Source organism: Anoplolepis gracilipes, chromosome 9 (assembly GCF_047496725.1).
Source record: "Anoplolepis gracilipes chromosome 9, ASM4749672v1, whole genome shotgun sequence".
NCBI lineage: Eukaryota > Metazoa > Arthropoda > Insecta > Hymenoptera > Formicidae > Anoplolepis > Anoplolepis gracilipes.
In genome coordinates, this window is record NC_132978.1 from 7,449,521 (window position 1) to 7,737,878 (window position 288,358).

Consider the following 288,358-nt stretch of genomic DNA (forward strand, 5'->3'; position numbering starts at 1 on the left):
TTGTCTTACTTGCGGACTTTCCACGATGGAATCGTCACAGTTATCGGACTGCGGGCGAGGTGTGATGAAAGGCTGTAGATTTGAGCAACAAATTCCAAAGCTCGGGTTCCCATCTTCACGGATATAGCTGCAAGTATCGTAAACACCAAGAACCCAACCGTCTAAAGCACCGAGGTCCGGTATCTTAAAGTACGGATAGCATTCCTTGAAAGTCGTGCAGCGACCAACTTCGCCTTTGGATGTTAGACAAGTCTCACGAGTCGTGGGTCCGTTCCAAAGAATGCCCCGACCTTCTCTTGATACGAACGGATCAATCGCAGCTGCAAATTCAATTTTTACATTTTTTATTTGTATGAAATTGAAAGAGATTACATTCTCTGAATATATTTTTATATAATATTATATATTTATTATAAGATACGGTTCAACTTTGACTTTTCTGACACGTTCTTTTCTGTCAATCAGTCATTTCTAGTTTTTTTTATATATGATACTGATATATCATTTTGTAAAAATTATATTTATAGATGCAGTCAAGTATATTTCTTTTGTCTCGGTCTGGTTAAGTGCTTGTATATGTCATGTTTAACTATCGCAATGTCAAGATGATTCAAGCATGTTATATTATATCATGCATTTATATCGGCACATACTCGAGAATTGCTTTAGTATGTAGTCACATTAATTCGGAAAACATTAATAATATTTAATGTAAAGATTTTTCTAATGTCAAGAAAAATAAAAAATGTGTGATAAAATTTAAAAAAAATATGCTTATAAGTATTCGAGTACGAGGATAAATTGCATTCATATTGAAAGCTTAAAAATAGAAAATGGAAAACTTTCTATGATTTTGTTAAAAAAACATATTAATAGTACATATAAATATTTAAAAATTTGTTTTAAATCGTCTAAAAACATTTGCGCATCTTGCACAGTGAATCATCGAAACATCAATAGAATTCCATCGAGAAACATAGCAGCGAGTTCGCTGACCTACGTGAAGCACACAGGTGTACACGTACGTCAAAGGTGAGGTTTATGCGTACTGGGAGAACTTCCGGTTACCGTGTATGGAACACGCGGAATGATTGTTCACCAATCGGTATTCAGTATATAGGGATCTGTTTGGGGATTTCGCGATTATTGACAAGCAAAGATTGGTGATAAAAAAAAGTCATTGACCAGAAAAGAAACCTGATCGCATAGAAATGACATGCCATTGTTTCTTTGAGTAACGATTTCAATAAAATATAATCGATTATAAAACTTACAAAAAGAACAAATTTTTGAAACAATTATGCATAAAATGTAAAAAATGACAGACTTGATGTTGATTTTTCAACAAATATAAAATAATAATACTATTAATCGTCTAAATATTTTCTTTCTTTTATAAAACTATCATACAAGTTATGTTTTAATTTTTGAAAATAGCATTGGATATAAAAGATTCGCTAATTTAAATTTTAATATAAAAGTCTTACTATACATATTATTATAGCAAATTTAAACTATATGACAATTAAAAAGAATTTTTACGCTTATGTTTAAATCCTAACTCTAATTTGAGCTGCATCATTTTTCGAAGAAATTAGTTCAAATCTATACAATGACAGAACAGAGATTACTGAACGTCTTCGTGTTATTTTATTATAAATAATAAGTAGATTCTCTATTTCACATCAAACAATAAATAATCAAAAAAGGATTATTATGAAATTTTTTAATTAAAACTATTTCAGAAAACCTTCTCTTATTACTTTACATATAAATAAATAAAATATGAACGTAGGAACTTATATTTCATTTCAACTTATTACATCTGGACGAGACCTACACGCGAAATAGACTGTAGATTAATACCTTCGATAATGACTGCATCCTCCGCCGGATGAATGTCATCATACGACTCGAAGTTCAGCGATGTGGCTTCTGATCCAACAGCCCTTGCGGGCACGATCGTCGCGATCACCTGTACCACGAGCACCAGCACCAGCATCGCGAACGACGACAGTCGTGCCCGATTATTCATGCTCTGTGCTGCCAGCACCGCGAAGAGTAATGACGCGCGAAACACGGGACTTGAGACCCACGTGTGAATACTGACTGCGATCCTGAGCGACTCCTAAGCTGTTGAATAGCCGCTGCTCGAGCTTATAACGGGCTTGCCCTTCCCTCTAGTACTTGCTACTCTATACCTCCTCTTCGATTCGCACAAGGTGTTCCACGCTCCTTTATTCTCTTGCTCTTTTATCACCTCTATAGCTATATCTATAGGAAAGAGGATCGACGGAGGGCGCAATAAGGATCAAACACACACAAAATAATATTTTTTTTATTTATTTATGATTTAATATTTATGGTTTGATGTGAGATAGAGAATCTACTGTAAGAAGAAGCTTACTATTTAGAATAACACGAAGACGTTCAGGAATCTCTGTTCTGTCATTATATTTCGAAAAAAAAAAGATAAATATTATATAGCAATTATTTTAAATTATTATTAAAATATAGAAGATAGGATAGATATTTTATTGTAAAAAGTATTTTATCATATAAAAATACTACAAACATATACCTTTTCTCTATAACATGAAGAAAAAAATCAATATTATGATACTGACGATAAAATTGCTTAACAAATATTCGTGGTTGATCAATTTATACGCACTTTATCAAGCGCGTACAAATTAATGATAATATAATGCGCGTATAAATTGATGATAACATAATGCGCGTATTTTACACGAATTTAAGTTATGTCGATTATGTAAACTGTATGTGACAATCTTTGATCGTTTGATTCGTGTCCAACTTGAATACTGCGCAATTGGCATTTGCATAGAGAGCACGATTCTTCGCATTTGGCCTTGAAGATGCCAAGAGAAGGTTGCACGTAAGGGACGGCCGTGAACTTGCTTACCGTGTGATCCCCGCCTTCTCGTCTATCCCGACGATAGGTATTTATGCACTTCCTTCCGCTGAGGAACAGTGAATATAGAACCGTCTTTCCCCACGTTTGTTGAGATCTTTTGTTCCGAAGTTATTGCAGTTCTTCAACTTTTAAACGTTGTGCTCAATTACTATATTTATTTAATCACATATGGGTAATAATATTATAATAAAATTACATATGCCCTAATATATTGTGGAGCAGTTTTTTCATATAAAGAAATAAATATTTCTTAAATTGATAACATGAAAAATTATTATATATAGAATGTCCTATATGATTTTAAGCAAGTAAAAACAAAGTATACGAAGCAAGTATTTATTTATTTTATATATTCTAAGCAAGCCTTTTTCTTTACAACAGTCCACTAGGACAAAAATCTTCGATTTTGTACGGAGGCATAAACAGTAGCTCTACGAGAGAGCTAAGAGCGAAGGACCTTGAAGTATACGTCAAGATTGCGATACCTAGGTCAACGAACCGCGTCTTAAAGGGTGGAGGGAGGAAGAGAGATTTTAAACCCGCGCGTTCTTTGACCGGACAGTTAATAACTACTTACTGTCGACATCTCGGCGAGATAAAATTTCTTTTTTTTATTGTCGTTCGCAAAAGAGGGCTCGATAATCGATGAGGACAGCGAATAACTGAGCCACCAAACCGGACTGTCCCAAAAATACACGCGTATATTACCTAAGCTCAGCAATAGACAGCGAGCGTGGGTGGTTGAACACGTATATTGTATTCTCGTATCTGTCATATACCAGATTTGATATATGACTTTTCAAATTTTGTAACATTTCTTCACCTGTTACGGATATAAAATTCTTAGCACGCAGATGAGATATCTCTCTTTGAGAGACTGACAAGAAGCATGCGACTGAAGTTCAATGTTCTTGTTCGAGTCACTGACCTCATTATTACGAGAATATTCAGCAATATATACACGATACTTAACACGCACATATAAAATTTGGTTCAAGATTTTGTATTGGCGTCACAATAAGATTTTGCTGAGCCTTGCCGAATATTTCCTCCGAAATGTGCAAACCGGTTGAGTCGGGGCTGCTCGTAATTAACGGGAGGTATCAAAGTCGTTTGTTGCAATTCTAACGACGTTATTCGAAAGGAAGAACATCTAAAGAATCTGCACACTATATGCTGACACATAGATAAAGAAAAAAAGATATTAGTTTCATGTTTCACAAAAAAGATGGAAGTTTCACGTTTAAAAATGGCATCAAGTTTTACATATAATTTAATTTTAGAGAATCCAATTAATTTTTACTTATTTATAGAAATATTTTTAAAATGAATTTTAAATGCTAGAATTACTTTTCTTTGAATGTAAGCATAAACATAGTGTTTACATTACAACGGAAGCTGTTGTAATAGATGGTAATATTATGAGTGAAACTTTTATCACCTTCTATAATACATGTTCTGTTACTGCTTCTTTTTTATAGCACAATATAACGGAATAGACAGTAAACCGCGTTCGCTTTCGTAACATTTCTATAACATTTACACACATAATTGCTTGTGAATATATGAATTATTGAATTTTATTACATAAAAAAAATAATTGATTTTTATTAAATTATAATATATATGTATGTATATACATATATATTATAATTTTGAAATGTATAAATTGTATGTGTGCTGTAGCGTTAGAAAAATTAGAACACAATAGCGGTATTTGTAGATTATGTCAGCATCGTGTAAAAAATCTGATACAATCTTAAAATATATTTTGCTTATGGCTAATCTAATTTCAGTGGCGTCAAGACTTTTTTTATAAAGTTTATTAATATGATTTATTTAAATTTATTTATATGATTTATCTTCTTTTTTTTACATGTATTTTTTATCGATTATTCGCGTTGAATTAATATAATAAGCAAAGGCTAATTAAAAACAGTTTTTAATATACATTGACATATATGCATAGAGATGTGGGTTAGAGATTTAAGAAATATAAATTGATTTTTTATTTATTTTTTTCCTGAGAAATAAATTTCTTACGAAGTAATCTAATACCGCAAAACATGATATATTTCTAAGAAAATAATTTCTTTCAAGAAATAAGAAATTTAATTCTTGTTCTGTACTCGAGAATCTTCCCAAGAGAAGCAGTTCTGAAAAAAACACAATTCAAAACTGTAAAATTTTTTTTACAAAATGTCATTTATAGGTGGCATTTACAAATCCTATAACTTTACATAAGGCCAGGTATCTTTTTACAAAGTCGTGAATTTTCACACGATTGCCACTATACTACTTTCAGCTGACGATGATAGCTGCCTGACTAAGTCGCGTCGTAACCACTTATATTCTCCGTATCTCTATCCCTTCTTTCATTCGAGGAAATAGCTGCATCTTATAATTAAGGCGCCAATTAATTTCCCTCTCTAGTTTTATTTGCAAACTGATCACGCTCTCATATCTTAGAGAAACGTGAAGAAATTTTTACTGTAAAAGATAAAAAAAAACAATCGATCTAATATTAGTGAATTAGCGAGTATCTGAATAAAAATAGAGGAAAATTAAATAGAATAAGATAAAGAAAAAAAAATAGAGAGAGAAAGAAAGAAGAATGTCTAATATCAAAGATCAATTGAAAGATTCTAACAATATAATGCCGTTTAGGTCTAATGTGTTTTTCGTCTTTTATCGAAAAGTATAGAAATTTATTTATAGTCTTACCTCTGTGTTTGTTTATCAACGATTGGATTCTTTTATTGATATCTGAAAATTTTTCTATGTTTTGCTTTTTATCAACACAATGTCTATTGAGTACGAAAACAAACCAAGAAAATACTACAATTATTTGACATGAATTTCTCTAAAAATTTTTCGAAAGAATTAAGTTTTATCTCAAGAACAAATATATAAATATAGAATAAGATACAAAGTGTTTCGTTGTTCTTTCAAACAAAAAGAAGTATTGTGGTTAATGATTATTTTAAATTACTATAATGAATATTTGAAAGCTTCGAAAAATGAAGCAGACTTTTTGTAAAAGTCGAAAAAGGAATTTCTAAGATTTCTTTCTTTTTACTTAATAAAATTATGAATTTTTAATATACGTTTGTCAATTATTTTTAATAGGTCTATTTTTATAGGATTCAACTATAAGAAAAAATGTTTCTGTAAAACTTAAACTTAAATGCTGTAGAATTAAATTCTTCATCAAATTCGTATCTTAGAAAAAATATAACTACTAAAATTATTATTAAAAAAGGTCTAATTTTTTATGAAAATTTGTATATTCATTAATATTATATTTCCTTAATCCGTTTTTATCTTTTTTCATCGATAATTGTTGTAATTATTATATATCAGTTTCGCGATTGATGAGGATTAAATATAATAATCTTCTCTCATCGAAATGGCGAATACATATACATCATTCATCATATCGCGTTCCGCTAGTCGATCTGGTGCGATAACACACGCTTGTTGGACGTTAATCGCACTGGATGTGTCATGTCAGGTTTTTTCGGATAAGCGATTCCATCGAAGTGTCGGCTGAGAGACGGCTCGTTAAAGTACGTCAGCCGTGAAATGCGTGCGGACCTTTTTGAAAGTGGTTGGACATCCTTTGCAGCATCGTTGATTTTGTGATACACTCCTTCCGTTCTTTCTCTAAGACGTGGAATCTTCTTTATATCTTCTTATAGGTTTCCACGCACGGAATTCCCTTTTTTTCTTTTGAATTCCTTACTAACAGGTTTCCTTCGGTCGTTGCTTCGTGATCTGTCCTTAGTGCAGTGTGAAATGCAACAAAGCAAGAGTTCGCGACTTTTGTAAGAGGAATAATGTGAGCAAAAACAATAGAACAATGAAATAGTATCGTTCAAGTATCGTTATCCGAGATTATTGTATGTTTCCATTTTTCAAATCATACTTTAATATGTAGTCGATTTTAATATATAGCCTTTGTTGAAGAAATTTAGTTCGTAACATTACTCAAAGCGCTTTTAAAGTCGAATAATTATGCTAATATAATCGCAAATGTTTAATCTCACGAATCACGCAGTTCCGTAAATGGAACGAGACATGTTCACGGAATCTTATGCTAATGAAAATTGCTGATAAACGAACAATCATATGTCGTCAGATCATAAGTCAATATAGAGATGATTGATTATCGTGATGCAAAAGATACATATATGAATATTAATCTTTCGAAATACGCATGAAGAAAGAATGTCGATCCTTCATAGAGTCGATTCCTTTATAGAGGTGAAAAGACAAATATTTATTTTATAATCACTCTTTTCCTCCTTTCTACTTCGTAATATTAAAACTTTACATTTCCTGTTTTTATGTATAGTATTCTTCTAATTACCTCGTATTTAATTTTCTTTTAATACAAATAATAATAAAATTTTTTTAAATATTTAATAATTGTTGTCATGAATATATATATATATATATATATATATATATATATATATATATATATATCTCGATTCTATCAATTTTATCGTTCAATCTTTATATATTTTAATAATTTACTCACACACGTAAAGTTCTGCCAGATTTACACTTAATGTCAATGATATGAAGAATTGTCACCGTCAAGCAACATGATGGTATGACAACAATAAAGATTACAACACTTACCTCTAGCAATAATAAAGGCATGCGATTTATAAAACGTACTAATATAATATTTATTGTTGTAATAAACATCATAATAATATAATATCACCTCTGGCACAATCTCACGATGGCAAGACAACGCAACGGAAGAAAAACGGTTGTACTCTCGGCATTCTCTTATCCTTTTATGTAGCTCTCACACTTCCGAATTCATCATGACACTCTCGGTCGACAACAACTTTTTTTTTATATACGCATTCCTCTATTTCTAACAGTATAAAATCTAAAACTCGCGATCTCATTCCATGTCGTCGTCATTATTGTTGTTGTTTTAAGTACAATGCTGGGACGATCTGAGAAATCCGTCGACTCATCCGATTCTCTCTCTCTCTCTCTCCCTCTCTCTCTCTCTCTCTCTCTCTGTTTTCTCATAATGTAAATAATAATATTAATAATTGTAAGAATAATATATAATGGAATGGAGAGATACTATTATAATAAAAAATGGCTCGATGACACAGCTGTTTGTCTCTATATAACGAGTCATATGTTCCGCTTCGTTTCGACGTGCAACAGTAGCGGTTGAAAGAACATGGGAAGGAAATGTTGACGGAAAGGGAACGTTACGATTACGCAAAAAATGTCATGGACTAAAGCTAACCAACCATCTTGGTCTCGTAGATGTATATAACGTAAATTGATTTTATAGATGCTAAATTTCTCTCTCTCTCTCTCTCTCTCTCTCTCTCTCTCTCTTTCTCTAACGTTTCCATACACAAGCATTCCGAGCTATTCATTCATACGCATTCTTTCTTTCGGTCTCTCTCTCTTTCTCTCTCATTTTCCATTCTTCTTTCTGTATTTGCATTCTCACTCCGTACAGATACGCATTTTCGTGTGTATAAAAAAAATATAATAATATTAATAATAATATAACTCTAATATATGTATATGCTTTACGGCGCAATTGAATAGAATCTATAATATTAATAATATCAATCTATATGCTATCTGTAATAAATGTAACAAAATATAGTATTCAATAAGTAATAAGCATTTTACAAGCGTATTTTGATCCTTGCTTTGATATCGGTGTGTGTATCGACGTACGTATATGATTAATATAAAACATAAAGAGAAAAGAAGAGAGTGTCATGATCGTGATTAGTCTACTCTAATCTAAATCTCTAATGTAATTGATAACAAGTATGTGTATGTGTATATGTGTATGAAAAAATGTATGCGTATGTTTCCGCGTTATGTGTGTGCATACGCGCCAGATATTGTGATTGCGCGTGATATCAGCTGGCAAGTAGCTTACTTTCACCGGAGGGTGGCACATTTTAATGTTTTACTTCAAACTTTAACTTACAAACTATATAACCATAATAATAATGTTATTGTTTTCGCTTGCGTTTAATGCGCGTCGACGATATCATGATTTCAACTCGAGAATGAGAATGAAAAACTGAAAACTGTTCACTGTAAAAGAGATTATAAAACGTAATATACTCTACATCTTGATAAAGCATACATCCAAAAGAAGACAATTTTTACCTTTATTGATCTCGAGTGAATCGTTTTCGCTGTAATCAGTGCGAGTTTCTATCTGGCACAGATCTTGAATCAACATCTCGGAAATAGTAGGGCTGAATATAATTCTTGAAAATTTCACTTTTTTTCCTTTTAACTAAAGAAAAACATTTTCTCGTTTAACAGTTTATTGTTCTGTGCCTTGGAGATAAATATTTTTAAAATGCGTATGAGGTTCTGTCTCTTCTCTTAGAGGAAATAACATCGATCGCTTAACTCCGAGATATTAATTCGTTATTTTATTATCTAAAGTCTGGTCCGGACTGCTGCTTGTTAGGGAGATTATACTAGACAAATACAGATACAGTGATTATATTACTCTTATTAGTCTTAAGACTTAGAAAAAGTCGTGGCTTCTCGATGTTATCTCGAGCGTGACGTGGCAAAGAGTGCGGCACAAGAAGAGGTGATCTCTGGTTTTATGGAATCTTTTTTTTCAAAAACACGCATTTCCGCTTCAAGTTGAGATTTATTCGCATGCAATGATCGTAGCAACGTTATGAAATCGTGCCACGTCTTCATGTGCACGCGTAAATGCATCGCGTGCGTTAATATGACCGTAAATAAGAGGCTATAAAAGTTTTGTTAACGAGACGAGGTAAAGAGAGTATCGATTGACTCTTTACGAGCTGTTGATGAGATTCGTATTTTTTTTCTTTTTAATATTTTTCGACCGTTTTTGTACAATTTATCGTGCGTTAAATATTTATGGATGAAAATCGAATAGAAATACGCAGACACATCAGAGAACGATCACCTCTGTCATTGATTAACACACACATATCGAGGGTCATTCGTTTAACGTGAAATGACAGCACGCGCGTTACGACATATATGATTTATCGGCTTTCAAAGTAACAATTCGCGGGATTAATTCGCTTATGACATTATTAATGTGATGCATTTTGAAAACTTGTACGGCCAAATTAAAAGCCTATATGTCAACTAATGTATGAATTAATAGATATGATCTGGTATAAATCTACAGTACATACGTCATACGTATATATAACATATACCGGGATACTTAAATCAATTTTGATTGATTTACATGGCGCTCACGCTTACAGCACGACGCTTCGGTATTCTAAGCTAATAATTGATATAAATTGTTCACGAGACAAAAACAAATAATGTAGAGAGTAACGTGTCGCTTTTCGTACGGTTAGCGACGTATGCGTACATTCTTGCACATTCGACATCTGCTTCAGTCGAGTCGAAGCCCATACATCTATGCCGAAAGACTATTTAAAGTCTTATACAAATGATAATTATTAACGAAATATTTGCCGAAAGATCTAAAAAGGTGTGAAGCCATATTACAAAATATCTTGATTCTGTATATAATATTATAGTAAGATTAAATCTCTATTCTGAAACACAACGAAACGTTGTTGAATTCTTCTTCGATGTTGAAAATTCGATAATCATGGTATTTTAATGATCCTTCATGATTCTTCCTGAGTCTTCGCTGAAAGTTAATTAGCACGTTGCTGTTCATGAACTGTCGATGAACCTTTCTTGATCCCGTCACCGGCAAATTGTACAAGAATCTTCAAGAGCGATGCAAAAAATTTCGCTGTCCATTTAACAATTATCGTTAGATACGAGATCCTTTCCCTCCAAATAATCAGTCCTTACCAACTTACGCGGTATATTTATACAATCGAAAAGTAGATTTCTTTTTCGTCTAATTCGGTTCAGGTGTTGCTGTTATCGTGAACGTGTGCGTGCGTAGAGTTGGCGAGGGGCGAGTGTGGCAATGGTGGAGGATGGGAGAGCTCGATGAGGGTAACGTCGTATCCGGACGTAGAGGGAGAATCGCCCGGATCATCGGGATCACCCGGCGAGTTTGGATTACGTTCGCCGCCAGGATCAGGATTGATCCGCGAGTGGCTGACCTCCAGCAGGAACAGGTCCTCGTCGACGTAATATCGGATCATATCGTCGTCAATTTTCGCTGTAATTCTGCAACAGGGTAGGGTGACGCTCTTAAGTCTCGGTGTAGTACGATTCGCGAATGGTAACTATAAGTATCATTTCTCAGAAAACGTATAATCCTTCGAGTTGGCATGCAACGCGGTAACTTTGGCCGCTATAACATTATGATGCTTGGCTAAACAAGCTGCTATATCATTTCTGCTATGTACGATTAATGATCATATTGCATTATCATTATGAAATTTTAATTCAAACAACAGCTTCCAAGAATTTTATGTTGTGATGAATATATCATGCTTTTAACATTCAGTATTTTTTTTTAATTAATACTATATGAAAGAAAAAAAAATGTTTGGAAAATAATGTTACTGCACAGAATATCGTAATAAACTCATCACAGTATTGTAGCGGCGAAACGAGGTGAAAAATTGCGATGGATTTTAAAATAAAAAAAATAAATTGTAAAATTTGCACCGCACTGTGCATAGTTTGAGAGAAAAAGAGAAAGAAAGAGAGTGAGAAAGGATTCATTTTTATAACGTGAACAATATATCGAATAACGAAGAGTAATCGTTTTCGAGGGAAACAACGGTCGTCGTGTGCAACCAATGTATGTTGAAAAATGTATGGACAAAATGAAAAAAAAATAGTCAACCGAACGAGACGCACGACGATGTTAGACGAGGCAATCAAACGTGCATGAATGCGCTCGTAACGGAAGGCAAAAGATAAGAAGCTTGAAGAATAAATTAATGGATTAATCAGGTGAGATTGTGCGTAGCGGCGAGATATACTCAGCGTACAGCGACATTTGTGTGCGTGTTAAGATGATGGACAAAAAGAGTACACTTTATGAGAATTGTGTATGCATACAAGAGGAACGCGTATTCGAAAGAGGCACGATCATAGGCGAAAGGGAGAGCGAAAAAAAGAGAGAGAGAGAGAGAGAGAGAGAGAGAGAGAGAAAGAGACTACCAAACCAGAGGCGGAGAGTCAGACAATGTCACCGTTATGGCATGCATCGCGTGGGCGTGCATGCAAGTAAAGATGACACTCTACTAAACTTACCCCTTTGTGTTTTTGCGATAGAGGTTATTAATACTCGAGGATGCAATTTTGTACTTTGACTCAATCTGCAAAATAGAAAAAAGTAGAACATTAGAATTTTGATAGTGGTTTGCGGACCATTTGTTTCGCGCCCGCGTATTTGAGAAAGTACTTACGAGACACGCGTAGGTAAACGCAATATCTCCGTGATAGCGAGAAAGATAGAGCCAGATCGATAGACAAGATAGATCAAAACGTAGTGATATGGTAGAAGAACATGTATAAAAAATTGAGTCGATTAAAGATAGAGATACGCGATCTATTCCATAGTATAGGAGACGCGACAAAGAAAAGAAAAGAGAATTAAAAATACAATTAAAGAAAGAGGTTTTTTCTCTTCCACTTTTTTCTTTCGCCGATTCAGTTGTAACGCGCTCTTACATTAACGTTCGATTAATCCTTAATAGTCGTCAACAGTCTCGCATATCCGCGAAGAAGGAAAGAGAGAGAGAGAGAGAGAGAGAGAGAGAGAGAGAGAGAGAGAGAGAGAGAGAGAAAAGAAGAGGGATAATATGATCGTACGTCTTGCACTTTTGATATTATATTAATGAGGATCTTGGACACAGTGGACAGTGATGCATGCGCATTAATATTAATTAGCGAATGCCAACGCGCGTATTAATAATGGCGCAGTATGCCTTCACATGCATGGATAATCTATGACATGAGATTATATGTGTGTGTACATAAATAAATATATATGTATATCTGTATACCCCCTTCCCTCCCCCGCCCGTGTAATTTTTCGCTCGTATCGAGTGCGATTGAATAAGCAAAATTAAAGTGATACCGATTGAAATTTAACCAGTTATTAATTATCTTCCGGCGTGATGCTTTTATTAAGCTTGATAACATTTATCTTTAGCTCTACGTTGCAGGAAACGTATCACTATCGAGATGTAGCACGTTACATTATTATTGTTGTTTATTCTGTTTTTAGAACAAGCCTGGCCGGCGAATGTATTAACCCATTAACGCCCCATGGTTGCGCATATTCGAGACGTCGCCCGCTGGTTTGCATAAAATGTTATAGCTGCTACCGTATGTATAGTTGCCGATATATCTCGGTCGTGGTATGGAAATGGCGAGAATTTCCATTTCCCGTTTCCATTTTTTTACGAGGCATACGAACGAGTTTAGAAAATGTTACATTATCTATTTTACTACCGGATGACAAGTATTAAGGTTTATTTAACGCGACACTTGATGCATATTTCTCTTCGATTACACACGTTTAGTTTATACATATATGTACGATATTTACTCTTCTTCTTAAAGTGAGCAGTACATTTATATCGCATGATTCATTAGCGAAAATTTTTTCTGTGGACATTAATAGCTCACGACAACGAGATTATATTATCTGAGTTTATATTTGGGCTTTCTGCATAACTTTCGAAAAATTTCATTCAATATTCTCTCAAATCTTGATACTTTCAAAAGCAGCGCATACGCAAGCAGATTGCGTGAGTCGTCAGCTCGTAGTTGCAAGAATCCGTGAGTGAATCGTTCTTTCGCACGCGGTTGCGTGTGTTGCAAATTGTCGATGCGTGTATTTGTTGGTGGTATAAAAGGAAAATATATCTTTAGGATATGTTTCTTACAGCATTGAGCAATCCTTGGACCGTCGGTGGCGTAACGTGCAACGGCGTAAAGACCTCCTGCGATTCTTGACGCACGTACAGCATCACGCGCTCCTCAGCATCGGTCGGACGTAGATGCGGTGGTTGTTGCTGCAAGTGCAGCCGATTGTTGGATATTACGGCGCCCGTTAAGCCGGTCTGTTGCACCCCTTGCAGCACCGACCCCTGGAGCTCCTGTACCTGCATCAGCAATGAGTCCTTCTTGTCGTGCAGGTTACTGAGATTGTCGGGTGGAAAGTGGTTGTGGAACTTGAGGGCCGGCAGACTAGGTCGGCCGCATGCCGCCGGATAGGGGCTGCTACCCCCCGCCTTCAATCCTCCACTTTCACCGTTACTGAGGGACGAGGTGTCGGTGTCACCCCCGCCCCCGCCGCCGCCGCCGCCGCCACCACCGTAGAAGCCCGACAACTCCATCGTCGAGAACTGTCGTGAAAGAAGAACAAGGTTTATTTTTACTTTTTCGGCGCGTTTTTTCTTTTTCATTTTTCTCCACTCGCGAGACGACGAGAATCCTTTTGAATTTTGCGTTGGGAAATGAGGAATAATCTTGGAATGCAACTTTGGTTTTTTTTTAACAGGTAATATTTTAAAAATACAAATTACAATGTGGTGAACAAATCTAGAAACTAACAATAAGAGGAGGAAGAGAAAATTAAAGATAATTAAATTTTAAATATTTTAAAGTAAATTTGAAAATTATTTAAAAGTTTTGCATTGTAAAATAATAATAAATATATAATGTACTTCATACTTTATAGTAACACAATATAGAATATATTATTATGTATAATAACTTAATAAAAATATAATAATGTTTATTTTTATATATACTACATTATTAATATATCCTGGTAATATAAATAAAGTTAAGATTCGGTGACTTAAAACGCAAAATTCGAAAGGTTGTCTCCGAGAAAGTCCACGTCGTTACTTTGCGATGCAAGAGTTGCGGTTAGTGCAGGGTTCTGGCGGAGGTGAGAGCAGAGGATTGTGGTTTCCACATAATTTTTTTGGGTCAGTTTCTACCGATTAATTAGTTAATACATGCTGAGATAATATATAACACTCTCGTACTTATTCAAAGATAAATAAAGTTCGTTAGTTCAACCGATTTATAAACGTTTCAATAACGCATTTAAGCCAAGTTAATATAATATATCAATAAAGAAGTTTATTCCTATTCATATTTCTTTTTCGTAAGCATATAATGAGATAATCTCTTTTTTCACATAATTATTAAATTCAATATAATTTATTAAATGACTTTTAATCAGGTTTATGCCTCTATAAGAACTCGTCGAGTTCTTATAGACGACACTTTTATTTGCTTGAATTACGTGTAAAAAAGTGGATTATCACCTTGTCGATGGCGTGCTCGGCCGGCGGTGAGAACAGCACCGGCGGTTTATGCAAGTCGACCATGGAGTAAAACTCGCTGCGCTCCGTGACAGAGTGATAAAGCTCGTCGAGCTTTTTTCTACCAGTCGCCGTCATCTTCCTCTTGGCCGCGCGTCTCTCCTCGTCCCGGGTCTTTCTCTCTGCCCCCTGTGGTAAGCAACGTTTCTCAACTTAATTTCGACGATCGTTATTGCGACCAGGAAGCGATCGCGCGTTATTTACATTGCAAATGCGAGGAAAAAGAGAAGGAATAAGAAAGAAAGAGAGAGAGAAAAAAGAAGACGTACGGAAATGCGAGAGTGGTTACCTTATCGCAAAAGACCTTAATTTGACAGTAGCCGCGATGGGACGGCGGCGTGTACGTGTGCGTGTGAGGCGGCGATTCCTCGTACGTGTCGACCTGGATATGCAACGGCAAACCCTTCACGCCTTTCTGACTCGAGAAATCGGTACTGAGACACTGTACCGCCACGTTTATCTATACAGAAATGGGACAGGTAACAGTGGTGATTGTGCTTACGTGAGAATTGCTTTATTAATGTTCCTGCTAAAAAAAAAAAAAAAAGAAAGACCGCGTGATTAAATGCGATACAATTTGCGTAGAGCGCTAAATTGTGCGGCGATAATCGAGATATGTCAATGCACGTATATATTATTTAAAAGAAAGATAATGACATTTCCCGGCGTTCCTTACCTTCGCTGACGATTCGAGTGGGTTCCAGTAAACGGCAATCGCATTGTGCGCGACTTCCTCTATGCAGCCCACCAGACCGACGCTGTTCTTTGTGTCTGTAACAACGGACGTGATTCTGAAATTCGCAGATCATGCTAAGGAATATAAAGTAACTAACACTCTAACGCTCGCGCGAGATACTTTTAGATAGAATATTAAAATAATGACGCGTATACGTTCACGATAAAATCTTACCGTTCGTCCGTTACACATTAGGAAGCTTGCACAAAAACACAAAAGACTTAAACATTTAATCGATCATGAATATCGACAGTTATTATCGTCGTATATATTATCCATAAAAAAGCTATTATTGATCAGATTCGCCTTTCATATCTTTTTATATTATCTTACCAGCATCAAGAATCCGTTGCTTAACAGAGTGCTGTCTACCATGCCAAAACTGCCAAGCTTTGATCTCGTCTTCTGGACTCTTCTCTTCCCGAAACATCAACATTACTACGCTCTGCGTAATGCAAATAAATAATTATTAATCATATGACAAACAAAATTTACAATTAATTATTATTTATTAGTATTCAGACGCTTATCTGTGACAATGTCAAAGAAAATTTTCTAAAATATATAACTATTAATATCTCTTATCATAATATTAACTTTATAAGAGATATTAACTACATTTTTTATGTATATAAAAATCAATATCAAATGCGTACATTGGAATATTCCTTTACAAAAATATATTATATTTTTTTTTCGATAATATAATATGTTTTTATATAATTGCCAATTTAATTTTTTCTTGAACAAAAAAATCATCTAGCCATGCGGCGAGATTTCTTGCATTTTATAATTAATCTGGCATATATAAAATGACTATAAAAAAATTAATACAAATATAAAGTTAACTTTCGAGTTGTCGTTCACCTGGATCGACGATATCTTTTGCTCAAGCGATACGGAGACGCACATCACCGCGACAGACGCACGCTCGAGCGGACATACGCGGGCGTAAGCGTTCGCCGCTTGCGGCGAGCGAGCGCCGATACGAAGGAACGATTTTTCGTGATTCGGGTGAATGGGCGAAGAATTGCACTCCGACGTACCGGAGAAAATATGGGCGCGCGAAATAAGGAAGGAAAGAGAGAGGGACACCCGTGAATAAGAGGCTCGCGTTACGCGGTTTACATTTATACCTATCTACCTACTCACCGATCTCCCTTAAGGCTCGCGCCGCAAAACACGCGGATATACCGTTCGAATCTCTGCCATACGCCTCGTTCCCGACGTTCGATTAGCAATTAACGAGAAAGTCGTAACTCGTCGCGCCGACGGAAAAAGAATCCGCCACCTTTATCAGAATGGAAATTGCTAACGGTGCGCACCGTGGCTGCCAATTAGAGCCGCGAAAACAAACGACCACGTCTGGGTTCTTCTGGTTTCGACACGCTGCACGCACGCCGATCATCTCTGCAAATTTTGTCGCTCGAGTCACGCGAACAAAATACTATGCAACGCTACGAAGCACTTGGACAATCCGACGTGATAATTGTGTCATGGATGTTAGATCACAGTCTTTTATTATTTAATCGTGAAATTAATTTAGAGAAATAGGGAACATGCAAATAATAAATTAAACTTTTTTTGCTTTCGAAATACTACTGACATTAATATAAAAATTAATCAAGAATTTAAACCTGTTAAAATTTCGGACAATTATTTTTATCGAATACATTCCTGGAGTCTTACGATCTCTTGGAAATAAACGTTAATCTTTCAAACTGCTGTTTATCTACATCAATCTGTATACCATCCTATGAATACCGTTATGCAAACAGTGTAATTACCCTTTCTGTTCTTACCTTGACTGTCTGTCCTGCCTTGAGGAGTGGTTTGTCAGGATCGGGCACATAGTCCAACGTGATACCGTAAAATTGGCCCTTGTTGATATATGTTATTCTGTCATCCTCGCGGCGCTGCGACGTACTGATCGGCGATTCCAGATGATACTTGAATCCATAAGGTGAGAAACTAAAGGGCAGAAAGATAAGATTCCCCGAATGAAAAAAAGTGCGGATATAAAATTCAGCACGTGCGCGTGCGTAAAAATGTGCATATTTAAGACGCTACCTTCCCTCAGTCATTATGCAGTCGGCTGTTTCACACTCGGTCAAGATTGGATCGCGTTTACTTAATTATGAGCAGTTATGAGCTCGCAAACGAATGCTCAATTAGCTGATTAATGCGCTATGCAACGTCCGTAATTATCGCGCAATTATCAACCATAATTCTCTATCGATGTGCATTCTCACACTTCGCTGATTAAGACAAACATATTCTGTTTCGAAAACAACCGAGATAAATATACGAGACAAATAAAACCGTAAGAAACGTTTATTAATTACGTTCGTTATTGTAAAAAAATGCGAATGCGTATGAATATCCTAACGACTAATAAGAATTGAACGATAATGAAAGGTTTGAACTATCCATGGCCTGAGAAAGTTAGCAACCCGATATAAACGCGTGACGTGAAAAAAAAAAAACACCATAGGACATATCGGGACTCGCATCAACCTTGCCGATAGAATATCGCACTTCTAATCTCCGTCTTGCCGCTCCGATTGCGAAGCCGGCAGGTAAACGGCCGATACATCTCATGAAAAATGAACGTCCATAACCCGAGACCAGGGAAGACCACGATACGAGACAAGGACAAAATGATAACGACGTGTAGGCGATAAGGAAGGTGGATGCGAAGGTAAAACGGGAACAAAACCATCAGCCGCTATACTATCGAGGAAAATCGCTAATCGCCAAACCTGCTATATCTTCTGGACGGTCTCCGTCAGAACTGTCGGCAAACCTTTTGCGATGGTATATCATGTCCTCACGAAAGTGTTAAATTATCTCTATTTGTCTGCCGACGACCGGCGCTTTCGTATTCACGATGTGATCTTTTCGTCTATTTTTTTATCTCTCTGTAACTTTTTTTTATCTTTTCTCACTTTTTTTATCAACCTTGCTTGGAAGAGCCTGATGGAGCGAAGTGATAACTGACCGTTGCAAGGGTGAACGCTCTCTTCTGCTGCTTGAGCTACCGCTGCTACTCGCTGTCTAGATACGACTCTTCTTGTTACGACTTTGTGTGGGTTACACATGCGACCACCGAGTCTCTCTTGACCACGTGCGTCTTTCTCGTTTCCGTTTGCAAAAAAAAAAAAAAAAAATGATTCTTTTCCTTTCCCCTCTTTCGCTCCCTCGTACACTCTTCTTGACATTTCGATTTCATGGTATGAGTAGTCGGCGGATGCGCGATTTTTCAACCCGGACCCAGCGCGACCCCGAGGCGCTTGTCCGTTCTTCGAGAATCGGTCGGAGAGAGCCGACTTAATAACTTTAACATCATTGTTCATTTCGCGTTGGTTGTTTCGGTGAGCTGAGAGAGGGATCTTCAGCGCTGCTGATCGTACGGTCAGTCTAACAATGGAAGTAACAAATTACGAAAGGCGGATGGAGCAAAATGGGAAGTAGGAAGATCGTTAGGATCGAAGGATAGATATAAAGAGAGAGAGAGAGAGAGAGAGAAAGAGAGAGAGAAAACTGAATCACACAGACAGATGTGATGAACCGCGGAGGAAATGAACGGTATATGCGCGAAAGGCCAAGAGGCAGGAAGTTGTTCTTTTAGTTAAAGACTAATGGAGATATTAGTTTCCCGTGAAGTAGGAATAATATTGTATTATAAACTTATTTTCAGTAGTGCCGTTAGTCGTCAGAATAAAAACAAACCTTAATTTATTATATAATATTAAATTTAAATATTATAAAACTATGCATATAAATAATAACTAATAATATATTACTAGTAAATAATAATATATTTCAATAATATATAGATGACAGATATATTCTTGAGGCTATAATAATATTTTTGTATAAACATTTGTATTTATAAAAATCGGATATGAATTTCAAATATTGAAATGAAAAAATAATTTTATTTATACATGAATAGTAAAGATATTCGCGTTAGATCTCACATCTGCTTGTTCTGCATGGTATGAATATTAACTTTTATCGCTTCTCTTTCATTCCTTTCATGTAATAAGACAGCTTTATCTATCATATTTATCAATCTTAATATTGATTCGTTTATCCATTCGACAAAACAACTTAAACATTTATACGTTTATTATATATTTATCATCATTTATTATCTTCATGCACTTATTAATTCGCTTTAATCAGGTAAATTATGTTGAAGATGTGATTTTATCATTTTCGACACTATACTTTGTTCTTAATCTCTTCAATTTAAGTTACTTGTAATCCAAACATCTGTTACTCGATAACAGAAATGAACGCTTTAAAATCGACTTTTTACAGGAAATATTACATTTAAAAATTTTCATTTTTAAACAATACCTTAGAGATAAAGAGAAAGAGTCGCACTTGAAAAATTTTGTATCTCTGTTAATTTCTTTAACAATTGCTTTCGAAGCTTACTTACATTTTCGGTATCTGGATCTTGTCAGCATCGTTCTGTCTACCAAAGTCATGCCAAGGCCGCGACCTCGGTGGATTCGGGTTCGGATTCGGATTTGTCGCACCTGCGGACAGGAGATTGCTACGTTGCACCTGTGCCTGCTGCAGTTGCAGTTGCAGGGATTGGTGGTGTTGTATCACGGCGCCGCTTTCGAGGACCACCGTTGCTCCGGTTGTCGTCCCTCCCGGACATAATTCCGTATAGTCAAATGAGGACTAGAAAATAAATTTACTTCATTGTTACGAAAAAAATAAAGACATGTCCTGTAAAAGTACGCGTTATAAATTTTTTAAATATTTTTTTTAGTTTTGTTTAAATATTGGAAAGCTAAATTATTGCACAAGTTACAGAACTATATTTTATAATGGATAAAAATGATTATAAAAACTTATAAACTTTCTTGAAATTATTAACAACAAAAATATAACCTTATAATTACGTTAATCTTTTATAATATGCAACCGATAACTTTTTTAGCAATATTTTGAAGAAAATATGAAATGTAATGATAGTGTTGTATTATATGAGTTCTGTTTTTTTTCAACTAATAGAGAAAGGAAGACGCTATATAGTGTGAAGATAGATAGTTGTACCTTTTTCCGGTCGTAGATAAAACACGTTTGCATATACAAGCGTTAAAGCGTATACTCAATCCCTAATTTAAATGTTTGCTGATTACAGTATGTAATTAGTATTTAAAAACCTAGTAACGACGCAATTATTTGCCGTTTTGTATATCAGCGGTATCATGATTCAATATCTATATTCGTGTCTTATTTTGCATATCAATGCATTTCATTAGATTTTTTCATTCCTCAAGTATCCCTCGATAAATTTCAAGCTGCGTGATTAAGGAGAGCACTGAACCGATAAATGATTAATCGCGCGCGAACACGCGACTTTACGTGACTATTTCGACGCATCCGCTTTCGCGCGATCTCCTCCTGTTCGTCGATTATACACGCATTGTAAACAAATCTTAATAGAGCTTAATGTAAAAGGATTGCAGGAGAAAAAACAGTTTTCCACTTACCTACTAATGGGGATGGGCTTTCGAGCATCTCCGTTCATGCTTTTCGCCGCGGATCTGCATACTGCTGCCGAAGGCAGCGAGAAAGAAGAAAGAATAGAAGCTTTGTGGTCTCGTAAAATCAACCGCACGACCCGCACGCGCTTCCAACCGTGGCAGTTAATAAGCAGCTTGCCAAACGACCTATTCCCTCATATGTCTTCATGCGATTACGCGTCGCCTGCAGTTATTTTTCAATGCAATGCGGTTACCGCAGCTTGTTACTTCAAATCTCTGTCAACCCGAAAAAAAAGCACGGCGCAACTTCTTTCTCGCTGAGAGTTCTCCGCTAACCACTGGATTTGCCATACGTCGGCAAGAAGCTATTTGTCATTTTGAGACTTCTCAAATGCTTCGGACATTAAATGTGCGAGATGTAATAAGTATGAAAGTCACATATCTCAAGAAGAATTTTTGCAAGCGATTCTCTTAAACCAAACTTTGATCGAACGTCGTGTAACAATTGGATATTTTACTTTACATAAACGTTTTTACAATTATGTTTCAAAATAAAATTATATTTTTTAAAATCTTTAGATTATTCTCAATTATGTAATATGTAATGGATATTATATTTTTGTTATAATACAAACATATACATATATTGCCAGAAAAGATTGAATAGAACATTATTTTTGCGATCGTATCGTGAGCAAGTTGTGCGCGTAACGCACGCAATTTGTCGGTGGTTTATTTACTTATCGTGTTTTATCGTAAAGGTACACGACTGCTCTAATTGAGATGTCACTCGAACGTCGGTAATCGAATCTGTTTCACGAGAAACTTGACCCGCGGCGTATCGTTGACGCAAATACGAAAACTGTATCGTGGAGAAGAACACGGGAGGAGGTTAAATATTTAATATCTAAACATGCTAAAACTTCTAAAGAGTGACAAGTGTCAGAAGTTACGGATCCGGTTGGAATATGATACGCGTTGCGTGCGATATTGGAGGCTGCAACGTGACGCTATTCTCGAAACGCGTGTATGAAATTTACGATTAGTTTAACGAGATTTCCTTATAGTTCACGTTCGCGCACAAACGAGTCGAATTTATTAGACGGACGCGTATCGTTCGCGTTGTGCGATCATAATTGGAATATTACGTTATGTCTCGGAGCAATTTAAAGCGGCATCGCTCCTAAAAATATCGCGGAAATGCTCGATGTAGAGTGCATTAGTCGCGAGGTAAAACGAACATGCGCGTCGATGAAGAAAACTCCTTTCATAATGTGTTATATCTACTTTGAATATCAACATTTTAATTGCGTCTATAAATGTACGAATCATGCGAGCGGATAGATTTTCACAGTAGCATTCGCATTCAATGCCTAATCTGCTGCCATCGTCGACGTCCCGCGGCTTGGAATTTTATTTTCAGCACCTCCCGTGCACAAGCGAAGCAGAACGAACGAGTGCTTTCTAATTCGTAATATCGACTGCAATGCTAATGACTTACTCTCGCGCGCGACTATTGAACGATTAATGTTTCCGGAAGCAAACGAGATATCTAACGGCTACGTTAAGGATGACGAATTGTCCATGTCAAGACAATGAAAACTATCTCGTCGATATAAACCAAACGATAGGTCTACCAGATTTAATCGAACGAGTGAAAAGAAGAGAGATCAAGTCTTTAACATAAGACTAAAAAGTAGACTTCTAAAGTAGTTTAGAGTAAAAATTGTGATAGAATTGCAAGGGACGTATATACTGAAATTGACTGCTTGATTATATTTTTTTCAGAACAGTCGTCCAATTACGCAAAGTGAGAATGTATACGTTTTATCGTAATGAACTTTATGATTATTGCGACCCTATTTATTGATCTTTAAATCAAGTCAGATAAGATAATCACCTGGTAGGAAGGCGCGTCTATTGCGGAAGGTTTTTAGAACCATTAGATTTAACAAACGCGAGACCGGGGGAACGGGTTCGCTTTTTGATACGTCTGAATTTTGTGGTCTACCACGATACTTTAATCGTTCCCTTAGAGACTATTATGCATCGCGATATATAGTATTAGCGTCCAAATTTATCGCGCCGATCTAACTGTATGCAATTATGAATTCGAGACGGAAAAACTTGCGCGACAAATCGCTTCGGGAACGGCGATCGCTGTTGCATATGCATTCGATGCATTCGATATTAGAGCGCTTTAACGAGTAATGTCGTGCACGGTTTGCATCGACCGAGACGTAGAGAATTAATCGCCCAACTCTCGCGGTGAGGCTTTTTTCGTGGGCGAAAGCACTTACTTGACAAATCGCATTGAAAACGATAACGATGGGCGCGGATATCGTACGCGAAAATATTATACACTCTCGCTATAAGACGACGGTTATAATACCGTATATATTAACGCGCGAAAGAATGTCCTTTGAGGGCGGCGAAGGAATTAATGTACGTTAATGTACGATATTTACGACACCTCGTCGCGAGATTAATTGCGCGGCGGACAAAGTTATTTGTATCGCGAACGATCGAATCGAAAACGATAGCGGGGACGATACCAGTCGTTTCGAATCGTACCGGCTTGTACGGGGGTTTGATTGAGTTACGGTTATCCCGGTCGTGTTAGGATATGGCGATCGTTTCTGCAGGCCACGCGCTCCCGCGCATTTTTCTCGGACGATTAATGACACTGCCGGCAAGCTCCTGGTGTAATTCAGTGGCAAATATCTCTACGTAGCGCACATTTCTCCGTATATATGTGTCATAAGTCTCCGTGCAACGCGTGTTAACTTGGAGCCTCGGTTGACGGGACAGCAGCGATCCTGTTTCGATCTTGTTCCGATCCTGTTTCGCTATCTAATGTCGGCTTGCTGATTGCGATTTATATAGACGTGAACCGTTTAAAGACCGTCTCTGCCAGCTAACTCCGTGACATCATATTACGCCTGCTACGTTCTTTAATATTATGCGGTAAAGCAGTATGTTATAACACGTGAGAATTATCAGTTCGTTTTATCGGTCCGTTTTCTCTTCTCGCTTTTCAACTTTTAATGATTAGAACTTTACTTATAATTGATTGCCAATATTATCGCGAAATATCGACAAATTTTTTGCGGAATTTGTAACATTTACGTTATCTTTACTGTCTTAGCAGAATCACTATTTCCATCTCGGATTTATACATATTATCATATATTTTATGACGCAATTTTAGTACTTATATTTTACGATATCAAAGACAGCATCGTGAGGATTAATTTCGTCGACAGTATCGCTCGTAAATGTATCTACGTCTACCTGAGCTCGAAAGCATTGATCAAAGACGTATAAAATGTGCCTTTAAAGAGGCGATTGACACATGAACATGTCAAAGGAGCGAGAAACGATATTAATCGCAGGGACTCACCTGATGAAGCGCCGTGGGCGGATGATGGTCCTGCCTCGGTGTGACCGCATCGGCGCCTATGCCAGAGTCGGGACTGGGAAGATCAACGGTCAGGACTTTGCTGCTACTCGACGACGAGCGTATCGCGTGTGTCGTAGTGTAGGAGCTCGGCACAAGCTCGTACCTCGTGTACGAAGCTGTCGTGGTTGACAGCGAAGAAGCGGAGCTCGACGAAGCGAGCGGCGGCAGCGCGTCCCCGGCGACGTAGACCGTCGTCGGCTCCTGATGGAGGCCGCCTCCTCCAGGATTCGCCGTCGCATTCCCGGTCCCGGTCGCCGACGTGGACGTGTACGCGGTCGACTGTAGCCGCGGACTGCAGGACGTGTAGGGATCGTAGGGGCTGCCGTACTGCTGCACCTGCACATGCACATACATCACACTCACAGAGTCATTGCGGTTGACTTTCCTCCTGGTATTGTTATCGATCTATCTCAAGGGAATCGTAATAATTTCGCGCGTTTTCTCCGTCGCATTTACACGCATTATACATCTCTTTTTGCGGCAAAAACACGAAAGCGATTCACGCAAAACATATCGTAATCTTCGAGACTCTTGCCACGCGCGAATGCGACGCGCAAGTGCAAATCTGAGCGATCTGTGTTATTTTCTCGAGGTATTTTGCGGCATACTTGTTGCGCATTGGACTATACGTGACATGATAGTATATTGTAACGTTCGCATAAAAATCGCAAATCTTTAAGCAATTTTACCAAAGGATACAAAATGAGATTTGAAATCATTGGTATTTGAAAATTGGTTATAAGCTTTTTCGCTGCGTGTGATGATTGTGGGATGTAAGATTTTATAGTATCAAAGATTGAGAAGAATTCATGTAGAGATGTCTGTCATTAAGTTATTTTATAAAATTAAAATCTTGTAAAAAAATATCAACGTTTTGAAAAAAATCAGAGATAAACCGTATAAACGTGAATTATCGCGAATTTTGGAGAAAGAAATTTGTGATCGCAATCTCGGCGATGATCACCCGAGTCTTACCTGTAGCTGATGCTGATGATGATGGTACATTCCCGGTGGTGTGGGACTTTCCTGTTTGTGTCGTTTGCTCGATTGTTGACCTGCGCGCGACGAGCTGAGGTCTTCTGGTTCCCTCTTGACCCCGGCGATGCCGGCGCTCGAGGCACCGTCGTGTCGCAGGGACTGCGGGCTCAACGGAAGCGGAAGGCCACCCTGCAGGCTCTGGCCGGGACTGTGGGACTGCTGGTTGTACTGATGGAGGAAGTGGTGTAGCTCCCCTCCTCCGGCGCCTTCGCCGCCTTCCATGCGATTCGTCGAGGCGGAACCGGAGCCAGGCGCCTCCTGCACCAGCAGCTTCTGGCCCATCACACCCCTTCAACAGTCCGTGGAGAATTGACCTTCAGTTAGAGCTCCTTTACCGGGCACCAGAATCAGCATTGAACCGCGCCGCGCCATAAGAATGCATGACGAATTCGCGCTATGTATATCGAGATCGATACAGCGCGCCCATTCTCGCGCTGCCATCGATTGCCTTTTATGGGATCCACCATCTGCCATGAAAAAGATCGGGTTCTTCGCGCTCATACAGTATCATTGAGAGCGGTGTAGGAGTTTAACACAATTGAATCTTCAAAATTCTAATGATGCTTCCCTATTTCAAATAGACGAGATTAGTTATATATAGTAAATATTTTCTTTTTATTTACTTTTAATCTCTCTCATCAATAAAGTATTTAAAAAATTTACAAGTATATAATAGAATATATATATATATATAGTTAAATGAAAGTATTTGAAAAAGGTGAAGGCATATATTTTAATTTGATTACATCTTATATATGCGATATGTCTTATATTTTTGTAATTAAAAGCAACTAATGTTATATTTAGATTCAGTGTGTTCATTGAAATGATAATTGAATTGCCGACCTCAAAGGAGAGCGAGAGATGGGCCGCGCTTTCTTTTCTCTTTCTCTCTGCCTTGACATCGAATAAAATTCGGTGAAGAAAACCGGCGTTACACTTCCGCTATGCATCGCACGCTGCATCTGCCGAATTCGGCAATAAAATTTTCGACGCGCGACGCGCGCGGAGTGACGCGATTCGCCGATCGGCCGTATGGCAGAAGAATCGAGAGGATCGCGGTATTATGCGAAGTAGTTAACATGTTATATTTAGCATGATAATACGTATCCACAATACTAGGGACCCTTATAAACTGCCAACGCTCTCGGTGCTACCTTCCCTCGTTCTCTCTTTCTTTCCATCATCTCTTCGTCTTTTTCGACGCGAAGGATCGCCTATCCTGGCTAACCTTTGCTAGATTCTGTCCCTCTCTCTCTCTTTCTTCTTACCCTAAAAAAAAGTATACATCCCTCCTTCTATTTCACTCTACCTTTCGCAACGTCGTGTCGCGGTGCCTACCCTACGGTCAGATGCTTCCGCACAATGACCTTTTTTTTACACTTGATACCTGATCTCTCCCGCCCTGCGTCTCTCGCTCCTGTCTTTCTCGTCTGTCTCGCAATACGACGAAAAGGGTGACGCCGAGAGGATGAGAAAGACTATCGCGTCGCCCTCGGCACACTTGTGCACCCTGAAGAGGTGCGGATAGGCCTCGGGACGGGGAAAAGACGGCGGATAAACCCCGGCTGCGGCCGAAACCGCGTTCTCCTGACACAAGCGAAAAGAACTTGCTGTCATAACCCGAGGCCATAGCCGCGGAGATCTCATGAATTCGGCTTACGTGAAATTGATCCGCGCGCGCTCTTTCCGCGACGTCTCTCGCGAAAGCGTTTCCCGATAATGCGATGCTAATCCGAGGACGCGCGGTACGAAATGAGATTCGCGTGCGCGTACCTTGGGAACTCGATACGATGCACCCCTGGAAATTTGGGATCGCTAGGTGTGAGGTATCAGATTGCGAACCGAGTCTGATTGGCGTTTTAAGCCCTTGAGAACGTCTCAGTGATTTTGTGCGACTGTCATCAACATATCTTCATCCAAAATATATGTCGCACAGATCAAAGTTTCCGATAATTTGAAAAGTATTGTTATAGTTTTTCTAAAATGTGTTTCTCGTTTCTCAAAAAATTTCAATGGATATATATTTAACATATTATTTATATCTATTTTCTCTTTTCGTTTTAAATAAAATCATGCATTTATAATAATAAAATTTGGAATGAATCTTCAACATTATTGGCGGAGTGTTGTTGAACAACGGGCAAGATATTTTTTTCACGGCTTCCTAGTCATCGAGGAGTTAAGTGCCGAATGTTAGTGGTCACACAAGAAGAAGAAAAGAGGAAAAGCACACAAGAAGAGAGAGAAGGAGTTTAACGTAAAATGAAAGAAAGGTCAATGCTCGCTTTGGACCAATAGAGGTACCTCTGCATATGCATATATTTCACGTATTGTCTGCAAAGTATTCGCATTATCGTGCGAAAAATCTCGAGAGAATGTCAATAAAAAACTACTGTATGATGCATGAGCAGATATTTATATATAAAAGTATGCTGAATCAAGCGTTATAGAAGCGTGATAAATTAACGAATTATGCCGATATCGATAAGAATTGATGAATCTTGAAAAAAAAAACAATTAAAAATATACAATCATAAATAAAATGTTTAGCGAAAAAAATATATCAACTTGTCATGCAATCATAAATTCTACAATTCCTGCAATCATATACTTATTCATTTTTATTTTCTTTCAAAAGAAACTCGAAAACTCAATGATTGCGACGCATCGTTTTTAACATCCTCTGTTTAAAGAAAAATCAATCACCGTGATATTATTTGGCACAAATTAACTGCTAGATATGTGTAGAATTTCGAATGAAACAAACCGACATGGTCGACGTGGACCGTTTTTATCGTCTCACTTCTGTTCTTCGCGGGAAACGTCAATCTCTCGACGACAAACAGGGGAGGCCGCATTCTTTTTCCAAGCGCGTGGAAAATCTCGTCGATTACACCGGTATCCGCGGCGCGTAATCCCCCGATCTCTTCTCGGGGGTCAATAAGCGCCGCGCACGAATTCTCGTCCCCCCCCCCCCCCTCCCGTGCGAGTCGAGCGCGCTTTCGCGCCGCAAACGAGTAAATTACGCGATATACGCGGCATTCCGCGGCGCGGCTTTTTTTTTTTTTTCTTTACCACGGAAAAGATTCCGCGTGTGCAATGCGCTACACGCAGTAACTGCGCACTGCGCAGCATAAGAGGCAATTACGTGCTTACGGTGCAGCATTATCGACGACAAGGTACTCTTATACCGGACGGCGGCCCGACATGTGAACCTGTAGGTCGCGGTGGGGTCACCGCTGGGTCGCGACACGCATGGGCCATTTGTGCGTGTATATGTATATATATATACGCGTACGCACGCACGCAAGTCCTGTCGAGCAACCTGCGCGGGCGCCAGAACGCGGCTTGCGGTACCGCTGCTTCAGGGGCTCGCGGTAGACCCGCTTCGGAACCGGAATCGGACATTTGTCTAACCGGAAATCGGGCGTATCGCGGCCCGTATTCTACTACTGTACGGATGAGGCGGGCACTTGTGTGTATGTGTATGTGTATGTGTGCGTGCGACCGACCTATCTGTATGTGGCACGAGACGAAACCCGAAAGACAGGTCCGGCAAAGTGGCGCTCTACCGACTCGTTCTCGGGTCACTCCTTTGATTATCATTGTCAGTCTGCTCTTTTTCCACATCTCGCATATACGAGCCTCTCGCGCAGGTCTACGGACTTCTTGCCTTTACGAGCGCACGCAGCACGCACGTCGGCACCTGTGCTTATAGCACGTGCCGCCGAGCCGTGGCAATGTCAACGTATGCATACATATGTATTGTATATATGGACGGACAGAGACGAATGAATTTAGATGCGCGCGGCGAGGCCAACGACGTCTAGCACTTCTCACGATGGTCGACGAGCGGCTTTCCTAGTGCTTTACTTCCTAGGAGTATCGCGCGCAGTTCCCAGAATACGTTACTGTCGGTGACTTTTGGGAATTATGAAACATCTTTGACCCCGGTCTTAATGTCCCGCGTTTTCAGCTATATTTTTTGTAAAAGCATGTAAATATTTTTGTTCATATTTTTCGTAGCTAGCAGGAATATCCTTTGAAAGTTTATTAATATTTCATAGAAAAAAAAATATATAAAATGTCACCATTCCCTAACCTCGAGAAAAAATGACGAAATGTGTAATTAATCAATAAATTTTAATGAATATGTAAAATAATAATATTATATTAAACTTTGCAAGATTTTTAAAACCCGCATCGATTTTAAGAGAAACCAATAATTCAAGATTCATAGATAATCGCGAATATTACGATGCAGATTTTGCTTCGACCAAGATTATACCGATGAATATACCTATCAAATGTTTACGGTAATCTTACATGGCGGAGGTGTGATTTTCCTTCTCGTGCAACAATTTATGATATTTGATGTGAAGAAGGCTTGTACATTGCAAACCTGAAATGTCACGTGAAACTCAACACTGCGATCTGTTAGGTACCTCTTGAGGTCGAATCCTCGACTTTTGTTCGGTTGTCCGCAGTCGTCGATGGAACAGCTAGGAATTCACTGTGATTCTTAGACCTTCGTGTGTCCTCGAATTCATCCACACCTTCCTGTTTTGTTAATGAGACGTTACACGATCCGGTTCTCGGACTACGCGATCCGGTTTTCATTCGTTCGAGCAGCGTGAATCAACCCCTGCGAAAACGTGTCCGTTTAATATGCTCTTTGGCTTCGTTATCGGCGATTGAGATCGTTGGCACGAGGAGGAAGTGCCGGATTTAAAATGTCTTTTGTGACCCCGCGAGATCTAGAATCCTGCGTTCCCGCGGTCGCAAAGACCGATGATTCTAGGCGGGAAAGCCGTAAGGTGATACAAAACATACGGCGGCGTTTCTAATCGTAAATTCGAGCTAACGAGATAATATCGCCGCAAGCTAACTGTCTTGATCGAGGGATCCAGTTCTTGCCTGGTAATCGAGACCTCATAGTTGCACAGTGTTGTTGACAGCGCAACATCATTTGATGTACGTAATTGGCGAGACTATTTGCTTTCTTTTCCGCTTATCGACGCTTACTCTCATGAGAAATTAGATACTGAGATAGAATAAAAATAACTTTGTAACTTGTAACTCGTAATATGCAATTTAATCAGTAAAAGAAAACTTCCGTCAATGTGAATATTTTCCGTTTGTGAAAAATGTAAAGTTGACTTTATCGCGATAAAAATGTTTAATATTGATTAATCATAATGATTAAGCTTGTTTCCGTATTAGAATAAATTCAAGTTTTTAATTACTTAGATTATTTATAGATTATTTATTACTAGATCTTACCTCGACATAATCTTCCAATTATCAACATTGTGTAAATACTTCATATTACATTTTTTACATTTTATCTCAATATTTTGGAAGAATTTCTTAACTTGTATATCTGTGCGTGCACAGATCAAGTCCAATGATTTTGGATATATGCTCCGCGTATATGGTACTTATGTTTTATTTTTATAGCTCATCTCTCGTAACACGGCCCTTAGCACGCGACTCGCTTTGCGTGTGATTTCCGCAATCGCGAAAAGATCCGGCGCTACTGAACGCGGAGATGAAATCCCACGCGACATCCAGCGTGAAACGAGGGCGTTGCCGTTCATGTGCGCGTATCATGTGCCCGCGTGTGCCCCCCGCAATTATGTTACTCTATAACCGTAAATTTAAATAAACGAGAAACATGTTCGCGCGACGCTACGTGTCGGGCATAAAGCAGCGGTGGCGAGAAAACGGGCCATGACACTCGTCCTACGTTTCTGGTTCTGGTTCTGGTTCCGGCCTGCTGCCCGGCTCCGCGTTTCGCCGTTTTACGACGTGACACACAGGCCCTCCCTCGTCCCCCGGCTCGTCAGTCGGGTCAGAGGCCATCGCGGTAGTGGCCGCGATTCGTCGTAGTGGTGATTCTTAAAGCAGATTGCCGCGTAATGATAACCGGGAAAAATGAAGCGCGTATAATAAGAAGTAGCGACAACTCGCACTCGTCGTTTAGTCATTTGTCGTTCATCGTAAAGGTCCTCGATCTCAAGTTTCATTATGTTTAGGAAAACAAGGGAGAGATGTCATAAGGTAGCGACAGAGAACGAACTGGATTTCCAGCGACAGCGAGCGCACAATTAAAATTTTCTAATCACAATTATGAATTAGCCAATCTTTTACTCACGATTATTCAGATTGTTTCATTTGAGGACGATCATTTAGAGAATCTTTTGACGATGTATTCTTTATAGTTATATTTTTTTTTCTTGAGAAAAGTATCTTTTCCTCATTATGAATGATTCACATTTTTCAACTCGTTTTTAAATAGTATTTTTTCAATTAAATTACTTGATTCTTTAACACGTGTTTAAAGCAATAAGACAACTGTGGATACACGACAAAGAATAATCTTCTCCGCGGTACGTGTTCACAGCTACCTGTCTAATCTCGAGACAAGTCAGTCGGCCAAGTATGCACCCTCGTGGCAAGAGCGTAAAGGCCATTGCCGTCTCGTTCCTAAGTAGATCTTGGCGTGACGATAGCCCCAGGAAATGTAATAAGAAGTTGCAGCATACAGGCACTTATTGCCGAGTTCGTTCTTGAGTCTCTTAAAGACCGACCTCTGAGCAAGACTTCATTACGTTCCTCGACGCTTCGTCGCGCGTACGAAAAGACGGTCGTTAAAGAAAGATTCCTCGGATCGGGACTATTACGATCGCCACTAGTATTATGTGTAATACGGCGTATATGAGAGATACAGAAGCGTGGCTAACACCATATTTACTTGAGCCTGTATCTCTCACTTTCCTCAAGATATTTCGGAATGCACGAAAATTCATTTCTCGCTTCACAAAGACGGTTCGCAACTTTCGCGATATTTTATTCTCAATTTTATGTAACGTACGATCTCGTTTCGACACCTTTAAATAATTATAACCTGTGTTTATCTCGCCAATTAAGAAGTCGCTCTTACTCTCGGATGCTAAAACATTTATGCGTTGTTGTGTTCGCCGCGAGGGAAGCATTAATCATATTGACGTTGTTCATATACGTCCCAAGGCCGTGTGAATTTAATATGAATTAATTAGAAATTTGTTATCTCTCCAGGGGGGAGATTTCACTTTCGAACTCGGAGCGTAATCACCGCCGTCTGCGGAAACGTGCGTCGTATGCGGTGAGATGGAAACTACATCACGGCAGAGTGAGCAAAGATTGGCTCCATTTCTCCGATACGTTATACATCTGTGCTACTATAAAATCTCTGATGTAATGATATACTATTGCGTGTCGGGGAGAAAGAACCGACAAAAACATTCCACGAGTTACTCAACCGGATCGCAAGAAACGCATCAAAAATATCGCCATCGAATGTAATAATATTATTGCTTGTATCGAACGTAAACGCGATATATTAGATTGCATCAATAGTGAAATTAAAATATATTCGATTAATAGCGTGAAAAGTGCTTTGATGATTAAAGTGTGTAACGCACAGTTGTCGCAATTAACATTTCAAATGTGAAAATCATAATTTGCATTCGTTGCGAAACGCGACCGCTTTTCTTGAACCATCGCATGACCGACGATGAAGCAATCGAACGAAAAAGATTCTCGTGTACCTGACTGTTGTAAGTGACAATTACTATAATTTGGAAGAACACTTCCTGCCAGCTTACAGTGCACGCAATTGCGATGATTGTTCTGTATTACCGTCATCGTGGCAATATGTTCGACAAACATAGAAACGATATGCAATATTTGCGCGATTTACGATATGCATATATTGCTTTTTCCTCATTATATTACATACATAATTATAGTGGTTCACACGATAGCTACGATGATGACAGCAGCAATCATTGCTACTGTTAAAATAAACATGACACATGTAATGTTTTTCACGCAACATTAAAAATTATAAATATATAATATCTGAATATGATAATTATATTTATCGTTAAAAATAAATAAATAAATAAAAATTATGAATATATCAAAATATTCGATTTATATTTTTTATTTGCTGATGTTAAGTAAAATTAATACTTATATATAAAACGCGTTTGAGAAAAATTCGGTCTTTTATATTTTAAATAATTAAAATTTTCGATGAAGATATATATATATATATATATATATACCAGAGAGTGCAAGTGTTTGCGCCTTTCGCCAGCGGCGCATCTATGTTTCTCCATCAAGTACTTTTTCGCGTTTCAATTGCCATCATCGTCTACCTCCGAGAAGCGTCTTCATCCGCTAATTGAATCAATGTTGCCGGACGAGCGCTTTGCGCGACGGGTATCCCCTTATTTCCCGCTTTATCCCGCGGCTTTTCATCGCGGCTGTTCTTCGCGTTTGGTAGGCGGATATCGCGGTTGTCGCTTATGCCCGACGGGCGTTAAGATTAAGGCGGCGATCTCGCGGAGTGCTCGGGAGGCTGTCTTTTACGGCGGCGGCTTGCTGTGAAACCGTACGCCGATTCTCGATGGCTTTGCGCCATCATCCTACAACCCCGTGGCGAACCATAAGCGACCGCTGGTCTCCGTAAGAGTCGCGGCGAGTTATTTGCCTCCTCCGCAGACTCGGCTCTGCACACTGAATGAGATCTTAAGGGTTGAGTGTTCTCGAAGATCACGATAAGAGACACATTCTTTTAAAGAAACACGTCTTAACATTCCTACGTTTGAGCATCGATCTGACGATACAGATTGCAGACTGAAAATGTGACAGGAAAAGATACTGTTACATTAAAGAAATGAAAACTTTTTTTTACAATAAAGATTGTTTCATGGCAAATGCGGCCCTGTCTGGATTGATGCGGCTTTAAAAATCCTATGGTATTCTTATGCGTTTACAACAGTATGGTTAATTGAACAGAGTATTCCCCATGTTTGGCTTCGCAGCAGGTCTATTATTCGAATTACAACATGACCGTCTCTCGGTGAATTCCGTATATTTTTCTGGACCTCATGTTAAGTATAATAACATATTATTATTTAGTATATATAAACGTAGAAGACCTTGCATTGTTATTCGTATTAAAAGAATAAAAATATGATAAAATTGTAAAATTCTAGAATTAATATCAAGATTTAAAAAGTCTTGTATATGAATTTTCTCTCGTTAAATTTCAGCGCATCTTTATTCTTCCAATTGTCCGTATATAAAATAAATCTCTAATCTCTCTAATTTAATTAGACACGCGTTTAGCTAAAGTTTCGATTTTTAGAAACTCCTCCAACTTGTTCTAAACCTACCATCATACGAGACTATATAATTACAAAACTTTGATTTGCGGTAATCGCAGTAAATAAGCCTATCTAATTTAAAATGAGCTCTTAGAAAAGCAATAAAACGAAATCCCCATCGCCCGTTAAGCTTTCACTATGTGACAACAAACTCCTCTTAAATCCCGATTAGGAAAGTCGTGAGAAAAGTACATCATTTCTGACACCAATGGAAAACGCATATATTATCACGATCGTATCATGTAGCTGGGAAAACACGCAAATGTTTGCACGCGGATTCGTTCTTTATTGTCCCCATGTCGAGATACATTTCCTTCGAATCTCGTGCTTGCTTTTTTTCCTATTTTCGCGATCGCAACCAAAGAATCCGCTTGATCCCTTCAGCGAGTGCGACACAATGAAATTGGATTAAAGTTGTGCCCTTGGTCTTCTCGTTCTCTCTCCTCGCAGCGACGCGACAGCCGAGAGCGAGAGAGGAGTTTTAACGATCTACCGCCGTACAAATTGTCGAGATGCTATCATCTCTCAGCGGGAAGAGAGAACGCGAGTAGGAGATGCAGATAGAGAAAGAGAGAGAGAGAGAGAGAGAGAGAGAAGAGAAGGGGAGAAAGGGAGGGTGGGTAGAGCGGAGAGGCAGGCACAGGGAGAGAGGAAAAGATGCGAGGGAAGATTAGGGCGGCATCTCCCCATGGCGAGGTCGGTAACAGAAACTGCTGTTGGTGATGTTTCTGATGCCGCGCTGCAGTTGCTGCCGCCGCATTTCGCTGCACTCCCTCTCCTCTCGGCTGCCCTCGTATCTGACACGATTCGTACGTTGAGGATTCTCAACAGTAAATTACAAAATATGCTAAGCGACCGATATAAATCAAAAGTGGGGCCCGCGCGAGTCCGTAGATCCCCGAGGGGTGAGAGAGTCCTTTACCCGTTGTCTCCGTCTTCTGGATTCTACGGCGCAAGGGGTAAGGGATTCCTCCGCGTTCTCCATAGCTAACCAGGCCCAAAATATGAGGAGAGAGACCCCCATCACGAATTGGGAACGAGGGAGAAACTCTTTCTCTCTTTCTCGTGCAGTTTGCGCGTAGAATGCCGACGTGGTGGTGCAGTTTGCAAACCGAGCAAATGGACCGGAAGACTCGAACGCGAGATATAAATAGGCCCGACTGGAGAGTAATATATCTACCCAACTAAACTCTGCTAAATTGCTTCGGCGTAATGCAAAAGAGAACGATATAGAATCGTGGTTTCGTGCGAGCAGAGAGAGAAAGAGAGAGAACGAAAAGCCCCATTTATCGATGGCACGCTGCGCACTCATTTAAGCGCGAGAGATTTATGGAATATCGATAAACTCCCTTAAAGAATTGTGATTACTGTTCCTTCGAACTATAAGTATAGTCTGCGTAAATGGGCTGTGTATGAAAAATCCGTTTCACTTTGAGCCTCGTCTTTTTGCGGCCTTAACGATTTTATAATTTACTATATATTACGTTGAAAAAAAAAAATATTTATTTCTATCTCTATTCACTCTTTTCGCTTTATTCAGCGTGGATTTTATTTATTCCATATTGCAAATTCTAGGAGAGAAAATAACATAAACAACATATTGCATCAGTGTTGAAATGATGCATACTCCTTTCTACATTCGCTTCATTTTATTAAGATAACGAAAATATATATCTGTGTCTATTCGCGGAATACGAATTATCTAATTAACGCGTCAAACGTCTCTCCGTGCCGACTGATTTTACACGCGATTGTCCCGCGTAATCAGCCCCCGGTAACGAATTAAGCTCACCGCGAGCACTCAATTACGCGGTCGAGACTATTAATCGAGATACGACGAAACACGAATAGCTAATAACGCGCGCCGAGAGTGTTCGCTACATCGGAACACGACGCTCTATCTGCGGATCTACGCTAATCGAGTCCTTCGGATGCACCCGCGGTACGTAGTCGTCACGCACACGCACGTGTTTATGGATGAGCCACGTACGAGCGGCCACGTGCACGCGGGCTTCTAAATTAAGTGCATCGAGTGAAGAAGAGCCGCGCGCGAGTGCATAAAATTACGTGCGTTACATGCGAGAACGCTGCAAGAGATGCTTTTACAGGATTACTACCAAGGCCACCAATTTTCAAAGGCTTCGCGAATAATAATATAATTCTCTCTCTCTCTCTCTATATATATATATATATATATATATATATTTTCTTTTTATATAAATTATATTTTATATGCATATAATTGTGTGTAATAATTCTCTAGTTATAATGTAAGAAAGTTATAAGCTAAAATGCAGACAGAGAGGTAGTAATAACTTAAAAAAATTTGACAAATTGACGAATAATTCTGCGATAATACAAAATCATTTTAATATTTTAATATTCTGCAGAGTTATGTTTTATTGCAAAAGATTAAATATACTTTTTAAACTTGGATTATATATTATGAGCGTTGTTCTCTGCTATCACTTGAAGTATCTGTACGCTTAAAAAATAAATATATTGCTTTTAATCTTAAAGTTATTTTTCAAACACAAATTCATTTTGTTTGCAAAACTCAATTTGTTCAGTCAATCTTGAATCTCGGGAACGTGAATATTCTTGAATTATTTAAATGCGCGAGAGAGGCGAGCGAAATCTTCCTGCATTTGTAGGAGCATGATTATATTCCGTGGATAGAACCGTGGAAAATCGCGATTCTTTCCCTTGCCTTGCGTATGATTACGAAGCTTACACGTGCGGATGAGAATCTAAAATAGCGAGATAGAGCGAAGCATACGCGAAGTTTCGAAGCGATGAAGAGTGTATTGCGTAAAGCGTGTATAATAACGGCCGTTGTCTTCGGCTTATTTTTACTCGAAATTAATTCGCATTTTCAAGCTTTATCTAAACGTTATCGCGTTTGATACGAAAAAGCTACATCTTTCCATCTTCACGAAAAATAAAAGAAGAAGACCTTAAAGTAATAATAAAATAATCTAAATATGGAAAAACACAGAAAGATTGTTTCTTGGATCTCTTTTTGGCTTGTGGCTTGGTTACGGATCACGCAAAGATTTCGTAAAATATAAAATCAGCACTCACGTGGACCATAGCTCGTGCGTGGGCGGCAACTTGACATCCGTAGACGTTTTCTCGGGTAGTTTACTGTAATACTCGTAGACGTAGGACGCGCCGGGGTCATCGCCGTGGCTGGTTACCGTAGACACCTGATGCTGATGCTGTTGGAGATTTAGCATAGCAGCGGTCGCCACGGAGAGCGGATGCTCGCAATAGGCGCGCCAGTCGCCCTCCATACCCTGCACCGACACCAAGACTCTTTTGTGCACTTCTGGATCGGCGTCTTCGGCGCCGCTCTGCAGGGACTGTGCCGCCGCCTCCTCCGTTCCCAATTCCTCCTCTTCTTCCGGTTCACGCTGTCCGGATACGTAGTCCTGCTGCTGCTGTGCGTCGTCGGTACCGTTTGTATCCTCCTCGCTGCGACTGCGTCGTCTGTAATCAAGAGAAACAGTCCGTTTAATTGATGAAAAAAGTGTTCCATTTTGCTAATAATAATTGAACGAATATCCTTGATTGAAATAATATTTAAGCAAATATACATTATCTCACTAGTATATCGATATAACTGCATATAAAATACAATTAGGTAACAGAACGTGTGTAAAGAATATAATCATAAATTCTTTTTTTGTAAAAATATTGTTTTATATAAAAATCATGATTCCAATGTCGTCTGATGGCAATATTTCATAGATGCACCGGGAAAGCAAAGTATATTGCGGTCAACAATACTCATCGAGAAGCCGATTCCTGCTGTTGGTGACGACCATAAGCGACACAACGTAAAAAAATTAAAAGAAAATAATAATTTTTCCCAAGGTAGAAAGACTGAGGTAATGAATGCGCCGCAGGATAACAGTTAGAAATAACCGAGCCCGGTAGAATGTAATAAATTACAACGGACCCATCGAATTTATCAATTAGCGATAATCGCGGCGCATAAGCCGTGCTGATGATTCCTCAATTTAGCAATGACCACCAGCGGTGGAAGCGCGTCGTGTGCGACGTACGGTTGTGCCAGTAATTTATCGCCTACATCGCGATACCTAATCGCGCTATGCGAGCTCAAGAGAGAGTATGTACGACGAGCTTTCGACTCCATACCTAGCCACCTGGATATTTGTCACTGGTCGTTACTTTCCGAAGTAATACCTTCCGGCTGCATGGCCGAAACGATGAGATTTATGGGAATGCACGCGAGACGGGAACCTTTTTGCAAAAAAGATATCCGACGATGCGCGATGCAACGTGTTTCTGAGAATATTTTAATAAATTTTAATAAATTTTAATAAATAAAGTTTGCATCATTTTGAAAAATTAATTACTTTTTTGTTTTATCCCGCTTTTATAATGCTGAGTAATTAAAAATAATTGATTTAATAATTCATGTAAGAAAGGAATTTTAATATTTATTTTATTTTATATTTTTATATGTATACTGTAAAAAAAATATGTAAAATTTACATAAACGCTAAGCGTAAAATTATACTATAAATAAAAATTAATTTTACACTTATTAATCATGTACTTTTTAAATCAAACTAGATAATTTTATTCATCACTGTTTTTATTTTGAAACTTTTCTGTATCTCTTGACGCTTAGACCTTTCTCGCAGTACGCGTATCACCTGTTTCTCTGTGCGACGGGGATAAACTTAATCGCGAATCGGGAAAGAAATCTCGCGCATTGCCACCGCGGGTCGGAGCAGATGACGACGAGACGGGCGACGAAGAACGAGAAGGGAGAGTTATGTCGTAAATACGTATACACGCATGAAGATTAATTATTATAAACCCCTGCCTGTTGCCTGCAGTCATCAATTTATACTCCTCTCTCTCGTGCATCCCAATTCCAATCCCGATCCCGATCCTCGTGAGTCGCACTACGGAATAAAGGCTCATCCTCTCTAATTTATGCATGTCGAATCAATCTCCCTCCTTCTACCCTTTCTTCCTCCGTCTTTCTTTCTCTTGCTCTTTCTCTTTCTCCCTCGCGTTACCTACGTCTTTTACTCCTTCTACGATCTTCCTCGCGCACCTGGACAACCGTCGCCCCTGAGAGAGAAGGACCAGCCACCCCGATAATGAGGACCCGAGTTATCCTGTGCAAATATTTTCCTCGACGGCTGTTTGCACAGGCACGAACGGGCCGGAGATCCGATCATTGAACGCGCACATCGCGGACACATGCATACACATATATATATATATATATATATATATATATATATATATATATACGTAAGTTTTTGTGCGAAGAAATCTCGAGCGCGCGAGTGTGGTAGTCGATTCCGTAGCTGCGATTCTGCATAATACCTACTCGTCCAGACAATGAATTTATGCGCGATCATCCGGGCGAAAACTTCATTCCGAACGAAATGCAAACATAGATTTCACGGCGATGAAATAACGCGCCGCAAACGCGTTGCTATTCCTCTTGTCTGTGCAATCTTCATTTTGTCTGCTATCATCCTACGTTTCACTTGAGAATTTTCTCTCCGCTACATTAATAGCATTCGTTGATCACGTGCGCGGCGTGAAACTATTCGGCGTGAACTATTCTTCGAGAATATTTCTTACCGTCACTCGATTAAATTTTATGGTTCGGCATTAGTAGTAAATTCTTACGTTTATGATCTTATACGTGAAGAATTAATTACAATCACATATCTTCGAATCACATATATCGATTTAAATCAATTTCAGTTTCCTAGAGTAATATTTAGAAATTAAAACTTGCTGACTGTAATGTCAGCAAGTTACTTTTTGATTATGCAAACGCTGGAAAATGTATCTCTTATCAAATAAATATTAAGATCATTGTTGTCATTAAATTTGAGAATTTGCCATAATTTTAATCTTATAATAGTGTCACGTTCACATGTATTTATATGCATTTATTCCTGAGATTCAATATATAACTTTTGCTATTATGTTTCTTTTTTTACTGTCTTCTTGCTTGAGGGATTTAATTCCAAGAGCCGGATAAATGCAGCTTTAACAATAATAACTTATCATACACAACATAATTGATAACCGACACGATGCAATGCCACAAATAATCGGGCAAAATACTCGACGTAAGATCGATTCCTTATTAAGGTATTTCAAGCGAATCCGACATAATAATGCACGAGACCCTATAATTTTATCTCGCGGGAGCCTTTGGGGACGCGCAAAAAGAAACTTACGCCGATGGAGTCTGCGTTCCTCGTTGTCCTCGAGAAAAAGCGGGATCCTGCGACAGGAAAAAGCTCCGAACCGAGATAGAAGTCCGTACATTGACGACCGAATTTTGGAATAATGCGAGCACGTATCGCGTTGCATTGCGTGTCGCTTGCGTACGTGACTGGTATCTCTTAGACAGGTAACATAGAGAAAAAAGTTAAAAGGGAATGAACGAAAGATCATAAGACGAAAGCGAGAGAGAGAGAGAGAGAGAGAGAGAGAGAGAGAGAGAGAGAGAGAGAGAGAGAGAGAGAAAGAAAGAAAAGGAAAGACAGAAAGGAAGACGAAAAAGAATAAAAGAAAAAAGAAAAAAGGGAGAGAAAGAGCGAACATACGTCGTTCGACGAGGATACATTCTAAGGATACTTCGCGTATATGCTAGGCTGGTAGATACATATGTAAATTGCGAGTACCCCTATTACAGGAGAGAGAACTTCACCTGCGCATCCGGTTTTCGCGTGTGCTTTGATTTCGTCCCCGTACGTCACGTCCTTCTTCCCGTCCACCTCTCTTTTTGCTCGTATCCCGCGCATACCACTTTTCTATAACGCTAAATCATAGCCGATTTCATTAAAACCTCCGGGATGAGTAATTGCTGGTGTATCGGGTGCGGCTACCGCCACGAAGAACATGTCCGTGTTTAGTCGGCGATATATCTTGGAAATTAAGGTTTGTGTCCCGATCGATATCGCGCCGTCGCATCTTAAATATTGCGTAATTTCGACGATGTCGATGATTTCGAGACTAATCTTTGACGTCGTTTTATCTTTTAACGACGTAATGGGCTCGTAGTAATTATATCGCAGCTGTCGAGAAAGACTATAATTTGTCATAACTCATTCAATACTATTTCTTTGATACGTCCGGAAATGAAGTAGAAAAAACTCAATCTCTCTGGAATTAATCGAGATTCAAAGCTTTATCGAGTTGAGAAAAAGTCAACTTTTTTTAATTCGTTAAAGTCCCATGAGACATCTTTGACAGTTTTTGCAAGACATGCGATTTTGCATATTCAGAATAACGTGATCATATTCCGCGAATAAATAGAGGCTGATGTAAAGAATCTCTTTTACGATGGTTCGTTTGCATTACGATAGGTAAAATTTTATTACAGCAATGAAGCGTACAACGAAAGAGACACGGGGATTATCCTCAACGAAAGCACATCGATTTCTTCCCGTCGGTTGTTGTATCCAACAGAAAAGATTATCAGCAATATCAACCGACATCTTCCGAGTATAATCCCGGGGACGTACGTTCACATGTCTTGTTATTGAGTCTATATATCATATCTTCTTGACACTTCGAGATCACTAACATATGATTAATATTATTATAATATATCTAACCCGAAGATTTTTAATGCTTTAAGTACAAATATATACATAGTGTAAATAATAGTATTATAAACTAATATTAATTTCTTTTAGATTTTCGAGTCAGAGATTGCATTTCTTCCAGCAGGAAATTAAATTATTATTTTTTAAATTCGTCTAATATTTAATTTTAATATTAATTTTTTTTTTAATATTTTGAGTGACACACATCGCGATGACGTAACCTTTAATATTAAATTGTGTAATGTATGTAATAAAAATGTGTTTATTATACGCACAATTTGATATCAAATTCTATTTTACAAATAAAATTATTTCATTTTACACACAAGAATCATATTATTATATTGTGATAATTTTATAGTTTTGTCGTTGTTTAAAAAAAAATTTGTCAAATGTCACCAAACGGTATTAACATAATTTTACATAAACATGTTTTTATTCCAATCTTTATATAATACGATGCAGCACAGTATTTGTGTATCTCTCTATATATGTATAATCAGCATATTTTCTAAAAAAAAATATGAGTCCACTATTCGTTCTATACGCATCGGTATTTTCGATTGAATGGAAATCTGTCTCGGCCAATCGAATCCGCGCCGTTATTAGGATCATCCGTCTTGAATAGCGATGATCGTGTTCGCTCGGACAGTTCGTCCATAAACATAGAAACGTAGGGACTCCCTTTATGCGTATCTCTTGAACGTACGTCTTGTGATCGGATGGTAGAATGCATTACGATGCGCTGGCATGACATGACTCGCACGCAACTCATGCACCTACCTCAATACGCAAATGATGCAGGTAGGTGGGACGCACCAAAGTAAAGTTCGGCCGAGATAAAGGCGGCTTTCGAAGGTAAGACCGGAGAAAGAGCAAAGAAGAGGAGAGATAATACGAAACGCATGTCGGAGTATTAGTATTCCGCGAGAGTGTTGTCCACGCGACCCGAGAACTCAGCCCGTGTTACTTTCTCGTGTGCATTTCAATAAAGCCGCCTTCGCTCAGACGCACGTCTCTGACCGAATGACACAAACTTCAGTCGTCGGAATCATACTTTGTTATGTGTACATGCGTCTTTGAAAAGCGCGATCATATTCAATCAGCAGATAAAAAGAGCGACGGAATTTGAAAAAACCTTATGAACTTTTTTGTTGCATAGTCGATACGATTAATTATTAAAATTAAATGTATGAATTAAAAAAATTATAATCTTTTTATGATTGCACCTGAAAATATCACGCAAAATATAACGTATGTAGTATGTATATGCGATGAAGTGACCATGGAAAATTCCTAAAGCGAGGCAGAATCTCCGTAAAAATATTAGACTCCTGGCGCATCTAATTTGATAAGCATCGACGTATAATATCGTCTTCGCTCGATCACACGTCCACGTCGTTTACTCGACCAGCATGACATGCGGTATGCATACTAAAGGTTCATGTTTGAAATTTATGTCTCTAGTCATGAAAGTAACTTGGATAAATCTGACAGTTAATCGATTTCTTGGAAAATTTTCGAGACGCGAAGGTAAACTCGTAATAGCGTATTACACTTTGTAACGTACGGTTATTCTGTGAGATAAAATAATGAGCGGTGTTATCAGTTGTGACACTTTGAGCTACGCAAAGTAAAAGGGTAAAACACACTGCATATAATATTTCAGTGCCGAGCACTCTACGTAATCTTTTTCAAATATGTAGCTAAGTAGATGCAGTTACATTATTATAGTTATTATAGAAACTATGCAAATATCCGAGAACAATATTATTATTAGATATTTGCATAAGTATGGTATATTTTTATTTTTGCATTGAAATAGTTTCCAACTCTGATAGAAATTAAAATAACAAAGATTATTAAGCAAATATTCTCATTTAAGTTATATTCATCCTCGGTTTATTAAATAATTAACATTAGTATCAATTGAATCTTATACTTTCAACGAAATTGCACGACATGGAAAGAATAGAGATTTTATTACATGCGATAAAATTCTTAATTATAAGATTAAATTTGTTATTATTTAAATTTTCAATTTCAATTAATTATTTGTTGCTATATTATATGCATATTGAATCAATCAATATTTTATTTTAAAAAAATTATTTAAATGACGTTATAATTCTAAACTTTGTTATGTTATAATACATTACATTGATGATGTTTCTCGCAATTTGTATGTATGTATACATATACAAAGACATATGTTGTAACATTAAAAGAAATAATATAGAAAATTTTTGAACGTACACCTGTTAAAAAAAAGATTCACGTTTACATGTCCAAGTTATAAGCAAGAATGTTTTTATGGAGTCATATATTATTGAGCAAGAGGATAATTTAATGTCCTAGCAGAACTTTCTACATCGTCTTTTTGTCATGTATTCCTCTGTAATCACTATTCCCTCACTCTCGTGAATAACCGATCACTTCCGGCGGTGGTGGCGGCGACGGCGACGGCGCACGACACCACCCAAGCAGAAAAATAGAAAAGAGATGCACAGAGTCTCCTCATGACAGCTTTTAATACATGAGCATGATTATGCATATGCGACACGCGAGTCTCTGGTTCGTCTGAAAGTATAGGAGATAGGAAAGAGAGAGACACAGAGAGAAAGAGAGAGAGAGGGAGGGAGGGAGGGAGGGAGGGAGAGAGAGAGAGAGAGAGTTTTGCAAATACATATATATCTTCATAGATTATGTTCACCAATATCGCATGCTCTAATCCTGGTTAACTATAAATTTTATTTGATTTTATATGCATATACACACTCACACATATATAAATTGCGGGAACATCAAACGTAATGTAACATAACAAAGTTTATAATTATGACGAAATTTAGATAATTTTTTAAAAATAGAATATTGATTGATTCAATATGCATGTAATAAAGCGATAAATAATCAATTTAAATTTAAATTTTATTTTCTTCATTCGATATAAGAAATTTTTTCTTTTACAATTTTGAAAGTGGATTCTTGTTCTTGTATACGTCCTTGATAAGTAATTTTTAATTTAATATCGAAAAAAGTTAAAAAAATTTTGAAATTTTTAATATGTATTAGTATTTTATAGGTTTACCATGCGCGAATAAAAATATTTTAGTTAACCAAGACTAGCGTTCAAGTATTGCATAAAATTATCTAGAGAGTAACAGCATGAATATCTGAATCAGAATTCTCTGATGAATTCAGAGTGTCGACGCAATCTATATTGACGTAACGCGAGTAACGGCTGGGAATAATCCCCAAGATGGATAATATATTCTTCGAGGACATTCGACACGCTTGTAAAAATTCGATCGTACAGCTCGCAGTGGATCGAAAGTGACAGACGCAGCGGTAGTAGAGGAAGGGAAAACGACGTTTCCCGGGCTGACTTTGATGGATCGAAGATCCCCCTCGATCCATCTACCCTCTTTTTTTCTTGTCGCGAGCCACCGGCTCAGTATTTGTTTTTTATTTTTTCACAGATAAAACACCGTATCCGACAGGTTATTCTCTCACGGTGGATGACACTGCGCGTCGTATAATATGCACATGATGTGCTCGAATGCGAATTCATCGCGAGATAAAGTACGCAGCTGCAGTTGCCCCAGATGAGGCTGCCCGTAACTAATAATTGTGACATAATAATTGAACATCTCATATATTATAAACAGCTCAAATACCAAAAGTAAAAATATTCAATAATATAATACAAAATGATGTAAGTCAATGCAATAAAAGTTTTAATATCTCAAGATTTAATATCTTATAAATAATTAACAAAAAAAAGAATAATTATATCTAATATTTTTATAATATTGTATAAATTACAAAACCATATGTCGCGAACAATAGATACGAATATTTGAAGTTTGAGTGCCAGTTTTTCCAGATAATTTGGCAAATAAGTCTATACAATATATATTTATTAAGGAGTAAAAACGAAAAAATGAAGATGAAAAATTATTTGTGATAATGAAAAAATTATTCGTCGATGATACTTATAGCAACTACAATATCCGCATAATCGAGTGATCATTCCGCGTTTATTTAGGCAACTGTCCCGGTTCCCGTTATGGGCCTCGGAAATTTTTGTTCGTTCGCTCAACTATCGAATCCGGATAATGCGTGAAGGCGCATAATACCAAGTCATTATCTGTTCTTTCCATGTATCTCTATATCTCTCCAACTCTGGTTTCAAGAATTCCTTCCGGGGGATTGCGCAGTGTCGCACTGCACCGTCTAAATCGGAGGGTTACGAACGAATGAACGAGCGTATCTACCAACCGTGACCATTGGCGATAGGATAAGCAGCGTCCCCGCATTTCCTACATCGCTTTAAAATTACCTACTACAGGACGGGAACAATTAGCATTGCCTATGTCCACGGAAAAAACGGCGATAGCTCGAATCACTATTCAACATTGCGAATCGCGATTTGTCGATACGCACACGCACTAACCCATTATTTAAAGCTAAACTCGACAGAATTGAACAAGTAAGGCTTTAAATTATACTACATTTAGATATTACAGATAAGAGATAGAGAAAGAGAATGTAAAAATATATAATGAAAATCTAATCTAAATAGTCCATTATTTAATGAAATTAAATATGATTATAATAAAATAAAATAAAAATAATAAAAAATAAACATATTAGCTGTAATTCTGTTTACTAAAGATTAATTATGTATGTATATGTATAGTAACACACACATACATGTTGTTATTATATATACATGTATATATAACATTTTTAAAAGTTTTATATGTAATAATAAATTTGTTTATTTTTATAATAGCGCATTTTAGTTACATCTCTATCTCGCGTAATGATATTCTATATTAGCGTTATTGCTATTGATACCTATGACCTTTTGTTAGCTTGGTGGCGTAGAAGAAAAAATTCAAAGGTCGCAAGACAGATTCGCCTTCGATTGGATGAATGATGACTGACTTCTCTCAAAGTTAATTTGAATATCTATTTATAGGCATGAAGTTATAGAAGAGAATAGGAAAGAAAGAGAGAGAAATAGCAAAAGAAGAATCTTATAATTCTCAATTTGTTTCATTTCTCCGCGACAAACTATGCGAAGAAAATATATGTCCATGAATGAGAAAAAAAAGGAATAAAATAATGTCATTCCAAATAACAAGATATGCGAATGTCGAGAAAATATTAATTAACTGCAGGTTGCGAATGTGCATGTGCATATGTATACTATAAAGTATGTAAGTTGATACAAGTTAATTCTTTTTGAAAAGGTGGAAAATATATCAAACAGCTATTTCGCAATCAATCAAATATAATCGTATACTTTTAATTCAGGAAAAATCAATGAAAAACATATACACTCTCTTTCTCTCTCTGTTTTATATAGTAGCTATCTCTAAGCAAAAATATATTAAAAAATTAATTAAAAATTACTCGCAGCAATTATTGTTAATAAACTCAATGTCACATTTCAGTATTTTCTTTGCAATAATGAGACTGTAATTCGACTCTGTAATAAAATAAGCTGTTGTTCGCGAACAATTTCGGTATGTCGTCTGACTCTCGTCCTTGCGTGCGGGTTTCCTTCTCGTATTTCCATCCGGCAAAAAAAAAAATGAAGACACACAAGGTGATGCGACGAAGCGTGACCTTCGCGAGGGCTCCCGCGGAGATGACTTTTCGCGCGGGCAAAAGCGTGGCCGCCACTTTCGAAATAATGCCGGGCAAATCTCTCTCTTGCTCGTTGGATAGGACGCCCCGTCGCGCGGCACCGAAAACAGCGAGGCGCTGGACCGAGAAAGAGGCAGGGAAAAGAGAGATCGCGTGGAGAGAGCGAGAAGGAAGAAAAATGGAAGAAGGGTAGCAGAAAGAATGAGGGGAGCGAGACGCTCGAGATAGAAAGAGAGAGAGAGAGAGAGAGAGAGAGAGAGAGAGAGAGAGAAAAGAAACACACCGAAGAGAATACCCGATATGAAATATTCCCCGGCGCGAGCAAGCGGCTAGAGTAACTCTATATTATTATCCTCTTTCACACCTCTCTGCACTTCTATATGCGCCGCGAAAAACCTTGGTACAATCAACGAGAGGCCGTCTATTGTCTCTCATTGTCGTGCCTCGTGCGGATACGTACAGAACAAAAGAGTTTCTCCGTGAGCTGCGTGTCATCGAGGTAAAAGTTATTATTTTCCCCCCCGAGCATTAATTGGACCCGATGTAAACCCCAATTAGCGTATCGAGTCTCTGCTGGTGAACTCAAGAAAGGACATTCGCGGTTCGAGAAAGATAGCTGACAGATAGAAAAAGAGAGAATATCGTGGAGAGAATATTTTCCCGATTATTTTATAACTAATAAACAGTATTAATGATTTATTGATATGGATAAATTATGCTAAATCACAATAATATTTGTCGACACACGCAAATTCTTCACGTTTTTAATCACTGGTAGATTGTATTTATCCTCGTCTCAATTCATCTGTATGATAAATATTGCCGGATTTATCTCAACACGTTGAAATAAAAACAAATGTGAAAAAGTGTTATTATATATGTAAATTTATTTAATAAAAATAAGCATAATAATTTCTGTCAGATCAGATTTCTTGATCCCAAGGATATATAAACGAAAAATAAATCATTCGCAACGCGAAAGAGTTTTGTCGACCACATAAACAGTGTAATTCCTATCGTCATTTCCTATCTTCGGATTAGAAAAGCCGCAAACTTAATAAATCTCAATTTTGTTTAAAAAAGTTAATTTTGAAGCAAGGATAGGTGAATGTTTCTCATCTCAACCGTGATCGCGAAAAAATCTTTTCGCCACGGTCGGCGTAAAAATAGCGAGAAAATATCCGTCTGTCGTAAATCGGATCATTGAATCAAGATTTGTTCGGCTATTGTGCGTATCTTTACAGCGATCCATCAGTTCCGGCGTATTCTCGTTTTGTGTGCTCTCGCGTGTCTCTGTATTAAATAATTCAATGAACCGACTCATCCTGCGGCTTGGCAGGCGAAAGAAGCGCTACCAGACATGCTAGTGGTAGCGGTCGACGGAAAGGCGAACGAAAAAAAAAGAAAGAATAAAAAAAAATCTAGAATAGGTACGACCGAAGGTGATTTGATACATGACATCGTTCGCTCGAAGTGCAACGCGCCGCGTGCTTTTTCCGCCTCTCTGAGCGCATTGTCGGCGCCGTTATGGCGATACCGATGCAAGAAGAGCGCATCTCCTGTTTCAGGAATCGCCGCCGCGTCCGTTCCCTTACGGAAGTTCGCTGTACACCGGCAGCAGAAATTGCCAGCTCGTGATAAAGCGGCCCGATATGGTTTCCCGGTTGGAATTGTATTAAGATAAACGCAAAGGGTTCGCAATTTTTGCAAAAAAAAAAAAAAAAAAAAAAAAAAAAACGTTTCGCGATAAAGAGAATCGTTATACATTTAAAGAGAATTCTATGGATTACTTTACAGAAATTGTTTGGCTTAAACTTGCAATTGTTTTTATTTAATGAATTTTAAGAAAAAGAGAGAGAGAGAGAGAGAGAAAGGAAAAGAGCTAATAACACACAAATCTTTTTCTCTGTTCCCTTCTCTTAAAATCTTTCATTTTTATAAGAGTTATCAATTATAAGGAAATTCAATCAATTGATAAAAAAATACATGAATAAAAAAATACAACAGAAAAAGATAGGGAGAAGTTTGAGAGATCCTAAATATATGTATATATGTCGCCAGGTGGTTTTAAAGATTCGACGACTCAATTTGAAAGCAATTTGGAGCACATTAGCATACATCTTTCAAGATGAAAGTTGAAGTTACTTAACAGACATCTGGACCATTAAAACGTATTTTTTCCCAAGACGGGATGTTGCGGAAGATATAAACTTCTTTTAATTGTATTTACACGAATCGATAGGATGTATAATTTTTATATATACATTTATCAAAGGATTGTATAAGCGCTTGTCTAAATATACATTCTTATAGAAACATATGCCATAGTATCAGAGTTTGTCACATGAAGTTACCTTTTTCTATCTTTCAATTATGCGATTACGCATACACAATTCAGGCTGTTTTAATTTCCAAGTCTATGAACTCGACATCATTTTACAGAAAAAAGGATTATCTTTACATCATTCTTGACAAGATGACAAATGCTCAAAGACTACAAACGGTATATCGAAATTAGAGATCTCGTATATGTCTGAGTACTGATCAAGGTCTTTAATCTTGTCTAGTGGATCGACGCTAACGATTAAGAATTGTCTTGTCAATATGGTCAATTTCTGCAGAAAATTTTGTTTTTTGTATATTCTCACACACGCACTTTTCTTATTTATAACAACTATTGATAATATCAAATATACAAATTAAACTAATTAGAATAAATATCGCATAAGTGACGGTAAATAAAGATTTATTAAAATTTTGTATAAAAACGCAAAGTTTTCAAAATATGTATACATATTTTTACTATCGTGACAAGTGAAAACGATATTTCCTTATATAGCAAATATTAATCGCCTAATCCATATCGATGACTATATTTTTGAATATACATACGCATTAGAGCACATTAATCGTTTTAATTCTCGGAATTTTTAACGGTGATAATTAACGACAGATGTGTGTGTGTGTGTGTGCGTGTGTAAAATGCTTTCATAATACTTATTGTAATCTAATTATTCAGCAAGAAAAAACGAATCATAACAGCAGCCATTTATTTTAAAAATGCATGTGCTGACGCAAGATTCGAAAAAACATTTTTTCTTTTTGCAGCTTTTTTAACTATTTTTTAATGTTTAGATGAATTATACTTTAAACGCTATGTAACTGTACTCTGTTTCCTTTTTAAGATGCACTGATATTAAATATCTTTAATTATTATTAAATATTTAAAACAAGCTTATACAATCCTTTGATGAATATTATACGTTTAATTAAATTATGCATTTTATTGATTCTTGTAAATATAATTAAAAGAAATTTATATCTTTCGCAATATCCTGCTTTTGGAAAAAATGTATTTTAATTTTAAATGGTCCAAATTATTTATTTAATTATTTAATAATTAATAAGGAAGATAGCAAGTAATCGACCAAACTGGCAGATATGCTTATATAATTTTATTTAGTGTTCGATGTACAACGACGTTTCGACCCTCGGTTTAAGTCCTTATCAAGTCTAGATTGAAATTTTACGGTAAATTAGTATAATTCTAATGTTAAAATTATATAATTATATATTTCTTTAAAAAGGAAAATGATATATATCAGTCCTCCAATAAATAAGAACATTGAACGTATCTTAAATTTATCGTGATTCGGTTAGAAATAAATTTCGAACGTCACATTTACACGTCAGATATTAGACTGAGTAACTATGCACGCAATGAAATGCAAGCAAACAAAATAAGCAAGAGCAAAGTCATTACACATATTTTAAAATATTGTTGTATATCGGATTTAAGTTTTCGATGTCTTTTTTCATATTAATTGCACTGTCAAATTTCTTGAAAATCATTTCGGCTATCTCTCTCTTCTTCATGTGTTTCTCGCAATGCAATATGCTCGGTATTGTCCAGTTGAAATCATGCAAAAATTCTGTTCTGTGTTTACTAATCACAGAATGATTCGTTGCATGTAATTTAATATTGTTTCTGTGTTCTTTTAGTCGTGTCTTTAGATGTCTTTTGTCTGTCCGATGTAAGTAACGTCACAGTCGTTGCGGTCAATTTTATAAACGATCTCAGTCCTGTTTTGTCTATTCAGTCTGTCTTTCCCGCATTTGATGATAGTATTAAGTTTTTTGTTTATAGTGTAAATAACCTTTAAGCCCGTTTCTTTAATTGATCTACTAAGATTCTCGCTCAATCCTTTAATATACGGCTTTGAAATGAATGAGGTGATATCTAATCCGCCGTTGCTATCATCAGTAGTCCGGATGGTTTTTTGTTTTATCATACATAATCTCTTGTGAACATAGCGATCGATAATATGTAAGGGATAACAATTATTAGTCAAAATTTGTTTGACAATTCGGATGTTCTTTTTGTGAAACTTGTCATCCGCTAACAGAACCGTCTATGATAGCCATTAAAGGTTGACGCAATGAAATCAATTTTTGAACGCGGAACAATCACAAAAATGTCGTCCACATATCTGTAATACACGGGAGTGTCAAAATCTAATATTTCCAGACAATGTACTTCCAAGTCTTCCATTACCATGTCTGCTAGAATAGGTGATAGCGGGGAGCCCATCGGGCTACCATGTATTTATTCATAAAATTGCCCTTCAAAACTAAAGCTCGTAGAAGTCTTCCTTTTTAAAGAAATATATAATTATATAATTTTAACATTAGAACTATACTAATTTACCGTAAAATTTCAATCTAGACTTAATAAGGACTTAAACCGAGGGTCGAAACGTCGTTGTACATCGAACACCAAATAAAATTATATAAGCATATCTGCCAGTTTGGTCGATTACTTGCTATCTTCCTTATTAATTTTCATCACTGGCGAATCAAATTATTATCTATTTAATAATTAAATAAATAATTTGAATAATTTATATTAAAAATATACTATATAAGTGAATTTATATAACGAAAATGTCTAGTGTTTATGGGTACTTGCCAGCCTTATACAGAATAGAATTTTACATATGCAGTTTTGATATGTATCGAGAAAAAATATACGTTTCTGCAAAAAAGACGTGCGATGTTCCTGCGATGGTTTTTCCAATTGACCTCGTAACACAAATGAGAAACAGCGAGGGCGATATTCGCAAAACCTAGATAGGACGATGATAAATAGGACATTTAAAATATGTAGGTAGCCCACATTATATGTACGGTACTCTCCAAACATGAATGAATAGCTACCTGCTCCGCCGTTTGCGTATCCATTATAGGTTTATTCGCCCGTTCGTATAATACGTAAGTGCGTATATATTGCATTATACCTGCGTATACACTTAACGGCCACTCTGTTATGACTAGATCACATTTGGTTCTTCATATCTGCACACGTACGTACGCGCAAATAGAATGCGTATACAATACCGCGATTTATTTATGCTCCATGTGTCCTCTCTTTCTCTCTCTCTCTCTCTCTCTTTTTTCCTCTCTGTCTGTCACGTAGTACACGTAATGAGCGCTGCGCAAGTTTTCCGCAAGGTGGGGATGAGAGTGAATTTTAGCGCCAAATATACGGCAGTCTCTCGGCAAGTTATCGTGTCGCGTGTCATCGAAGAAAATCATTAAAGTTGTATCGAATAGATTTCACGATCAACTATCAATTTGATAGTTCAGTTTCGAAGAACGGTTCGATAATTTTTACTACGACACACAATTCTCGTTTCGCGTCTCGGTTCATCAAAACTCAGTGTGTTGTGTTTTGTGCGTTCTTAGACAGCGAGTTTAATCTAACAAAGTGGTGAGTAACGAATTTATATATATTTTTGAATTTATATATATATTTCTTTTGTGCGATTTAATGTTGTTACTCAACCGAGATTCGATTTATATAACTATATGTGTAAATTAAACTTTGCTTGCAAAAAGGATAAGGAATCGGTAGTTATTCTGAAATTTCTTGTTGGTTTTTTACTTTGAATTTTTTTTTTTTTTACTTTGAACGGTCACATAAGATGCTGGATGATCGTACCGTGTGAAAGGTAATCGGCTTACTTTATTACCATAAATTATGTGTATGTCTGTAGGAAGACACGAATTAGAAAGTGATAGCTGTCCACGTAGTCGATAAGTCAAAGTCGACACTTTTTCTTTGCATTCCGATAATGCTTATCACAACAGTTTTCATTGAATTTTAATGAGGCTTATTTATATCACGAATTCGTATTAGTATCGAATATTAGGCAATTAATATTATTACGATCTGGTATTTTAGATCGTTAAAATTTCTTTATCCAATTAACAGTGAGCAAAGGCTAAAAATTTCGTCGAGTTTTTTTATGATTGCCAATTTTACGACCGTTTTATATCTTGCGTCATGGAAATTTAATGTTGCTTAACGACTTTCATATTTCCACCAAAGTTCGATATAATTAATTATACATTAGAATATATATCGCCTAAGAATAAATCTGTCATGTTTTCGTTTCTCCGATTTACTTTAACTCTCTTGTTTGTTTTTATTTTTAATTTGTGTGTGTATGTGCTGCCTTTTTTATATGTATATATATTTAAAATTAACAATACCCGATTGTAAAATGTTGTCAAGTACTAATAACTTTTGAATAAAACAATTTTGTTGTTTTTTATCATTTTATAAAGTTGACCTTTAAATCTTAGAGATTTTAATAACGTAAATGTAAAAATAGATGGTTCTGCATACATCTATCGAAATATTAAATCTGCTTTAAACAGATAAATTCTATTATTCGAGATAGAATTTCATTTGCAACTTTGTGTCGTACACATATATAAAATACATATCGACATATACACACACACGTTACATACAAGTAGGATGTGCGGGACATAAAATTTTAAATGGAATTTTCTTTAGAATTACAGATCGTCTAAAGTGAACTTAACACTTTCATTTAGGCTCGTCTATGATTTTCACATTTCGACCTACGCTTGACATATTCTCGCAACAAAGTGCAACTCACGTGAATATTATGACCGTTTTGAAAAGATAGCGTTTATTATACGACGTACCAATAATTATTAGCACGTTTAGCACGTTTAGCACCCTAATGAAATTTACGGCTAATATTTTATGTTTTACACTTGAAATCTACGATGACGAGGTTAATAGTTTCATTTGTGCGGTGAACATGTCCTACCACCGTTATCATCGTAGCAAAAGTCAATCGTTCGATGCGTAATATTTATTACATAATATGATTACATATATATTCCGTTTTTTGTTACCTGAGAAAAGTTCAAGCCACAAAATCGACAAATCGTAATTATCGTACAATCGATGCTTTTCCTGTCTCGAATGCGTGAAAATATTTCATTATTGCAATAAATTAATAACTCAAAAATAAAAAAAAATTTAATTTAAATAAAAAATATAACTATATTATATTTTATGAAAAAAGATACTGTCGAAAATAAAATATCTTATCTCGTTAATTGTTATTTTTATTCGTGCATCATTCTTGAAAGTTTATTCATTTGCATTTTATAGGTTTGTCTCGACGGTGTATCAAGGAATTATGTTGTCATTTTACGTAATAAATTGCAACTGTGTTTGACAGATGTTCGCGCTCAAAAGGAATGTTAATATACCTAATTCCACGTGCGACTTATTACCGAATTACACACGCCAATCTGTCGAGCGTGTGGCGCAATTACCAAACTTTACGATGACGCGAATCTGTACCTTTCTCGCCCTGCACGAAGAGAGAAGTAAATCCGTCGATTTATAGCCGCGAGAGCGCGACTATCTCGTCGCCGTCGTCTGGCAGGATGTTGTGAAATTGCCTGATCGTTAACGAAAGATACTTGCCACTTATCACATCGCGCATTACGTATGTACCTTTAATAGCCTTCCTACGAGCTGCGCGACATGGATATCGTAAATATATCGAGGAACGCCAAGATCGAAGATCGTTTGGCTCGTTAACTTTCATCGGAAACGATAATGCACAGAACAATTCTCGGTGCCGTTACCGTATTGTAGAGAGAGGATGTCTGTCTTTTTTTTATAATTCGCGGGTCCCTCATCTCGGTCGATGGGCTATCGTTATCGAAAGTCGACCTGTCAAATTGAAACGTTTGCACGCGGTACTCTTAATGGACCAGTGTCAGTCAATTTGTTCCGCGATACGCCCCGTATCGAAATGTAACTCAGGATACTCGAAAATTATCCGCCTCGTATCGAGGCCACAGTCGTAATGTTTCGCGACAGTGTGTAATTTTCGCTCGTCGCTCTTATGATAGATTCATTCCGCTCGTGACGGTCGTTTTCATTTTCGGCAGTATTATTATCTGCGACCGCCCACGTATAACGCGAGAGAAACTCAGGGGAGATCGACATTTGCACTTATTATATATTTTCTGTAATCGTAAAATGTAAAAGCGTGCGGTTTATAAATTATGTTAAAATTATTTATTGAGAAATATCTCTCTCTCTCTCTCTCTCTCTCTCTCTCTCTCTCTCTCTCTCTCGATTAATCTTAAATATTAATAAACAATTAAAATATGCACACAGTGTATAATAGAATTCATTCAATCAATTCAGAAAGTAGAAAGATATTAAATGAAAAAATTAATAGTGTAATTGTAAGTTTTAAATCATTCATCAAATCTGTTTTTTTTTAATATTTTGATATTGACTATTAAAATTAGAGATTAAAATAATAATATTAAATTAAAAATAAAAAATATATAAGAATAAAAAAATTATGATTGAGTAAAATTAACATTCTCTCTCTTTACATTGATTTTTAAAAATTCTTGTATTAATCATATGTTTTTATTTATTTTAAATTTATATTTTTATCTTATTCTTTTATATTTTTATTTCATTTTTATTGAAATATATTGTAATAATCTTTATTTCACAATTTCTCTGAACTTTTTAATTGAAAGAATAAAATTTCACAAATCAATTTAGACACTCACAGTGACATAATTCAAATGAATTTTCTTATTGATCGAATTTTTCTGTAATATTATCCGTGCGCCGAAGGATTATTCAATCCTTCAAGATATTCGTGCATGCTCTAGATTCCAGTTAGGGTATTCCTATCTCGTGATCAGAGCCTGATCTAACTCTGGCTCTCGAAAACCAGTTCGAAGTCGGCGAAGCATTATGATACTGAATAGACAACCGCGGTCCGTTAACTAATCTCTCTATAGTGACCTTTCCACATTAGGTTGATTTTACGACCGATACATCATCACGCGACGATGCGAACTCTCGTTTCCGAACAATCTTTTAAGATTCAAAGAAATAAATAATAAAATTATATTCGAAGAAATAAATAATAAAATTGGATTCGAAGAAACAAATAATATATATTTTTTTAAATTTAAAATCAGGTATATATGTAACTAATTTTTTGCTTATTATTTTTTTATTTTTTGTTTTAGATATGCTTGAGATATCTCCAGCATATCTAATTTAAAGCATTTTTTTTCAAATATTTGGTATTTAGCATGGAAAGTTTTGTAAAGATTTTTTCTGTAAATTATTACGGAAAACATGTTATTATTAATTTCATTTTTAGATTGTATTAAGATATAAGTTTTGTAAGAATAGCGAATCGCCGAGTCGGGTTTATTTCATCTACATCGTCGGTGATTTAGTTCAAAGATTGACGCGAAAAATGCACGATGCTGAGAACTTTCAGAGGAAGTAGAAGTGGGTGCGCTCGCCAGGTTCTAATATTACGCAATAATACGCTACGTTATTCAGTAATTCTCGCGTTTAGCCGCTAGCTATGTCACTATCACGCTGACCACTCGACAAATCATTCCTCGTTAACGCCAATTTTTTTGTATTACGGGGAAAAATATTAATCTCTCGGCTGTCTAACTAACGGTCCTTTGCTTACTGCCGGTCTGTATGCATGCGAATGTATTTTCTCCCTCGACTTTCCTACTCTTCCCTATTATTACTTCTCCGATATCTACGCGATGATACCACCGTCGCGGCGTCTTGTTAAGTAGTCGATCGGCATCCGGTTGCCATAGGAAAATTCAAGACGTTCGAGAGAGATTGTTTTATTACGGCCGCTAGGAAATTATATAAAAGATGCTCAAGAAGATAATCAATTTGTACTCAACACGTCAGATTTTTATGATTGACGACTTAGAAATGAAATCTAGCAATTGATTCTGAGGAGTGAAGTTTCGAAATGTGATATCGTGACATATCCCGTGTGAAACTAATTTTCCCAGCAAAGATTTGTTTTATTTGCTTATAATTCTTATTAATTTCTTACATTTTATTATCGCGACGGAACAAACGTACAATACTTTCTCGCTAATACGTATATATATTTGCAAGAGTTGTAAAATTTTAGAGCAAGCTTTTCTAAATAGCCTCCATATACCGACGATTGGTGCGTACGTATAAAACATGACGACGATCATATATCACGACTATCAGACGCGCGTCGCGGCTGCGATCATTCAAAACACGTCCCGACAAATCATTCCTCGTTAAAGACGGTTTTTTTCTTCATACTCTCGAGAAGGAAAAATATCAATTTCTGCCGTTTCCCGCCCATATCTCTTCGTCTGTCTAACGGTCCCTTTCTCTGCTGCGCGCGTCTATCCTTCATCTCGTCCCTTTTACACCTTTCGCGCCCATCTTTTTCCATACCCGGATGTGATAACCGCGAGAAAGTCCGCGCCAGTAAGACAAGGTGTAGCTAAAGGTAGCGCGTAATCACTCGTCGTGCATGAAAAGCGCTTATATTGGGCGTTCGCGAAGGAAGAGGGATGTGCGAGAAAAGATGTGAACACGTAAGGCGAATGGCGTAAGGTAGGGGGAAAAGGGTGAGCGATGGTATTAACGCAATTTTCTAGGCAATCGTATACACGCGGCAAAAAGAGACAAGAAGTAATTACCATGACAGCGTCAGTATAGCGCATATGCAACGGTTGTGATGCGGTCGTTGATTTTCTGGTTACGCTCGATTTTGTCCGGTCGACGCTGAATTATGAGCTGGTCGATATATATACCCGGTCGTAAAACCATCTTGTCTATTAAACGTATCTATTCTTATTGTTTAATTGCGCGACATTACGATACAGAAAAGAAATTATCGTAAATGTCACACTTAAAATTGCCGCATACATATTACAAAGAGTATGATTTAATAAATTGTTACTGTCCAATACTAATAGGTCTTGTATGATTTAATACTTTTTAGACGTTACGAATTTTTGCCGTTTTTACTCGACTCGATTTTCTCAATTTTCTGCGTTTCTATTCCGTTAAGATTACCGAGATCGTCGACCGCTTCTCATTTGCGAGCTCGGCGCGGTTTATATTTATTATTTGCATTGTCGCGACGTCGTTCTTTACAAGGAGTACTCCGAAGAGTGTTACTTTGATGTAACATAAGGAAACACTAGAGAGAGAAAGAGAGACAAAGAAGAGAGTGCGAACCTGGCACTAAGTAGTGAGCGCTCTCGACAATGCGCGACGGGTGTGCTTTTACCTCTATGCTCTTTACCTTCCCCTTTCTGGCCATTCAACGAAAATGGCATGCCATTATTGGCATTGTGGCGCCGACGAGAAAAGCGAAGAAGTGAGGTTACAGTAAGCCCCCTCATCGCTAATTCCCGCTGTGGGCTAACGATCGTGTTATTAGCGCAAATTAAATTGGCGACTGTCTCACGCCGGAACAACAGTTAGAGAGGCCGGAAGGAGCGCACCGAGAGAATTTATTTACTCTCGCGGCGAGCGAAAGGACGTGTTAATTTGCATATCGAAATCGAACGCACGCGCAGTCAGAATCGCCCCAATTTTCATGCGTGCCAGCGCTTCGTTCGTAACGTTTCGATCGTTTATTGTTGCGTTTAATATGAAGAGCTGTTTGCAGAAACAAATGTGTTTTTCCGTTGTTTCTCATCTTTGCGCGAAGGGAAAATTTTAAGATTTAGATTATAATTTTACATTATTTTTTTATTGTTAAATGCGTGCAATTTATTAAGGCATCTAGATTTTTTTCACTTTTCCACATTGATGTATTACTATTTCATTGTCGAATATTTCACGTGGAACGTGTTATCGTGACTGATTTATGGCGGAAAAAGGTTCTCGCTTCGCGATGTATCATTCAGCGCGGACGTTTAAATTTACTCGAAGCGTCACGGCAGTTTCAATTATGTCGCAGCTTTTCATTTTGCTCGGTTACTTAATTACGGCGTGAAATACGACAGTTTCGCCTTACGATCTCGGTGTTCGTGCTTTACGGTACTCTCGCGCCACCGGATTTCTTTCCCGCGCTCGAACTTTGCGTCGCCAAGAACGGTAAATTAACACACTACAGAACAAACGTCACGATCCATTATTTATGTCTACTATCACTGTTATCCGTGATAAGCGACACGACATTTAGCGGCGCCTCGCGCCTATTCACTCGCGCTAATTATGAATTTTTTCTCCGGCCACTTTCACGAAACACAGATCTGGTCGCGATAAACTGCACTAATGCGTCCAATCGTACCGTGTCACTGTCGATAGGTACTGATACTGATGCAAGAATCAGCGCCTTGATTGTCGCATGTCTCAGCGGAGTCTAACAATTTTATTCGTGAAACGATCGATCGAGTTATGGCAGTGAAGGATAGAGTTGTTCCCCTCCTGTTGTGCCAATAAACAGGAAACTCGCGATTTTAATAATGCAGCTGTAAAAATCTTTTCGAGATTGAGACTATTCTTAACATAATAACAACATAATTATCATACCCGGTTATCTTGTTTAATAAGTATGATAATTATGTTGTTTATTAAAGCTGCATTATTAAAAGAGTTCGCGACATAACGTCGGATTTTCGGAGTTACTTTAGAAGGGGTTCGGGTAACGATATCGATCGTAATGACAACGATTTGTCGTCGTCGATCTCGTCGTTTCCTCATGTATATCCTCGATTTTTTTTTTTTCCCCTATATCATGTACCTCCGCGTGCGTGTTCCCGCAATGGAATCACGAATTACCGTCGCTGAGATCGCTCGAGGCTTCAACGGACGTTCGCCGACTTGGGACCTTGCGCGTTTACCTGCATACAGGGTGCCCCATTAGTAGTCATTAAACTTTCCTGCATGACTGACTTGCCCGGCTTTCGGGGTCTACAACGCCGGTGTTCGTCGGCCTTGCGAGAGGCCGGCGCTCGCCAACGTGCTCTCCATATGCGATCTTTAGAAAATTGGATTGTATTTGCATCGCGAATGTGCGTGCGCGACAGGTTGCCATTATGAAATCTAAAATTCAGAGAGCTACACCGCGTGTGCCGAAGTAATTTACGTTTTTGCGTATATGTATATCGCGATTTACGAATCAATATCAAATCAGTGGAGCAAAATTTTCCCTATTGCTATTTTGTTGATTCCAACGTTATGAAACTATGTTGTCTAGATTATCAACATTTGCATGCGACAATTACATGATAATACAGACGATAATAGGCAAATAATATCGATAACGTGTTTTGTAAAAATAGATCTGTATTATAAAAACTGCAAAATGAACACTATAATTTTATGCAAGATATTATCAATATCTCGCATGTCTTATAAATATCAATAACTGCATTTATGTCTAGTATACTATATTGGTAATATTTAACTCGGTAATTATATTATTTTGCTTGATTAATATGAGAGTACAGTCATTGCAGCAATAATAATAAGCACGATAAAATTATTCATATTCGTGATACTTAAGAACGAGGACACTGCCAACTTTAAATATATATAAATAAAATAACATATATTAAATATGGTATCAGGTTCAACGCGTAATCGGCCAAGAGCACCGGCGAGGCCGGCCATACAGTTCGGCGTGTTGCCCAACGCGATTTCGAGGGCCACCCTATATAGTGAAAGGCGCGAAAGAAGCTTTATGAATATGGGGATGGTCGCGGGAAGTGTCCGGCATGTCCGGGAGCGACCGTCCAAGTGCGGATGGTCACCCCGTTCCAGAGGGTCATCCATTGGTTCGCTCTCACTTAGCATAAAAGGGGTAACCAGCAATGCTCGTTGCCATAATGGAACGAATGTCCCATGGACACATAATTAGGCGCGCAGTCCATGGGAAATTCGGACCCCATTCCGACGTTTTAGCATCAGGCTGGACGTTTCGCATAAGCATTAAATGGTGGGGTCATCCATGCGCGGACAGAGAAATCGCAAAGTGTCGACGAGCAGTTGTCAAACACCGAGAAATACGACACGGCACGGAATGAAATAAATATCTAGCATGATAGAGACACGCTATAAAATCGGAGACAATCTACACCACGACTTTTTTGATGACGTAAAACAGCGCGCTCGCTCCGCTCGGTATTTCCTCATTCGTTCATTTACGTGGCGTTTTTATTACGCGACTCGTCATTTCTCGCGCAGAAATATTACGGCGAGAAAGACCGACTAGAGTGAGATAGACGCACATCGAAGCAAATGCGGTATTCATAATTGGACATTATCAACTGTCGTTGTTGGGAAACGTACCGTTTCTCGTTACGCGCCGGTCTGTTTGCTTAATGACTTGATAACTATCCGCTTTAAAATCCGCTTTAAAATAATTATACTTATGGAAAAATGCTGATCATGTAACAAGAAAATTAAGGACATGCCAATGTGATACATGACTATATATTCGAGATACCTAGTCGATGTTAGAGTACCGTAGTATCGATTGAAAATTCTCTTTCCCAGAGAAACGTTTTTGATGTTAAAGAATTTGAGGAAAATAATCATCCGTATGACGTTTCTCACGTAGCAAGGTTAAAGATGACAGAGAATTGTCATTAATATTCAGTCCGTGTGCAAGAATGAAATTTGCATATCTATCAGTTCTTTTTATATATGATGAAAGATTTTATCGTGGACAACATTAATTCCAATTAAAACTATCGGATTTACGATATATGTCCATGTCTAACCATTTGAATTTTTTAAATTTAACTGTATATCGATTCAATCATATGCTAGAATGATATTCGTATATCGATTTTAGTCAAATTTTTATCAAGAAATAAAGATTGTTTCCTTTTTTATCTTTATATATAATAATGAGTTTATTTATATTGTGTTATAATAAAATACTTAATATCACATATAATAACGCGGATAAATCACTTTACTCCTGTAATATTCGTTGTGAATGGTCAAATTACAATTCTTTTTCTCTTTTTCTCTTTTTCTCTTTTTCTTTCTCTATACCTTTAAATCTTATTTTTTTTAAAGCTTATCATATTTATCAAATACTATACGGGTTGCTATGCTTTTACCGCAGGCAATAGATTGTCGATCGTGCATTATAGACTGGATTGCAAAACATCGGAAGGAATGCTGTCCCGATACCACCGTCCGAAAAGAGTCTATACGAACGTCAAGGTCGATCGAAACGCACGATTACCACTCGTATTGCAATCACCGTGAAATCAATGTAATTGCAATGAATTTAATTTTCAGTTTTTAGATGGAAAGATACGATATAACCAGAGTAATTTTTTATATCGAAATGTAACATGCAATGCCGCAATATTTTTTTATGTAATTGTTAATCATTATTTATTTCTTTCAGTTCAATCTCTCTCATGTTTAATTTATTAAGTAAATTATCATCACTCGTAACACTTTTGTAATTATTATCCGATATATTTTCCGTTAAAGTATATCGGTATCGGATTTAGTCTATGTGACAGAATTAATTCGATTGACGCGCATTGTTATCATCACTAATGTACTTAGTAATTAAGCACATATTATTTATTTATTTTCGCATGTCGACGATATCTTGGAATCTATATATAAACTCATCGAAATTGTACCGGTTTCTCTCGATCCCTGTTTTAGATGCTCGTTCGTGCTGTTAATTTATTCCCGATATCGATACTCGGCGCGGCCCTATCGAAAGAGAAATCCGGTGCGCCTACACACATGCGCCCATCGAAATCCCGATTCAATCGAAGGTGGAAAAGACTCACGGGTGCGCTTTATCGGTCGAATGCTGTCAACGTGACACGTCCAGCTGCAGGCGTAGTAGGTCGAGATCCTGTCGGATATCCAAGTAGACGATAGTGCGAGCAATACGAGTATCCGAGTCGCGTAGCACAAGTCTGATAGCACAAGCTCCGAAAATCTAGGAGCTAGGAATCACACACTCACTTTTCTGTGTTTCTCGTTTCGTATTCAGAACACTTAGTTTTTCCTTCGCACACGTGTTCTCTCTCAACCGTTTTGGATCATAATCGTCGTTTTCACGCGATCAAAATTTTCTCGATCCTCGCGCAGAATCGCGAAATAATCGGCGACGGATTTCCGAGCTTGCGGACTCGCAAAAGCTCCTCCTTGTCGGCGATCCTGCAAACTGGCTGGTCGACTAGCGGTGTGCATTCATTAATATGATAATCATCCAATACGTATACGATGCCTCTCGATGCTCGCTCTCGTCTCCATCATCTTTATCGTCGTCATCGTCGTGATCATTGCAGCCAACGACGACGGCGCCACGCAAAACACCATCGTAAATATGAACGAGATCGTTCGCGATCGATAAGAGATGAATGAAAAACACGGAGAAGATATACAGTCGCACTATACGATATCACTCGCGATCGGAACTCGATTTAATTTCGTTCATATTTCGGCAAGATGGTCGCGATAGAAAATCGCGCACTTGATTTCATGCGCGATAAAAAAAATCCTCCGGTCTTTCTTCCTTTTCGCACTACGTTGCACACCTTGACGTACTTTTCTCTACTTCGACACCGTCACTCTCCGTGTCTCGGCGCGTTTTCACGTATCTCCGGTCATTTCGTTATCGCGCCTCCACCTTCGCCGTCCACCTCATCCTCTCCGTCTTTCCTCGTCTTCTTCTTCTTTTCCTCCACCGCCACCGCCACCGCCACCGCCACCGCCACCGTCTTCTCCTTTTCCTCCTTCCTCCCCCTCCTCCTCCTCTTCTTCCTCTTCCACCTCCAGCTTCTCCACCTTCGACCAGCGGAGGCGACTCGTCGCGCTGCTGTCCTCTTCTTCTCTTTCTTCTTCCTCCTTTTTTTTCTTCCGCTTCTTCCTCTGGTCCCGCACGATCAAACAACCACCACCGCCACCAACAACACACTTGGTCCCGCTGTAGTGTTACAGGCGGAGGTGTCGTCACGCGCGTCGACTAATTTTCGGACGAACTTTCCGGTTCGGTGTCTTGTATTGGACTGTGCAGAAGTGGCACCTTCCAGTTTCTGAACTTACATCTTGTCAGGTAAGTGTGAGCTTTGCTCGCGCGGTCCCGGGGCGGTGGCGCGAGTGTGTGCGTACGTGTGCCCACACGCGTGTTGCTATGTGTGCTCTCTGTATATGTACCCGTGTATGCGTGTCGCGCCGCAGACCCGCCTTCTTCCCCACTCTATACACGCGGCTCTATCTGACCTCTCTCTCGCGCGTGTGCTCTCGATCGCCGCCATACGAGCGCGATAGCGCGTTGCGCTCTGTCGTCTTACGCGCGTATAGAATACGCGTGTTGCTGCGTGTGCGTGTGTCGCCGCCGCCGCCGCCGTGGACGGGCACGCGAGTGTACGGGTTACCCCCGTGTGTCGCCCGTAGACGACGACCACTGGTAGCTTCGTTCAGGTAGATCAGCTTAGACATTTTTATCTCTCTCTTTCTCTCTGTCATTCCCGTCTCTCCTCTTCTCTCTATTCTTCTCCTTCTCTACTTATCCCTCCTCGACGCTGGTCTCTTTCTCCATCACGCACGCGTCCTCTATGTCCCTCCTTCCTTTCTTCTCCTCCCTCCTAGATCCTTCTCTAGATGCGTGAGTGCGTGCGTGACTTCACCGAGGGGACATTTAACGCGTCGCGATCGCGTTTTATCCCTACCAGCCGTGACACAGAGAGATAGAGACGGAAAGGCAAACGGGGGTTTTCTAGGATTAGATATCTTGCAAGGGTAACTGAACATGTTGTTCGCGCGGTAATACTTCCGGGGATAATTGTAGTTATCTTCAAAAAATAGTTCACGATAATATTTATTCCCTGCGATAATATCGCCAACACTCGTACGATATATGATTATTTTATATATAGTTGCGATGATACATGCACGTGCTACATTATCATAATTAAAGTGTAGAATTAAAGCTTAAAATGTGTGCACATAATGTATACATTTGTCTGATTGTTAGTGTCAAATTGAGACTACAGGTCTTGATGATGCTATACCGACGTTGGATCTCACGCTGCGCATCGCGTTGAATGACGAGTTGTGGATTAAATAAACTTGTCTTCTCCCGGAATGTATTTAGCATATTTTCGATGACAGCGATAAGAAAGTATAAATCTGTGTTGAGAGTCCCGTCCGAAGATTTCCATATTTATAAGATAGAAAAATAATAAAATTTTGACTACCTTAATTACTTTAAGATAATTAAAAAATCCTCGATCGAAATAGATGTAAGTTGTTGCTCATTAAAGAGAGAAAGTTCATGTTTATAGTTTATATATTTTGCGACTTTCCAGAATTTTAATGTTAATTATCATCTTTCCCTCGTAATGCTTAATATGCACATTTAATTATTTAAAAGAGAATAATATAATAGTAATATATATATATAATCTACAATTATATATTAAAAATGCAAAGTGTCACTAATCTCAGGACATAGAGTTTATCACAGATCAATGATCACTTCTTTTATTCATGTATAAGACTTGATTAATGACCTGATATATGAAATTGATTTTTCTTTAATTATTTGGGTGCAATGTGTTCCTTCACACACAATATCTTAATTTTAACATTAATTATCTTAGTAACTACATTTGAAATTAAAAGCCCCGTTAAGCTCTTCACTTGAAAGTGACTCAAGAACAAGCTTGTCTTAATTTGCCAGAACCTCTTCATCCTTGGACGTTTATAATGCAAAAAACGACTGACGCCTTCTGGGGCATCTTGCATGGACATTATAAGTGTCCGACGATGAAGAAAGAGAAATTCGCTTGACGTTTTAATATTGTCCCCGCTGGCACAAATAAATCGCTCGTTCGAAAATAACCTCAGGCGTGGAAAACACAGATTCCCGGTACCTCTCCGATCTTTTTTTGTCCGAATGGAAACTCGATGAAAGTTTCACCAAGATGTCACAAGTTACTTTATTATGTCGCTCTGATATTCCGGTAAAAAGGTCCAAAGTCATTAAATATGGTATGAATTTTCCTGTTTCGACATATGCATCTATTTATGTGGTTTGATGTAATAAGTGTATGAAACATGAGGAGAATTATAGTCACTTTCTTAGATCGTATGTATAAGCAATCCCGACGTGGCCTTCCCGAGAAGGACGAATTATATCTGTCGAAACATGTATGTATGCTCATCTCATAAAAGTTTTAATTTATTAGATGAAATTTTATCGTGCGTTATCTCTCTATCTCGCTTGAGAAATACGTTCCGACTAATTATACCATTAATTACGTTTCACTATAATATAAAGATAATCGAGATTATCCTGAAGGCGATCGGAAAGTCTTGCTATGAGCATCCTGCGGGCAGACATGAAATATCGATATCAACGCAAATTGCGGACTGATTAATTGATTCGCTAGTTTTGCGCGACAAAACCTCAGGCATGGAAAACGCGGATTATCTCCGCATTTTTCTCCTGTCTCTCTTTCCCTCGCTTTTTTTTCTCACGAACTCTCTCGATCGACGACGGGGACAACGACGTTTGGAAGCCGGTCGTCACACGAGAATTTCACCTTGGGCGTCTCCATCGGCGATTTTACCGAAGCCGGGGAGAGCGCCCCGAAGTTCGTGTGAGCGCAAATAAGAGGATAGTTTCACGACCGGCTCGTCGTTGACCGTTCATTTTTCCATCTTCGGTCGCTCGCGTTATGCCTATAAGCGATCCCGAGTGTCGATCTCGTTCCTATAACAAGACTGATCGGGTGCGCAGTCCGGCTCGAGAGACTCGCGAGCGTGTGTCCGCATGCTCAATGAGAAAAGACGACAGCAAGGGAGAGAAAGGGAGCAGATAGATTAGATAGGATGGATTAGATACTCTTAATCACGTGAAATTCTTGCATTCAAACTAGTGTTGTTAATGAAGCGATGATACATATATATAATGTTCATTGAGGCGAGATATTGTAAAATATGAAATTTGCGGCTTTTGAATCATACCGAGTTGTAAGATGCACTTAAGGGTGAAAAATCGATTAATTGATGGAAAAAAAAAAACAGCTATTATTAATCTATTTTAAACGATGCAATATTTAAATTTTTTAATGATTATTTAATTGCTATTATTATTAATTGTGTCGCGTTTAGGCTTCGATAGAGGCGATGTATTTACTACTGTTATTGTAAATGAAATGAATGGAGAAAAGAAAGTGATATATTACAAAAATTGACAGAAATGTGAAAAAGAAAATATTTTGTAATAATACCATATACATATATGTATATAAATAGATTGATATTTTTTAATAAATTAATTTTATGTAATAAAAATAATTTTTTCATTCATAGGTATATAAATTTATAGAATACAAGTAATATATAATCTTTCATAAAATATGTTGTTACATGCATATGGAATATTACGTATAAATTTCAGTACTTTTGTAAAGGTTACATTAGCAGTAAATCTGTTGTGTCGCTAACGATTTTCACAAGATTAAACAGTGCTATAATTAAATTACTATCATCACGTATTATAAAACAGGTCTTACAGGTCTTTAAGGGACACATACACATGCACATAATGCCCCGGCCACACAAACGAGTTCACTCTGCAACTACAATTTTAAGTAGTAAAAAGAAGTGCGGGTCAGCCGCAGCTTACATAATAATGAAGAATTATTGATATTTTTATAATGAGATTCTTTTTTCTTACTATATGAACCCCATGTACATATATTTATAGAGAGAACAATATACATACACAAATACACACTATATTAATAATAGATATCCTAATTTATAAAATCTATATAACACTTAAAAAAGCGGAAAAAATAAAAATTTTTGTCATTTATGTCCCACCAAAAATATAAAGTAATGAATGTTAATGATATTAGTGCCACAAGTGTTTTTTTTTTTATTTATGATGTAGCGCGCTACACGACGCTTGTATTCAAATAGGTATGTGTATTGGTAAAGCTATTTGATGGTTACTATAGGAAAAACGATGATATGCATCGAATCCTCATTTGATCGATGAACCAGTGTCCAATAGAGTACGTAAAGTAATATATGTTGGACACGGATGTATTGAGCGGTCGTGTGGTATTCCTAATATATGGACTCTGTTTTACCAGTGTGCTTGAATATTCATATTAATAATATGCATTTTATACATTCGACATCAAACATATATTTATATATTTATATATTTGCTTAGAGTTTAACTAGACGCTATTGAATTGACATTCAGGTAATGAGAAAATTAGTGAATAATGTTCTTCCGCAAAAACACGTTCTTATAAACACCCATATTTTACGTATTAACGAATGAATATATCTTTTCCTGTCTGTGTTAAAAAACCAACATGCGCTATAAAAAAAATTCGACGACTTTCTGTCATCCTAAATTTGTTTTTTACCATTTTCATCAGGTAGACCTTTGTGGCTGAAACCTGTGCGTTTCCCTCGCGATTTATTGGGTCTCTTTTCGAATTCTTATCGCGCTTTACAAAAACGACGTCGCGCGTTATGGCCGCGGCGGCGACGACGGCGACGGAGGCCGGGACACGTATAACCATGAATTGTCGTTACGTTTGTCATTGTCGTTGTAAATAAAAGACCGCGTCGCGCGTATCTACCCGTGCGCCGCCAAGAAAGAGAGATCTACCGCAGATATCTCCGAATAAACGAGTATCCACTCGCGTCTGCCGCGACAGTAATGTCAGAGTGAGCTCTTTTATTAGCCTGCCGTCTCGGTCTACCTTCCCTTCTTCACGCTCGTTTGTCGAAAACCTTCCTTTTCCCGGTATTCATATGGACTACCGATGTACGCCATAACGAATTTTGATGAGAGGCATATTTTTTTAAAGGTACTACACTTTAATTTCCGCGCACGGTGGCAATCTAATTTTTTCATATGTAATGAAACGCGCGTTTCTATATGAATATATTCGTGACATGAAATGTTATGAAATATTATATATTTGGATATTTGTATTGATTTCCAGAAAGATAACGCATCAAACTTATTTGACATGCCGCAACTTTCTCGAAAATTTTTATGACAATAATAACGATTCTGTTTGTACATGTAAAATACATTGTCTATATGTAATATTTTTGTTGGCATTACAACCATCTCCATGGTCGAATCGGATACCACCGTCGACAAAATAACACGAAACGAAAATAATTATATAGTTACATATGATAGCAGCGGAAAGCTTCGCAAAAATTTTAATTGGCGAGATAAAATGTGAGATGCGAAAATTCGTTCCGGTACAATAATTGCGAGGAAATTCAATTTAACGAGACATGACGCAACGCGACGTTATACACATTTTTTTGCAACCGTCGTATTATATAAATGTATAAAGGGCATATACATTCACATACATACAGCTTGGTTTATGTAATGTGCACTGAGCGCTGTTATGATTTCCGGTTGAACGCCTCGAACGAATAATGCCCGAATCAAACGGCCACTTTCGCACAAGCAAGCACTGGAAAAGCAGGACTGTACTCTTGTTCCTCGAATGTTTCTCTGGCACCGTCGAAAGTCGGACGCGTTACGATGCAGGTGCATTAAGTCGACAGTGCGTACAGATCCAAAGAGCGGTTCTGTCAAAATTTCTTGCGAGAAAAGACGCGATTCTTATGTTTATATTATTGCGGTATTTAATCTCGAGGAATCTATTTATTTATATGTATAATTCACGATATTTGTACATTGATATCGTATGAAATAATTAAAAGCTAAAATAAATATATTAAATTGAAAAACAAAATTATAATATCGCAGTGAAAAAAAGGATATAAAAAAGAATGATCTTAAACGATCTTCCGAAATTTTGAGGATATTATCCATCTTGACGATGAAACGCATTCCTTTTTTTTCTTTGCTTATATCTTGACCAATACGACGATAGGAGATAAACGAAAAATTAATTCAACTACGGACGAACTTTGTGTACGTTGGAGAAACTGGTCTTAATTCATCAATTTCCTTCCAGCGTTTCGATCTTTCATCAAGTCCGCCCACGTGACATCGTCGCAAGTGACATTTTCATTACTAGTTTATCAGCTTTTGCAGAACCTCTTTGCATGGTTTTTGAGATAAGAAACACGCGGATACACTCTGTTATACGTATATACATATATGTACTATTTATGTAGACGTAGAGAAGCAGGGTGCACATAAGCCGCGTGAATTTAGTGTTCCGCTTTAATCTACGCTTATGCCGCGCGCAATAAGCGTTTCTCTCTCTTTCTTTTTCATCCTCTTCCCTCTCGTTTCTACTTCCCGATTTCGTCGCATTTCGCGCCTCCCTCTCGCGCTGCTGCATCGTTTAATCTGCATGCCGCGTGCGTTTATGCCGTGAATAAGGCGCATCGGGAACGCCCCGTGTGTACGCACTCGGGAACACTTTTAATGGGCCCGCACCATCGACGAGACCCGGCTGAGCATTAAAACAAATCTTTGCCTCGCGAACACCGACGATACCCATCGGCCGTACATTGCCCCGGTTGTGTGCGCGATCGCGATTGGAACGCAAGCAATGCCATTTGCGTAGAGAGACATTCTCGAGCAAGAATTCGGCCAATACGCATGACAGGCGATTTGCTCCGATTGCTTTCATTATGTGTGATAATTCAGCGATAAAACATTGCAAATTTCTCTATTTCTTATGTATATTTGTGTGATTTGATTTAAATATTATGCGATTATTTGTCGATAGAATTTTGAATCTAAGAAGTGGCGATATGTGTACTGATTTTTTTTACTCGAGTAAAGCTACAAATGATTTACATCGATTGAAAATACGATATATATCGATTAAAAACGCGAAACCAGATTCTTGGTGCTTGTAGATTCACGCGCAAACGCGGAATGCTAGTATGACGGTATTATTGCCCGATATAGAACATTTAAATATTGCCTACTGTACTATAATTATAGTGTGTTTGCACTGTGATTTCGTCATGGTGAACCGTACAGCTTTTCTTAAATTATAGCATGCTCCCTTTCTCTCTTCCTCTCTTGCGTGAGTGCGCGAACTGTGAGTTGTAATTTGGCAAATTGCTATTCTCCATAAACGATCGACACGTCGTTTATACACGTCGATTACGTTTATACAGATCGATTGTCGCTCGTTGATTAATGATCTCTTGCGATCATTTCCGTTTTATCATTCGCGTTTCGTATTAATTAATATTTTATCGTTTATCATTTAATTTCCATATTTTATGTCATTCATAAAATATCTTCTCGGTTTTTCGATAACAATTTTGGCAAGCATCGTTCCCGTTGAATCTGAATTCCGTTTCGAAAACGCGACAACCTTGATTGTTGACGACGTTGACTGGCGTTTTAAAGAGCACGCGCATGGATACATGCGGGTTTATCGGACGACCGTTTTCAATTATTGACCGCAAAGTCGCGTGGAGAGACTGTCTACGCGACGCCCGTAAACTTTCCATACCACGTAATTAGATGGAAATTAGCTAGTTTATATTTATCAGCAAGTGGCGATTACCGCCAGTAATCTATACATTTTTCCGCATTATGTAATTACATTTGCATTAAGGTCATCGACCGGATTTTCTCGCGTTATTAACGTCCGTGGTGGTACAAATATTAGGCATTTTTCGTGCCATCAGCACGAAAATCTTTTAAATTTGCATAAATGGACAGGGAGAAAAAAGAATGGGTAACGAACGCGGGAAAATCCGGTCGTATCTTCAATGCACATTCAACATTAGATGCGATTATTCGTGTCTTAAGATTTTGTTTTACAACACACGCGTTGACGCGGCACATTAGAATTGCGCTGGTACTATTTCGCTCTAAATCAAAGTCCGAAATGTATAATTCGTAAATCATTGTCGCTAATATTAGTACAAATTACAGAGAAGATAGCGGAAGGCGCGTATCGCTATTTGTTAGTCATACTACTTACGTGTATTTCTCATACAGGGCTACAAGCGCCGGATAACTAGTGTGAAATTATGAGCGCCTCTCGTGTATATTGTTACCTACCAAAGTATTAGAATTCATGCAAGTACCAATCTGTTTTACATAACAGCGACTCCGACCTGCAACGTCAGGAGTTGGACGGAGTACGCGTCACAACGATATACGCCGTTTATGCGTTTAATTTTCGTAACATATCGAACGTGCAACCACATACATTAACGGTACGCTGAAGTATACAGATAGTATAATTATTGGTCGGTGTGTGAGAGAAAAGTCGTACGTTTCTTGGAGCGCGAGTCGCCGTTAATGATTACGCGAAGTTACATGCGTAAGTAACATTTAATTCGTTGGAAGTTGCGCTGAAGTTTATGCCCGTCAGCCGATATTAATTACGTTGATAAAATATAGATAGTCTTACTGTTTTTTTCTGCGCGTACGGAGCCGGCGTAGCTTGCGCGAGCGCTATATAATTATGGTAAACTGTATTCGCGCATCTCGCGCCGAGTTACGCCGGTGAAAATTTTTAATATAATCGCGTCACACACACACACACACACACACACACACACACACACACACACACACACACACACACACACACACACACACACGCACGTGTACACAGAGATGCATCGTGTTGCGCGCATTAAGATAAATCTTTCTTCCTGTATGATGATGATATCTATTCATGATCCAAGACTTCCGCAATTTTGTAATCTACGGATGTAGACGCGAAATTATTATATATTCTATTTTCAAAATAATCTCTTTCAAGGCAAAATTTTATTTTCAATATTTTATAATTTTTTCTTTTGTAATTCTTAGCAAAGCGGGTGACTCAAACATTTTTCTGACAGCATCATAAAATTACTTTCTAAATTAAAAAGAATATTTTTTTCTTTTTTTTTTTCTCTCAAACATGACGTGACATCAAACTTTTTGTAAATCAGTTGCATTGTAATAGAGGGAAGAAGAAATCTCTGCGGCAGAGTATTCTTCCCGCAACAGAATTGTAGATAGGATCTTCCGCGGGACAAGATATATCCTCAAATATATTTTTTGACGAGAGAAAGACGAGATACGTTATGAAAATGAGAGATTTCTATTGTAACAGAATCTTTTCGTAAAGGCCAATCTCTGCAGCCGTGCATTATCTTAGACGCCATAATGTAGCGAACAACTTTAACCGCTTGAAATCTCGTCGATAAAATCACTACAAGTTATTATTATTAATGCAAATGACGCATTATTACGAAGAGGTAAGAGGGCGTAGATGCACATATCGTCGTTACTTTATTAATGCTTTTATATTATTTACATAATCGAACAACGGCGGGAACAATGCGTGCATACGGCCGAAGTCTTTTATTAATTACAGTCGTTCTTGCGAGAAATCCTTTCCCAATTAACCGAGTATGCAATTAAAAAGCAAGTATTTCTTATTTTCTCCCCAAGGATAACCATACTGATTGACGATAGATTCTGTCACGTGATAGATCCTGCGATCTACGATTCTGTTGCAAGGAGGGTACTCTACGATAGGCAAAAGTTCATCGTTTCTCTCTCCCCTCTTTTCCTGTCGTTATAACATCGTACCACGTATGTGAACGCATATAAGCTATTGATTATCGAGAGACTCTCCAAAGACTCTCAGGCTCTCTGAGCAGTTATACGATTATGCAAACGTAATTTGATTAGCTAGTTTTACACGGAAATTTAATAATCCACACGCGAGGCAAATGAAGGAATAATGTTAATATATTAATGCACTACTAAAAGAATTCAAAAAACCACTAATGAGATAAAATTAACAGTATTTATGGATAATATATAATTTTTTTTCAGAAAGAGAAAGAGAGAGGAAGATGATTAGACAGATATCTTCATGACACGAACTTCGTATTGAGAATCTCTGAGCCTGAACAGTCTTTTGTATATTTTCTTAACAGGATCTCTATGCTCAAACAATCTTCATCTCGTCAACATCACGATTCGTAAAACGTGTAATTAATCTGCAGAGTCTATATTGAAATAGAGTGCACACAAAATTGTGTGTCAAGTATAGATTATAATACCATTTGATAAAATATGATGCACAGACATTCGAGCGATGTTATAGTCTAGATTAGTTGATGATTGATTACGAAGATTAATTATTTTTATAGAGACATCGTTAAAAGATCCATGTTAATTATTATTATGTATTTGTCAATCATCGCGGTTCATGACGCGACATAAACGTGATTAATCGGATTCATACAACATAGCATGGAGTATTCTCGGAGATTTTGACATAAAGTTGCAGTGATAAAATATAATATACATCATGTATAATATATGTTATACGTATGTATTTAATCTGAGTCATTGTATCCTTTCAATATATTTGCCCATAAATTTAATATGAATGTCTAGGTGTTATTTAAAATTCTAATTTTTGTGGCATGTTTATTGAATTTTAGATAAAAAATTTCAATAAAAATTTGAGAAGTTTCGATAAAATTTAAGCCTTTTTTTCTAATCGTAAATTAATTTTTTTAAATCATGGATTTATTTTGCCATCTGTAATTTTTATTATACTAGCAACAGTACTTTATATACGAGTTTAATATTTTCAATTTATTAAATAAAGAAATATGTTTAAAAGTACGCACAATTGTATTATTTCACAAGACTCACCATTCAACAGACAGTGATTGAACAATCGAAAGTTTGCATGATAATTGTAAGACTTATGAATGTCTTTTGTATACTAATGCACGACTAAGCAAACGCGTTATACCGATTCATGAACTAATTGTAAGCTAACTTTCTTAAACGCGATACTCTGTCACTGATTGTAAGTGTGTGGCGAACCATCGACGTCGGAAGACCTATACATATATGTACTGCACATATCCGTTAATGTGTCGAGCTGCATGATTTTTAACAGCCTTTTATTTTCTATAGAAATAACTGCAGGATAAAATTAATAAAATCGATTGACAATATCATAAGATATTGTGTGTGTGAAATTATTTTAGTTTCATTTTCGAAAAGTCAGAGAATCTAATTATTATAAATTATGTATTAATAAATTGTTTCGTGATTCGATTAATATCAAATTTTATTAATTTTAAAATTAGGAGATTGATTAAATTTTACTTTATGCATTTTGATTCATATTACTTTATAAAAGGCAACACTCGAGGAACAATTTTTGTCAGATTATATAATAGAGATATATAATTGATTGATACATGATAGAGAAATTATTCTTTTAACTTTATTATCCATTCTTAGTAGAATAAGGGTTAATAAGTGAGCTTTATCCGTGGTTCATCGCTTATAACACATCGTCAATGTGCACGCAGCTATGAGATATCGATCGCGATTATAGATCGTGGAAAAGGCATAATCAAGCCGACGTTCATGAGGTTTTATCGCTTGCCCGGTAATCGGAGTTACGAATCGACCGATCGCGAAAGGTCGTGCGTGCGCGCTAATAGTTACACGATAAAAACTCTGATATACCGTCCGGACGTTCGAAAGGCTTGCGAGTTGCAACGATAAAAAATGCTGATATACCGCCAACGTTTGAAAGGCCTTTGAGAACCGCGTGTGTGTGTGTGGGGGGGAGGAAGGGGGAGGGAGGAAGAGGGGAGCACGCACACGCGTATTACTTCTCGCGTGAAAACCACGGATTATTTCGCGGTGTTCGTAATGCGGCAGCGACGCGAGACTCCGTGACATTTTGTGCGAGAAAACGCACGTGCGTACCGCGAATACAGCGGCCCGCCATAAATAAACGCCACTCGACGCAAATGCAATTCGCCGATGCATGTCTTAAACTGTCGACTTATCGCTTACTATGTTATCGCTTTCCTTCGTTTCGCGACGTTGCTCGCCCGCGAGTTTGTTAGATGCGTTGAACATCGCACTCATCTCTCTGAGTGAACATCTTCCGTGTAAAATCCACAACTGAGATAAGATTTTATTTTCTACTCGACATATTTCTCCTTTCATAAAGTAAAATGTATTATAAGTATCTTGTTTCACATTATTTACAAGAAGGAAGAACACAATTGTTTTGCAATTTTGCATGCTATGAAAAAAATCTATTACTTTTATAAAATTAACTTTATATATAAAAATATATAAAGAGATATAAATTATATAAATTGCATAAAAGAATTCATGTCAAATTCATTAATATTAGACCTTTTTCGACACAGTTTCTGAATGCACTTAATAATAAACGTCTTTGTGTTTCATCAAACCGATCGCAGCACATATTAATTAAAGCGAATGCGGAACAACCGCAAGTTAGCTCGGTCCAAACGCAGTACGTGCGCGTGTAACGATTTAAATTCCGTGTCACGTATTCCAGTTGAGAGACAGATTATAATATCAAAGGTAAACCGCGGATGGGCAGTGTCTGCGAAAGTCAGCAACGATGAGAGAATGACAAGGATCCGACAGGCATTTTGCGCGCGTACATACACGTACACGTACACAGGTGGAGAAAATAATTTTGTAATAATCGCGGCAGAAATTCCCTGTAATGATAAATTAACATAAATTATTAAAATAATCCTTAAAAAGTGTGCGTAAACAACAAAATTCTGTTTTGGAAAAGATTGATTTCTAATTATCTATTTTTGCCTACATAATACTTGGGTAAAGAAATGTCGTTTATAGTATGATTAATTGCATTTATTAATCACAAATCCAAGTTGTAATATATATACCATCACTTGCACGAAATTCTTAAAAAGAAATTTTTTATTTAAAGCTTTTAACGTCCAATATTTCCTATTTGATTTCAGGTACCGATGACTCACTATATTATTGCGGATAAAATATCCGAGAAGTTGTCTGAAAAAAGAGGATCAATGCTCTGATAATATCGACGAATTCCTGTGTCTGTTCATCACATTCATGTATCGCGTTACGCATCGGATCAAAATATCAAAGGTAAGTCTCGTCTGGGATATGCGAGGAAGACAGAGCTAATTGCGCGCGAATGCACAAGGGCAGCAACGGCTTTACGAGGGCTCCGCGTCGATACACGTAGATAGGGGAGAGAAAAGAAGAGAGAGAGAGAGAGAGAGAGAGAGAGAGAGAGAGAGAGAGAGAGAGAAAAAAGGAACTGAAAACAGAATGACGAGCTAGGGGGAATCGATCGGTCATTACCATAATTTGTATATGAGTACCACCTGGGACGGTAGCAGTATCCCTTGGTCAACGCTCACAGACCTTCTTGGATTTCTTTTTCTCATTTCTCGATCTCCGCTACCCTAACTGCATGTTGTTCTTTTCCTTTGAAGTACGTAGGCTGCTTGCTAGGTTCGTCTTTGTACGTCCTATTACGAGCCTCGTAACCGTGAAGGAGAAAAACGAGTCCGCGAATTGCGTCCGGCAATTGCAACGACGGTGATCCTTTGCGGTCATGCACAAAGCTGGGGATTTCGTCGTTGGAACCTCCGATAAACTGTATCCACTTTCGCGAAGTGATAAATTATATAGTGGGTTGGTGTTGCAACTAAATATTAATCCCTTCGATAATCATCGTCTTCCAGTTGAAATTATTTCTCCAGGCTCAATCTCGCGATCATTCCGAATTACACGAGAGCTGTTTAAGCATTTTGCAAGTGCATCGAAAGACGCTCGCAGCGCTTTATTATCACTAATAGCTAGTGTTACAACATTTTCAGAAACGAAAGTTGCGGGCGAAGTATAAGAAGCGATACTTTTAACCGGATTTACCGCCTGCTTACAGAAAATATGAATTGTTATTCACTGGCTCGTAATAGAGCAGCGTGCGTGCGCTAATAATGCGCTAATCATGCGCGGTCTATTAAAGTACCCATCTTCCAAGCATTTAAGATGATGTTCAAATTACTATGATATCGACCACATTACATTTATGCCTCTCAGCGCGTACGAGAAATCGTTATTATTAAGACATCGTTGGACCTGATTAACTGAAGCAATTTTCACGGGACAGCTTCTTTCTCTTTTTCTCTGCCGCTCTTTCTCTCGTCATGAGGAAAGTAAATCTCAGTTCCTCAAAATACACAACTGTGATTTATTTAAATTACCATCATGGCCTTCGAGACAAACACTCGATTCATATATAATTCGTCGTAACATCGGTTGCGCGCCGTAAATCGAAAATCTCAGAAAGGTCAAGGCTTCCCTTATCTCAAGTGATGTCCGAGAGAACGCTCCGCGATTTTTACGACCGATCACGAACTTCGTCCTTTTCTTTTTTTCACGACATCGCATCTCGAGAGAATGCGTTAAACATCCAAAGAAATTAAAGATAGCCGAGAATTTAAATACCCAGACGCGTTTATATTTTTAGTGAAATAAAATGGACATAAAATATTTTTTTTTTCACTCGCAAAAAATTTATACAGCTAGAAATGTATGTATTGAGAAATAATTGAATAGATTGTAAGATTATTACAGATAGAGTGAAGTTAAGTATACACTCTTGAGTTGTATTTTTACAGTTATTTTTTTTCCAAAAAATGTTTTTAAAAAAATTATAGAGATATAAAAGATCATTTGATCGACGAAAAGAGAAGCGAATTATTTAAGAATTAAACTTCTCGTTATTATGTGTGTGTGTGTGTTCACTGACGATTACACCTGTGCCGCGTCCTCGTTCAATGCCGAAATCGCGAGGTCCGATTCTCTTCTCCGTGCCGCCTTTCGAGTGCACTACGGTGCAGCTCTCGCTGCGGTAAGCTGAGACCTCGCCGCGATCGTATATCAATGGTTACAGACACGTACGTATACGCTGTGCGAATAAATATAATTATAAGTAAGAGCGCAAGGCTGGAGGACCACGCCCTGTCTCCGCTCTACTCTCTTTTTCTCTTCCCTTGCTCTCCCTCCGCCAGGCAAAGCACGCACTACTTCGCGTTGTTTCTTTGCTCTCTCTTTCTCTTTTCTCTTTCTAGCTCTTTCTATCGGACACATACACACACATACGGTGCTCCAGCTCGATAGATAGGCTTGGGTTATATAGGCATATACATTTCCTTTTCTTCTTTACACCGTTTGTACACGCGTCTCGAGCACGCATGTCGTTGCGTGTACGCAACGAGATACCTGGAGGCGAATCAAGCGAGTTCCTTGGAAGGACGTCGCGAAATTGATGGGGATCATTGACGGTGACAGAGGAAAGGGATAAAGAAAGATAAATCTTTTTAAACAATTGTAAAATGGATGACAAATAGCATGACGAATATCTGTGAATTTAACTCGAATTTTGCAATATTGGAGCCATATTAATTGGAATATATATAAAATCCATGTAAATTAGTATTCTTACTTATTTTTTTTTATATACAATTTTCTATAAAATTAGAATTATCAAAAATAAATTATGTTTACTATTTAAAAATAAGGACAGTTTGGTTAAATAATCCAAAGTAAAGTGGATGTTTTATATAGATATACGATGCTCGTGAATGTTTTTAATGTTCGCCAAGTTATACATGTATAAAAACACTTACGTTTTCTCTCGTCTAAATTATAACTCATATTTAATACATTCGACTCACGAAATGTATTAATAGCTCGTCTGACATCTTTGTTATTACATGCCAGTTCATGATTGATAGCATTGTTTTTGATAAAGCAATCAAATTTCTGTAGCACGAGTACGTTGTATGTATATAAGCGTGTAGAGAAAACTGGATATAATGACTTTCTAATACGTCATGGAGGTTAGAAGATCTAAACCGGAACATATTTTGGAGTCAAATGTCACTAGCAAACACGCGTCAGTTCAATCGCGGCAAACTGTATCTTTCATCGGGGAAGTGTTCTGCCTCTCTATTATCTAAATGAATAGTTGTCATATGCACTTTATTGGACATGCAACATTGTGATGCAATTTAAATGGCTTGATTCCGAGTTATGACTTTCTAATGCGCGAGTTATATTGCATTAGGAATAAATTGATTCATTCAATTGAACTTTTTTTCTCTGTCCTGAATCGTCTTTCTTCCTCGTGTTAAGAACTTGATATAAAAACATCATTTATATGCATCGTAAAAGTAGGGAAAAAAATATGCAAGTATAAAAAAAAGTATCTCAGCACATTGAAACGCCGATATTATTTTATTATTTAGGAAATGTTTTTATATATAATATATATTGTATATATAATGCATTCTTAATGGTCATTGGTCCAATATAATACGTATTTCGTACGTGACAAGAAGGAGATGTTGGCGGCAAAAGTCTAAATATACTACATATATGTATATATATATATATATATATATATGTGTAATAAACTAACTGCGAATGATATAGTTGACAAAGAACTATAAACATTCTTGAGCGAACATGAATTTCAGTCGTAAGATGCAACACTATCGTGTCACAGGCTATCTATTTCGTTCTTTTGTGCTCATTAAATCAGTCTAAAGTTGCCGTTATTGCCTTTGAGAAATTACTTAGATACAATATCGGATGACGTTTTACGAGGGATGATTAGTGCACAAAGAGGGGTAATTAGAGAATTCATATTAGCGCATTAAGATAAGTGTGTCGCTGCATCTTCAATGTTGCGAAATGAATCTCTTTATAAACGAAGGGCGAAAGCGCACTCACGTTTGTGAAATACGTGCATCATTCTAGCGATGCTCCTCGTTGATGAGAAGGATATATTCCTGCGATATATATGTTCCGCTGTGAAACGACCGGAGGTAACCACTTCGAGACCAACAGTAAAGATAAAACTCGCGCACGAAGCGGTGCTTATCATGACATAATTGCTGGTGCGTTTTATTATCGTCGATATAGTCGCACGATTTTAAGGCTAACTCGCGAATTTATGAAAATACGTTTAAACGCCACAACGTGTCGATTTCTTTATGAAAATCTAGAATCTTCGATTATCTCCGAAAGTACTGCTAGGAAAAACGGTGAAGAGAATAGACATGTTGAATCCTCGATAAAATGCACGCGTTCTCGTTAGCATGCGAACTCTTGCGATTACGTTACTTAATGCTGCGTGGGGAATGATACTCGCAACATGCATAGATAATGCTTATCGTGAGGTAATTGCGAAGCCAGTTTGCCGTTAGAGTGCGATCGTTGTGACTAAAATTCTGTTTTTAAAGCTGCCTTTATGTTCTAAAGAATTTTATGTTACATTTTCATCCAATTCTCACGTAAAATAAAAATCACAAATCCTTTATAATAAATTGTTTTTAAAATTATGTGAAACTACTGTCACATCAAGATAGAAATCACACGCAGTGTTTTGAATAAATCTACATTATAAATTAAAATGAATATGTTTGGAATAACCAGGAATGGCCAGTTATGAGTTTAACCAAAATTAATTATCTTCGGGAACCGTTGATCATACATATACACGTTCGTAACAAATGTCGGTGAATATAACTTTGCAAAGATTTATTTCTGCAAAGTTATATCTCCTCTTTCTAGATAGCAAGATTTATTTCGGCGTAGATTCTCATCGCCAAACGTAAGATATCTAGTTTTACGATATAGACTGATTAATATTCCGCTGGCGGAGCACGATGATTCCGCGTTTGATACGTTCATGTTAACACTGTTAATGAACATTTGTACATTACAGCTTCATGGAATAATTAAATTCTTCGATAGATCGAGGTATCGATTAGGCGCGCACGATATAGCGAGACGACAAGTATGTTTCGAGCCGTTTTAAGAGGCGAATTAACCTGGACTCGGTCTCGGATTATCGCGCCATAATCATGGGACTACTTTAGCGCTAGTGATAGAGTAAATTCGATGAGTTCAGCAGCGATCAGTGAAACAAGATCCGATGAGCCTCGCTGCACGTCGATCGCGACAACTTGATCGTGTATGTGCCAACTTGACTACGCTAGAGATAAGAAATGAATCTGCCGGTAAGAGAAGAAGAGACAGAGAATCACGATTTCGCGATTAATTCCAAGTCTCTGTTATCCAGCTGTTTGTGAGAGAAACGTGGAAGCTGAATTATGGATCGTAAAGCGAAGATCCATAGCAGTCGTTAAACACGCACTTGAATTTGTAATCATTCGTGACTCGCGACTGTTACCGAATGCGATATTAGATCTGGATATAGTCTGTAAATAATAAAGTCTCATTTCCAGTTATGATAATCTATGAAAAAATTATTCATTTAATATCGTTTATCGTTACCGATACTTATCGTTACGAATAATATAGTTTAGACGAATGATAAAATCTTGGATGTTTTTATACGAATTGCAGACGACAATAAATGCGATGTCTCTAATCGCATAATAAGATAGAGTATCTATATAAATAAAATGTACATTTAGATAGTAACAGGTAGCAAAAATAGCGTGTACTTACAGAAATAACACATACAATCTCCTATCAGTTCAGCGAAACGATTGATTTTATAATAAATACAGGCACACATTGCTCAAGGTTTAATCGATTGAGTACTTTGATTTCAGCTTCAAGATCGAAGTAGGATTTCAGCCTCGCATATTATTTATGGCATAATATACGATAATTGTCCGAGATAAAATCGTCAATATGTAATTGCATATTATTACGTTCTCGTTACACGTACGTGCATCTTTCGAATTATCAGCTGTCCCAACCTAATACTTTGCATCCTGTTTGCGAGAATATACTCTTCCGTTTGTTTATAATTACAAATATTCAAATTTGTTTTCTAAACCATTACGCGTTTCATGCCGCATGAAATATTTAAATCGGTTCTCCTAAATAGAAAATAATCACATTGCTAAGAATTGATGTTCCAGGCTGCAATTAAAGATAAAAAGAGATACCTTTATCAAATTATACATTATTATATTTTATAATTTTATGAAAATATTATTGATTTTTAACACAGTGACATTTGACGTCGTTTTTTCATATTTTGAAGAAATAACAATATAATTGTAACCTTTTGTCATTCGATGATATTCGATATTCCATGATAGTTATTTTTTTAGCCATATATATATATATATATATATATATATATATATATATATATATATATTAAATAATTATATTATTTGAACAGTAGTTTGGCTACAAAATTAGATATTGTTAATGGTTCGGGTATTAACTGACAGTCATTCTTATCGTATTACGAGCTATATTTTATTCTCAATTCTTCACGTAGACATATCTTTTTGCGCAAAACGCGACTTCTCGAAAACAAAAAGGTAAAAAATTAAGTTAGAAAGTAGGGCGAGTAAACGAGAACGTTCAAACGTATGAATTTCATAATTATGCGTGATGCTGCAGGATAACAAGCAAAACATCCTTTGACAAAGAAGGCAAGAAGCTTGAAAAAAAGATTTCTACGTTGCCACTCTTTCGTTCGTTCACGAGCATGCAAAGTCGCAATCGTCGCGCAAACGTCGTAAATCAAAGGCATTCCTCACGTATGACGCGAGAAAAACAGCTGCTCGCGCGCTTACATGACGCGACCGTCCGAGGGCGTGAGCCGATATGCACGAGCACGCGTGTGTGCACGTCGCTTCGGCGCGAACAATACGCGAGATAGCACAAGGCTCGCTAATTCCGGCCGATTGTGCTCTCTTCGTGGCTGTCGTTCAAGCAACGGCTAAAAAAAGCAACCTGACCGTGGATCCGACCGTGGACAGCTGCCTCCTCTTCCCCTTCCCCTCTCTTTTTTCTTGCCTACCTACTTCGCTAGCGTTGAATTCTTCCTCATTGAGCTTGGCACTCATCGACTGAGAATGAGGCGAAAATGAAATGTGTCTGAAGGAACGCCTTTTTTTGTGTGTGTGACTGACGTAGAACCCACCTCCTGTATATCACTATCGGTATAGCTCACCCTCGTGAAAAGGCACCGATAGTATTCTCTCTCTTTCTCTTTCTTCTTGTCGAGAGGGTTCCATTGGAACCAGATTCGCGTATGACGCAACTTATACCGTCAAGGTATGTTATCTAAATTCTACGTTCTGATTAATGGCCATAATTCACTATTAATATTCGATAAATCTCGACGGTTACGTTTGCTAGATCTTGTTGGTTATTTAATTTAACGTCTCTGATATTATTTGCAAATTCAGTATACACTTTTTTTTAGAAAAAAATTCTAAACTAATATTTTTATCTTTTAATATAAGAAATTATACTTTCTCGTTATAATCATTTCTTATCATAGCATAATCTTTACCGTTATATAATACTGCTACGTGAAGGAAATTGTGTCTTTGCTCTTAAATAATAATATACCTCTAGAAAGTAAACGTTTCCTCGGTTTTTCTCGAGTACTATAGTTCAAGATTTTTTGGAGAATTTCGCGCTTGTCGGGAAGCACAATGTGTAGAGATAGATCTCGTGAAGAATGCCACGTAGGGCGAGGTAGAGAAACACACCCATGAATTCGCCGGGATACCACGTGTACGCGAGAGCACCCATGCGCGAATAATCCGCGTGAGCGACACACACGCGAATCGCGCACATCAGTATATATAAGCCCACACATCGGCCGGAGCTTTCTCCGGTCAACACGGAGAACTGGGTATCCGGTATCTGTTGAATTCTCTCTTCTTCTGTCGCAGGTTTCAAAGAAATTGAATCCGCGTGCAATTCCGATAAATCTAATTCCTATATAGCCTACATATAGAGAGAAAAGTTAGACATCTTAAAACCTCTTAAACGTGTGATTTAATACTAGTATAAACGAAATTTGACAGCTAAAAAAATTCTATATAAATTCAAAAAGAGAAGAGACGAGGTCTTTATTTTTAAATTAGGATAAATTGTCATTAATATTGATTAAAAGTTCATAAAAATTTAGGCTGTGAAGTATACGTGTCCGGTTAAAAAAATTATCATCTAGTCATTAAAATGACATGATTCATGTGCAATGTTAAAATTGCAAATTAGATTATACTATTTAATCAAGGTTAAAGTTCCGTCCTTCTGTATAGCTAATTTGCATTTTCATCGAAGTAAAATATTTTTCGATTTTAATTTCGATACTTGAGTGAAAAAAAAAGCTAGATCTCTATTTCTCATCACGTATACATAATACGCTCGCACGCACACAACATATACAAATTTGCATTTGAGTACGCGCATATATATTAATGTGTGAAGCTAGTTACTTAAAAACCATCCAATACACCAGACCGGGTCATAGACCGAGCACATATCAGCGAAAGATGTCTGGTTACTCGTTCATCAATAAGAGAAAAAGTGTAAAGACGACAAAGTGAAGGAGCGATGGATGACGAGAAAACGCATACATTTATGCGGCGCGAGTAGCCGCGAAGTCGCGTGCAAACACACGTGTGCGTGCACGTGTCACCACGCGCGTCTCTCACTCGCGACCGACTCTCTCCGTTCGACCTGCATCGTCTATTTCTCTTTCTCGCCTGCTCGCTCGACCGTCTCTCTTTCCCTATCGCTCCTCCTCGCTCCTAGCTCCTTACTACGGTTTGAGCCCGAAGTGCTCGGTGTTCGAGACTGCCTCTCGCGACCCGCGGTAAGCAAAGCAAACGACCTTCCGTGGAATCTGGACAACCTGTCTGCCCGCCTGCAGCCGCTAAGACCAGGTCTGCACTTGTTCTGCACACGAGTCTGCGTGTCTCTCTTTCTCTTTCTCATTTCTCGTTTGTCCGTCTCGTTCCGTCGCTTCGTCTCGTTTCTTCGAAGCGCTAACCGCATCGAGGGTGTTTTAACGCGACCCTTAGGCGATCATTAACCTTAGAGAGACCGGGTTAAGATAATCATTTATGTACGCCGAGTCGCGCCGCCGATGTTCGAGCGATATCTAAGATTCTATGAATGAAGCCGTACCTTTCTCCTATCTCGCTTATCTATATCTATAAACTGCAAAGTGTAAACCAGTTACCAACAGTACGTTTTTCAGAATTTTTATTTTTTACCTTCTCTTTATGTATCTTAAATTTTTCTAGTATTTTGGAAAAATATAATTTACAGATATTACATTTATAAAAGAATCCATTGATGGAGATAAAACTATATGAGAAAACTGCTTGATATCACAATTATGATACATAATAAATGAATGAATTTTAATGAAGTTGTATTCAGCAAGGTACTCGCGTCTATATTAGACTGCGACGACTTACAACTGCGACATAAATCGTATATTTTTTTTTTTAATATCAAAGTGTGACAGCTACTTTTTAGTTGTCATTATATTACATTTTATGGCATTCTCGTTATGGAGAAACTAAAATTGCAGCATAAAAGGCAGTAGGAAAAATTAAATTTGTGTTTGCGTCAGACGTGGGATTTGTTTCGAAAAAAATTCGTAACCTGCGATTAATATGACTTGTCGAAATTTAATACCGAAATCTCTCAGACAGCGCATCATCGTTTATTTTAGGGTCGCCGATGAATCACCCGCGAGTTTCCGAATTCGAATGACAAACGTTTATTGCCGCCTCGAACAAAAATGATCTTTAGACTCGGGTTTTTTCTTACCTCTTCTCTTTCATTTTATTCATCGCGCGCGTCTGTTTTCGTCGTTTCCGTTCGACATTTGTACACACACTCGAAATTTGCATCGTGAATTGACGCATCGACTTATTTTTACGATTTATGTACATGTGTAGGAGTGCGCGTGATGTTTGATAGTTTTATAACTGCATTTTCATTACGAATAAATTTCACATTGCAAATGGCTTCGTGGCGTAATTCGCCGACATAAATTTACGATAATCTTTTATCGAATCGTATAGGTAAATAATCCCTCATTTAAATTCCTCAGACGCGACGACGTCGCTCAATACTCGATTATTCGTCTACTTGATGTTTTTCTCGTCTCCATTTCCGCCTCTAATTCCCATAACCATAAGTTCTGGTTGAACGGAATGCCGGTGCAAATTTTCTTTAATCGCCGGCTTTCCCCTTTATGAGAAATGCGACCAGTACATTTGAATATTCGTGCGTGCCGCTCTCGCTCGCAGATACGATTTTATTAATTACGACCGCCGGTTATGAAATACACACGATCGCGTCAATTTCTCATTCATTCATTAACCACCTTTATAATTGCGTCGGTAAGTGCTCGGCGGCCGTAAAGTATTCCACGGCACGACGGACGTCGATAATTATCGCGGCAGATATCGATCGCTGGGACGCCGATGAAATATCGCAGCGCGCGAAAACGGTTGCCGCGAAATTGTGGTAAATCGAGGGTAACGCATCGAGGGTTCGTTAACAAACCGATCTCGAATGAGCCGATTATCGGCCAGCGCTCCCATTAACAGACTCCGGTTGAGCGCGTTTTCTCTTGTTGCTGTCGTCGTAACCGATTTCCACGATGCGTCTCTTCGATTATCTCCAACTGGCGGAGGATCGGTTCAGGAACTCCCCCAGCTGAGCGATAATTCTGTCGATTGGATGGTAACGATCGTCATCGTTACGTCCATTGCGTATTCTCATATTATAGGTGTTATTACGGCAGTTTCGCGGCAGTGAATCGATCGACGGATTAACATCCATTGATTTATATTAGCACGCTGCATTATTAATCAAATCTGTCTTAGAGCTTCGAGTGCGTCTATGATTTGTAACTGATGTCAGTTTTTGACATGTATTGCGCATATGATCGCCATTCAGCGAAATGTACTTAAGATATCAATGGAAGTAAATTATTGTACGCTTCGAATCTATTAATCGTATAAACAGTCTCATGTGATCAATAATTATATTAGACATTGCACACCAACCTGTCGTGACAATTGGATATTTTTGAGAGTCGCTAATTTATAATAATTGCAAATAACATTGTACGCAATCAAAGTAATAAATCGCAAGAATAGCTGTTATTAATTCAACGATGTTAAACATCTATTGGTTGGCAAAAATGAAAGGAGTGAGCATGAGAAAATGGTAATGCCAGCGATCTCTCGTTGCAGATATCCAGCAGTGATCGAGAAAGCCATTATTAAATTTTTATCTTAACTGTTTCGCAAACATGTTGACGATTTTAGTTCAGCTGATGTTTATCTTTATGAATTATCTTGCTAAACTTTTCATTTCGAATAACGACTATACAAACGATTCTAAAAGAACATAGTGCAAATTTAAAATATCGGTGCACATTTAAAATATCTGTAAAATTGACAAAGTAGTTAATGTTACTGCAATGATGATAATTTAAAATTAAAAAAAAATTTAATTCCAAGATTTAATGATAAGTATTAAATTAAAAAATTCAAGTTTAGAAAAACTTGTTACTCTCAAAAAAAAAAAGGAATTTGTCTCTTGTATCTTGAGATTTTCTTCTTAATTACAATCATATAATAATAATTATTTACTGTTTCTAATTATATTACGTTTTTATCAAATATTAAATCCATGGTTGACTGAATTTTTCGTGTGAGTTAACACAGATTTAATAGTAAGCGAAAGCTTACTATTAAAATAATATACGATATAAGAATATATAATCGATAATGGTGTAAAAAGAGAAAGAAAGAGAAAAACGAGGGACATGGAATGTAATCTGAAATCGAGCGATACCGCGATACTGCCGTTTATATCGAGCAAGCTGCAATCGGCAGTAACACCCGTGTTACACTTCAAACTAACGGTAACAAGAACAAAACGAGATCCGAGTCCATATAGATAGATAGATATAAGAGGGTATGCGCAATTTTTCGTTCGTTTGAAGGGAAATTTGTTCCGCCCAGGGTTCGTTGCCGTGAAATCACTTATTGGACGTCCGGACTTAGGTGGAGGCGCGTCTACCATCCATCGAGAGTCGGAACGTATGTTGGTTGGGGCCCGCCGGGACCAACCCGGGCCCGAGCGGCGCGGCGCGTTGCAACATTATTGCCAAGCGTATACTGCGTTAAAGGGTGTTATTACGCGTATCCGATGGCCGGCTCGCGGACTTCGGCCGCCGCGGAGCTTGTATATTTTCCACGAGCTTTTCACGAACAAAAAAGCGCACGGCTCTCAATCGCGTTCCTACATAGATAGCGCGAGCAAACCGGCCGCAATTATCCCTTCCGCCGCAACGCGCCGATCATGAATCATGAAATCGAACGAATTAATGCATGCCTGACGACAAACGATCTGTGACTCTCCCCTTCCGATTACGCCGTCCCTTCGATCTAATCTCAGCCGCGTCCCGCCGATGAACGTGTTGCGCTGTAATTAATATAATACAATCAGTTAAGGCGGACGCGACTCAAACCCGGGAGCTGCTCCTGTAATCTGGTCGATTTGTAAAACATATATCGTTGGTTAATGTATTGCTTTCGTTTTTTTTTTTTTTTTTTGTTGCGACGTAGAATGTATCTGGTTACGTAATTATCGCATTTATATTTGCGAAGAGAAGTATGAAAATAATAGCATGAAAAAATTAATAATTTTGTTTAAATACAATAACTATAATTATATGGAATATTAAATAGGTAGCGAAATCTGTTTGTCAGTTATTGCTATTATGTATCGATTATCTTAATATACTCCATTTGGATAAAAATCTCTCACAAACTGTAAAATGTAAAATAATAACGCGATAATTATTTTCTCCGATATTTCGTGCTCCAAGGTAATTACGCGCGCTCAAAGATTCGAGCGCGTTTCTCCCCATTTTCATTGCCGCCATGGCTATCGACATTTTTTCCCTTCTTTTTATTTCTTCGTTCTGTCCAAGCGAAACGTAACGCGGCTGTTTCTCGCCGCTAGACGTACGCGGGCTTTCGCGAGATAACGCGCGCAATTACGTTCTCCGTCCGATCGACCGACATGACCGACAATACTCTTTAATGACTAATAATTTCAGGCGATGCCGATAATTATGAAACCGCGCACTCTCTCGCGATTCGATTTCCTCTCTCCTTCGCGATTACCTCCTCTCGCAATCGCGTTGTAGGCGCGCCGGGAGTCGACGACGGGAGAGGCACGCAAAGTATCGAAATTCTCGCGGAACTCGCTAATTAACGACCGAGCGACGAGACGCGTTGCTCAGGCGCGCTAATTGCTTACTTTCCTCGGTTTCTTATCATCACGGGGATATCGTCGCGCTGCGACATAGGGCGTGACTGGATAAAAAAAATCGCGAGGATTTGATCGAAAAAGGATAGACCGCTTCGTTAAACCGTATCTGTTTTAACTTACGCCAATCGTTCGAGGAACATCGCCACGTTTCTTTTTTCACGCTTGTTTTTATGACATATGTAAATAGTGTTACGAATGAGAAGATACCTCGTTATAAAATTGTAACTTGTTAATTAATATATTGCGAATTATTTCTTACGGTGTATATTTAAATCACGACCTTAATTACCTTTCAATTCAAATATTAATCTGTTTCAATAAAAATCCATGTGATTGCCAGCCAAATCCACCGCAGCCAAACGTTTCTATTGCCATTGCTAGAAGGGGATATAATCTCGCGAACGGTAGAGTCAGACAGAAAGGCGGATGTCTGCCGGCAGGCACCATCGTAATTCGATAAATGTACAGATCGGCGATTTTGCGCCGGTTTTCTGGATAACCGCTCGTATAAAAGCCTAACGCTTCTCGATCACGTGGCATAATGGCGATCGCCCGGAGGTGGGAGAGTTCATTGGAGAACGAACGAACGAGCGCGGAATCGCTATGTTGGCGGGACGAAGACGACGGGACGATGGAAATGGCGAGAGGGCGACAGAAGCGGAGCGAGAAGGAGAGAAAAAACAGTCCGGGAGAAGCGCGAAGAGAGCGCAAGAGGGAAGAGCGAGAAGCAGAAGGGGAGAAAGGGAGATGAGCGTCTGCCGTAAAGGGGCAACGAGGGGGGTGGGGGGGGGAGGGGAGAAAGAAGCGAGAAAGGGCGAGGTGAGGAAAGGACAGGCTGGGCGGAGGGGTGGAGGACGAAGGAGGCACCAAGTACAGACGAAGGACAGCGGTGGGAATTAAAAGGAGAGACGAACGACGATGTGGAGGTCCGACGCTTTTCTTCGTAGAGGACTGGACCGCTGCCGTTGCTGCTGCCGCGGCGGCCATCTTACCCTTCGACGTCCTCTTTCCTGCCCTCCTCCCGCCGGTTCCTTCCTCATCTCTGTCTCGCGCAGTCTGTCCAGGTATGCGTGCAACGGCGTAGCGGCGTAGCGCTCTCTCCTCACGTCCTCTTATATCTCGGTCTACCTTATATCTTACTTCCTCACCTACACGTTCTCTCGTACCTTCCTCTAGCTCGTTTATCGCGAGCACACAGCGGCGAGTCCGCTCGTTGCGCCGGATGACGCGGCGACGCGACACACGGCGCGACCACGCACAATGCTCGATCGGATTATCCTGGGGCTGGACTTCTCTTTTAAGATTGTTCTACAATGAACACAGAACCCACGTCACTTCGCTCTAGAACGTGCGGAGTTGGACGTGCTGCGTTCTCAGGAGTTTGCTGCACGCACAAGTTTCTTACCTCTTATGACCTGTGTTTCTTTGCATTCTGCACCTATTACAATTTTGTCAAGTTTTTTTCTATAGTAAATTGTTAACTCGCTACTTTTTGTAATATGAACTAAGGTAGACTGACAATGCTAATGTAGATTGCCATTTATTAATGAAGAAATTCACAGTTGCACTAAATTGTAGTGGAACGATTCTATTTAGTAGTAAGTATGTAGATACTATTACTGTGCATTAGTATGCATTTTTTCAGAAGAGAATAATTATGCGCAATAAAATAATTTTTATGGAATGTGAAAATTGCACGAGAGATATAGGATATTATATTGATAATTTCTAGATTTTGCGCATATTTTTTTGCTACCTTAAGAATATAATATATTAATCAGCGGAAGTCTGCGGTCGGCATTTTGAAATCTGAGTTATATTTCAATTGTATTGTACGAGGAAAAAAATTTTTGCGGTCTATTACACGGGTATGAGAATCTCATATAAAAAAAAAAAAAAAAAAAAAAATAAAGTAGTGATGTCATTCTCGTCATTTCATGTTCGAGAGTTAATTATTTTTTAATCTTGTAAAGAGTTATAGAGAAACATCTAAATAATATTATATAATTCATTGTAATTGAATAACAAAAGCAAAATTATTTATTATGATTACTGTCATAATTTCTGACGTTATATATTTCACAATGCCAATTTGACATACAGCATCAGAATTAAAGCATACATTTTAGCATACAAAAGACTATTCAATCGGCAAATGCCAAACAGATCGTTTCATACGCTCTTTGTTGCGGGACAAGTTGAAAGCGATCGACGCACGACGTAAAGAAATAATCGACAGCACCTAATTCCATTCATACCGGCTTGCGCTCACGTCCGTATTCAACCGGTCGCGATCCTTGAATGAAGTAGCGTCGTCAAACTAGCGTGAAAACAAGTCACTATCACGCGGACGACGTGAACGCGTCTCTTTAGCGGCCTCGTCGCGATTCATCCGATTCTACCGTGCGTTCTAACTGTTTGCCAGTTCATTCAACGTATGAAGCGCCCTGGTAATTTACGAGCGTTCTGTATGGAAATGTACCGAGTTTATTGATACCGTGCATGCATCACGCATGCGTAAACGTAACATGCCGATCCTGCCAACCACAAGCGAGACCCTCGAGTATGCGATGCGTCAGTGTTGGACTTGTCTAATTTTTATCCTTATTTTTATTCCTTCAAGTTTTCGAAATGTTAGACAGAAAGAGAGAGAGAGAGAGAGAGAGAACAATAAAATAAAATAAGATTTTTTTATTTGCACAATTGCATTAATAATAAATCGGCTGCGGGGAAAAATTATTTCCAAATTTTCCAACATTAAGAAAAGCATGTGCTAATCTTGAAATTTTTTAATATTATATATAAACTTGATATATGTTTATATGTAATACGTCCGAGTCATTATAAGTTCCGAAAGCGGAGTAGCCGTATATTATCGGAGTATCGCATGCATTCCTAGCCGGCGGGCACGTATCGAACAGATTTTCTTGCGTGTGTCTCATGCCGTTTCATGCGTGCGTGCACGCACGCGTCCTTATTTTGGCTTTTTACCCCGTGGCATCGCGCATGGTACGAGGATACACAACCGACGAGGGACGACTAATTGGATTTTTTCCGCGGGCCGGGGACGCGCCCGGTTAAAGGACCGGTAAAGTAACAAAAGCTACTTCTCTCTTTTTTCTTCTCTCTCGCCGGAAGTCCTTTTACGTGGCTACGCCTCAATCTTGAGATGGGAATTTGAAATCGCGGGAGCAAGTGCGCGATTTGCTGCAACGAGAGCAGTCTATTTTCGCGCTCCAACGATTTACGATCTGAATATCAACCACTGGAGCGATGCATGCGAAATAACAGATATTTGCTGGATGAGAGAGAAAGAGAAGTCATAGAGAGGAGAAGCGAAATAATTCTCGCGATCGATACAGGCAGAATTCTACCGAGCGGAAGCATGAAGATTCATATTCGGAGCTATAGTGGTCCATTGTATTATCTCGCTGCTGAATAAAATTCTGTGAGAATCAGGATCGGTTTTCGCGTTGATCGTGCGATAATGAAAATTAAAACACACGCGTGCGGCAACGAACAAATAACCACTTTGGTAATAACGATTCCCATTAAATCGGATATTAAGTCGATCGATCCTCGCGAACTGACAAAGGAGCGTCAGTCCGTTCAATAAGCGCTCAATTTGCATTCATAAGCGCGGGGCGTAATCGACGCGAAGGCCATCGTCGTCGGGACGGGACTGGTGGGGAGGGACCGATTCTCGATCCGATCCGATTCGCGGGAGCAAGAGCCGAGAGATCGATCTGCCAGACGACCAGCTATCAACGATTGGTTTCACTTCTCGACGGAGCCGAGTATGTAACTCTTACACTAATGCACATACGTGCGTAAATGCAAATTCGCGACGACTTTGTACGAAGATAGAGAGACGGAAAAGATAGGAGGAAAAAAAAAAGATATCGCTCGCTGCGAGGAGATATGTTAACATAAAGCGGGCGACACGCACGGCAGCAGGCCTTGTATTTATGCACACGTGTACACGATCTACACTATTGCGCCATATCATAATCACTCACGAATGCAAACGAACAAATTTGTCTTTACGTCAGCCGATTTCCATTTGTGTGACTGATTACGGTATATATACGTATATACACCTCCGTGAGTGTGTATGTATATTCCTTTTGTACTATATATATATCAAGATCAATGAGAAAAAACCGAGTGCGTTATGAAATCGGCGTAAAACTTTTTAATCTTGGATTTTAATCGCGATTTCGCGAAGTTGGCGTGAGATAAATGGTGACTCAATTTCTTGGAATACTTATCGTGCAAATCGTCCTCGTTAATGAATATATTATATTAGTTAAGTATTCTTGTTTTTTATCAATTGCAACATATATAATTATGTATAATTATGAAGAGTTATAAAAGTATAATGCAAATTCGAGACGTTTAGTGGTCTGAAGAAATATTTAATAAATTATTTTCTGATGTTTCTATATCTTTTTTATGACGACATCATCAATTCATCTGATTTAATCGAATATGAATCGCTTTATAATAGGTAACATTTATCAGAAAAAAAAATTTTTTTATGATAATTCAAAATAAAAATTTGAAAAATCGAAATGAGAAATATTCTACAATTGATCATTCAAGTGACATAATGTCAATGACGTAATAATGGTACAAAATAAAATCGACTTCAGTCAATTATATAAATCACTTAAAATAAATTTTCCTTTTCCTGACGTATCTATATAGAACAACATGAAAGCGACTGTAGAGTTGCTTCGTGGAACGGGATACGGGATGTATAAGAAATGGACGAGAGATGTACGATGAGGGAAGGGACAGACGGAAGGGACGGGAGACAACATGGCTTATGTTTCCACGAACGAAACGGTTTTTATGCCGGTGCACCGTCATTACGGCAATTTGGCGCGCATACAAAACGTTAGCCTCCGGTAATCCAAAAATTTGCAGGAATACAGCGGCGCTTTCGCGATGAGGGGGACGCGCGATTCCATTTCGAGTGTACACTTAAAAAGGTATCCACGTGATATAATTCGCGAGCGCGTTATTTTGCATACAAAATATATACATTTACACGCCCGTTTATATCGATTGATCCTTAACCGCTGTCGATAATATGTAAACGATATATTCGAGGTCTATACCTGTGTTTCGCACGTGTGTAATATATATCGTTACTTTATTATAACATATTATAAATAGCATTTATACGTTAATTAAAATATAACAAACAACAACTTTATTACATTCATTATAATGTTATGTTATATGCTTTCTTTTTTTTTTTTTTTTTTTTTTTTGTGTGTGCGTATGCGGCAACCGTGTAATTTTCCAACATTATGCATAGAGAATCACATCAACGTTAATTGATAATCATTTGACGTAGACGCTCCACACTTAATACGATTTACATAATATAGCGTTTTCGTGTCCGCGATGCCGTCAGCGAGTAACCCCGCGCTTCTTGAGAAGCGTGAGGAAAGCGGAGCTGAAAAATTCCATAGCCGTGGCACGCGGGCGTTCTCGAAACCGATCTCACCACGCCTGCAGGTATACATGGATATATCGTGCTTCCACGCCGGCGTTAATAGGCCACCGGTAACTTACACCGGTATACGACGGCCGGACGCTGTATATAGTGGAATACAAATCCTGAGAAAAGAGAGAGAGAGAGAGAGAGAGAGAGAGAGAGAGAGAGAGAGAGAGAGAGAGAGAAAACGTCGGGGTTATAAACGTAGAAACGCCCCGTAGGGAGATCTGTCAAATAAATAATCCACGAAAAGCGCGGCGTGTATGCGTGTGCGGCGGTGTGTATGACGTCACATCCTCGAAAACACTATTATTATACCTCCAACCACCTCCGCTGGTGTATTAACATAGATTACGCCGCCGCGGCCCGCGGCCCTCAAGCGGTGCTCGGTCCTCGCCATTAGGCGATTGTGCGGCTATTGTGGTTACCGCGGCGGCGGCGGCGGCGGCGTCGTCGTGCACGTGGGACAAGGATTATATTTGCGCGAGCGCGTCCCATTGACGAGGAAAACACGGTGATCAGCGACGTGTGAAGCCGTCGCTGCGCGAACATTATAATTTCGCGGGGCGAAAAACCGTCGGCGCCGATCGCGAGAGTCGGAATGCCTCGAGATATAACTATCAGCGCGTGATTTTCCGCTAATGCGTAGGAGTAACGTCGTAAATTTTCCAATGCAAATTACTGAATCACAAAAAGTACAACGCTTGTAGATATTTCGTAGCGCGCGATGTTTCTTGAAAGTTTTTAATATCCATTATGGTGTGCACAAACACGTGGGTCGCTGATAACATCGCGGCCAACGCGACGGTGATTCGAGAGAAAGAGACGGTGATCGATCGGCGCAATGGGTCTGCATGTCGTGTGTTATTTGTAAAATGGCAGAGAAGTTGTCGTTCGATTAATTCTTTAGCGAGCGAACTAGGACGTCTCGGAACGTTTGACTAATTGAAAAAGATGATGGAATGTGTAGAAGTATATTAAGGAATATATTAAACCGTATTGCATTTTGGGCCAAAGAAGGTAGCAAGAAATAAATTATAAATTTTGTATAAAATAACAATTTTTCTTCTTTTCCAATGTAACAGTTGCTTTCCTTTTTTTTTTTTTACGCAATTAAATCGATACATAATAAATAAATTCAAACATAATTGCATAAGTCTATCTGTCAATCCAGAAAAATATTTATTTTTTATTAGCAAAACAATTTATAAATGTATAAGTTTTATTATAAGGTACTTTTGAAATGTATCAAGTACAAAAAAGAGATGAGCGCGTGATTCGGGATCAAAAATCAGTCAGTCGATTTGGAACTTGTCATCGAAAGCGAGATCTGTTCTCCTCACGCTACTTTTAAGCTACTTATTCCACAGCTTAACTCGTTCGCGATTACTCGCCCGACGGCAAAATTCGAGACAGGTTCACAATTTAAGATGGATCAATCCGCATACCCTGACGGATAATCTTGTCTTGGAAGAAACTTGAATTAAAGGGACGAACCAGTGTCGAGGATAAGTAGACATATCCTCTTCATTCTATGTACTGACAATTATAAAACGGACATATAGATTGCAATTATAAATTCACACCTGCTCTGTTCATTCATGTAATTATTTTTTCTTCTCTTTTTTAAGCGTATATTTTTTATTTTGAAAATTAATATCAATTTTTTTATTCTCGCATTTATATTTTTTCACTATATAATCTAAAGCTAAAGTAAAAGTTACTTATATCTTTTACTTCACATATTTATAAATTAAATTTTATGAAAAACGAGACATACAGTGATAGAAAACTATAATCTTGTTCAAATTAAATACATAAAAGGTGACGGAAATTCGCGAAAAACTTATTTTCTTACTTCCTTCTTGAGATCATGAATCAATGGAAGTGGAATGCTCCTGGTATTTCTTTTCTCTCTCTTCATCTTTATGACTATGGGCGACTCACAGAAAGAGAATGAAAGAACGTAGGAGCTCTTTTTTGCGAGCTGCGTTCTGATCATGTAGAACTAGACAAAGGAGGACTAGAAGAGAAGAGGAACCTATCTCTAAAGATTTTTTTCTTTTTTCTCGATTCGATTGCGAAGAACAAAAGAATTCTATTCGGAACATTTTTCTTCTTGCACAAAAAATTGTTTATTAATTATTTATTATGTTTGTTGATAAGGTAAATAAAAAAATGAAGTATTTTTACACTTTTTTCTGTGAGATTAATTGTCAAATATAGCATGGAAATATAAAGATATATTTTGTGTTGCATCAAAAAGCAACAATCAATATAGCAGAATAATTCTTCGCTTATATTACATCATATTAAATGTTCCATCTTCATTGATAATGAAAATAAAATCATATTCAACGTCGAAAATGCGAGTGAATCATATAATGAGATCTCTTCAAGGTCTCCCTTTTCTCTCTCCGCGGCGTCTCGATCGTCGAAACGTACAGTGACGCGTTTGAAGGTGCGAAGTGAAAGGGAACTTGAATTTTCGAAGATCGCTAAGAGGAGACACCTCTTAGCGGGAGAGGCAGTCGTCGTTTCTCGGGAATGAGTCGGCTGATTCTTTTTCAATCTGTGTGTACCAACCGTGTTTTGACGAAAAATGGTAAAGCGAAGAAAAAACACAGGAGCGGCCGCGCTTCGTTTGGTGAACGGCCGCACGAGAAAGAATCTCAGCTCTTCGAGCGGAATTCGGCAGGGGAGCGTTTATGATAACACGCTTCGTAATAACGGGGTGAGCGCGAAAAATAAGCAACTTTGCGAGAAGTGGTGCGATTTTCTTCTCTCTCTCTCTCTCTCTCTCTCTCCCGCTTTCTGTCTGTCCTTTTCCTTCCATACGTCCAAGGTCTTTGCATATGCATATCTCACGTCGTCATTAATTGCGGCTGCTTTTTATTTGTTGCAAAATCGCAAAGTGGCGCGCGCCGGTGTGCACAATTAATGGTTAATGGCTCGCGATATTCCACGCATGCGGCGGATTGTCGGCGAGCGAAACGCGCGCGCGTAATTCGCGCGTATCATACCGTACGCGCACATGCGCAACGAGATATATCGTATAGAGCCTCTCCCGTGTCATAATAATAAATTCTACATAGCAACGTGACTTATCCGCACCGCTCGCGGCCAAGTGCGCGCAATAATTGTTAATTGTCAACGCTGATACACGGACCAGAGAACACTCCGCGCTCTTCTGGTGCTATATATACTATCGTTCCAATTCTTTTTACGGTATCCGTGCTACCGTGTAAACAGCCAGAATAATTTGCCAATAAGAAGAACAAGATTTCAATAAAAAGAAATATCATCTGTCATTATTTATCGAGATCTTTTGTCATGCCATTCTCGTCAAATCGTTTAGAATTAATTTATTTTTGGGAAAAACTCAATTAGTATTATCGTTACCCGATATCGAATAGATATCGATAGATTCAATCTTGGTTGATTTAATCCGTATACATATTCATTGATCTGGTTATTTTTAATTACAATTGGACGAATAAATCTCCAATCGCCAAGCGACAAATATTTATTTAATGTCTTTAGAATAAATTCGCGTAACTCGTAAAAGTTTGCGATTATTATTCTCGTTTCGGACGCAGTATCATAAATACGCGCGCTAACGAACCACTGTGAATCTCTAAATTCGTTTGAAGAGACTGTAACAAGCTCCGGAGCTGACATTTAGCTTATCCTTCTATTTTTTCGTCCTGACCTTTGTCGAGTCCTCTCGTTTTAATATATTATCGCGTTGAATATCTTTGAGGCAATCTCGACAAGGAAATATATGCTTATGTCCGGCTTGTGATCAGGTGTTCAAATGTCTCTCGCATCGTTACGAACAAACATGATTCATTTCAATTAATGTTGTTTTTTTTTATGTTATATTTATAACGCGTTTAGCGACACGATATTAAGCACAGTTCAAGCTGCAACATACAGTTATCCATTTTTAGTCTCGTCCACAAACGCACATGGCGAACCATTGTATGTAGCAATATCTTTTGACATACTTCATGCACATATGGAGATACGTGTTAATGAAAAACACTAACGTCTATGTTGCCATCGACTGCTTTTCGTGTCCGCGTTGCGGTCGCATCCGCTGTGCAGATAGACAAACCGCAAGACGCATTGTGAGTCAATAATCGGGGAGAGGATGAATTACAACCTGTCGCGCGTCTCTCGAATATACCATCATCAGATGACTGTTATACAGTCAGGATGGACTTAATTATATTTGAAATATGCGTATAAGATTTACGACATAAACATATAATATATGCGAGCGATAATGTTGCATACAATTATCAAATTTTTAAACAATAAATAAGGACATACACACGAAATAATATGGAAATTGTATTTTTGCACTAAATATAAATTTATATGTGTGTGTAAACTATATCGTTAACTACCTGGGCTTCTGCTTTTCATTAGATTAGATCTTCCATTCACGTAAGCATCTCATTCTTTTAATTTCGAATTATTCTTCGAGTTAATGCAGCTTGAGGTTAGCATCGTACGAATAATTTAATGATTTCACAAAATCTCTAGATATACCTTTCAGTTCTGTAAGAACAGGTATAAGAATAAGGAGATTGTTAGAATTTACAAGAAAAAAAAATATATGTGTGGGCGCGACACACTTTATAATAGAGATTGCAGAAGAGTAGAAATTAATAAAACGAAAAGGAGGAAAAATTGAAGAAACTTACCCGACACGAAGCGAAGCTGTGGCAGCGGCGGCAGTGAGCGTCAGTTGCTGCGCGGCCGCAGCCGCACCGGCGACGGCCGGGTCGGCGGCAACGAGCTCCGAAAGCACGAGCACCGTCGTCGTGGGGGTCGCGGCGCCGCCATTCGGTACGGATGCGTTCACGGCGTGCCGCACCGTCGCCGGCAGATTGTCCTCGTGCAGTTGCAACTGCGGATAGTGCAGCTGTAGAGCGGTCGCGGCGGCGGCAGCGGTGGCCGAGACGGCGGATCTCGGGGTGACGCAGGCCGAAGGCGGCGACGGCGAGGGGGGTGACGGTCGCGGTGGCGGATATTTGACTACCTGCACCTCGTGCTCATTCTCGTAAATGATCTCTTTATCGTGGGTGTACATGACTGTCTTCTGGCCGTCGTTGTATATCAGGCCGGCGGCTGTCTCGGTGACAGGTGTCACCCGACCGTCCGAGTCGTCTGTCGCCGCGTTCCGCTGTTGCACATCGTCCGAATCGCTGCCCTGAATATGCTGTTGCTGCTGCTGTTGCTGCTGATGATGATGATGGTGATGATGGTGATAGTGACTATGATGGTGATGGTGATACTTCGGATGAAGGGTGTGCACAGCCGGCGGTTCGTGTAGATCAAGTTCGTGTACATTCACAGGCTGCATGGTCGTCAGCAAGACCTGCTGCTCGCTCTCGTTTTGATTTGGGTTGCTCAGAGAGGAGGACGCCGGCGAGACTGGCGTCTCCTGCACCTGTAATATAGGTAGCTAGGGTCATTGTCGTCGCGTACATTGCACGATTGTAAAGTTATCATCGGACAGAGGATTTAGCGAATTGATTGTGAATATTGATTAAATTCAAGTGTGACGCGATGATCTCTTTTAGCTTGATTTTGCTGTCATATCAGACATTTATTACCAATACTTTTTATCATATTGGATTAATATTAAAAGAAAAAATATGTAATAAATTGCAGTGCGATTACAGAGCGTGATCTCACACTCTATAATTGCATAAAAATATTAGTCGCATTACGTCGAGTAATAACAAGAAGCCTTGATCTTTGTGCAATACCGATCGCCTCTCTTTCCTCTTCCCCACTTTGCGAGGGAGTTTCATTTTTTCTGTTTTTTTTTTCTGAAATTATGCATTTGTTGCCACAGCTTGAGCATATAAGCTGGATTAAATCATTTACAAATACAATGATAACGGCGCTTAAACGCATTGCACATAGTCGGTGCTAATTTATTAATCGCATTAACAGTGTGGTTTATGACATTAGGATTTATATGCCCGAGTGCGCTCTCGGATAAAGTCCCGGATAAAGCCGTTTCTATGTGTGTATTTATGAATATGTATTGCAACAACCTATAACATTTTAGAATGCTAATAATATCTCGATAGAAATTATATTAATATCTTGACGCGGCGCGCACACAATCCGAGATCTCTGTTACCGTCTACGTACCGTCAGCCATCCCTTCGTCATAATTAATCGCCCGTTGCTTGTAACATGCGTACCGAGAAATTCTTGCAGTATATTCAAAGATGAAATGATTATAAGCAAAATCTAGGTACGTTTCACTCGCTTGCGACTCTCCAGGTGATCGCCACATCGCACGCGGCTTTCTTCGCCGCGAGATTCAGGAAGAGTTAACGCGCTTTACAGCTTTCATTTCCAAGGAGCGTACGATTTATTCTTACGCGGCATCATCTTATCGTAAATCTAATTACTATCCAACACAAGCCTTGTTGTGCCGCGATTAGATTGTTCTTCAAAAATCGACACGTGCGTTTAGCAACCTAACAACTTTTCGTCAAATGTCAATTGTGTGACATACAGTCACGAATAGATTAAATATACCGGTAAATAATTTTATTTTCGTTGCGAATAAAATTATTTTTATCACATGTTTTTATATTTCATGAATATCAGACAAATTTACGGAAAGCTATTCTCCATACGCGATCAACAGCGAATGTAAAATTGCAAAAATTATTCATGAATTACAGAATTTTTGCAAGTAAAAAAGTTCAGTGGTTGAATAATAAAGAGAAGTCTGATTGGAATTTTGCTAAAACTTCTATTTCTACTGAGAGATTATACTGCTCATAAAATAAATATTCTAAAGAAGTAGTATATAGTTAATGGTCAATTTCTGACAACGCTCACTTTACTGATGCACCTGATTTCCAAAGTTAGCGTGCGCAAAAACCCCTTCGACCCGTATGAATAAGGATACGGTACAGTAACGACGTCGTTTGGAATTTCCCACGTGTCGCCGGATTATCATGCTTTCTAGCCAGTAACATAAGTTACGGCGCTCGAAGAGTGTCTCTCTTTCTCTCTCCTTTTTTTTCTAAGGAAACCTCCGAGACCTCGAGAGCTGCTCGATGCCACACAGTCACCGCGGCATCATTCGTAACGTGACAGCGAGCGACGTGGCAGCGCCATTAAGCCTCGTGCATATTGCAACAGCCGCAGCCGCAGCGATAGGCTCCGTCAATTAACATAATTAACAATATTATGAATCATCCTCTTAATGTCTAGACACCTTTTGCGCGCGCGAAGTTACACATGAATTACGCTCGCTGTTAGCCTAAGCACAAAATTCTTTTCTCTCTCTCTCTCTCTCTCCTCTTTTTTTCCGAAAAGTATCCTTTTCCCGCCTTTATTCATTTTCGCGGTGTGCGCGAGACTTAATCCCGAGAGTGTCACTAGTTCCTATATTTTCTCGCGTTGATCGTCGTAAATCTAGTCGCCGATGAATAATCGCGACCCTACGATTAAGCGCGAGGATTAGCGCGATGAAATACGGTCGGTAGGTACGGGTAAAATCATTAATGGATGAACGCGAGTCTCTGAATAGACCACACGTGTCTCCACGAGTCAAGGTAACAATGTTTATCTCGTGATTATGACTTTCTGGTGTTCAGACCTGACAAACTTATTATTAACAACGTCGTAATTTCACGCCTTTTGCTGTACACATTTTTTAAGCATAATCGCTTTTATATTTTAAAGACTTGTTATCCGTTTTTTATTCTATGTATACATAATTTTAAATTAAACATATATTAATCTTAATTCTAAATGCATATGTGATTATGTACCTTACATAATAGACATGTGTCTTGATTTAGATAATACCAATCACATTAATATCTGAAATTTTATCTTTATCACGCGATAATCGAATCAGAATCATATCAATATACGTATATACATATACCAATTCGTAATTTCGAGATCCCGATGTAACTTATTGTTAGAACTGTGCAGAAATACGAGACGCACGCATTATAAATAAATTTCACCATTATATTTTAGTGGCAATAAATTTTTTACAGGCCTTAAACGCAACATTCATAGACACCAAGCATTGTATCTTCAGTGTCTAATGGACAAAACGGTCCTGGCGTAACGGTAATGTCACGCAGACAATAAAAATGTCGTGCCGCCGTGAGCGTTGCGGTTTTGCGAATTTCGACTTTTTCGACGCATTTTACCGAAATTCTTCGATGTCGTTAAGGATCTTTTCGCAGATTTATTTTCTAAATAATAACCGTCCGAGAAGCTACCGGGAAGAGCTATTTTTGACGTCGCGCGCCATTCATTGCGATATGCTCGATCGGCGATGTCAGGGGTCTCAGATACTCCGACTAAGGATATTAATCAACTCGCGACCGCGACACAAACCTCCCGCGGTCGTTACACGACGTTAAGTACGCTGCAATGCGAATACTCGACCGTGTACCGACTTCATCCGGAATCTAATCCTACGTCAGTCGCGTTGAAATTTATCGTGCCGGTACGGAGTCATTGACATATCGATCGTTCTTCGCTGATCCACGGAAACCGCGCGCGAATTTATTAGTTTTTATTGCATTTCGCATACGACTGATAATAGCAGGCAAGGATGTATATATATAGCACATTAGAGCGTTGTATATTGCATTAGTGTGCATTGTATGTATTGGGCATTAAGCGTAAAAATATATTTTTTATCACCATATTTATGTTTGCTTAACATTTATTCTATTATTATTAATCAAGTCTGTTGTTGGTTTAATCCACTTGTAACATACAGATTAAAATAATCCGTCATATAAAGATGATTTATTACCATGAGACTTAAGAAAATTAATCAATTCCTAGTTTATCGAATTATCTGGCAAAACTTGTTTGAGCGTGACACTTCTCATAATTTTATATCATCCTTTTTATAAAATACTTCCCTTAATGACAGCAAGAACTTTCGTAAAAACGCAGATGATATTTCATTTATCATCCAAACAATCGACAACAATTATTTGATCGCGAAAAAACTAATCAAATAGGACAAATGTTCGCAATTTCGCGAGCTCGCAAAATGATTACCGCGAATCTTACGGATCGTGGTAACTTGTTTAGGATGCTGCTCATTCTGTTTATACGCAAGAAGTGCTTCATAATAACAGTTAATTGGCCGGTAGGACTGCGTTTGTGAAAGCCCGCAACGGACAGTAGTCCAGACGTGTCTGCCGGTCGAATGGCCCGTCCGTTCGCGACTAAAACTCGACGACGGTTACTCGAACGTCTCTCTCGTTTCTTATCCGTTCGCTACCGTAGATCGCGAATCACGCGCAAACATCTGCGGACGTTTGCAACGTGCAGTTATTGCCGATCGCGTTGCGCGCAGCTGCAACGTAGATACGTGGAATCGTTAGGTACTTTTCTTTCGTGGTACGTTCCTGGCTCCGTACGTGTCTTGGGATACGATCCTCATTCGCGTCGTGTTCCTGCAACGGCCGGAATATTTTCGCGATTTACTTTTTCCAATCGTAAACTCATTATTGCTCGTTTTATCATCTCTCGCTGCTCTAGTGAGGACTGCAGATATCTATAAGCTTTTGACTCTATAACGCGTTCTGAAAAATGTTTAAAAAGCTGTTTTATTAAGGCTATTAGCTTAGAATATTTATGGAAAAACCTATAATTTCATTGACTGTTAATAGTGTTTTAGTCACTTTATATTATAAAATAAAAAAATAAATATATATTATATTTTTTTTTGTTTTCTTAAAACAGTATTTTTTATGTTTGTGTATTCCTTTGTTATATTTATGTGATATTTATAACATATTTTTTGCTTATATATCAGTCCAATGTCAAATAATACAATGTAATAAATTTAATGTAAATTTAAAAAATCTACTAAAAATAAAAGGTAACTTTTTTTTTTTTTTAATTCTAAATGTCAATCTCTCAGCAACTTTTGAATTGTAAAATACAGAATATTGTTTTTATACTACCATAATATCTTGTCTAGACAGAAACTTTTTATTAAGTAATTTTTTTCTATTACTTTAATGCTAGTGTTCTCAGTTGTAAGATCATTAGCCTTAAATGCGTTGATTGTGACAAAAATAATAACGATTGTAATTACAATGAAATCTTTCTTGCGTTATTGTTCATCGAATGCTGGGTACGGTATTTTATTGTATTCGGTAATCGCATGATGACGCAGCTTGAATAATATTGTCTTGCACAGCCATTTTCAATCTTTTATATAACTAGGTATTAAGTGTTTCGCAAGTTTCTGGTAGGTACGTGTAGAGGATCGAAATATCTGTGGATTCAAGTTTATTTATCTTTACACGCATACCATCGTTTATTTAATTAACGTTTTCGCTGATTATCGCTTATCATCGTTAGTCATCAAGTGCTCTCCTTTTTACCGCGAGTTGTCTCGTAAGCAAAATATTTCGGCGTTCGTTTCGTCGATGCGCGCGCGCGCGCGCGCTTATTTTCGATACACTTTTTTTATACGCTTTCAATCTCGTTTTTGCGATCAGTATGAGTCATTCGAATCGAGAAAAGACGTGCACACACGAATTACGGGGAGACTCTCTCTTTTCTCTTCTTTTCCTTTTTGCCGATGCCGCCCAATAACGAATCGGTTAACGAAAAAGTTAATGAAGATACAAAATAACCAGTCGCTCGGGGAATTCTATTAAAAAGCCTTTATTTCTTATCTCGGTAATGAACGGCGCGATCATCGTCGAAGATCCCCTTCGTTTAACCGTCAGTTTATATGAGAAATATGAAAAGTCATCGCCGCGGATTTCTTCCTGCGTCGCATCCAGTTTTGTGCCCGGGTATGTAGATAGACAGATATACAAGACGAACGAACGAACAACATACCGTTCGTTTAATGCGCACGAAAGAATGCCAAGGTTTGATAGGGGGACATCGACGCGTGTACATCCACGACAACAGGAAAGCTCAGACGCGACCATCCGCATTTCGAAATAGCGAAGATACGCGATGGGTAAGATATTCTCTTGCGATCCGGAAGTACGATAATATTTACACGGCTACTTAAACGCCCGGTATGCTTGCACGCTTGCGATGCTTATCGTAAGTATACGGATTTAACCGCTTATTATAAAGGCGCCAGACGCAGGTGCGAAATGGATCGTTCTTACGTTTGACTTTTCTCAAGATTCACGTGCACTCATTCGCGTGCGATGTTTAAAGATGACAAATTATTGTTATTATTTTTTTTTTGTTAGTCTTTTTATGCGCGTTCATCGGCAATATCTTGGATCTTTACGTTCGTCACGAGAAACTTAATCATTTCATTTCATAAAAAAATCTTACGTTCAAATTTTCTTAGGTTGCTATTTATGAGAATATCAAGTGTATAATAAATCAATGCATAATCATTTTTTTTTCATCTATGTAATTAGTGTTATGTATTATTATCGGGAGAGAAATAAAGAGGTTTTGATTGATCAATAAATTTTGTAAGCTTGCATATTGCATCAACTACGGTTTTTATACACGTACATAATTGTTTTTTATTGGCGAGTAAAAAAAGTAATTGAGAAAAATTGGAAACTCTATGATTTCGAAGTATTTAACTCGTACGAAAAATACCGAAGAGTCAACTGAATGAGACTATAATGAGCTTGTAGCTTTTAATAATAATTGTTTTATCAAACCTTACGCACCATACTCGACTTTCTCATCATAGAGTACGGTAACGCGAGTGTAACGGGCCAAAGTGTTTCACTTTCGAGTACGGCTTGAGAATAATTTTTTGAGATAAAAAGATCTGAAGTTCTCCGTGGCGATTTCACAACTAAATTTTTATGAAAACATATGCCCTTTTTTGCTCGTAAACTCTGTGTGTCATATTACATAAACATAAATTTATTAATAAATATTACGATTAGAAGCAATGAAAGCTTGTGACAAATGTGTTATAAAAATAATTGCTCAATAAATCTAATCAAAAGTAATTAGAATTAGATAAAAAATCCTCCATCAAAAATGATATGATAATTTTATCAAAGATTATAATTGTGAGAAATTGACTTTTTTAATGACTTTTAAATCATAATTAAAATTAAAATTAATATTTTAATTAAAATTAAATTAAAAATTCTCAGAAAAAGACATCGATCAAAATGTAATCAGTTAGATAAAAAAAGTGAAAAAGTATTACTTGGATATATTAATTTAATGATGAGAAAAGTAAATATAAAGATAGAACTTTTTTTTCGCTACTGTCCGGGTTCATAAAAATTCTTTTTCTTACTTTGTCTAATTTTTTACTGTTTTGTGGTATCACTTTCAGGAGAACATTTAACTTGCTTTTTCAACGTGTACTTTTTAATAATCGTTTTTACACAAGCAACTAAAATATGGCCAATCAATTAGGTAGGCTCACACAGTATAACATTTTGAATAGGAAAGAAATTTTTTTACTAGGTTAACTGGCAATAATCCTGATAATGATTCTCACTTCACCTTCACAACGGGTGGCGTCTTTTAAAAAAAAAGAAGAAGAAAAGAAGTAAGAAAAAAAATACGGTCAGACAAAACAGAAAGAGAAAATACAGAAAAGAATCACCAGAATTATGTACAGGAAGCAATTTAATAATAATGGCGTTTTCCAGCCAGCAACAAAAATGACTATATCCAAAACAAATTGTTTTCACAATGACGCAGTGTTACACTGCTTGAAACACTAAAAAAATAAGTACAAGTGTGTAGATCTCTCAATATCAAACATTGCAATAATATTTACTGCCAATATATTTAAGATAAGTTTAATTTTACAAATTTATATTCTTAGAGATCACAAGTTCCTTTATATTTTATGATTATTACAATAATGATACATTTATACATTTTTTAAATGTCTTTTTTTTTGTTTTATTGAAAAAAAATATATATAAGTATTCGAGGCTACAATAGTAATACTTGTAATATTGATTGTATGAACAATAAACGTGAAAAACTAACATGTATTTCGACAATATTTTCAAAAATTAATTCAACCATTTCAACGAGAATTTTACACAGTGTAACACAGTGCAATTTAAAGTGTTCTAGGTGGAAAATAGTCCGTGTACAATTGATTCTGTGAATTGTTGAACTAAAAAAAAAAAAAAGATCATGAAAAATTATAATACTCTAATATTGTTGAATTTTACTAAAAATTTCATTAGAAAAATTTCCAATTATAATATTTCTCAATCAACGCGCATTGAATAAAGTATCAGTTAATTGTAATGATTATTTAATGATTATACGAGTAATGATTTAATTATTTAATATTATATATATAATTTAATTTGTATATATTATCTAACATGAAAAAACCGAGAAATGAGATTTTTTTAGTTTTTATATTGGAGCTTACATTAGATAGAAGTATAACTCTCACAATCAGATAAATCTATTTAAAAATAATTGTACGATTCGTTAAATCTTGGCTGTGTTCCCTTTGGACGCTCACGTGCTATAAGCGTCAGTCTATTTTTCTTCGACATATAAATAAACAACAAAGATAGACTGATACTTTCAGCGCTTGAGCATCCCAAGGGAATACCCTTATTATTTGACAGTAAGCTTTTAAAACTGACCGGAGACAGAGCTTCCTGCATATGCAGGGATGTGTTGTCGCCCTCGTCGGTGCACGTCGACATTCTCCGGCGTCGTCTTCCAGTTCTCTTTTTTCGTCGTACCGTGATATTCGTTTAATACACCAGATTTCGATCGTCCGTTTATCCTTCAGAAATCGCAATCGTTTCTCTTTCAGCAATAGGTTTCAGTCTGTTCTAGTTTCCAATTAGACGTTTATGTCTATGTGAATAGTTTTACAGGGTGTATACTCTCTGGAAACTTATGGAAAACTCAAGGAATTCTCAGAAAATTTTTTTATACCTAGAGAAATCAGGAAATTCTTATGGAATTTTATTGGCACTCGGGGAGTTTTAAAAAAAATTCTCTTTCTGGTAATTTTGCTCTTATACTACAAATTATAAATATATATCTATCTCTGTTTATATATTGAATATCTTAACAAAATATTGATTATGTAGTACATATTCTTTATTTTAATTTTTAGTAATAAAAAATAAAAATGTTATAAAATTTAAACATTTTTATCTTAACAAACGTTATTCAGTACATTTGTAAATAAGATTTTTTTCAATACATTTGTAAATCTAGCACTAGTGGCTTTTTTTTGTGAAAAGCATAGAATGTGTACAATAAAAAAAATTTATTTTAAAAAATTGCACTAAAAAAATCTTTAAAATATTCTTTTTTATCTGGAATTTTAAACAAAAAATATCTAAAAGATATTAGGGAATTATCAGGGAATTTTTTTTTACAAGATTTGAGTAGACACCCTGTTTTAGGCATCGAGTATCATATCACAGGTTGCTGAGGCTTGTATGGCACGTAATTATTCGAAGAAGAAAAGCGGGCGGTGAGGACCTGCAAGAAGCAAAAGAGAGAAAGACGTTTAAAGCACAACATATCATATACATATACAAATATATCTTTTATTGATGATTTGAGCAAATAAATTTCCGTCACTCAACTATTTATCACGAATAATAAAGCACGCGCGCGCATTTAACAAGTTTAATGTATGTGAATGTAGTAAAACGCATAAAGAGGAGGGCAAGGTGATCGAGAGTGAAGGCGGAAGAGACGACTTGTTCCTCCCGCACGCGTTGAGAACAAGCTGAATTATCATCAGTGAGAAGAAGCCGAACCAGTCGGTTACCACGTTCGGGGACGAAGAGAGCAGGTAATCGTACGTTTTCCGCATAGCAGATAGGTGCCGGCCCGGAACCGGAGAATCCATGTCGGACAGTGCACGTGGCTCGCGGGAGGTAGAGAAGTTTCGCACGCGCGACACGCGTAATCTTGCGCGAACACGGGAAACCGGAACCCGAGCGCGCGTGTGCGCGAGCAGGTTCGGCATTTATCGGCGAGCGAGGATTCGCGCGGATGTCGGTCAACCAGTCTGACACCGCGAATTCTCCGTCTCCGCAATCCATGCGGTCTCACCCAGGTGGATATTAGTAAAACCAGTCTCTCTTGGTTTGCTCTTCTCTTCGGCTTGCCCATCTGCTTTTACTACGGTGGAGTACGCGCGGGCGCGTGGAGGAGGGCACGCGCGTAAAACTGGAATTCAGCTCGCGGGCACTGTTCTGACGGATAGACAGGTATAATAATAGACGTAACGAGGAAGCCGGACCATCGAGAGTGAACACACAGAACGGTGCCGGTTTCTCACTCTCTTTTTGTTCGTCTCTCTCTTTCACGTTTCATTTCTTGGTTACTGGACGGCTACGCCGTCAATAACGGAGACGCGGTGATGCTCGCGAGGAAGTAACAAGACTGGTTGTTAGAAAGAAAGAGAGAGATAGAGGGGAGAGAACAGAGAGATGCCGAAGAGGGTGGCGGCGGGAAGTAGATAGGTAGGTACCTACCTACTACGCGGAAGAAGGAGATTGGGGCGACCGGGGAGAAGGAGTAGGTACGCACACGAGGCCGGTATACAACCGCGAACCGGAGACGAGAAGCCAGAGGAGCAGGTTCGGCCGGTCTAACCTGATTCTCAAAGGGAACCCTGCATCAGATTGGACCCACCTCCGTGGGTCCGTTTGTATTTCAAGTACCTGTACGCCCTCGCCTCGCGTCAGTGAACGATGCCTCCGGAGACGGTGGACTCCGTTGAGTTCTCGTACAAAGAGGAAGCGAGGCGTTTCTCCTCGATTGACGGATCGCGCGACGGCGACGTGCCTTTGTCGGCGTCGAACGCCTCGGTCGTGCGTTGCACCTGCCGCTGATAGATCCAACAAACTGCCGTTTGTCGCGGCGGTGTGCATCGCGGTTGCAGTCGCAGACACAGCTGCGTAGACTGCCGTTAGTGCAACGAGAGTGAATTTCTAGAGATTTAGTGAGAGTTTCAGTTGATTCCCTTGGAGAACGCCGATCCGTAAATGGAATTTCAAATTGTACGCCAAAAGATTTTGTGTCTCCGAGCACGGATTTTTCTCGTCTCCGGGGACAGGATTTTTTTCGTGCCGATCAACCTTTTTTATTATTTCTCCGTTGGAAATTTTACTATCGATCTTGATGGAACCCATTCGAGATTAGTTTTTAAAAAAGATTTAAAAATTACTAGTGCTGAGTTTTAGAAATATTTTTATAGTTTTAGAAATTTGAAGTAATTTTTAAGTAGGATAACACATGTGTTTTTGAGAGATAAAAAAGCAGAATGAAAAGAGATGAAAATTTACGCGAATATTTATATATATTTGAGAATTTGTTTTCAAATGTCTATAGATATTTCATATATATTTATATATTGCAAAAAAGTAATATCACGAGAATAATAATTTTAATTCTAATTATTATATATATTTACGAAGCATTAAGTATACAATTTGGCAGAAAAAGTAATCATAAGAATCGTTTATACTTTAAAATTAATGCGAAAATATTGACAAAACAAAATAGAGTTGTATATAATAATGATTTCTATTACAAACAGTTCAATATTATATCGTATTATAGCAATTCTGTGAAAATATACGTACATATGTACGTGTAGATACATCATCATCTTACATGTTTCTACGAAACATCTCGCGTGGAAGGATTTTATTCATTATATCACACAATCTAAGAATTTTTACTATTTCTTTAATAACGATAGCGTCTATCGGAATACTATTAAAAAAACAACTACGTGTTAAAACGTCGATGCAAAAAGAGAAGAAGCAGATACAAGATATTTTGCCAACAGAATATCACATCGAACAGTCATGGTCCCACATCTTGGCGCTCACCGGCAAATTACTTGCGCATCACCTGTGCGTCATCGCGTAGGTAGCCTCCAGCTATTGATGAAAATGCATCAAGGAAAGAAGGAGCGCGTTACAATAATACCGAGGAGATTAAACAACAATATAAAGATAAATACTCACTCGTTGGTATCGCATTAGAAGAAGGGGGAAGGAAGATGTGTTGTGCGATACAGGTGCATTCGCAAGAAGCCGCTGGTCCGATGGTTGTTTTACCGGTGGCGGATTATCGTGCGCGCATGTGCGCGAGGGGAAGTGAGAAAGGGAGGCTGGAGAGTAGGTGATAGAGGTCGCGAGGGGAATGATAGGGTAATAGAGGGGGGGGGGAGGGATGGGGATCAACTACAAACTACTAAGCGTCCCTCCTGTGTGCTGGATTACATCTCAACGGATGATAGTGTCATCATCTTCGGCGTAAACCGAAACGTACGATCTCTCAAATGTCTACTGATATTAAAGTTACTCGACTACTCTGGTATCCTTCTTCGAAGGCCCGTTTCTTTCTTCCGCTCCAGCTTTCGCTCTTGTTCTTCACCGGTGAAGAACTTATGGCACCGTGAGATCTCGGACGCTTCTATCGAATGCGTCTATTCACTTCATATCACACTCGCGATTTACACATTGTTGTGGATGCAGGTATTTCACGAGTCTCGGACATTGCTGTCAATCACTTTGTGCATTTCGTTTTACTTGTCCACTGGAACGTACTCGCGTATCACTCGTTTTCGGCAAGGTCTTATTAGACTTGTCCGACTCTTATTCCGAACCGTATTGGACACCGGCTAGTTACACACTTGTTCACACGCGCGACAACGGCGATGACGACAATGATTTACCGTCGCATACAATCACTAGAGAATTTTACCGATTGATCATTTAACGGGATCTTGAAGTTTAACGCGTCATAAAGAAACTGTTTTAAAACCGTACACTTTATATATGAGAGAAAAGGATTTACTGGAATAAAATTTAAACCGCCGAAAGTTTCAGTCGTGCCGCTGCAAGTAACAAACGAAGCAGTCTCTCGGATCGTTCTCTCTTCTCTCGAGAAACGCAACATGGCCGCCGGTACCTCCTCTGCCTCAGCATCCCGCTCTTAGCTCCAAGACTCAGATCCATTCCCCCTCCGTTCTACTCGTATTCCACACATGCTTGAGTATTTCCCTCCTCCTGCCTCTCTTTCTCTCTCTCTTTCTCTCTCTCTCTCTCTCTCTCTCTCTCTCTCTCTCTCTCTCTCTCTCTCTCTCTCTCTCTCTCTCTCTCTTTCTCCCTCCTACTTGTTCCCTTTCGCGTTTTTTTTTCTCAGTCTCACACAGTCAGCTTCCTTCACTTTTAAGCGTCTCTCTTAGGCTTTTCTTAAGTTTCTCTTTTCATCTCGTTCTTCCTCTTTACCTGCGTCCCTTTCGACTTGGCGGCTCTTTTTATCTCTCTTCCTCTCTCAATATGGTATAGCAATATAATCTAACATCATGGTCCACCATATCCCTCTCGGTACCCTCCTACTCTTAACCGAGAAGGAGAGAAAGATATCCCGATTTGTGATGTATCAGAGAGAGTGGTGAGGGCCCTTGGGCTTCTCCGAGCCGTCGTCCCTCTTTCTCTCTCTCTCTCTCGTTCTCTCTCTCTCTCTCTCTCTCTCTCTCTCTCTCTCTCTCTCTGTCTTTCCCCAGGTATTCTCTCGCTCGTTCGCTTCGAACTGTACGATGAGATCGAAAGAGACAGACGTATCGCGGGCGGTGGTAGGTGGTAGGAGACAGGAGGGTAGGGGAAAGTACGCAGGTAGCCAACGCAAAACAAGGACAGGCTCTCGCTCACGGATCTTGTCGACGAGCGAGAAAGACCCATCGTCTCCACGATACAAACAGAACATCAAGTAATGGATGAGCGGCCGGCATCGTGGCCACCCGACATTATCGTATCTTTATAGGCGTCTCTCTCTCACGCGTCGCTTCTTCATCTCTCTCGCTTGGTCTAGTCATCTCTCGAGAAAGACATTCGACGAGAGTGCCACGAGAAGAACGAAGACGAACGCGTTATACACACGCGTGCATTATATCGCGTTCCTTCATCCTCTTCGTCCTCTCTGATTCTATCATTCTTTCTTTCTTTCTCTCTCTCTCTCTCTCTCTCTCTCTCTCACTCTTTCTCTCCCGTTCTCTTTTTCTTTTTGATTCGCGTCCTACTCCGCCTTGCTACCTTGAGAAGGATACACGTGGTCGAAAGATGTAAGAGGAACGAAGACGGTCGCGCAGACATACGTTATCGCCAGTGTCCTTTTCTTACTCTGGATTTCATCCTTTCGTGACTCTGTCCCGTTCTAGCTTCGCTACCTTAAGAAGGGTATTCGCAGGGAGGACCGCAAGAGGACCGAGAAGGAGGACACGCACACATATAGATTATCATACCTGGAGCCTTGTGTATTTCCCCGCCTTTACCTTCTCTTCTCCGATCCCTCTCGCTTCAATTTTATAACGCTCGCTCTTTATCTTGCCACCTTGAGAAGGATATCCACATACCAAATCGTGTCCGAGAGATATCTAATAGAGGGACGTAGAGTCATCTCATTGAATACACCGAAAGATGGCAGATATCTCATCGGATGGAAAGACATATCTAGATATGTCGACCTATTATAAATTTTTATTTTGTTCTGCAATAATTTTTTTACCTGTTTTATAAAGAGGCTTTCGTGTTCTATTCGCTTCGGATAATCGAGGTATCTTCCCGAGTCATCGCGAGACAGACAAACCCGCGCACGCAGACGTCGAGGCCCTCTCCTCATCTCTCTGGCTGAAGGAACGCGGTGAACGTAATGGAAGGAAAGAGAAAGAGAGAGAGAAAGACAGCTTCTTGTTTATGTAGAAGCGAGCTCTATCGTCTCGTCTTCCTCCTTTCTTTTCACCGTCATTGTGAAAAGGATATCCGCGAGAGAGATTCACTCACGGTAGAACGAAAAGAAGGTGTATGTACACACGTATGTATATCGTGTATATACGTATATATCCGATTGATTCTCTCTTACGTGGAGCACGCGAGAAGAGACGCTTATGCTGGACGTCGAAGAGAGCGAAGCCGCTGCCGGTGCTGCTGGCGGAGCCGCGTCGCTACGAACGAAGATGGACTCGGGATCGAAAGAGCGAGAGACGAAGGGGAGATTCGAGAGGGGGAGTCGGGGGATGGAAGCAAGGTGAAGAGGAGGGCGTGTGCGTGAGTTTACGACGAGAGAAAGAGAGAGTAGGAGAGAAGTGGATGCGCGAGGAGGACGGGCGTTGGCTACGCGCACGAAGGGAGATTAAAAGAAGAAAAAGAAGATGGAATTAAAAGAGGAAAAAAAAGGGGAGTCGGGCAAGAGGCAAGGAGAGAAAGAGGAAGAGGAAAAATGAGGGTAGGGAGAGAAAGAGAGAGAGAGAGAGAGAGAGAGAGAGAGAGAGAGAGAGAGAGACCATGTGAAAAATGGGTACCCAGCGAGAGAGGACAGCCTCGGGCTACGTCGCGCGATGCGACCCTGTTCAGGGAGGGATTCGTTCTTCGTTTGTAAACTCCGAAACGCATCGCGTACGACGGAATCGACGTGAAATTCATTGCCTATCGTGAACCGCGCGTTTTCCTTGGACGGGAAAGGTACGGGACCGATTTTAGATCCTTCTTATTCGAGCGCGTCGAATCTTCTCAGAGATTACTAAACGCGCGACGTTCTCGCGGATAAAGATAATTCGCGCGTTTCTTTCCGTGGGAATCGCACGCTTATGCGTCGCGTGGGTGGTGTGCACGCTTTTGCGTGGGCGAATCGAAAGGCAGATGAGAAGAGAAGTAAGGGAGAAACAACAATTTTCGAGAGGAGCGGGCTTTTACCCTGTTCCTCACGCGCTTGAAATATTTCTTTTTCAACCTCATCTCAGATTTTTCAGATTTTTTTCTGTTGTTTGTAGAGAATTACGTGCGCGTATCGCACACGGCGAACACAATAGAGCCGACTGACGACGAATCGTCTACTAGCATCGTTCGCATCGTACCGTCGCGTCGACGAAGAATCGTGGGCTCGGTCGGCCTCCGGACAAGCGCGCGTTACGCGCGGCTTTCTAATGTCCTCGTGAAAGCAGATCGAAGTCCGATTCTCGCCGAGAAAATTCTTCTCTATCCGTCTCGTATCTGTCGACGCGCGCTCGCATAGTCGTAATGTCGCCTTCCGCGCCCACCTTCCGGCCGTATGTCTCTCACGCTGACGGGATAAACGCATATCGAGTACTTATGCAGATCGCAGAATGTATCGTAAGCGTGCGAAGAAGTGTCTATAATTCAACCGGATCGATAAAGTTCACTTTTAAAGTGACGGCATGCAGAGTGTTTCGACACTCGTGTTGCTCTTAACTCTTAGATTACTACGCTTTGACCTATTACATAAAATGTTGCGTAAAATCTTTGTTCTCGCAAATAATACTTTTCTCAGAAAATATTAGGCATTTTAATTCAGTATACTTTTTTTGAGCTATTTGGAGTAAATATCTGAAGATATCTTTAAGAAAATATTTTGAAACGCGAGTATAGAGCAACAGCAGTCATATATATTTGTGGTTTTAAAATGATTGTAATGATCATGTAATAATATTGCTTAAAAAATTAGATTGTTTAAGAAAATTAATTATACAATCAAATGACTTATATATGATTTTTTTCATTCAGAACAGACGAGATTTTTAAAGAACTTTGAAATGCATGTGAGATTATTTTCTGCACATGTTGGACCTTTCGTAATTTATATTCCACGAGGATAAAATTGCGGATTGGAATTCGAGAATTAAAATTGCGCGCGGCTAGGAACACATCATATGTGCGTTTCAGTAGAAGCATCCACGCGGACGATTCTGTCGTAGGTCATGTCATCCGTAATTACGCGCATCCCTCTGAATACTCGCCGACAAGTTATTATCGGCGAAATACGCGTCCTCGTCGGCAAAATGCTCGTTTGTCACGTTGTATGTGATGGAAGGGATGAAGGATACGAAAATCATGCTCGGTTCATCATGATCTTATCGTAACTGCGCATTCCCACCTTCTCAACGAGTGAAATAAGAACCCCGGATTCTTACTCAAACCTGCAGTCACTTCGTCTTGGCATTCCCCATACAACGGGCTTCCCGATTATCTTTTCTTATATGACAATGAAATGGTAGAGCCTTAAGAAGTCAATGACTAGCTTACAAAGGCAAACTCTTTATATAGAATTTAAATAAATTTTAAAATACTTCTGCATTCTTTGTTGCATAATAATAAAAATTCTCTTGATTATATTGTATTACATATGTATAAATGCAATAAGTTATCGAATGAATTAAAGCCATAATCGGACTAACTTTATAGCTTTCTCACTATGAATTGCATCTCTGGCTAAAAGAGACTAACCCGAGGGCCGATTCAAAATAATCAAAGTCTCCGGACAAGATTCGGCATAACGTGACTTCTTGCGCGGGCGTTAAAGTCTCTCGGCGGCGCCCGTAATATTAAGCGCGCATAATGGTTTTCAACCGGTTCATCGGGGATTCATTCAGAGAAACGTCAATGTTGCATCTATTCACACACCTATATCTAATACTTATACATATGTACACGTGCGCGCCTACAGATCGTCACTACCTGTTCGCCGGCAAAGACCGGTCAGCTCTTATACCGGTTGCGTACGTCTCTCTAAAGCAAACACCGGCGTGTTTACGTCTGGATATAAAGATGCGGCGAGGCACATGTACACACATACACAAACGAAAGAAGCTAACGTTCCGAGATTGATTCCTGGACACGATTTATTAGAATGATTTAACGTGTTTTTTATGTTATTTTGTCTTTTTATCCTCATTGCAATATTTTAAATGTGTGAGAAACATCTCGCAATACCAGAAACATCTTATATCACATGTTGTATATCGATTGTGTATTTTATGAAATTGTTTGACATTTTTAATTCGAAGAAGTTTCATCAAAGAAAAGAATGCAAAATTATGAAATATCTTAACTACAATTTACAGTCAAAGTAGAATTTTTATTCAATGTAAAAAACGATAATTTGAAATACCGATCTGGTCGATTGGAAAACAGCATCCGGCTATCTAATGCTAATTAAAGATTGATATGAAAAATTGAATCTGATTTATTCTATCGATAATTATATTCTAGAGACCGGCTCGCAAATCGATGCGTTTCCCTCGTACTCGTATCGCAACGTAAAAGAATTCGAGAGATTGGCGGCAGGAAGCGCAGCAATGGCGCTCGTGATAACGGTATCGAAAGTGTTACGCATACGAGCATGAGTAGCCGGACTTACACATTCACGAGGATTATTTATGATTAAATACACGTCGCGCTTCATTCGTGTTGCATTAACGAACGGTTAATTTAGATCAATTTCACACGAATCGCAGATTGATTATGCCACAGTGAGAGACTAGACTATTCCTTTATGAATAGAACCTTTAAATATACTTAATTTTTTTTTATATAGTTTACAAAATCTTAGAAATAAAATATATATTTTGATATGTCATAAATTCTAACACCAAAGCTCTTGTCCACATTTTCTCTGTCATCAAGTTTTATCTATATTATATGTGTGTTTATTCTTTTATAAAAAAAAGTCTGTTGTTAAATGTTTAAGATTATTGATTTATAAGATTACCTTATTTTATTATTTTCTTTCTTACGCACAATATTATGTAAGAATTAACTTGTAACATTAATAATCTTTGAATAAAGTAACGTCTTATTTCTCCAATTGTAGGTGCATGACCTACGATCTATGTGAAAACGACTTTATACACGCTGTTAATTATTGAGCCGAGTATAGAAACGCGCATGTTTAGATCTTCCCTCTAATTTACCGTAGCGCCACTAATCAGTCGTCGAGGAAAATTTATTCTCGCGAAATATCAGCCTTGCGTTCAAACGCGTCTTCGTGAAGAGTCGCGCGCCACTGAAGTGGCGTTTATCGCGCGGTACGTCGTTACGGCAGTCCAGTAACGATTACGTGCGAACCGATCCTGCATCGATTGGCGCGCCAGGATAATAATTGTCTAGCACGGACAATAAGTTGATCATTGGAACGACCAAGCGCCTTTCGTGCTCCGCTACTGTTCCAAGAATGCATCGTTGAAACCTTGAATATACTTAATAATAGCCATGAATTTAAGTATAAATTTTGTCAATTTTTCATACAATTTAATATTTGTTGTTCAGAAATCATAAATTTGTTTTTTCTTATTGATACAACTAGTTAAAACTAAGGATAAATTTATAAATTTCTATGATAATTATATAACTATTGTTAATTATAATTTAAAATATAATTAGATTTGCCGACTGTGCGTGCGTGCGTGCGTATTTATGTATATAACAGATCTCGAATAAATAAATCTTGTGATAAACAACATTATATAAGAAATTAACTAAACACTATGCAAAATAAATTAATTAATTGTTACTGCGAAATATTTAGCGTAATACAAAGAATTGTGTTAAATATTCTGTTTCTTAAATTTTAAATCAATTATTTATTTATTATTTATTTATTTAAATTTATTAATTATTAAACAATTAATATACATATATTATTGTTTTTTTATTATTTTAATGTGTTTACTTTTTTAATCAATTTTGCAATTTGTATCTTATGCGTAATTGCAATCTCAATCCATATGACAAATTACATTTAGATCGGCAAAAAATTTAAACTATCGGACGAAATATATTTAATTATATATAAACTTTGTTAGAGAAATAAAGAATAATTTTTAAATTTTATCTCTGCTATTTTGATTTTTATTTGAAATGATAAATGATCGTACGGAATATGTCGATAAAAACTTATCATCACGATATACAGTTACATATTGTTTATCGAAAATTAATTAATTGTTAATTGTCATATAGTGAAATTTTTTGATATTTATGGTTGCGCTTAAAAAAGAAATTCAATATACAAAACGTTTTATACTACTAATATCTTCTCGCTTGTGTTGCGCCACTCGAATGACAGTAAGACAATCGCGTGTCTTAACAACAATATGTCAATACATATGCTAAATACATAGCTAAATACCGCGTGAAAATTAATTTGTTACCACTTTGAAATATTCAATATTTTTTAATATATTCTATATTCTTTTAGAAAAGACTTTTTGATGTTTTTTTTTTATTTTATGCTTTCGACCTTGAAACACTTGATGCCCGAACGAAATGTTTCATTGAATGTACGATCAATGTCTTCGTTAATGGCGCAGTATCGTCGTCCAACGATTAAGCAACTACGTAATAACACGAAGACGCGATGGAAGTTTGATAAATTTCGTCACCCATTGCGCAATTAAAATTGCGTCTAAAATACGTGGGTAATTAATATTGCTTATTTACGATTCGACGCTCTCTTATCTTAATATCCATCTGCTTTTTTTTAATTTTTCTTATGAGAAAAAAAGCATCCGGAAGTAAAGTTTGTAAGGTTTGAGAGGATAGCTATATTTTATTAGTAATATTGAATTGCATATTAATTTTTAGATCACGTATTTTATACATTATACATTTTAGGCACACAAAAAATTTTTCCTGATAAAATATAATATAAACTTGAATTAATGTAAATTAATTCTATATATAAATATAATAAATATAATAAATATAAATTTAAATCTGATATGTTTAATTTGAAGTTTGTTGTTAGAATGTGATATATTGTTACATTTCAAACAACAGATAGCGTATTTAATTATAATTACGTCGAGAACTGGTCTTGTAGAAATCGACGAGCTATCCCCAGCGTGCAAACAAGACACTGACAAAACGAGTCTAAATCTGAATTACCGAATCGAGTCACGATTAATGGACGCAATTAGTCTCAGCGCGAAAACAACTCGTTGTGCCAACAAGTGGAAGGTGGATCGGCGAAATCAGGTTGTCGGGAGGATCTCGCCGAACCAGAAAAAGAACTTTCTTCGGCCGATGCCTTCGCACACATACCGACGATGTCAGCATTAATCGCATATCTTTCTTAAGATATACGGACGCAATACAATTAACTGGCGTAGCGGTTAAAAGCAGTTATTAATTTAATCATTCTCTTATATAACATCAATAGTGAGAAGACTGTCTGTTTAAGCTTTGGACGGTAAAATAAGATCTACTTAAAAAATTCTTTAAAATATATGTTTTATATTGTGTAAAAATTTCTTGATTTCGATTTCGAAGGAAGGCATATTCCTCGCTTCTTTTAAAAGCTTATGTTATCGCGCTTAATAGATTTTTAATTTTAATTCTCTTTCTTTTCGCGAGTCTAACTCAGTTTCATATAGTTATACAAACGAGTCGCATCGGGACCGCGTTGAGAAACCTCACCTGACAACGGAATTTCGCTGTCTCGCCAATAAATCGATCGGGAAGGAAATTAAGTCGCCCTCGCGTAACGGTACTTGTAAAATCGCGCGGCTACCCGACGAGCGTTCTTACATCGTCGTCCGGCGCGCCGCTTCCATAAGTCGGCAAAATTGCAGAGCATACTCTTCACGAGCGGTCCGTTAACTTTTCGCAAGAACGGAAAACAGTTACCCCGTTCAGACATGTGTCCGGTGTGTCTCGCGTTCTCCGGAGGGCGAGACGGAGGAAATAAGGAGGGCGTTTCATTGAATCGACAGAGCGCGCGATTTAATGATCGCGACGAAACGAGGCGATTGTAATCGTGCGTCGCAATTTACGAGGTTTTTCCCGACATCGACAATCCGATTGATTTCACTAACTGGTCACTTCCGCGGCGTAATTGGCTGAATCGCCTTCTGAAAAAGGCGTGTGACGATGTTTCAGAAAGATTCGCAGAAAAAGTGCATTATTTCGATCGTTGAAGTTGGCCGAGCAAATTATGAGCTTTAAAGCAAAGTTACGAAAATTATGAAAAATAACGATAATGATAAATTTCGTTTATCTTTAAATTGGTATTTAAGTGCCTTCCAAATATATTTTAATAGACAGAGATTTTAATTCTATTAGAAAGACGTAACTATAATATAAAAAAAAGAAATTTTTAATCGTTATGTTCTGAATGAAATTTTTTCTTTCTCACACATATTTATTTTTTTTTTTTTTACTATATAATATATAACAAATCGGATTAATATTATTATCAATAATTTAAGATATTTTTAAAACTTTATATATGATGAATTTTCAATTTGAGAGAGACCAACTTCAATTTAAATAATTAATATATCGGAGCGATAGAGATAATTGCTTCGATATATCGCATAGTAATATTATTCAAATATTGAAAGACACTACCTGCGATAATCCAAAAAGGATTCATGAAAAGTGTGCGAAATGAACGGATGATAAAATGTCATTCCGGTAACAACTCAACTCGATAACTCCAACTAATAATTAAAACTTTATTTACCCGTCGTTGCAGCGAGGATTATTCTGCATAATTTAAACAAGCCTTTTTTCTCAGTCGACACGGATGCACGTCGCTTATTAACTTCCCGTCGAATATGATGCCTATGTAACTTTCAGCGTAATTACCGTTTCGAGTTAATGGATAAGCATAAAGCGCCGTGTCCAGACTTATATGCACGCCAATGTTTTCCGAGATTAGATTGGCGATCATGTTCGGGAAAGAAGAGGGAGAGGGAAGAAATACGACGATTCGTCGCGGATTCGTAAACATTGTAAAGAGGATGAAATTTTATACATTTTCATTGTAAAGAGCACGAAACTTGCATTCTTTTCGCTAGAGTTATATCATAATACGTAAGAGAAAAGAATTATGACGTAATTATTCAACGTTTGCCATGCTGCAAATACTCATATATATGTATATAGGTATGTTAAATATTTATTTATGTGGACATGGAACGTAGATGTCATGCTGAGTCTAAAGGCGGAGATTTACTGTAGGCTGAGATACTCTCCTCCATAAGTTTTGTTATTATTACGAGAATGTACTCCTAATAATAACATCACGTTCTTCTAATAGAGCCAATGCCTAAAAGTTCTATTGATGTACTGTGACCGCCTATTTCCTATTTGAATTTAAGAAATAAGGCTTTTTACACAGAACAGAAAAATATGGAGAACTAACCGGGGCTTCATTTTAGGATGTCCTTTTCTGCCAGGTATTGCTTCTCTACTTTTTGAGCTACTGATATTGGAGCTTATCGGAGAACAGCTATTGGAAGGTCCGCCATTAGGAATTTGAGAAAACACCATTACGAAGTTGTTCATTAGACGTTAAGTTTTGTAGTATGTGTTATTTATTATCTTAGATATACCTGAACTGTTAGATAAAATTTTCTTTATACAGAGTGTTTGTTAGGCGTATATACATGATTGAAATAGTATAATTTGTGAAAACATGGAAAATAATGTTCCTTTTATTTTTCCAAATTTAATTTTATATGTTATTATCTCCTTCTAATGTATTATTATCATTATGCTCGGCATTAAGTAATTAAACTTTAAGTTGCCAATTTAGTAAACCTAAAATTAATTAAAGAATAAGATTTCGTCATTTATTCTGACTTTAATATATCAAAATTATTTTTCCTTTTTTCTTATTATTTTACAATATAAAGATGTTTCGTTAGATGCTACGGAAATACGATTGTTCCAACGATAGCAATTTATTTAGTTTTCAATTATTGTATAAGGAAAACGATACAAGTAAGCATGTATCAAAGTGTATTTAAGCCTACTTAAGCAATCGACGTGTATTAATCACAGTCTTAGTTTATTTGCTTTATTCGACGGTCGTCATATACCTTTGCTTCTGCCTAAGAATGCTAAAAGTTTACCGCCGCTTTTATGCCCGGCTGCACATGCATTATTTATCTCGCCGCTCATTATAAAATCATGCGAATGAAGAAAAAAAACGAAGCTCATGGTAGAGAGGCCGTTATTTATTTCTCGATCGTTGATAAGTTTCGCCCGAGGATTTTCGCACGATTAAAAGCTCGCCGTGGAAGCGCGATGCGAAACGCAAGGTTCGTTCCATCATCGTTTGATACGTGGTCATTAGAGATCTGTTAAAGTGTCGTCGTTTAGCGATCTTTTATTATGCATAGCTCAATTACGATAGGAGGAAGAAGAAGGATGAAGCTGACTGGCGCGCGACTTGCAATCGCTTCTTCTATCAGCTTTACATATTGTCCAACGATGCGTGGATAAGCCGTAAGAGATAATTTATCATTAAGTGTTACGCAATTATCGTTGATTGCGCATCTTTCACAGACCGTATGCGCGAAAAAAACTTCAATCCTCGAGAGCGAGGGCGCTCTCGCATATATTAATTACTTCATGATTACGCAATAGTGCGACAATATGCTCCGTGCGCGGCCGCGGTAATTAAAGACGAAATAAAAATGTCTTGGATACTTCTCTCTTGTACACGCGTTAATTACACGCGGACACACGAGAAGCGCGCGTATAAGTTGCGGCAACGTAAGCCGAAATGCACGCTCTTAAATATTCTCGCGTCACATTAAAGCCGTCGAATGTACGTGTGTGCGATTCTGTATTCTCTTTCTGTGGTTTAACGGCGCAGAAAAATTAGAATCTTAATCTTGCATTATTTAATCGCGCATTGCGTGATATCTGATACTTCCTTACCTTGTATGCAATCTCCGACAAGTAAATCAATCTTAATTAGATATCTCAACTAATCGTGAAAATATGCCAAGTGTGTGCATTTGTAATTTGATTCCCGAAAAATGCATATGTAAAATCTACTTATGCAAATTATTATATGATTTTTAAATTATGCATTATACATATGTTGAAAGAATTTAATTTTTAATTTAATTATACTGAAAAATTGCTCGGGCAAATATATACATATTATTAAATATTAATTAATTTTAGGTTTACTAAATTAGCAACTTAAAGTTTAATTACTTAATGCCGAGCATAATGATAATAATACAAGAGTGTTGCTCATATATATATATATATATATATATATATATATATATATATATATTGCAATGGTAATAGTTGTATAATATTTCGGAAACCATAATGAAAGATATTACCTTTCTCTCTCTTCCTTCTTGACAAAGATATATATATTTTTAATGATACAATACTCGACACACATTTCAAATAAAAGTTTCTTTGAAAATTTCCGAGATTTCTTTGGTATTCAAAAGATATTGCACCTCATGGATAAAATACACCGCGGATTTTTCATGCGCACGTTTCTTTCTTTTCCTCGCCTTTGTCAGACGAGGTATTATCATTGTAAAATTTTTTCTTTAGTCACTCCAATGACCTCTTTAGAAGAGACCTGCATATACGGATCTCTCTAACTACCTGCTTCTCTCGTTAGAAATATACCTGACTGGACCTATATCCGTGAGATATACACGACCAGTAATATTATCTCAGGAGCATTCACGTGCGTCTGCTCATATACGAGTACACAGATGAACGCCCACATTTATAGCTAGCTCCTAAGTTGTGTCTCGTGTGTTGAATACCGATGGCCACGATGGTGCACCATAGAAAATGTTAAAAAGAGATGCACCTGTGTCAGGCTTGGGAACACCCCTGTGCGAGGGGTTTTTACCTGAGGAGATAAAAAGCTAAAAAATGTTTATCCCTACCTTTCATTTTAGAGAGATATTTCTAACTATTTCGTTGGGAATCAAACATCTTTTCTTACCTTAACTGAATTCGTATAGTATTAATTATTTATATTATAAATGAAAAAAAAGAGATTTATTCCAAAGTATTCTAAATATAACATTTAGCTATTTCATTATATTACTATTTCATTATATACTAACACCTATAAGTTTTATCAATAAAAATATCGCAGACGATAATATTTTTGATGAAAATAAACAGTAATATCCTAACAAACACCTCTTTTCTGATGAAATATATAATAATTATTTCTTAATCTTCTTAATATGCGATATGGTTGCATAATACGAATATTTAAGTTACCAGTACAATTTGCATACTTCTGTGACAATTATAACTCGATTGGCTTTACTGACGAATCATTTATAACAAATTTTTGTAGAGTATTTTTAGCGCACGTGCAACATTGTAGAATTGAAATTAGACGCGCAGCAATTTCACGATAAGGAACAGTGAACCTGATTGCGCAAAAGTGAATTTGCATTTCGCTGTCGTGCGGTACATTACGTAATATTTCGTATTAGCGTACGCAGCGTGGGTTGTCCGTTGAAATATATACAGGACTATATAATTATGCGTATCATAATTGTGATGAAAATGGGAAACGTCGACGTGTGATATCGCGCGTTATAGATAATCAGCATGGATTGTGTTCATTAATCAACGTCATTACTAAATATACTTTTATTAAGAACAACGAACAATATTATTTAATGTCGCTATATTTTCAGCAAGTACATGATATCGTATATTATAAGCGCATGCTTCAGTAGTTTTTCCTGGAAAGTTATTTATCGATACGCAATCGGCGTGCTTATTAATGTTTTAAATTAATTATATCTAGGTACAATTAAATGAATATTCGATTGTGATTATATGCTTTTGCATATCCCAGCACGAATCTGTATATCAAGCGAAATTATATCGGTCATCTGTAAAAATTCATTCCTCCGATTTTCTTCGATTAGGTCGTCAGTTTCGTAAGTACGATTTCACAAAAGCGACAAAAGACCTAGTGTAGATGCTAACATTTATTTAATATTTGTCACGTGAACTAGTTTTTACCCATTATACAAATTAAATAATCGCTTGTTAGAAGACGATATTTTCAACATTACGATTAATGTATTCATGCAGGTAGAATGACATGAATCAATCAACAGAGTTAAGAAATAAAGATTTATACTAAGAAAATTTTTATTGATAGATTGACAGAATTATTTCACGTGAGAGAAAAATGATAATGCATTTAATGAAACGTTAAATGTATGTTACAAAATTAGAGAAGAAATTTGTTACTGTCGCTCGGCAAAAAGATGCAGTGGTATTTAACTTTGTATTTTATTTGATTTATTATTCAACGACAATGATTATATAATGGTCTTGAATATTTAGATTAAAAAGAAAAAAACTCATGTACGAAAGAATTTATTTATCATTTGAAATTTTAAGAATAATTATAAAATAATACAAAAAATAAGATGGAGACTTGGTATTATAAAAGAAAAATCTGCTTCACTAGCGTAATATAACTCTCTCTAAAGCTGTTGAAACATATAATTTCCATTATTAAAAAAATAAAACTGATAGTGAACAAGAAGAGCAAAGCAAGAGTTATTATACATGATTAACACTTTTCTTTTATTACTATTCATTTAAGCTAAATCATCGATTTCTCATTTCGCAAAAGTAAATGAAGTAAAAATCGTCAGTCGTAAGCGATGCGTAAGATATTTAATAACAAATGCAATTTCAGTTGCAACAGAATCGACGCGGCATTTGCAGCTTCGCGCCGCATTCCGATCTAAAACCGTATCATTAAGTTTAATTTCACGCGGCGATAGCCTTTCCTGCCAACGCGTACAGCACTCCGTTTCACTCGCGCCGCCCAGGTGACTCGCTCGTAAATCTGTTATACAGTTACAGGAAATATTATCCTGTATCTAGACAAGACCTGAATGCGTAACGCGAAGGACCAGGTAGCCGATCAAGCCGGCCGACCGGCCAGGGAGTAAGAGTAAAAGACGAGGTAAAAAGAGGGGAAGGAAGGCGCGTGAGGGGGAGGCAGGGCTAAGGGATAAAAAAGAGTAATAACGCATAGGAGACGTTATATATTTCGCGGCAACGTCAATTCGCGCGAGAGATCGCAAAAAAGAAAAGAAAAACACTCGGCGAAACTCTCGGTGCATATAGGCATTTTTCTGTCCCTCTATCGGCAAATTGCAATTTTTCTTCCTATTGCGATGTGACAACTTTGTGGGCACCTTTCGCGTTATTAATTACAATCAGGCATGCGAGACGATTCGTACGCTGCGCCGGCTCTCCACGAAACCGATCATAATTATTCGACCAATCGTTCGAGCGAGCGCGCGAACGTGCCTCGTACGTTTTTCATGCTTCACGAGCGATGGAAACGTATGAACGATATCCCGATGTCGAATCGCAATTTATGAATTGTCAAATGCGAGTAGTGTAAACAAGTGTCCCGTTAGTCTAAGTTTATTCAGGCGGAATGGAAAAAAAATCGCCGTAGTATCTCAAGCGTTACCGTGTCTGATACGATCATTTCGTTGATCTTACTTTTTCCTTTTTTTTTCGCCTGTGTCGAATTGCAGTAATTATATACGAATGTGACTGACATATGCAAATTTTTCATATTCACGCAACGTCTCTGTTCGATCATTTCGTCGAGGAACAAAGTTTTTTGTAAGCCTGAAATTTGGTTTCTCAAAAAGTCCTCATTTTTTATATACATATGTTATCAAATATTATCACACAAAATTAAAAGAAAATTAGAATTTTATATATATAGTTCGAGAAAAATTAAATCAGATCATAGACGCGATATATGTAATTTAAGAATTTGTCTAAAATATTTACATAAACTATGCGTCATGCCAACTCTTTTGGGGGATGCCGATAACAACGTTCTACAAATTTTCATTAGCAACATAACCGCGGAGCTATGGCCCTGAGGCGAGTTTGATTTATAGAAGTGCGCTCCCTTGATTTCGCGGTATAATGTGCTTTATGACGTCGTTATTTATGCATTTACATTATTTATGCATTTACAAACGGTGGAGACGCGCGCCCGCCCGATTCGCGTTTCCACGAGACTTCCGTGACGAACCGGTCCGAGATAAAGGATTGATAAACGACAGGACGATCTAAGTAAGTATCGCGACGAACGCGGTAAACAGCAAATGATCGTCCGGTAAAAAATTACGAAATTTTTTCACTCTGTCGCGATTGAGCCACGCTAATTGCCGGTGAATATAGGAATCGATGCGCGAATAAAAAGGAGCGTTGAATTATAGCGATCTCTCGGGGCGGAGCGCCAAGGAGCTAATCTGAATATCAATGGCGGAAGGAGATCGTGCAACGCGACGCGCGTTGGTTGCAGCGCGCGTCATCCATCGCACGTTTCGCGTCTTTACTTTGCAATGCAAAGCGTCTTGACGGCAGGACGACCCGATATCGTGCACGGCTATCTCATCCGAAAAATCACGTGCGCATACCCAATCGCACACGTAACATGTTTAGTTTCTTACCATTGTCAATGTGTCCAAATGAGATACGATGACAAAAACGAATGCGATGCAATGCCGGTCCCATCACAAACTATTAATTTAATTAATTACTTTGATGATTCCGTCATTCCGGAGAGGTACGCGTATAGAATACTTGCTGGTAAAACATAGCAAGTTCGGAATTTTCAGGGAATTTTAGTGGAATTCAGGGAATTTTTAAGAAATTTTTTCCTTTGATAAGTTTCTTTTTATGCTGTAAATTATAAATTCATATCTATCTCTTTATATATTCAATGTCTTTACGAAATATTGAAAGTGTAGTACACATCTATTATTTTAATTTTTAGTGATAAAAAATGAAAATTTTATAAGCACTCTTATTTTAACGAAAGCTATTTATTTTTTTTTTTAATACATTTGTAAATCTAACACTTGAAACTTAAGTGGTTTTGTATTTTTTCTTCATACGAGTGAAAAACATTACAAGACAATTTAAAAAAATTATTTTAGAAAATTGCACTAAAAAAATCTTCAACATATTCTCTTTACTTGGAATTTTGAATAAAAATAAAGATCAGGGAATTTTTTTACAAGCTTTGAGCAGACACTCTGAGTGTGAGAAGCGAAGTAGATTTCCAAGTAATTTTACTAATTATAAGATCATCTATCAGATTAAACTTATAATAGCGACAGGAGCAAAATAAAATAAATGATAGATGTGTTTGCAGGACAAGCACGAGATTTTGAAAAGCAGTTATATCATTAGTATTCGACGTTAATAATCGTGTTGTCTATGGTAAAAATAAATAAATGAAGCTAAAATGAAGAGAGAGAAGAGACTCATATAAACGACTATTTCCCGTATTATCTAGAAGTCAATTGGCCGAAGGTATCAGGAAACGTCTTTAAAACGCATTACCAGAGGAAGTATTATCGAGTACTAGGCCTTATAATCCGCTCACGTAGATCCATTTAGTGCGACAGTAGTACAACTCGTCGCGACGCATGCCGGAGGCTAGACAGCGTCGTCGTCGATCTGCCGATTCTGTCCCGCGATTATTTTATTACGAAAGGAATTACAGCAGTACGAGAGCAAAACGAATACGTCACGTACTGCAGAAAACGAATATTAGATACACGACACGACACGACTCGACGGCGTATTAGCGGCCATTAATATTTATCATGTCATGGTCATGTGGCTCTGCACTAATCATGGTTTGCAGTATGTATATTTTTCATAATGCATAGTGATACTGACCGCTGACTTTTTTGCTATAATTTATTCACATTAACTAATATAATGATAAATAGACATTTTGTATACACAAAAAATCGATCTTAATTTTAATAAATTAACATTTGCGAATTAGAATATCTAATCTTTGTAATTTAAGAGTTACAATGATATTTATGTTATTCAAGATTTATATTATAGTCGGGATGAATAGCAATCTGTTTCATTCTAATGAAAAATTAAACTTATAGTACGAAAGAAACAATTTTCTAATAGTCTCCTAGAATCATTATTTTAAGTGGTAAATTCAGGAAGATATAAAGAGAGACGCTAGACCACCTTGTCAAGATTCATTGAGACGCAATTCGTTGATGGCATTGTCATAGAACTTGACATCCCCCGTTGCGAACATCGAATTGCCGTTTGATGCGAGTCTAAGCTTTTCAAGCGCATCTTGCACGCGTGCAATCGTGTTTTCCTTCGTACGAGAGTATATCCTTGTCGCATTATTCGCCAGAGGCTGCAACTACTACCGTTGTATCATATCGTCGTATCACTCTCTCGACGCGGACCTTTTGCATTGCAAAATTCGAAGGAGAGTATCTCCTCGCTTGTATCTCGTCGCCTATCTCCACGCGCGCCGTGCTATCGGTCGCGGATGCAAGCATCAGAGATAGGATTTAACGGACCACGACCAATGTACGCGCGCATATATCGTACACGTAAATGTCATTTCATAGCCGGATGTTTCCGAGTTGCGCTCGCAATTCGCGAATACCGCGGCGCCGTCGTTTCTAGAGACGAGAGCCGGTCTTTGCTGGCGCCATGTATATACCAGTATGATAACTATTCTGGAAAAATATCGATATTAAATATTATTGCTCTCCACGCAATAGACACGCGATTTTTTGCAAGCAGTAGGCAGGTACTTTGAATTTTATTTGATATTGTTAGTAAAATATATGAGATATATTTTTTTGGCATCTCTAAAAATGAATGAAAGTGGAATATTTGTGATGATTCAATTTTTTTTTTTTTTTTGTTTATGTAAATTATGATATATCGATGACTTTGATAGTTAACAAGTCGTAATGGCAAATTTCAATTATAACAATGATTTGAGGAAAAGCAATCTTTAAAATGACAGATATAAATTATAATCCATGCAACTATTGGATTTAATGGTCTTTATTACTAGTCGCGTGATAGCTTCAATGCTTTTATATACATAATTATGATTACTGTAGCAAACTCTCGATCTCGTGTTAAATATCTGTCAATATATACACGTGGGAAAAAAGAAATTCACGAGTATATAATAACCATAAAGTATGACTGATTTATACGTTTACGCGAGAACACATCGCTTATCCGCATCGTAAAGAATATAATCAGCTGAGGTGGGCTATAATTTCGCGACGCGTGTAAATGATACTAATGTGATTATGTGTTACGTGCTCGGTCATAAGGAGGAGTCATCCATCTAAGCTAATTAAAATCGATTTGAGGGAAAGCAAATTTATCTAATTAAATAATAAAAAAATCGCCAGTCCGCGAAAACACATCGACTTTGCATTCTTTGGAAGTTATCTTCACCTCTACGTTGTCTTCTTTTAAACAATCTTTAGATTCAGCTGGACTTACTGCAATATCGTGCGGATATTATTAGATGCGAACACACGCATACACACACTCACGCGTACGAACGTGTGCGTGTGCCACGCGCGTCGACGACAGTCACAGCCGAGTCGCACGTATATGTATTATACAAAACTCCAGCCAATGCGCTCGAGCGTAAATCATAACGCATAACCGTTTCTACAGGCAGGCTCCACCTTACCGATACGCACATACATGTCCATAATGTTGTGTGGACTTGCACGCATCGCCGCCGTTACCATTATCGCCTTTACTCCGGTCTGCGCATGTACTTAATATATTTTCCTTCCATCCGTATGCTTTAATAACGTGCGCGTATACACCATCCTCCCGGGCATCACCGTGTCAGAGATCGATGAATTATCGGATCCCGATGCGTCGCACTTGAGACAGTACCGCCGCAATTTCCGACCAGCATGCTTGTGCGCGAGATGGACGAGGATGATCTGTTTTCTGCGAGGGAAATTACGGAGCGGTCGCTTCCGCAATTCCGTGGAAGCGTATCGCCTCGGGCTCGAGCGTACCGGAAGATCGCGCGATTCTTTATCTTCCGTGGATTACCGTGTATCGTGAAATGAGATCGAGCGCGCAAGAATAGCTTCTTCCGCGATCTTGATACGAAGAATATGATATAAAGCAATAATACAACCCACTTGTATGACCGGGCTTCTTTAGACACGATTTTATTTATGTCTGATAAATATAGTTTTTATATTTTGCTCACAATTTTATGATTAGGTTCTTGCGGTCTAGAGCTTCTAATAAATAACAATAAATAATATTGTTCTCTTTTCCGGGATGTCAACGTTACGCTCGCGTGACCTAATTAAGCGTTTTCCTTTAAGTAGCGTTTCAACTACAAAATATCGATCGCACAAGTCTCTTGTAATAATGAACCGTTGTAACTCGGTACATTAATTCGGTATATTATATTCGCGATAGCATGAAATTTATTCGATTTACCGCGCTACCATCACGACGAAAAATCATCGACGATACACGGGATATGTCGCTGCGTGTGAAGCAGCGTTATATCAGGATCCGAAATAATTTACCGCTGATCCGACAAGAATTATTGCGTCCGATATAAGTAACATTTATCGGGTGTAAGAGTCAGGGATAATGTTCTACGTGGTAATTTAGTGTACATTAACGCATCGGAATAGCGGATGGGCAGGGTCTTGTGCGGAATATTTAATTTAATAATCCGACGCTATCTACACGCTCGTCTCCTCGCGACCATAAGCGTACGACTTTATCATCGCGATAAGATTAATTATAACGACGGGTACGGGTGCATTCAGGATTAAGAACGCCCGTACAGAACTTTGTCCGTAGATTCGCACGTTCGATTTGCATTCGATTCATAGAAGATGCGGGGCGCTGGCTATTTTCATAGTTCGGTCCAAAAGATCAAAACGAGAATGGTAATCATGCGGGAAAGGAGCGTGTCTGCAACTGGCAATAATAAATTATACTTAGAGCTCGCTACTTGGCGAATTCACAGTTTCGTGCGCAACTCGTTGAAAGATACTGAAAAGCTTCGGATGCATCGTCGATTTATGACATCTGCAATACAGTCGTACTCGATCGGGGGCCTCTGCATGAAACTTTGAACGTACGCGTACATATGTAGGACCGACGTGGAACATGCGGGAATTTTTCAGCAAAAGTCTTCTCTTGCATCGGGGATGGCGACACGCACTCTGTGGGTGTGCGAGCATGCGATACTTCTTAAGGACCGTACACGCACGTCCTCGAGAAAGAGAGAGAGAGAGAGAGAGAGAGAGAGAGAGAGGAACAAACTGGGCGAGAAACAACGATAAAACGAGAGCGAGGGGAAAGGCCAGAAACCGCTTGGAATCTCGAGGCGGGACACACGGATGGTGCACGGTATTTTTAGACATTAAAATCGCTCCATAAATTAAATCCGCAAAAGGACGAGGCGGCCGGACCGCCGGAATGAGACGGCACCGGTGAACCGTTTCGGGATCTTCTTGAGTTTCTCTACATCGCCGTGTAGCCTCATGGGAGATAAGGCCATAACATGACCTGACTTAACGCATCGTTCTGGAAGAAAACTTGCGAAAAGGACTTGGGTCCTGACAAAATTTCAAATAATTTCGACGCTAAAACAACTCAACCAAGATATTGCGCAAAAAGTTTCTGCGTGCGATTATTTGAGCAAATATCTCTTGTGATGTTGTTTTACGAATATGCAAAAACGAAAAAACGCAAAAGCTTTATTGCAACATGTACGAATAACATGCTTTTTAGTAATATATATATACACACACAAACAGATGAATAAAATATTCTTATAAATTAAAACTAACCAACCAAGTCGTGCAACGGAAGGCCACGCGATCAATAAATTAAAATTTTTATTGCAGTCTTCTTCTGTGCTATTTTAGCCAACGATGTAGCCTCATACTTATAGCACCGATATCTAAACGATATTTAGATTTGAAAAAAATGTTCGCTGTTATACGTAGCATTCAGACTAATAAATATATATATATATATACACACATACATATTGCAGATTATTTATAAATAATTAATAAAATTCAACTCCGTATAAAAATCTAACTCTTTAAAGAAAGTTTAGAGTATGTCTATGAACCGCTAAAAATTAATCAGATAGAGTTTCATAAAATTCTCTATGCTTTTTACATATATATATAAAAAGATTAAATTCGCAAAAGCCTGCGAGACACACATAGACAAATATTAATATAAACATTTTTAAATCTCCGTTCGAATAATTGGCTACTTTGTAGATATTTAAGACCTTGTTTTGATCAAATCTTGTCTGCTGATTAGAAAGCGCGAATAAATTTTCGACGATTTACGCAATATTGCGTTTATCGTGCTAATTATAGATTCATGACGTTATTCGATGGTAATTAACACTAGCATATTGATTTATGATGGATATTTTTATTCGCAACAACGCTGATTATAATAGCTTGCTAAATTCGCGAATGAATGCAACATTTTATGAAAAGATTTCACGATTCGTCGAACGTTATTCGAAAGTTTCTCAGAATCTCAACAATTTTACGATCTTAACACACGACAACTGTGTTACCTTATTTTAATATTTTTCCATAAAAAATGTGAATCATTCCTAAAAATAGTTATCTATAAATTAAACCATGGTATTTATAAGTACTTTCGGCTTTTGCAACATTACAGTTAAAACAACGAGCAATTAAATTTCTACATGTTACAGAATAAAAGAAAAGCGATTGTTATCAGTGCAAAAAGATGTAGCTTCCTTTCCTACAAATAAGTCATTTCTTTTAGATTGAATATACTATGTATACCATCTACTATACTTCTGCGAAGAATTACATGAACATGATGATCAATCATATGTGTCTTCTAATTGATATAATCGCGGCATAGATATAATCGCAGAATAGATTCGCAATTAATTTCTTTATCACTGCTATTCCTTTTCAGCATAAGTATTAAATCACTTTCCTACTTAATCAACAATCAATTATGGTATGTTTTAGTTAACGGATTATTCGGATGAAAGCAACAAGAATAATCGTCACGCAATCACTCTGGAACAACATATCGTAAAGATAAAAAGTAATATAAAAAAACGCGAAACACAGGAAAATAACAGGACATATGTATATATAGATATATTTGACATACATGAAATCTTATTATTTATATTTATTTTATTATTTGTTATAGTAAAATAATAATAAATTATAATTATTCAAATGTGCATTTAATTATTTTATTTGATTTTTATTAAAACTGGCTATTCCCTTTTATGCTTTTCAAAATTTATAGAATTAGATATTATCGTAAAAAAATATAATATACAAAAAGTATATGAAATTGATAATTGTATAATATATAAGTTATTTTAATTTATTGGTATGTTTGTGTTTGGAAATATTAATTACAGCGATTATTCATATAGACTCAAATTAAATTACCAGCAATAGATTGAATTAGTAGAGTAAATTAGTAATAATTAATTAATCCCTCTTATTTCAATTGATTTTTCTTATTTTGATAGTCATAAAATATAAATTTAAAAACATTAAATTAAATTTTAATAAAATTTAACTTTTTATTATTTAAATATTGTTATTTTTTTATTTTTATTTTTACTTAAAGTATTCGATTTTAAAGTTTTAATAAAAATTTTTTTTGGTCGCCAAGATTAATGCAAATTTATGCACTTAAAGCTTTCATGACGCCGAATATATAAGCAATGTCTAGTTCTCATTGAATCAATAGTTATCTTTTGCGTATGCATACAACAAACGGATTATGATGGTCAAACGAATCGAACGTATGCCTAGATGTACGCAGGTAGGTGTGTATACAGGTGGGAGCCGTACTTTTAGCCCTTCGGAACCGTGCATTGGCGTTCAATGCCGACCCGGAGGAGAATAAAAGATGAGAAACGCGAAGAGGGAATGAGAGTAGTCCGAACCCTCGTAAGACACGTGAAACTGACCAATAGATCCGGTTTAGCGAGTTTCCGGATTCCACGGGGTCATCGGGTGGGCCCCTCAGTCTGTGCACAGAGCGGTACCTCCGTTATCGCCCCTCTTTCGGCTTCTCCGTTCACACTCGATGAAAAAGAGAGAGAGAGAGAGAGAGAGAGAGAGAGAGAGAGAGAGAAAAAGAAAGAAAGAGAGAGAAAGTGTGTGTACGGAAGGTCCGGTCGCAGGACCTGCAACCCCTTGCAACTGTTCGTAGGTCCTGTAGTGCGCGCACTGTCCATCCGCATACATTACCGCGAAATCCGGTTTTCGACAATACCCGATGTGATGCCCTCGCGATGCCCCCGATCATGGGTCATGCCTGGGCCCGAGTAGCCCAAGTAAGAGGGCCATCCAACCTGCTACGGACAGTGTGAGACCACGGAACGGAGTGGAAACGAAAACTTCGCGAAATCTGCCTCGGTTCCTTCCGACAAACATAAAATCTGAATATTTGCGTATCTTTTATTAAATTTTTTTTTTATTTTAGTCATTTGAAACCTTAAGGTCTCTTTAGATGATTTCTAATTGACGATAAAATTTTATTTATCATTTTATTTATATTTTTTATATACTTATACTGTGTGTATTCTGATTTCTCAAATTTTTTTATTATAGACAATTCTGCCACGAATCGTCTAAAGTGGATTTATCGAAATGTATAATTAAGAGAGAGATATAAATTTATTATTTATTTATAATTATTAATTATGTTAATAAATAACGAATGAAAGGGAATTAGCTGTTAAAAGCGCTTATTAATAATTCATTAAAATATGTCATTAATGAAGTATTTGCAGCCTCCTAGATATTTTAAATAACTAAAGGAAATTATTTTAAATAATCATTTTACATAAATAAAATTCAATGCTTGTGAACACGAGATGCGCCCTGCCCATCGTTCTTCCGCACAGCAGCAGTCTCCCCTTCCTCCGTGACGCGCGATGCGCAATGACCATTCGCATACATTATCGCTGTCCATCGAAATCCGGTTTTCGACAATACCCGGTGATACGCGCGAACCAGGGTTTCGTCGATGGGTCACCCTCCCTAAAGAGAAGGCAGAGGAGCCGCGGCACAACCTGCGACGAGGCTCGTGAGACCGCGATGCTAAAGGATACGTACAGACGTGGTGGGATATGTATGGGACAGTGACCACGGTCTCTGTCCGGCCATGATGACGACGACGGTACGCAGATTTCCTTTGGGGATGACCATCGATGACCGGGGGTTGCGCGCGAGCGACTTCTTTCTCGTTTCTTTTTTTTTCTTCTTTATTTTGTCCACTGCCGCCACCGGTCCGGTGGGAACGAAAACCTGATCGGGGGAGTCTTCGTCCACTCTCGGATCGTCCTGCACCACTTCGTCATCGCGAATGCAAAGGTGAAAAAGAGACGGCAAATGAGGGATGAACAGAGAGGACAGGCGTGAACCGTTTGAACTTACCAACCCCGTATAGACATATGCTACGCGCAATGAGAGACTTTTAGCGGCCCAGTAAGATCCGTTGCTTTCGTACGTTGTACGTCGAGGGTCATGGGAAAACCGGGTAAACCGGACATTGGTCACGAACGGAACTGAGCTTCCTTTGATAAAGGCTCCTCGCGACGCGTGGAGAACATTACGACGCTAAAGCTTCCTTGTGTGTGGAGCTATTCGTCTGCTTCTCCCCGAACCGATTCCGGCGAATTAACGTTCGTCGCGAGAAAGGGATGGAAAAGAAAAATTGCACGGCAGTTACATCCTAGACTTTGTTCGCGGGCCGTCTGTCCGATGACGGTTACCAATTTAGTTCTAACCGTTCTCTAACGTCTCGCGACCGAGATTTGTTGGGCTAACTTTCGTATTAACGGTTAGGGCTTTAACGAATATGCGGGATGACAGTTGATATGTAAAGGCCAACGAATTTTTTTTTTTTTTTTTTTTTTTTTTTTTTTAAGACTCCAACGTCGCTCGAAAACTTTCCTAGATACTAACGGTAGCTTACACCATTAGAAAATTTATCACTTATTTACAACGCCGCGGAATGACTCAGGAAATAATTGAGGAAATTAGAATCTGTTGAAAATACTGTTGCGGAATAATTGCAACATGCTGTTACATAAGTCCAATATGAAAAGGCATTCGCTTGCATTATCGATTTGTTGGAATATGTCAAACTGCCATTTTTTTTTGCATCGGAGTATAGAGTTGCGGAGATGTGAAGTGTATTAATGGACGAAGCGTGTAAGTGCAAAATACTTGGGGAATTGTTCGGGAGATTGATCTTTGAACGACTTGCATGGCAAAGAAATCGATCGAGGAAATTGACTTCTTTTTCTACGCTCCGATAGGTATCCGCAATAAACGCGCCGCCGCGATAGCCGTACGGAATTTAATGTATTGCATAAAAGCGATATTACTGTCTGTGTCGTTTTGCAAAAAGGAACAATTCACCCGCGAGATATATCGCGCAATAATATAAGCGTTAACTCGTAAGATAACGCACAAGCTTCCTGACGTCTACATTATCAATCATTAATAAATGTAACGTCCCATTTTCGACATGCCGCTATTATTCTAAATAGAATGAAACAATATAATCTTTGACAAAAAGAGCTTACTGTTTTATACGAGAACGATATATATATTTCGTTGAAATATTGACATAGGCCAAATGTTTCTCGGTAGAGTTATATCATAACGATCCTGGGGCTAAACGTGCTAATTAACTCGGGTGGAAAATTGAAAGCCAGTCAGCTCTAAAATCGTTCGCACTATTGACAAGCGTTGAGAACGTCGTAGAAAATTACACTCCGATGCGAATAACCGCAACAAATTTATTGTCAGGTGGTAAAACGCTCGCGTTCACGATTTCTTATGAGAGAATAACTCCTCGCGCTATTGACGCATGCGAGAATAAACCGCCGACGATTATTGTCAGACGGGGTCAAACAAAAAACTATTTTCCTTGAAATGTGCGAAATTGATGAAATTTGAAGATACTTTTGCTACGCGCATTTTATCGCTCGTGTAGATTATTAATTAGCGACTAGTTGTAAGGCAGAAGTTTAAATGTACAATATATATATATATATATATATATATATATATATATATGTATACGTATGATAAATCAGCGTTTTTCCTGCGGAGGTCACCGACCAACGAGACCATTGACCATTGACCGTCAGGCTTGCGAGGCATTAATGACCGCGTGTCCAGCCGTGATGCGAACGCTTAGAAGAAACATTATTCTATCGCGGGATATATGAGACTAGAACCGCTATTATGCACGTCATCGGGCGCTGCGCAAGAAATTCCCTGGGCGTCAATCGGCAATTATAAATTCCACGGAACTGTCGAACTATCGCGGCAGCTCCGATATACCGTAACGACGCGATTACCGGTCATTTATGCATTCGTAATCCTTTCTCCACGTCCGCGTTGCGCGCAATCGTCCTCGAGTATTAATCGACGCGCACACATTCACACGTATACCGTATAGTCGACCGTTTTTAACCGAACGTCGAGTCCGGTTTGCGCTGCTTTGTTCGCGTCGCTAATAAATGATCGTTCCCCTTAATACCTCAATTTACCGCCGATTTTCTGCCCTAACTGCCCGTACAGGCGCTTATCGTCGCTCTACGTATCATTGGCTACTAGCCCGTCTTTCAGCCGTGTTTCTTGATGGTCGATTAATAATAGGCAACACGTGGCATTCCAGTTTTGTGCCTGGTAGTCACGATAAAGTGTTCTCTTCCTCGTGTGTCGTTTTTCGTGCGCGCGCGATTCGCCTTAATTAGCGTATCTCGCGGAAATTATCGAAAAATCTCGGACGTCACGGATAACGCTCGCTACTATAATCTCGATTTATTTATCAACCTAATTGACCACGCCCAATCATCGCGATCGAAATAATCTGAATTATGTGAGAAAAAAAAGAAATGTATCTTTTGTACATTGGTTACGGATTTATTGTATGGTAATCGCTAATATCCTCTTATATGTATAGCCATTCTGCACATATTTCGAAGAAACTGAATTTGCTTAGTTGTTAATTATCATACGCCCAGTGTAATCTGTATAATCTGAATGTACGATAATCCGAATTTCCAGTAATTCGAAGTATTTCACAGATACATAATATTCGTATTTAACAAGTATATCAAGAATCTATCGCGCGTTCTATCGGAATTCACCGCGAAATTACATAAATCTACAGTTTTGTAGAACTAGCGTGTATAATTCTTTCAAACTGTGCGGTTGCACTCTTCTCCCGTTGGCTATACGATATGTACCAGATTAAAATCTTAGGGTTTCAATGCGTCGATTTGTCATTCAATGGCGGTACTAACCGAGGACTCTTCAATCATATCGTTCCGCCATACCCGAAGCGCCGCGATTACAGATAATGCTGGACCCGGTGCGCGGCATCTCGCTGCAAGCCGGACGCTACAGGAAGACGTCAGTAAATCGAAGCGAAGGCAACACTCCCGGATCGCTCGAGAGTCCCGTGCTCGCGTCACGTGCGTTTACGTCTCTCGCCGTGGGCTGTAAGCCGATTTTCTATCGTGGCCGCGTTTCGCGCGGCGCGCATCTCGCAAGAGGAGAGGGACCATTAGAGAGAAATCGCGCGCCTCCATTCATAATCCATTCATAAATTAGCTCAGTCGGGGGAGGATAATGGCGCGTAAGGATTCCCCCTTGACCTGCGGACCGGTCGATGGACGAGAGGATAGTCGCGAACGAGGAGAAAGGGCGTAGTAGAGGAGGGCGAGGAAAGGGAGGATATGGTATACTTGAAGATCGGTTACGATCCACCGCGATTCCGCTCTCGGGCGGATCGTCGTCGCGTAGCGATGGAATTTATGCGTTTAGGCGTCGCCTGAAAACGCTGATGTATACGGCCTCGTATAATGTTGCTATCCCGGCCGACGGGCATAATGGCTCTCGTCCCGCGAATGACGTCGTACGTTTGCGACGGCGCGGGCTATCGGTAATTATTTATCGCCCGATCCCCGAATGGCCGTAGCATGTAGGATCGTTTCGTGAATCTACCGTCCTATCTCGACGGTATATCCGACGTCATCTTCTCCCTTTTCTTCCCTCCCACTCCTCACGCGGTTCCACATCAATTCCTTCTTAATCCGCTTTGACGCCGCTGATGAGACGACCCTATATGGTGTTATCTGTCGCGCACGGCGTTTTACGATGTCATATACAGACATAATGCGTCGATGATGCGCGAATATATTTACGTGCGTTCCACGCAATGTTAATAACGCGCTTTATGCACAAAGATCCAAACTTTCAAGTTTCTTAATACAACGTGTAGATTTAGCCAGTTATTAAATATTTTCTTGTATATTTATAAATAATGTAATGATAACTAATGGCGTATAATGATAATTACTTCGAATAGATTATATCTTTGTACATACGCCGTCTAATTAGAATTTTATAGTGGATATTAAGTGTATAGATAATGAATACAAAGATACACACGTAGGAACGAAGTCACTTCGTCATTTTCTTCCAAGAAGATATCCAAGAAGACATTTTAAATTGATTACATCTTAAAAGCGTTAGAAATATACCACACATCTCGCTGCGTACAAGATACATTATCCAATATATTACGACTACGTGTAATTACGGATTGATAGCGCAATGCTATTGGTTAACAACGCCAATCTCAAGGACAAGATTATGAGTAATTAGTGAATTATCGGCCGATTCTAAATCATTGTCACTCACGACGTCGCGTCGACGAGGTTCGCGAGCTTATATCTCCCTTGTTTTTTTTAGCACGCCTCTTTAATCGCGCTGTAGCTTTATACGCAATCAGAATCATAGGATTTTATGGCTGCCCGCGTGCAAAGAGCAGTGCGTAAATATACACATCTGCGTGACATTAACGTCAGCGTTGCGACATGACGGAGAAGGAAACTCGTGTGGCATGTAGCGTAAATTACCGTAAGTAGATCCTTATACGATCTGTCAGTCATAAGATCAGTCTTGTCACCGATCGCCTTTACGATCCTCCGCGCGGCTTAGCTTCATTCATTTTTATCATCGGTATTTATCAAGTATCTTCCTCCACCCTTCCATATCGCGTTCGTGCTTTCGTCGGTATAATCGATGACGTCCGGTGATACTACGACTCACACTGTTGCGTGACTTAACGGTGATCCGCCCTCTGTAATTTTGTTTGATTCTATCGCAGAATTTATATGGTGGAAATATATCGGTAAAAACCGATAAAGAGAACGGTCGCGCGTAATGCAATCATGTTTCGAGCTTCTATGTTCGATGAGCCGTTAAATCGGCAAATGAAGAAACATGTGATGCTTTTCTTTATTTATTATATAAAAATAACTGTTATATTTTCCGTCACGCTTTCGAAAAATCTAGAACCGATAAACATTTTTAATTACAGACGTGATAGAGACTCACGTTTCAATGATTACATGATAAATAATTAATTTAATAAAATAGACGAACACACATATGTATAACCAGAGCTTGAATCCTCTAAAAATCACTTAATAATATGTTAAAAGTTTATAATCCTTCTAGAATCTTTTTTCTAAAATAAATTTCGATTGTATAACAGCACGCATGTGTTACTTACAATGTATTATTTATTTATATACTTTGTAACTTAACAAGTTTTAATCACACGCGAATGCACTTCTTAGTTCTTATATAGCTTATATCGAATGTGAGTCACGTAAGTGCGACCGAAAAAGAAGCGAGAAATTCATGATGATGCGTCGGTATTCGGCATATCAGAATGACGCAGCGCAGTCCCCGATATATCCTATCGATACTTCGGATTCTTGATCGTATACATAGATAGATAAATGCATACGTCCAAGAAAGACGTACAAAGAAATCGAACTATTTTGAAACACAATTTGTTGATCCAACGAAAAGATGTCAAATTCACGATTAATAATAAAATGCTACGAAAGAATATTATAAACTAAAATTACGAAATCACGAAATTTTAATGATCCCGACAGTTTATATTAATTATAAATTACAATTAATGAATTTAATTTATTTAATCTCATCTCTTTTTTTGAAGTTTTATGATATTTAATCTTATGACTAGTAATAAATTAATTTCTTTCCGCGAATATATGAAATTTAGTTTCTTTTTACATTTTACATATGCCAATGGACGAAAATTTCAAAGCTGTACATTGTCCGCTATCAATTGATACAGTAAGCTGATATTGCATTAACGGTACTAAAGAGTCGAGGCTGAGTAAATATTCTTGTAGCGATATTCACGACAAGGACAACCCACATCGCAACAGGAAGAAGCTGACTGTTCGGTTGATCATGAGAATTAATGAATATCAAAAAGATGAAGTTTGATAGAAAACTTTCGGTCAATTTTTTATATAAAATATTTCATTTTTTTGTTCAAAGATATATTTATCCGATAAACATAACGCATATATGTTATTAATAAGATAAAAATTATTATCTATTGGTTTCACGTTAAATAATTTTTTATATATATAACCAAATATATAAGTAAATATATCTTGAAAAAATTTTTTAATAAAAATATCGTCTGATACAAATAAAATTATAAATAAACTGTAAAATATTATTAAACATGACTAGAATAAAAAAGAAAGATAAACTAATAGCAGAGAGATTCACATTGCAAAAAATGACGAAACATGTTTGCCAATCTTTTTGTATGACGGAATCGATAAGGATTATAGTGGTAAGTTTATATATCGAGTGATAACGCGGTTCTGCATCTTGATATATCATTACATCGTATCATTAATGCAGTTTCTCTGCTCTTGTCGGATATAAATTCGAGAAAGTTTGTTGTAGATAGGTTGACTGAGTAAGATAAACATATAAAAGATTTACTGTATGTAATTCAAAGTGATTTTGTAATGTAATTAATTTTTAATCAAATTAGCACATACGTACGTATATATATATACAACAGTTCTCTTCAGATTATAAGTAAACTAACCTTAATATATGTAACGTATTGAAAGAAAGTATGGACGTTAATGTTTCCCGCAAGGTGCAGACATTGAAATCACGCGTTGAGAAGAAAACATAAAAAAATAAAGTTTCGAAATAAAATTAAATATACATAATAAAATTATATTTGTCAGTATTTGAGTAAATTACAGTTTTTAAATTATAATTACTTGTTCTTACTAAAATCTCTTTTCAATTATTTTTTTCAAATAATTTTTCTAAAAGAAAAGAATTAAAAAAAATATCAGCAGCTAACACAATGTTTACATCTTTCGGAATGAATGCAAAAAAAGGAGGAAAAAAAGAATTACGGCAGCGTTCAGTCGAATATATCGAGACGCCGAGAACACTAAGTGCATTTAATCCCAACCGCAGAGAGCGGCAAAAAAGGGCAAAAATCGGCTCATTGGCCGAACCGGCGGCGCACGCATCGCGGAATCTTGAAACACGAAGGGAGCAAGCGGCAACCGCAGGAGAAGACGAGGAAGATGAAAAGAAGAAGAAGAAGAAAAAGAAGAAGAAGGGAAGAAATGAGAAAAAAAAGAAGAAAGGAGAAAAGATGAAGGAGAGAGCTCTGGTCCCCTTCGTGGCAACGTGGGTGCTGATTACGGTCGGCGAGTTTGAATCGCGACGCGATGCGACGCGACGCGACTTTATGCGCCTTGATAGCTAGCTTGCACCGAGAGGCGGCACCGCTATACACAACGATGAACGTCTACCTACCTACCTACCGGACGAGAAGTCGTGGACCCATTGGCCACCGCAATGACCAATCATCATTTGACATTCTTTCACCTTGCTTCGTACGTGATGTGCGCGCGCGCGTGTCGCAAACACACTCTCGGCTGGGGAACCACGTGTGTACGTACGCACGTGTCGCACGCGACACATCGAGAGAACGGCACGTTACCACTACCATTATCCATCGGCTCTCTCACCGACTGCACACACTACCGACGGACGCGACGGTCGAGGCATCTCGATCCGGAGCATCTGACACTCGGCAATGCCGCGCGGGACACATGCAGCTTGCATCGTGCTTAGCGTGCGTCGCGCGCGGTAGCCCCAGCGTGAGTACAGGTTTATTAGGAAAAATCGCGGAGTCACTTCGAATTTCAAGTCACGTCTGATATATAGCGCGTACCTCCCGTGTACGTCGATGTACTCGGCTGATTTTAACGCCGAGTCGCATCGAATGACGCTATTTATGGGACTGATTTGCAACGTAGATACATGAAAGATCGCGGTCTTAAAAATGGTGTATACCTACCGGTAGCACGATGCTTTTCAGCGGGTGATATGTGTTCGGCGCTAGTGCTTGGCAACTATCAAATTAATCACCCGAGAGTACGAAGTTAGATTAATAATCTTAACGTACTGCGCACGGTAGAGAGTATAGGCGTTGATGTCTCTTACAAGACATAGAATCATGCGTTAAGATCATCAATGTTGAGTTTGCTGAAAAAAAATTTCGAAATAAAATTAAATATACACGATACAATTTTAGTATTTGATTAAATTATAATATATATTCTTAAATTATAATTAACTTTTTTATTGAAATATTCAGAAATTATTCATCGGAATATTTAGCATAAAAAGTTGAACAGTTATAATAAGCGCTTTTGCTTTGATCTATAAAGGACGTTATGTGTGTGAGTAAAAAATTTATAAATTATACACTACGAGAGATAATCATAAAAGAAATAAAACGCTCCTTAAATTCTAAAACGTTAGTAAACAATTGGCGATAAGAACATTAGGAACACAAAAATATAAATCACGGATTGTACAGAGATTTAATAATTACATTGTGTGAAATTAATATTGAATGTCAAATCAAATTATTACATGGAAATAAACTTAAATTAAAATGATATTAGTCAAAATGATTTAACTTTTTGAGTGCGCATACGTTTCGATGCCCGTTGAGATTCTCTTCAGTGCGAAAATTAATTTTGATATTAAATAATAATTTGACATTTCATATTAATTTCACACAATGTAATTATTAAATTTGTACAATCCGTGATTTATATTTTTGTGTTCCTAATGTTCTTGCTACCAATTGTTTACTAACGTTACAAAGGTAATATCGATAAATTGGCTAAGTGATGCTTATGTAGTCATAAACTAGGCATCTGTTCTTAATGAATGATTTTCCTCGCTGATTTTCTATGTAAACAGATTTCTCGTAGCTAAGATGTGCTAAGATGGGTGTGCTTTTTTCCATTTCGTGAGAGCGCCTTTCGCCGATGCGTTGCATACAAGTATAGGAATGTCGAGCCGATCTCCTTGCCAATTTGTGATACTTGATCTTGACTGCGGAATTTCATTGACTACTGTTGGTTAAGAATCGCCTCGGCCTCCAGACCGGATAAATTTCGTGTCCACTTGGAAAATACTTGACCGGTTTATTGAAAACGACTTGAGTCATTCAGGACCATTATTCGTCCGATTTATATGCTGGTGAAATGGGATATATGTACCAGTCATCGAATAAATATGAAATGCGAAGTATTCGCTAAGAGAACGATAAAACATAGAAATTATTTATACATATAATCTCTCTCTCTCTCTCTCTCTTTCGCTCAACGTCCATTGCAATAAAATTTCCAATACTTGTTATATTCTTCTAAAATTATTATTTCTTTTTATCTACGTTTCACATTATAAAAAAATTGAGTGACGCTTTTAAAGTATTTACAATTTAAAAAGTTGAATAAACGATTGAGACTTAAGGACGATTCAGGATCAATTAAAGAAAGAGTTGGCATTCGACACGCGAATACAGGCGCAGCTTGTTTACTTCCTCAAGCCATTCCAGCAGTCAAGATAATATTTGTGGTCACGAAGTCTCGTGTGCACCGCGAGGTATATATACATCAACGCGCGAGCCTCGACAATTTGCCATGCCAGAATTGAAATCAAGATCGTTACCAAGGTCTCCTGCAAATACTTAAAAGCAGGATGTTCGTCAAATATCGTTTGCTTCATGAGATTATACTATACGCGGATGCGAAATGATATCTTATCGGACTTTGAATAATATCGAGTCTACCTTCATTAGAGAAGTTTCATTAATTAACAAATATATTCACATATACGATCATTAGTTACGGTACTATCACGTTGCTCTTTGTTCATCCAGTGGCTTCGTGATATATACGTATATGTGCGTGTCACTCATGCACGCGTCTTGTCACCGAAGACTTAGAGCATCAGGGACACGGGCCGAGGGTTGTTGACTCGACAACACTCGGTGAGAAATGGAAAAACGCTGACTCTTGGGCATTCGCGGCGGATCAGCTATACATCCAATTCCGCGGTAACACACGCCAGACCAGTTCAGCGAATTGAGCAGCTCCACTTGCCATATCCTGCCACATCCTGCAGACATTTCCCTGCCTATTACGGACCGCGACGGATCGCAGCCTCGGGCAAAGAACTGTTCAATGAAATTCTTCGCCGCGAAAACTCGCCTCTCGATCTCGCCCGTTCCGGGAAATAGACCGCGGAATTCGATTCAGTCGCCATTGCACAGCAGGAGAATCGCGAGAATCGCTACCTTTTATTAATCAACAGTAGCCGATGAGAGAAATTTCCTATAACTATGATGCGTTAAGTTTCAGATTTTTAGACTAAAGTGTTAGAAAAAGATCGCATAAAATTTACACTTTGCAAATTTGAAAAAAATAATATTTCTATAATATGTATAATAAACAATGTCATTTTTTAAATTACAGTTACACATTTTTTAAATTAATAATTTAATATATATATATATATCTATTAAGCATACGTAAAATATAATAATTTAAACATAATTTAAAAATAACTTTTTAAATTAAAGTAGAGAAATGTTAATATTTATTACAAATGTACATGGAGTCCGTTTAAAAGATAATATTACGTGCAGTATAACTGGTATTCAAACGTAGTCAAATATAAATTAAGTTTTCTCATGTTTATCTGATATAAATTTGTTAAGCGATTTACAGGGCGTGGTAAAAGGAATTTTGACACACACTAGCAGGACACATTGACTAGTTAGACGCATGATAAAAACGATAAGCTTACATACATAGACGGTCGACATACGACCTCGATAAATACTAATTATAAGAAAAGTGAAATATATCTGTGTATCAGAATGTATATAGAATGTATATCAGAATGGAACTATAAACGCGTCGTAATACGCATGATACTTGTTAGACGTAGTTAACTAGGCGTCACGGTTCACCGCAGAAACAACAATTACGTGAAAAATTATTATCGCGCGGCGTGAAGGTCGTTGCAACGAGGATCGCTATCCGAGCGATCGTATGCCGTCGAGAGATATTTACCTGGCCTATCTCACTGAATTCTAATATTTTATAGCTTATGGAAGTTAATATACCGATTAAATGCAAATTCGCTGCCGGCAATTACGCGCAAATACCGCAGATGCAGCGTCGCGCAGAAAGATCGTATAAACGCTCCGATATCGAATACCGAATTGTTGTACTACGCATGTCGTTATAAAAAAAAAAAGAATCGATCATCTTATTGATTTATTGTTCCTTGAGCGAAATGGAGATTAATGTAAAGCGACGATGTTTACTTATGATATATAATCCGTTGTAGAGAGTGACAAACAGTAGCACATGCGTGAAGAATAATAATTCTCATTGCGTATAGAATGATAAGGTATTAGATGACATAGTGATTTATTAACAAGTAGTTGTCATACAAAACAAGCGTGACATAATTCTAACGAGTTAAAACTCGTTATTCTTCTTGTAAAAAATTCGTACTTACATCATAGTTTCCTCCCCTCTCTGTATGATTAATGACGATATAGCGTGCGCGAAATTTTTTAGCTCAAATATAAATAAATAATTCTTAGGCTATGAAAGAGACAGACGAAGAGGAAAAGAGAGTTACTTCGCTATACATTCTGATTTCCTAAGGAAATACTAATTTCTCGTATTCATCGTATTCTATATTCATCTTAGGTTCAAAATCATGGACGCATATCTATCGTGCAGCACCAACCAAATCGTGAAGAGGCGCCGCATTGGCGTGGATTATCTTGATTTTCTTCATTGGTACGTCCTAATGATAGTTCGTCGAGTCCCCTCTCTTCGTCTCGGGACCTGTTGTGGTCCACTGGCCAACATGACCGTCGCTAAGTGGCTACGCATTAGTTATGGCCGGGTCAGTAATGACGTTTTCATTCTAATAAATGGTGCGTGTGTGGAGATGCGGGAGCGAGAGGTCGATGAAGGAAGAGAGAAGGATAGCTGTCGAGGAAGATAAAAACGGAGAGAGATAGAGCGAGAAGAGTGAGTGGGTCGTTGTCCAGAGACGACGATGCACCCTCGCCCTTCCTTTCCAATTCTCTACCCGATGAGTTCCCCCTCTCACCTTTTTCTCTCTCTCTCTCTCTCTCTCTCTCTCACATGCACTTTGATGACGTCTCGATGGTTCTTTTACGCTAAACCGTCTCCTCCTTCTCTTCATCTCAGGTGGAGGATTTTCTCACCGTATGGAGGACGCGTTAGCTTCTTCGAGAGAGGCGCCCTTGGCCCTCTCCGGACCTCGTGGCCCTCATATGTGTACGCGTGCGTGTGTGCGTACACGAGCAGGCACACGCGTTCTCCACTTCCTTTCGCCGCGTCTCTCGTTCGTTCGTTCGTACGTACGTACGTTCGGTCCTGAAGAGTCGATGGAAGGCCAACAGCGGCAAGGGAAGAAGACAGGGCGTGGTCGCGATCTCCCGCACTGCGAAGCGCATTTATTTGATCGAGAAATTTCTCCCGCGTTCCCTCTGCTGTCACTGTCACTGACATTGCCTTCCTCTCTCAGCAGATTAAAAAATACTTAAAAGCAGCAATTAAACTGTTTCCTCTGCTCTAAGAGATATCTTGACATATATTTGTAATAAATTTTTCATGTTATCTCTTTCGATAATATTTTAAAGATATATGTTAATATAAATATTGTTATATATTACTAATTTACAAAATTTGTTTAATTATATCATTTTTTTAAAAATATAATTAAGTTTTTTTGTAACCTTAAAGGTATGATTTACATGGTTAGGTTAGATGTACTTCTTCCAATTCTTCGCTACTCCTCCTTCATTTCCCTTTCCTTTGCCCAGTTTCCGATAGATCTCTTCTACGCTCTCTAGTCGCTTTCTTTCCACGCAGCAGCTAGAACACGCAACGCACACGCATGCGTGTATCGAATTGGAAGACGCGTTACGCGTAGTCACGCGTTTCGAGCCTCGATCGCTTCGTCCCGTGGAAGAGAGACAGAGAACATGAAGACGATGGCTCGCAACGAAGGAACGAAAATAGCGAGAGAGATAAAGAAAATGAAAGAGAGAAGAGGAAGAGCAAAATATCAGCGCGAAGAGAAATAAAACAGCCCTCTTCTGCCCCTTATCTTATACTCTCTCTTTTTTTCTTCGTTCCTTCCTTTCCATCTTGACAGAGTCACGTCCACTTTATGTCGAAAAAGAAGACACAAGATAGAGTGAGGACGAGATTCAGGAAATTTACGCCTGGATGATTATCGTTCGATCGAGGATCGATAGGCATCCGCTCGGCTAGATAACTCTGTAGCGGATGGATTTAATTACCAACGGAATATTTAATCGTCTTATCTCAGCTTTCAGCCGTGAATGTTTTTTAAGTTGAGACAGAAATACTATGTTGTTACTTGTGGAAGATACTTTTAGAACTAATTTAGATAAATTTATGGTGATTCAAATATGATCTTTTCTCGTCTCTTTCAAGAATTTATCATTTTGATGTTATAAATCCATCTATTTCGTAAAATAAATAAATTATGCATAAATGTCTTGAATTTTTAGCCGCCACACGAGGTGAAATAACGTTATTGCAACAAGACTAATAAAAACATATGAGCTATTACTTAATGTATTTAAAAATAATAAATTTATATTTTTTTATGAAATTTTTATACTTGTCTAAATTTTTTGAATTTGGTGTCAAAATATTATGTCGTCATATTTATAATTTTTCTACAACTTGTATTATTTAGTACACGTTTGTACGTTTAAAAGAAAGACATGGTAAAATAAATGATGATTATTCCCAGCATGTACATAAAATGCACATTAATTTTTATTATCGAAAAAATTACCACGGCATATTGCATATATTAATCGATTTGCACAACCAATTCCAAAAATGACCTCGATTCGAACAGTATCGCGTATGGAATCTTTTCAAGGCCTCACCAAATGAGACCCGGAATCGAACATCACATATATTTTACGAAACTCAAACGAGATTCTCGATCGTACGAGAGATCTCATCTGATCTCCATTTTTTTTTCTCTCACTATTTCTATCATTAAACTTCATAGTTGAAAAGATTCAGTTCTTCAGTCTTTACATTTCGAGATATTTCCGCTTTCTTCATTAATAATGATCATTTATAAACAGATTCCGTTAATTAAAAACAGTTTGCGCTTGTCTCGAATAACATAAAATCGCATATAGTCCATTAAGATTTCCGTCGAATTCAACAGGAAACTTCTCCGTTATATCTGTGTTAAAAAATTTATAGCTTTATTCTTCAAGAATTTCTCTTTTTGATGCTGCGTAAGAGTACGATACATTTCATTATATTTCATAAATATGAAAGTAACTTTTTGTAAAAATAGTCGAGTTAATAATATAATGATCACGACAAAGGGTCTTTATAATTGTATATAATTGTATATAATTCGAGCAGAGAGAAAATTCCGCAGCGTCCATCTAATATCAATATATTGTACCGCTAATTACTGGAAATCTTTTATTTTGTATCACCCAGGATAAGCTGAAAGAGAAGAGGAAGAAAAAATCAAGGACCGCTGGTGTTCGTGTACGGACAAACTAAGGATCTCTCATTACAAATCCTACGCGGAATATTTGATTACCAACGACGATAACAAATTTCAGTAATGCGCACTGAAAACGAGGAGATAATTAATATCATCGAACGTGTCTCGCGTATGAAATACACTTCGCTAAGGAGGTGGACGTTTAAGTAAAGTTGAGAAGGAGAGAAAGAGGAAATCGTGCTCGACGTACGCGACGTACGGAAGATGTAATCCAATGTGACACTGAAGCGGAAAGTAACGTCCTGAGGCAATGTAACGTCGACAGTGTACGACGTGATGAACGAGCGTTCGCCGTGAATCATTTTATGAGTTTTATAATATTGGCCAAGTTTATATAGTCGGTTTCAAAAGTTGCACCACTTTCACCGTGCCAGTATAAAAAGATTGATGGCTGTTTCAATATCATAGAGCCGATCATAGATTCAAAATTAAATAATAATGTTTAATGCGAAATAATACACATATATAATTAAAAAATTTTACTCTTAAAATAAATTGAACTAAATTTAGTTTTAGATGTCCATAAAATGTAAAGAGAGATATAAAATGCGTACCTTTTAATGCCATCATTAGATTCGCGGACACACGCTTCTGTAGCAATTCGTGATTTTATGACGCATTTAAATGGCTAAAAATTCCAGATACATGGCTTCACTGATGTAAGGAGCGGCCACGCTGAAAAGGGTTAAAGCGGGGAGGAAGGCGGAGAGGAGCCAGGTGTAGAAGGTCGTGAAAACGATGTCAGCACGAAGAAACGCAATGCAAGACAAACGGGACGGGCGGGAGCCGAAAAAGAGTGTAAGCTGGTTCGCGCGCTCCTCACGGTTTTCTCCTTGGCCTCTGGATCGTGATCGTTTCCATCGGAGCAAGTCCAGCCGACCAAGCAACCGCATCGCGCCGGTAGCCTCAAGGGGCAGAAAAACGAAAAAAAGACACGCACAAAGCCGACGCCACTCATGGCGAACGGATTTTTATATCGAGTATGTATGGAGCTGCGTGCGTAATGCGTGTGCACCGTGACTCGCGTGATGCCATTGCAACATAAAACAGATTATATGTATTTAGCCCTGCACACACACACACACACACACACACACACACATATATATATATATATAGATTAATACGTAAAAATTAGAATATATAAAGATTCTTTGATACAGATTTTTTAAATATTATTTGGAGGAAATGGTACGAAAAATTAATGATATATTAAAATTAAAACTGTCTAAAAACACAATGAGTTTTCCTTCTGTAGGTTTGTTTTTTTTATACTAAATAATGTTAAATTCAATAATGTTCTTTTGGATTAATATTTCTTTCGATTAAATTTAATTGCACGAAATGTAGATTCTGATACACGATAATTATACGATATAACTTTCGCAATTATACTGATTCATCTGTGAATTAATACAAAAAGGAAGAAAATCTAAATTTTTATGTATTCCAGCTGGATGCACGTTCGAAATCGTCTGCGGGATGATCTTGAATGATCGACACGTACTGGATTGCACGCTTGTAAGGTGAAGAAAGCGGGTGCGCGTTTCAGTGATGAACTCCTTCTTCGAAGAGAGGGAACGCAAAGGTATACTTTGTCCAGTGTTGCACGTATCGCATCGGATTTCACGTGAGGCCTGTGGTTCCTTGGGAATGGATACTCGGTTATGGGTTACGATCGCGGCAGTTTGCACATATATTCAGTCATGGCTGGGATACTGTACGGATATACATAAGACAAATATATACATAATACACGTGAAAACCTTTCTCTCTCAATCCACTGATTAATTCTTAAAAACATATCAAGATAAAACAAACCATAAAAAGCTTACGAAAAATTAATGATTAAAAAAAAAGAACAAATATACAAGATAAAAATAAAACATGTACAAGAGTTTAAAATTGTAAACAATAACAAGTTGTATCATAAAAGAGCATTCATTGAAAAAATTTGTATTTAAATTCTATCAAAATATATTTAATCACATAAATATTATTCTAAGTCAATAGATGTTGCATATCAGTAGATGTAGATGTTAGTCATCAATATTTATGTCAGAGATAAAGTCAATATCTCTGAATCTCAATTACGGATTGTTTCTACATGTTTTTGTACACTATTTACGCCTACGATTAAGTGGTGCATTAAGGAAAGCAGAATCTATTCTGAGCAAAATGTAGCTACAGCCGATCACGTAGGATTGTTAATAGGCATTATTCGTAAATAAATGATTTATTCAGTCACGAGAAATCTGCGCTTATTAATGTTAGCAATAATGATTTTTATCGTACTTACAATTAGAGTTTTAATGTACAAAAACAATAAAAATAAAGTAAAGAAAAATTGTTTTTATGTTGTTATAAATAATTAAATATAAAAAATACACAATACATAAATAAAATAAAATAAAATAAAATGTATTAGAAATAAATATTGAAATTTTTTATTAAGAAAAATGCATTTATGCCTACAGTAGATTTGCAGCATGCTGCTTTACCAATAGCTGTCAATAGCAATATTCATAAATTCATAATATCGTATAATATTGATAGTTTTGAATTCTTTAATTAGCTGTTCTTTTACATACTATTTTTCAAAAGTTTCAATATTAGTTTCATAAATTTGCACGAGATATTCACTATTAGTATACCAACAGTAAATAAATGAGTATACCATCTGATTATTACGACGACTTCTAGGGGACTCAATCTATAAAAAGCTAAGCGAGTCGCTTTATATAGCAAATTGTAAATTATTAAAAAACATATGCTCTATAAAATGTATTTTAGTCACGATATGAAAAAAAAAGTAATCAATATATCTCTTATTTTAAAATTATAAAAATCATAAGTACTAGATATTATATTAATATTTGTAATCATGTTCTTGACGCTTTATCACTTTATTCTTTCCAAATAGTTTCGTATAGTTTAATCGGAAAAAACAGATTCATCTTGGGCATTTCATCGAGATAGACTCTCGTTCAAATCGAGAACTTTTGAAATTACTGGACACTTACCTTTTCCGTCGCATCGTACGAGTTTGTTGATTGCCTCGGGAAAAAAACCAAAAATTAGAATATGCAAAGGTCGGGAGAGATTCATGCACGATCGCAGCTGTGCTGATGATGGCTCTGGCATGCCCTTACCTCTCCGCCCTATATGGATCTTAAGGGAGATTTCCTCGTGAAGAAAGAAGCAGGGGATCGAAGGTTGAGAAAATTGTGCGTTTATTAGTGAAGACGACGTTCGAGCAATCTCACCGCTTAATTTCATCGACGATGCCGACGCGAGGCCTCCGGAAGCCGCGTTGAGATCCTAAATGAACAGCCTTGCTGGAGATAAGAGAAGAGAGAGCGAAGAGTCCGAGCATTCTCTTCGACATTCTATATCACAAAATTTCTATATCACATACTTGCGATTTGCTTATGAAAATCGCAACAAGTAAAAGCAATTAAATATCTCTGCCTATATAAAAGAGTTTATAAATTTAATGCAGAATCACGCAGTAGTAATAATAATTATGACGATAATAATAACGAAGACAATAATAATAAGGCATTCACAAGTCTTAAAGGGACATTTACACTTATTTATACGTATATCGTTATCGCTCTATCCTCTCCTGCTCTCGATTTAATTGCGCAATTCTCTTACGATCTTCAATATATCACGTTCATCTTCCGCTTCGGTGTCACGCGAGTATGGCATTATCGTCGATGTTAGAATTAAGATCGACTTGAGAGATATCCACTAATTACCGTCGTCTTTCGTTTTCGGTCGCGGCGGACAGGCTGTCCTCGCGTCGAACAAAGAATCGAAGATTAAAAAGAGAGAATCGAGTTTCATTCTCTCACATTCTCTCTTTCTCACTGTTATTCTCACACGCTCGCATTCTGCACCTATGTGGAACATAGTACATGTTTTTTTGTATATTTATATATATATTTCTTTTCTCTCTTTTTTCATATTTATATATATATATATATATTTATATATTTATATTTATATTTATAATCATTAATCCTCTTCGTTCATTATATACCTATCTATATATTATCTACAGGGCAGTAGCCAAACTGACTGTGCGAGTGTTGTCGCTTGTACTGTCCGCTCGCGACGATGCCGACGATTTGACTAGAGAGATGCGCGCTCGTATATCATCTCACTCTCCTGTTATTTCGATGATCCCCAGGAGAGCACGTGCGCTTTTTGTGTGTGTTATGTATACGCTTGACATATCGCGATGTGTATACCGATCTATATCGCGAATGAGATTGCGCGGGCGCGCCGCGATGCGCTCAAACTTTACCGCTCTTTTGGTCATTTTATTATGATGACGGGAAATATCATATTCCCATTGTCCATCGATGCGTCCCAGCATTTTGTGAAAAAAGAAAAAGTAAATATGCAAGTAATATAAATCGTTTTTTTAGTTCTCTTCTCGATCGCAACACAAAGATCGGTTTCATGACGAACAGCGGTAGTAAGTTTACGTCTGACATTTTCATCCAATAAAACATGTGGCTAACACAAGTACAAACGCCGAGGAGTTTCTTAGGGAGGGAGACATTATATTATAAGCTAGATTTATATTTAACATTAGTTCCATGATTCTGACACTTCTCTACCAACGTACACTCTCATTATAATGTAATATCTGATACAAATTCTCTCTCCAGCGCGCTTACATTATTTACCGTTGTCAAATATACAATGCCATACAATAAATCTCAGACGTAAACCCACCATAAAGAGAGTGTGCAAGATTTCTAGAAATTGAAAGATAAATTCGAAATTTGAAGACGAAAGCAAATTGTCCATGTGAGATGAGCGATCTGTCGAAGCGCATCACGGCGGAGAAGAAATTTTGACGGCGAGCAGGCACCGCGGCGCGAATCGTTCGCGATCACCGATGACGATCAAGTCGTCGTGATTCCTTTTTATTTTATTTATTTTCTATTCCGTACTTATATACTTATATAAATTAGTGCTAAGAATTGCATTCGCGCCGCGACGACTCACCGCTTTTCGCCCTTTTACTTCTCTCTCTCTCTTTCTCTTTCTCTCATTACGGTTTTTTTTTTGTCTTTTTTTTCTGATCCACATCAATAATGACAGTCTAATTTCGACGCCTTGATTTCGCGCGAGTTCGAGAAACACTTGGTATTTGTCTCGTGTTTAGGCCTTTTTCTTCCACAATCACGCATATCCAAATCGCATTTTTGCGTGACGATGACTAGATTCTACACGAGCGTACGCGCATTGCGTCAGCGTGGGTACGTGTGTGCGTGTCTCCTGTACACGTATATATATGTATGTGCGTGTATTGTGTGGTCATGTGCGCGTATGTATGTAACGTGTTTATTGAATCGAGTCGTTTTTCTCTTTGGTGATCGTCAAATTGGTTGGCTTCGACGCACGTTCGATCTTTGGTGTGTTCTCGCTGGCAGTAGCTCGATATCCGCCATGGGGATGACGCACCAGAAGCGACGAAGATCATCGTCCATCGACAATTCTTCTGAAAGCGCGATGGAAGCGAACGCCGAGGTATGCTTGACGGAGAACCGCAATCTCCTTCTTTCTCTCCTCCTTCCTCTCTTTTTCTTAACGCTTTTCTCGTTTTTTCCGAATAAGTACGTATGGTTTCGCGATATCTTTCCTGGTGAGGAAGACTCGAACGCAGACTACTGACGATTATAGAAAAATGCGCGATCATAAAAAATACGTTATGTTTACGCGTTACCCTGACATTACAGCGGGCTGTATAAGACGACGTTGAGATTTCTCCATTTTCTCCCAATCGTGGAAGATAAACGTCGCAGAAATAAGAGAAAGAGAGCAACCGGCAAATTCGATCTTGAGCAGATTAAATCTATACTCTCGACGAGCCCTTGCTACGCGCGTTAATCTAAGTTCACAGGAGACAGGGATCGATGAGAACCGTTCAAGAGCGTTCTGAGAGAGAATGAGTATCCATTGTTTTGCAAAGTATCGATTTGCAAGCTCGTAACACTTGTCTCTCGCGGGAAAAATTGTATATTCTCGCGGCAATTCGAATGGACGACTGTCATATGCAGTGATTATCATCATCGCTTCAATCAAACACCTCAGCTAGTTGCAATCGTGTGCTATATGTATATTACAAACAGTTCGCATATTTTAGATTTAAACCAGATGATTAATCCCTTTAATATGGCGAGTTCAATTGGAATCACATTTTCCCTATTTTACACACGCGCACTTTATTGAAAAATAGGTGAAAGGGTTTTTCTAATTTTTCTTCTTTTTTTCAATACTTGCTAAGAAATAAAGAGTCATTTTAACTATTTATATGAATCATAAGATACATAAGCTATGTGATTCAAATTGAATTCGCTTTCAATCCGAGAAGAGCGAAAGAGAGGAAGAAGGTCGCGAGCTCGAATCGATCTTCTACGCGACCTCTAAACTACAACGGCAACGAGGGAAGATTGTGTGGCTCGAAGATCGACGGACTCGGGAGATCGATGGTATTCACGACGGTGTCCGTCATCCCCGAGCGATCGCGTGACCTTCCTTTCTCCGGCTATGATCCACCGCCCTGCGTGCATCCGCTTGCACCAAACTTCTGGAAGTGGAACGCCGCGATCTGTGATCTACGCGATCGACCGCGATCACGATTTCGTCGTACGTTCAATCCACCATCATCATCATCATCAACATTATCATTATCATCATCGGTGTTGTAATGGCTCATGTGCAATGACGAGCGCGATTACGTGGCCCCGTTGCGCCTTCGCGTGGAAGAGCGAATCACTGAACAAGCTCCTGGCTCCCGTATATGAGCAATTTGACAAACGATCAGAAAGATCGTCGTCGTCCACCCTAGGGGGATGGTTCCTCCCGTGAGGGATTAGCTCCATCAGCCATGTCCGCTCGGGCAATGATTTCTCACCTCGACGGAGGCTCTCCGTCGAGGGGAGTGTTGCCGCTCGCAAACTCGCCGTCGAACGGTTCTCGGCTGATCGACGCATGGTCTGGTCTGAAGGTGCTTTTGGTTTTGGAGGTCTTGGTCCGCGCCTCCAATGTCCTTGGACCATCTGTTACGATTACGTTGCCGCCCGCTTGCCTTTCGTTTTCCCACTACCGTGCTCCTGTCCGGTGCCCGGGCTGGGTGGACTGCTGCTATTTAATCTGGCTACCCTCCGGTAAATCTCGCTGTTGACGAAACGCGGATACGAGTCCCGATGCATAAGGGTGTAGATTTGTAGCTGCGCCTCGTCGAAAGTATGTGGCGTAGGTTCCACCATGTTGCGATTCACGATCTCCCGTACCCGCGAGTCCAGACTCACCTACGAAAGATAAACAGATGAGTTGAGCGAAATTTTTTTTTACTTGTACAAGAATATCCTGCGAAGTTGCAAGTTATCGTTTTTAAGCTTTAATCTATAGCACGTTGTTTGCATGCAACTCATATCTTTCTTGCATAAAATACTAAGGCCATATAATATTTATAGCTACACGTATTTTATAAAAAGGTATTACAACAAAAATTATAAAGCTAAAATATCTTATATTTTTAATTGAATACATAATTATAATATTTAAATATCTAATAGTCTAAAATAAGTATCGAATAGTCTAAATAGATAATCTATAATCTTTTGATCAATTTCAAAACAATTTTAGCAAAATGTTTTAGACGAAGCTCTAACACGTTCAAAGTTATAAACGACTCAAGATGAAAAGCTTTCTGACAATTATGGCCGTATGTATGCACGAGGTGCCTTTAACACGATCTTTTATGTTATCCCATAAAATTATCTACATGATTGCAATAACGCACGAATATGTATTGTACAATTTGCCGTAATGTTCGAATGGTAAAAAGATGGTTCGTAGCATTTGTCCCGTTTGGACGATTGAATAGGTCGTTAAGGGGGTCACTGGGTCACTAGGTCAGTAGGTTAATATAGAAGAAATCACACACACACACACACACACACACACAGGCACTTGCAGTTTTTCTCACGAACGGAACATTATATTGTAAAAGTATATCGACGTTGCATCCCCTCATGTCACATCAAACAGTATTCAATTTTACTGCATTATTTTTATAATTCTTACGCGCTCATAACACTCGACTTTTTGCATCCGATAAAATGGCGCAATTAGATCATGCATCCTATGTAATGTTATCGATTCTATCGTCAAAGCTAACGGCTCTAGAAGGGTAAGCAGGAATTATTTTATATTATGAAGTATATATATAAAAGCTTATATGCATCGTGAGTCAAAATAACAAGTACCAATTGAATATCGCTATACATATGTCATTATATTTATTAGATAAACGATTAGAAACAAATAGAAAATTAAATAAACGATATTAAAAGAATAGAAAATTAGAAATTATTTATATATTTGTAGATTGAAGCCTTTGAGGACAAATGTAATATATATTTAATGATATATTTTTCCAAACAAACAAGAAGAATATTTCTTATACCAATATATTTTAGTAATCAAAAAAATTTATTAAGAAGATACTGTATATACACGATTTATAATTCAATATTAAAATAATATGCCAATATTTTATTCAAAAGTGATTGCTTTATTTTCAAAAGTTTTATTAAAACGATGTAATGATTGCGAGGAAAGCACATGTGTATATGATTTCAACTAATTTACTTGATTAATTTGAAACATTTTAAGTTCAATCAAATAAATGAAATCTGAGAATAGCATATATTTTAAAATAAAAACTTGTCTAATAAATATATAATTGTTTTAATTTATGATTTTCTCTTTATAGTAAATATTATATACCTATTATACACCTATTTAAGTAATTATTATTATTATTTGATATTATTTGATTATTATTATTTATATACTGAATGTCTGAATTAATTGAAATGTTATCATTTAATAACTGCCATAATAAACAAAGATTAATTCACTAATTTTTTCTAAATCTTTTAACGATTATGTGTCTGTAAATATTCTCACGATAATGAAAATGGAATATTTTTTTACTCACTTCCTTCGGCGAAAGTATGGATATGTATTCCTCGTAAATATAGCGCGCCTTCTCCTCGATCGTCTCGGGATTGTTCTCTCGCTTGAGTTGCTCGCAGGCCAGCCAGAAGGCGATGTTCTCCTCGCTGTACTCGCTCACGAGGAACTCTTTGAAGAGCTTGCGTCCGGCAGCGCTCCTCATCAGTTTGTCGAAGGACGAGCCCCAGGATCGAACCTCTTCCAAGCTGCAACACTCCAGGCCGCCGTCGAGGTTGTCGAGGCCGTCGAGTCCGTCGAGACCGTTACCTGCACTTCCACCCGTGAGGTCGGTGACGACGCCGCCATGCTCGCCGCCGACGCCGGCGTTACTCTTCTTCTTGCCCTGATCACCCGGTCCACCGGTGCCCGTCGAATTACCGCCGACTACCGCCAAACTGAAACGATCGGGACACGTTAGATCTCCTTGTCTTTTATGACACATAAAATTGTGGAAATTGTTACATGAATAAAACGAATCAATGACTTTTTCCAATGATCAAAAATTATTACAGCTATTTTATTACTTTGTACTCATTTCTCGAATTACTATTCGAGAATGCATATATTTACAGTTTATCTTTAATATTTAAATTTTTATTATACTTATTATTCTACAGTTGAAGTAAAGGTTTAGAAAATGATTAAGAATGTACACATTGTTTTGTATCTTGCTGTAAATGATCTAATTAGCTTAAAATTATTGATTATAACAGCTAATGTGTCGCTGAATTCTAAAAGATCAGATTAAAATTTATTACAATTTATCATGTCGATATCGATGATGATAAATTATTGCAATTAATTATATTATAATCATAAATCAATGATATTACTTGATTATTCTTATTTGACAAACACGAGCATGATAGAAGGAACACAAACGCGAAAATAATGATAGACAGCGGGGCAGGGGAAGGGAGATGTGTGGAAATGAATATTAAACTTGGTAGCCTCGGGAAATGAGATGAAATGAGCGGCAGGAGTACGCTCCACTGGATGAACACGAGTGCAATGGAGAATGATAATGGACGACTGACGTTAAGATAGTTAATTTAACCGAGACTGCGGATAATACGAGATACAAAGAGATGTGAAAAGGCGGTATTGAACTGGGAGAAAATATTAGTCGTGTCGATAACAGATGCAGAACCGGGTCATTGGAAAGCTTTTTTGTCTTTGATGACGCGGCTGTCTTGTGACATTTACGAATCATAAAAATGCGGAAATAAACGATTTATAAGATTTGAATTCAAATGTCGAAAATGACTCTCTTTTTGCTGTCCTTTTTTTTTTAAGAAAAAAAGAGAGAATCGTTAAATCTATAATTATTTTTAAAAGTTTTTTCCATGATTAAATAAGAAAATAATATCTGCATTTTTACGATATAAATCCAATGTTATTAATATTTAACATAAAGTATTAACAAGTTACAAAATTTTACTTTTTATTTTATTAATTCCACAAGTGAATGCAGTAATATTACGTTTGCCAGCTTATCATTTGTTGATATTTTATGTCAACAATTTCTTTCAAAACATATATTTCTTTGTTATAGATTATAGAGTAAACTAGAGTATGATGGCTATACGGAAAAGATGGCCATAGGCTGCATATTTTCTAATAATCGCTACATAGTGCGTTTGTTTAGTCATTATCGAAGATAATCGATACTGTAAATATCGATTAATGACAAGAAAAGCGCATTATGTGGCAATTATTAGAAAAATTACAGCCTATGGCCATCTTTTCCGTATGGTCATCATACCCTAGTTTACCCTACTCTACATTAATTTAAAATAAACAATTTCTAAAAATCGTACAGACATGTTATTATTTTTTAATAAGGCTTCAATATTTTAGATTGCCATTAAGAATGGGTGCTCCTTGACGGTTAAAAAAAAATAGATTTGTTGCATAATATGAGGCAAGTGATAAATTTCGGGATTAGATCAAAGAAATTTTTAAAATAAGTACATTATTCTTGAAGATTTCTTCGTCCTAATATAACGAAACGGCCAAGACAGTATACACAGTCGTGAATATATTTCCGCGGTGGTAATTCGGAAAATCCTTCTGCATTTAAGGTAAACTCTTTCGCGTCGATGTCAGGGAGAGTCTAGAATAAATAGGCTATTCGCGTTATAATCTGCAAAGATGGACCGCAGAGGAAGGACGCGTGATATGTGCATAACCCCGTTTCTGTGAGCCGTAATACGTGCATTATGATAGCATCATCGACATAACAAACAAGCAGCATTAACGCACACAGTCCGTGGCCTGCTTACCATTTATTCCTACTTGTGGCATGAAACACAGAAAGGTAATATGTAGATACGTCTGCACGGCAATAAATGGATCATACACGCGAGTTTAAAGACAATGGACCGATATCGGTTCAATGACGAGGTTCAGTAGATGAAGTAAGCATGAAAATAGCCACGCGCACGATAACGATAATGGCGCGTTTTACTCATTTTCATCTACCTTGCACTAGTGATTACAATGAGAGCTCTTTGTGCTGACTTGCTTTGTCAGTCATACTCGCGACAGCGAGTATGTAGTTGCAAAACGGAGAATTGAAGTTATACTTGGCACGATTCGGAAGTCTACTCTTCGTGCACATGAACGTTTTGTCCATTGTCGTGTATACACATATGCATGTGAATGAAGTACTATTAATTATAGTTTAATAAAACGTTTCGTGTACATCAGTGCGTTCACTTTGTGTCAAGTTAAATCAATTTAAACATCATTATTAAATAAGAACGAATCGATAAAAAGCAAATAAGAAACGACGAGGAATAAGGATACAATTTTTTTATTTATACATATTTTTAAAGAAAATTTTCAAATTAATAAATAAAAAAATTTTTCAATTATAAATATACTCTATTATTAAAGACTGGAGACTAATATTATGGATGAAAGAGCGCTATTTCTCTTTCTTATAAAAAAAAATGTTATTGCTTGATTTTTCAGGTCAGCAGGTCTTTTAGAATCAATCGCATCGATGTACACAAAATGCAAGCGAGCAGGATCGATAATACCACGAGCAACTGCAACAACAGCACCAGCATAGGCAACAGTTGTCCTTCTTCGATCGGCCCATGAATCCAACCGCCTGACGTTGTTGTTGCGACTGCTGCTGTGACGCAGGCGCTTGCTGCTGCTGCTGCTGCTGTTGCGACTGCTGCTGCTGTTGAGACGACTGCTGCGGATTACTGTGCTGCATCGTGGATCCCGAGGCCTGGCCTTGGTTCTGTGCACGGAGGCGACAACCACCAGCTACACCCTCGCCGCCTGTCCCGTGACTAACGCCGATCCCCATTGCAGTTGCACCGAGTCCACTCGACATCTGCAATCGACATTCGCCTTCTCAATCGACGCACCACGTGCAAACGAGCTTATTCCGATATTAACTAATTGTAAGAATAGGTATAGGTATACTAAATCAGTGGCTTTCGGAACACAATAGACTGACTACTTGTCGGCTTTAATTTGTTTATGTAAAGTGGCTGATATTAAGTTTTTTTAGAAACATGCGCTCGGATATAGATATTAATAATATGGAGTCGTTCTTTAATGCGGAGGCGGTAAGCTTGATATTGCACATGATTGATGTATATAAACCAAATTAAATAATCCTCTACATATAGTTATATATAATATAATCATTAATCGATATTAATAGTCAGATGTTTTATTCTTTTTATATCTTCATGTCGATATATTTAACTCGCCATAAAAAGTGACAAGAACTATTTTTATTGTAAGTCAAAAATGACTACGAAAATCATATAAGAAAGTGACTTAAAAAAATTTCGAGAGAAGAATGGATTTTACTTGATACGTTTTTTTAAAAAATGAAATCATGTTAGCGTTCAATGTGAAAACTGTAATCATTAAATTCCGATTGAACCAATTCATATGAAATTTCGGGAAAAATAAGATAATATATTTATCTGTGGCAACGCGATAAAATCGTCAAGTTTTAATCAAAATAAGCTGACTGTACGATAACTGACACATAACTCTTCAAAAAAAAAAAAAAAAAAAAAAAAAAACAGCCAATTAGTTTAGATATGATTGTCGTACGCTCAGCTGCACGTATCGATTGGCTCGTATTTTCAGCGCGGCCCGGCGATGGCGATATCGAAATGAGAGATGTAGCCAGAGATTTATTATTCTTCCGTTCGCCGTTCCGTTCGAGGTCTCCGGTATTTAAAATTCATGATCACCAGACGGCTAAGCTGATCGATATTGGATTCTCAGAGAAAGTCTAAGGAGATGAATTAATCCCTTAATGCCATATTTAAGAACGATCTCAATTGGAAATCAGTACGTTCCCGATCCTTTCTCAAATAAAGTTTTGATATCTTACTCACGCGTTCTAACTTATGTCCTAATATCCAACGTAAATCAATAATCTGCTCCGTGTTCACATTAATGTGTGTGTAGTGGTTTCTTCTTTTTTTTTTAATTTGAAATATTATACATGTAGCAGATATCAACAAAATAATATTTTATTGTAATCATTAAAATCAAAATATAAAGTATTCTGGAATCGAGCATATAATTGAGAATTTATTTTTTATATTTGAAACATGAGAGAGAAATATTTCGTAAACAGTGGAAAACGAAAGTCACGTATGATTTTATTTCACCGAAGAGAGAACCTTGAGGAAATATTTAGCGCGTCCATCCCTCTCGACACAAAAAAAAAAAAAAAAAAAAAAAACAGATTCGTGGTATGAACTTTCGATATGTTGTCTATATATGTACGATGCACGTAATCCCATGTGCAGTCCTTTATTTTTATGTCACGTTGTATATCGATGACCCGCTCTCCGTGCGGCTTCACACGATAACGACCACATCGGACAGTCGCTCGTAGGGGATGTGGGTAGAGGTTGATAAACAACGAGTACCGACGTAAAGTGCACACGTGTAGCCGCGAGTAAACGTGACAACGCGTACGAATGAGCTACGTAAGGCTGAGAGAGAGGGAGAGTTGAAAAGAAAGATAAAGGTGGGGTGAAGGTATGTGAAGCAATCGGGATCATTGAGATCGAGAAGGAAACTCGTACAGTTGCTTATAGCGCGATATAAATCGCGATAACTCGGGAAATATAGAGACCGGAAATCGTAGAGACCATGTGCAAAAAGTGCATTTACAGCAGGCTTGCTCATAAAAACGCGATTGTTTACATACACGAAGCGAATTTCAGTTCGTATTTCCGAAAGCGTGCCTTCAGTTACGACAGTGTTACGATATAAATTTCAATAATCTCCGAATGCGATTTGTTTTGGTAGACGTCGTGGAAACAAACTCTTGCTTACATTAGAGAACACCAAAATTTAGGAAACACTTAGAATTGAGCGATTGATGCGAACGATGAATTCTACACAAGTTTTCGTGGCGCGTAAATAATGCTTGAATATAATAATAATTTACATTTTGCAGAATTTTATATTTATAAGCTACAAAACTGTCTAATAAAATATATATTAAAAAAAAAAATCAAAAATAAAAAAATAATTTTGTTAATTAAAATTCATATTTGTTCATTAAAAATTAATTTTGATAATCAATCAATTAATTAAAATAATAAACAAAATATTATTATTAGTTTATTTTTGATAGTCGATAATAAACAAAATGACATTCGTATAAACTATTACATTTTGACACGGGGATTGAAATTTTCGGATACAATTTTTTACATTGGTTTCGCCATCGCAGCCCCAGTAGTTGCAAACATTACCAATGCGTTTAAACGGCGATAGTGTTTACGCATAGCTACGTGTCAACATGTCAACGGCCCAATGGCGTGTTGCCTTCGTGCAGCACGCAATCGCGGAGCACGTGCAACTACAACCCCCGCTTCTCTCTCCTATAAATGTCCGATAATCTTGTAAATTTACTTCGATCGGGGAAAGTGTATGTGCGCGTATCTATATAAATGAATTTGTTATGCTCTGCGTGAACGGTGAGCTGCAAACATTTCGAGCAAGATTTTAATAAGTGATAATAAAGTTATTACGCGTTCTCGCTCTTTCCATGCGCGTTATTATTTCAGGATAAATTTACAATATAATTCAATTCTATCGTCGTCTGAGATAATTTAAATACGGTTGAATGCAATTTTGATTTTCAATATTCAATTCTACCTCGTTGTTTATGTTTCTAAATTAAAAAAAATATTTGTAAATTTGCAGCATTAATTTTTTTTTATTGTATAATATTAACTAAAATTTTTAAAAAATTTTTATATTAAAAAGATTTCACGTTTAAATAATTATGTTTTATTTCTGCTAATGTACATTTATACACAGAATACTATTGCGTTCCGATCACTATATCGTAAAGCGAATAAAGCTGGTGAAATGAAATTCCTTGATAATAGAAATATAAATAATTTCTTCTCACTTACCTCTATCATGTTCCATGCGTCCGAAAGCGAGTCCAGCTCGCTTCCCGCGTCCTTAGGATCAACCTGATCGGCGCGTGACCGGCGCGCCGCCGAGATAGGGGGTTGCGGGTGCGGGTGCGGGCACGGCCGCGGGCACACCGTGCCCGCGTTCGCGAGTGTCCCTCCCGATATGCGATCGTTCCTTTAGCCCGGTCCACCCGCGGGGCCGCCTCGCCGGGCCTCGCCCGAAGCCCGCATGCTCCCAGCGCGCACCTCAGCCGAATAGCGTAACAGCCCTAGCTCACGTCGTCGTCGCGAAGTCTTCAGAGATTCGCGGACGAACACATAGGTACGCGCACCATGAACCGATCGGGTGGCCGAACGGGTTCACCGCCTCGGGCGAGGCGCTACTACGCCGACGATGATGGCGACGTCGCGCGACGACACTCAATTACGATGGACCCCAACGTGCGGAGGGTTACGTTGTCGATGTTGCGCATGATACTTTGCCCATTTCCCGCCTTCTTCCGCTTCCTGATGCCGCTGATCGTCTTCCTCGTTGATCCTCTTCGTCGTTACCACCCGCGTTACGATATCACTTTACCGTCGTCACCCTCTCGCGGCGCCCTCCACCCTCCTCTCTTTCTCTCTCAACGGGGTAGCCGCGCGCGCGGATCGACTGGTCGGTGTCGTGATAAGAGAGAAAGGGAAAGAAAAAGAGAGAGAGAGAGAGAGAGAGAGAGAGAGAGAGAGAGAGAGAGAGAGTGCGCGGATGCGAGATCCGTCGCGGAGAGAAATAGGAAGCGGAGGATCCTTCGATCACCCGATCTCTCAAGGATGAACGCGAGCGAATTCGCCGCACTCCATGGAAATACCGCCAGTCCCGTATTCTCGTATTTGGGAAATTCGGTCTGCTCGGTCAACAAACTAGGACCGAATCCTTGAACTTTAGGACGACGAGGATGCCGCACGCGATCGACCTATTACGTCTTTCGGTCAACGCGGTTTAAAGGCGCGGCCGCGCCGCGCCGCGTCACGCTCGCGGTCTCCGATCAGCGCCGATCTCACACTCGGCGCTTGCTTTCCTCGCAGCTGGCGTAGGTGGTCGTACGCGGTATGACGTTCTCGCGGTTTCGTCCTCTGTTACGTTTGACGGAATTATAAATAGATACTCGCGCGCCTGTTGGTACGCGAGGCGCTGGCGTGGCTGGCTCGAGTGCCGCTGCTGCTGCTGCTGCTGTTAGCTCGGACCGTTGATGATGCTGTCGTTACGTCTGCCTCTATTGCTGATGTTGCTGATTGCGCTGACAGACGCCCGCGGAAATCCGTCGTGCGTATTTCGCAGGCGCGGACGCGGAAGAAGGTGAGAGAAAAGGATAGAAGGATACAAAGAAGAAAAGTAGCGAAACAGAGAAAGGAAGATGATGAGAGGAAACAAAGAGAGAACGTTAACGTGTTTGTTGCAGTTTGGCAAAAAAAGGAGATTAGAAAATAGGAGATTGAAAGAAAGGGAAGAGAGATAAAAGATAGAAAGGGAGGGAGGGAGCGAGCGAGAGAGAGAGAGAGAGAGAGAGAGAGAGAGAGAGAGAGAGAGAGAGAGAGAAGGAAGGAGAGCGGAGCGTAAGCGAGTCGATGCCGCCGGTTATTGATTGGCAGAAGTCGAGAGGGAGAGACGAACTCGTGGCGCTGTCACACCGGCAAGGCAGACTGTCAAAGACTATCTTTGTGCTAACTTGTCGTCGATTGATCGCTTGATATCCCTCTCGGAAGACTTTCGGATCAAGCGTCTATCTTATCTCCGCGAGATTGTTTAGGATTGGAAACAAAGGTTTTTAGGAAGATTTTTTTTCAGGAAGAATTCGGATTATTAACGGATGATAATTACGGAAATCTTGGTTAATCCTCTCTTTCAATTATTTAAATGACGAGAGGTAGTTCTGATGATTTCAGAGTACGGCGATGTTTCTTTCTAGATCTTCGTCGAGAGCGAGAACCGATGGACGTGATACGACGGAAGCGATGCAAAATCTGACGCAAGTGTTTGTTTCTGACGAAAAAAAATCTCCGGAAAACACAATTGGAAAGATAGTGTCTATGTCCAGAGCAAGAAGATCGATATCGGTATTTGTCGCGATCGATCGCTGCGATTGTCTCACGATTTTATCGCACGTATTGTATTGCCGGAACACGCGTATCACACTGTTACGTTCGCGTGTTATATCTTATCCTTATTTTTCTCCCTCTTTCTTTCTCTAACTCTCTCTTTCTCTTTCTCTCTCTTTCTCCCTCCCTCCTTCTCCCACTATCTGATGCGACTGATGCGGCGTTCGAAGGCGTATCTGAAATTATCGCGTATCCTCTCCTAGCCACCCTTTTTTCTGTGCGACACCCGTTCGCCCTTGCTCCACTTAACGCGTGTCCTTCGTTATTACGGCCTGATCGACACGGACGACGATCGGGAAAGCTTCGGAAGCTTGAAAGCTCCGCGACCCGCGATGAGCTGTCGTCCGGAGTTGGGCCAATATGGCGGTTACACGCGCTTACACGATGCCTTGGCCACCACTGCTTGCCCGTCTCGCGGACGATTCCAGCGACGCCGACGCGAGGCGCCGCGATGCGAAGCTATCCGACGCGGATGCGTCTCCGCAGATTGCCACCGCCGCCGACGCCGACGCCGACGCCGACGCCGCCACCGTCGTAGAACGCCGACGCCGATGCCGACGCCGACGCCGACGCTGACGCCGACGCCGACGCCGACGCCGACGTCGACGCCGACGCCAACGCGGTGGTCGAACCATCGTACGAGCGTCGCGACGGCGGAGCTCGTGTTCGTGATCCTGCGTGCGAATGACCCGCCGATGTTGTCGCAAACCTTTGCTATGATCACAGCGGCGTCATTACGACTGTGACGTGCTACGGTAACAATTGTATGAATGATCACGATGACGGAAACTCACAATCGTGTGATTCCGCAGCTACACTGTAAAAATACTATGATTTTTTTAAATAATAATTTTAATAATTATAATGAAGTCATTAAAAATTATGTATGGAAATTATATAATGAAAATTGAAAATTTTATGTAAATTAATTGCGCTGTGAGAGATAGACTTGCCTAAGCGCAGAAAAATAAAAAGCAAAAATGGCAATAAAACATAAAAAGTGCACGTAAGGAAAATGAGTAATTTATCTATATAGATTGTTTTATTTTAACACAGTCAAATATCTAGACACCAAGGGGTTAAAAAAATATTTCAGATAAAAGTTGTTTGGTTTTCAGGCGAAAAAATAGGAATATTAATTTGACCTTCAATGTAGGGGTACCAAGATCATACAAAAATCAATCTACTTTTTTAAATAGAACCACCCTAATTTTTTTTTATATAAATCAATTTTGCAATATTCGGCGTTAAAAGTTATAAAGATAAAATGGTAAAAAATTGAATATTTTACGAGATATTTCATAGTTTAGAAAATATTATGGCAAATTATAAATATAAAATATATTGTAAACTATTAAATTTTTGATCATTTTATCGATATATTTAACTTTTTATGTTGAATATTGCGAAAAAGTGATTATATAAACAAATTAAGATTCCATTAAAAAAAACTAGATTGACCTTCGCATGACTTTAGAACCTACGCCCAAGCTAATATCTTTATCTTTTTTTCGAATTATCTTTTTCTTCGAACCAACAAATTTTTATTTGAAATATTTTTTCTAAAATTTCTTGATTTACAAATATTCAATTACATCGTCGAATTTATTTAATGATATAATCTGTATAATAATAGACAATGATGTTAAGAGATGACTATACAATTTTGTTTTAAAAAAATTTCAAGAGAATTTATATCAGTGAATAAATGAGCTACTTTTTTAAAAAATTGTCATAATTTTGAAAACACTTTATGTACACATTTTTGTGCAATACAAAAACAAGCAGATCGATAAAAGCTTTTAATTTATGGAGATATTATCTCAAAAATAATTTTTATTATATTTACTCAAAAGAACTTGTCTTAAATTTTTTATTTGACATTTTTCAAGCTTAATGCTGTTAAACCTCAATGTTACTATTACCGTAAATAAGAATTCTTGAATCTGCAACATATTAATATAATCGTGAAATATGTAATTGTTAACTATTTACGCACAATTTTTTAAATTTTATTTTATACGTGTATAAATTAAAATTGACATTAAATACAATTTTTTTTTGTCTTTGTTTAAGATAATCTCAAGTACTCAGACTCGAAGTTATTAATAAATTTTCTCGATAAACTTTGAATATTATATACGGCACAGCTAATAATAGATTAATAAACAAAGCTAATAATAAAAGTGATATAAACACTAGAAGAAAGCGAAAGCAAAATGCATTTGTGGTAACGATGATGTGAGAATTTTCGCACAATATAGATCTAAGGTTTTTCCTATAATAATAAAAATTGTTATACATTTTTTAAAGAGATGCGAGCTTTATCATAAAACTATGCTTAAAATTTTTTATGGAAATCTTGTTCCGTATTATGTTTTCTCGTAGTAAACCTCATTTTTCCTCTTCTCCTTCCCCGTCCTCGTGCCCCCGCGCCCTTCGTACATCGTCGTTTTAGCGGCTTTTAAGTTAAGTAGTTCCGCGTTCGTGGTGCGAGAACGGAAATTTTTCCCGCGCGAAAGAGAGTGTACCATCTCCTTCTTCCGGCCTTCAATCGATCACGCGACCGCGGCCAATACCAGACACCATCATCCATCCCTCCGTCAGTTTTTTCCACCTCGCGTCTACGTAAGGAAGAGATGCGGACGCGCGCCAGCGTAAGGGAATGTCTGAACGAGGCAGGGATCAATACGTCGCCGCCGGCAACGATCAGGATGCATTCCTAAATTGCGATTTGGAGACGCGGTGGAGATGCAGGTGCCGAGCCTTTCGCGTTCGCCCTCGTTGAACGACTTTTGCACTCCACGTGTGCGGAGCGGCCTCCGGTTGGGCGATAACGAAGCAACGGGACGAAACGCTGAAAATTAATTTTACGGTCACGTGAACGGAACGTTACACATGGTAACACCGGGCGGAATGTAAATGAAGGTTTGCCGGTTACAATATTCCGTACTCAGTAGGGAACCAACCAAGAAAATGCCGACCAAGATACTAAGGCCTGGGTCTCTGGAAACGGTCGGTTTGGTCGATTGCTTGCTTATCGGTCGTAGTATGCTTCTGATAGCAGTGCTCTTGCATTGGGCAGACTGCGTCTACGTAGCAGTGCCTTCTAAAATCGTGAAACTATACCTATGCTATATGGAAGATGCGTGTTGCTGCTTTTGATTGACATGTTAGTTCCAATTTATATATGATTATAAACTCGATAAAAACATCGACTTACTCTTGTTTATATTCGTCATGTAAAAACGATGATAGAATTGATTAATAACTTACAACTACACAAGTTGAAGCCTAATCGATTTATCAAGCCTGTATTAAAAACAAGTATTTTCTCCAAGTTAATTTCGGAGAATAACGTGAAAATTTGAGACTAATATAAAAAAAGAAATGAAAAGAATATGAAAAGATCAGAATAGATCTTAATCACTCATTTTTGGTCTTTTATTGTTTTCTTTATTCAAAAATTTTTTACCAATTTTCCCTCGCAACTTATATCTCTTCGACATACTGCACAGTTAAAAAGATAAATGAAAGAAAGAACCTGAAACCGTTATGGAAAAATTTGGAAGGTATCTAGCAAGCAGGCTAAAATTTCTGAATCTCTAAAGGTTCCTTGAAAAGGGATCTGAAAGGTCTTCCCTCGGATCTGCCATCCTGGTCGCCTCTTTCAACTTTCTCCTTCTCTCTTACTGCCTAATTCGCCCCTGGAGTGCTTGGCTGCGTAGTGAACACGTGTAGAGATAGACGCGTAGGGAGGCTCGAAGGTGCGTACGTGTATGCGCGTGGTGGGTGTATACGAGAGAGAGTCTACACGCACACGCACAAACGAGTCTATCGTCGCCAGCTGTTGGTGTGTGGTGGGCTGTTGGATGTATGGTGGGAGGGCAGTTGGGAACAGGCTCGACTGCTCCCCCTAATACCAGAGGATTGAATGGGCGAGGAGGGTGGTATTGGGTTCCCTCACCCCACTCCCACCACCCACACGCCGCTGCTCCCAACCCGCTCAAGCCACCCACTTCTATCCGCCTGCCACCCCGCCTGCCCACCCACTCGCCACCCGACTGCCGTCGAGGAAACAACCTGCAACCGAACCAGCATAACGTTTTCTCGAACAACGATTTCCATCCACTTCGTCTTCACCACTGGCATAAGAACGTAAGTAAATCATAAGAGCCTCTCAATTTCCTGTGCTCGACATATCTGTGTATCCTCTGTGAGCCTCCGTGCGTTTTGTGTGCTCTTGTGTCGGTCGTAGTTCGTCGTGTATTCGGGTATTCATCATTATCCAGCAGTATCAATACGGCATCAGCCACGACAAGGTGTCTTCGCCGAGGATACGTTCCTCTCGTGATGTGTGTTGTTCCACTTCTTCCACTGTGTTGCGCGCCGAGAACGAACGATCGGGAGAAAGTGCAAAGTAGGACGGTGAGAAGGGATACGGAGAAGTAGAGCGAGCGGATAGAGCGAGAACCGAATGCGAGAGAGCGATTCTGAATGATGCCGGGTCGCGCACAAACGAGAGCGAGAGGAGAGGCCGCCGCGGCCGCCGTATTGTGTGTATCGCGAATAGGCCGCACGCGAATACCTATCGAGAAGTGCGCGCGGCGCGGCTGTATCTGCGATGTCCGTGTTCGTGTTCGTGTTCGTGTTTGTTGGTGTTCGACGCGCGCCCGTGCGACGGATAGAAAGAAAAAGAGAGAGAGAGAGAGAGAGAGAAAGAGAAAGAGAGAGGAGTCGGCGTGTATTCCGCGCTGGGAGAATATCTCTCAGCGCGGGGAGCGCGCGTGTGCGCGAGGACGCGGGACGGTCTGTTCGCGCGCTTCTTCGCGATATCGTACGCGCGATGTTCAACGCGAATGATTATGATGCGGGTTAGCCGCTAACTTTTTTTTTTTTTTTTTTTTCACCATGTGTGCGCGCATACACGACAACAAGGGGAACGAAGACAGCGCGTTGCGATGATGGCTGGCGACGACGGTTTAGCCGCGCGCCGCTTCCGGAGAAGCGGTGAGGAGAGGAGAGAACGAAGCGGAAAGGAAGGGATCTTTCTCGACCGGACGGATGGCCATACGTATGCGCGTGCGTGTGTGCGATCGCGCGTGTATTTACGAGTATACACACACACGCGCGCGCGCGCACGCGAACGCAGAGAAGTTCTGCCTGGCGTCCTTGGTTAGCCGGCAATAATTTCCGGATGAATTTGAATGGCGGATTGCACGCGTGCTCTTCTTTCTCTTTTTCTCCTTCGCTTCTTCCCGACCACTCTCATTCGCTCGCGCGCTTTTCCTTTCTTCGTCTATCTATTCATTCTGTCTCGTTTTCTTTCTTTCTTTCTTGTCAGGACTGTGTCTCTGCCTTTATGCCGAGACCGTATTCTCGTGTCATGTCTCCCTCCCCTACTTCTCCTTCTCTTCTCCTCGCCAAACTTTCCTACTCTTTTTCACTGTGCTATGACGCAGGGATTCTCAACCGGCGCAGAAACATAAAGCTCCACCAGTATAGTCTAGGCACCCTCTCTCTACGCACCACCATCTGTCGTTTCTAGGGGACGTGCTCTGAACCGATGGTAGAGGGGAATATTGATTTATTCTTCACCGTAACCCCTTCCATGGTTTCAACGTTCTTGCTTTCCCCTCCGTCAGCATACACAACTGACTTGGTTTATGTGCACACATACATGTTGCGGGGTTGCCAGTAGAGGGTTGTTCGTTTCCCCTCCAAGTTACTCGAGCGGCAATCGTGACGATCAATACATGCTGGTTCCTTCCTCATTCCGGATGCTGTCGTTACTCCTGCAGAACGCAGTGCCAAATTCTTGTGTATGCATCATTTGATCGAAATCAATCGGAAGCAAGGCAAACAGTATATAGGATAGGTAAAAATCAATAGATAAATGTTTGTCTTAAATATGAAAGAACACATAAGAAAATGAAACTCTCTGCACAAGGTAGTTTTCAAAAATAAAACTTGAAATAAAGAATACGTAACATTTCTTTTTAAATAATTTCTATTATGATTAGATTTTAAGAAAATAGCAAATGTAATTGCTAAATATAAAAAGAAGGAAAAAACATAACTCTCGGAGAGAATAATCTTACAGAAATTACTTTTAGAATTTAAAAAATTTAGTAATTTTTAATTGAGAAATCCCATCGTAATATTAATTTTTTTTGAAAAAAATTACATATAATTTTGTATTGCTTCTTAAATGTCGATTAATGCATGGTACTTTTAAATAAATAGAAAAACGCAGTAGGAGAGAAGAGTCGTTTAAACAAATGGAATACATTTTTTCTGAAAGCAATCTTATTATTTCTATAATAAGAAATTGATTGGGATATGAAGAAAAGACATGAAAATTAAAAATATTTAAAGTATGCAATTGCACATTAAAGGAATTTACTATATATCATTATATGTATGGAACAAAAATTCCACAAAAAGTTAAAAAGATCATTAAGCCTGCAACATTTGTTATCTATTGTTTACCGTAAGAGAGAAAGAGAGAGACGATCTGTTTAGATAACGTGACTCATCCTGTAGTCCTGTACATTGTTCAACTATTTCGAATCTAATCTCATAGTGTCCCAGAGAAGTCGTTAGCGTGACCGTTATGAAGTTTTACACACTATTTCCCTCGTTCTCTGCCATGCTCGTTCCACACGTTTACACATTTTACGCACACCCCCGAGAATTTGAACGTATTTATTCATTTCTATTTGTCACGACACATGCACGCACGGGGGAATACGTTTACACGGTATTGTCGATGGAGCAAAACTTTTACATTATCGTATTTTTCATTTGGTCGATTGATCAAACACGTATAACGTTGATCGTAAATAAGAGTAAAAAATAATTATAAATTTAAAATTAATACTATAAATCTTATTGATAATTGTATTGCATTTATTAATTAATGATATTTGTTATGTCTGTGACGTGTATATTTCAAAATTTATTTTCATAATAATACGTACACGTAATATGTCGTATTAATATCATTGATAATTTTCGTTATAATATATCCTGAAAGATACAGTATTCGTGCAAATATATAACATGCTTCTGGTATTCACAAACTTATATCTAGAAATTTCTATTCAACATACAAACTATGTCGAAAAGAGAAAATTTCTTTTAAGTTTAGATTTTTTGCAACCACTCGCAGGTAAACGAATTGCCTGAGGACACAACACAAAAGGAAGATTTATTATTTCTCTGTAAGTAACCGTTAAGGGCTTGTAAAATGGAGGGGAGTGGCACTGGAATCAGTAGGCTCGATTGCTACGAGGATATGTTCAAAGAAATCACAAGAAAACTCTATGGTGAAGATCCTGATCATAGAAGTAAGTTGAAATTTCCTTTTAGAATAAATTTTCAAGAATCAATTAAAGATAAAATTATTACTCGATGTATATTTATTTGAAAATTATCATTTGTTAATTATTTTGTTAATAATATTAAAAGATAATATTAACAAATTTACTTATATGTAATTGTAAATTATACAACAAATATCTTTTCCAACGCGACATACATGCACCATTGGAATGCAGTTACAGAATACGCGTGTAACATCTCAATGCAATTTAGCATTTAAAACTATAATTTAAAATTAAATTTTGATATCATTATCTGATTGATTGTTCAACGTTAATTATATAAATCACAGGCAATTAAGATAATTTTAATTATAATTAATCTACTTTAAAATTGCATTCATTCTCAATGTTAAAAATTAAATTAATACTTAGATCGATATTTATACGATTTAACGAGCGCTTTGTTGTAAAAAAGTGATGCACTTTTTTTACCATTGAATGCAAAGAGCTCAATGCTATTTATCACAATTTCGTTTATGCAGCGTCGAGCGTGCAAAACGAATTTGAAGCGTCAGTTTCCTACAAAAACGACGAAGATACGGGGAATGGTACAGACGGTAGTGACGATGGAAATTGGACGTACGACGAGGAACCACTAAAAGGCACTGATGGAAGCCGAATCGCGGCTTATCACGCTGGAAAAGCTACATGGCGATGCGATGAATGCGGTAAGCATATACGATATATGCATTGATAAATGTGCTCTTTTGCAATAATATTTAACGAACGAATCTGAATATATTTTGTCATATCTAAAATAACGTTCTATAAACCTTTCTAAAAAATTTTTTTTGCAAAGCTAACTTGTTTACAATCTCCGTAAGCTTAAAGGTCTTGATCGATGGAGCACTCAGAGCATAGCCGAGTAATTTTCTATTTCAACGATGTAAAAAGTTTAACTGATACAAGATAAAAATAAGTTGATTAGTAAGGGTAAATAGCGAGAAAAATCCCCTTGCTAATTACCGATCGTACCGTTTTGAACAATGACATTATATGGTTATATCTCATAGGTCTTCATTTTTCCAAGAAATCATTTGTAGTTTTTTCTATTAACAATATGAATATATATTTTAATTAGAAATTTTTATAATGTTACGAATTCAACAATTGCAATCTCTTTGTTGTGATTTTATAACGAGGTTCGATTTTAGTTTATTATATATGCAGAAAAATAGAAATAAAATGCAATGTAGATAATGAGAAATCATGTACACTCTGTATTTTAAATTCTGAAAAACTGTAAGTGAATTTAAATATGAAAATATTTTCTCACATGCTATTGATTAATATATTTTTTAAATAATTTATATACGATAGATATACAAATTATAGAATTACTTTTTCTTACATAACTTTATTATGTTAAATATTCTACTACGGTTTGATACACTAGTGGTTTGATATACTAGTAATTTGCTACATGATCTGGAATGACCTACATGTGCGACACAATATTCCATGCTTCGGAATAGTTATATAAGTGCGCGCATATTTCTTTTCAATATTTCAAGTAGAAAGCTCAGGTATAATTTTTCTCTTTTTTATTTTATTTTTTAATTAGAATAATATTATTCTTTTTATTTTTATAATTTTTTTCCTTTTCTTTTCACTCGGTGTTTTACAAAATTTATTTTAATATTTCCCAGAACGAGATAATATATAATTTTTTTTCTGTTTAAATAAGCAAATATCTTTTTTCATCATACTTTTTTCTTTTTAAATAGATTCTATTCTGTTCTGTTTATCAAAATATTATTTGTACGCGTTGCTTTATTTTGATTGTTTGTATACAGAATTAATCTTTGCGAGACAACAGTTATGGTTTTATAGCTTTGCCTTGTAATTTATCACAAGGATGTATTTCAAAATTTAATTAGTCTTTTTTCCTGATAGGCGATGTCATGGGAGGTAGCCCGCGTGAAATTGCTGAACATTTTATGGAACTTCATTCGTCGAGGATCTTACCCGATAACAATAGGAACAGACATCATTCGCCACGCAAAGATTATTTGCAAACAGATCTTAAAATCGAAGACGTAGTCATGTATTTAGAGAGACTCCGTGAACGTGCCGAACGGGCAGCACCTCCCTCTAGAAGGACCCAAGAAACACAAACTGTACCTGCGGCTTTACTGCCAGTTACTTCGAGCTTTCTCCTGCAAGAACTGCCATCAGTTCCTGCGCCGCAGCATCTTCAACAGGTATTTGAATTAGATTTTAAATCTTTTTACAAATATAAAATTATCTCATTTTTGAAAATCAAAAGGTTTTTAATAGTTTTATTTAAACTCATAATAATTGTTTCACAGTTCAAACAAATAATTCCATTAATTTGACATATATATATAGGTATAAATATAAAAGTTATATTACAAATATAAATGTTAAAAAAATTTTTTAAATATTGACGAGATGATAGTAACTGTTCAATACACGCAACATACATATATACTTTTTAATTTATATTCATTGCTAAAATAAAGCACCGTTTAAATTATAGAATGCAGCTACGATAACCACCTCCGCTACAGCGTCCGTGAGTGGAAAACGATATACCTGTCCGTACTGTCCTTACGGTACCGATAGACGCGATCTCTACACGCGACACGAAAACATCCATCGCGAGGAGAAGCCGTTTCACTGCTACATCTGCTTCAAGCCCTTCAATCGCGCCGATCATGTAAAGAAGCATTTCATGAGAATGCATCGCGATCATGTCTACGACGTTTCGAGAATACGAAGACCGGTGGGAACAAGTGCACCGAAACCCTTGCAACAGGACACAACGACAACGCCAACAGCGGCGACCGCTAATGCCAGCAGCCAGCAGCAACCGCAGCAGCAGCACCTCAATTGTCAACCCACTTTCGCTAGCAACAAGGGTTATCAGTTACAGAATGTCGCTGCATCGGGCACCGGCACTATCGGTATTTACCAAACGACGAGCATGCCCACACCGGGAGGAATTATGCAATCTGACGCGAGTAATTGCAACACAGGCAGGCGCGTACAAAACGGCGGATGCAATAGCAAAAGTCATCTTAAAGGTGGCTCCAAAAGCGCGCAAGAACGAAGGTGCACTTCTGTTTTCGTCGTATTTTGATTGTGTATAAAGCTAATTTCTATGATAATATTTATTAGCTATTGAATATCTCTCCATAACACGATTGGTGCGATATGTTGAATTTGAAATATCGCTAATTTATCATTATTTTAGGTACACCTGCGTATACTGTCCATGGAGCGGCGTTGATAATTGGTGTTTGAAGCGGCATTTGAACACCCACACGAAACCCTTTGCATGTAGTTTGTGCGAGTACAAAGCAGCGCGCGCCGAGCGGCTTTCAACGCACGTGCTCAAGGTACACAATAGAAGGCAATGCTCGAGATGTTCATTCCTTGCTGAGGACGCAGCACAATTGCAGATACATCAGCTCCACGTTCATCGGGTTAGCAGTGCGAGTGCACCGTCGACGTCGACTGCTCAAACGGCACCGCCAGTGAGCAATCGTCACCCGCAACCTCTACAGTAAGATTATGCTTATTACAGAGTTATTTATTCGTTGTAAAGTAGCACTACCTAGTAAAGTTTGATATAATTCCGGCGCACTTTAGTCGGAAAAAACAATATAAATAAATATTAAGCTTATTTATTTTAATTTATTATACTTTAGAAATTATACATCCTAAATTAAAATACAAAAAAAAAAAATGAAAGACTTGAAATAATAATTAGCAAGTAAATATATACTGATAATATTTATTGAGAATCGTGGAAGATCATATCGGGTCAGAAAGATTTTAATAATGCAGGTTTAATATTAATACGAAAAAACATACTAGTTTTAAATTAGAACATAGATAATAAATAATGTTCATAATATTCAACGTGCAGTGCCATTAATAAAAATAATATTGCATGCAAAAATGAAATGTTTACTAACTAATTTAACAACATATAATTATATATACAAAAAATATTATATGAAAAAAGCATTGTATAATGAGTAACATCACAGTTTTTTTTTCATTTAATCAAAGTTTGAAAATCATCATTAACAATTTAGTTTAATCAACTAGATAATAATGCAGTGCTATGCACGTTGTGTAATAAATTCGAGATTTAAAATATTGATTCAGATCGTGGTTAATTATTTACATCTGAGGCATTAATTAAAGTTGTAAAATATAAAACTGTCGATAAAAGTCAGTATAAATTTAACATTGCAATTACTTACACAATATATGTAGCAAAGAAAAATATTATGCCTTAAATCATATCGTCTTCATATTATAATTTTAGACAGAAATTACAGGATAAAGTAAAAAAATTGCAGATTTAATATATGTATTATAGATATATAAATAAAGCTAACTTTTTAAATTTTTGTTCTTACTTTTTAAAAACTTTTGAATGCGAATAAATATTTCATATTTAATATAATTTTGTACGATGAAAATAATCACGAACTTCCAAGTTCAATCTTTTCGCTATGGAGGATCTTTGTTCTCTTGCTCTCGCTGACTAATAATTTACGTGATCATTTATTGCTCATTATTGAATTTATAGTCCCGTGGGAGGAGGACGACCACCACCTGGGCCACCAGTTTTTCCAGCACCAGCTCCAGCAATCGCACCTGCTACCACTGTAATACCACCGAGCACTATACTCGGGTAAGCTTCGTGACATTTACCACTGCTGCACGTGATATTCGGCTTACGTTTGTTTATTTAATTAATTGCTACATTCTATTGCGTTTCTCCTTTTTTTTTTTGGTTATCATTATATGTGCAATGAATGCCGCGTGACGTTAAGCGGCAAACCGTTTTTTATATTTTTATTTTTCGCTCATCCGGTTAATGTTGACGCGCTCGACGACGGGTTACGCATCTGTTACTAACTTTTCGTCTCTGATTATCGCCTCCGATCAATTCGCTATTATACGATTTATAAAGCATTCAATGATACTTTTTTTTTTTCATCGCAAAATCAATATATCGATCGTAATCCGTCGATGATGCATCTGACCACTTCGTCATCTCGCCCGTCACTATCCACTCCTCCTCCTGTTTTATGTTACGTTCTCGCGTCATTTTTTGGATTATTTTTTGTTGGAAACAAGACCTCTCGTCTTCTATGTCACCATGTGCACGCTTCATTTGCTTTCGGTGTCGTAGGCTACGCGGACGACGTTTACCGCGTCGCTATTACTAGATGTATATCTTTATCTAGTTACACAGTTTTTATTTCTCTTACGTCGTACTACGACGAACGCTCGTACGTTGGTAGAAAAAATGACGCGAACGTAACTTATGGAACAGTGCCGCGGTGGTTGCAGCCACGAGATGGTAAAGTCCCCTGCAACCGCAGCAACCATGGCATATCCCATGGAGGAGGAGAACCGGTCGCACCGTCGCATAGCCGGCATCAACGGTGACGACGATGACGACTACAACGACGACGACGACGATGACGACGTCGTCCGAGGCAATGGTAACCGCGAGGCACGCAGTCGTGACCTCGACGCGCGTCGCGCCTACGGTTTCAAAAACGATAAAAACGATTTTGCATCGTGTCCGAGCGATCAAAGTAGCGGGAGTAGTAAAAATGACGTTGTCGATACGTCTAACAGTGATTTTACATATAGTTACTCGCTGCTATCGAGGCAAGAAGCCGAGGACCGATTTCTGGAACTGTGCCGTTCACGGGATCCCACGTGTAGGCAGGACGAGAAGGAAAATCAACGGAGGCCGAGCAAGAGGCGATCTAGGAAGCAAAGTCAACCAAGACAGGTGAAATGGCATTGGGATTCTCGGTGTAATTTAATACCTGCGTTAGGTTTACAAGATTTGACAAATGTCGAGTCGAATAAACGGCAAGAAATTAAGGGTAAGACAGAAATGATATTTAGACGTCAACAGAAATCGATATGGCAGAGAATGTACAAGTGTCATTTATGTCGAAAATACGAGCCTGCCCGAGGAATGAGCCATCGTCCGTATCATAGCAAAGCTTCGCTGATACTTCATACATTATGGCGACATAAACGGCGACCTCGTCAGGCCAAGAATCGCACACCAATAGTTAGTTTACCATCGACCGTCACGCTCAAGGCCACGTTTTTCACCAATCCGAATTACAGATATCATAGATAACAGGCAAAGGAAGTGGCTACGAGCGTAAATTGTTATTATTAGAGTCGTATTTTTCGAATGAATTGTAATCTTTTTCAAAGAACTCTAGTCGAGGAATTTTTAACTTGCGTTTTGATATATCTGTTATACTTTTGTATTTTATTGATTCTCTGCTCATTGAATTTCATGATTAAATTAGTTTCTTTATGCGAAAGTACCTTGATTTATCGCAAAAATAAATTTCAGATTACTATACAAGATGTCTATATCAGTAACATAACAGTTTGTAAGCATGTAAAAGAGAAAATTATAAGATATGTTGATCTTCGTTTTCTCATAGCATATTATGCCGAAAAAAGCATCACCTGAGGAAATAAATCCACGCCCATATTAGCAGCTTCACACATTATGGCGATTTTGTCGTCAAGAATCAAGTAAGTGTATTATCAACCTCTTCGATTATACTTAAGATCATGTTTCTCATTAATCCGAATTACAGATATCAGAGCAAAGGAGTCTAGAAGTAAAGGTTATTATTTATTCGAAAAATTTCACTCTAATAGTATCTATTTAGGCTAAGAGCGTAAATATTAGAGTCAAATTTTTTGAATAAATTATCTTTCGAAGAAAAGGATTCTAGTCTAGAGAATTTAATTTCAATTCTGATATATCTATTAAATTTTTGTGCTTTATTGAGTATCTCTTCTCTCTTGAATCAGCTTTTTTCGTTGTGGAAATATTTTGATTTATCGTAGAAATAAACTTTTTACTCACAAAATGTTTATGTCATAAACATAACAGTTTGTGTGTCGAAAGAAAAAAATTACAAAATTTGTCGATCTCCGTTTTTTCATTGCATATTTAACACTAAACAATGCTATTTTTAATTGAAATTAAATCATCAAGTTTTAATGTGGGCTTTGATCATAGTTTAATAAGTTCTTTTTATAAGTATAGTAGCAGAATACATATAGAAAGAAATTTTATTCTATTATAAATTTTATGTTTCTGGAATATTTGGGTAGTTAATTAGCTACCATTAATTGCACGTCTTTCATTGAACAAAAAACTGTATTAATAAGGACATGATTTTCTGATGATACATATAAATTTTATAGGTTATTGTCGGGGATGTTTCATTGTTTCCCGAAATATGATGTTCTACAAAGAAATTGTTTGATATATTCTAGAAGTGTGAAAGAAAGCGCGAAAGAAAGCGCGAAAGAGAAGCGTGATATGAATAAAATTAATGTGATGGAAAATTTTATAATTGAAAGTATTTTAACGTAACATATATAAGAGATATGTAAATACATTTTTCGCCATAATCTCGATCGCTTTATGTAAGATATCCGAAATGAATGTGAATGTTATGTAAATGACTTCTCTGTCACGTGCGAGTCTGATGACTTGAACGAGAAATGATTTTTCAAGTAATATTTAATGAATGATATAAAATGTAGGTTTTGATGATTAATTTGATAATTGATGTTCCATGGATTTATCTTTGACCATCTATGGTACACTTTTTTCTGTCTTACTAATGATGAAATATCCATCATTTGGAATATAATTATGTATTAATATCATGATAAAACATAGCATCACTTCTGTACTTGGCTGCGTACCATAATTTTTATAAAATTACAATTTAATATAAAGTGTTTATATACAAAACATTATCTTGTTTACGTTATTATATTGACATATGTCTATTATACATGAATGAATAAAGAAGAAAATGAAATTCGTCATGCATAAAATTTTTCACTTTTTATTCTCTCATATTTTTCTCTACCCTATAATCCATTTTTAATTGTTTCTCGTAGGTTACATTTCTCCCCTTTTTCATAAAGTAAAATAATTATACGTAAAATAACAAAAATAATGCAAAATAATTTTTGTATATGAAAAAAATAAAAAATTAAAATTATTAGTTGTAGGTATTAAGAAAAAGACATTTTCTCATCAAGAGAAATTATATATCGAATGTCGGTATTCTCTGTGCGTATATACGACCGTGTAACTTGAGATGGAACCAATGGTTGTCGCCACAGTTTCTAATCGATTGTTGCCGTTGACACGATATATATACAGGTAAGGCAAAAATAGCTTATAACTTAATACATGTTTTTATTATTTAATATATGTTAATTGATATACAATATATTTAACATAAATTACGTAACAATATTTTACCATAATGAGCTGTCCATTAATCACACAAAAGTGTCCATAAACTATATAAAATACAAATTTGTCGTTTTAAATATTTCATGTGTGATATAAAATATTCAATTATTTAAAATTATTCAATTTAAATATTTACATTTTTCTATTATAATATATATATATGTGTATACTTACACACACACACCCCACACACACATTATAATAGAAAATATGTAGGTGTGTGTGTATATGTAATTATTTATCATTTCTCATTTCACTGTAATTTTCACCACATTAAACAACGCAACTAACAACGGAACAAGAGCTCCAAAGCAAGAATTGCAGAATTATTGTAACGAAATTTGATATTAATGAATATTGTAATAACTTTAATAATGCAGACATAGAATTTAATGAATAGTAGATTTTGAGAGAATACATTATACAAAGAGTGAATTATATATATATACATTATATATAACATTATATAGAGACGAGGTTACTTTTTGTGTTTTTTATTTTCATCGGAAAAGTTATTTAAATCTTTTTGTAATAAGTAGTTACTTTTTGATAGATAAAAATTTTACTGGGGTAAATGATTATTTCTTTACGCATTAGATAACAGTACCGTAAACCTTTGAGAATACAGCTGAGAGCACAGTCTGATGTCAATAGTCAATAATTGAAATCTAAGACTGTTCGACGCAGTGTTCCTCTCTCCTCGAAATCTTACTCTGAAATTATCAACGAACTTTGACAAACCGATTTCAATTCACCAGTCAACGGTAGAACTATTATGCGCTTTGCATACATGATGCAGCTTGCATAGCGAATGTACTGTAAGCTGTCTTGGAAATAAACCCGTCAGTTGTCACAGATTTACGTGAATTGTCGATAAAAATTATTATCGACAAACGATTGATGATACATAGAATCTAATTTTTTTATCAAAAATTCGTAAAAATTTTTCAACTAAGTATATGCTTTGGAAGTCTTATTATCTTACGTATGTGTAAAAATTGCTATTGTATTTTGATGACTACCATATGATTTAAAAATTATATTGTTAATATTATATATGTATATTTATCTCTGAATATATATTAACGGTTTCTGAATGAAGTTTGTCAGTCAATGATGTTAATCAATAATGAAAGCCGCTGATCAATTTTCATCCCCGGGATGCATTCGGTATCTGAGGATTCTGTAAAGATCGATAACCAGGTTATGACATGCAGGAAAGATCAACGCGGAAAAAACCAGCTTTGACGAGCAAGACTTCACGTCGACATGCTGGAAATCGCGTTCTGTCAAGCCGGGTACGAAGCGAGTTAATCGCTAGAGCAAATCAGGTTAGAAAAGTCACGTAAGCTTCCCTTTTGCTTCGGATAACGTATACACAATTATTCGTATCATTAGTTTTGCGTGAAAGCTTTGGACGATTCGCGAAAATTCATGATCGATAAATACATTATTTAGTAATTTTAATTCGCGCGTGTTGGTGTATATATTAATTAACCTCTTACATACTTGAACGATAATCGCGCGAATATATTTATATAATATTTTCATAATTTTTCTAGATATATAGGTACTCCATAAAAGTACAATAATCATGTTCATCATGAATCATTTATACGATTAAATTGTATTTTTAAGGAGTATATTTTTATATGATTTAAATATGTGATTGTTATTATCTTGAATATATTATCAAAAGCTCTGATTTAGATTTGTGCGGATAATACGTTATAATTTACACATTGATTCTCTGCACATAACTAGCCTATTTATTTAATGTTAGATTATCAATATGTAGCATTACAGTGTGGAATGATAGATATTGTTATTACAATTAGTATAATGACAATACGATTAATTGTTTTGTCATTGGACCGATTAATTTGATAAAACCTAGCGGGTGGTGCAATAATACATTAAACTACGCATCTATATACTGCGACTTAGTTAGATAACTGTATACTTTTAAAGCACATACATACATCTACGTACTTTATAGTGCTCATTCAATTGGATTACAAGGCGGATAGATGTGGCGTTAAGATTTGGTCGTGGCTTTGTTTTATCGCGCATCGACACTGGACGTAGAGTCAAATAAATAAATAAGCGTTTTTATTGCCCGCAGGAAAAGATTGAGTATACATACGTGTTCGCGAGAAAAAGCGAGACATTTATTTATATATGACGTGCTGAAATGCAAAAATGAAAAAATGCGTAAACGTACGTTAAATGTCACAATTTATGTCATGTTTCGTTGCACATGTCGATAAGCGAACATTCATTCATTCATGCAACAAAAATAACAATAAAACATTTCTACATTATTCATATTCTATTAATATGGGTCATTGCACATTATTTTCCCAGTTAACTTTTATCGATATTTACAATTAGATGCAACTGTAAACGCATTATTCAATTCGTTGAATCACGATTTACTTGTTCTTTATAAATTACCAAAGCATGAGCATGAAATAGAAAATTAATTAAATTATTATTATAAATTATTATATTTCAGTGATTAGAGGGAGAGGAAAAGAGTACATTATGTGATAATAATAAATAATTACTGCAATATTATTGTATTTCTCTTTATGCATGTTGTTTGAGAAAACGTTAAATTCAATTGCATACATTGCATTTAATTTGCAAAATTCAGTTTTATGGGAAAATATATATAATGAACCTACTATATTTTCATTACACTTTTTTTTAATAATTTATTATCGATTTATCATAACACTTAATTATTTTTGCTTTACAGATATACGAATATTTCATTTTTTTCATATTAGATTTGTAATTGTAAACGTATCAAAGTTGTAATTAATTTGTAATTATTGATATATATGTAGGTGTATATACATATATACCTACATGCATATATATATATATATATATATATATATACATATATATATTCACATATACATACACGTATCATTTCAATCCATAAGAAATCTGTTTTACGATAAAATATCGACAATTGATTTTATTTTTATTTTTTTTTATTTCTGTGCGCAACATCAATTTGTGTATCATGAATAGTGCATTAATCGATTGGCAAATCTTCTACCTGCGTCTCTTTAATTTGTCATCGGTAGATAGAGATAAGAAATAACACTCTCAAAATCATGCAGTGTAATGCACTTTAATTGCGCGCGTTTAACCGATCGTTAAAACTTGCCTCCTCGAACTTACGTCTCATACTTGTGGTCGTTGTTCGGCATTTTCAACGTCGTGTTCAACATCGCTAAAACTGACCCACTTCAACTTTAAAGCAGACTTGGGTCACCAAGTACAACGGAGTCGCGCACCTTGGAGCACATAATTAATCGCTTCCCGCCCAGAGCGAATGAAAGGCAGCTGGGTCATGAGACGCAGTCACTTTAGTCTCCTCTTTTTTTTCTCTCCTTTCTCTCTGCTAGCGTGTCATAAGGTTGGCGCGACATATAACGCGTGATATCTCGCGGTGCTGCCCGCAGCCGTCGATTGTAGCGGTGATAAATAATTACTTTGGTAATTGTGTGATTGGTTTAAAACACGCGCACACGCCAGCACAGCTCTCAAGTATGTTCGTGATTTTCCTCGAGGATTTCACGTGTTTTAGCGTGTGCGAACGGAAGATTAATCACTGTACTTGTCATTGAAATTTTTCACTATTCCCACTTTATTTTTGCAAACTTTATACGTACTTTGTTCTATCGAAAATCTCATTCTTTCGCTCTGAAAAATTGTTACGTGATCATAATTCTAAGGATTTCGCTTTTGTTTTCTTCTCATTTTTAGAAGAAAATTACATGATTGATTCACGGGATGAGCGCTCGCTCTTTTTCGAAATCAAGTTCTGATAGCACGTCCGTATGTATAAAAGCAAATCACCAGGCTTTTCGTATAAAGCGAGCAACGTAGTAAGTTGCAAGAAGCGTATTTCCGGAGGTTCATACATATTATGTACGTACACGCTCGTCAATTATTTCGTGAAAATTATGCACAGGCGTTACGGTATACCGCGATAAGCTGGTTATGCGCGCCTCGCTATTTTACGCGAGAAGAAATTTGATCGTGCATGCGAGTGAACGCGTGTAAAGTTAACTTTACGGGCTCGATAAGCGGGCAGAAGAGGGGAAGAGGGGGGAGGGGGGGAGGGAGATTCGCGACCGCTGCGAAAATCGATTTCGATTCCGATTTTAGAGAAGTCGGCCATATAATCAGATGATTAGATTCACGTATTAGTGCTAATTTCATATTAATCTCATAACACGCGCGGTGCACGCCTCCGCGTATGCGTTGCGTGTGAATTCGGTCGTTGAATTAACGTTCGCTATGCGAATCGGTTGCCCAAAGCTCGTTAACTTTCACATACGCGTCTGTAGAGGCTTGCGGCTAGCAAAGTTAATTCGTTATTAACACACCTCCTCATTATTCTACCGATGTATCATAAAATACGAGGTTATCATCGTTAAAAAGTTTCGTTAAAAGTTGCGATATTTTATATTGGCCCATTATTTGCTAAAAAATTTTTTTAAAGCTTCCTCTTGTGGAAGTTATCATTGGATAATTTATTAGCAGTAAATAAAGGCATCTCGCGATAAAAATTTTATATTCAACTTGCATCACAATGTATCGTTTATATTGTAAATTCTCTTTTATATATGTATATAAAAAAAAAAAAAAAAAAAAAAGAAAAAAATTATAATTTATAGAACTAGAATATTATGTTTTATAACTATCAAACTATGTTACACGTCGCATCTGAAACTAATACGATATGCCGCGGGCTTCGATCGTCGAATACATATATTATTATACGAACTCGTTAACCGCATCGTCGAAGTTAGCGTCAAAGATAGTCGAATCGCGATAACGTCCTCGTGGAAATAGAGTCCCTTATCTTTTTAGCACCGATTCCAATTTTACAGACGCGAATGTGTGGAGCTGGCGGTTATTCGGCACAAAGAGGTGGCGATATATGTATATATAAACCACAACCATACACAGTAGAGATTTTCCGCTGTTCGTTTTCTCTCCTCCATTCTAATCGGTTAACTCTCGACTTGCTCCTTCTTGGCTATCTCCCCCTCGTAAATAAAGCGAGAGATTATCCTTCTCTCTCTCTCTCTCTCTCTCTCTCTCTCTCTCTCTCTCTCTCTCTCTCTCTCTCTCTCTCTCTCTCTCTCTCTCTCTCTCTCTCTCTCTCTCTCTCTCTCTCTCTCTCTCTCTCTCTCTCTATTGAATCAATTTTCATTAAATAAATCATTTAGGAGATATCTCGTTTGCGATCTGCGTTTGCGAGTCGAAGTAATCAAATTCCATATTAGACGATATGCTCATTTCGTGATACAACATGCGTGCAAATATAGTTTCTTGCCATTCTATATACCAGGATTATTCTCTACCGTGAATGAGAGATGCGCTACTTCATTAGCTCGACCGACGAAATCACACGCGAATAAATCGGCTTCGAATTGGAGATTATGTAGGGTTTCCGGCATTGTCACTAGCGCGCAAGCTTCATTTAATGATAGGCTGTTGCAGGCTCGAGGGAGTTGATCATTCCATTTTTGTGTTTCTGTTGAGCCTGCAGACCACAGATCGCCAAATTGTAAATTAATTAATACATAATCCATGTCACGCGTAATCTACCTCGAAAATCGCCGCGTACTCAATTATTGTCGAGCATTGGATTACGAATGGATCGAGCTTCCGCGCGTTCGTGCGCCGCTAACTTTTTGAAGGATCCTGCGAAGAGGATTCTTCGAGTCGCGTAACATCGCAATTAATTCACGTAATTAAGGATGGGAGAGATTTCATCTCGAGTCAAAGAAATAGGATCCTGGAGCGAGCTTTATGATAGGATCGTGCGCTGAATACTCGGATTACACAGCGCTACGTTTTCGCTTGATGAGGACCGATTTTCAAATTGACTGAAAATGTTTGTAATACTTTATAAAAGGAGACTTTACACAATTATTGTTATGAGAAAATAAGCCAATTATATTGTAAACAGATTTTCTCTTATATACATATAAATTTTGATTTATATTTAAATCGATCTTTATTAATTTAAATTTGTTTTATTATTTTTTTTTTCTATTCTTATATAATGTGTTGAAAGATACGATTTATTCATATAAATGCCTTAATACGGATTGATAACAAGTTGTGCATTAGCAAACTACTTGACATATAATTAATATCTTGGTCTGTTGTTGTCATGAGACAGGCTCCCAGCTGGTTAAGTGTATTACAGATAATTATCTCGAGTAATTCCAATAGTGGTATGACAATTGCTCTGAATTATTCTCATTGTGCGCGATATACAATCGCGCAGATATAACTGATATCGTCTTAATTACAAAGCACACCGTGTTTTTGTGATTATGTCGAGAGATGAAAATAAAACATCATGCGTATACAGTGACCGTCGAACGGCCAGGAAAGTGTAACAGAAACAACAATTATCGGCATGCCGGCACAGGTCGCCTCTGGCATCCGTTCCGGAAATGACGGTAACCGTGTCTCGTTTCCTTCCTTCCTTCCTACCTGCCTTCATATGCCTCTGCAACTATCCGCGCGCCTCCCTGCGTGCAAAATCGATCGACGATTAATACCGGCCGGCCGCGCAAAAGAATTACGTAGACAGTGTGTAATTGTTTTATTTATCACGCAGAGTATTTTTATCGTTCGCGCAACAGCAGGAAGCGGATGAAACGCGTCGGCAGAAAAAATAGATGTTTAGAGAAAGGACGCGGAGGATAGAAAGAAAAAAATATCGAGAATAATAGAGGGTAATCTGTGCACAAGAGGGAATGAGTGTTAATTATCCATGTCTCCTGTGCGAATAAAATTGTTCACGTATTCATCGACCAAACAAAGCGTGAAAATATCATTTCAAGAGAATTAGTTTACTTAAGAGTTAAAACGCTTTGGCAGTTTTATGAATTTAAACATGGGAGTTACGCGTTCGCGCTGTTCCGAAAAGAGCAGGAGGAAGCAGAAGGGTACGAGAGAGAATTGATAGCGAACGAGATAATAAAGAATAGCGATTCGCTTCAGAGATGTAATAACAGTAATTATGATCCCGCAGCACTATTATCCCCTACATCCGTTTTCGGAAGGACGTTTACGGCCGCGCGTGACTTTACTTCCTCTCCTTTTATTACGAATCGATTCATATAAATTCTCTTAAATCAGCGTACGTGTCGGGATAAGTCTCTCTCTGCATATCGGGTACCCTGATAAAACGTGATGTCGAGATCAAAAAGAGTCTTTGCTTAAAAGAATTAGATATCTTTCAAATCAGCGTGAAAAGAAATAACGATAGCTATGATATCTTTATACTTATAGAACTTAAATCTTATATATATTATGCATTTATATAATAATTTTAAATATTTTAAAAAATATTTAACAGACAAATGAGATTATTGAGTAATTTACTCATGTTACTGGTTTCATGTTCCGATAAAATCAAAGCGGTCAAAGTGGAGAAGCTATAGTAAGTTCCAATCTAAATCATCGAGTTACGTTTGGAATTGGCTGCACTCCCGACTACTTCCTTCGTCACACAGTATTTTTGCCATTACTGGCGTTTACGGATCGTCCAGCGCGTTTGTCAAAACAAAAATGCGGATTTCCGAGTGCCATCAATGACTTTTCTATACGATGAAAAAAAAAAACTTATCTATACGTGCGAAACCAACCGTCGATTAACAGCGGACGTAGTAAAAAGATTATCATGCCAGTTAATTGAGTGCAAGTAGAGTAATGCGAGAAACGAAGACATGTCATCCAAACGTTCATCCAGTCAGAAAATTACGGCACCATCGTACTAGTAGTTCGCTCTTTCGTTCGTTCTTTCGTTCCTTCGTTCAGTTCAGCTATTCGCTTCGTCCGCAACCTGGATTTATTCCGTGTAATTACCGCGATAAGGGTCCATCTTAATAATCGTTCGTTAATCGTTGGCTGCCTGTTTCTAAGCCCACCCGTTTCGTCATCCTGACTTGTAGCTGCATAAACGCCGCGACGGAAACTCGTCGAAAATGGGACATCCTGCCTGAGCATACATCACCGACCGTTTGGGAAATGTGTTAAGGAAGGTTACGCTCAGTTAAGGCAATTTAAATTTGCAACAACGTGTAGCACACTTTTCAAGCAACCGAAACTGCTTGTCGAGCTTAATATCCGCTATATACTGAGCTTTACTCGAAGCAAATAAAACTGTAATGATAAAGTCAAACGGAACATACTAAAGCTAAAACTAAGATATGTACTGCTAAATATATTTGTTTTATTGCAATTTTTCTAGCCTACCTGGTATTATATTAAAGAAAAAGAGCAAGCTTTCTTCTTTTAAAAATTTGCAAAAGTTAATCTAAATTTGAGAATTTCTCACAACTGCAAAATTATTTTTCTCAAACTTTTAAGAAAATTATCCAAACATTGTTGCATCAAACTCTTCAATTGAAAATGTTTCGATATTTATTTTCGACATCAATACATATTAGCTTGAGTATAATACATAATTCGAATAAGAAAACCTTAGCGTGTATATGTATGTAGATGTGAGTATCTGGCTTTATTTCCACGTTGTTATGTAAGTAACATTATTTGCGCAAAAGGTGTGTATGAAGACTTTCAAGGAAATGCTGGAGTTGAAGAAGTGACAACTAACGCTTGCATAAACTGCCTATGTGGTTTGTTTCAGAAAAGCCTTTGAATACGATATGTCGAGGCAGTGTCACCATCGAGATTGAGATAATCAAAGAACTCGAGTAACGTACAAATCTCACTATGACATTCCGAGTTTTAATTGCTTTTGAATATTCTTTGTTAGCAAGTCCTCTTATAAATTCTCTTTGCTCGATGTTTCATGCATAATATACTGACAAAGCCGAAACACATAGATATGCGAATAAAGAAACTCATTACAAAGATGAACGGTAATTATCTGGACAGATAATTTCAAAGGTTAATGGTTGATTCGATTATTTTATATATAACTATTTAATTTCTTAATTTTACGTTAATTGTTTTTATATTTCCAGAAATATTCCAATTTAGATTTCTAAATCCGTCGTTTAAACTCGGTCATTCATATTCTATATTCGATCTAAAATACCGCAAAATACGTTTCCGTTGATTTTAATACCGCATTATATTATATTAAAGCGGTTTTAAAATCAACGGAAACGTGTTAATCAATATTATTGATCGAGAAAACGTTTAATTATTACATTATGCTAAGAGGATTTATTGTTAGTTCGGATATTGCTTCGAAGAGGATTGTTCGAGTTGGAATTTCTTTTCCATTTTTCTTGCTTCTCGATTAACTCGCCTTAATAGCTGTTTTTAATGAGCAATATATGGGCAATAGGTATTCCCATGATAGTTCTGATTTCGTCGATAATTTCACATTTTTATTTCATGGCATATCATAATTAGCAATTAACGAAGTCGGGAAGGCTCATGGGAATCTGTATGATGCAAACGTATCGAACATAAGACATGTACCGTGCTACTGATTACAGGATTATTACGGTTCAATTCAGGTCTCTACGTAAAGTTTAATATAATAAAGTTATTGGAGAGCTGGGCCATGAATAAAATCGATCGATTGTTACTTATACACTATAAATTTAATCTAATTTTGCATGTGTATTTATTCACGCGCATAACATCAAATTATTCAATTCGTCCGTGAAATATTGAAAAATATGCGCAACGAGTGGCGTGATGTAAAAATCCGTTCTCAATATAATACAAACTTCTCCTCGTAACAATTGGGTCATAGCTCTCTGTTCGTTATAAAAAAAATATCACGACGCCCGGATACACATTAACAAAACGGTTATGGCGTTGTTGCATACCTGTACGCGTGGCGATGCATGAAAACGTGCGCGTGCCGTAACAGGTGAAGCGTAAACTTTGTACTTTGCAACCGGTAAATATTTAACGAAGTGGCGTGTGCTCTAAGCGCGGCGAAGATATTCGGTTGGATACGTGAACGATACTCGCCATACGCCAATCTCCCGCTCAAGTTCAGGAGAAGCAGACGCGATCTCGTATCCGTATCTATTTCTCTGACGCGCAAGCAGACTAATCCATATCCGGCCGCGAAATCGGAATCAATGTCAAATACCTATAAGCGTGACATAACAGCTTAGAACGTTATTCGCGAGGTAATCGGAGAGAGAGGTGGAAAGAGAGAGAGAGAGAGGCAGGAGGGGGGGGGGGGGAAGGAAGAGAGAGAGAGAGAGAGAGTGAAACATAGAATCATCCTACCAAATCACCGTACCAATCCTAGGGGATATCCCAGGAACGAGATCGATATCCGAAATACAGGATGCAGCCGCTCGAGCCGAAAAGCCTCGCCGATAATTGGACGCGCCGCTCCTGTCTAGCTCCGCGCGCGGAGCCTTCCTCTCTATGAATCGATATTACCTGTCTTATCCGGCAAAATATCGAGAATTACCGCTCTCCGAGCGGTCCATCGGAGGACTCGCTTTACGATCTCTCGACCTACATTTCTCTCATGATTCACGATTTTAAGAAACAGTCCGAGGAAAGAAAAGACGAGCGTAAAGCTACACCCACGGCGCGTTAGTTGTTTTTATATCCGTATTATTGCGTCGTAACCACTCGCTGGATTTCAGATGTAAGCCGAAGCGCAATCTTTACGATCTCTACTTGTTTCTCGACCTACAACTTAAAGAAGTGCAAGAGAGAAAGAGAGAGCGAGGATAAGGGAACTAATAAGAACTCGCGTTTTCCTTCAATGTTTCTAAGCGATTTTTTCCGACACTTTTCTTTCATCAAATCTCGCTCAAGTGCCTCTCACTGCATAGTTTCTCTCGATCGTTTTTCCGCGGCGAATTCTCGACGTCCCCCTCTGTTTTATCGCCTAACTAAGACTAGTCGTGACTATTCTTCGTATTGACCGATTTAATTTCAGAACACCTAATTCGCGTACTGACTGACTGCAACTTCGTCCGCTTCGTTCGAACAATGAGCGATTCAATAGAGAAGAAAAGGCTCTAATTAAATGAATCTACAAAGCTTCGTTGATCGGACTACTCCGGAAACACGAAGATTGTAAGCTCAAGAGGGAGAAAAGATGCGCTTGCATTTTGAATCATACAAACTTACAGGCGTTTTTAATTATTTTTGTGACTTATTCGAGATGCTCGTTTCAGTCGGGTTACCCGGGTCTGTTACGATCGAGCTTCACGTCTCTTATGATTTCACCAAGGTCGTTGAGATGGAAATATAAAATTGTCTTGACGACTAAGGTAGAAATAACGAGACAAAAAGAGTACAAACACATTGCTGCTTTGTGCTCTGTCGGTTAAAAGCGCGGGCATAAATGTTAGTAATAAAATGCTTATTTAAATAAAAATACGCAGCAATGATAAGATGTTGTATGTCCAAACACATCTTTTCTTCATCTGAATAAAACATAGATCTCAAGCTTGGATATATAAAAGATATCCGAGGCAAACAACTCGATCGAAAATTCATAACAATTCATTCTCTTTCTTTCAATTCGCTTTGCTTTTGTTGTACATAGTTATAATAATGCACGCGGCAATTAAAATATGAAGTAGTAATTTTAGCATGTACGTTAATGAGATCAAATGTACTGTTATGCATTATTGGAAAGCTTCCGAAACAATATTGGTTTTGTGTTTTTTTTGTATTGATACTTATTTTGATTGGAATAATTTTTCGGATTATCTTATATATTATGTACGGAAAAAAATAATACGACATACAAGATCCAAGAATAAATCGGAGTATAATCCAAAGTTACTCGAGAAGTGAATACTGAATACATTACCTACCTACCTAATGCAGTTCGCAGATAAATTAACATACATCGTTGAGAAATCGTCGCGCTGCGAAATCTTCTTAAAGTTTCAATGGGCCGCGAAAACTTTTCGACGAAATGAAAATTTGCCAGAACTTTTCTTCACTGAGAGAATCGATCGCCATATCTATATTCCGTGTTAGTGAATTTGGCTCTCATGCGTATCGTTAAATCCGTGTTACTTACGGGAATATTTGAAGTAATGAAAATGCTGCATTAAGCTCGTAAAGTTGTCAAAAAAAGTTTGCGTTTTATCATTTTGTATATACCTACAACGTTTCATTTACTAGGTATTTAATTAATATTAATACGTTTTTTTCTTTTTTTTAAATAAAAAAGACAGAACGTATACCATAATCATAATAAATAAGCGTTGATTTTAATTAAGATTTATACAAATAATTTTTTATGAAACATAAATTGATAAAACATTAACAAATTTCATGAAACTATAATGTTTTATTCTTAAAATTAAAAATACAGTCATACACATTTTCGTATCGAATACATCAAAAATCGAACTATAAGTATGCATCATAAAAAAGAAAAAAATTTGCAAACTACTAAAATAACAGAAATAATATGCAAAAAAATCGAACATACAGTATATAAAATTATTCATCTTCTTTGAAAGGGTTGAAACATTGCTTCCGATCTCATATAACATGGAATTTTACATGATCACATCAGAATAGCACCTAAGAAACTTTACATCTTTTGGCATCTATATAATATTTCTTAGACATATATATCACGTATGAGAGCATATTGAATATCTCAGAAGAAATTTATATCTTATGTGTTATTCGAAGCAAATTTAAGCAAAAAGAATTATATAATTTTTTTTATTTTTATATGAAAACGTTTTAATTTAAAAATTGCACATATATGATTATTCTACTATTCTCTTCTAATCCCTTATATATTCTTTATCATTACGTTTCAAATCTCGAAGTACTTCTTATAAAATATTCTGCAACGAGATATTCCACGGAGATCTCTTTGTAAGGCAAAAATCTAGAAAACACGGAATACCGAACACTCTGTAGATCTTCCAAATTCTTTCTACAGGATCACCTGGGGAGCATGTCCTGCACGAGTTTCTACCTTTTCTTCTCCGGCACGTTTCTGTTTACCATGGCAGGCACGTTGCTGTCCACCGGCGTCTGGTGCTTCCTGGTTAGGCTACCCATGATCCATCTGGCGCCGGAACCCTCGAGGATCATCGTCGTCCTCAGCGGTTACGTCTTCGCCGCCGGTGCACTCACATTGCCTGCCTCATGCATCCTGTATCGCGAGCACAACGTGACTCGAGGTCGTCGTACCTTGCTACCGGTAAGATCGTCCGTAGTAATTACAAATCACCCTATGATTACGCAACAAAATAGCGCAATAAGCAAAGTCCTATGTGTATTTCAAAGGACACACAAGTGTTTCGATTTATCAGCAAAGAGGGCCAAAAGACCAAAAGTTATCTTTGTCTTTATACGTATTATAATTACGTTTTCCATTTTCGTAAATTTTTTAAATAAATTCAAAAGCTCGGTGAAATAGTTTGAAATAAAAAAAATAAAGTGAGAATAAAAATAAATTGTTATCTCCGACGCGCGAGATACGACGATGTAGGAATAATAAATTGAATCTGTAAACCGGGTCTTTACTTCGTTAAACGTTGAAGCGGACAAAAACAAACACAAACGGGATAGATGGAAATCGAATTTTCAAATATCCCAGTCAACTATTATTCACTGCGTGATAAAATCAAGTACTCAATTTTTTTTTCTTTTTTTTTCAGCTACAGCTAAAACTCGTCACTTTCTTCGATCCTAGGCGTCATTGACGTTGAAAAAGCTGAAATAAACGTGTGCATACGACGGTGTCGCGATCAACGTGAGATTTACGGGAAAATCCTCGTAGTCCGCGACGTTACAGCTCACAGCTGCGGGCACAGATCGACCACTTAAATCTTCGCGGACGATTTCCCCGTAATGTATGACGGACACGGTGCGCCTAGCAGCGGAAATAAATTGACCCTTGACTCGGTCCTTATAACCTCCTGAAAGCTCGGCGACTGCCGTTCTATTAACTTCTCGCGCGTCGCTAGCGAGTTCTCATTCTTAAATCTTTCGAGTTACGACGATAGTCGATGATCGACAAATGATCATTATTATGATCGAGAAATAATTGGTTGCGCATTTATAACGATGAATATCAATGCTACTAAGCTCTTTTATTTCCTCCCTCTTTTTGATTCTTTCTTATAATCTGAATGCTTCTTTGTATATTATATCTTATGAAATAAACTATATACTTTTATTTGCATAAAATCAATGTATTGTCGCAACATATAATTAAATCAAGACCTGAATTATAATATATGCATTATGCAGTCAATGATAATAATCGCGATAAAAAATGACGGAAGTGATATCAGATTAATATAATTTAACGAATAAATCATTTATTAGCATATATTGAAGCTAATAAAACATCATTTGCGGAAAAAAAATAAAACAATGTTCGTGAATTTACTTGAAAGACGTAAGATTATCTTCAAAATGTTAACTATGTGTATATAATATTAAACAAAATAAATATAGTAATATAAAACTAAGATTTTACGGAAAATTTCAATTTATTCACTAAAGACTGTTTGTTCGCGACTTTACAAGAGACTCGGAGCTTTTATTAAAAGAGAACCATTTTAAGAGATAACCATTTTCCAAAACAAATCATTCGTTTCAAAAGCAGAAAATCTGAATTTTTAATATCTTTTGCCAGATAATGTCATTTTGATACGCAATATACATAGAGAAAAAATTAATACATTCTAGTAAGATAAAATAGAACTTTTAATAAGAATTTTAATATTTTTTAATAATTATTCGCATAAAGAACTTTTTGTTATGTTAATATGTAAAACAAAAATAAAATTGTAATAACAATATACATAGCGTTTTCTGACTTTTCCTCTCCCTCTCTCGCTCTCTCTCCCTCTCTTCCTCCCTCCCTCCTCTCTCTCTCTCTCTCTCTCTCTCTCTCTCTTTCTTTTTCTCTCTTCTATATAATTTCATCTATATTCAGTATTTGTTATATCGGACGATGCACTAACATTGCATTGATTTTTGCTCGATATATAGATTATATGCTACATGATTTATTTTTATTAATTAAAACAGCATAGTAATAATTATCGTGATTCTTTCTTTTTGTATAAGATACTTTTTAACAAATTTGTAATATGAAATACGGTGCTTGAGTCACCATTTTTAATACGTCTTTTTTACAAGAAAAAATTTCGTATAGGTATTTAATTACTAACTCATTATAACATAAATTTTAATTTAATCCCTGCTGCATAATATAATGATATAATGATATTTTAATATGTCGCGTAATCAAGAAATAATTACTTGCTAACGCGTATGTTAATTTACTACATGACGAAAATCTCTTATGATACTTCTAATGTTATATTTACGCGATATATTGATAAATAAATAATACAAAATATGCGTATCGTATATCTCTCAGTAAGTAAAATATCCAAAGAAAAATATCTTACAAAAGTATGAAATTAAAAGAATACTCAATTAAATTTAATTAATCTAAAGTATTATAATTACTATATGTATCTGACAATTTATATTCCACACTGTTCAATTACAGTATTTTATTAATTCGCGAGTGCGCGATTGTTAATATTTTTGATGACAAAATTAATCTTATAATTAGTAGTTTTAGTTAATAATCACTTACATTAATTAATATGCGACACTTATGATCACTCGCTACTCTTGACAGTTGTTATAACGCAGATTCTGATAAATTTATAATAACGCGAAGCGTGACACTACCTACTACCTCTACTTCTCATCCCCTCCACCACCGTCACCCCCACTCCACGATCCCCACATTCATACAGTACGCACGTACGACGCATGACACCGCGACCTTTCGCATGACTGAAAATCTGAACGACGCACACACAGACGTACGACACGTCGGCTCCGCGAATTATCTGTATACGCTACGACTGATTGCTGTCACGAATTTCATTAGAGTAAAACTAAATCCTACACTGCGTTCCTTGTGATACATCTGAAAGGTAAATCTATTTTAATTTAGTAAGAATAATACGCTATTTGTTTCGCTCGACTGTCTTGCTACACGATTTAAACTCTTTGATAGTATTACGTCTTTCAAATACCTTTGACGATTTGTTTATAATAACGTGAAGCGTGATTTGTCTCTACTTCTTCTCATCCCTTCTCCGGTCATCCCCACTCCACGGCCACATTCCTGCGCCTCGTATACGCATGACATATGCCATGACCTTTCATATGACTAATAATCTGAACGTATCCGACGTACAAACGTGCGACACGTCGTCTCTGCAAATAATAATCTTTACGCGCTATGATTAATCGTTGTCACAAATTTCATTAAAGTAAAACTACATAGATTCTATATTGCACTCTTTTATATGCGCCTTGAAAGGTAAATCTATTTGCAATATTAATTACTAGTCGCGTTTCACTCGATATTCGGTGATACGATTTGATCGATCCGCAATGGAATGTGCAAAGAATTAAAAGCATGGAAAATCGAATCCAATAACGAGCAATTATACGTAGTAACACTGTTAATGTAATTTTAGAATTACATAATTGCATTTCGTAACAAATTGAGAGAAATTACAGCAAGATATCTCAGACCACTCTTTGAGATACCGTGTGTGCTATGCATATTTACGAATTCTCTTTTTATCTCTTTTGATATATAAATGATTTTTTACGCATTATTTTCCTGTTGGAATTATTACTCTTGTTGTAATTGAATATCGAGAATTTCGATCAGTGGTTGCACGCGCTACGTGACAACGATTACAATTATTTACACAGTAATCATTGTATATATTTCTCATTTCTCATAGATTGGAGAGTTTCATCGAATAAAAAAATAACGAGTTTGGTCGTAGTTTTTCCTAGTCATTTGTTCTTTTCAAGCGCGCGTGTATTGTACGTGTATAAATCAGCGTCGGGAATGTCGTATAAACCTTCGAGCGATCGCGGGATTAATTAGAGCGCTGGTTCGTAATTAGTCGCGTTTTCCGATTGGTTTTTCGACCAATTTTGTTGGTGTGTGTTTGTACGTGAATTATACGCGATGCCAAATAATACTGCCTGCGAGGAGCAACGACTATAACAAATCGACCGGTGAGTCAATTTTTCATCATATTTACATGATCGATTGCCTATCAGTCCTGATTAGTATTTGTACCTATACCATCTTTACATTCTTTTATAAATTGATGCTCTCTCGATGTTTTAGTTTCGCACTCTGCAATGTCTATCTGAATCTTATTTTATCATAAATTTTTAATAATTTATTTTACTTTATAAATTTGTACTCCACGCAATAAAAGTATCTTCTTTTTAATATTGCAAATCTACACTTTTAGAATTAAAAATTACATCTTTTAATATTTGTAATATGCTTATGTATAAGGATTAACTTTCATATTAGCGTGTAGAGTTTATATTAAAGAGAATGTATTAATGTTGCAAAGGCAAACATTTCAAAGTGTGAAAATCTCAAAGTGACATAATGTACGTACATTTCGTGGAAAAAAAATATTACGCTTGTGAAGTCGCGGTACGTAAGAAGCACGGTGGTCTTCTGCGCGAAAATGTCGTTGCTCGAGGATTGCACTGTCGCGCTAATTTTCACGCGGCGCTTTTTCTCATCGCATTATTAGACGAACATAAGAATAAGTGTGAACGAAGCGATAAATTATACCGCGGATTTAATAACAAGGACGCAAGGTACGCGGCTCTCGCCTAACGAGAACGAATGGAAGTAGCGGGCCCGATTATTCTGCAACGGCATTCAATCTTAATGCGCTCACGTTCCTTCGCGCACGCGGTCGCAACGCGTTTTTCTGCAACCGCAAACGGATCGATACGTTGGCGTGGAGAATATTAATTCGATATATAGAGACCCGAGCGGTCTCTGTTTGCCTTCTTATGCGAGAGCTAGATGCGAGTTTCGCCATTACAATGCTTAAATCGCGCGAGCGAGAAACTCACGTGCGACGCAGCGGACGAAAATTATGTAACCGGTATCTCTCGAGTCAGATGAATCGCTCTCTCTCTCTCTCTCTCTCTCTCTTTCTTTCTCTTTCTTTTTTCTTCTCTTTTTTTTTTCCTTCATAATCACGGTCAAATTTAATTAGGTTCCCATCTTGCGCGCAGCGACGAGCATATATTCACATAGAGGACGGGCAGGGAAAGAGGATGCCCGGGGGGTACAATTTACATACGAAATTTCATATGTACGTATACCTGTGCAGAACTATGTAATACATCGCGCGCGCGAAACGTCTAGCACAAGTGAATATTCTCGCGGTAATATGCGGCCAAATCAATTGTTTCTCACCGTCGACTTTGCTCGTTCCGTACTTGTCTCGCATGAAATTTCGCAGATAACTGCGCGCGATTTCTACTCGCGATTGAAATTTCATGAAGTTGCGCGCCGAATTTTCCGCACAAACTCACTGTTTTCGAATCAAACTTTCGTCCTTCTCTTGGCGCGCATATAATACTGCAATATTTCACGTTCCGGCTACAGATTCGGTAATCTGTAGAATTCTTAAATCTAACGTGACACACTTGTGACTAATAGCTTTTGCGAGAAATCTGAATAAAAATTGTCGCGTTCAAGCATTATATATTCTATTATAGAATGCACGCGAATGTTCAATAAATATCTGTATTTAAATTACTAATAGGATTTATTAATGGAATTAATTCAATCTTCATTTAAGTCGTCTCTACCAATTAAAAAATTAATCACCAGTTCTTATAGTTGTTATAAGATTCCGCTTAAGAGCCGCTTTGTGATAATTTACGACCGCATAAAATTAAACTCCGTTCAAGTTACTTTGCCGCGTTTTCCTTGTATTTAGAGCCGTTGCATTTTGTCGCTGACAGTCAATCGATTGCTCGTTTGTTTACTGGTTTTTGTCGCCAATTGCACAAGTTGAGATATAGATGGGCACTAGGCGTAGCGGAATAGTATGAAAATGCGAGAAGGAAAAAATAGAAAAAAACAAGTGGATAAAGAGAGAGAGAGAGAGAGAGAGAGAGAGAGAGAGAGAGAGAGAGAGAGAGAGAGAGCATGGAATGAGAATCACGAGAATGGAAGTAAGTGAAAGATAGCTACGCGGGTGTAGCATTTATAGTTGATACACACAAAGACACTTTCACGATCACGCGCGGAAAAAAAGCGTGCGAGACGGCGTTAAACGGAACGAGGATTTGTTCTTTCAACTACTACTGCTGATCGACGGCCTCATTTATCGCAGAATGGGTTTGTTAATGATAAATATCGGATAGAAGCAAACGATATTGTGTGCCTGTAATATTGTTTGCTCGACAGTTCTGAGCGCATCACTAAAGCGTTTTCAGCTCCGATGACAGGCTTTATGAAGTTTGTACGTTGGTAACGATTAACCAGTTTATCGCCCCTATTCAGATTCTCCAAATAACTTCGTGAATATAATTCGTGATATACGTCGATAACTGCGCGATGCAGCGAATAATTTCTTGCAGTGATTATAAAATTGGTGCGATAAGATAATTTATTTTCTCGGATCTTTTTAAATAACAATTAATTCGTTTAAATACAAATATTCATTTCAATGCATTTAATAATATCAACGTTTACTTAATTAATATAATTATAAAATTAACAATATAAACATATATATATATATATATATACATATATATCTTTTTCAAAGAAGAAACGTTGAATTCTTTATTAAAAACGCTTATACGCTTTAGATTAAAAGTATTTTTAATCGGTTAATTTTAAAGACGATTAATGATAAAGTTAAAACTATTTTCTCTCTTTCTCTCTCTCTATCTATCTAACTCTCTTTCATTTCCGTTGAATTTAGCGTCAATTCTTTTATCAGTATAAAATGAGAAACTCTCTCTCATAAATCCTTTCTGTAACGTTTCAAATGCTTTAACAGAACGATGTCGAACATATTACACAATCATAAGTATTCTGTACATTATCTTTATTTCACACATCTTTTGTAAACTTTATAACAGATTGTCGGCGATTATTGCTCTTCTCTTCCTTTTAAAGCATATAATATACTATCAATGTGTGGCTACATTATTTTTAATATTATCATTTTCCCAAAGATTTTTGTCATGATTTCAGGATTTTTGAAAAGTAGCTTATAGCGCACACATCACAGATTTTTCCTTCCAATTAGTACAATAGCATACTGAAGTTCCTTGTGTGTGTGTGTGTGTGTGTGTATGTTGACATTCATTTATAATATCGCGATAGGATGCAGTTTTAAATAGAATGTAACGAGAAAACCACAGATCTGGGTCGCTCAAATTGAAAATCGTTGACGCTTTTCCGCGAAATTGTGAAAAATCAAATTCCCCCGAAAATCGAGAACGTTGAAAAGCCATTTTCGACGCGGAAATCAACGGGGTCAATTCTGGCTCCGTTCTAGTTGATCGTCGAAAAAGTGTAGGGCAGTCTTCCGATCGGTGTCACCTTTAGTAATGACAAAATCGATGACGCGCACAGGGCTCTTGACGTCGGTTACATGTCGCGCTCGTCGGTGTGCTCCCGGAATCTCTTTTAATCGTGCTGTTAAAAAAAAAAAAAATCCGCGCCGTGAAATAGCACGTCAACGACGGCCGCCACATCGCCGATGTCGTCGATGGAGGCCGACAAAAATTTCCGACCGCGGCGGTTACACAGCCACAAGGTACAAAGCAGTTTCCCGTTCCGCGCCAACAATAATGGACACGCCGAACAAATAATGGAATCGATCCGTCGATGACATATCGATTGGCGCACGTGCGTTACTTATTGCTTCCGTCAACGAGTAATTTCCTCTTTATCCAGAGCCACGACCCCGCTCATAGGGATAGACGGGCATGATGACTGGGTAATATGTTCGACAAATTGGTAAAGAGCTAATTACCGGCCGACCGCGGAAATTATGGCTGGCGTGCCGCGATATCGTAGCATGTGTAATGCGTTCGATTCGCCGTTCGGCTGCGGTATATGTATCGCTAATGCTGTATGTAAGCGCGATAGGATAATAGTCGGATGCACTGTTGCGGGAAAAGGGAACACACATAACTAGCTTCTCCTAGTGTATGAAATGGTTTCCCTATATCACTTTTGCTCTCGTATTTAAACGTGAATTTTTTTGGAAAATTTCATTTTTTACTTTAGCTACAAAATTTGAATATGCAATTTTTAATAAATTTTACCTAGTTTAATAGATTTTATCTAGTTTTAATATAAATGAATAGCTGGACTATATATTTATATTTTACTTTTTATCGTATCACAACTTTTAAGTTTCTTCTGAAAGTACGTCAGTACCTATAGTGATGTCTGTGATAGTAAAAAGTATATATATATATATATATATATGTGAAAATAATGAAACTCTCTTTCTGATTTTCTTTTTCTAATCCTGTAATCTTTCTAATTGTTTAGTTAATTTTTATTGAAACTATGCGAGAATTAATTCAAAGAGAGGTTCATGACTCAGATCTGTTCTAATAGTGACATGTTTAGTTAACACAATTTCACCGCAAGCCGGGAAGGATTCGCTTGCAGTGAAAGCTTAGTTACCATGCCCGCGTTCCACTTGTGTTTGCCATCTGCTGTCCCTAATCTGCCTTCGCACAGACAAGGACAATGCGACCCGTTGAGATGTATCACATTGGAATTTGGATTATCGATCCGTTGATAGTGACATCTCGTGAATCGTTAAGGCCAGCAGGTCTTACTAATATTTTTCTAACTACTGCTTCTCGTCATAGAGCAGCTAGAATCACGACATCGTTATCGTTTAGATGACATTGATGTATGTATCATGACAATCTATGTATCTGCATAATATTGCGCTTGCAGTGACCAATATGAATATAGAGCAGATGGTAGATAGCGAATATTACGTGAGAGTTGACGCTCGCGTGCAGTTTCGTTAGTTAATACGTAATCATTTGTTGTAAGAAGGAGACTGCGATGTTCTAGCGACGCAGCCGTAAATTGCACGACAAATTGCCGCAAAACTCGAATTTATATGCATTTATACGCAAGAAGCATACAAGCGCAAGAATGCAGTGCAAGAAGCGCGCAATTAAATGCCACTCTCTTTTGTATGCATCTACCTAATTAATGTAAATTGTCGGCAGTCAAAAGTCGCGATATACCTGTCAAGATATCGTGGCGTATTAAAACGTTGCGGAGAAATTCTTGCAACTAACTCCACCGGCGCTACACATAAATCTGTAACTTCTCTCTGTGTTTACCGTACGTCTGTATGTAACCTTTCTTTCGATGCATCCGCGAGCGAGAAAACTCCGCGAACTTTTCCCCCCCGATGCACACGACAACCGCTTCATGCATCTTTGGTGCATTTTACAAACGCATCGACAGAACGCCAAGTTCTCCGTGTTCACTGGCTCCGAATCTGATCGCCAATATACTTTGTTACCGATACTTTGCTAAAAAATTTCTCCTTTTTTCGCGACAACATTTAGAAATTTACTACTTCCTCATGGCTGCTTGGCGAATCGTTTATAAATTAAAATATGGTATGGGCTGTGCTTTCGGTCGGTCGATCAGAAAAGAAAGAAAGAGATGTAAAGAACAAGTTTTTTTCAATATTAAAAATGTGTGTCTAAATAATTTGAACTATAATAAATAAAAATCCAAGTAGTTTATTGTCTTTTGTACAGTAATCGCTTTTTAATATGCGATTAATGTGTACAAAAGAAACCTCTCGCTTTATTATATGTATTATATTAATTGCATATATTGGAATTTTTATTCCGTTACTAAAAGGAAATTTTATATCTTCTAATCTGAATGATAAATGCTCATTGCATTTATCATGCTTACGGACGATGTCTGGTGTTACTTCACGTGTATTGTGCGATTATGCAATTCATGGTTATTACGTCGAAAGAAAAATTTCATAATCTCAAAAGCATACAAGGTATTTCACCTCAAGTTTCGAGGCTATATATCTTGAAAAGTTCTAAAGACGGAATTAGAATTAGAAAAAAAAATACTAAAAGGAATCAAATATCAATACTTAAAAGGAAATTAATTCGATTGTACAATTTTCGACAATCAGACAATATTTTCATTAAGATTACTTCTTGTGCTTTAGAAGATATTTTGAGATGTGCAATCTCTGAGATTCCGAAAATTGGGGACGTTAAAGCATCTTGTATACTATAAGTCTCAGATGGCATATAAAAATTAGTTAAGAAAAAAAAAAAGAGAAACTGGATGCGCGAACTGCAATGCATTTCCAAACACGATTCCGGAACTAGACGACGAACGAACGACGTTTCCAACGTGAAAGACATGCCAAGTGAAAAGTGTCAACATTTGCAGTGCTTTTAGCATTATGCTTGAGAAGTGCGCCTTCTTGGGCATTTTATGCGCATTGGCACATGGTTAATGCTCGCTTCGCTCTGAATACACAGTTCTATCGTACTCTTTCGAACGAATCCTTTTGCCGTATAACTCATGATTGACGTGGATACAAATGGAGCATATATACATATGTATGTATAAACGAATAAACTCTCACTATACATTAAAAAATGGAATATGTAGAAAAAATACTAGACTAGCACTAAAAAAACATGACTTGTTTAGCCATCAATGAATGAGATATGAGAGATTACAATAACTCTTGATATACGATATATCAAAATCGTAACTGATGGCACATGAACAAATCATTAATGTACTTCCTCGCCCCAACACTTCACTGACATTTGCTTTCAAGCGGATGTGAAAAGCGTTCTCTAGTAAAAATAAATAAAACTTTTCGCTGATTGAAAAATATAAATTTTTATGAAGTTAGTTTTTATGATATATGATAAAATCGTGATAAATGGATAATCTGGACACATAAGTCCATGTAGGAATTCAAGTACTATATGATATAACTTGAATTAGTTGATATTACAATAATAGAATTCAGAAAAGGACACAGATAGGATAGGCAGAATTTTAGTAGAAATATTGTATTTTAATTAAATTACGTTCTAACGATATGCGGTCCATTTTAACAATATACTTGAATAATTTAATTGATTTCTATTAATAAATCTTTCAGATGCACTCAATTTAATAGATATTTGAAAATTTATCATTATATCCTGAATCGGGGCACAAATCTTTATTTAATATGTTCAAAATGTAATTGAATGGATTTTAATTAAATTCTTGTTTGCCTTGGTCTATATATTATATATTTTAATATAATTTAAATTTTATTCACAATTAAATTTTTTATATTCTTTCATTTGATAGTTTTACAAAATGAATAATGAATGACAGTGGGAAGTATATACCTGGCGTAATAATATCTTTACATAATTTATCGTAATCAATGCACACAATAGACTTATGTTCTTTCTATCCCAACTATTCATTCGTTTCCCTGCTATGTACAATAGTAGGCGTTCCTCATCAACAACAGGATTATGCAAAGTTGCAACCTTGTTAGACCAAATGCACCTGAAAAGTTCTAATACTTCCGTAAACGACGTTGAATTAAACAGTTTCGAGCCAAAGCTCCTCAGGAATTATATGTTGGCGCTCAGTACGGCCCGAGATCGACGAGGTTAAAATTTCTCTCGGGAAATTGGCGACTAATCCGTTCATTTCCAAACAACAAATTAATTTAGGAAGTCTCCGAGATGTCAAATTAATTTTACAATACTTTTAGAAAATATATATATATATACTAATTATCTTTTTATCTATTAAAACATACAAATCATATTTTCTTTAAATAAGTAAATAAATTATTTAAATAAATATACAAATATACATAGTATTAAATAACTTGCATACATGTATATATATATATATATATATATATATATATATATATATATATATGTATATATACACATACATATACATGTATATAAATATATATGTTACCTATTAGTATTATTTTCATATACAATCGGATCGAGGATCGAATAACTTTTTTTTTTATATAGATTTTCAAATGTTTTATATTTTTAAACTTTGCTCGCAACAGATGTACACATGGTGTACAGGATTATGAGATCGTGGATCAGTTTGCGTAAACTGTGTAAAAGGTTTAAATTTGACATTTGTAGTACCTGGATAGCAGGAAACACGATCGAAACAGTATGTTGGAAAATTGGCAGCTGAAGCTGCTCGTCACAGAGACCGCAAAATTTGAGAGTCCGATTTAACCAAGCGCTACGGAATATCGTCAAAGACCGGTTACAAGTCGCAACCTCCCGAATCCGATGACATCGATCGAAACAGTCCCGCTCTATTTCTTTCTTTACCTTTCTCTCCCTCTACCTCTACCTCTCTTGGCGACTACCCGAACCTTTTCGCCGCTATTCCCCTTCCCCTTACTCACTGAAAAACCCATTTATCCCTGCACGAGTGCCCTCGTGTCGCTGATAAACCGGACCGCGCGGCTATCCCGATGAATATAAATCCAATTGCTGTACCGACGTATTATCCTAGCTATATTTTTAACGGTGATAAACAGCCGCGTTACGGTGAAAATCCCCAGCAATTTCTGCGCTCGTTCGCTCTTTAATCGCACTAACGATTGCAACATGTTGTATATCGACATGGAAGGCGATCGCATCGCGAAAGTAATTGTTTCTATATACTCGTAAGTAATTTGCACTTGGAATTTTAATGTGTAATACGGACATTTTTATAATTATTAATACTAGCGCCATTTTTTCTGCTAATTACAATGATTAAATTAATACAGACATTGGCAAATTATAAAATATTGAAAATATAATTTTTTCTTTTTAAATAAACTATTTAACGTTTATAAAAATCAAATATCAAATATGATTACTTACTTAATTTAAAAGAGTATGTTTCATAATATTAAAAGAAAAAAAAATAGAAAGCAGCAAAAGTGATATAGTGGTATTTATTGTTTTTGTTTAAAATGGAAAGTTACTGTCAAAGCTGTATATAAATATGATGTAAAAATATAACTATTATGATATATATGTTTGAAACAATATTTAAAAAATGTTTGTTATTGAGAACTGCTCTCTGCAGGTGACTGTATGACTAATAGTGTGCGTGTACATTGTTTTCTCGTGTTTCATTTAATATTTCTCTAACACTAACTTGTTAATATTTCTTTTTTTGTACTAAACGACTGCTGAAATATATGTTTCAGATGATAATAATGCTCTGTCTGAGTATCGTTTTCTCGATCTGTGGCGCTACCCACGGAATCGTCTACCGTAAATCATATCACCCCCTTTTCCAAGAATCCGCAACAGCGCAGGTGAGTACGCATATATTAACTAGATGATAAATGTGCACGCATTGCGACACATAAATTAGCCGTGTGGTTCAATATATTTTTTTCAGTACAATGATAAAACGTACATGTAGATATTAATTTCGCTCTCGATTCCATTTGCGTTTATAAACTTAAAACTCGGAAACTCTCTGGATTTTCAATTGTGTGTAATCGTAAAAGTTGATAATACTGCGGCATTATTATGCAAAAATCTGCAACAAATTGCTCAAATAATGTGTGTGTGTGTGTGTGTGTTTATTTTTTTATTTGCTTAATTCTCTCAATATATTACGAAGGTTTACATCGTTTATAAATAATTTTATAAATTACCTTATAAATGTATAAGAATGTCGCTACAAGGGATTTAGTAACTTTTTAGAACAATGATGTTTCGAGGTAATTGATATATCAAAGTATAAAACAAAATTGTTAACGCAAAAGAATCTCAAGATTCTTGAAGGAAACGAAGAGCAGCGGATGCATGCCCAGGCGAATTCCTTTTTCGTCGTAATATACGTTTTCATTACGCTTGCTTACTGGAGGGTCTAGGACGTAGGCGCTCTCCTGCCTGCACTTCCGGTTCAACAGGCATTAAGATGAGTATCGTTGACATCGTTTCCGCCCGGAGACGTTGTGCCGGTCTCTCGCGAGGGTGGAATTTAACGAACAAGACAAAACCGTAGATCTTAGCAGAAAAACGGCGGAAGGAGGAGGGGGGGGAAGGAAAAAAGAAACGCGCCGGCTCCCTTTCTGATGTATCTCCCGAAGGAAAGTTCTGCTCGTTACCGGGATGTTCGCGAAGCCCTGATTTATTCGCTCAAATATATATGTCACGCTTTTCTATCGGGAAGTTCGTAAAACTTCAAAGAGCTTTCATTATTTATCGAGACTTGTAATTTGCGAAAGAGAAAGAAAGCTAGTGATTGATGAATATGCGTAGACATACATTCGCAAAAAAAGAGTACCGACTAAAAAGGACGGATTAATTTATAAGAGTTTTAAAAAAATATCCATTGTTAAGCTCAATTAATATTGGTAGCCTCTTCTCGATGCGAATCAGAGATATTAATTAACGCGCAATAAATGTATCGAACTGAATCCTTTGATGGAAGTAGCTGCAATTTCTGCTGTATGAATTTATATCCTAATATTCACCAGAGTTATTTTTTCCTCACTCATTGTTAAATTCTAATTAATTTTTTTCTCATTATATATATATGACTTTGAAATTATATACTACACCTCTCTTTTATAGGCAATTGAATTCTTTCGTTATTCTCGCGTTTCGCACTGTAACTTGTTACTTCTACATGCGACGCGATGTTTCTAGCAGTTTGTACAAAGAATAATTAATTTAGTCACAAGTCTGCTCACGACACACGATTTTAACCCTTTCACCGTACATAGGTTCCGCCGAAGTGCACTTACACCGTGCAGCTCACTGAAGTTTCTACTTGCGCTGGTGTACAAACTTATTTATGACCGTGTCACGAATACAGGAGGATGCATGTGCTCTCTCTAGTTTTCAATGTTGTTTCATTGTTTCCGTATAAAATATCTGAATTGTACTAAAAATATTACTAGAGATAGTACTAAATAGTATTAAAATGAATACTAGAAATTGCATTTACTTGCTAAACTAAATCAATTCGTTATTGAAAGTGAGCTGAATCTATCTTGCTTGAATGATTTTTATATAATCTAGTATCTCCTTCCATAATAAGAAATCAAATTCGGATGTTTGGCATTATTAAGTGTTATTTGCTAATTTGTTTCTACAATTTTAAATTTATTATTCACTTAAGATAATAAAAAACGTTACAATGATTATATTTACAATGATCGTTACAATTAGCAAATGATCGTTATTAATATTGAATGCGTTATAACATTTTCATAATTATTTTTTAAACTTAATTATTTTTTAATCGCGTAATTATTTTTTAAACTTATTTTCTAAACGCAATAATAAATTAACACTTAATTGTGCCATTTGTTTCCGATTATTTTGGTTTGTAAGAAAACTCTATAGAATTATGATGCCTTTATAATGAATGATTAACAAAGATAATTCAATTGAAAGATAAATTCATATTTAATGAATATATAAAGTTTATGTATCGCTGTAACTGATAGCTAAGTAATTTATAGCTAGGTAAATAAGATGTTAAAAACACGTTTCTTGCGTAAAAAGTAAATTACCTGCGATTGCAAGAGTAGCGTGCAGTCTTTCTGGTATATTTAAGTTGATGATGGTTAATAAATAAAGTGGTATAAATCACGCGAATTGAACTGAAAGAATTATATTTCAGATTTATAATTCTTTAAATAAATAAACAAAGATACACGTTTGTGAATAATGTTTCTGCTTTGTAACCCTTTGTGATCTTAAACCGAGATGTTTGTTATATACTCGCCAAAATATTTTGAATAACCTAGATTACAATCGTAAAGAGTTAATACCAGATTCTACAACAAAGTAATGCAAGAACTTTCATCCAAGTGACGTCAGCGTTTGTTGTATCCCTCATAAAATTTTAACTCTTGAGAGAATTGTTTCCTCGACTGAAAATTCCTCTAGTTTCGTAACATTAAAATATATTTATGTACACACATAACGTTTTCACACGAAGCGACCTTTCTGGAGAAAAAGCAACGTTGCCTGTTTGCGTTTGGGAAACACGTCGTCCGGACGCGGGTTAAATTCTCTAAATGAAGAAGGTCTGATTTATACCACTTTATCTCTCGTTCGTGCATCCTCGGTGACGGGAGGATTAAATTCGACGGACGCTCCTCGTCGCCAACGTCGTGGTTCGACAGAAAGTCGTAGATCGGGAGTCTGTCAGCGGTCGACGTCGTACGGAAATGACGGAAACAGGCGCAATGGCGTTAGCCTCGTTAGCGTCGCCGGCTGGGCGAGAGAACCGACGATAAAGTTTCAGCGAGAATAATCTCGTTTCTGCACTCCCGGTGGCGTGCAACTTTCGTCTTCGCGGCGTTTATTCGCGCGCGCGCGCGCGCACGCGAGCTTTCAAGAAACAATAAGCGTCGGCCAATTAGTCGAGGGAGTACATCGCGGAGGCCACACGCTCTCTCGAGGGTTGCGAACGACAGACGAATGAACAGGAGCGAGAAGAAAACGAAGCGATGGTGCGAGTTAAAAGTTTCGAGGAACGTCGGGTAATTTATATTCATATTACAACGCGCGTTGGAAATGGGCGGGCGGGGGTAGGGTGAATTTTCGTCGGCCAACAACTTGGGAAGCGCGCCCGCGCCCCTCGCGTTTACGAGTCTCGGTACTTAAAAGCTCATTTCGCTGATTTGTAACGTCCGCGGCACGTTTCGCGAGGTTCGCGTGCTTAGCTTCACTGATATCAGCCCGGCTGGATGGGAGAGAGTTAAGAAGGAACGAACCAACACCATCCTCGCTCTTGCACGTAGAAGACGGAAATCTTGAATATTATGAAACGCCACCACGAACGACCGAAGCTCGTGCTTCGTTCTTGAACACCCGGCGATTAATGTCGTCGCCGTCGCAAGCGGCGCTTCTCGTGGGCGTGAGTACCGCTCTGTAATTAAACAATATTGAAAAAGTATTAAAACTGCAGATTACTTCGCGCTTAAGATGTGAAGTTATTAATATCAAAGAAACATCTTTCTTTTAATTAATCAATTTAAATAAAATTTTATCAATATATACAGAGTAAATATACAAATTTGTTTGCGTGCTAAATTTGATTTTAAAACTTTAATAATGAAATAAAAAATATTTATTTTTATGATAATATTTCGTCAAAGGAGATACATTTGATACATTTATAAAAGTTGTTATTATTGGATTATTAGCTCATTCAACAGTTAGCATTTATGTTAAAAAATTGATAGTATAAAATTTATTTCACCACAATCATTAGAGCAATGGAAACAAAAATGTCAAAAAAATACCGTATACTTTGTATAACGAAATCATGAAATTACTTTTTCAAAGCGTTTAATGATTTAATGAAACGAAAGCCTCGAAGAATTATGAAAGCTGATGCATCTAAGGCGCATGCTTTGTTTTCATGGTCGTCGATTAATATTGCGAAGAAGCGGCAGCGCGTGGTATAATTGAAAGATATTACGAAATTTATGCTGTAATATGAGAAACAGCGACAAAGATAATGGAATCGCTGACTGAGAGCGGTCAACTCGACGAAAAGTATTAAAATTAGTGCGTCGTGTCGAGAACATTCGCGTTTGCAATCATATATACGTCGTTACGATCGTGATAATTCTAGTAGATTCGAATCCCCAAACCGCACAAATATTATTTGTGAAATTTACATATGTCCAACGGATTCGCAATGTAATATAAATACGTAAATTACGGAAAATCATGAAAATTGCAACGAAATATTGAAATTGTTGGACACTTTGCGAAAGTTTCGCACGTACATTACGGATCGAAGATAAATGGTAAACGAATATTGTTATGATAGTGATAGAAGAGCACGTATTGCACAAACAACTTCATCGAATACAGATAACTACTATCAGAATGTCAACTAGAACGAGAATCGGACAGACAAGCAATCACGGAATCAAAGTAGCTACAAAATTTTTAGCGTCACTCTTAGCGTCGATCATAAAATTCTTGTACATTTAATCACCACCGATAAAACTTGCAGCCATTTTGATTTTCCGGATTAGCGATGAGACGTGGCGTATATTCGTTCGTCCCTCTCAACCACTGCGTTTCTGTTGTGTCCATTGCTGAAAACGATCCGTTTAAAAAAAAGGGATACTCGTATACACACAGGACGCGAATTTTTTAACGTCGCAAACGATGGACGTTCGCAGATGGTGCCGAATATTTCGCGGCTCGTTTCAAAACGGACGAGGCAAACCGCGGAGATTGCGGTAGGGCAAACAATAACAAACACCGCGCGTTCGCACACGTTACCGCACCTCGGGATTACTGTAACTTTCCCATTTTCCAGCAGGACAAGGGTTTATTAATATCGCAGCAGGAACGCCAGGCGCTTCTATTCGGGACACTACGCGGATGGATTAATGCCGCGCTTACTTCTCGTTTACGAGATTACCCAAACTACTCGTCCGCTTGGGATTTAATGCAGGTATGTATTCTCTCTCTCTCTCTCTCTCCCTGCAAAATCTAATCCCTATTCCCCTCCGAAACATCCCCTCGCGACTCCTCCAACTTCCCGAATTTCGGGCAGCGGGTAAATCGACTTGGTGCGCGCTCCGTTCGTGACGCCGTCGCGAAAACATTTATCGACGAATTAATCCGTCGTAAACGGACGCCCGGGTGGTAGTCAACAAGCTTCCTGGCAGCCTGCCGCCGTGGATCTGGTTTGCAGGCTCGGGTATCGACCTCTTTCCTCTCTACCGGATAACGGGTGTTTTTCAATTTACGCTAATTGCGCGCCCCGTAAACTCTGTTTACCAGTGACTTTCGGTTTCGCGACGCGCATTCCGTCGACATGGACTTCCTTCCGGCAGCGTTAAATCCGGACTCTTGTGCAATTTCTCGGCCAATTTAAGAAATTACGATGACAAAATTTATTTGGCGAGTTGTTGAGTTTATTTCATTTATTTTTATATAGATATAAGTCTCTGTTAAATTGTATTATTGTTATTATTATTACTTAGAAACATATTATTTATTTATAAATATTTTCAGCACATTCTATTCCATTATCACCTTTAATTTTGTAATAACAGAATATAGATATTATCTTTCAATATATTTGGTTTAAAATTTTAATATAAAAATTTTTTATAATTATAGTTATTTAATGATTTCTAAAATAGTCTAAAAAAGAAAAAAATTATTGCTTTTGAAAAAACTCACAAAAATTTTAGATTACTATTACATATTATATTTTTTGTATATAGAAATGTCTCAAATGGTATAAACAGTTTAATATATGTAACTTCTCAGTATTTTAAATATTTGAAAGTTTTAAAAGCTTTTTTCACTTTATTTATTTTATCTGGAAAATAATAATTAAACAACGCTTTATCAAATATTCCAAACATTAATAAATATAAATTATATTCACCATTATTACAAGACTGTTATAACAATTATAAAGACAGTTTTAAAACATTGTGTGTAGGTGAAATTTTCAAGTTTTACATAAAATATATGGGGATATATAGAGCCCGAAAATTAATGTAAATCGTGAGGAAAATCAATTTAATAAATATTTCTATCGAGTTTTTCTGGCTTTATGTCAGTCAAAGTCAATTTCCAGACATTGTACAAAGTATTTCCAGATGAAGTATTATTAATGTTTCTCTTATTTAATAGAAATAAATAATTGATATATTCAATTCTAATACTTCATTTTCTCCGATTATTTTTCGCAAGAGAAAGGCCATCCGCGAATACGCTATTTTTAACAATTAAAATAAGACTCTAAATATAAGTGATAATCAAATAGGCAAATGACAGCCAAGGGAGATCAAAAGCGTGAAATAGAGATATCCAATTAAAGATTTATTAATTTAAATTAATTTAATTTATACCTTTCGAGCCCTTTTAATAAAATAATGCTAATACAATTAAAAAAACATTAATTGCTCACAACATATAAATTAAATTAATTAAATAAATCTTTAATTGGATATGTTTATTTCACGCTTTTGATCTGCATTGGCTCTCATTTGTCTATTTAATTATCACTTATTATGCTATTTTTATTTTGAACGTTTGATCCGTAATCAATCTATCTGGCGTGAGCTATATATATATATATATATATATATATATATATATATATATATATATATATATATATATATATTTAGTAGGAGTCACAATGAAGTCGTTTGTCGCATATCGACAGGCGCGCTTACAGTGTTGCGGAATTAACGAAGCGAGTGACTGGACTAAATATCACGTTTTGCCCGAGCCCCCCTCGTCCTGCTATTTCACGAGGTTCGTACAACATCCTGGAAACACCCTTGAGTGCTCGAGACGGCCAGCGGTAACGCAAGTTTCAGATTTAGTACCCAGAGTTGCCTCGAGGACTCGTCCGAGATGAGAATCCAACAAGCTCGCTAAGCGACGTCCTGGTTTTCCTCTTTAAAGAAACTCTCCTGATGCCACTTAATCGATCTCCTTTTCGACTTTTAGAGTACGAGGACGCTGCGTCGTCGTAACTCTTAAGCATCCTCTCGCCAAAACGTAAGAGCAATTTGCGGGACAATCTAATTTATCTCGCCAGTCTGATGAGGAAGTTCCTTTAAGATTTTAAGACTGGAGAGATACTTTGTTTAGTGTTATCAAGATTCATATCGAGAGATCGCTATCTACTCGTTCATAAGATCGATTCGAGATGAAAACCATGGCGTGTAAAAGTATATATACAAGAACAAATAATAGTTTTCCTATTGAAGAGATAAATCTGTGCCTGTGCCTTGCGATTGATTTTCTTTTCACCGTACTTGAAATCAGAGTCGACGATGTACTAAACGAATCATCAAACTTTTAAACCGTGCGATGAAGTTCATGCTCTTCAGAAACTGACGTCTGCCGATACGTCTTATCGTAGCGTAGAATTTTCCTACCTTCAATATTCGACGTCGCATTAAATTCGATAAATCTTGAGCCATATCTGGAGCAATGAGATTACACCTATTTAAAGATATCAATGAGAATTTCAACTTGTTCCATGTAATTGAAATGTGATTCACTGCGAGTGCGTTGAATTTCCGCAGCTGTCACGAGATGCGGTATATCTCGCTGTAGAAAACGAGTGGCAGAAAGTTCGTGTCATCTGTATCGTAGCGTGTAACAGACATTTGTATCCACTTTTTCGTGTATTTTTCAAATTTTCAAACGCTCCGCATCAACGTATGTCATAAAAGAATTGGAAGATTTAGAGAGAGATATCGCTTTTATTAATACTACAAGGCGTGCCTTATCACTAGATGTATATCTGCAATCATTTATAGCGACCATATTATTCCCATTGGAAAGGGGTGGTTTCGACCTATTGTAATGATAATATCGAAGGCCTTCCGTAGAGAGCAACGGCAATGCACGTACACGTGTCCTTTCGTCGGACGCGATGTTGTGTGTTTAACAAACCGTGTTTGGCCCTACGTTCAACAAACCACGTGCGCGGCCATAAATTGGTTTAAATATTGATCCTCATTTTAATGCGAAGCAAATTGTACGCTGTGCAAATTATATCTGATTATATCACATAGAATTTGTCATCCGCAAGATATGCACAGCGGTATTTATTGTGTTAATAATCGACATAGAGCATCCTAATTATTACTTCACACTTGTATCCTTTGATCATTGCAGCAGATCGGCGATTAATTCTTCAGAATAGCAGGACGGCCACGATGAACAAATGAAAGTCGCTTCGCGAGTGACTGATAAATCAACGAGTGTTATGACACATTACAAAGGATGTCGCACTGTTGGTTGTTAAAGTCACACGGTACAGTTTTTTTACGATTCCGTTATGAAATGCGAACTCGTTGGCGGCTAAAAAAAAAAAAAGAATAGCGCATGAGTTACGAGCGAAGTATAATCGAGTGCTTATCGTCTTCGAGCAGTGCGTCGTGTAATCTGACAAGAAACATATTGATGAGTCTATACTCACACTCCACCCAATGTGTTTTTATGACAGTCGTTGTACAAGGCACAATGTACTATAGATTGAGATGAATAATAATTTGAAGTCGAAAGTAAAGCCACAGATCAGAGCGAGTATGCACTCACTCTGCCGTGCTTTTGTATATATTTTTCATGAAAATGGAAAACACCATTCTCCATGCGCGCGACGTTTCGCGCGCGCGTCTCTTTATACATTTTTCATTCAAAGCAATATATATATATTTATATATATTTTTTTGGCATGTTTTTTTATTCTATAGAAAGTTTATTTATATTTCAAATAATATTTTTATTAAAACAAATATTAGTGAGAAGAAACAAAATATCAAAAATAGATTAGATAGGTAAATTTTTGGTAAATAAAACTTGCACTGATTAATAAATTAATCGGTTTCGTACTTAATGAGATGAATTTAACTTGAATAAACTTAAGTAGTTTATAATTTGTTACGATTTTGTAACATTGTGTCAGCGCATAATAGTTCTGTAATATAGAAAAGTTTCTTGTTCTCTACCTCGGTGGTTCATCCATTAACAGTTACGTTCATTCAGTTAAATCCACTAATTATAATATTAATATCATCCATGTCTGAAATATATTTTCCATTATATTAATTAATTCTTTATTTAGAAGACATGAAATTATTTTTTAGTGTAATGCTTTTCATTATTTTACAAAGTTCTGTAATAATTTATTTCCTCAGAACAAAAAGTAGAAAAAGCTAATATTTTAAAAAGATATTTATTTCTGATTCTTTTAACATCACGCCAATTTTATATGAATAAAATTTTTTTACAGAAATATAAATGTATATCTTGGTTCAGTTCTCTTTTTCTCTCTCTCTCTCTCTCTCTCTCTCTCTCTCTCTCTCTCTTTTAATATTTTTATTTTATTATATATAATTTTTCTTTAATGTAGACATTGTGTTATATATTGTATGTGTTATGTATTGTAATATTTATGTATTTTTAATTAAAATATATCTGATCCAATCGTAAATACATGAGAGATAAAATCTGTATATAATCAATAAAGACATCTTTTAAAATATTTTATATAATTATTGCATTAAAACATTGCAAATTTGATATCTATGGTTCTTAGATAAATTAATAAAAAACTCCAATACATATAATTAAAAGAAATAATTTTAATTATTATTATAACTAACTTTTTGCATATAGAAAGCTTTACACACTCTCATCTATCCGAACACATATTTTCGTCGTTAAAATTTGTAAGTCCGCTGTCTTTGTTAAAAGAGATTGATTTCTCATTTAGACAGAGCTAGCCATCGATCACGCCAAAGTAAACACCGTACGAGCGTGTCTCTCTAACGGACGCAAGATAGTAGCTATTAATGTGCCGGTATTAGCACTTGCCGCACAGATTAAGTTGCATTCGAACGAAATTGCATTTACCGGATGCAGTAGTGCGGCAATGTTAAACGTCTGCGCACGCAGGACGCCGATGTGTCTTTCCTTTTATATTAATAACCCCCCTCAGGTTCTTACATGTGCCAACAACGCTGTGCGAGCGGGGAATTATTTTTACCTATCGTATACAAAGAGTGTGCACATATTAGCGCATATGCGCATACGCGATGTCCGACGAACAAACGAGGGTGCAAACACAGGCAGGCAGTGGAGATCGATGCTGCACTCTCGCCGGCGAAACGTCACGCAACGTCGCTTATGCATATGACCCACGTTGGCAGGGAGAAAGGATGACACAGGAGAAAAAGAGAGAAGAATGAAAGAGAGAGAATAAAAAAAAAGATGTAGAGAAAAAAAAAACGATTCTCCACACACCGAGTCCGAGGCATGTTTTTCCGCACACGCGATCACGTCCGGTCGCAACGTGACGCAACGCACCGCAACGTAACGCGTAGCGCCGATATTTTTATACATATACGTATATATATATATATATATATATATATATATATATATATATATATCAACGATGCATTCATCCACCATGCTGTGCGTTCGCGACGTTTTTCGCAAGAGCAATAAGCAGACGCGTCAGGTGGCACCTCGTCGACGCTGGAATTGATTCGAAAGTTAAGCCCTACCCTCGGAAGCGAGGAACATTGGGAAGCTGCACGCGAATTCATCACAAAGATCTTTGGCGTGTGACTCGCGCCGTTCGTCTGAAAAATATCTCTACCTCTAGTATCTCTCTCACTCTCGCGTCTCCATTCACTCTTTGTGTTTGTGTTCCCCCTTACAACGCACACGCGTTCCCTTATGTTTTTTATCATTGGCATACGTGCGCATTCGTCGCGAGGGAAATCCGACCGACTCGACGTGGCGGTCTTTTTTCCATCACCGATGCATGACTGCAATACTAATATGATATATACATTTCTGAATAGCATATAGGGTAGGTCCGAGAGAGATGGACCACAGAGTAAGATGGATAGGGTGAGTTGTTTATTTCTCGGCCGCTAGAGTATACCGGCGGCAGTTTTGTCTACATGGTAATAACGAACGTGAGTATTAGGCAGTATTATTATTACGAGTTCTTATTTGCTAGAATTTAGCTAATATATTGCGTAATGCTGGTTTCAGTGGAGGCATAATAGTAGCTTAGTCCAGCTCTCTCTCTCTCTCTCTATATATATATATATATATATATATATATATACAAGGTATGTTTAAATGGAACATAAACTGACGAATAATGACCTTAGTCTGCATTTCAGTTGAACATACCTAACAATATCACATTATTGCAATGCCTTTAATCGCGCGAAAAATTTTATTGTGATATTGAATGACGGTACCGTTTGATTCAATGCATATATAGTTGTAATTGTTGACGGTATTCACGCATCGTTGTTGACAAACGTTTCGATAAATTTTCGTTTTATTCGTCAACGTATCAAAGAGAGCGAGTTTATACAGCAAAATAAATATTTAACTTTTTAAGAGATAAAACGGTCCATCTCTACAATCAGAGAGAAAGAGAGAGTTTCGTTATGCAATTCCATACTTTCGATGAAATTCCGAACGGATCATCACGTGGGAAATGGAAGTGTCAATAACCTCGTCGTGTCGCGTTTGTAATTCTTTTACTAATCAAAATTCAGTAAACCTTTTGTAAATTTTCTCGCATCGGAGCGGTGCACGTTGCGTTCGTATTGACAGGCGACATCAATGTAATCGCAAAAAACGAGAATTCAGCGAATGTCCGCGAAGAAACCATAAGAGAAAATCGCGGACTGTCTACTCTCGTGGCATTTTATTCTTGTCGACGGATGATCTAATCCAAGCGCGTAGATAGAGACGGGCACATTCTCTACCATAACAGCGTAACGTGCAGATACATCTCTACGAGATGAACTTTCTCTATTCGCTCTGCCATGAAATACGAGTTATTTCGAGGTCACGACACAGCTATTTTATATTAAAACTTTCAGTCCGCTAGATAATCTCATTAGGACTTTTAATTTTCGTTCAAAGAAATCACCGCGCCCTTTGTCCTCAAGTTTTTAATACGCGATATTTTTCCTGAAATTTTCTCGCTCAGGTCATGCGATTTCCTCTCGAATTATTCGTAGCTTAGCGCACTTTTTTGCGCGAGCGATACATTTCTCAAAAGTGTTGATAAATTCTTCGGGGCTTATAGCCTTGTATAAAATCGGGATTTTAGTTGTACTTCGCGTTTGCATAACAGCCGCGGCGTTAACGTGTACAATTTATAATTTTTGTACAGTAGATAAAACGCGCAATCTGCAGCTTGCGTGCTGTTGCTAATGCACGCGAGAAATTAGATCATTCGTAATGTCGTCGTTGCCAGTAAAACGCGTTAAAGTACAGTAAAAACGTTGTTTGAATATTCGCACATATCACACTGAAATAAATAATGCAACGCATTGCAAAACCGTTCTGACCATTTGTCTCATGCGTTCAGTGACGATTCTATCCGTGAGATATGTAAAATCAACTTATAAGTACTCTGAAAATTCAATTATCATTAACTAAACAGACGTGTATCAACTTGTAAATATCCAGTGAATTTATGATTAAGTGGAATTCAATTTATTGGAATAAACTCTCATAACAATACTGCAATGCTAATGAAATATTACTGAGGGGCTATAATACACGGACCCGGCATACATACGCAAACACACACCAATAAACGCATGATACATTATTAGCTGTGTGACTGAATACGTGTACCGGAATATTACACGAATAAGAAAGGCAACATGTTACACAAGTATCGATAATTAGCTACACAATACGGCAGGCTGCAATTCATATTGTTGCCACAAACCATATTGTTGCCACAATCATCGATTACTATTTTCATCACGCATAATTCACTAGAAAATTTCATTCTTTTACCATTTGATTCTTGTTGGAAAATATTATCAGTCAGAAATGCTCATACGATGTCGGCAGTTGAGGCGTATTTACAATTGGCTGAAATGTATCAATATTTGCGATTCCATACATTTTTTAAAATGAACGATATGATGTATTTTTTTTTTTTTTCAAGATACGATTGATGCAGCATATCCGAACAATTTAATTTATATTTATAACAGTGTTAAACGTTATATTAAATAATGGAAAATAGTACAATCCCTCTAAAAGTGTTCTCTATAGATAAAGGACTAATTCTCTTTAATTTGCCACTAAAATTAATTTCCAGGATTCTCCGAAACACTCCGTATATCGTTCTTTTTCGTGACTGTCCATGAGAAACGAAGCAGCTTCGTAAATCCCGAAACCCGGCGAAAAGTCGCCGCAACGACATCGCTGCGTCGCGTGCTGATACTTTTCCCGAAGTTTTCGCCCCAGTGAAATGGGTGTCTGTGAAGTTGGCACGACATTTTATTAATTTTTAAAAAATAATGGCAATTCCAGTAGCACTTTTCATAGTTCTATAGTTCCTGATAAACATTAAAAAAAAGTTCCGCATATTTAATATCATAAATATCAAAAATAAAAAATGACGTGCTAACTTCACGTTCCAGCACGGCACATTCTCCTCTAAAGTACAAGAAAACATCGAAAATCAAGATGTTTATTAAGAGTTCTCGTTAGTTCTGTACCAATTCTATAATTATATATCATTTCAAGACACGACACATTTTTACTAAGTGGCGTGCTGGACGTAATTGTTAAAAATTGTTTTAAAAATAAATAATGATCGGGACTCTGTTTAAAACTGATTTTAATGCATAGAACTCTTGCAGAATTGTCGAAAACTATCGTTAGAATTGTCGAAAATCATCAGCACGACACATTTTTACTAAGTTTCGTAATACGCAATTAAAACGTAAATTGTTTAAAAGTTAATTGGTGGAATCTCGATCTGAAATTATATATATATATATATATATATATATATATATATATATATATATATGCGACTCTCAGTTAGAACTATCGGAAACTCTTGTAAAAAATAAGAATTTTTAATTCGTTTTAGTACTTTAGAGAGAAGAGTGTCGTGTTCAATTCGCAAAGTTAACGCGTCATTCTTTATTTTTGATTTTTTTGGTAATTTATTGGAATTTTGCCTTGAAATGATATATAATTATAGAATTGGTACAGAACTAACGAGAACTCTTAATAAACATCTTGATTTTCGATGTTTTCTTGTACTTTAGAGGAGGATGTGCCGTGCTGGAACGTGAAGTTAGCACGTCATTTTTTATTTTCGATATTTTTGATATTAAAAATGCGGAACTTTTTTTAATGTTTATCAGCAACTATAGAACTATGAAAGTGCTACTGGAACTGCTATTATTTTTTAAAAATTAATAAAATGTCGTGCCAACTTCACAGACACCTGAAATGATCGGTAGGATGAAGAGACGCTTGACGAGAGAAATTCACAGCCTCTCTGGCACTGGAACCGGAAGTATAACCACGGCTCTTCGATCGTGTACACCAGCGGTTCCTCATCGTCGTCCCTTTTCCCTTCAATTCTCTCTCTCTCTCTCTCTCTCTCTCTCTCTCTCTCTCTTTCTTTCTCTCTCCCTCTCTTTCCTGTTTCTTCCCTCGTGCTGTTCTCCATCCCTTACGTTCCGTAATTCCTCTTTAAGCTGCTATGGGAGGTCCGCTCGCGTGTCACACGTAGCGCGAGGATGAATACAAAGGCGCCTTAAGGAGACGCCGTCCGTACTGATGTTCTCGATATTCACGACGTCGTCGTTGTCGGTGCACGCGACTTAACCGGATGTGTGTGTGTGTATGTGCGCGCGCGCGCATGAGCTCAGATTGTATATGTGTGCGGTTTTCCTCGGCAGGCTTATGGAAGACTACCGACTACACCGACCGCTGACGTCGCGAACAATGGGGCGATTAACGCGACGGGAATGTGGAAAAGCGGTGATGTCTTGCGCGACGATAACGGAAACGCTTGGAAACGCGGTTAGAAAGACGTGAAACGGGACGAGCCGCATCCGGTTGAGCGGTTCAATGAGATTCTTGCTACGCTGAACCGGCAGCGGTCTCTTTTTTTAGTCGATTCTTTTGAGTTACTCTTTCTTTGTTCATAATTTTGTTTTCTTTAATAATAGGGTTTATATGGCAGTTTTCGATATATGTATAAAGGTATTTCTCCGTGATTTAAACTTGAAAAATAAAAATAAATAATTGAATTTTATCCTTTCATTAAAATATCGCAAATGAGCTTTGCGAGTTTTGCTTTTTTTTCCTTCTTTTCATATGCTATGTGTAATACTGTAAATAGTTACGTTTATAAAACTACTTAACCAGATGCACGCTCGTTTTTTGCAAAAGCTTGTGCGGATTATTTAATGCTAATAGTCGAGAAGTACACATGATAATTATTATTTTCGAAACAGAAGAGAGAAAGTAGATTACAAATTGTGAGTCGAGTCGAAATATTTTATTTTACGAAATTTATCCAATTGTATTTATTTGAGAGAACGTGATAGTGAATTTTCTGAAGCATTGTAACTATAGCATTATTGCCTCGGAAAATATTTCACTGTTACGATTGCCCTTTCACCCCGGCAGTATATATTCCCCGATTTTTGATACGAATCGCCTCAATAGCTTTTATCGCAGGATATCTTTGTGCACGTGAGTGTGTATTTCGCCTCAGTTAAACACCTTCCGTATCTTCTTGAAGAGTATCCCTTTTCTAATCTCGAGAAGGGATCGCGAGACGTATACATAGAAGGCTCTCTTTTTCTTTTTTCTTTTTTTTTTTTTTTTTTTTTTAATTGAACTTGTGTGACGCAGAGATGCGAATTCCATTGAAAATATCAGTACTTTTTTTTTCCTTACAGCAAAAATTTTACTATGTAGAGATAGTTTTAGCATTATATTTCTTGAACATTTTCACATAGAGATGAAGTTGTTTTCTACAGGAATAATTTGATCTAATAATGAAAAGAGACTTTCGAAATAAATTAATGTTTCTAAGATAATAATTCTGATAAATTTTAATGTTCATAGAAATCTTAATTTACTAATTTACTAATTGATCTCTGTTATGTTAAATTATTGTTTACAATTATTTCTTAATATTTTGCAATGTTTTCTAGTAATTTATACGTAGAAGCATAAAAAAAATTTTTCTACAAAACAATAAAAAAAAGAATATAAATAATTATTCAAAACTTTCTCATACAGCTGTATTATTTTAGTTATCATTAGCACACATCTTTTCATTAACGAATGGTAAACATACCGTTAACAATGAAATAAATTGCGAGATAAAATAAGACAGTCGGTTCCTTCAAGGGACTCCGGCGCCTTAATGCACTATAAACGACGAAAGGTCGTGTCGAGGTCTTGAGCAACGTGTTTTGCCACGGACCCACACTTCCAGCCACATTTTCTCGAGAATTTCTCGTCATTTCGAATTTCAACGACATCGCGAATAAATCTTCGCTCGCCCCCTTCGAGAGTGTACAGCGGCTATCGCGGCCGGAAACACTTGAAAGCAGTCGTGAGGCGAGGGCGAGCAGCTTTTCCGCCAGAAAATTGAATTTCTCAGATAAGGCACTTCATCCTCGTCTTACAAGGACATCAAATGCTCGGCGCCACATTTTCTTTCTCCACCTACCTCAGTCTGATAATTAAATTGTGATTTCAACTCGTCTTTTTTTTGCTCATTTTGTGAAGAGCTAAAACACGTGCAATGATAAAGCACACGAAAAAATTCAAGTCGAGTATGACGGTTCAGTGTTATCGCTGTTGATAATTGGAAAACATGAAATATACGCGAGAGGAATGATGTTCATTAATCGACGCCACCGTCGTCACCCTTTAAACGTGAAAAGCTTTGCGTTTTATTAGCGTGGCATCATGAGAGAACGAACAGATGGTTCAATTTTTTTCGCGGAAGAACGGGATAAAATCGAGAAGTTGCTATCGATCTCTTATCAAATAATATTGAAAAGATATATAAGCCTAAGCTATTCAAAAAAATAGGCCACTATACAATAATCCCACAAATTAATATCAGTCTATTATTATTATTTTTTTTATAAATTCAAGATTTTTTAATATTATTTATATCGTCATATACAAATCTTTATATCTTTTATTGCATTTTTTCTAAAATCTGTGCATCTCTTGTGCTTTAGTTCCGATGAAGACAACAAAAGAAGCGTTTGGAAAACGGGCTGTCTCGAGGCGATAGCGTCGGATCTGGCCTGGATCACGGCGTATATCGTAGGACTATGCTTCATGTCGATCCTAGCACATATGCTGGCTATTGTATCGGCCGGGATACTTTTGTGGATCTCGAGGCGTATATCGGTCACCAACGGTTAGTGTTCTTTACGTAAATACCGTGATTATTTTATGCGCTCGTATTGCATCTCTACAATATAAAAAAGCTTTTTATAATTGCAGTATGTAAATTATTTAGAAACTCTCTCTGTTTCTCTCTCTTTCGCGCGGTCTTTGATGTTATTAAATAATTGCAATTAGTTTGCAATTTAATTATTATTAAAAAAATATCAATTGATATCTATTTATCTCGCAGGCAAATAATTAATTACATAGCTATAACGGTTAATATGGTGTTAATATTTATCGATATAAATTTTAAACATAAATAATGGTATTATAAAAAATAAATATGGACAAATTGATTATAAAAATTTATATAAATGTTATTCGGAGCAAATTTTTCCCATTTTTAAGGATACTTGCTAGTGTTTTTCATTTAAAGTAGCGACCAATAATTTATATTCAAGACAAAAAAAAGGTTTCCATAATTGCACATAGTTTTTGTAAGCAAAGAAGGAAATGGATGGGAGTGGCAATAGGGAGAGAATAGAAGTTCTTATTGCTTCCGCTTTGCAAACCCGGTGGCCATCAAAGGGGGCGAATCCCTTAGGGAAAACGGGATGTTTCGTCGCGATAACAATGGCCAGACCACTTTGAACAGAACTATTCTCGATTGCGCCGTACGTTATCGGATTGCCCTTTGTGACGATTCCGACCTACGCTTCTATTATCACCTTAGCAAAGATTCTCTCCTAAGGTCTTACGAAAATCTGTCGAAAATGTATTTCAAAAGTTGTATGTAGAATGATACGTTTACGAAACCAAATCAGTTTCACTTATGTTTAGTCCTCACATATATTATATTTATCACATTTGTAGAAAAGAACAAAAAACATATACAGTTTTCTCTGGCCAACAACCATGTTAAATTACGAATAAGTACTTACTGAAGCGGTTGTATGGTTAATTTCTGAAAAATTTTCATACATAATTTATCATATGATTTACGATACTATAAAAAGTTATTATATATATAATTGGAGAAGAATTAATATTAAAATTTCCGAAATATGTTAATCTTTTTCGTTGTAATGATGTTAATTTTTTGAAATAATGCAAAATTGTCAATTTTCCATTAATCAAAATTTGAATTGCAAATTGGAAAATTAAAATATTTATCGCTTATTTTTGTTCGAAATAAATGATCGCTATAGCGAAATTGGCGGATGAGTATCTTTTGTTAACATGATCGATATTTGCGTGGATATATATCTCGTCGATGAATCAAAAGGAATGTGCAAGCTACTAGGAATTCCACTCAGATGACATGATAGTTAGAGGGTTGGGTGCAGCTCCTTTATATTTTCCGCTTGCTAACTGGAGGCTGTAGTTGTGTGGAGAGAAGGCTATGATAAACGAGTTGTCTCGCGGCGATAGCACCGGACCTGGCGTAGATCATGATACCCACCGTTATCGAGCGGTGTTTCATGGCGGAGCTGGTCCACATTCCGACGATCATACTAGTCGAAGTTCTTCTGTGTACGAATCGGATCGACGGCGGATTATCGTCGGCTGATCCGTTTACACATTGGTGCTCCATTATCGCCCGCTGGATTAACATGAGCGTTTCAAGAGTGTCGCACTATCGACATATCGATATAAACGACCAAAGCACAGAGAATCATTTCTGTTAAATAGCGGACAATTTCATTATGCATACCTCTATCAAACATAATACATATTTATGTAATAATTATTTTTAAACATTCATACAGTTCTATTTATAAAATAGCTCACATTATTTTATAATAGATTTAACTAGCGAAAAAATAAAATATTGAACAATAAAATTTTATGACAACGAAAAGAGAAAAAAGAAAGAATAATAATAGATATAATAAAGATTTTAAAAACTTCATATAAAGTAACAGCATGTGATATATTCATAATTTTCCTACAATTTTTCGCGCTTTTCGTTGTAACAACGTTATATGACAATCATTGTTATTTCCATGAAAAGCCGGTCCAGCAAAAAATATGTCTCTGAAAGTAGATCCGAACAGCATGATGCGTGCATAACTTTGGTACGCGAAGCGTATGAAACAATTATTTACGAGCGTTTAGCCGAGAATTATCATATTCTCGGGAATATTGAAACGGTTTACTCTGCGATTTAGTATTTACATACAAATGCACACCAACAAATGAGACAACAAACCGCCGTTACGTCGCTCATCTCTATTTATCGACAAAAATAATACCTGCCTCGGGCAACTTTAACCACTCTCTGTACACAATTGCTCGTAATTTGCACGTGTAATTACAGTGCGACCCAATGAGATGCTACCACAAAAAAGGCTTCTGTTGACGTTACACATCGTCATCAGAACTGACGAATATTCAAAGCCGGATAATCTCCGTATAATCTCGATTATATATCAAAAGTCAATCGGTTTACACGGATGTTCCATTATCGTGTCCATTTTGTTCCGCATCGACGTAATCACAAACAAACCGTTTGTACGGCTGGTCTTAAAAGATTAAGTGCGATCTTGCGTTCGTTCCACGAAGAACGACCTCCGACTCTTCGGCAAAGAGTACTCGACAAAATCAGTTGACGGAGAGCGAAACGAACCGCTCTCGCAAAAGTTTCGTCCGACGAAACGATGGAAGAAGCCACGAATTTAAGTCGAGCGACTCCGCGGACGACCGGTCGATCCTGGATTACCTCCGTTTGATCCGTTTACGTTGATGCTCCATTATCTCGGATTCGATTCGCACGACAACGGGCTGACAAAGTGGGCGCGCGTTAGCTCTCACTCAGGAATCGTCAATGCGTTATCGTAAATGAAAACGTGAGAAATCGAACACGCTGTTTTGCGAATTTTGCCTGGTTTTTTGCATCGACGGAATATATCCGAAATATTACAGCTGTCGCTGCGAATCGCGATTATGCGCGCGACCTATTTTTTTCTCTCTCTGTCTTTTGTCTGTCGCGCTCCTCAAACCTGTCGGGATAAGTGTTATCAAATAATAATTGCACATTTCGCCAATCTCCATGCGACGAACAAACCTATGACAAAGTATACTTTGAAGCGCAATCGTGATCTAAACGCGAGACCATCGCGTCGCGCGATTGCAATTTAAAACTCGTTACTAGCGTCCGTTAATCTGTTAAGTCTGCAACCAGGTTTTTTTTTCGTTCGCAGTTGTTAGAATAAAAATTCTTTTTTTGTGATATATTCACGGATATGGCTGAGAGAAAAATTGCACTTGCTTTTATCAGAGACAATTCAATAAAATAAAACACATCGCTCTAATAATATCCTAGCAAATATAAAAATTATACCTTTGTTTCTGGTAGAAGAAGGAAAAATAATGACCCGGAAAAAAAAGCGAATAAATAATTTCTAATTTCTTCATAATCTAATCATTTTTTAATAAATTTTTACGCTAAAGATTTTGATAATCGTAGTGTAATATTGATAGAGCTCTCTGTTTACTTTTCATTTGAATAAAACATCCCTTAAAAGAGATGGGATCTTTTAACGCTTAAATAGACTTGTTTAAGATTTTAAATAAATTTAATGGCCGGTTTTTATAATTATTAACAGTTTTGAACCTTTGCAGTAAGGCCACAAAAATATTACATAATTTTTTCAGTTTTTGTAGCACACGTAGTCTTTCAGTTTGTGTAGCATACGAAAAAAAGCACGAACCATTAATTCATTAATAAATGCGTGATATAATATATCTAGCCGCGTTTCTCGCACTACGTACATATGTTCTTCGTTCTACATAAAGCAAGCGTATAGTCCATAACGTCGAGCAGTATATCTACCGCTTAACTCGGTATATACTTTTCCGTGTAGCGGAATGGGGAAGCAGCAGAACTGGTATAAAGCGGCACTCGCGCTGATGCAAATATACAGCCGACACGATTATATTTTCATTAGACGGATCATGAATAGAAATTACGTCGTTATGGCTCAAAGGTAACCGCGGACATCAGAGATCTTGCGACCGAGCGCTTCCATATGCGATACCTTTTAATCGCAAAGCTCTCTTTTTCTTTTCGATCTACTTTCTGGAGGGAAAAATTCCATAGGAAAAAAACTACAGCAGCAGCGCAACTATTATATATATATGAGAGCTACGGGACATAAGAGTACGCATTGCAATCTTTTTAGTTTTCGAAAAAAACTAGAAAAAGAATTTTGTATGTCGCATTTTATTAATAATCTCTTTATAGATTTTAATAAATAGTTATGTAAAAAATATAAGGACATATTTTAAAAATATAAAAAATTGTACTCAGTTTGGACCGTTTTATAAAAAATTATTAAATATAATATTATTAAAAATGATTTATTAAATAAAAAATATGCAGCATATTTTATCTATGTGTGTGCGTATAGAGAAAACTATATATATATATATATATATATATATATATATATATATATATATATATATATATATTTATATGTGTAATATTTAATAAACATTTATGCACATACAAGAAGTTATTGAAAACATAGCTTTTTGGCGTGGAAAATTGGAATATTTATATCTAAATATATATATGTTCGCCTCTAGTATAGGCTCTCTCTCTCTCTCTCTCTCTCTCTCTCTCTCTCTCTCTCTCTCTCTCTCTCTCTCTCTCTCTCTCTCTCTCTCTCTGCGTTACTCTTCATAAATCATAATTTATCTTTTGTTATTTGTTTTCTGCTATTGCATTTAATCGAATCAATGTGTTTTTATAAAAGGTAAAAAATAAAGGAATAAACTAATTCACAAAGAGGATGCATGTTTTAGTTACAGTAAAGTTTAAAACCGCATCTGCTTTAACTGAAAGAAAAAAACATTTCGGAAATAGCCGACAGCGTTGCCAACGGTACTATAATCAAGCACAGTATCCTACAGCCTCATCGTGGTAAAAGTTTTCAAATTACAAAATGCTGTAAAATTTTAATAAAAATTTTCCAATTTATGAGATAACATTAATTAATTTATTTCTTTTTACAACGGAGTTCGCCATGATTAATGTAACTAATCGTAATTATAATAATTTTTTCTAATTTATTATATAATTTGTACTGTATATTAGGGTTTTTTAGTAATTTTTTATCGTTCACATTTCCCGTTTGTCAGAGTATAATAATAGAATTCCGAAGTGATGTCATTTTGTTCTCTTTACATTCCGTAATTCCGTTTTGAAAAGTTGATAACTCGGGTGGTGAGTCAGCAGTATCAACGCTTCTTCTCAAAGCGTCAAATCCGCGATTCGTTCGCCGAATGGATTCTAGCAATTTCTAGTCTCTTTGCCTGCGGGCTAGTGGAGAATGCTTGCTCCCGGGGGCCGTATGCGTCGACCATGCGCGAGCGTAAGCGCGAACGCATAAAAACCTCTCAATCGCATCGCGCTTGCTCCGCGCGACCGCTGATGAAGTTCCCCTTTTCGACGGACGTGTTGTCTTTTTTCTCATTTTTTTTTTTTTTTTACTTTTTTTGTTTTTACAAAGCGCGCGTTCAGCGACGCGGTGAAAGAGTTTCGAAAAATAGCCGCACGGTCGTTATTCCAGTCCGTGTGGAAAAATGCGAGGGCGAGCGATAAATCGATGTCGAGATAATAATTACGGGCGGACTCAATTATTCTCGATTATCGGGAAGCGACAAATATTTCCCCGAGCCGGTATCGTGCATCTTAAAATGACGCGTCTTGTAATAATTTATCGATCGTTGTTATGCAAATAGATGGTCGTTATATAATATCATTATATCGTTCTCGAATAATTTCTCGTCGTTTTTAGATTAAGAGTAATCAGAATGAAAACTTACCTTCACGTACGCACTAATGACGACGAATCTCGCCTACGACGATGAGGGTAGCCAGTGATTGCGAGCTTCGTTCTCGTTTGAAGTCAGTCCGAAAATTACAGACTGATTCGAGAACACGATGACGCTCGTCCGACAACTCGTACGAGTGTGCTTTACAATTATGTCGTGTCCGAACGGCCCCTGTCCTGAAACTAGAAGTGAAGAGAATTTGAACTCTAACTTTGCTTCCATATGCACACGCACGCGAGAAAGAGAATTCCATGTGACCCAAGCATTTTCAAGAAAAATCGATAATCCTTTATAGGGTATAAAAGGAGGTAATCTTTTTTTATTACTTATCGACGCTGTGTCATGTGTGTGCAATGCTTGCCTGCCTGCCTCGTCGCAAAGTTGCCGAGCGTTACGGGAAAGTACGATAAATCTTTCTCTCTTTTAGCGTAATAAAACTTTCTCGTTAAATCAAACCAGGTAATCGAGGCACTTGCGAGTTTGAGTTATTAACAGCGAATCGAAGTGAAACGTGTCGAGCAAGGGATGCGAGAACAATTTCACCACTCCATTACATCCGTTCGATAACAGGCGGGCTTAAATTTCGGTTTCGCTGATAGCTACGGCTACGGTTTCACGAGAACTTCAGGAACCATCACGCTTTCAAGATTTTCAGTCAGATTCGAATAGCATTCTGTTACCCGTACAATCGCAATTTCTTGAGGTACGTAGTCGCACGAGGCTTGATATTGTACAGTATAAGTCAAGAGTTATTTCACTTTTCGCATTATTTCTGGTTGAGAGAAATTTGATAACAACGGTATTTTACAATTACCTAGTTGTACATTGTTGTTGAACGTGCGTGCACAGTCGAAGTGCGTTATAACGAGCACCACGTACTCGTACAGCTGTGTGCATTCATTCGAGAAGCATTTCAATTAGAGTCAATTGGAGTAATTGTGAATGGGTTGAGTGCGACTCTGTAATATTTTCCAATTGTATTTGCAAAATCAATATTTGCCGTATAAAAATATTAAAAAGACGGTACCTTCCATTTTTGCAAACATCCAAAATTAATATTTGTTATAAAATTGTTACAAAACAGTGGTTATTCATGTAACAGTTTTATAACGACAATTAATAACGTTAATATTTACAGTAATAATGATAATTAATGATATCATCGTACCTTTACAATGTCTACACAGTCTGTATGATTTACCATAAATAATTATCCATTAATTAATGATCTTTATTGCATTTTAAAAAGCTTCAACTTTTTGTTTATTCATTCAGCGGTTATCAAAATCATTAAAGAGTAGTACTTTTTAATTATGTCATCAAAAATTACTGAATTTAATATACTAAAATTTACTACTAAAATGAGTTTAGTTTATCGTGTGTCTTACGTCGATTCGTTACACTAAAATAATGTGTTATATGCTTGTGTGTGTGTGTGTGTGTGTGTGTGTGTGTATATATATATATATATATATATATATATATGCATGAGAAATAAATTCCACCTTACTTAGAAGCTAATTATAAATTATATTGTCAGTTCAATTGCGAAATTCTGTAATCGTGAACGTGAAAGCACGAGTGCTTTCTGAACAAATGTTATCCTGCGTAACGCAGACAAGAGATGACTGAAACAGTGGCGGATGTTACGTTGGATCATACGTCATTGGACTCGCGTAGACGATACGAAAACGCTGACTTATTCCATTGTCGCATAATATTACGACGGATTACCGAGTATATGCAATGTGCAATCTTCGTTAAATTACAAACATCGTCGTAATACAGCCGCGAACTGCGTTCCCGTGAGTGTAATAAATGTTTGTTACGGACTTAACTAATATTATTAGAATATAACGCGAATAAACTTGCACACGAGCAAATGCTGTTTGCCGCTAACGGATATCGTAATGCCCGTTTGAAAGATCGCATAAATCTTGAAAAATACGGCGCGATGTGAAACACACATGCGAGCGGTTCTGATCACGCGACGTAGTAAAAAACAAGGGAACGGAGAGATTAACAAAGCGTTAAACCTCGTTTAACGCGCGAGTCTCGCCGATATTACCACCGCGATAGCGTGACATGCGCAAAGTTCGCCACAACAGACGCACGGAGTATTTCTGAACCCGTAGAAACATCATGTAATACATCGGAATGCTCATGCATCAGTGCTGATCATATTTAGATGAAGCGTTGCGCTCGCGCAAATATTTGTGTCTCTCGCGTTGCGAGCAACCTTGCACGCGATGCTTCTTCTCCATTATCGTGGTGTATGTGACCTGTTTGTGGCGTGTATACGTAGATACAACCAGGCGCGATTTATTTCACCAACGGTCCCATGTCACGTCACGTTTAATCTGATGGCGTTTTTCCCCGTTATTAGATCGTCGCGACGTATAAAACGCACTTTTTTCCCTTCTCTTTTACCTTCCAGATACATACATATGTGTATGGACCGGTTTTTTTTCGCCTTTTTTTTTTTAAACCGTGTCACAAAATTGTGTCCCTTCCCTCTATCTCTCTGACACTAGATATTCGCAATTTCTGGTCGCTCTTCGATTCTCTTCGTTTTGACACATCTTCCCACACACGTAGTGACATAATAAAGGGGAAAAAATTCATTAACTGTAGGATTTTCACGAAAAGACCTTTCTCTCACTTTACCTATAATACCGAAAATTTCGTTATCATATTATGCAAATAAATAAAACAAATGGCAATAATTTCTCTACGATACGGTAACGAACTGTCACTAATTGAAAGAAGATTTAACGTTAAAAACAACTTGTTTTTGCGTACAATTGAAACAAAATAGCAATCTGTTGGTATTTTGTCAGTTACACAAAAAAACAATCTAGCACCATTAGAGTGGAACTTCAAAAAGAAATTAACGATTCGTAGAACTCGCGGAAGTAATCTATGGCAAAAGGTGCACAGCGTGCCAAGCGATGCACAACCGGGATCGAAGTTTCGAGACGGTTTTTCGCAGTGCAGTCGGTCGTTTTAACTGCACATGCACGAATTGTCGAAAAAGCGGTTCAGTATTTTTTTTTTCTTTTTTTTAAATCGATAATTGGTGCCGTATAAGCTGCGGCGAAAAAGCCAGTCGACCGATCCGCTCGATCGAGCAGTTAATTGATAAATCGCATCGTATCGCATAGCCCAGCATTTCGTCGGCAGATTTCAATGGCGGAATCGCCGACGGCAGTGGCAGCGGCAATGACGAGTTTGCGAAGTAATGCCGAGTTTTTAACACGGCCATGTTTTAAAATCTTGACCGAACAAAGGCCAATTTCAAGCTGAGCAATGTGTTGAATCGCTTCCGTACGTACGCCACGAACGTTTTGCGTATAATCTGTTTTCCGGCTGTGCGTTACGCAGCTACTACACGTTACTGCACTCTCCGTTGGCTTTTAAAATTTGTGAAAAGCCTCTGGCAGCGCGTGCGGGTTTGTAGGTTTAATGGAATTGATGTAAAATGAGCGACGTGATAATATTCAAACTCACGAATAACGTTTCTAAATATAACTCTCTCTCTCTCTCTCTCTCTCTCTCTCTCTCTCTCTCTCTCTCTCTCTCTCTCTCTCTCTCCCTTCTTCTTCCTTTGTAAAGAAAAAAAAAATTTTTTTTTAAAAATAAAATACAAAGTCATAATTGAGTGTATATTTACTCAATTACTATGATTACAATTTGAATAATAACTATAAAGTCAACATATAAAGTACAGTTTATTTAAAACACAAATAAATAATGTTTTAATTTATATTAATAGTTTGGAAAGCTACGTTAATATTATTTGTCGTTATTTGCCTTTATAAAAGATATTAAAAAATGTACGTGAATTATGAAGATATTTAGAAAAGTCATAAACTCATATACCTATAATATACCTGTAAAACATCGAGTCAAATTTCACCTCACTGTAATTTAAAAGTTTATGTACTAAAATTGAAAAAAAAAAAATTATTAAACGTTATATAAAAATTAAATGTTTATTTTCACCGTTATAAAACATCGATATTAAGAATACTGTAACAGTGTTACAATGTTATGATTTGTCATTAAATACGCTTATTTTTAATCTCGTCGAATTTCTTAAAGGCTGAAATTTTCTGAAATTTATGATTCGAGTTATTTATGTGTATTACTGGTTATCTAAATAAATAACTTTTCTCGGGGGAGAAATATACATGATAGAGCATTTTGCACGCATCTTTGTGATCGCCCCAAACAAAGGTTTCGAGAAAATGAATGGAGCACCGCAAAGTTTCAACGAAGGTAGAGAACATAGCAAGTACATACATACGTACACATAACATTTCTTAGTAGCAAAATTTTTGCCTTTTAGCGAAATGTGCACAGTGAATAAGGAGGTCTTAAAGTGAAGTTCCGACCTTTTTTAAATGTATTTTTCATTGTAAAATTGATAACATACGTACACATGTTTCGAATTCCATATTATACAGAATAGAACACGCAATTCCAACTAACATAAGTCGTTTTATAAAAATATTTCGATATAGAAAGATATGCATACCTATCTCTCTACGTATATATTTACAAAATTCCTTTCTCAGAATGTTTTCATTAAAGATCATATTTCTTGATTTCTTAAATGCGTCCGTAATATAACGACGTGTTTTCGCAAGTTTTTTTAAGTATTTTACAAATTAGTTGACTTTTTACGAAAATTTTTACGAAAATAGTAAAAATGACAAGTCAGGCCATTTAATTTGAGAAAAAAATTGTTGTTTTTGAAGAGTTGCGAAATATTGTATGTAAAATTTTAATCAAATATCGCTAAACGACGTTGCATGTGGAATTCAAGCGGATGCGATCAACGAAAGCGGAAAAATGCGAAGAGAACTTCGTTTTAGCAACAATTTGTGCCAAACGAGCGGCGCGAGCCGACAAACTTGATGCACACGAATAGACCAGGCTTCTTCCGTCAAACTTCGTTCGTGCAAGCAGAACGAACGAGAGGTTGTTATCAAGTTAGAGGGAACTTTGTCGCGAGTTCGCCGATGCAACATGATGTAAACAGACTACCGCGCTTTCTTTATGTCATAGTATAAGTTGAAGAAGACATATTTACTTCTATATATAAAATCGGTCGCTCACTCAGAAACCGTTTCGCATACGTTTTTCGGTGAGTTGTTTCGTTTTATCATTGTTAAGATATATTGCTTTCAATAGGAATAGACACGACATAATGTGAATTTTCAAGAGAACTTTCTTTGGTCTTGCTGTTGATTCTATCTTTCACAAAAAATGCAAATATTCAAGATTATTCTTGACAGATGGAACATTTCTTTTCAAAAACCCCATAATTTTTTTTAAACAAATTTAAAACATTGTATTGCTTGCAAAAAATTCAAAGCTTTTGCTGTATTGTAAATATCTAGTCAAAAATTGCCTATGTTCATATATAGTATTATATATAGTATTATATTTGAAAATTATTACATGTCGTCATTGTTTTTAAATATTGACATAAAAAATTATTATTTATAACTTATAACATTTATAATAATTTCTATAATTTTTATTTTATTTCGTAAAATATCAAGTTGACTTCTTTTAATTGCATTTATTTTTTATTCCATTATTGTAGATTGCATAGCTTTAATATACTTATGTAGAAAATTTATCGTTTAACTTGAACACATTTACGCTCGATATAAAATTGCTCACTGCCACTTGGCGTCGCCAATTGCTTCCTATCTCGCATTTGAAGCTACCGTACAACGGTCGGCGAGAACGGCAAGAGTAACAAAAATGAAGGCGCGCTTTTCGCCCTGATAGAAATCGCGTCGACTACAGCGGGGGGGGGGGCGGAGGGGGGCGTGGTGGCGAGAGCACGTGCGAACTCGACTGGACATCCCTCGATTACGTTCATTCACCGTTCCCTCGCGTTTTCTCAAAATCGGTGAGGAGGCGCCATCGTCTCGTTTCCTTTCGAGAGTTTTCTTCAACTATCGCCTTTTACATCCTTTTTCCACGCCACATCCCAGGAGACCTCCTTAGTTTCTTACAAGCCCTGTCTCCAGGGTTAGTAGACAGCAGCACGGCGTCGGCTCTCTAAACACGTCATTTGTATGCGCGGCGGCTGCATAAGAAATTCGCGTGAGTGTTTGTCTTCGCCGTTAGCGACGACAATAGGGGTTGAAGACACCAGCCGGAAGAAGGGTGAAACAGGTTAGAAGGGATGGGAGGGATGCAACAAAGTGGTGCAGGAGAGCAATCACGTCGACGAGAGAAAGGATGACCTCTAGATAGCACCTTCCTTCTACATACACATAGTAGTAGATAGACCTCAGTTGTAGAAACCAGACGAAGAGGCGAAGAGGCGAAGAGGCGAAAAGGGCGCGTCTCGGAGATTAATGAAATTTCGATCCGCGAGCGTGTAAGATGGATCAGACCCGCTTTATAAGATAGATACACGAACATATAATTCGCACGAATAAGAGAGAAGTCCCGTTCAAATACGCGACGTTTTAATATTATGTCCTGAATATATTCGTAGTTTTCGTTCAAATTTTCCTGACGCCTCGATATCTGTAACCCATCTTCCTAGGTCACATACATTTTTCAAATATGCATTGCGTAAGAAAATGCATTTTTACAATGTACTTTGTGTCGAATGGTTGCGCTACGTCTTCGTATACGAAGATATATGCATGTGCGTCATATTTTAAATAATTCTAGTTCGGCTAAATCGATCGTGATATAGTGCATATATGTCTGATATGATATATACATGCGTGTATATATCGTAACGTTCACCGCTTCAGAATACGGAAGTTATCGTTCATTGTCTTTTTTCCTCTTCCTGTCGAACGGCTTCGTCTTTTGTATCGCGCGCGTCAGCAGTTTCTATATGTAGGTCACACTGTGTCATTTTTTTGTCGGCGTCCTAGTGGTTATTCAAGAAGTTCTTTGAAAAGTAGAAACTTGAAAAAAATTGCTAGTTACTGTCTACGGTAGTGTCGAGCAAGGGGACATCGACAAAGGTAGAAAGACTTTTAACCGGCTATGGTCGTCCGGGGATTCGCGCGATTTCGATGGCTTGTAAAAAGAAGTGTCATAAAGCTTCACAACAGATCGGAATTCGTTGTATATGTTGGTCTCTCAACTTATGACAGCGTAGATGTCGATAATCCACGTTGAGAAAAAAATAGTATTTAATTTGAGCACACTTTTACAACCTCCTCATTAATAAATTAATAACTCATTAATAACTTTCAAAGTCGATCGCTTGTTAATATCTTAGCGCAATTTAGATATTTTTTTCTACATTCAGGAAATAATTATAACTTTTCCTTAAATAAAGTGAAAAAATTTCAGAATGTATGAATAAATAAATATTAGTCCAATTTGTACTTGTATTTAAGTATATTGCACTTTTGAAAAAAGAGTTTCACGCTTTAAAAAAAGCAATATTTAAAAGACAAAGTTAAACTAGAGATCTATATAAAAGAGAAAAAGTTTTATTATATTTTTATTTTTATCTTTGGTAAATTTTATATACTATATATATTTAAGAACACATTAAATCAAACAGAAATTTATAATTTCTTATATAAAATTCATATTTTAACTTATTAAACAAGAATTTTTTTTCAAACATTTATTTATAAGTTTTTTATTAAATTTATTAATTTATTATTAAATACGTTTTTTATTTAAATTATTTCCAAACTAATATAAAATATACCAAACATATGACATACACTGCAAAGTAACGAAAATGACTTGTCAATAAATTTAAACAACGCGGGAAGAATATTGCAATTCTATCAAACGGAAGCTACTTATTCATTGGTTTCTCAACCATAGCGTGGCTATATATACATATATATTTGCGTTGATATACATACAGGTGAATATATGAAGAACTATATAAACATATATATATATATATATATATACATATGTATACATAACACACACACACGTGCGTGCGCGCACGCGTTGTGTGTGTGTATACTACTTACTAGATCGCCGCAGCTGCGAGAAAAAGGAAAAGAAAACGACTGAGATTAATGAAATTTCGATTTCTCAATATTAAGCAGAAAGAGGAGAGAGAGAGAGAGACTCCCTTGAGAACGAAAATCCGTATTGCGTAAATGTGAAGAAGCAGATGCAGAAATAGTGGTAGTGAAAAGAGCGGAGAAAAAAAAAAGATGTTTTGAATTAAGGAAATTAAAGGTTTAAAAAAAAGTGTTTCTTAGAAAATGAAAAGAGAGAGAGAGAGAGAGAGAGAGAGAGAGAGAGAGAGAGGATTAGTACGATGAAAAAATATTACATATATAAAATGATATATTTATATTATAAAAATATTATAATAAATTAGCTTTCGCGTCGATATTATGAGGAGTGATTTTGGAAATAACGGAAAGGGTTTTTTTTTCAGTTGTAACAATAATATTAATAGAAACCTAGACTCAGGTGTGTCCATGCTAGTTAACTCTGAAATATGTATTCTATTTGCCGGACAAGAGTTTGCAGGGTCAACGAGCGACCACGGAATTACCGTTTCAATTATACAAAGCCTCAGCGTCGAATATATTAACGCGGTAATAATGCTCGCTATATTCGCAGTCGTAGAAAGTCGTAAAAGTGGAACACTATGCCGAAACATGACGGCTTTTCTCTTGCGTGGTTCTTTGGATATCTTTATAACACACGTACGCGAGAGTTTATGTTGGTCTCAGCGCCAGCAGTGAAAATGGAAGAAAACTTGCGTTATTCGTGACAGTTAGTAGCCTGTAATTCTGACATTACAACCACGTCTACAAACACAATTTAATCAAGTGTCGTTCCTAGCTGGATATACGTTGCCAGCATTTCTCCGTTTAAATGTAGTAGTCTGAAATATTTGTCGGTGTTGAAAATAATATATAAAATTCACGATCTTGCTTGTAAAACAATATGTCACGATTTATTCTAAAGCTATTTTTATTATTTTAACGTACTATATTTGTCAGCTTCCAACGGATATCTAAAAAAGGATATTTAAAATTGACACATTTTAAATTTTATATTATTGAATAAAATTATTGAATAAAAATATAAATAAAATATGATTCTTGATAATACGTTCTAAAATAGTAAATTTACATCCGTAGATTAAATTGTTTTATATTCCTTCGTAAACCATTTATCTGCGAAAGTTTTGCGGTTCGCGCGCGCGCAGAAAATAAACTCATTCCGAAGATCCAAGACTTCGTCGTCTTGGTTGCGGTTCTCTCTCTATCCCCTATTCTGGAACTGTTATCCTCGGAATCGTATCACTTTCCCTTTTTCACGTTTCTCGGATAACTCGAAGCAAAGGGAGCGATGGAGAGAAGTCGAAAACGAAGAGATCGTAGGAAGTAGTCGGCGAGACTACTCGTGCGAAGTTTAATGAAATTTCGATCCGCGAGAGCCGTGCATACTTTACGAAAAGGCGGCAAGCCGGAAACCGCCGAGGTCGGCGATGGTGGAATAACGTTGCTGGTAGTACGGTGATACGAAGAAGTACTGTACGACGATCCATTGCGGTACAAGGTCGTGGGGAACACCTGACTACAGGAAAATTACCTCGAAGAATTGCCGTTGCTCTACGAGAACGGGCCCTTTGATTTCGTAACTACATACTACCGTCTCTCGTTCTGCTACGTCAACTGCAACGCAAAAGGGATGCTCGAAACTTTTCATCGTTCGTCCAATGCGATTCTTTGAATCGCTCGTCGGAACGCTCCGGTGGTCTCTCCTCGCTCGTGCACGTTTGCTGGCGACATTTTTGCGCGCACAAACACACAAGTGCATGAAGGCTCGACGAAGGGTAAGGGAAAGGGAACGGAAGGGCTGGCGAGAGAGCGTGGAACTAAATAGCGGAGGAAAGCGCGGAAAGGAAGTAGCGCGCACGGTGTAACGACGGAGGGGAAGGAGGAAGAGGAGGTTCGCCGGTACGTAGAGGTCACTTCCGCTTCACTGTACATTTCACGTGCGAGTGGACCGGATTTATACGCGTAACCGGACGCGTACACATACGTGTGTGCGAACGTACACACATACAGGGCTGTTCTCTGGACACAGGCGAATTCGAACGTTTCCGCCTAACAAAACTCGTATAAGAGAGAAAGAGAGATTGAAAAAGAGAGAGAGAGAGAGAGAGAGAGAGAGAGAGAGAGAGAGAGAGAGAGAGAGAGAGAGAGAGAGAGAGAGAGAGAGAGAGAGAGAGAGAGAGAGAGAGAGAGAGAGAGAGAGAGAGACAGGACGAGAGAAAGGACCGTACGTCCGTGACGTGGACAGTGCTGATCCCGCAGCTTTGGGAATAGAGATCTGGGTATTCTTTGAGAAGATGCCTCGAGCGCGGAAACGCGCGCGATGTCGTTGTTGAAATATAACGATGGCGGTTGTTATACGCCAGTTTGATTTATATATAAGCGCCGCGCACACCCACGTCACATCCGAGCGAAAATCGCGCTTGAACGCCTCTATCCGCACAATACGCGATAATGCAATTTTGCACTGCCATTGTCTGCGATAAATTTAAGAAACCCTCGCTAGAAAAGCTAAAGATGTAAGATATGTTTTTTAGTTATTCTATTGTATAAATTTATTTGAGTGTTGTTTACATTTAATAGTGAGCAATGTCTGTAACTATTTTTCTTTTCTGCTTAATTCTCCGTATTTAAAAATATTTTACATGATATTCTACTTTGTAAAGAGACATTCACGGTATCTAATAAATGTTATTTCCATAGTTTTTGCGCATGCACAAGTTTCTGAGAAATAAAACACACGGTGTTCGTTTATGTTACTTTAGCAAGCCTAATAATGTCGGAAACTTCTTACTCGTACGATCTTCGTATCGCTAATTGCTCTGTATTTTTTACACGCACGATAAAAGTAACAAAGGGTGTTTCACGATCGCTAAGAAATTACTTTGTACCAAGCTGGAATTAATCGTGCGGTTAAATCAGGATCTAAATCACATCACGACTATAATAAAGTTAATTTCTCAAACTTTCTTGTAGCACGCACTATGAAGATCAAGTTTTCTTGAAGTGGTTCTCATTTCGGCTTTAGTAAATATATTTGTACATATATTGTTATACAATACAATTTTATAAATCACATAATTATTGAAAAATCGCGTATACAGTTATTCTTGGGAATTGCTTTTTAAATGTAATTAAATTTCAAATTTTTTGCAACATATGTATATCTATTTTCATAAAAAATATTGTACTAACCATTAAAATTAATATCTTTAAAATATATATTTATACAAAATTTTTTTAAATCGAATTTTGTGTAACATTAAATATCATATCCTGAAAAATCAGAATTCTAGAAATATCGTGAATATTTTTCTCATACAAAAATATGCTTTCAACATTCACCATATATCAATGTGTTGGATTATATGCGAAGTTTCTCTTTAAAAGAGTAACAAAAAATTTTTAAAAAAGTAAAAAATGTTTCACATCACAAATAAAATAGTTATGATTCTAATTAAAATACTAATTCAATCCCGACGAGTAATATGCGGAATTGTTTATATATTTGTTTATCGTTCTCTCGAAGTTTCCGGTGAATGAGAATAAAACGCGGGAATTCAGCTCATCGCGCATCCTCAGAAAAAAAACAGATGAGAACAATTATACTTGAAAAGAGAGAGAGAAAGAAAGAGAGAGAGAGAGAGAGAGAAAGAAAGAGAGAGAGAGAGAGAGAGAGAGAGAGAGAGAGAGAGAGAGAGAGAGAGAGAGAGAGAGAGAGAGAGAGAGAGAGAGAGAGTGGGTGTGTATGTGTGTGTGAGAGATGTATCCGGAAATACGATAAAAGACCGCAGGAGCAGCCAAGTCACTCGTTTGTACAACAACGTCATCGGAGCATAATGGACAGGGACGTTGCTTATAAGTGCGTTTCGGCAAACAAAACGGAACTGTTGAACAAAACGAATATGAATGAGTATTGCGATGTGATGAGACAGAAAGAGAGAGAGAGAGATACAGGTAGAATCTCTTTAGAAAGCCGCCATGCATGCAAGGGGGGTCGTGCCGGAAACGAGGGTGCTCATTCGCGAAATGCGATTCGTCACCTCGCTGCAAAAGGCTCACAAAAGGCATCGGGCTACGAAGAGACGTGAATCTACACATAGATGATGTCACCGATGTGACAGCTTTACTAGTTCTCATTCGTAGAGATGAGCCTGCTTTTAAAACCGCAAATCCGACATTCACTTTGTCCCGCACGCAGTTCTCGCGTGAGGAAATTCAAACGGAACAGAAATCGGCAAAGCTATGTGCGGTTCGTGTTATAGCGAAAATAATTATCATTATAAGACCCTTACTACATGTACATGCATATATCTCGCTAACAATTTTCTACATTAGAATAAAACAAAATATTGCAATTTGTTTTGCTTGTAGTAAAAATGAGAGAATTACAAATAAGTAAGAAAAGTTTATAATAAAGAAAAATATTACTAAAGAATTGGAATAAAATAAAGCTTTAAGATCGATTTTCTATTAATATAAATACTATAACTGTTATATAAGCTGTTCGACGTTATTTCGTACGAAAAGGTTGAATTAGTTGATCAGACATAGCTGACATCGATTCTACGATAAGGATTGTGCGACGAGTCGTGCTCGGACAATTTTATTGAACGTTGTAATTTCAATCGGAATGTCTCGCGAGAGACGAATACGAATTGCGCTGACATTCCTTTTTACGCTCCATCAGACGTGGTCCCTTTGTAAAGCCCCTCTGAATCACGAAATTACAAACTAGATTGCTAAATGAACGGCAGGCCGTATAATCAATCGATGAATGATAATAATTCCGAGATTAAAGCGGATGTGCTTTCGCGTGAATCGCGAGCATATTGTATGTTCGTGCTTTTGCCATCAAAACGTTCGCGATACATGCTCGAGAAACTTTCGCAGGGTCTTTAGTTTTAAAGGAATGTGTGTTTATTCGATTAGCAAATTGAAATTCTACCGACAGATATATCGCACGAAGTAGACCGGTGGAAATAAAGCGCGTAAGGATTTCGTGTAATTCAATTCCTTTTACGAGTATTCTATTTCGAGCAGCAGAAATATTTGCGGAACGAAAATATCGTGATCAAATTATATTCGAATATCGGGAATATATATATATATACTTGGATTCAGCCTATACGACAATACATTCATATCTCGCAGCACTATGTGCTGAAATTTAATATTTATATTTGATCGCGTCCACACGGAAACACGCTCTCGCGCTTTGAACGCAATTAGCAATCTACGACAGAGAAAATATGAGCTTCCGCCTGCGTTTTTATCGAAATTTATAGTTTCACCACATTATATAATCTATCTTCGATCTTACACCACTCGATTGAGAGGATGTTGGCTTTAGATATCGAGTTGAAGTATAATCCGATACATCGTTTGTTCAACAAACAAGGTGTACCAGGTGTGGGTGAGTTAAATAAATATGAAGAAAGGCAAGAGTTAAGGAAGTGGACCTCTTTCAAGATGTGTTTTTGCTGGCTACGTGCACGAATTCAATTATACTCTACAGAATTCTTTTCCTTTATACTATCAGATACATACACACGCAAAAGTAATTGAAATTTCTATGTTTAAAAATACATATAATATTCAATATTAAAAACACACACGAACAGAATTAATTATTCGATTACATAAATGTAAAATTTTTTAAATATATATAGGCTACTCAATTTTCACACCATCAAATTTGAACTTTATTCGTTCAAAGCAGAGTTTTCTAGCAAACATTTTAAAACGCTTTAAAGCAGAATTTTAGTGAGTATGTATTTTAAAGCACTGTTTACTGTTATCGTCCATACAAAACATTGTGTAAAAGCAGACTAGCAAATAGATGAATTTTATAATTTTATTAATCTATTAGTTTGAAAAAAAAAAAAAAAAATCATACATCAAAATATCAAAAAGCGAAAAATATTCAAAAACTGATATGCAGCCAACTGACGTATTAAATCTACACTGTATAGTGGATGAAAGAACGGGAGCGAATGTACTCGCCATTTTCTCATCGACTCGAAACATCGGCGAACGTATTTTCAGACGAAACGATTGTTTGCTTTTCGCGAATCACTCGTGCAAAAAAATCGCAAGCGAACGCAGAAGCTTACCACAACCGAGGAATGAATGTACGTCCCTATTTTAGGACAAAGTTCAATTTGCCACGGCCTTATTGTTGCCTATATTCCGGCTAACGGATCGTACGAGCGGAATTTCGCATTGCCGGACACTACATTTTCTCGAAACAGTCAATTTATAAATTTAATCGGGCGATGCATTGCAATTGAATTCGTGGCGTCGCTCGACAGCGAAGGGGCGTCGGCAACGAATATACATTCCCATTCTTTTTCACAGGCTTACCCGCGCGCGCGGCCGTTTCCGCCTTATAGTTTCAGCGAGAAAACGGAGAGTGGGCGAAAGAATAAAAATGATAGCAGCACGGCAAAAAAGAAGCGGAGAAATAAAAAACCGTTGGACGTCGAAAGACCCGAGTGAGCCTGGTCGACCGGGTGAGTTTCGCCGTTTTAACGTTCTCCCTGGAAACGCTTTTGGCGCGATTCTCTAAGAAGAAACATTACGCGCGAGGATGTGCTGAGAAAGCGCGTCTTCTTCCGCAAGTTGATGATTTCTCGTAGATAAAGACATGGAAATGCTGCCGCGACAAGGCTCTTCGGAGGCGCCTGCTCTTAGACAAATTAATTAACGAAGTAATATCGAATTTAATTAATATTCCGAGGTACTACATCGGATGCGCGCGCTCGCTTCTGTTCTCTCTCTCTCTCTCTCTCTCTCTCTCTCTCTCTCTCTCTCTCTCTCTCTCTCTCTCTCTCTCTCTCTCTCTGTCTGTCTGTCTCTCGCTCTGCTTTCCTTTTCTCGTGCAAAAGCTACGTAACGTAAATTACAAAGTTTTGATATTCATGAAACAGTACACCCACGATATTACCGTAAAACTAACAAGCCGCGATTGCTTATATAAATGCAAATAAATTTAATAATCCAAAAATATTAAACAGAGAGGAGAGTGCGATTTACAGGCTATCCGCGTCTATATTTTAACAAAGTATCAAGAAGTTTATATGTGCAAGCTGTTTCTTGACGCGACAGTTAACGTAACAGTGTCAGGTAATTCATAATCAACGATGTAAACCAACCGAAGACGATATAAGTTTTATTTTTGACGCTAAATTACGTGAAAAAGTCCACCTATCATCAAATTTCCATTCGAATATAACACCGATTTTAAGCTTCGACTTTATATCGGTATTTTTCAAGACAACATTGTATATATCGTGTCCGGAACATTTTATTGAACGATATTTTAACACGGTGAGACGAAGGTTTCTTCCGGATCGACGCCGGAAGGTACACTTCTTCCTTATTAAATGGTTGTGGTATCGAGAACATGAAGAAAAAGGGCGCGCCGCCCAACATTGCAACTTGGGGCAGTTTGTGTTTCCATCCATTCTAACCGCTTTCCACCCTTGCTCGCCCATTTTCCCCCTTCTCCGCTTTCTTTTCCCGGCAGTTTATCCGTGTATACCGGATACAACAAGCACTTATTTCCCGAAACTCTCGTCTCTGGCACGCGGTGTGGCCGGCTGAAAGGAGAGAAAGAGAGAAAAGGGAAACCATCGTGCGATTCTACCAGTGCACCACCATCAGAGGAAAACCAAAAATATGCAAGATTTAAAACCTCGAGTCGTGCGCTTGATCCGATCAGATCAAACACGGCTTGGTATACGGTCGCTAAACAATGCTTTCTGAGTAGTCGATTGGCTTACAGACTTCGGCTTTCACAGCTTTTTCCTTCGTCCTTTTTTTCCATTTTTTATTCATATCTTTTTCATCCTTATCAAGTTGTGTGCGTGTGTGTAAGTGCAAATGAAATTGTCTGTCGGATTTATGGATCCGTTATATGGAGTATTAAACGCGTACACGTTATCATCAGCATAGAGACTGAAGCTCAAATAAGCGAAAATTCCTCGTTTTATGGTAGCAGACAATACATGTTTTATAAATAATCGCATCAAAAGAATTTTTCAAGAAACACTTTGGAAATGAAATAAAAAAACATAGGTATCTTAAAAAATAAATGTTGATAAATAATATCTTAGAAAAAAAACAAGTTTAAAAGTTTGATTGATACATATACATACTTTGTATTTGTTTTTTTTTTTTTTTTTTTTGTAAATAGTTAATAATATTAAATTTACATGAATTTTTGTGAATAATTAAGAAATATGGTTAGTAGTGATACATTCATTTTTCATTTTTTGTAGTCTACATATTGCGCTCGTAAATCTTATAGTAGTAAAAGGGTGCTCCTTAGCTTTAAGAGACTCTTCTTTACCGTCTTTTTTATGAGGCTTGTAGTAGTTGTATGACATGAGCGCTCAACAGCGAATATGTAGTTGCTGCTCAAGACACTTAAGCGGAGTGCAACGAAGAAAAAGGAATGGAATCTTATGACATGAAGAATTTACAACAGGAGATATCATATTTTAATTGCCCGCATAGCGTTTGATTATCTTGAAATTCATGCAATGTACATTTTGTCTTTTACTTCAAATATCTCAATCTGTTTTGCTGTTTTACTATATTAAATATATTTAATATAGTAAATATTTTGCTTTAACATTTTTAATATATTTATTTATATATACAATAATTACGTGTAATAATGTAAAAAGTTTTTTTTTCTAATAATATTTATTGAATCTAATGATATCTGTTGTAAAAATCAGATTTTGATACTGATAAAATTTATGTAATTAGTAAAACAGACGGACACAAAACCTCTATTTTTTCCCCCTGTAAAACGATATAACGGCTCTTGCCATAATCTCGATGGATATGAGAAAACGTGTAGTCAGACTTTTACGTGAATATCGTGCTCAGCCTTACCGCCGTAACAGCGACGTAAAAATGCAATTACTAGCGCAAAACCGCGCGAGATTCTCCTTTTCGTCTCGAATCGATAATCGATTCGATAGCACAAATCCTCGGTCGCATCCCATGTTTTTACAGTGTTCTGTTTCGAAATCTCAAAATGATCTCGTACCAATCGCGCCGGACCGGTAATTACCAGGAAGTGAAAAACAATTCGCTCTAATTATCGCGACGACGATATAACATTCAATTATCTACTACTGTCGCATATCTTTTCCCTTTCTTCTTTCCAGTTACGTTGATTTTTTTTTTCCGGGGCGAAGATGATTTATTCGGATATTCGTGGCGCGCGAGAAGCACGTCGGCGATTCGATCCGTTTTCACGCTGAAGGAAAGAGAGAGCGAGAGAAAAAAAAATCGATCGAGTGAAGGAGACAGATAGACAGTTAGATAGATAGGTGCCCTTAAATCTTAAAGGTTGTAGACCTCCTCGAAGATCAGCGAAAATACAAACACGAAACAACTGCGCGGAAGAGCAAAGAAGAGCGCACGTACGCGGAAATCAGGGAAAGATACGCTAAATATTTACATATTCGCGCACATTTACGTTTTGTACGCAGACATTCTCGTTCGTACGAGTTCCGAATACGCAAATATGCATAGACATCTTGGTCTACAGCGTCGACTGATGTCAATAAACCTGAGAACTTGGAGAAAGGAGATTATTCTAACAACAACATTCTCCGTGTTTGAGAACGTAAGTTATTGCCAAGAACATTTCGCTTGTATTTATTATACATTCCACTGATCTCGTTCTTTCCACAGAAATATCCAGAGATGATTTCAAGCCAGTCGTTTTAATATCACTTTAATTCAATTAGATCCAGCCTTTCCGAGCTCGTTTTGATATGACATTATCTGTTCTATGTAAAATTATTAACTTCTAAAAAGAGAACACAACTGTAAATTATTATTATTTATTTTTGTACACATAATCAAAAAGAGCTCGAATCTAATTGAATTAAAATGATATTAAAACGAACGACCTCAAATCGTATATGTATACCTATATAGAAAATATATAGGTAATCCTGTTATCTAATAATTTTAATTCATGAGGGGAAATAATTTATTTGTTCATTGAATTGAAGCTCATATTTGCTAAGGTCAGCACTGATTATGCAATGCAATAAGCAAAAAGGATCGATAAAAGACTCGAGGAACAAGATGTGTATAAGAAAGTATGTATCACAGATCGAGGAAAAAAGAGAGGAAAATCTGAAAATGGCAGATAGGAGAAAATGGGAGGAAATGTGTCCACAGCCGTCGCGTCGTCACAATCGTTCGCATTTTCCTCCATCGACAATCCGCGCCTCTCACGCTGCATCTCACTATATATCCCGCAATTTTCTCACTTCTCGCTCTTTGCACATTTCTCGATCGTTTCTCTCTCTATCTCTTTCTCTTTCTGTTGTCTCCTCTCGCGTTCGTGCTTCACGCATCATCTTATGGCCTCCTCTTTGCTGTCTAACCACTCATCGTGAAAAACTCATTCGTGGGACGACGGCGCGTTGAGCGTTTTGCAGCTGCCGTTTCAGCGCAGTTCCGTTTCCTTCTCGTGCGTAGCCTTCCAAACGGCTTCTTTTTACAAGCCATCGTTCGGTCAAGGAGAAGACGAGTAAAGATGAGCGACAAAAGTACCTCTTTGCTTCGCAAGCTCGTTAATGAAATTGAGATGTGATGGACGGTTTGATTAGAAATCGATCGACATATAAAATTCGTTTTACCATTATGAGGATGTTTCAAGTCAATTTTAGTCTAACGAAAATTTTTAGTCGTCCCGACATATACTTGGATCCCAAAAATAGATCGCATCTAACACTTTTGTTCGGTTGAATTTGTAATTGACACCGCGAACGTTCTAAATTTGTATCTCTCAATCGAATTGCGCATATCGACTTATGCGACAGATTCTCTCTCGAGTAAGCCCATGCAACAACGACTCCGATGCATTCAGCACTTGATGCATTCGTTCCATATTCCAGTGTCTCTCGTTACGGTGATCACCTTTATCGGGGACACAATACCGTGGTCGTTCTCGCTTAGTTACATCCGTGCCAAGGGAAATGGAACTTTTACAAAGGGGTGACGGAAGGAGACCGGTGTAATCCTAGGAGCGAAGTGTTGCCACCAACACACGAATCGCGTTCACACACATACTACTCTCTCTCTTTCTCTCTGTCTCTGTCTTTGTCCTTCCTCCCGTTTCTTCTCTCGCGCGCCTATCAATTAATTTTTTTTTTCTTTTTTTATTTTTTTAGTGCGATCGATGCGGCCGTTCTATCTACCGTTATACATAAATGCATGAGAGCTCGTGTGTCGAGCTTTAAAGACCGATATTTCCCGCGCGCGCCGCATACAAGTATAACGAGAGGCAACAGCAAGTCCTGTGCGGGAAACCTAACCGTCTGGTATTTCTGGCGCGGTGAAAATTTCAGGAGAGTCCTCGAGAACCGACTTGCACCGACGACGAGAGCGCGCGATCGTACAAGCGTGTATCCTGCGTATTTCCCGTTCCGGACACGTTTGCAATGCGACCATGTCTCGCGCGGTTTATAACGAGGTCTCCCAACGTTGTTAGCGCGATACGCAACACCGCGAGACAAATGAAAACGAAGAATGAAATGAATGACGACGACGACTCCACTTGCGGTACACAAAGAATCGTTAGAGAAACGAATAAATTAACAGAAAAAATTAAAACGTTAATTATTGATTAATCGGTCGTGGTCAGGCCAGTTTCTGTTAGCAGTATGCCGCTCGTTTAGTTAATTCTGTCTTACATCGTATTTGCAGGGATATTATTCTAAATAATATTGAATGAGAAGGTGCTATGTAAAAAATATGCAAGATAAATTACTGATCATAAAAGGTTTTCTATAAACAATTAGATTATTAGTTTGTACGATTACAACTGATTTCCGTGAATGACGAAGTAATCATATTGAAATGACAGTTATTCATTAAAGTAGATATTTTTCGCGATTTATTTGAACTCTATCAAAGGGTAATAAGCGAGGAGAATAATAAATTATTATTTTATTGCGATACACGAACGTTGATTATTTTTTTAATGTTCTTGGACTAAAATATATTTTGCCTCATGCTTTAAAGTTTTCATCAATTTAGATTTCAATATAAATCATTTTTGGATTAAGAACGAGTAATAATAGTAATAAATAAATTACAGAATTCAGAGACATAGAAATTAAAATAACGAAAAGTTTTTTGACATAATTAATTTAATTTAAAATTAGAGAAACACAGAATATGTTGCATTTTTTTATTTCATAATGTGCTCAATATTTTACCTGATGGTAACAGACATTTTATATTTGGCTATTATTTTCACTTATTATTATTAAAACACATTTGTTATTCGCGTAACTTCTCAAACGAGTAACTTGCGAGCTGTTTTATACATGTGTTATTATCGTATTATTATTTTTCTAGAAGCGATAGCGAAAAGTATTAACAATAAGAAAAAAATAAACATTTTGTACGTATATGATAGCAAACAACCCGTATAAGAATAAAAATTATAAATTATTATCTCATTCCGATTCATATAATAATTATTTCATTGATGATTCTTAAAATTAAATGCATTTTGATCGCTGCTTTATTAGTTTACTTTTCGACAATCTAAATATAATTTGCTATTCAAATTGAGAACGCATAGTAAAACAAGTTCGAGTAACTAACATAACAAAAGACCCTGTGAGATACATCCATTATTTAATAAATAATAAATTATTTAATTATTAAATAAATAATAATTAGTAATTATTTAATAAATAATAAATAATCGAATAAACATAAACAAATTTAAAAAATATAGTATATATATATGTATATTTTGCGTGTATATATATATATATTTTTTTTTTTATAGTACGTAAAATATTTCGACAATAAATTAACAATAACATGATATTCGGCTTTGACGTCATATAACGTGTCACTGTTTACGTGCCGCGGTCTTGTTATCATTCGTGCAACGATACTTGAGCGGTAAAGTAATAGTATACATAGAATATAGATGTTTCATATATGAATTCGTTTTCAAAAACACAAGTATTGCAAAATTTTGCTATAACAATTAATCACCTTGGAATAAACAATACTGTGTGATAATAGTTCTTTAAAAAAACGTACATTATGCGCGACTATTAATAATATATTAATTGTTTAATTAATAATTAATTTAAAGTTCCAAAAACAGAATATTTTGTTTGTAATTATTTATTCATATCGTATACTTATCATATCTTTAGATATTTGTGAGACATGATTGAACAATTAATTTTCTATATATCTGATTTTTTCTAAATTTTCGTATGTAATTTTAGATTGAAAAATTATGCAAAAAAATTTTATGATTAATACTTGAATGAATATTGACGTCTGTATTTTTCACGATTTAAACGAAACACGCCAGTTAGATGCCATCAATTTAATTGTATATGAACATAAGTATTTTTGCGCTTAATTGTCTATAATAAGCAACCGATAATAGAAAAAGAGAGAGAGTTTCTCTTCTTTTTTGACCTGGTTTTATGATCAAGAATAAAAAGTATGAGCAGTTATAATCTTTCGAGTGCAACTTTAGAAGGTAGTGCATTTTCAATATTTGTCGCAGCATTAATGTGAGAATTGTATATCCTATTAAAGAGACATACCATAACGTTAACATTCAAGAAATTTTTACGAGATTTTCTATAAACCGTTCATTATGATTTTTTTATCCTCTTTCCTTTCTTGTTTATCTGTACCTTGTCTTTTGAATACAGACTGCTTTTTGTTGAAATGCGTTATATCCTTTAAAAGGTGACATTGAAGGAGACAGACGTTGCTTTATGCCAGAATAAAAGATGCGAGACTTTATCTTGTATATGTTGGTGACAGCAACTATCTCTTAGACATCATTATGCCGAGTTCTATTATTATCTATCTGCATTGTATTTCTAGAAACATCTATATCCATTATACCGCTAAAATAAAATAACTTTGAAACACGTATTTCATTTCGCATCAAACATTAAAATATTTTAGTAAATCGGCATTTTCAACAAATGATGACATTCATATATTTACCTCGTAATTTTCAAGAGTCACGTTGATGACATCACTTTATTGCAATACAGCGGAAAATTGTCTTTTCAAAGGGAGATGACAAAATTATATTTTATCCTCATAAAATAGAAGAGGTTTCTTCGTTAGGGCAAAAAGGACAAGTCGATCCCTTTAGCACTAATGAGGAAAATCACTCGACCAGGAGATATTAGCTCGATGTTATTAACGTTTTTGTCGGGCAACATCGTTATTATTGTAAGTACTAAATTGCAGTAATCATGAGTCTACGAAAAATGATATATGAACAAATAATTCAATGGTAAAAGAAAAAAATATGACGACGTGTTGTCAATAAATGAGATATCAAGATTGCAAAATCTCGAATCACTTAATTGGTTTTGAAATAATGAACAAAAAATTAAACATTTAAAAAATATTTTCTGGCTCATATAAGTGAATATCATATACAATGTTAGTAAACATGCAAAATGGAATTTACGTCAATAAGTGTGTTTACAATTGCGCTTTTCTGTTTTGCGATCTTCGCACGTCGATAGTCTGAGTGAATTAAAATCATACGTTCACCAAAACTGAATTCCATTTCATTAACGAAATGTAATTGGCTTAGTGCCCAGACGACTGTTATACTGCGTCCGATAATAAGGTTCCTACATAGAAATTTTCGTTCTTACAATCGCGTAAATTCTATTGACCTCGATCATAATATAACGAAATTTCGAAAGTGCTATCAATTTTATTGTCGATACGCGATCCGGAAGAATTATTAAATAAAACTCATATGTTCCAATTTAGAAAGCTTCGATTTTATTCTTTTGCTCATAGTTATATTGTCTTTTTTTTTGTAATTCACTGCACACTCGTTAAAATTTCATACTTTATTCGAAATATTTTATACCACACTTGATCATATTTAGTTACTTCATTTATTTTCATTTATTTTGTTGAAATCATTTGGACAAAAATTCAATTCAATGAGCTGTAGCATTTGAGCACACTTTCTAGTATTTTCAAATATTCTGTAATATTCTGTAATCTGAATATTTACATGTCATATATATATATATATATATATATATATATATATATATATATATAAAACATATAATTATACATATATAATTTTCTCAACATTATTATTCAATATTATCAGCTTTTATACCATGTACGAGCGGATTTTAATAAAACTTGCACGTGGAACGAACAAGTACGGATGAATGAACACTGGTCGTAGTGTGTGTCTACTCTGGCTTGTTTCCGGGAAGGGTGAATACCGGCTAGTTACCGTTTCATTCCCTTGGCTCGACAGTCTGGATTGACGTTACCGTTCAAGCGTAACGCGAAATAGCACGCGTCCGAACGCGAGAACGAAGTGCACCCATGGGTGTATTCGTCTGTGAGAAATTATGGTCTTCAACAAAGACACTCTCGTCGCGTCGCAGAGAATTAAAATTTCTTATAAGAGATGGAACAATGAGCTTAGTCATTAAAATTATAATATTAGAAATGCGTTAGTTTGAAAACATTTCTACGAAAATCATGTACAAGAAAAGCAGTAATATAGAAAAATCGATTAAATAAAATTATAATTTTTCAATATCAAAATTATGCCAGAGAACCGGGCCAGGGAAAAGCAATTGCGATAGATTATTTTTGCAAAGTGATTTTTTAATCAAAAGTGACAATTAGTGATGATATTAATCGCGCTAGAGTTTAAATTAATTGATTGAATTTTCATAATGTTTGCAAAAAGAGATAGGGGGAGAGAGAAAGAGAGAGAGAGAGGAATCTTTCTCGTAGAAAATAGAGCACATGGAATTTTCTCTTTGTTTCTCGGATCTGTTAGTTTCACGTAACTCCTCTTTCCTTCATAATTTAATATCCGCGTAACACTCTATGAAACCGCTGTAGGGCGAAACAGACGCGTCTTCAAAATATGAAAAGAAGCGACGCGACTGAAAGACGGAAGAGCAATATAAATGCAGTAACAACGCGCTGGCGGCGTAATTTTGCGGTGGATGATGTATGATGATTGCCAGATTAAACAAAGGCGGAATTGGCGTCGCCGGGTAGAAAAAAATTCGAAAAATTTCTTTAGGAATCTTGACACTCTGTGTGCTCGTTCGTTACGTATAACATAGAGTATGTTAATTTTCCGTGCACTGAAAGATTCCGGCGTTAACGTCGAAATCGATTATCCGATCGCGCTCTCATACGGGGGTAAGTTCTCTTGGTACAATATTTGCCGTAATTTTATTCGGACGGGCTTCTCTATTATCCTACGCCACGATGCCTTACGCGCATAATCCATCTTCGGTTCATGGCTCGATCGTGCGTATCGATTCATTACGAAATTTCTAAGGAGCATTAGGTTGTATCTTCGTCACCGCGACCGTCATATTTCCCACGCTCAAATTCCTGATCCGATTTGCGAATTGGCACTGAAGCGTGCGACATAAATGATATTATTAAATCAAAAGCGCGCCGCGAAAGCAAATAAGATATTTCTTTTTTTTTATAATCGATGTGATAAAATAATTAAACGTAACATTTTAATTTTTATATCAAAAGAAAAAATCAACGACGTCATTGTAGTAAAGAAACTCTTAACGTATCAGGAGACATATTCTCTATACACCCGAGGTAATATACATTGAATAGTAAAGACATTATACAGGCGATATTATAGTCACCCGACGCAAGAGCCGTATGCGAATATATCACGTGTCTTGAACCTGGAAATGCATCGTGGCCTCAAAAAAGGAGGATTTAGAGCGCTAACGAGATTCCGCGGTTCTCATTGACGTGCACAGCGGGACGCATTGTTTCCTCCTGGGCATCTCGCCGGCGTATGTATCTCTCGAGTTTGCTATATTTATGTATCTTTCTCTCTCTGTCTCTCTCTCTCTCTCTCTCTCTCTCTCTCTCTCTCTCTCTTTCTCCGTCTCTCTATGCATGCGCAACGCCTATTATTATCGCTTAACGACGAAGTGGAGAGCTCTCCCGTGCTGCGCTTTCCCTTGGTCTCACCGGTAGCGTAGCTGCCACACGTAACATTTATCCGCGAAAAGCGAGCGAACGTGCTTCCCCGTGGTAAAACGCTTTTCGATAATAATGTCATCGGACGAATGCGTCGACGACATAAATGTGCGTGGACGACACGAAGCGATGATAATGCGGCGTAACGCTCGGTATATGTATTATATGCATCGAGTGCGAGAGAGAATAAAGTCCGGTTACTAATCCTACGCTAATCTGTGCAGTAAACAAAATCTCTGTTTGTCTCTCTCCTTCTTTCTCTCTCTCTCTCTCTCTCTCTCTCTCTCTCTCTCTCTCTCTCTCTCTCTCTTTTTTCCTCACACTGTATCGTTTTCGCGTCCGTATGACAGAATTTAATAGCTCGATATGGCGTGAGTCCATTAACTGTAGAGTTTCGCAAATTGAAGCGTACTTGGAGCGCGCACGACTCAAGCCTTCACTAATCCATTAGTAACACATATTGAGAATTGTTCAGGGAAAAAATTGGTAAAAATTTCTCTATCTCCATTCTCTATCATTTATAGTCTATACAGAAGTGCCTTTCCTCTCTGTCTCTGTCTCTTTTTCTCTCTGCACACGTACCGTACACAAATCGATTCGCACGACTTGACTGTAATTCACAAATCATCGAGACGTAAAAAATTGGACCGAGTTCCATCGTTTGTTAATATCGTTTACCATCGGAGTAGCAAACACATTGCGCTTTCCCTTGGGCAATATATCGTATACACGGGATGTGTTTGGCGCAGCACTACAGCTTAAATCCAATTTCTTTCGCATCAAATTTTCATGCCATATTATATAGAAAGATTCTCTCTACACTCTACCACGAGGAATCCATTTGCGAAAAATTGAATCTAAGACGTTTTGCCCGCATACCGAATATTCGTACCCATCTGTGGAATTCAAATAACTGTTGTAGTCTACGAAGTCTGTTCGCAAACAGGAAATGCGTCGGGAATACTGTACCTACAATTACCCTTAAGACTCTCGTTGCGTGTAATCTAGTAATTCCATATTATTTCTGTAAAAATGCATAAAATTTTGGAAAATTCTCGATTTGATTATGAATATTTATTTATTACACGTTTGAACAAATCAATCAAATTAGCGCAATTAAATAACGGACAATAAAAAAAATAGTTTTAGACAGACCTCAGACAGTAATTCAATATTTGCTATGCAATGAAAACATTTGTAAATAAATGCAAAACATATCCGTGACAAAGTGCTATGCTCGTTCTACGTATACTTTCTTGCACATAAGAAGTTCAATTTTGTTCTTCAACCTCAACGGTTTTTACCTTCTCTTAAGGAGTTAAATGTATCTAGGACAGTCAAATGGAAAAAAAAGAAGCTGCCAATGGTATATCGTCTATGTATCGATAATAAAAAAATAAGATAAACAGTAACCTCGAAATTGCTCTCTCTAAAAATTTCTTCGGGCATTTGTCATGCATACTTTTCCGGCAAAAAATTTTCCCAGGGTCTGTCATGCATACCCCTTCAATAAAAATTTCTCCGGGGGTTTGTCATGTCCTCTCCCCCGCCCTCCCCGTAATTGAAGAAATGGGAAATTTAAATCTGTTGCAAGACAAACGTAAGACGCTGCAAATAATTTGATGGGCATCATTTCTTGGCGCAGCTTTTTTAGCAATGGAAAGAAAACGAATCGCAATAGCAATTATTATCCGAGTCGCTTCTTGTAATATCGTTGTAATGGAATCATATATTGTTACGCGTAATAATTATATTTCCGAAATATAATGTACATAATTTAGATTTTATTTCGTGCATCTCACATGGGACGTACGCGAAATTTCCTACCGATGTATTTTGCGTACCATATCTTTTATGATACATTCGTATTATATCAATTTTAATAGATTAATGTTTGGTTATTAAACAATTTAATAACAGCTATTATCATGCTCGTGATTTATTTTTCACATAATTCAATCTGTTTAAAATACCTAATATTTTTTATTCTCAAAAATAATTCGATTTTTAATCTCAGACAATGTAACGTAATGAAAATATGCACATTCCTTGATGGTAACAAATTCCAATCTTCTTTACACAGCCACAGTATCTCTTTTTTTCGAGAATTTCTTGCTACACGCAGGAATTCCGGGCGACATTGCAGAAGAGTCATCTTAAAAGAGAAAAAGAGAGAGAGAGAAAGAGAGAGCAAAGAGAGCAAAGATTAACGAGTAAAGAGAAGAAAGCATAAAGAATGATAAAAAAGATATGCAGAAAGAGAAAAATAATTATATATCTCATTCCTTCTCAAATGCGCCAATTTTAATTATCTTTTTTTTATTACGTTCTTTCTCTCTCATATTTGCCAAAAAATAGTCTTTTTGTTAACCTTTATATTTATTTATATTTATTTTATGTATATATATATATAGGAATTTTTGTGAAAAAAGATATATATATATATATATCAATTCTTTTTCACAAAAATTCCTAAATATTTTATAGGTTTATATGAATCTTTCAAAAAAGAGACACACATATAGTAATAAACTGGGAAATTTTTCATAAAATGTTTTATATTGTTTGAAAGAGAGAGAGAGAGAGAGAGAGAGAGAGAGAGGAAGAGAGAGGGAGAGAGATAATATATTCATAAATCTTATTTTTCTAAAAATTTTAAACAATATAAAAAAGCAAAACTTAAATAAGCGCGATATATGTATTATATAATATTAAAGACATACTACATTTGTTTGCGATTGAAATTGCGTTGAAAGTAATGACGTATTTGAAAAGAGTAGTAATGAAGAGGATTAGCGTGCAGTGCTAGCGAACATCCGATAATCCGCAAATCTCGATAAAAGATATAAAATTAACCAAAGTCCTGGTCCTTTTCATCTCTATTCGTAGATTCGATACGCGCACGTTTTCCTTTGAAAAACTTTCTGTATTAGACCGACTTTCGTATCGAACGCCTACTATAGAGCGAAATGTAAAAAGATGAAGATGCAAATGAAAAACGAAGGCAAAGATTATTATGAGTAACAAAGAAAAGAAATGGAATATTATGTAAGCCGGTATGGAGATTCAGTAAGATACAGAAAGCTAAATTTACTTGTTGCAATTTTACAAATGAAATATTACTATACATGCATCTGGATCATAGGTATGTTGCACATATAATTAGAAATGACACAGATTCGATAATTTCGTCTCGTCTCTGGATATCCAATTAAGAATGCTTTCTTTCTTAAATCTTAAGAAATAAGGAAAAGATATTTTTTATGACGTTGCCAGAAAATAAAATACAGACAGCAGACAGAGTGCAAGAGTCGGATGCAGCGAAAAAAAAATTACAGTCGCATCCAATTTTGTTTATAATGAACCGTCGTCGAGCGCGCACTTGGCTCCAAACGATGTTGCAAATTTACCCACATTCAAAATCAACCTAAGATTCCCTTTCGTTCGCATTCGTCCAACGTATCACTCGAGTTCTCAACAAGCTTATACTTCGATTTCGATTCACGGGAAAAAATGCAACAAGAGAAAAAAGAAAGAATACCCAGGTAGCACTGTTCGTTTTATAAACGTTTTCTAAACGTATCTAATACGAAAAGATACGTTTAGAAAACGTTATGAAACGTTTATTAAACGAACATGTGCTACTTGGGTATGCTTCATTATTCTGGAGCAAGCATAGCACGGTTTAAACCTAATAAAAAAGTAAGATAAAAATGTAAGAATAATATTACAATAGAGGAATGAATGAGATATTAAATGGTTGTAAAAGATACAAGATAAACTTACATGTTCGATAAAAAAAAATATCAACATCGACGTACGACTATAAGTATAATAATAGACAGCTTGAAATCACTAGAAAATCAGAACATTTCACCTAAAAGAGAAAATTAATTACATCAATCGAGATGAAAAGAAGGTGACAAAAAAAGAGAGGAGACAGAAGCAAGAGACTTGTGACGAGCGCAAGCAACGGTAGCAGCAACTACGAGGAGGAAGCGGCGCGTGCCACCAAGTGGAGGCAGAAAGAGGTCCAGAGACATCGGTCCGCGTTCAATACGCATGCGAGGTAAAGCGTGTGCGCGGGCGCGTACACGGACCTCTTTTCGATCGAGGGTGTCGGTGGTGGCGGCGGCGGCGGCGGCGGCAGCGGCGACGGTGGTGGCGGTGGCGACGGCAGCAGCGGCGACGGCGACGACGACGACGGCAACGACCCCACGACGTCGACGTCGGCTGGCTCGCGGCGGCGGCAACGACGCATCGGTGGCGGCACCAGCGGCAGCCGCAGCAGGTGAGAGCGGCGGTGTGCGGCGGCCGCGCACGGTTCGGCCCCCGATACAGTCGTGGAGGGAGTGCGAAATCACGCTGACGCCGTGAGTGGCGCGCATCACGTCGTCGTGCTTGAAGCGCTCAAACGTGCCGATCGAACGTGTCATCGAGGACGCGAGTGAAACGGGCAAATTAAAAAAAAAAAAAAAAAAAAAGAAAAAAAAGCACGAGAGAAAAGTTGTTATAAAAGAGTGAGAGTTGCCAAAGATCTTCCGAAGGGGTGAAAAAGAAAAAAAAAGAATCGATAGTGCGAAAAGAAACTTTGATATTGTGCAAAAAAAAAAAAAAGAGAACAAATAAAAAAGAAAGTTGGTGCGAAAAAAAATGGAAAGTAAAAAGGTGTGAAAAACAAAGTATGGTTTAATAGAAAAAAAGGTTAAAAAAGTGCTAAAGAGAAAGAGAGAAGAAATGATAACGCGCGCAAATCTCTGGATATATTGCGAGTAAATTGACGATGTGATTTCGCGACGCGGAGAACTATTACGTAGTGCACGCGATCACTGTATCCGCTTTCCGATTAAGAGCCTCCAGAGCCGGTCTTCGGAGTCTCTCGAGAGCTTCCGAAATAATCCAGTGGTCCAGCGCAGCCTCCTCCAGCGCCGTGTGTCTCTCGCGCGTCGTGGATTCGTTGATCCGATCAGTACTCGCGCGCGATCCGTCCGAACAACCCCGGTTGGCCTCTCTCGTCTCATCTGCGAAAATTCGTCGCGGACGAGGAGGATGCGCGAATATCGTGTGCACGATAATCGGCAACCACGTCGTCCGGATTCCGGACTTGACTAGACCTCTCCAAAGAGTGAAGAGGAATCCGTGTGGATCAGTGTGCGTTTACGAACAGTGCGGGTGGATGTACATCGACGACGTACCTTGGTGATCGGAGTTGCTATGATCGTGCCGCGTCACGTGGAACGATCATGATTTACTTTAGGCCACACGACGGGAGGAGTCTACGGTACAACGCGAACGCGAGACACTTGAATGTGCTCGTCGTGCCGCTCTTTCCGCTCTGGATTATTGGCGCATTCTGCGTGAAGGACAGTAAGTGGCTGTTGAATTTGTTGTTGTGTTTTATCGTATTTGCGCGAGCTCGAGCGGAATCGCGACTCGACCTGATTCTCGCTTTTCCCTCCGACCGTTCATCAACTTTCCACCTACTCGCTTAACAACTCGCTTAAAACATAATCGAGTTAGGCGGTAGTTTTGCAAGGTGTTAAGTACTTGCTTTTGAAAAAAAATCTATTTCTTATGAAGTAGATATTAAAAATTCGATTTATACCTAACCACATTAATTTATAATTAAATCGAATGAATAGTCATTAAAGTTATTTTTTTATTCTAATAAAGATAATAGTAAAGGCCTTGATATTTTAGCTTGAAGTGAAACATTCTTTACATATCAAACGACCTACTCTCACAGATGTATCCTACATTTCATTGAAAGTTGAGTTGCAATATTTCATTAAACCGCAATGAAGTATTCGAAGTTGAAACAATGAGGCATGCATAACAAATTTCATCGAGTAACTCTTTCGTCCATCACGTTGAATTATCGCGTATAAACGATGTTTTGCACCAAACGGCGTCGCAGCGGACCACAGTCAAACCGGGACGCGCTTAGGAATATTTTAACACTGACGGATCAAAGGCGCTCTTCCCTTTGACCATAGCCGCTTTCGTAGCCAACCGTGCCGTCAATGGCTAGCTGTGTTTGTATATCGGTGACACTGCGGCTCGTTAATCACCACCACTTACTTCGCCATTCCCATTGGTCATCCGCAAATACGATACGCGCGACACGCTATCTGTCCGTCGTGGCCCTTTAAAAATGAGATATGTTTGGCTCATCATTACGTGAGACGGCAAACGGTTAATTGTAAGATGTAGACGGATAAAAAGGCAGAAAGGAGAAAAAAAGAATTGTCATCGAAAACGCAGCGAATTGTGGAAGAATCGCGAACAAAGGTCGCGCAACGACCACGATTCCAGAATGCGACGAGACGAAGCAAGTTTGACGAGCGCGAGCGCGAAACTGTGCCGAATTAAACTTCGCTCCTTGTCATGCAACTCTATTGTCTCGCAGATGAAGATACTCATGGGAGAGTAAAATCTCTCGGTTTAATCCCGACGAGGGAAAGAGATCTCATTTCTCGCCATACGCTTGCAAAGCTATTGCTGTGTATCACCTCTGTGGCACGCGACGCGAGATTGATCGAATAATTATCGCAACAAACCGGAAAAGTTTTTCGCCACGTTATCGCAGTGGCTGCACGGAAGAAAGTTGATAATTTCTCGTCGACCCGAAGTATTTCACTGGAATGAAAGATATTAGTGCGCTCCATAGTACGCGACGAAGGTGTTAATGACATCTAAGTGTGGTCGAGGGATGCTTGAAAGACTCTCACTAGATTGTCGTGATAATCTTAACGGCTTCACTATTCAAATTTCCTCTACTGTATAATTTCAAATAGCGACTTGGAGGGAATGTTGAAAATTAATTAAGATACTTATATGTAACGTCTTCCTTTGATATGTTTACTTAAATCGAGTTGGAATAAATCGCTATAGGTATAATGTAAATTGTACATAATATAACAATAATGTTTTTCGAAAATTTTTCATTATAAAATTGCAAATTTGATGATTAATTAAATAGTTAATTGTCGAAATCTTCAGAAAACTACATTTTTATCATAAAATCAGGTAAATTCTTATGAATCAGATTATCGGTAATTTATATTATATTGCACGTATCTTTTCGTTATAAAAATATGAAAGGCTCGTTGTAGATAACTAGAAAGACTACAATGAATTGCCGGTTGAAGCTGAATGTGGTATTTGCACGCACACTTAGATCGCGTCAAAGATAAATTTCTATTTTATTATACCATTCACTTAACGGAAGCGAATCGACTGTAGTCGGTTTCCGGATGAAACGTTAGAACCTTGGCATGCGAGGATGACCGAGCGGACGATTGGCTACTCTTAGTTGGTATTCAGTTGATTCCTTCGACCGAATATATAAGCGTGCATTGCCGCTTACAAAGGAACGTAGCCGGCGAACAGCATTATTCGACGCACGAGATGTTCCGTTTTAGCAAGCAGTGTCGACAAGGCTATAGACAAACGGCTATAGCGAAGCGCGGAATTCCAAAGAGTCGAGGAAATCTCGTTTCCATTGTTTGTAATCAAGATTTAATATTGATACGATTTTCTCCATCGATGCGCGAAAATAATATCGAAAGTTTCGAATTATCCGTTGAGTGTATTGCGCGACTTTCAATAATATCATTCTGTAACGTTTATAACTCAAATTACGTAATTAACGAAGAATATAATTTAAAAAAAATATTTTATTAATGTTCTAAAATATGTTTTAAATGATTCCGCGTTTGCGGAACAAATTTTTCGAGATTCTAAAATCTCCTTCGGGGATTCCTGGCAGTAGAGAATTTTGTCCGTTTAAAACTCGTTTATTTCATTGAATTTTTCGTAATAAGAGTCTTGAATATGATTCATACACGTACAGCAGTATTTCATTATTCACATTAGTTCGCAAAAGTGTTATCGATAAAAATTATCTGTTAGCTATAAAAATTATTTTATTATCTGTTGTTATTAATTAATTTTGCACATTGCTGTCAACCAAGAGTAAAAATAATTTCAATTTAATAAGTAATTCAGTATATCTGCCCTCAATTAGTCTTGTCATACTCAATGATTGGTTTCGTTGATGTATACATACATGGTAACGTACGCGTAAACATACATCAAAGTGCACGGCGTGTCGTACGCGTTAATATCTCACAGCATCGAGACGAATGATAAATTTGGTCAGGTTTATTTACCGTCGGTGATGATTAATTCCAGTGGATCGAAATTCGCTGAAATAGCAACAGAGAATACTACCCGGTCTTTTTTCTCCCTCCTGATTCACACTTTGTCATAAGTCAAAAAGTTACGACAAGCTCGCGTTACACGTTTATCATCGCTAACAGTTCTCGCAACTCATCATACAGACGGATCATGTCACGCCAGGGCGTCATGCCGGTGTTACCAGTATACTGCAGCAGCAGTAGCAGTTCATCCTCTCGACAAACAGATTCCCATCTAGCCGCTACCATACGCCCCACCGAATTTTAAACCGAGCTTAGCTTAACCTGCCGCCAGACCAAATACACCGTAAAGTCGATCCTTGGTTTAACGTCACGCTGAAAGAATGCTTTCTAAAACACTTTCGGCGAATCCCCTACGTGCTCGAGAAAACAGCCAGCTTGATGATCGATAGTGCGCTCGCGCGCGTGCAGGAGCGTTCCCATTCTTACGCTCTAATTCTACGCCAAGATGCCTCCACGCCACGTTGTAGATTTTTGTTCCTCTACGAGTTTCCCATTTCATTACATATTTTCTTGAGCCGGACGTGCCATGTGAAGCTGCTTTCCGTTTTTTCGCACGAACTGACTGCTCTAATTTGTTTTCGTGAGATATATTCGATACAAATGTATACATCTTTGTTTAAAAGCGTAAAAGCAAAAATAATACGATGTAAATTGACGAAACTTGGGCAAAACCAATGGCAAAAGTTGAAACATTTTCGTTTTTATTACATATGCCGAGTTGTGCTCTGTGTACAGCATTTGTACGAAATTTTCGATTCCGTTTTTAGATAGCAATTCTGCTCCGTATATTGCTTTTTTGCGCAGCACGTTTGAGCGAGATGAACATTCTGCTCTTTCGTAATCGCTCAATACGATTATCAATGTCGTTGTCTCTTTACGTGATACAAATTTTTTTTTCTACAAGCGATAACAAAATAAACGTATAATTTGTTGAAATTGGAGTAGATTGCTCGGATTTATCTGTCAATCACGTTTCTTTCACAATTCACGTTCATTAGAAAAAAAAAAAAAAAAAAATGTCGATTATATACATTTACGCGATCGAAGCCTCTATTTCGTGGCACAATTATACAACTAAAGCATTTACACAAATGTATAAAACTTCGGACACGTAAGAATTCTTTCTTGGAAGGAAATTTTTCTTTCGTTGCATTTATAGCCTTCTTTTCTAGCACGAAAAACTACTTCAACAGATTATGCGAGATTAAGATCGCATCGAAAATACCGGGACGTGTTCTTAACGTACGATTACACGTTATCGGCCAGGCGGTCAGCCGTTAATCGAGCACCTGTCGAAATTCGCGTAACGTGGTCCTCGGAATGAAATATAGGACATTTCTTTCTACATCTATATCGGCCGCGATGATAAGTTTCTCGTGGGCGGTGGACATTTCTAGCGAGGTCGGCGACTCACGGGAACTTTCGACTGTTGGAACAGTCTCACTGGCTTCTCCGTGGGATTTGCGCCGGATCAAGCCCAATCTCTCTTGAATTTTAATGACGCCAGCCGGACGGGTACGCTATTGTATGTATATACGTGCGATTTTAAGCGCGTGCGGTTTGACTGACTCTTCTATATCAATCGTATATTTTATTCGTTTCCTTTATGGAGTGAGATTCTTGAAAAATGTAGACACAGCTTGTTGTAAACATACATTATTATTTAAATTATATCGACGTGAAATGTAGGTATCGAGGTTTTATTTCTTGCATACGCGCGATTTTTACGTTTTTTCGTTGGGATTATTAGCGTACTGCGCTTTTAATTAATTCTCACGTCAAAATCAAAGCAAACCCTGTTCTATGAAATTAAATTCGTGACCTGCTGTATTAAAAATATGAACCGAGTAATTTAATTAGAAGAATGATGAAAGTAATAAGTTTTCTGATGTGTATATCACGAATGGTATATTCGAGATATTTTAACCAACTAATTGGCATATACAAAATTCCTGCTCTGAAAATATAATGAAAATTGGTAACATTGATATTAACGCCAAATGTGAAAGTTCATTTAATCACATATGGGTCATTTTGACATTTTAAATATCGATATTTTAACAATAGATAATCCCCGTTTTAATTAATAAAAAAATGTTTAAAATTTATTTTTTAACTTTTGTTGAACAAATTGTTTTCCACTTATGTCAAGAAATATATGTAAATTTGTGTAGATTTTTTTTAAGCATAAGACCAGAAACAAAGCAAAAAAAAAAAATGTAACGTGCAAGCATTAACAAATAGAGAGAGAGAGAGAGAGAGAGAGAGAGAAAGATATTGAAAATTTTTTTCAATTTCACACACACACACAGAAAATTGGTACTCGTTGTGAGATTGACGAGCCGACCATACCATTGTTGTATTCTATTTGATCACGTTGTCATTTTTCAGGTTGAAAATTGTGATTCGTTACTACATACAATGCAATCAATAAAGCCATTACTTATGCATCAATACCATATTTGCAAATCGCGCGTATTGAACCTGTCAGTAAAAATAGTTTCGGCAATTTTTGTCAATTCAGAAACTTTCAACGCATGAAATTTACTTTACCGGTTTCTAAACCGATAACGTAAGATGTCTGATTGTATCACGTCGCCAGCAACGTACGGTTGAACTCGCGTCGTGCATGGAAAGCGTGGAAGTCGATTAATCGACCTCATGCATGTCGGCAGCGCCGGCGAGAAAACTGTCAAGTTGAAACGTTATCACCGTCAGCCGCAGTGGCCATAAAAATTAGTTTTATATGGAGTTATCGATTTTCCATCGTAGCACGGACGACATCTTTATTATGGTAAGGGCCCGGCATGCTTGCACTGGGGTTATGGATGTAAAAAATTGTTTAAGCCCGTCGTGTGTCACGGAACGAAATTCACGGGCGCGTTATTTTTTTATTGCACTCGTTGAAATTCAATGCGCAGCGCAGCATAGTGACACTTGGCTCGCGCGCGCACACACACAATGTATACCTGTACAATATTAAAATTATCATTCTTATTGTATATTGTATATAAAAAGAAAGAAAGACAAATTTTCTTCAGCTCGAATCTAGATACCGCAGAAACAAAAGATAATTTTAGTTTTCATATATTTTATTAATCTCGTAAGTGAATTTATAACCGCGTATGGCATATCAATGCCAATTGAAGAGAACAATTACGCTGCCTGCATCGAAATACGCATTTGCACATGTGCATTTTGGATTCACCGGTCCGGATTCAGATGTATTCAGCTGCAACACGAAGTGCTCTTAAAATCGGCCTATGGATCTCGTGGTGCACGTGGTTAATGTATCGGATCTGCATGTGATATCGGATTTTAGGTCGATTGCTGATATCAAATCTGCGTGAGCGCGCACGACATCAAAATCGATTAATCGACACCATGTACGACATCGTCGACTACAACGACCCCGGTTTTACGATCAGCGCAACCGAGCGGTCTCTTCACCGAAGAATATCTTAGGTGTCGCATCCGCGCGTCATCGCCGCGCTACTCGCGAACGTGATAACGGGGCGGATAATTTCTCGTCGTACGATATCGCGAACGTTATCGTCGCAATATTCACCCGACGATCGGAATAACTCGAATCATCATCGTTTACGAGCCCGCTCGTCGTAACAACACATGATTTTGGAGTGGAGTATCTCACGGTCTACTGCTCTGAGATCTCGTAATATGTCAGAACAATTCTCTTTCGAGATGCGCGTCTCTCGCGTGACACGCGTTATTCACGCGTTCGTAATTTTCACCAGCGTTCTCCCAGCGATCTCACGCTAATAAATTTTACAACTGCTTATACAGTATTATCCGGGAAGGAGATAATGCAAATGGGCCTCAAATTGCGAATCGCCCATCGGTATATTGCAAAACGTTATTAAATTCTCCGCGTCTAACTTTCGATAACTTCATTTAAAACTCTGTAATCGTTTAATGCCTGTGTTATCTACTAGTTATTGAGTTAAGATACTTTCACGAATGGATGCTCGCTGGTTATCTGTCGACGACTATATGGTCAAAATCGATCGAGGTCGGAATAGTGTATGTGTCATTTAACACAATCAGAAAGATGATTATTATAATATGCAACTAAAGGGAAATATATATTAGAAGAGAAAAATTATAAGCATGAACGGGATAATTATTACGAAAATTAAGAATTACTTTAGGAAATAATTAAAATAATTAGTAAATGGCTCAATAATTAAATAAATAATGATATAATACTAGAGGCGTAAAAGAGCCGAATATAACAATGTAATTTAAATTAAATTAATAATTAAATAATTGATTGTTACATCAATAAACGACAAATTATAAATTTGGTATAATAATACTTTAGGAAATGTTAATATTGCATTCAAGTCTGCAAAAAGTGCAATATACGAAAAAATATGTACACTCCTTTTACTCGGAACACAACTTTGAGATGTTTTTTCACAATTATAAGTATGAAGTTTAGTTGATAGAATTGTCTGCCACAATAAGCACGTTGCTGGCGCTGCAATTAAGCGAATTAACCCGTAACATGTCGAGGGAAAACTAAGTTCTCGCATACGCGCGTTATATGCCCGATTGTTAATATGCGATAATGTCGTTTTGGCAACCTCAATGATTGTAACAACCATTCTCAGCACATTAATGTCTTTTATAGTTGGGTAAAGTATTTGCCGTCATCATGAGTGAAATGGTTTTGAAATTAACTCGTAATACGACGAGAAATTCAATAACTTCTCATCGACGCGCTAAACTACTCTCGCCGAGTTCTTCACTACTTTCACTAATTTCATTTAAACAATCGTAGCTTCATCTCTGCGTCGGATAATTGCTGCAATTGCACGCGCTGACAATTCTCTCCGCCGTAATTTTATAAAAATCTATCCAACTGTAAATTTATATTTTATTGACAATGTGACAATTTAGCGCGCTATATATTACGTTAATCATACAATTAATCATTCCGCTTAATGGGAATCAAAAGCTCAATAATAAAAATACTTATCTATAAATATCATAAAAGTTTCGAGAAGATCATTAACGCGAATGTGTTAAGTGGCGATTAAGTCTCAACGATTCAGCGCACGCTCGCATGTCATATATATCTCTCTTTATAACTTCTATTAATATATTATACCAAAATTATAACAGGGAGGAGAAAGCAGGTAACGATGAGGATATAGAGTGTCGCGTAATTGGAACGTAATTGGTATCGGAGCATGCCACGCAACGCGGACTTCTATCGAACGTATGAAATCCTGCCAATACACTTTATTGCTCGCTAATTATTATACGTAATTAATGAGCGCTTGGGGAAAATGCTGCACGGACAGTTAACGATTTCGCAAACTCACACCCGGTGTTCCTTGTGATACATCGACATGTGATGGCACGTAATGCAACGTATATATTTATTATCATCGTATCTCACAATCAAAATGTTCGCCTCGACTCATTTTTAGTCTAATTTAATCAAACGCGCAACTGTTCAATAATAACTAAAGTACCGCAAGATTCTCTTTCAAGTCAGATTTTATCGCTGCTGATAATAAATCAAACGCGACGTAGAGAGAGCTGCGAGGCATAAAAAATGCATTTACTCTTAAAAGAGGGATGAATACTTTCTCAACGGGCTGATAGAACATTATAAGAGAGAGAAAGAGAGAGAGAGAGAGAGAGAGAGAGAGAGAGAGAGAGAGAGAGAGAGAGAGAGAGAGAGAGAGAGAGAGAGAGAGAGAGAGGACGGTCGAACCCTCGACATCTCTCTATCCATCCATCAGCAACTTTTCATAAAACAATGTCCTCTTGCTCGCTCATGAGAGCGCTTTTAGCGGAAAGCTCCCTTAATCGCCAGATATAAAAGCGGGCCTAAATAGTTTGCCCAGGCACGTTGTAACCGTTGCTAATTTAGCGGCGTGGGCGCTGTCAGGCGATGAATATTACACGTCTGGCCGTGATCCAAATCTGGCGGCTGCGCACGATTACCCATGATGACCACGATGTTTGAACGATGAAAAAATTTTTTTTACAACCGTGTTCTCGTATAAAATATAGATATAAATAAAATATGCAGAATAAAATATAACATGTAAGAATGAAAAAATTGTTTTTATATAAAACTATTATATAACCTGACCTATTTAATTCTTTTGTTGTGAATCAAATCTGCTTCATTATTTCTTTTAATTATTATTATAACATTTTATTCTATCTTTAATTTTTATTGTGTTACTCTGTTTCTCATTGTGACAGTTACCATTTCTCAAGTAGTTCGAGTCAACAATTATATACACGCACTTTCAGTAGATGAAATTACCTCGCGTCAAAACATATTTACTACTATTTATTTGAGTGCTTTAGACATCCAATTGCTCCAGTGACACAGTAGAAGCGAGCGATTTTGCCACTTGAAGGCAACCGACGACGCGGAACTATCTAAGGTGGTGTGTTATCAATACTCTCGCAATTTCCGTATATTCGCTTACCTCAAAATCGGCGCTACTCTGGAGCGTGTTGAAGATAGCGAATGAGAATTTTCGTACAGTGTAATCAATTACATATGCTTTGTGCAACCCAAGCCTGCTAACATTACGTTTAGAGTATTTTGTTACACAATAGGTATTGTATATGTGGACTTTCTAGAAATATTCACGAATATGGTAAGCTTATGTTTTATCATTCGATCATATTATAATATATAATTTTCTGATATACAAACTTTATTACTAAAAATTATAAATTGATTTATTCAATCGATAAGGTTGCAAGGAATTTTTATATTTTTATTTTTTATGTTTGTAAATTAATCAAAACAAGATAATTTATTAATGTATTACGTAAAGAAATGAATTTTTAAGCACTTTACTATTTATTTGATTATTATTTAATATAAGAAATGAAGAGTATAATTCACACTTATCGCATCATTATTTAATATTTTCATAGTTTGCGAAAAGTGTATGAGGTCGTCATCCATCGATTCATCTCGATATAGAATTCTATCTTGGAAGCGTCGTAGCTTATACCCAACGTCAGTCACATTTCCCTTATCTCTCATCCGAGATCGCAAGTCAACGACAAGAGAGCGAGTTGCTACTCTTGGTATCGTCATATAAGCCGCCGATAATTCCAATCAGTCGCTTCCGGGAAACGTCACGGACGATCCGTCCCCGTTACTGACGCACACACGAACGTTCAACGACCCGTCGACGGGCGCGCTTATGTCACGCAGGGGAAAAGCGGTAGGTATCTCGCCGTAAGCCCTAATCTTGGCAATCTTCATATCCTGTAAGCACTCGAGAAGTCGGGGTTCGGGGGCCGTGAAAGATGCTTAGTCGGCTGATGCCGCTATCGCGTTACAGGTTGCGACGGCGGCCGCAGCAGCACGTTGTATTAGTTTGGAGCGTCCTTAAGCCAACCTTTACCCGCACCCTAGGCGAGCGTAAATTACGGATAAGAACAGGATGGGGTGCGCGCGCGCGTACGAGTTATCGTTGTGTCGTTCCCCTTTTACGAGCGTAGCACGCCTCTCGACGTGTCGCGTCGCGTCGCGTTTCATCTCACCTCGTCGTCTCGGTGTTGCCTCAACGTCGTCGAAACTTTTCGAAATCGTTTCCACAAGGATAAGAATCGGCTCTCGGGTCGTAAAACGTTATTGAATCTTCGGGCCTTTTCGAGCACCTCGAGGCTTCACAATGAGGCGACGAGCTGGGAATGACTGTGTACGCTCGGGGAAAAAAAGTAGAGGTAGTCGATTCAATTGAGATTTTATTAGAGCGACCGAAAATTTTGATTCCAAGTATTGTATGATTTTGATAGATGTGCGTTGCTGCAATCTCTCTCTCTTTTCGGAGAACTCTTCCGAAATTATTTTCTGCAACGTTGAACATGCGCGAGTCGCCTCTTTGGATCGTAAAATCTTATTCAATCTTTTCGAGCACACTGAAGCTCAAGATAAAGTCAACTGTAAAATTGGTACATCAGAGAAGCAAGCATTTGATTTAACAAAAGGATTTAATAATCTTGGAAACGTCAGAGCTTTATGTGTAATATGTGTTGTAAACAATTTTATGAATTTTTCTATTCGTGGCTGACCTAATTTGGCACAAAATATATAGACACAGTAAAAAAATAGATACGTAAAAAAGTATATCGCGATACGAAATAGTAGACACGCAAATGAAGTATACAATATAACAATAAAACTGCAATTTATCGTTTTTCGATCAATCCCGTCTCGCCGCGTGTATGATTTCGTATTTTTAAATCTGGAAATGTCTAACGCTACTTAATTGTTTGCTACCTTTATTTACTCGTGTTAGTCGTCCGTATTTAAAGATTCTTTCATACGAAATTGATGAAAGTTTCCAGGCAACGTGCAATTAACAAGGCGCAAAGATGGATATATGAGGATTCGGATGTAACGGCATCAACGCCCTGTATAATTAATAGAAGTACGGAATTGCCAGTTAGCACGCGACCAATCTTCCTTAACAAGCACGCATTACGATAATAGCCTCGTCTGAAGTCTTACTGCGGCCCCTAAGTATTCCTTGCAGTTGGAGGTAAAAGTTAGTACTAACCAGTGCCGCTATTAATGCGGCGGTAGTCGCTCTGCCATTCCTCGCCATGCTTAGCTAATGAGCCGAGCGCGTGTCCTGTACTTTCGATGAAAACGGAGTTAGTTCGTCGCAGAAGTCTCCCGCTACCGCCATTCAGCGGTGAGCGACGAGTTTTGAAAGTGAATTTACGTAAAGTTTGCGCGAGATTTCCGCGAGCGAAGGTCGCCGTAAGAAATCGTCGGAAGGAGCACTTTATCCAGCTCGCGAGATTCGCTTCGCTACTCGCTACTCGGTATGTACTTACGTTAACGTTTCCCTCGGAAGATCTATTACGATAATTCGTTTGTGTGTGTAATCGCGCGTCGGCGGTAATCGCGATAATTTCCGCCAGTCGTTTCCGTAGTGACTGTTTGCGGTTCGCAGAGAGAAATCGTCAGGAATACGTGACGTCTGGATGACGACGTGTTTTAGCGTACCATAAAAGTGGTTTTATTCATTTAATAGCATTAAAAATGCAGGTAACTTGAATATTCCCGTCGCGCAATAAAAAATAATTAAATCCGCGTCATTTATTTTTCTTCCGCGCGGCAAAATACATACCAGGGGATACCGCTTCGCGCCAAACAAAACGCAATTACGGCGATTTATACTCGTTCATGAAGTAACTGGCCGCATTGGGACATCAAAGCTTATTTGACCGGCGAAACGTTGACGGATTTACGAAACTGCGTTACCGTTTTGATATGGAGATTAATCTGGGCCGTGCATTTTCCGGGTCGCTAGATTGCCGCCTGCTGATTCGTACGCGAATTTCATAAGCAAATTTATGGAATCGCAAAGTTAGCGGCGCGATATATTTGCCGTGTTGAAAGTTTCCACAAAACATCATCAAGGACAATACTTACATTTTCAGTTGGAAATCCACTGACTATAATTTTCGTCGCGAGCGCGATATTCTATCCGCTATATTTCGCTGTTGCCGCTGTTTACCAGAACTGAAATGCAATTTGCGCTATATGAAAATGTAATTGTAGATCCGCGGATTATCTACGTGCGCGCGAAGCGCAGGTCTCTCGACGACGCTATTTTTCCTCTCTCTCTCTCTCTCTCTCTCTCTCTCAGACGAATGCTGGCTGTATTCCATCCTTCCTTACAGAGGTAAGAATATAATCCTTGATGAGGCTCGGTAATGAATTTATTCGCCGGCGCACGGAGGAGATTGTCGAAATGCACGTCTCTACTTTCGATGGAAATCGAATTAGCCGGCGCGGTGCGCTCGCACGTCGCAGGAGATAGTTCCGTTCGGTCACGAGTCCCTGCCCAGTTCTGCAAGTGAATTTGCGCAATCGCCAAGTTAGCCAAATGTTCCGCTCTTCGAGAACGGAAGAAATCGTCAAGAACCGTACTTAGCCTTCCGACGAACTCTGGCGACTCTGCTCGAAACTTTTTCGTAATCGAGTTAATTTCACAGCCGAGGCGTGATCTCGACCATTTCTCGCCGATATGCAATCGCTATTTGTTAAAAGTACATATCGTGCTCGTGCTGTTAAAAGTAGACATTGCACTCGTTCGATGCATATATATATATATAATATATATATATATATATATATACAAGACACGGAAATGAAAATGTTTTGTATAAAACACATATTCCAGCGAGAGATATTAAAAAAGTTTAATGAAATTACTATATTGCTTGTTATATTAATTCTTCAATGGTGAAAACAAATATATAGTATATCATAAAATTCAAATAATTTCTTTTTCGAGTATGATAGCTTTGCGTGTTGTAATTTTTTACGATAAATGTTTTTTGTGAAAATAAAATTTATTTTCTATGGAAAATATTTTTTTTTTTTTTTTGACAAATTTAATTTTTAATATTGCTTTTTAATATAATCTGAATAATGTAAACAAACACTAAAATGCAATATTATTTAAAAGAATATTTTAATATTCATAAATTGCATTTCGATTCACGTTATGTAATTTTAAAATAGAAAAATGTATAGTTTATCTATGCAATGCTTGGCACAACTACAATGACTTCATTCAATCGCCTGTTGATGCCGGTAGAAGTCAAATTAGCAAGGTCGTAACGAACGATAAGGTTACCTTCTACAGGCATACATGGCGTTTAAACAGCACGAGGACATCAGCCTGCATCTGCGAAGGCGTTGGTTAAGTGGCGTGGAGTGAAATGTAAACGCTACCATGGGTACTTCGAGGTCGTTTGCACCTTGTGTACCTTGCACCACCTCACTTTACAGGAACAATCATGTCACTCTCGTGTGATATCATAAGTGATACAGCTGCTAGATTTATAGAACTTGAAAAAAAAATTCTTTTCAACGGCAAATTTTTTATTGAGCTATTAATATTCTATAAAAGATTTTTTTAAGCATCAATATTGATTGCACTGATTAAAAGAGAATCTATTAATTTTCTTCTATTCTCGATAGTAGACTTTTTAAAAACGTTACGTAAATTTATTGTATTTTGAAGAAAAATAATTTTTCTATTCTTTCAAGCGTAAGATTATTTGAAAATTTTATTTTTAAACATTTTTATTGATATGATAAAGCATGAAAAATTGCATATTAGTCTTTATTTACGTCACTATATTTTTTTTTGTTAATGCCATTCAATAGACAGCATGTCAATAACATCGTTCAAAATAGAAACACTTTTCTAATTTTCTTTTTTTAAAACTCGCGATTATGTAATAATGTTTTTCGAAAAAAGAAAATAAATTTTTTTTTATCAGTTATCATAATTCTCAAGGCTTATTATACGTTTTACATGCATATCTAAGTTTAATATCACCGCTGCTTTAAGCGATAAATATGGTACACGGAAGATTATAAAATCTTAAATTTATCTTTAAGTACACTATAAACCGTTCTCCGTGCTCGCATCTTCTCCTCATTTTTTCATAACATAAAAAGAGCGGTCAATAATGTTGGGTTATTTCACGGTACAATATCTTACGCCTCCGTTGGCAAAATAATAAATTACAATATTGATACAATATTTGCATAACGAAGAAAAAATAAAGTCAATAAAATATTAAAATAATATTTTTTCTTTCTCAACAGAAAAAATGGAATTATATAACAATAATTCTTAATCCTTCATCTTTCAACACATTTATATTCTAAATTGTTATAAATAAATATTCGAATAACGATTCATGTAATTGGAGGTACATGCAGTTTTACATAACTCAAGAAGAAAGAGAATTAAAAATCGCGTTAGTAAAAATTATAGGTAGAAGGACAACTAAAGTGTCGACTTGAAGGTCGGTGGCAGCTGATCAGTGGTAGGAGGCTCTCACTATTTGCCGGGTGCAAGGACCTTTGCCGAGTAACCGACTCGACGAAAGGCCAGACGTCATGCCTGAGCGTGGGCGGTGTTTGTCAGCGGTCTAACGACATCGAGACTTTAACCTGCAAACGCCGTAGCTATGTAAGCTACATCGAGCGCAATGTAAACGTCGTGACAGCTACCGTTTTCAACTCGATTTCCTTTTTCTATTTCGTCTCTTTCTTTCTCCTCGCGAGCGAGCGATGCGCGTAAAACGGATTAGCGTTAAAGACGTGACGTAGCGATTCGCGTCTTTGAGCTTGAATTACGCAGGCTGACGGTTCTTTCTTTCTTTTATATGCGGACATTTTGGCGAGTGAAAAACGTGCACGTGCGGTGCATCGTATTTCGTCGAGCACGAAGCGAGCCGTTAGAACCAGCAGTCTCGAGAGTCGAGCGATGCAGGGGCGTGCACCTATGTAAATCACCGCTTGCTTTTGGCGATAAAACCCCGGTCGTACAAGGATTGTAATTATCGTCGGTATATCGCAATTTCAGTTGTCATCGATGAGCGATTGTTATTTACCAAATAGAATAAATAATGTGACTAAGTGACAGTATGTAGCAAAATTTGAGATTTATCATAACTTTGGGATAAACGTGACGTTACGATATTTTAGGATTAAAAATATATATGCAAGTAAGATGTGTTAGATATATATAATTGAGAAATTATTTGTTGATTTTTGTGTTTTTTGTGATATTTATGTTAAAAAGTGTTTACGATTGAGCAGTTTTTTTTTTATTAGCTTCATTATAAATATTTTAAAAAGAATTTTGTTATATTACTTTAACATCAGTGTCGCAACTACTTCAATTGCATCTGAAGTTGCAATTGTGATTTGTATTCTTGGTCAACCTAAAGAATAATTATTTAAGAGTTAATTAGAGTAGAGTTAATTATAGGCGATGGCTATAACAATTGAGTGAAATCAACGTTTGGCGCGAGCTCTCTCCAGTTTCTGTAAATAGCGCCGTCACTTGCAGCAATGCCGACCCGATGATATACATACAAGAGAAAGAGAAAGAGAAAGAGAGAGAGAGATAGAGAGACGGTAGCACGTTAAAAGAGACGGTACCGCGCGAGACGCAATTAGCATCTAGAATTACATAACGATTCTGCATCTCGCGCTTTTGTCATAGTCAAGCCAAACGAACGCACATCACAAAGGATGACGCGGCGGAATAGCGCATGGAAAGAGGGGAAAGAACGCTGGAGCTCAGAAAAGGAAAGATAGCAAAATATGCAGGCGCGAGCTGATGCAAGAGAATTCCCCTGAGTAAGTCGCGCGGGGCAAACACATTCCGAGCATCACGGAAGCAATGGACGCAGTGAAGTAACTAACAATTTTGCAGATGCCTCGTTGGTGGAGCGAAGAGAGACGAACAAAATAGGAGAGAAAAATAAGCAAGAATGAAAAAAGAAGAAAAACTATTTCAAACCTATTATTATATATTGTGTATATACTATATATATATATATATATATATATATATATATATATATATATATATTAGGTGAGTGCAAAAATATAATATATATTTATTTAAATACATATTATTATTATTATGTTGCTGACAGATATTCACGTATCTCAATTCGCGTTTAAGCAAAGGCGTAACGAGTAAGATAATCGACTATCCCGTTGTTTAAAATAAGGGTAAATAATGAACGATCCTATAAGTTGCCCTACGAACAACGGCCATTAAACGTTAGTTGCGCCACCGAATGCACCCTGCCTCGGCAAAGTAGCTGCTGCGCAACCGGAGAACGAAAGAATATTGGACACGGGCGTGTTGCATGCGCGTCCGTCGTTGATCACGTCTTAATGTCCGCGGTGCATGTGTTCCGGTTTGTGCACAGTCACGTTCGGGACAAGCCGCGTTAAAACTCGTGCTTAACTTCCGATACGTCGGCGACGTTAATCTCCGTTTCTACAGGCTGGATGCCCTGCTTGGCGGCCACCTGGTGCTTGCACGAAAGAGCGACTCTGAAGCATCGTGCGCGGTGATCGTGCCGCATCGTGCGGTCGGAAAGTGCTCGTTTGAATCGCTAATACGAAAGCGTATAACTATCTTGAGCAACTTTCTGCGGCAGCTATAAGATAATGAGAAAGAATTAATTTAAATTGATTCCTCTGCAGATTCTGGATTCTTTCAGATAGATTCAGATGCTGATTGAATCCATTTTTGTTGTTTTTTTTTCTATTCTTATCTATTATATTTTAATATAATAATTTCATTTGTGAGAATTTTTCTTTTGAATGCATAAAATAATTATCTAACATATTCGAAAAAATTGACTGTAAACTTACAGAAAGAAACTCGGCATTAAAATATCTATTTTCCGCACGAAAAAAAGGAAGAAAATATATTTAATTAGTGTAAACGAGACTCGCGCGTAGCGAATATTCTTAGTATCATAATAGCGAGCAGGACGAAGCGCGTTAGCACACAATGTTTCGTTCTTGCACCGCGAACGATGCAATTTTCTAGGTACGTAAGCTAGAATGCGTTTCGGTTGCCCGCCGTGCATTCACCGTGGGCCATAATTCCCCCGTGCGTATTAGCCCGACTTTAGCGCAGTCTGCATCTCTTGGCTATCAAGCGTATAATGTGGAAAATTAAAACGCGTCCGTGTGCGAGAGAGCGGGACTCTGTTCGAGAGACCGATCGATCCAATTTCAAGCGTCATCGTATAATTGTGCCGTCGTAACAATAGGTCCTTCCTCCATCGAACACCGCAAAGCACAACAAAGAGCGTCTAACCGCCGTCGATTCGTCTTTGATCGTAGATGTAAACGAGAGACGTGCGAGACGTCGAAGACGCCGGTTATCGGTACGCGTTACGTCGAAAGCAACCGCGGTTAAGAAACTTAAAGCACCGTGTATTTGCGATACGGCGGCATTGTATCGCGCACATAAGATCCGTGAAAGCAATTCTGCGGCATACGGTGTAAAATTTAGTTCAGCCCACGTTGCAGAATTAATTTACGCGCTCGCATCACCGTTGCCAAGCTAACGAATTGATTTCCATAATAAGTTAACATCTTTGTTATTTCATTGATGCTACAAAAATTGAATAGTATCATATATATATTTTATACAAGCAATTTTTTTTTTTAAATCATGTTAATACAGCGTTAATCTACCCAAGAGGTATTGCCATTTTTAAAAATCATTCTTTTTTATATTTCATGCAATAATAAAATTCGTGGTGTATTTATTTACTTCTAAATAATTTTTGATACACGAAAAAGAGACAAGATAATTTATAAGTAAGATTTCTGAAAATTCCTATTGTCTGTAATATTCTTTTGACATTTCTATGCATTTATATATAGTGTATCTTATTTATTATATATATTTGCTATTTACATTTTAAATTATTCCATCAAACATTTTTATTAAAATACATTGCATTTATCATTGTTCGAGATGAAAATTTATCCAAACAACATTGATTATAATATCCATTAAAAAAAAAAACAAGAAATTATCTTTCAATTTGTTTGTCTCAAATCGGAAGAATGTGTTAAAATGAATCCAAATATACTACGAGGCATATAATGTGCATATCGAATGCACGCGCGCGTAATTCCGTCCTGTTTTTTTTTTTTCTAGAATACATCTTGCAATTCTGCATTACGTTTTTACAGAAAATGTGGCAATTAGTTACTTGAGGATTGCAGGTTCTGAAATTGTCGGAGAAATGATTTGTGAAATCGTCAACGCGTTTTTATCGTCGGTCGACGACGACTGTGTGGGAGGGTTGACGACGAATTAAAACCTCGACCAGTTGGAGGGTCAAAACCACGAAAAGAGAGGATGTACGACCTGCCACGTTCCCACGAAGGATTTAAGCCGCTTTGTCGCCCATGCCATCCGTTGCTTAATTAATTTTTCATTCGCTTTGAATTCCCCGCTGTGCAGCGTATAACTGTATCTAACTCGGCCGCGCACGCAAAAGCATCATTACAAAGCGTCCGCACGAGAAACTGATTATTTTAATAAGAGCGCAATCCCGTCCCACGCATACGAAATGAATTATAAAATATCACGAAGGGCAACGTCTATTCTAATATACACTCAAAAAAATATTTTGCTAATGTAGATAGATTTCTAAATGTCTCAATTAAAATTTATCGCTACTTTTTGTATCTGTTGGAATATTGTTTGTCACGTATAGAATTTATAGCAGCAATATTCTAGCAATACCTCTAGAAAATTTAGATGCCATTGCCAAATATTAATCACAAATATAATTGTCCTTGACAATAGGCCTTAAAGATAGGCATCACAGAAAAATTTTCCGTCTAAAAAGATCATTTTTTTGAGTGTATAATAAGCTATGTCAGTCTCCTAATAAGAAAAACAATGCAACATATTGAAAGCATTTACAAATTATATAAATATAAGGGAAAAAGTTTAGTTGATAAAAAAAAGTGAAAAAAATAAATGTCACGAAGGAGAATTGTAATTAAATAGAATTTATATAACGATGAAAATGTGTCGTCGATTTGGTTTTTCTCTCACGTAGCCTAAAAATAGCGCGTAGGGATTTGATATCTATAGCATACATATAGTTACATTCTCTTTTATCTTATCGCGCGAATACACACCCATTTCCTCGCAATACATAGTATACAACGCGGTTTGCGCGTCCACACTGAGAAGCTTTTCAAGGAAAGATCGAACCGGGAAGTAAAGAAAGCGTGAGTGGTTTGAAATACAGTTTCTATGACCCTGCGAGATATAACAAGAAGAAGAAAAGGAAGAGGTTTTCTCGTTTCGGTGAGAAAGAAGCAAAAGTCACGTTCGATGGTTATAGCAAAAGTGGTGCTCGTCTGAAACAATGACGTAGGGATCGAACGGATAGTTCGCGGTTTTGAGTATGTGTAACTAATAATGTAAAATGTTATACCAACATTCGCAAATTTTGTACACGTTATATTATACTATTATGTATCTTAATATTAATTTAAAACTTGTCTTCTAATAACGAAAACGATTATGTAGATTGCAAGGATAAAAAATTGATACAATTAATATAACACCAAAGTAATAAATCTTTTATATCGTTATACTAATACAAATATAAAATAATTTTATGTTTATTGTAAGAAATTATACCGCGAGGTAAATGATAAGATATTCTAGTATTGATCGCTGGTACTTACAATTAATACAAATTTTATATTGAAATAACAAAGCGTTCTACACATTACTTAGTTAGTGTCATTAGGATCTAAATGCAGACATGTAAGCGATCGCTTACGATTCAATATTAATGTTCCTTCTGGTATGTTACGTACAATATTACACAGTCATTAGAAACACAGTCATTAGAGACAAAGGAATTCGTGTATCGTTACTACAGACGTATTATACAATAATTAATGATATATATATATATATATATATATATATATATATATATATATATATATATATACAGACACTTATATCGTTAAGAAACATGATGTAACTGTTTTGGAAAAGATAAATATTCCTGTACGTATTATAAAATTATATATTTCGATATATTA

At 37.4% G+C, this 288,358-nt stretch overlaps 5 protein-coding genes and 3 long non-coding RNA genes across 27 annotated transcripts in view; 4 read left to right on the top strand and 4 right to left on the bottom strand.

Moving 5' to 3' along the window:
* The window catches only part of LOC140669814 (uncharacterized), a 5,179-nt gene extending 3,040 nt beyond the window's left edge, over nt 1-2,139 (bottom strand). The window contains exons 1-2 of the mRNA XM_072899971.1: nt 1,867-2,139; nt 10-320 (exon numbers count right to left, since the gene is read on the bottom strand). Coding sequence (XP_072756072.1) covers nt 10-320; nt 1,867-2,035 — 480 coding nt within the window. The 5' untranslated portion in view covers nt 2,036-2,139. The remainder of the gene's footprint in view (nt 1-9; nt 321-1,866) is intronic.
* A 4,109-nt stretch (nt 2,140-6,248) lies between these two features.
* Grh (grainy head) lies at nt 6,249-111,345 on the bottom strand. Of its 6 annotated transcripts, XR_012047410.1 has the most exons (15): nt 110,843-111,336; nt 101,924-102,672; nt 38,329-38,736; nt 25,958-26,309; nt 24,923-25,318; nt 20,457-20,707; nt 17,806-17,974; nt 16,337-16,448; nt 15,944-16,038; nt 15,557-15,727; nt 15,211-15,396; nt 13,813-14,274; nt 12,170-12,234; nt 7,677-11,128; nt 6,249-6,715 (listed from the first exon to the last, which is right to left on the bottom strand). XR_012047410.1 is itself a non-coding variant. In XM_072899953.1 (14 exons), the coding sequence occupies exons 1-14, from the start codon at nt 110,903-110,905 to the stop codon at nt 10,861-10,863; spliced, it is 3,504 nt and encodes a 1,167-aa protein (XP_072756054.1). In that variant the 5' UTR covers nt 110,906-111,336; the 3' UTR covers nt 7,426-10,860. The 6 variants fall into 6 exon arrangements, 5 of the variants coding, with proteins under 5 accessions (XP_072756054.1, XP_072756053.1, XP_072756057.1 ...); XM_072899953.1 differs by lacking the exon at nt 6,249-6,715 and having other exon boundaries at nt 7,426-11,128; nt 13,813-14,031; XM_072899952.1 differs by lacking the exon at nt 6,249-6,715 and having other exon boundaries at nt 7,426-11,128.
* LOC140669820 (uncharacterized) lies at nt 78,507-156,560 on the top strand. Of its 2 annotated transcripts, none has more exons than XR_012047418.1 (3): nt 78,507-78,649; nt 154,557-155,606; nt 156,080-156,560. It is a non-coding gene; the product is annotated as an uncharacterized lncRNA (long non-coding RNA). The 2 variants fall into 2 exon arrangements; XR_012047417.1 differs by lacking the exon at nt 78,507-78,649 and adding an exon at nt 144,180-144,666.
* A 954-nt stretch (nt 156,561-157,514) lies between these two features.
* Dhit (regulator of G protein signaling double hit) lies at nt 157,515-172,774 on the bottom strand. 2 transcript variants are annotated; one of them, XM_072899976.1, is made up of 4 exons: nt 170,112-172,774; nt 166,728-167,032; nt 163,661-164,072; nt 157,515-161,963 (listed from the first exon to the last, which is right to left on the bottom strand). In XM_072899976.1, exons 1-4 carry the CDS (start codon nt 170,118-170,120, stop codon nt 161,721-161,723), a joined length of 969 nt encoding a protein of 322 aa, XP_072756077.1. In that variant the 5' UTR covers nt 170,121-172,774; the 3' UTR covers nt 157,515-161,720. The 2 variants fall into 2 exon arrangements, with proteins under 2 accessions (XP_072756077.1, XP_072756076.1); XM_072899975.1 differs by having other exon boundaries at nt 166,725-167,032.
* A 3,299-nt stretch (nt 172,775-176,073) lies between these two features.
* Nucleotides 176,074-186,960, top strand: Chn (zinc finger transcriptional factor charlatan). 9 transcript variants are annotated; one of them, XM_072899967.1, is made up of 11 exons: nt 176,074-176,411; nt 179,428-179,605; nt 180,124-180,309; nt 181,538-181,845; nt 182,145-182,719; nt 182,862-183,173; nt 184,215-184,319; nt 185,294-185,535; nt 186,121-186,214; nt 186,280-186,309; nt 186,899-186,960. In XM_072899967.1, the coding sequence occupies exons 2-9, from the start codon at nt 179,506-179,508 to the stop codon at nt 186,147-186,149; spliced, it is 1,857 nt and encodes a 618-aa protein (XP_072756068.1). In that variant the 5' UTR covers nt 176,074-176,411; nt 179,428-179,505; the 3' UTR covers nt 186,150-186,214; nt 186,280-186,309; nt 186,899-186,960. The 9 variants fall into 9 exon arrangements, with proteins under 9 accessions (XP_072756068.1, XP_072756067.1, XP_072756066.1 ...); XM_072899970.1 differs by having other exon boundaries at nt 176,090-176,411; nt 185,294-185,438; XM_072899966.1 differs by lacking the exon at nt 186,280-186,309 and having other exon boundaries at nt 176,075-176,411.
* Nucleotides 177,324-288,358, bottom strand: part of LOC140669819 (uncharacterized) — a 223,338-nt gene continuing 112,303 nt past the window's right edge. Inside the window, exons 4-5 of one of the 2 annotated variants that reach the window (XR_012047415.1) lie at nt 237,507-237,697; nt 177,324-178,048 (exon numbers count right to left, since the gene is read on the bottom strand). This is a non-coding gene — a long non-coding RNA (uncharacterized lncRNA). Of the gene's footprint in view, nt 178,049-216,269; nt 217,843-237,506; nt 237,698-288,358 lie in introns of those variants that run through there. The other variant, XR_012047416.1, reaches the window with a different exon arrangement.
* LOC140669818 (uncharacterized) lies at nt 203,787-259,886 on the top strand. 3 transcript variants are annotated; one of them, XR_012047413.1, is made up of 5 exons: nt 203,787-203,953; nt 214,145-214,255; nt 219,256-219,393; nt 231,515-231,699; nt 256,786-259,886. It is a non-coding gene; the product is annotated as an uncharacterized lncRNA (long non-coding RNA). The 3 variants fall into 3 exon arrangements; XR_012047412.1 differs by lacking the exon at nt 256,786-259,886 and having other exon boundaries at nt 203,788-203,953; nt 231,515-232,039; XR_012047414.1 differs by lacking the exon at nt 256,786-259,886 and having other exon boundaries at nt 203,788-203,953; nt 219,259-219,393; nt 231,515-232,039.
* LOC140669810 (neural cell adhesion molecule 2) overlaps nt 266,590-288,358 on the top strand; it is a 205,718-nt gene continuing 183,949 nt past the window's right edge. For both annotated transcript variants that reach the window (XR_012047411.1, XM_072899958.1), the window contains exon 1: nt 266,590-268,024. Coding sequence is in view for 1 of the 2 variants with exons in the window: in XM_072899958.1 (XP_072756059.1) it covers nt 267,901-268,024 (124 nt within the window). In the remaining variant the exon portion in view is untranslated. The remainder of the gene's footprint in view (nt 268,025-288,358) is intronic.

Coding starts and splice junctions, on each gene's coding strand:
- Grh (XM_072899952.1), bottom strand. CDS start 110,905: ATGTCGACGTGCACCGACGAGGGCGACAACACATCCCTGCATATGCAG. Junction 38,737..101,923: donor ACAGCTTCGCTTCGTGTCGG/GTAAGTTTCTTC, acceptor TCTTGATTACAG/ACGACGCAGTCGCAGCGAGG. Junction 14,275..15,210: donor CCGAGCACGCCATCGACAAG/GTGATAATCCAC, acceptor CTTTCACGACAG/TTCTCGACGATGGAGTTGTC.
- Dhit (XM_072899975.1), bottom strand. Junction 164,073..166,724: donor TGTTGTTGCAGTTGCTCGTG/GTATTATCGATC, acceptor CGATCGTTTCAG/TTTGGCGGTAGTCGGCGGTA. Junction 161,964..163,660: donor CCATACTTTCGCCGAAGGAA/GTGAGTAAAAAA, acceptor TATCTTTCGTAG/GTGAGTCTGGACTCGCGGGT.
- Chn (XM_072899961.1), top strand. CDS start 179,506: ATGGAGGGGAGTGGCACTGGAATCAGTAGGCTCGATTGCTACGAGGAT. Junction 179,606..180,123: donor TGAAGATCCTGATCATAGAA/GTAAGTTGAAAT, acceptor TCGTTTATGCAG/CGTCGAGCGTGCAAAACGAA. Junction 183,174..184,214: donor CGTCACCCGCAACCTCTACA/GTAAGATTATGC, acceptor TTGAATTTATAG/TCCCGTGGGAGGAGGACGAC.